The sequence below is a fragment of the Coregonus lavaretus genome (genome assembly GCF_964263955.1).
Source record: "Coregonus lavaretus genome assembly, chromosome: 5".
NCBI lineage: Eukaryota > Metazoa > Chordata > Actinopteri > Salmoniformes > Salmonidae > Coregonus > Coregonus lavaretus.
Window position 1 is genome coordinate 17,401,791 of NC_139992.1, and position 245,091 is coordinate 17,646,881.

The 245,091-nt window shown below is 42.5% G+C and overlaps 2 protein-coding genes and 1 pseudogene across 3 annotated transcripts; all 3 read right to left on the reverse strand.

Annotated features, from left to right (window-relative positions):
* Nucleotides 1-22,190: 22,190 nt before the first annotated feature.
* LOC311128752 (titin-like) lies at nucleotides 22,191-219,997 on the reverse strand (the record flags this gene model as incomplete). Its single annotated transcript, XM_084161001.1, is given in 192 exon segments — nucleotides 22,191-22,492; nucleotides 23,008-23,415; nucleotides 23,529-29,339; nucleotides 29,532-30,128; nucleotides 30,238-30,543; nucleotides 30,671-31,246; nucleotides 31,352-31,651; nucleotides 31,738-32,043; nucleotides 32,150-32,734; nucleotides 32,849-33,151; nucleotides 33,355-33,657; nucleotides 34,267-34,566; nucleotides 34,687-34,977; nucleotides 35,095-35,688; nucleotides 35,831-36,112; nucleotides 36,292-36,594; nucleotides 36,781-37,086; nucleotides 37,200-37,499; nucleotides 37,618-37,908; nucleotides 38,028-38,339; nucleotides 38,451-38,753; nucleotides 38,857-40,923; nucleotides 41,038-41,337; nucleotides 41,455-41,736; nucleotides 41,862-42,155; nucleotides 42,358-44,124; nucleotides 44,218-44,523; nucleotides 44,657-44,959; nucleotides 45,041-45,340; nucleotides 45,762-46,055; nucleotides 46,153-46,449; nucleotides 46,556-46,858; nucleotides 46,971-47,558; nucleotides 47,747-48,043; nucleotides 48,137-65,248; nucleotides 65,500-65,802; nucleotides 65,895-66,482; nucleotides 66,586-66,882; nucleotides 66,992-67,189; nucleotides 67,332-67,436; nucleotides 67,604-68,191; nucleotides 68,427-68,714; nucleotides 68,822-69,112; nucleotides 69,261-69,548; nucleotides 69,711-70,016; nucleotides 70,112-70,414; nucleotides 70,515-70,817; nucleotides 71,076-71,363; nucleotides 71,537-71,842; nucleotides 71,942-72,244; nucleotides 72,865-73,164; nucleotides 73,261-73,536; nucleotides 73,670-73,972; nucleotides 74,086-74,385; nucleotides 74,595-74,879; nucleotides 75,016-75,543; nucleotides 75,652-78,606; nucleotides 78,847-79,140; nucleotides 79,266-79,565; nucleotides 79,678-79,959; nucleotides 80,058-80,363; nucleotides 80,434-80,739; nucleotides 80,918-81,217; nucleotides 81,371-81,652; nucleotides 81,759-82,064; nucleotides 82,204-82,506; nucleotides 82,757-83,038; nucleotides 83,224-83,374; nucleotides 83,525-83,814; nucleotides 85,656-85,970; nucleotides 86,074-86,373; nucleotides 86,477-86,773; nucleotides 86,846-87,163; nucleotides 87,312-87,611; nucleotides 87,787-87,916; nucleotides 88,080-88,261; nucleotides 88,558-88,863; nucleotides 89,058-89,487; nucleotides 93,693-93,952; nucleotides 94,298-94,606; nucleotides 94,726-95,025; nucleotides 95,115-95,408; nucleotides 95,791-96,075; nucleotides 96,273-96,569; nucleotides 96,765-97,064; nucleotides 97,218-97,520; nucleotides 97,650-98,183; nucleotides 98,278-98,580; nucleotides 98,738-99,037; nucleotides 99,166-99,444; nucleotides 99,546-99,851; nucleotides 100,004-100,200; nucleotides 100,298-100,403; nucleotides 100,493-100,792; nucleotides 101,630-101,929; nucleotides 102,022-102,137; nucleotides 102,286-102,472; nucleotides 102,583-102,879; nucleotides 102,982-103,269; nucleotides 103,375-103,496; nucleotides 103,586-103,763; nucleotides 104,043-104,190; nucleotides 104,384-104,535; nucleotides 104,644-104,928; nucleotides 105,024-105,138; nucleotides 105,332-105,519; nucleotides 105,606-105,908; nucleotides 106,001-106,303; nucleotides 106,438-106,707; nucleotides 106,798-107,064; nucleotides 107,175-107,299; nucleotides 107,459-107,867; nucleotides 107,983-108,261; nucleotides 108,510-108,776; nucleotides 108,957-109,223; nucleotides 111,097-111,265; nucleotides 112,408-112,505; nucleotides 112,612-112,878; nucleotides 115,544-115,667; nucleotides 117,224-117,366; nucleotides 118,108-118,234; nucleotides 118,383-118,522; nucleotides 118,612-118,878; nucleotides 123,337-123,463; nucleotides 123,577-123,716; nucleotides 123,815-124,090; nucleotides 124,197-124,466; nucleotides 124,927-125,325; nucleotides 126,442-126,498; nucleotides 128,715-128,750; nucleotides 134,771-134,863; nucleotides 135,206-135,316; nucleotides 135,694-135,837; nucleotides 136,041-136,178; nucleotides 136,509-136,580; nucleotides 136,838-136,912; nucleotides 139,998-140,054; nucleotides 140,461-140,535; nucleotides 141,566-141,607; nucleotides 141,702-141,758; nucleotides 141,861-141,887; nucleotides 142,853-142,892; nucleotides 142,895-143,118; nucleotides 143,241-143,508; nucleotides 143,636-143,716; nucleotides 143,882-144,065; nucleotides 144,173-144,458; nucleotides 144,592-144,705; nucleotides 144,824-145,111; nucleotides 145,235-145,525; nucleotides 145,680-145,970; nucleotides 146,122-146,406; nucleotides 146,563-146,841; nucleotides 146,945-147,226; nucleotides 147,325-147,603; nucleotides 147,716-148,003; nucleotides 148,111-148,389; nucleotides 159,603-159,881; nucleotides 177,068-177,118; nucleotides 181,130-181,414; nucleotides 193,622-193,853; nucleotides 193,948-194,116; nucleotides 199,072-199,213; nucleotides 199,300-199,560; nucleotides 199,643-199,903; nucleotides 200,010-200,270; nucleotides 200,392-200,655; nucleotides 200,773-201,033; nucleotides 202,269-202,529; nucleotides 202,614-202,877; nucleotides 202,972-203,244; nucleotides 203,366-203,632; nucleotides 203,772-204,044; nucleotides 204,202-205,889; nucleotides 206,053-206,221; nucleotides 208,141-208,305; nucleotides 208,395-208,627; nucleotides 208,729-208,973; nucleotides 209,081-209,308; nucleotides 209,543-209,703; nucleotides 209,940-210,082; nucleotides 210,193-210,387; nucleotides 211,025-211,142; nucleotides 211,283-211,541; nucleotides 211,674-211,739; nucleotides 212,921-213,037; nucleotides 215,000-215,282; nucleotides 215,581-215,810; nucleotides 216,029-216,126; nucleotides 217,448-217,735; nucleotides 219,265-219,468; nucleotides 219,907-219,997. Coding segments are annotated over 192 exon segments (78,885 nt in total).
* Nucleotides 129,745-131,751, reverse strand: LOC311128753 (uncharacterized protein; the record flags this gene model as incomplete). The annotated part of the gene is made up of 5 exons (XM_084161002.1): nucleotides 129,745-129,779; nucleotides 129,941-130,102; nucleotides 130,342-130,824; nucleotides 131,296-131,455; nucleotides 131,569-131,751. 5 exons carry the CDS (start codon nucleotides 131,749-131,751, stop codon nucleotides 129,745-129,747), a joined length of 1,023 nt encoding a protein of 340 aa, XP_084017128.1.
* LOC311128754 (titin-like) lies at nucleotides 160,042-163,695 on the reverse strand (annotated as a pseudogene). Its single transcript has 4 exons — nucleotides 163,210-163,695; nucleotides 162,976-163,107; nucleotides 161,006-162,243; nucleotides 160,042-160,065 (listed from the first exon to the last, which is right to left on the reverse strand). The product of its transcript is annotated as a titin-like (transcript).
* Nucleotides 219,998-245,091: the final 25,094 nt, after the last annotated feature.

Sequence of the window (245,091 nt, forward strand, 5' to 3'; positions counted from 1 at the left end):
AATAAAATTATTTGTGGGGAATCTAGTGACCTAAACCTCCCTATATAGGCCTATGTTGTTTGACAATCAATTAGGTTATGTAACCATGTTATTCTACAATAGCACAGAGAACATAGGCTACATTTTATAACATTTAAATCAATTTACTTCACCATAGTCACAATTCACAAAACGTTTAGTAAATTCATTCTGAATGTTTTATAAGTTACCCAAGTAAAAATCTGCCCTGGCTCAACAACTTCCTCGATCAGCTCTTATTCAGAGCAGTGAGATATCCAATATGGAAATGTAATATTCATCTTTAGAAACAGTCTCTGAGACACTTCCATGCAGGCTGTGTAGGCCTACTTCCATGCAACAATGAAATGTCAACATCAATATATTAATGAATTATCCCAATTGAGTGTCAATGGCTAGGCTATTATCAGCCTGTGATTAAAACATAATAGAGATAATTTTTTTTTTTTTTTATGTCAAGCAAATGGCAAAGGCCAGGTGCACACACATGTCCCTGTCTGAGACATTAATCTGAGACATTTCTGGTCATGACATTGCATCCACATATACTACAACAACAGAATGAATCCAAAACACCACCAGAATATCTATCTAAACATCAAATTGAGGGCAATGTATTTTTATCACAGGCAGCCCTTCTGTAAGCTCACTTTGATACCATGGCCTTGCTGTAACTGAAGTGACACTGTCAGACTGTCCCTGTCAGTCAAAATCTCAACCAACTCTGTCACTAGGGAGGAACTTTACCAATGTCAAAACATTATCTAAAAACAAACAGCTTCCTTATTTTACATTTACACATTAGGCTATAAGAATTGCTTTGAGAGTATCATAATGTCACAGGTTTAAATGTAGGCTGATCCAAGTGATAAAGCAGAAATATTTAACTCCTATGAATTCCTATGGGAGGGCCTGCTCAAATCCCCTGTCTTAGGGGGTTTATGACCACCATAAATACATGTTTTTCCAATACATAAAAAAAGTATGACCAGCATGTCAAGTATCATCAGAAATCAGCATTCATGAAAAACCTGTACAAAACTGAATTATCTTGAGATATTTCAAGATAGGAATCTGAGCGACAGATATGGCAGTCTCCAAAAATAATCTGTCCCCCTGCTTGCTTGATTGACAGTCACCATGTGGCACATAACTGGAGGTGCAACTGATAGCCCTGCTGCTGATTCCCTTAAAAAGACATTGCGCCCCAGCTGGGACACCACTCTAATGCTATCAGGGGCTATTCTGGGCTTTCTGAATCATAGCACCAATCCAAATGCACCATAAAGTAACCTTGAGGGATCCAAAACAGCAGTTATCAGCAACAACTTATTTAATGTAAACATATTTAATTAACAGTAAGTGACAAAGTATTATAAATCTTGACATTAAAATATAACACTGTTCATACTGTAGAACAATTTTTGCTAAAACTATTGTTTAGCAACAAACAATGTAAACAAAGACTAAGGAAATAAGAAATGTTGCATCAGTGGTTACCAAGTAAAAAGGACTTACTTGTATCCACAAGGGTGCCTTGAACAGATGGGACAGTGCCCAGATGGCTATAGCCTCAGCAGCTATCTCTTTATCCAGAAATGTTTCCAGAAAATCCAAGGTGAGAACGGTTGAGCCTCCCAAATATCCCCCCAAAAACAAAACCACACAGTTTCTTAGCTGTGTAGTTCTGTTTTTCTCCTTGCAAATCCCTACACCTGAGGCAAGGCTGGGAATGCTCCAACTGCTCAGAAGTGCCAATATGGTTGTTTAACTTTATATACTTGGGGACAAAACAGCATCATCACTTCACTGCCACTCCCCATTGGCCACCCAGGTCAGAGGCATCATGGGAAAAGGAGCCATTTATGCAAGCTCACACCTGTCACTCACTCCACACTGGTGGGAGATAAGCGTTTCATTGCTCTTTGTTTGGGTTCTAAAATTTACTCTTTCATAAAAGCTTATAATTAATAAGGAGTTAACTTAACTTAACACTTCAGAAGCAAATATTTTATTAATGTATAAGAAATAAGTTACTCTGACTCATTAAATAACTGGTGACCAAAAGGAGAGAGTGGCTGTCCCTGTCACTCAAACTAAAGACTAACCCTGTTACAAGAGGAAGAAATGCAATATTTACACCATTAGTCACCATGATAGTTACATCCCATAGATTGAAACAAATTAAAATATAAACTGTTGGCAATATGTTGTGTACTGTACCAACATGTACAGTAGAGTTAGTGCAGGTTATATGTGGTGATAATTAGTGCCAAGTAAGTAAGACTTGAGTTTTAGATAACTCTAGGTTTTGTAACCTGCTTTGGTAACAACATTGCTTGAATATGTTCACCATCCATCTTCTGGGAAACATTGAATGTCTTGACCAGTAAGGTTTAGTCATAACTTGTATGAATCATGTTCATATCTAGCTCAGAAATATTATGTTGAAATAATTTATTGAAAATGAAACAACGAAAAGGATAGTAACCAACAAGGAAAGGAAAGGGGGATACCTAGTCAGTTGTACAACTGAATGCATTCAACTGAAATGTGTCTTCCACATTTAACCCAACACCTCTGAATCAAGCATATTACATAAAGTATATGTCTGGACATCCTATTTCTTTTATAAACTTTTGTCAATTGAGAAATGACTGTAAAATCAGTAATATATATGGGATCATTCACCATATACTGTAAATTGAAAGCATCCTTTTTGAAAATAATGGACAATGCCTGAATTAACTTGGTATTAAACCCAACCATGTACTTGAAAAAAAGAAATGTTTTATTCGACTAGCAAATTGATAGCGAACATTAAATGATCCAGGTGCTAATGCAATGGAGAAGTGAGGGGTGAATGAGCATTGGAAGCTGCGAACAATAAGGTCGCCATGATGGTATGGCCAGGTTGAGTATTTGTTCAGGACAGGGTTAATAGCCCTACTCTTGCAGTAAGATGCCATGGGATCTTCAGTAACCACAAGTTTTATTCAATGCCCCACCAGAATTTGAGACTTTTTTTGCAATTAGGACGTCGCCATTAGGACGTTGCAAACCTGAAAAGGTTGTATAGGCTAAAGCTTTTTTATGTTTAGAATTAGTTTATTTTTGGATATGGTTTCCAATGTTTTATACTGTATGTTGGATACTGTATTCATGATGTCACAAAATTAAATTGCCAGTGCTTGTGATCAGTGACCTTTTGCCCCCTCCCCTCATGTTCTCTCTCAGAAGCACAGAGCAATGCTGGCTGCTCTTACAGTCTGGTCTGGTCCTAGTCAGGCAGCTGCTCTCTTTCAATCTCATCGCGGCAAACTGAAAATAAATTCTATATTTAGGTCTATCAAAACTCTGAGGGAAAACCCAGGGGCAATTGTAAAATGTACAGTAGCTGAATTTGTCACTGAATTTGTCACTTTCATAGAAAAAGTCGCTAGGACGGTCTGACAAATCCCTAGACCTAGTGACAAAGAAGCACTAAATTGGCAACACAATCAACTCTGTTATAATAATAATAATAATAATAATAATATGTTATAATAATTATACAGCATTATATTTGGGTCCTATATATTAGGGATCTTTCAGTAGCTGATTTGCATAAATAGCTATCTAGGTTTCCCATGTTGCAAGTGGTTGAACTATCGCTGCTAAACTATTCCCTTCAAAATCCCAGCTGAATAAGAAGTTACTAAGTAATGTATCAAAATATATATATATATTATAATAATAAATGTTATTTGCCACATGCGCCGAAACAACAGGTGTAGACATTACAGTGAAATGCTTACTTACAAGCCCTTAACCAACAATGCATTTTAATTTTTTTATTTAATTTTAATTTTTAAATAATAAAAGCAAACAGCTAAAGAGCAGCAGTAAAATAACAGTAGGGAGGCTATATACAGGGGGGTACCGGTGCAGAGACAATGAGCGGGGGCACCGGCTAGTCGAGGTAATTGAGGTAATATGTACATGTGGGTAGAGTTAAAGTGACTATGCATAAATAATAAACAGAGTAGCAGAAGCGTAAAAGAGGGGGATGGGATGGGGGTGGGGGGACAGTGCAAATAGTCTGGGTAGCCATGATTAGATGTTCAGGAGTCTTATGGCTTGGGGGTAGAAGCTGTTGAGAAGCCTTTTGGACCTAGACTTGGCGCTCTGGTACCGCTTGACGTGTGGTAGCAGAGAGAACAGTCTATGACTAGGGTGGCTGGAGTCTTTGACAATTTTGAGGGCCTTCCTCTGACCGCCTGGTATAGAGGTCCTGGATGGCAGGAAGCTTGGCCCCAGTGAGGTACTGGGCCGTACGCACTACCCACTGTAGTGCCTTGCGGTCGGAGGCCGAGCAGTTGCCATACCAGGCGGTGATGCAACCATTCAGGATGCTCTCGATGGTGCAGCTTTAGAACTTTTTGAGGCACTGAGGACCCATGCCAAATATTTTCAGTCTCCTGTGGGGAAATAGGCATTGTCGTGCCCTCTTCACGACTGTCTTGGTGTGTTTGGACCATGATAGTTTGTTGGTGATGTGGACACCAAGGAACTTGAAGCTCTCAACCTGTTCCACTACAGCCCCATCAATGAGAATATGGGCGTGCTCAGTCCTCTTTTTTTTCCTGTAGTCTACAATCATCTACATTGTCTTGATCACGTTGAGGGAGAGGTTGTTATCCTGGCACCACACGGCCAGGTCTCTGACCTCCTCCCTATAGGCTGTCTCATCGTTGTCGATGATCAGGCCTACCACTTTTGTGTCGTCAGCAAACTTAATGATGGTGTTGGAGTCGTGCCTGGCCATGCAGTCATGGGTGAACAGGGAGTACAGGAGGGGACTGTGCACGCACCCCTGAGGGGCCCCTGTGTTGAGGATCAGCGTGGCAGATGTGTTGTTACCTACCCTTACCACCTGGGGGCGGCCCGTCAGGAAGTCCAGGATCCAGTTGCAGAGGGAGGTGTTTAGTCCCAGGATCCTTAGCTTATTGATGAGCTTTGAAGGCACTATGGTGTTGAACACTGAGCTGTCAATGAATAGCTTTCTAACGTAGGTGTTCCTCTTGTCCAGGTGGGAAAGGGCAGTATGGAGTGCAATAGAGATTGCATAATCTGTGGATCTGTTGGGGCAGTATGCAAATTGGAGTGGGTCTAGGGTTTCTGGGATAATGGTGTTGATGTGAGCCATGACCAGCCTTTCAAAGCACTTCATGGCTACAGACGTGAGTGCTACGGGTCGGTAGTCATTTAGGCAGGTTATCTTAGTGTCCTTGGGCACAGGGACTATGGTGGTCTGCTTGAAACATGTTGGTGCTCTCATGCATGCTTCAGTCTTACTTGCCTCGAAGCGAGCATAGAAGTGATTTAGCTCATCTGGTATGCTTGTGTCACTGGGCAGCTCGTGGCTGTGCTTCCCTTTGTAGTCTGTAATAGTTTTCAAGCCCTCCACATCCGACGAGCATCAGAGCCGGTGTAGTATGATTCAATCATAGTCCGGTATTGACTCTTGGCCTGTTTGATGGTTCGTCGGAGGGCATAGCGGGATTTCTTAGAAGCGCTCCTTGAAAGCGGCAGCTCTAGCCTTTAGCTCAGTGCGGATGTTGCCTGTAATCCATGGCTTCTGGTTGGGGTATGTACGTACGGTCACTGTGGGGACGACGTCATCGATGCACTTATTGATGAAGCCAGTGACTGTGTACTCCTCAATGCTATCTGAAGAATCCCGGGAACATATTCCAGTCTCTGCTAGCAAAACAGTCCTGTAGCTTAGCATCTGCGTCATCTGACCACTTTTTTATTAATCGAGTCACTGGTGCTTCCTGCTTTAGTTTTTGCTTATAAGCAGTAATCAATAGGATAGAGTTATGGTCAGATTTGCCAAATGGAGGGCGAGGGAGAGCTTTGTATGTGTCTCTGTGTGTGGAGTAAAGGTGGTCTAGAGTTTTTTTTTCCTCTGGTTGCACATTTAACATGCTGGTAGAAATTAGGTAGAACGGATTTAATTTTCCCTGCATTAAAGTCCCCGGCCACTAGGAGCGCTGCCTCTGGATGAGCGTTTTCCTGTTGACTGATGGCCTTTATACAGCTCATTGAGTGCAATCTTAATGCCAGCATCGGTTTGTGGTGGTAGATAGACAGCTACGAAAAATATAGATGAAAACTCTCTTGGTAAATAGTGTGGTCTACAGCTTATCATGAGATACTCTACCTCAGGCGAACAAAACCTTGAGACTTCCTTAGTATTGGATTTTGTGCACCAGCTGTTGTTTACAAATATACACAGACCACCACCCCTTGTCTTACCGGAGTCAGCCGTTCTATCCTGCCGATGTAGCGTATATCCCGTCAGCTGTATGTTGTCCATGTCGTCGTTCAGCCACGACTCGGTGAAACATAAGATATTACAGTTTTTAATGTCCCGTTGGTAGGATAATCGTAATTGTAGGTCGTCCAATTTGTTTTCAAATGATTGAACATTGGCTAATAGGATTGATGGAAGAGGCAGTTTACTCGCTCGCCGTCGGATCCTTACAAGGCATCCCGACCTACGTTCACGATATCTCCGTCTCTTTCTCATGCGAATGACGGGGATTTGGGCCTTGTCGGGTGTCTGTAGGATATCCTTCGCGTCCGACTCGTTGAAGAAAAAATCTTCGTCCAATACAAGGTGAGTATTCGCTGTCCAGATATCCAGAAGCTCTTTTTGGTCATAAGAGACGGTGGCAGAAACATTATGTACAGAATCAATTACAAATAACGCGAAAAAACACACATAATTGTACAATTGGTTAGAGGGCTGTAAAACGGCAGCCATCTTCTCCGGCGCAATTACTAGCAGGCTGAATCAACTCTGTAGATATAGTAAATTGCACCTCTGTAACACAGTCCATCCCTGACACAACTGACCTGGGATTGGAATCCATATGAAACGACATACTCTAAAAAGCACTGTCAATAAAAGCCAAGATACGTATGGGTGCAGGGCACGGGAAGATGATGTCCAGCAATGTAGTGGTAAATAAAACAGTGGGTATATGCTAGTGGAGGGGAGCAATATAGATAATTCAATATGCTATTGATATCGTTTGATAGATATGAAAGAGCATGTAGTAATATTGTATTTTCCTTCCTTTTTATAATGTAAAAAAGCTACATGACTGATCCTCCATGCACAAAACCCTCTCACCAAACTTCTCACAGGCTTTCAACTCAGCATACTGAATTGCCTGCAAATGGGCCATCAATGGTTGATGGGCTTCCCACTGAATTCAGACAGGTCAGGTAGGTAAAGGCTCTCAGAACATTTACACCTGGCCTAATGGGCAATCAGCAAGAAGTTGTACGGACATCACAGAGCCGTGGAAGTGAACAGAAAAGTGAACATTCATACAATTGCAATGTTTGTTTTTTTTTGAAAACCGATATACACTGAGTCTACCAAACATTAAGAACACCTGCGCTTTCCATGACATAGACTGACCAGGTGAATCCAGGAGAAAGCTATGATCCCTTATTGATGTCACTTGTTAAATCCACTTCAATCAGTGTAGATGAAGGGCAGGAGACAGGTTAAAGAAGGATTTTTAAGCCTTGAGACAATTGAGACATTGTGTATGTGTGCCATTCAATAGGTAGGTGAATGGGTAAGACAAAATATTTAAGTGCCTTTGAACGGGGTATGGTAGTAGGTGCCAGGCGCACCGGTTTGTGTCAAGAACTGCAACGCTGCTGAGTTTTTCACACGCAACAGTTTCCCGTGTGTATCAAGAATGGTCCACCACCCAAAGGACACCCAGCCAACTTGACAGAACTGTGGGAAGCATTGGAGTCAACATGGGCCAGCATCCCTGTGGAACGCTTTCGACACCTTGTAGAGTCCATGCCCCAATGAACTGAAGCTGTTCTGAGGGTGCAACTCAATATTAGGAAGGTGTTCTTAATGTTTGGTATACTCAGTGTAAATCGTTATTCTATCGAAAAAATGCAACTGATATCGACATACTGTAGATTTTCCATATCAGTGCCCATCACTAGTAAATGCTAAGATGCTGTGAAAGTATCATCATCCTATGTCATATTTCCGGGTCAGCCAAAAGATTAGGGGACTGACACCGGACTATCTGCACTGAGTCAGCACTCCATAACTTCCACGCTCCATATCACACTCCGTCATCAGATGAGTGCTTGTATCCATCAACGACCATGTGGAAAGCGCTGCCTATTTGTCACAAGTGTCAGTGTAATGCGGTGGATCGAAGTCAGGCGCAGGACACAGAACTCTATGAAACGTACTTTACTGAATAAGTAAAGAAATCAATACAAGATACCTCCACACAGGGAGGAACAAACCCGCTCACCAACGACACACGAAATGAAAAACAAACACGCACAAAACACATTGGGAGCCACCGGGTTAAATAGGGAAGGAGTAATCACATAATGGGAAACAGGTGCGTGACAATCAGACAACAACAGGTAGAACATAGAAACATAGAACATAGATAGGCAGTAGCTAGTATTCCGGTGACGACGAACGCCGAAGCCTGCCCGAGCAAGGAGGAGGGGCAGCCTCGGCAGAATCCGTGACACTATTGCATACAGTGCTTCTCCTTCATGTCATTTATCTTCTCCTTCTTATAGTTGGGATGCTGTAGGCAGGCCTAATGTTGCAAAAACATTAAATGCCAGTAATGTAAAATTAACAAGCAGCAGGTACAAAAAAAGTAAGTCCCTCTGGATGCTAATGAGTATTTTGAAACATTTTGTTGTGCACATAGCTAGCTATAGTGGCTGTGAATGTATAGCTTATAAAAGCAAACGTCTTATGTATGAATCATGTCTGATGCTAATGTATTTGTGGGGGGCTATATCATGGCTAATGTTGAACATTTGTTTAGCTAGCTAGCTGAATAACTTGTTAGTTTGCTATGGTAGTTGTTAGCAAATGGCAGATGTTTATGACAAATAACGTTGAAATCTAATCAAATCCAATTGTATTTTTCAATGCGGCGAATTTCTATTCAATGTATATATATTTTTTTTATTTCACCTTTATTTAACCAGGTAAGCCAGTTGAGAACAAGTTCTCATTTACAACTGCGACCTGGCCAAGATAAAGCAAAGCAGTGCGGTAAAAACAACAACAACACAGAGTTACATATAGAATAAACAAACAGTACAGTCAATAACACAATAGAACATCTATATACAGTGTGTGCAAATGTAGTAAGTTATGGAGGTAAGGCAATAAATAGGCCATAGTGCAAAATAATTACAATTATAATTTAGTATTAATGGTGGGTAGTATATGGGGCTTTGGTGACAAAATGGATGGCACTGTGATAGACTACATCCAATTTGCTGAGTAGAGTGTTGGAAGCTATTTTGTAAATGACATTGCCGAAGTCAAGGATCGGTAGGATAGTCCGTTTTACGAGGGCATGTTTAGCAGCATGAGTGAAGGAGGCTTTGTTGCAAAACAGAAAGCCGATTCTAGATTTAACTTTGGATTGGAGATGCTTAATGTGAGTCTGGAAGGAGAGTTTACGGTCTAACCAGACACCTAGGTATTTGTAGTTGTCCACATATTCTAAGTCAGACCCGCCGAGAGTAGTGATTCTAGTCTGGCAGGCGGGTGCAAACAGCGTTCGATTGAAGAGCATGCATTTAGTTTTACTAGCGTTTAAGAGCAGTCGGAGGCCACGGTAGGAGTGTTGTATGGCATTGAAGCTCGTTTGGAGGTTTGTTAACACAGTGTCCAATGAAGGGCCAGATGTATACAAAATGGTGTCGTCTGCGTAGAGGTGGAGACCTTACCGTGAAATGCTTACTTATAAGCCCTTCACCAACAATCCAGTTTTAAGAAAAATAAGATTAAGAAAAGATTTACTAAATAAACAAAAGTTTAAAAAAAGTAACACAACAAAATAACAATAACGAGTCTATATACAGGGGGTACCGGTACCGATTAAAAGTGCGGGGGTACAGGTTAGTCGAGGTAATTCAGGTAATATGTACATGTAGGTAGGGGTAAAGTGACTATGCATAGTAGCAAGTAGCTGCAGTGTAAAAAAGGGGGGGTCAATGCAAATAGTCCGGGTAGCCATTAGATTAACTGTTCAGTAGACTTATGGCTTGGGGGTAGAAGCTGTTAAGGAGCCTTTTGGACCTAGACTTGGCGCTCCGGTACCACTTGCCGTGCGGTAGCAGAGAGAACAGTCTATGACTAAGGTGGCTGGAGTCTTTGACCATTTTTAGAGCCTTCCTCTGACACCGCCAGGTATAGAGGTCCTGGATGACAGGAAGCTTGGCCCAAGTGATGTACTGGGCTGTACGCACTACCCTCTGTAGCACCTTGCGGTCGGCTGCCGAGCAGTTGCCATACCAGGCGGTGATGCAACCATTCAGGATGCTCTCGATGGTGCAGCTTTAGAACTATTTGAGGCACTGAGGACCCATGCCAAATATTTTCAGTCTCCTGTGGGGAAATAGTCATTGTCGTGCCCTCTTCACGACTGTCTTGGTGTGTTTGGACCATGATAGTTTGTTGGTGATGTGGACACCAAGGAACTTGAAGCTCTCGACCTGCTCCACCACAGCCCCATCGATGTGATGGGGGCATGCTCTGCCCTCCTTTTCCTGTAGTCCACTATCAGGTCCTTTGTCTTGAACACGTTGCGGGAGAGGTTGTTGTCCTGGCACCACACTGCCAGGATTGGACTCATAGAGTGGACTCACTAATCATGTACTGTTCTTGATGCAAAGAAAGGCTTTCATCCAGTCTGTATTCTGTCTGCAACCAAGTTCTTTGGAAGAGCTTGCACTCGCAGTCAGTCACGTTATCTTTCCACGCATGAGGCGCTGTCAAAATACAATAAGCTACATTTGCCTCACTTGACTTGACTGCTTGGATGGGCATAGGCAGGAAGGGGGAATGAAACTCACTTTACAAAAGTAATGCACGAAGCTTACATAATCTTGGTGTATCTTGTCAAAATAATAAATGTAAACATTTTGCCAGAGTGTCTGTCATTTAGAAACATTTTTCATGACCGGCTGTGTGAGTTGAGTGTGATCGTTGCTCTCAACCACACGCTCTTTCTACCATGCGTTTTATAGGATTTTTGTGAATAATTAAGTAAATACTTTATTTTAATATATTTATACCATCCATCACCTCACAATTTCTGGGTATATTTTTATACAATATTTCGATCAAACACTACAGGATGATATGAATAAAAACAACCAAATATGAGAAAATTACAAACATTATTTGAATTGTTTGTACGGACAATGTATTTATTTTAGCTTGTAACTATAGCAGCATCAGAACTCACTATAGCAGTATCTTAGCTGTCATAGGATATGTTTATTTTTACCAAAATAAAAAACTTGTAAAAACCTTTTTGCACTCTTCCCATATGCATTATGGAGAAATGGGCCTATAAACGAATGTTTGTAAACAAAAGCAAAATGTTCCTGATTCAGTCCATTTGTATTGAAAGGCCCCTAGGCCCCAACCCTATGGTTGAGGTTTGAGGAACCAGGACCTGACTGAGTCTGTCCTATTTGTAGAAAGCAGGAATGGGTTTCCATGTCCCCTGCCCCTCCCAGCCTTGCTCAGCCCCCGCCACTGATACACCGAAGAGGGTTATTTTGGTCAACGAACACAGAGGGGATGGAGATGTGATTTATACAAGCAAGCCATTTCTGTCCTACTGGCCTGGCTCACATGTCAGCCGGGGACAGCTGCAGGTCCCTAAATCCAAGTTAGGGAGAGCCATAAAGTCTCACACCAACTTGTTCTAATGAAAACTAACAGGACAGGGCTGTTTTTTGATAGGAAAACACCAACGAACAGTATTCTATAAATGGAAGGAAACATAGAAAGGGGAAATGACCAAGACAGAATGGAGGTGTGGGTGGTTTCAGGTTTATGCTTTTTGTGCCTCACTGCCAAGACATCACATTCTGCTTATGGTGTAAAAATGCTAAGCAGCTGCTGAAGCCAGAATGGCCCCCCTGACCTGCCGGGCCGGCCGCTCTCTCAAATGAGGGAGAGGTAACTGTGTAAAGGCTAAAAACTCACCATTAAAGAAAGACACAATTCTTTATAGCCAATAATTATTTTCAGATACCTTTAAATTATAGCTGTAGTAGCAACTACCAAACAGTCCCTTCAGGGCCTAACAGAAATTGGATTTCCCTACTATTAACACCACTGACCACTGTACAAGTCAGTTCCTGGTTATTCATTGTTTGTGCTTCACGTTTCCCATAATGCCAATTCCTATCCAAATAGTGCCACTTTATCAGCTGATAGGCAGGAGCAAATGGATCTGCTAGAATGTCAGCAGCATGTTTACTAATGCATATTCATTTGGTTGTGTTGGTAAAAGTATTGTACGGCAGAGCAAGTGGCAATGTGTTCACAAATGTGTTCAATGCAATACTGTATTTCAAATATTTTGTTATGATTTTTGAAATATGAAAGAGCAGCAGAGCATGGAAATCATCCTAACTTAAGTTGCAAAAAAATAAAATGGTATGACAATAATATACAGTATTTTAACAATATAAGTTTAGAAATACAGTACCAGTCAAAAGTTTGGACACACCTACTCATTCAAGGGTTTTTCTTTATTTTTTACTATTTTTACATTGTAGAATAATAGTGAAGACATCAAAACTATGAAATAACACATATGGAATCATGTAGTAACCCAAAAAAGTGTTAAACAAATGAAAATATATTTTATATTTGAGGTTCTTCCAATAGCCACCCTTTGCCTTGATGACTGATTTGCACACTCTTGGCATTCTCTCAACCAGCTTCACCTGGAATGCTTTTCCAACAGTCTTGAAGGAGTTCCCACATATGCTAAGCACTTGTTGGCTGCTTTTCCTTCACTCTGCCGTCCGACTCATCCCAAACCATCTCAATTGGGTTGAGGTCGGGGGATTGTGGAGGCCAGGTCATCTGATGCAGGACTCCATCACTCTCCTTCTTGGTAAAATAGCCCTCACACAGCCTGGAGGTGTGTTGGGTCATTGTCCTGTTGAAAAACAAATGATAGTCCCACTAAGCGTGAACCAGATGGGATGGCGTATCGCTGCAGAATGCTGTGGTAGCCATGCTGGTTAAGTGTGCCTTGAATTCTAAATAAATCACAGACAGTGTCACCAGCAAAGCACCCCCACACCATAACACCTCCTCCTCCATGCTTTACGGTGGGAGCTACACATGCGGAGATCATCCGTTCACCCACACTGCGTCTCACAAAGACACGGCGGTTTGAACCAAAAATCTCCAGACCAAAGGACACATTTCCACCGGTCTAATGTCCATTGTTCGTGTTTCTTTGCCCAAGCAGGTCTCTTCTTCATATTGGTGTCCTTTAGTAGTGGTTCCTTTGCAGCAATACGACCATGAAGGCCTGATTCACACAGTCCTCCGTGAACAGTTGATGTTGAGATGTGTCTGTTACTTGAACTCTGTGAAGCATTTATTTGGGCTGCAATTTCTGAGGCTGGTAACTCTAATGAACTTATCCTCTTTTGACCTGGTAGTGTATATACTATAATATATTGTATAACAATATATAATATATCAAACAAAAAGAAGAACAATATGAACAAATAAGAATTGCAAATGATGTATAACAAATCAAGGTGTCCTTGTAGTGAAATAGGCTATTTACTGTCTGTGCCAAAGATGTTTGAACAAGTTGTTTTTATAGTCCAGTATTTTTCTTTCTGGGAGACAGTCATTTATTATTTGTCCGGACACCTATTCACAAGGTTTGTGTCATTCCTATACACACTCTATGACAGAGCAACATACTGTAATTCAGGGATCATCAACTAGATTCAGCCACGGCCATTTTTTTCTTGATCGGATGGTTGTGGGGCAGGAACATAATAAAAAGCATTTCTAGACTGCAAATTGACCGCAAGAATCCCAAACAGATATAATATTTGACGAAAGCATAATCATTTCAAACCTTGATTACATTTGGGGACATTGCCCTGCGTAGGGTGCCGTCTTTCGGATGGGACGTTAAAACGGGTGTCCTGACTCTCTGTGTTCATTCAAAATCCCCATTGCACTTATTGTAAGAGTAGGGGTGTTCACCCCGGTGTCATGGCTAAATTACCAACCTGGCCCCATTCCATCATGGCCACCTAATCATCCCCCTCATTCCTAATTGGCATATATCACTCCTCACCTCTCCACCTGATAGCTGATGTGTGGTGAGCGTTCTGGCACAAAAATGGTCACGTGCATCACTGAGGTGGGTGCTACACATTGATGGTGGATGAGGTGTTTCCCTCTTACTATGTAAAGCGCCCACCTATATAAATCCAATCAGTTATTATTAATTATTATTATTTGTATACGATCACGTCTCTCTATTATGCATGGGAATACTTTGGAACAGATTTCCAAAATGTAAATCACTTGGAGATGATTTCCTGGTGTTTTACAGTCTTATGTACAACAATTAAAATTTAAAAATGTAAGAATAAACATTTTTTTTGCTCCGAAAACTTTGGGGGGGGCAAATAAAACCACCCACGGGCCACATTTATTACTTGTCCGGACACCTATTCACAAGGTTGGTGTCATTCCAACAGCGGGCCGTCAGTTGGGGAACCCTGCTGTAACTGTTGGGACCACAGGGTTGGGACTCATTCTAACAGAAAGCACAAGTGCCATCTCCTGGAGAAACATGGCCATCCCACTACACATTGTTGTATTCTTTTAGTACCCACATTTTTTACCTAAATCCAATGACAACTCAATGAAATGTAAATCAAAACTAGACGTTGCGCTGACGTCTCAGCCCAGTAAGATGTTTGTCCAGGAGCTGGACACACCACGCTCCAGTCCTACAAATGAAGTGCCATCCATTACAAGTATTTGGACAGTGACCATTTTAAGTAGGTCTATTTGGACAGAGAAATGCTAAATGTTGTTTTTGCTCTATAAGCCTACCTCAGCGATTTGAATTGGAGATCTACAAATGAATAAAAAAGAGCTTAACATCCCCTTTTATAACAGGGGTTTTATGCATAATATGTCCCCATATTTTAGGTAAGCATATGCAAACAAGTACATGGACAAATATGGAGGCTGCAGATGAGGGGTGGAGCATCAGACTTGGGACAATTTTAGCAATCCCTATGGCCCCACAGTCAAAAAACTACAACGGAAATATAGCCGTTCAGCCATGACTGTAGTTTTAGTAGAGAAGTTGTGAAACAGTTTCCTATAGTTTCAGAATAAAGCAGCTTAATTTTTCATTTATACTTCACTTGGAGTTAATAGAAAATGTTTAAAATAATAATAATATGGAAAATAAAAGCATTTAATGTTCCAATTTCCACTAAACCTGTCAAACATTTAGATGTGCTGCTCTTTGTTTGGTATTTGTGGTATTTAGCATGTGGCTGAATGCTATAATAGGCTACAATTAACACCCCCTTTAGGTGGTGAAAGGCTTTCAGAGATATCAAACACCCCTTCAGAGGTGTTGCAAAGAGGCTGCCCTCAGCCAGATTGTTCTGGAAAATGTCAATACAAGTTGGCAACACGGATGAAGACCCATATGGGTTGAAATGCTGTTGCTTGAAACTTTGGCCACAGCCATACAATTTGAAGCTATTTTCCCTCACCTATGAATCGTCTGAGACTTATGTAATCTTCTGGATGTGTGCACACTTACCACAACCAATGAAACTAGGAGAATCTCAGTGAAGATGTCCACTTTGGCATCTTCTTTTGTCCAAAGTGTCCTTCTTATGTTCTGCTTGGTATAGCAGTTTATTAAGCATGGAGTCGACTTTAAATATTGCATTTTTGCATCTTCATGAAGGTATTCTCTTCAGCAAGCATGCTTAGCCCCATATTACATTGTGCTACTTTCTGCCAGCCTATACAGGCCCTATCTGTGTTTGTGTGTGTGTGTGTGTTTAGCCAGAATCCAAAAGGGCTTAATTTAGAATTGATGAGTAGAAATACCTTGCACTACCTTTTTTATCAGTTCCAACATGCTACATGGCTATTAGGTAATAGGGTTATACATATGTATTTTTTTATTTTATTTTTTACAGATTGTTGAATACAAAATGTATTTGGAAAATCACGAGTCATTGATGTGTTTATATATATATATATATATATATATATATATATATATATATATATATATATATATATATATATCAGTACCAGTCAAAAGTTTGGACACACCTACTCATTCAAGGGTTTTTCTTTATTTTGACTATTTTCTACATTGTAGAATAATAGTGAAGACATCAAAACTATGGAATCATGTAGTAACCCAAAAAGTGTTAAACAAATTGAAATATATTTTATATTTGAGATTCTTCAAATAACCACCATTTGCCTTGATGACACCATAACACCTCCTCCTCCATGCTTTATGGTGGGAACTACACATGCAGAGATCATCAGTTCACCCACACCGCGTCTCACAAAGACACGGCGGTTTGAACCAAAATTCTCAAATTTGGGCTCCAGACCAAAGGACACATTTCCACCGGTCTAATGTCCATTGCTCGTGTTTCTTGGCCCAAGCAGGTCTTTTCTTCTTATTGGTGTCCTTTAGTAGTGGTTTCTTTGCAGCAATTCAACCATGAAGGCCTGATTCACACAGTCCCCTCTGAACAGTTGATGATGAGGTGTGTCTGTGACGAACACTGTGAAGCATTTATTTGGGCTGCAATTTCTGAGGCTGTTAACTCTAATGAACTTATCCTCTGCAGCAGCGGTAACACTGGGTCTTCCATTCCTGTGGCGGTCCTCATGAGAGCCAGTTTCATCATAGCGCTTTATGGTTTTTGCGACTGCACTTGAAGAAACTTTCAAAGTTCTTGAAATGTTCCGTATTGACTGACCTTTATGTCTTAAAGTAATGATGGACTGTTGTTTCTCTTTGCTTATTTGAGCTGTTCTTGCCATAATATGGACTTAGCCCTATTTGGTAAAAAAAACATATTCTGTATACCCCCCCTACCAAATAGCCCCCGCGATATGCAACTTTTCAGGGAAGTTAGGAACCAATATACACAAGCAGTCAGGAAAGCAAAGGCTAACTTTTTCAAACAGAAATTTGCATCCTGTATCACTAACTCCAAAAAGTTTTGGGACACTGTAAAGTCCATGGAGAATAAGAGCACTTCCTCCCAGCTTCCCACTGCACTGAGGCTAGGAAACACTATCACCACCGATAAATCTACAATAATCGAGAATTTCAACAAGCATTTTGCTACGGCCGGCCATGCTTTCCACCTGGCTACCACTACCCCGGCCACCAACTCTGCACCCTCCGCTGCAACTTGCCCATGCCCCCCCCCGCTTCTCCTTCACACAAATTCAGACAGCTGATGTTCTGAAAGAGCTGCAAAATCTGGACCCCTACAAATCAGCTGGGCTAGACAATCTGGACCCTTTCTTTCTAAAACTAGCCGCCGAAATTGTCGCAACCCCTATTACTAGTCTGTTCAACCTCTCTTTCGTAACGTCTGAGATCCCCAGAGATTGGAAAGCTACCGCGGTCATCCCCCTCTTCAAAGGGGGTGACACTCTAGATCCAAACTGTTACAGACCTATATCCATCCTGCCCTGCCTTTCGAAAGTATTTGAAAGCCAAGTTAACAAACAGATCACCGACCATTTCGAATCCCACCGTACCTTCTCCGCTATGCAATCCGGTTTCCGAGCTGGTCATGGGTGCACTTCAGCCACGCCTCAAGGTCCTAAACGATATTATAACCGCGATCGATAAAAGACAGTACTGTGCAGCCGTCTTCATCGACCTGGCCAAGGCTTTCGACTCTGTCAACCACCGCATTCTTATTGGCAGACTAAATAGCCTTGGTTTCTCAAATGACTGCCTCGCCTGGTTCACCAACTACTTCTCAGATAGAGTTCAGTGTGTCAAATCGGAGGGCCTGTTGTCTGGACCTATGGCAGTCTCTATGGGGGTGCCACAGGGTTCAATTCTTGGGCCGACTCTTTTCTCCGTGTATATCAATGATGTCGCTCTTGCTGCTGGTGACTCTCAGATCCACCTCAACGCAGCCGACACCATTTTGTATACATCTGGCCCTTCATTGGACACTGTGTTAACAAACCTCCAAACGAGCTTCAATGCCATACAACACTCCTTCAGTAGCCTCCAACTGCTCTTAAACACTAGTAAAACTAAATGCATGCTCTTCAATCGAACGCTGCTGGCACCCGCCCACCCGACTAGAATCACCACTCTCAACGGGTCTGACCTAGAGTATGTGGACAACTACAAATACCTAGGTGTCTGGTTAGACTGTAAACTCTCCTTCCAGACTCACATAAAGAATCTCCAATCCAAAGTTAAATCTAGAATCGGCTTCCTATTTCGCAACAAAGCCTCCTTCACTCATGCTGCCAAACATGCCCTCGTAAAACTGACAATCCTACCGATCCTTGACTTCGGCGATGTCATTTACAAAATAGCCTCCAACACTCTACTCAGCAAATTGGATGTAGTCTATCACAGTGCCATCCGTTTTGTCTCCAAAGCCCCATACACTACCCACCACTGTGACCTGTACGCTCTTGTTGGCTGGTCCTCACTACATGTTCGTCGTCAAATCCACTGGCTCCAGGCCATCTATAAATCACTGCTAGGCAAATCCCTGCCTTATCTTAGCTCATTGGTCACCATAGCAGCACCCACCCGTAGTCTGCGCTCCAGCAGGTATATCTCACTGGTCATTCCCAAAGCCAACACCTCCTTTGGCCGCCATTCCTTCCAGTTCTCTGCTGCCAATGACTGGAACGAATTGCAAAAATCTCTGAAGCTGGAGACTCTTATCTCCCTCACTAACTTTAAGCATCAGTTGTCAGAGCACCTTACCGATCACTGCACCTGTACACAGCCCATCTGAAATTAGCCCACCCAACTACCTCATCCCTATATTGTTATTTATTTTTCTCTTTTGCACCCCAGTATCTCTATTTGCACATAATCTCTTGCACATCTAGCATTCCAGTGTTAATACTAATTGTAATTATTTTGCACTATAGCCTATTTATTGCCTTACCTCCATAACTTGCTACATTTGCACACACTGTATATATATTTTTCTGTTGTATTTTTTGACTTTATGTTTTTTTTACCCCATATGTAACTCTGTGTTGTTGTTTTTATCGCACTGCTATGCTTTATCTTGGACAGGTCGCAGTTGTAAATGAGAACTTGTTCTCAACTGGCTTACCTGGTTAAATAAAGGTTAAATAAAAAAATAAAAAAAATACCTTGTCACAACACAACTGATTGGCTCAAACGCATTAAGAAGGAAATTAATTCCACAAATTAACTTTTAAGAAGGCACACCTGTTAAATGAAATGCATTCCAGGTGACTACCTCATGAAGCTGGCTGGGAGAATGCCAAGAGTGTGCAAAGCTGTCATCAAGGCAAAGGGTGGCTATTTAAAGAATCTCAAATATAAAATATATTTTGATTTGTTTAACCCTTGAATGAGTAGGTGTGTCCAAACTTTTGACTGGTAGTGTATATATATACACAAAAGTATGTGGACACCCCTTCAAATTAGTGGATTCAACTATTTCAGCCACACCTGTTGCTGACAGGTGTATAAAATCGAGCACACAGACATGCAATCTCCATAGACAAACACTAGCAGTAGAATGGCTTTACTGAAGAGCTCAGTGACTTTCAGCATGGCACCATCATAGGATGCCACCTTTCCAGTTTGTCAAATTTCTGCCCTGCTTGTACCGCCCCAGTAAGTGCTGTTATTGTGAAATGGCAATGTCTATGATCAACAACGACTCAGCCGCGAAGTGCTGAAGCGCGTAGCACTTAAAAATCGTCTGTCCTCAGTTGCAACACTCACTACCGAGTTCCAAACTGCCTCTGGAAGCAACATCAGCATAATAACTGTTCGTCGGGAGCTTCATGAAATGGGTTTCCATGGTTGAGCAGCCGCATACAAGCCGAAGATCACTATGCGCAATGCCAAGGGTCGGCTGGAGTGGTGTAAAGCTCGCCGCCATTGGACACTGGAGCAGTGGAAACGCATTTTCTGGAGTGATGAATCACACTTCACCATCTGGCAGTCCGACAGACGAATCTGGGTTTGGCGGATGCCAGGAGAACGCTAACAGCCCCAATGCAGAGTGCCAACTGTAAAGTTTGGTGGAGGAGGAATAATGGTCTGGGGCTGTTTTTCATGGTTCGGGCTAGGCCCATTAGTTCCAGTGAAGGGAAATCTTAACGCTACAGCATTCAATGACATTCAAGACGATTCTGTTCTTCCAACTTTGTGGCAACAGTTTGGGGAAGGCCCTTTCCTGTTTCAGCATGACAAAGCCCCCATGCACAAAGCGAGGTCCATACAGAAATGGTTTGTCGAGATCGGTGTGGAAGAACTTGACTGGCCTGCACAGAGCCCTGACCTCAACCCCATCAAACACCTTTGGGACGAATTGGAACGCTGACTGCCAGCCAGGCCTAATCGCCCAACATCAGTGCCCGACCTCACGAATGCTCTTGTGGCTGAATGGAAGCAAGTCCCCGTAGCAATGTTTCAACATCTAGTGAAAATCCTTCCCAGAAGAGTGGAGGCTGCTATAGCAGCAAAAGGGGGACCAACTCCATATTAATGCCCATGATTTTGAAATGAAATGTTCGACAAGCAGGTGTCCACATACTTTTGGTCATGTGGTGTGAGTGTACAAAACATTAAGAACACATTCCTAATATTAATTTGCTCCCCCTTTTGTCTTGCCCATTCACCCTCTGAATGGCACACATACACAATCTATGTCTTAATTGTCTCAAGGCTGTCCCTTTATCTACACTGATTGAAGTAGATTTAACCTGGTCAGTTTTGCCATGGAAAGAGCAGGTGTTCCTAATGAACTCAGTAAAATCTTTGAAATTGTTGCATGTTGCATTTATATTTTGTTCAGTATATATACATACTGTACATACATACAGTACAAAGTGTACATACATACACACATACATACGTACGTACGTACATACATACATACAAATAAAGAACACAAATCATAAAACATTTTAGTGCTGATATAATGCTTTATTAAATCAAGGGGAGGTTGCATTTAATTCTACAATACTAATTTTAATCAAACGAAAGTGCAGGGCAGAACAGCTAATACATTTGGTTTTCTTTTAATTTTAACACAGCAGGTGGCATCGCTGTGGTACACTTGCTTGATGTTTGCCTTAACACCTGACAAGGTGAAATTCTAAAGCTAACACACAAAAGTAACGCACTCAAGCAAACCTCCAAGAGATAGCTCTGATTCTGCAAAATAAGTTCATGATGGACTTTCAATTTTTAATGGCCAGGTTGATGTTGTTCGGAAAATCAATCAAGCAGTAATTTGCCAGAAACAGAGCACACACAAAAAAAAAAACATTTCAGCTCAAGTGCAGGCCGCTCGCACGTTGAGCATGTCATTAAAATGGTGGTTATGACATAGTCAGTCCAGAACACAAGACCTAGTTGTGCTGCTTACATGAGGGTATATGCAAACAGCACTCAGGGTCTTATGATCATGTTGCAATTCATAGGAGTATGATAATAACACTGCGGGTAATAACATACAGTGTCTAACATCTCGTCTCTGAGTTAGTATAAACTTCAACAGGGAGCCTCTCTACCTGTTGAGGAAATCTTAAGACTTCAACTTTTTGTTGAGGCACATAGTTTAGTTTCAGGTTTAACAGGGTATTCGTTTCATGCGAAACTTTCTCCTTTTAAACATTTCAGTTCCATTTGTTTGAGTTAATATTGTCATAAATAACAATTCATACATTTTCCATAACCGTTAAATTCGGCTATATACATTATGTACATGTCACAGAAAAATGGATCAAAAATCCTAAGTCATAATTATCCAATATGGCACATTTTATAACAACTTTAGACTTTAGTCTAGTTTGGCATAAATTAATGTCATGTTTGGTATAAAAATAGTTCATATTTACAATAACAGAAATCCAGGTCTTTATCAAGTAAGATTATTTTTTTGTTAAATTAATAAATAAAAAGCATTGAAGTAGGGAAAGGGGAGGACAGAAATATATTGACTGTTTTTATTTATGATCGAATGCTTACAGTTACTGTTGCAGTGTCAGATCCAAAGTCATTGTACAGTTTGAGGGTGTACACTCCAGCATCCTCCTCTTTCACACTGGTGATGATGAGTGTAGTGAGGTCCTCTAAGGTCTCGACGTGGAACCTACCGCCATGCTCCTCACCAGGCAGGGTTCTTCCACTGCGGGACCATTCGATGTTAGGTGTGGGCTCTCCTGAGAAAGCACAAGCTACGGTGAGAACCTTCCCAAGTTCAATGGTTATGTCCTCTGGGAGAGCTTCAATTCTTGGTGCACCTGTTGCACCTGTTAGAGAAAACACAAAAAAAATGCTTAGACAACTACACTACTACAAATATGGGTAATATTTTACTTAAAGGGGCAATCTGAAGTTGAAACAATTAAAATGTTCCCCGCCCCTGTTTCGGTAAAAAGCTGAGGGATGGAGAAATGTAACCACTCTCAAATTCATAGACGGAGCTATGGATGCAAGGACTGACCATCCATGATATCAAAATTATATTTTAACCACATGTTGAGGCTATATAGTGCTTGCTTACATTTACTTTGTTTAAAAACATTGGAGTAAAACAAGTTTATATTTTGGATTCTGGTGGGGTACGACAGTTGAACTAAGCTCATGAGGCATTTCTAAGTTATATTCTTCAAGAATCAATGGGTACATAGAATTAATTTATAACTCCAAAACTGGATGTAGCAGCTGCAGATTGCTCCTTTAAAGCCTGAAGCCATATTGCACTATGATGCGGCTATAATGCATTGTAAGACTTGTATGTCTTAAGCATGTATGAGATACTCACCTAGCATACCCTGTGCAATGGATCTCATGGAGGACCCCTCCAGGTGGGAGTGACTCATCATTTCAGTCATACTGCTGGAGCTCATGGCATGGGAAGATGTCATGGAAGACATGCTAGATAGAGACATGGTTTCCATCTGCATTTCTGTAGCCATGGCAGCCATGCTAGACATACTGGCCATACTGGAGCTGCTGAAAGAGGTCTCCTGATGCATAGAAGAAGAAGAAGCCATGTGGGCTGATTGGGAAGAGAAGCTTTCCTGCATGCTACTAAGAGCAGCACTCTCCCCCATCATCATCATCTGAGCTCCTCCGTGGATTTCTTTCTTAACAACCTGTTCTGAACTTGTATGGGAAGCCATAGCCATAGATGCCTCTTTTTGACTCGTTGTTACTTGTTTGGTTTTCACTGAAATATAAGAAAAATTAGACAAGGAACCATTAGAAACATGCATGTACAAGCTTGTATAGAATTGGTACAGAATTGAGTTTAATCAAAATACTTTTTATGGCAGAACGTACCTTTCATGGCCATGTGTTGCTGCACATAAGCTGTGACTTTAGTGTAGATGGATTGGAACACTTGGCCGACGAATGAGAATGAAGATTTAGCAGAGACTCCTCCTTCTGCGATGAGCTCACAAGAGTATTCTCCCTGGTCCTTCTCAGAGAGGTCATTGATAATGAGGGAACAATGTCCATCCACAGACATGTGGAACTCATAGTGACTGCTCTGTGTCAGTTTCACTCTATTCCTGTACCACACAACTTCTCTCACGCTGCTTTCAGATAGACAGGCCATTCTCACTTTGTCTTCTGAGGCTTCGGCTGTGAGTTGGTGGACAATCTTTGGAGCTTTAGGAGTTGGGGATTTCACAGTTAGTGGAGATTTTATTCTCTTAGGTGAAGTGATTGGTTCAGGAGACTTGACTTGGGGAGGTGACTTCACTCCTTTTGGTTCAGGAGATTTGACTTGGGGAGGTGACCTCACTCCTTTTGGTTCAGGAGACTTGGCTGGGGGAGGGGACTTCACCCTTGGAGGTGATACAACTGGTTCAGGAGACTTGACCCTGGGAGGTGATTTCACTCCCTTTGGCGACATGACTGGCTCCGGAGACTTGACTGGGGGAGGGGACTTCACCCTTGGAGGCGAGACAACTGGTTCAGGAGACTTGACTCTGGGAGGTGATTTTACTCCCTTTGGCAACATGATTTGCTCCGGAGACTTGACTGGGGGAGGGGACTTCACCCTTGGAGGTGATACAACTGGTTCAGGAGACTTGACCCTGGGAGGTGATTTCACTCCCTTTGGCAACATGACTGGCTCAGGAGACTTGACTGGGGGAGGGGACTTCACCCTTGGAGGCGAAGTAATTGGTTCAGGAGACTTGATTGATGGGGTTGGCGACTTCACACTAGCGGGTGACATGATTGGTTCAGGAGACTTGATTGATGGGGTTGGGGTTGGGGGAACACTGGGAGGTGAAGCTACTCGTTCAGGAGACCTGAATCCAGGCTCTGGTGAAGTCACTGAGACAACAACCTCCTCTTCAACAATTGCTCTGAAAATGGTCAGGCTAAACCGAGTCTCTTGTCTGCCCTCAGCATTCTCAACCACCAGTGTGTAGCTGCCTTCATCAGAAGATTGGACAGAGGAAATTTCAAACGTAGACTTGTACTGCGTGGTAGACACCATAAGACGATGAGAGGATACAATGACTTGTCCTTCATGCATCCATGTAACACTTGGTGCTGGTTCGCCATCAATGTCGCAAGTGAATCGAGCAGTCTCTCCCTCATTAACTGTTACAGACTGTGGTTGAGTTATTATTCTGGCTGCCAGAGTCGACTTGACTTTATGAACAGTCACTTGCTCAACTTCTGATCCCTCTATAGCCCTCATTTTTGTTTCAGATGAAGCATATGTTTCTGATGATGCATATCTTTCAGACAATGCATGTCTTTCACCCGACACGTATCTTTCAGTCAATCCAAACTTTCCAGATGATGCTGATGATAAGGATGCTGCAGATGATAAGTATTCAGTTGAAGCATACTTAGCGGATGCAGCATATTTTTCAGATGCAGATACAAATCGTTCAGATGTATCATATCTGTCATATGTTTCACGTGTTTCAGTTAACTTTGATTTACTTTCCTTCACCTCCATGTGTGTTGCTGAGGAGGAAGCTGCCTTGAAGGATGATATGTGGTAATGGTCTGTCTTTGTGATTTCAGGAACAAATGGTTGTGGAGCCTCCTCATCTTTACGACGTGATGTATATGTGGAGAATTCACCTCCAGAAACATCGAGGATACCATAGTCGGACGCTTCTCCCTTTGAGTTTGAGCAAACAACACGGTACGTGCCACTGTCCTCTGCCTGACAATCACGGATCTGTATAGACAGCACTCCACTCGTGTTTGTGAAGCGGAACTTCTCACTTTGTTGAATCAGTTGTCCGTTGTGGAACCACTGGATCTCAGCCTCAGGCTTCGCTTGGACATTCAGAGTGAACTTTGTATTCTGACCACATGGGACGCGATGGGAACGCATTCTCACGGTCACACGTGGGGCGTGATCGAGGCTGAAGGGTGTTTGGGTCACCGTCTGGTACTTGCGCTCAGATTTCAATGCAGCCTTTCTTGACTCGTATCTGGACATGATGTCGAATCTGGCTGACCTCTCAAATCTTGAGGATGAGCGGGAGGATCTCTCAGCTGAAGCTGGGGGGCTGGGGGAGTGTGGACGCGTCCTCTCAGGGGTGGGTGATCTCCTTTCAACAATCTCCTCTGGCTCCAGAGGACATGGGCGAGGAGCTCTTATCAGCTCAGAAACAGGGCGCATCAGCTCAATGTATGTAGGAGACAGTGATCTTCTCCTCCTCATGAACTGGGAAACTTCTGTTCTCTTGACCTTGTGCTCGGTTACTTGGGATACTTCTCTTCTTGCAACATGTTTCTTTGCTTCATGACGCAGAGCAGACAGCTCGAACCGCACAGGGCTGCCTTGTGGGGAGGCAGAGAAGCCAAGTTCAATCTCCTCGTCAAGTTGGAGCCTTTCCTGCTCAGTTTTTTTCATTGAGAGGTAATCATCAATGGGCTGCATAAGCTCTTCATCACTCATATCACCCAGGGAGCGTCTTCTTGACCTGAAGGATGCCTCGGATCCAGGAGAAGGTGACCGTCTTGCTGGTCTTACTGTTTCCAAGTCATCTTGTGTGAGCTTTGGAATACGCCATCTTGGCCTATACTGGTCAGTAATTCTAGGAAGGGGCATGACATAGAATTGCTCCCACCTTGAGAGACGAATGCGTTTCTGTCTCTTCTGTACAATCTTCAACATCCGCTCAGGCATTTCATACTGATCTCTGAGTTTCTTGTACCACTTCATGTCAGACAAAGGTACAAAGTGTTTAATCAACAGGTCTTCATCCAGAGCACTTGCATCATGGACACGTGGCTCAGGAATTTTATATGGCATGCGAAGTTTCCTTTCCTCAATCTTTATGAATGGTTTTTCTTCTGTGATATCAAATTCACCCTCGCAGTGTTTGGTGCTCACTCCTGGCTTGTATATGTCTGCAGCGTGTTTCAAAGCTTCTTGAGCCGCTGGGTTGAATCCAGTAACTTCAGTGGTGGAAAGGCTTTGTGCCATTTTCAGTGTCTTGTCAATTTGTTGTTGAACATACTTCTGTTGTTCCGCCTCACTCTTATATTCTCTTCTTTTATATGTAATGCGGTCCACCTTCAGTGTGGCCTGGCAACTCACTGATCCAACACAGTTTGTTGCGGTAACTTTGTAAAGACCTGAATCCTCAACAAGAGTTTCTCTGACATGCAGAACGTGATAGTCTACATCCTCTTGGACAACTGCAATTTGTTGGTTGAATTCCAATGGCCTGCCATCCTTCTCCCACTTCAGGGTTGGTGCAGGTGTTCCCGAGACCCTCAAGTCAAAACGGACACTATGGCCCTCTACACACTCCACATTAGCCAAAAGCCGTTTGAACATTGGCCTCATGGTGTCTTCACTAACAGGGTGAGGTGTCACTGTAAGTTGTGCTGTGCAACTGTCTTCACCAAACTTGTTGTGGGCCATAACAGTATATTCAGCATCGTCATCAAGGTCAAGATTGTGAATCATCAATTGATAAAGACCCTTGTCACTAATGAAAGTATACTTCTTATCATCTCGTTTGATTTTCTGTCCAGCCTTCAACCATGTTACTGTGGGCTCTGGATGCACTGTTATGGTTACACCGAAACGAACATCTTCACCGATGTAAGCAGTGCGGTTGTACAGAGGCAGAGTGAACTCTGGGGGCCTTTGCATAAGTCTTTGCTTATCAAGCTTTCTCTTCTTTGTGAGTGAGCGTCCAATGAAGTGTTCACGATAGCATCTCACAGTTTCGACAAAGAGTTCTCCATAGGTGCTATCTTCACCATCCTGACTGACAACTTTGCATCTGTAGACACCATCATCAGATGTTTCAATTTCCTTGACGTAGATGCTAGCAACTCCATTGACGTAGCTGATTTCATATTTGTGACTTGCTGTTAACTGGCGGGTGCCAAAGTACCAAATTGCTTTTGTGGTTTCGTCGTAGTTTTCAATGTTGCAAACAAATCTGACATGCCCACCTTCCTCTGAAGATCCATGCATGACTGGACCGGCTCTCAGACCTTCTACAGGGTGTGCAATCTTGACTTTGCCAACTGCATAACCTCTGTAACTTCTGAATCCACCACCAAAAGCAACACGAGCTGCTGAGACGATTGTCTCTCTGTCTTTCTTCACCAACGTCTGGTAGTATCTTCTGTGTCTCAATGTTTTTATAGTTTTTGTGCTGAGGTGCTCCAGCTTCAACCTAAGCCAAGGATGTTCCAAAGCTTCATGAGCAGTCATACGTTTCTTCAGGTCTTTACACAGAAGTCTGTCACAGAAGTCCATACCTTCGATGCTGGTCTCTTTGAAGGCCTCACTGTCGAAAATGTACTCTACATTTGATATATTTTCAATCATTTTCGTGGTTGATTCTGCTGCGAAGGGGTTAAGTCCACTGAGGAGCACATATGTTAGCACACCAACTGACCACATGTCAGTTGCAGTGCTAACAAGACCATGGCGGTGGACTTCAGGTCCACAGTACTCTGGTGCAGTGAAATTGAGTCTGATATTTTCTCCAGGAGTCAGTAATCTAGCCTGGCCCATTTCAATAATTTTGATGTTTGTGCTCTTTCTTGTGGTGTAGACAATGTTGTCAGGTTTGATTTCAAAATGAGCATAGTTGAGATTGTGCAAGAACTTCAGAGCTGAGCATACCTGTCTCAGGTACCTAACAATCTCCAGTTCTGAGAGCTCAAAGTTGCCTGTACCAAGTCGTTCAAAGATGTCCACGCCTGAGATGAACTCGTAGATCAAGACCATTTCTTCCAAACTGTCAAATGACTCGTGTAGGTACATGAAGTTCTTGTGTTTAGCAAGATTGAGTGTCTCAATTTCCCTAGCAACCAGTTCCTGATCGGTACCTTTAATCTTGATAAACTTGGCCATGAATGTCTTCTTGGACTTGTTTTCAACACAGCGATGAACAACGCCAAACGTTCCGGCACGTGCCAGCTCTTCAGATATTGTGTACTGGGCAGCCACCATCTTGATCTTTGATGAATGTGGAGCCTCTTCTTTGGTGATTTCTCTAGCTTCATCAACTTCTTCATCGTAGTTTCTGATAACAGATTTATCCTCTATTGTTGTAACAGGCTCAGTTGGTTCAGAATGATCGCTCAGACCAAACTGGTTCTCCGCAATGACACGGAACTGGTACTTTGTCTTGCCAAACAGAGCGATCATCGTGTATTTAGGCTCGTTGGTTTGGCCAGCGCGGATCCACCTGTCACCTGATGTGGGGCACTTCTGGATAATGTAGTTGATGATAGGGCTTCCGCCATCTTTTTCAGGAGGAGTCCAGGTTAGAGTGATGGAATCTCTAGTGATTTCACTGACTTTAATGCCCTTAGGAGGATCTGGTACATCTGCCACGGCAACTTCAATGGTCTGTTTGTCAACTCCGAATCTGTTCTTGGCAGTGATTACATAGTAACCTGTATCCTTCTTCTGAACTCCTTTAGGAAAGACGAGTGAAGTAAATGATCTTGTGACAATCACTTGAGTGTGTGCAGATGTTCCCATGATCTCTGGTCCCTTCTGCCATTGGATTTGAGGGTCGGGTTTGCCACTGATTGGAATCTTAATGGTAACCACTTCACCCTTGACAGCATGGACTGCCCCCATGCCTTGCAGTTCTAGAGGTAGGTGGATCTTGGCAGGAACTGGAGTAGACAGAGAATAAAGAATATACATTATTTGAGCCTATCAATATGTAACAAATGCTAATAAAATGCAAACTGACCTACAGTTATTTTGAAATGTAAGGGAATTCAAACATTTTTTATAAAAATATGTATGTTCAACACAACATTTTCTCTTAAAATACTTATCAACAGCCTATCAAAAATGTTTACCTTCAACAGTCAGATTAACTGTTGTAGAGATGGATCCTCCTTGGTTTGTTGCCCTGACTTGATAGACACCCGTGTCACTGTCCTCAGCATTAGCAATAATAAGTTGGTAATAGCCTCCTTTGAATTCTTGCGATTTGATTTTGATTCCATCTGAAACAATTTCTTTTCCATTCTTGTACCATTTCACGGCAGGGATGGGATGTCCAACAATTTTGGTGACAAATGTAGCATTGGATTTAAACTTCACAATCATGTCTGGTCTCATTTCTTCTCTGAAGACAGGAGGTTTCATTGTGAGACCTGATTTGGGAATGATGGCCTCTGACACCTCACTCCAATCACTCTCACCACCCATGTTTTCACATTTCACACGGAACTCATACTCAAAGCCCTCAAGAAGGCCTTTTACAGCAAAATGTGTCTCGTGGATTTGATTGGATGTACAAGCGATCCATTTGTTCTGTTTCTTCTCTCGTTTATCCAGGAAATAGTTCTTTATCTTGGCACCTCCATCGTCTTTTGGTGGTTTCCAGAACACAAGACAAGAATCCTTGGTCACTTCTGTGACAACAGGCTGCATGGGAATTCCAGGTTTTTCTGAGGAACAGACGATGAGATCGATCTTATACAAGTGCATTATTATCTTAAACGTTACAGTACACATGATCTATTTGCTATATTTATCACTGTCAGCTAGCATACATACCGAATGGACTCTTGATAATGAGAACACTTGGAACCTCAAGTGCCTCACTGACTCCATATTGGTTCTGAGCAGAAACACGGAAATAGTATCCAGCATTTTCAATCAGATTTGGAATCCTGCAAGTGTTTCCTGAGACTGACGATGACACCAGATTCCACTGCTCGCCTTCCTTTGCTTCTCGTTTCTCCACAATGTAGTTGGTGATCATTGATCCACCGTCATCCTTCGGTGGTTTCCAGCTGATGATCACTGCGCTCTTCAACACAGCATCAACAACAATAGGCCCCTCAGGTTTGGTAGGTTTATCTGAAAACAAAGCAAAAAACAACTACATTTAGATAACAAGTCCTCTGTTGGTCATGCAAAAAATAGGTTCAGTTTATAAAATAAGTAATGATATTATCGCAATAATAGTTGGGGAAAAAACTGTTACCTTGAATTTCAACCTTGAGTGTGGTTTCAACCGTTCCAAATTTGTTGGTCAATTGCACCTTGTATCTTCCGGCGTTTGTCTTGCGCTGTACATTCCTTATAACCAGATGAGTGTAACTCTCAGTGTTTTCAATGATCACATTTTCAGACGCGTTGAGAGGCTTCTTTGCATAGAACCACATGATTTGTGGAATTGGACGGCCAATGTAGACAACATGGAGACGAAGACTTGTTCCACACCCTGCAGTGTATTTCTCCTTCAATGGGAATCCAGGGTGGAAAGCAGGTGCAGCCTGCAAGCGCAGCTTGCCGCTGGACTCTGTTTCACCGGCTTCATTAATGGCTCTGCAAGTGTACATGCCCTCATCTTCCTGTTCATCTGTGGCCACTGTCAGTGAATGGTTGCGACCATCAGAACTCATCTTGTACTTGCGGCTCTGGATCAGCTCTTTGCCATATCTGTACCATCTGATTTCAGGAAGGGGACGTCCAATAATCTGGCATGTCAGAGTTCCTGATTCGCCAAGTTTTGTGATGACATCTGCCATGTCTTCCTTGAGACTAGGAGCCTCTCCCACTGTTGAAATATAATCAGAGAATGATGCATTGTGATGATGTTTATAATGTAAGGCACTTACAGTATCTTATGATAATTGACAATTAAAATATTACACCAACGTACAGCTCAGTTTAGTCTTGATGCCCATGGCGGTCCTGCGAGGTCTACTCAGTCCAGTTTCATTTTCTGCAAGGATTCTGAACTCGTACTCTGTAGCCTCCATCAGACCACCCATTGTGAATTGTCTGTCCTTGGAACGCTCCTTGTTGCATTTCTTCCAGGCACTTTCTCCTGCCTGTCTGAACTCAATCCAGTAACCCAGGATCTCTTTGCCACCATCACATTCTGGGCGCAGCCAGTGAATGGTGATACAGTCTTTGGCAACGGAGATGATATCAATCTCACCTGGTTGACCGGGTTTGTCTATTCAAAGAGAGAAAGAGAGGGAACAATTAAATTGCAATCATTCATCTTTTTAAAGTATTGTATTATTTCTATTATATACTTACCAAATGGATCTTTGCATATAACATTTTCAGATACTGGTCCAGGTTCACTCTGACCAATGTCGTTTTGTGCCACGACACGGAACAGGTATTCAGCATCAGGGATGAGTCCAGTGAGAGTGTACATTGTAGTGGTGATGTGTGTCTTGTTGTGACGCACCCACTTCTCTGTGGACACCTCTCTCCTCTCAACGTAGTATCCTGTAATGCGGGCGCCACCGTCATCCTTTGGTCTGCCCCAAGATAGAGCAACAGTGCTCTTTGTGACATCCATAACTTCTGGTGGGTTGATTGGAGGTTCTGGAGGAGCTGTTGTATACAAAAGTAAATTGCATAATTGTAAATAGAAGTGAGGAGTGATAACTAACACAATAACACATTTCACATTTGCAGAAAAATTATTTAAAAAACTTACACAGGGGTGTCTTTGGAGTGACACATTCATCTGATTTGAGAGATCTGCTTACACCAAATTTGTTTTCGGCAGTGATCTTGAAGTGGTATTCAACATTCTCCTTCAGTCCCTTGACCACCAGAGCTGTGTCCACCACTCTTGAGTCCACAGTGTACCATGCTACCTTTGATACTTCTCGCCTTTCAACGATGTAACCCAGGATATCAGAGCCACCGTCTTGAGAGGGAGGTCTCCAGCTGACTCTTACGGAGCGAGCCTGGATATCATCAAACTCAAGAGGACCTTCAGGTGCGTCTGGACGTCCAATCACTTTAACATTGATGTAGACAGCCTTCCTGCCACATTTGTTCTCCAGCACCAGGTCATATGTTCCTGTGTCATCTCTGTGGGCTTCTTTGATCACAAGTTCAGTGATATCATCATTGGTGGCGATCATAGCTCGGTGAGAGACATCTCGGCCTTCCTTTGTCCATTTGCAGATAGGGACTGGTTTACCCTTGATTGGCACAGACAGCCTGATGACTCCTCCCTGTCTGACCACATAGCCTTCCTCGTATTTGGGGTCCAGTTCGTAATCGGGATAGTCTGAAATGAAGCATACAGACATCGTTAGGTTAGTTCACATTTTACACAAGCTTCAAAAGCAAAATACAAAATACAGCTCTTCATGGCACTCTAAACACGTATTTAATCCCTTACCAAGCATTTCTGTAACCTTGACAATTCCTGGTATCTCGACTGGCTCTCCGGGTCCTCCAGCGTTGCAGGCCATCACACGGAACTTGTACTCAGCTCCCTGAGGCATGTGTGTCAGAGTGTATTCACAGATCTTTATGGGTGTTGTGTTGCACATGGTCCATTCCACCTGGTCCACCTTCTGCATCTCAATCAGGTAACCAGTGATGACGGAACCACCCTCTTCCTCAGGAGGACTCCAAGCCAGAGACACAGAAGTCCTGGTGGTGTCTGTAACCATGGGGAACTGTGGTGCGCTAGGAGGCTCTGTTTAGATAAAGACAACAAACAGAATAGTTGTGGTTATGCATACATCTTTGAAAATGGGTGCTAAGTTCCAGGGGAATTGGACCCATAGATCATTGAGTTGAATAACACATTGCAAAATAGTAAAACATAATAATTACATAATTTACTGCCTATTCCAATGTTGGGCACGACAACCAAGGTAGAGGATTACAGATACATACCGATGGGATCCATGGCGATAGCTGGTTTAGATGCCATACTGGGTTTGCTCGAGCCTCTTGAGTTCAGGGCGATCACGCGGAACTCATACTCATTGCCTTCGCACAGACCAGATGATCTGTACCTGGTCATGGTGACTGGGTTCTTAACGATGCTCATCCACCTTTCAGATCTGACCTCTTTGCGCTCAATTATGTATCCAGACACCTGGGACCCTCCATCTTCTTCTGGTGGCTGCCATGTGACGGTCATTCCCTCATGAGTCACATCCAGTACATCAGGTCTGTTTGGTGCACTGGGTACGGCTGTGGAGAGATTAGAGATTTCACATTAGTTCAGTTGCGCCCACCATCATCTCTTTCCGTTAACTTCATCAAAACTGGGCCTCCCGAGTGGTGCAGCGGTCTAAGGCACTGCATTGCGGTGCTAGAGGTGTCACTACAGACCCAGGTTCGATCCCAGGCTGTATTGCAGCTGGCCGCGACCGGGAGACCCATGAGGCGGCGCTCAATTGGGTTACGGGAGGGTTTGGCCGGCCGGGATGTCCTTGTCCCATCGCTCTCTAGCGACTCCTTGTGGCGGGCCGGGCACATGCATGCTGATTTCGGTAGCCAGTTGTACGGTGTTTCCTCCAACACATTGGTGTGGCTGGTTAAGTGAGCAGTGTGTCAAGAAGCAGTGTGGCTTGGCAGGGTCGTGTTTCGGAAGACGCGTGGCTCTCGACCTTCGCCTCTCCCGAGTCCGTACGGGAGTTGCGGTGATGGGACAAGACTGTAACTACCAATTGGATATCACGAAAAAGGGGTTAAAAAAATCGGCCACTTTTCTCACTTCTTTTGTGTTTAAATCATAGTGTATAATACATATTGTCAAAAGGTGGAATTGTATGTGTTTTATGATTTATGATGACTTACTCTTGAGACTCTTGCATTCAACAACTTCAGACTGCAAGAATCCTCCAATGCCGAAGCGGTTGGTTGCAGCCACACGGAACACGTATTCAGTTCCCTCAGACAATCTGGTGAACTTGAATGTGGGTCTTGTGACAGATTCGGACACTGGTAGCCATCCGGGGCGGTGAGCGTCACGCTGCTCAACAACATAGCCACTGACGTTGGCACCGCCATCCTTTTCTGGTAGCTCCCAGCTGACCGTTACCGATGTGGCATCAACGGCATCAACTGTGATTGGTCCAATAGGTATTCCAGGTTTATCTAGATAGAAATAAGCAGACAGTTAGTATTTAGAATTTTGCAATACATGACACAGTAACAAAAATACAAGAACGCACAAACACAAGTATGGAAGCTTACCAAGAACACACACACACTTACCAAGAATAATAACTTTGAGTATCTCTGTTGCAGTTCCTACAGAATTCTTTACTTGAAGAGTGTAGCTACCAGTGTCATCAATGGTTGTCTCACGGACAGTCAGTTTGGTGTATTTTCCATTAGACTCAATCTTAACCCGGTCAAGACTATCCTTCATCTTAGCACCATTGAAGGACCAGCTGCAAACTGGAGCAGGTCGGGCCTTTATAGGAATATTGAGGTCGATTGGTTTGCCGGCTGGCACATGGACAATCTTCTGTGGAATGCCGGTCAGATCAATATAGGGCGCCACTGTAAAAGGACAGATGTTTATTGAAAATTAGAACATCTCGAAGATGTATCAAACCTTTCATATTTTAAATAGATTAACTCCCATGTGTATAAGATAAGAATCAGAATATAACATACGTAGTTGTTCCTGAATGACCACAGGTCCTGTAATCTCCCTAGGCTCGCTGACTCCTCTGCTGTTTGTAGCTCTGATTCTGAAGAGATAAGTCTCCTTCTCTGTCAGACCAGTGATGGTGTGCTGGGACATGGACTGTTTCACAGTGGCCACTGCACTCCATCTGTCTGATCCAACAATGTTAGCTTCAATGACGTAGCCCGTCAGTCTGCTTCCACCATCGTGAAGAGGTCTCTCCCAGTTCAGGATTGCTGAGGTCTTGCCGATGTCCACAATGTGCAGATCCTGAGGAAGGCTGGGAACTTCACAGACCAACACCGATTCAGGGATTTCACATGGTTCTCCTACACCGTAGATGTTCTCTGGTAACACTCTGAAAAAGTAGTGTACTGATTCCTCCAGGCCAGTGATTCTGAACAAAGTCTTCCTGCATTCTGTTGTAACTGTCTTGTAGGATTTCATTGAAGCTTCACGTTTCTCAATGATGTAGTTGTTCACAGGGGCTCCACCGTCAATACTTGGTACATCCCATGTGATGACGACAGACTCCTTTGTGTAGTCTTTGACTCTAACTGAACCGGGTGGTCCAGGAGTGTCTGGAAAATACAGAAAGGATTAACTGACTGTTCACAGCACAGAGATCATATAATTCACTATTCTTTAAATAATGATATGGTTTACAGAGAGTTCTTAATCATTTGACCATCTTATGTATGACAACATAACCTTATAACATACCATAAACTTTGACGAGAATGGTTGCTGACTTCTTGCCAGATGGATTTTCAGCCTCAATGGTGTATTTGCCAGCATCGTAACGATGGACCTTCTCAACAATCAGCAGAGTGTAACTGTCAGTTGTATCAATGAACCCACGGCTCTGCAGGTCAATGCCAGGTTTCCTCCAGGTCAATACTGGAGCAGGTCTTCCAGTCACATTGACGAACAGCCTCAGGGTGTTACCAGCTCTCAGACACACAGTCTTCTTCAGATCATCAGGAAGCTCAAGATCAGGGATTGCTGTTGGGACCAAAATTACAGCATTTAAAAAACATATGTATAAAAACTGTAAGTGTAAAAGGAGTGGCTGGGATTCAACGTAGACATTGGTATAAACGGCAATTATACCAAGTTACCATTTACATAAAAAATGCTGCCATTGTGAATTATTGACAGTAAAAGCATAAGAACAAACTTACAAAGTTTCTCAACAGGCTCAATTTCCACACTTGGTTCGCTGAATTCCCCAGTGCCATTGCTATTGACTCCTGCGACGCGGAAGCTGTACTTCTTGTTGCTTTGAAGTCCAGTGGCAACAAACAAATTGGTCTTCAGAGTCTTCTGAGTGGCCCTGTACCACTGCTCGGTTCCTTCCTCAAGCACCTCCACCACGTAGCCAACAACATCAGCACCACCATCATACATTGGTCTGGTCCATTGCAAGCTAATGCTATGCTTGGTGGAATCTACCACACGTGGAATTGAAGGGGGGGCTGGAGTGTCTGGAATAGGTAAAGACAAAATACAGTATGGGTCATTCAACAGCAGTAGTGTTTCAGTGTTTCAAAAGTCAACCATAAGTCAACTTTTAGAAACAAAAACTGTAAGATTATATAGATGGACCTCATCTGTATAAACAAAGGGGTATGGTTACTAAAATCTAAGAGAATGACTGCTTGATCACTTACATGTTGGCTCTCTACAGTAGGCATACTGAGAGGCTTCACTGGGCTGGCTGTTTCCAGCTGTGTTCACGGCTGTAACACGGAACTGGTAATCGCTGCCTTCCAGCAGACCAGAGATCTTCAGGCGGATGTCATAGATGGTAAAGGTCTTATTGACCCTGGTCCATCTGGAGCTGCTCTTCTCACGTTTGTCCACCAGGTAATTCTTGATCTCACTTCCACCATCACTCTCAGGTTTCATCCATTCAATGATGACATGCTCTTTTCCTACAGCCGTGACTTCTGGTGCTCCAGGTTGTGATGGGATAGCTGCAATGAAAAAAATAGGAAAATAAATCACGTTTAAAAAGGGTTTGCATTTGAATCAGACTAAAATTGTATTGAATCTACTAAAATGAGATGGCCACTGGATGCACACTTACTGTATGCGTTTCTGGCGATGACAGGCTCGGACTCCAAGGGCACACCAGGTCCGTACTTGTTGACTCCTCTGACACGGAAGACGTACTCGTTGTTCTTGATCAGTTTGGAGCTGACACAGGACAGAGTCTTGCACTCAGTCTCCATGATCACCCAGTTGAGTCTGCTGGTCTCACGCCTATCAACAATGTAATGAGTAACCAGATCTCCACCATCCTCCAGAGGGATCTTCCAAGACACAGTGCACTTCTCCTCTGTCACCCTGGTGATTGTGATCTTGTCCTCAGGAGGCCCTGGTGTATCTGGAAATACAGGGTGAAACATACAAATGTGTTATTATGGTAATAGTCAGTGTAAGAAGACATTTTGTTTCCATGTCATTGCAAGTGTATATGTATATGTAGCGACTTGTGTTCTTACCGAGTACTTTAACGTTGACAGCCACTGTCTTGGTTCCACTGGCGTTCTTCACGGTCAGAACATATCTTCCAGTGTCGTTTCTGTTGCAGGACTTGATGATGGCCATGGCTCTTGAACTGGTGTATGTCAGGGAGTATTTCTCCCCCAGCTCCAGCACCTTGTCACCCTTGGCCCACCATACTATGGGTTCGGGTTTACCACCAACTACACCATCAAGGACCAGGTCTGACCCAGCCCGGATAGTGACGTGCTCTCCAACAAGAGAGCTGTCAAGTTCAGCCTTGGGAGGAGCTATAGACAAAAATAAAATATAAATCATCAAAAATAAATGATTTGTCTTCTTTTCCCATGTGGTGAAATACCTATGCGTAAACGTAACAGTAACTTAACAGTATCTAACAGTAACTTACTGTATTCATCCTTGCAGGTGATCGGTCCTGTTGTTTCAGATGGTGCACTGTGAACTCCGGCTCCATTTCTGGCAATGACACGGAATTCAAAGATTTCTCCTTCACCTAGTCCTCTGACTGTGAAGTGAGTCTCCGTGATGGTGGTGTAGTTACACTTCAACCAGCGGGCATCATCCCACTCATCATCACTCCATGGCTTGCGTTCCACGACGTATCCAACAATCTTGCTGCCACCATCATTGAATGGTATACCCCATGCAATAGTTACTGAGGACCTTGTGACATCAGTCACCTCTGGTTTACCAGGAGGATCTACATGGAAACATAATAAGAATGTACAATCAGCAGAAAGGTCAAATGTCAACATGGAACAAAGAGAGAGACAAAATATTTAGAAAAATGGCCTTAGAATGTTGCACTTACCGACTGGGTTCAAAGCCACTACTGGTCTTGAAGCCTCACTGGCTTTGCTGAGACCAGCAATATTCATAGCATAAACTCTGAACTGGTACTCCAGGCCCTCAATGAGACTGGAGACTTTGTATTGGGTATCCAGGCATGGGAGCTTGTTCTCCCTGACCCAAAGAATGGTGTTTCTCTCCTTCTTCTCTATCCAGTATCCAGTCACCTTGCTGCCGCCATCAGCATATGGCAGATCCCACTTGATCCCAATAGCAGTAGCAGATACTGACACCACATCTGGGCGAGTTGGTGGACTTGGTGGAACTGATATTCAGAATAAGATAAAAACAATTCATCATTAGTGTATTTTTCAAACTATTACAGCAAATGTAAATTGATTTAACACATGTAGGTACATTGAACTTACCGAATGGATGCTCAATGACAACAGCTGAGGATTCGATGGACTTGCTCACGCCATACTTGCTCTCAGCAGAGACACGGAAGGTGTACTCCATGTATTTGGTCAGATGGCTGACTTTGATCGTGGTGCGTTTGCAACTTGAGTTCACCACTTGCCAGGATGTAGATCCAGATTCACGTTTCTCAATGATGTAGTTGTCTATATCTGTTCCACCATCATCCTCTGGTGCTGTCCAAGCCAATGAACAGCCCTCTGATGACACTGCAGAGATTTCAATGGGTCCTACTGGTGGAGTGGGTCTTCCAACAACGCTGACAGTAACAGCGAATGTCTTTGCTCCAGCGGTATTGTCTAGAGTGAGGTAGTATTTTCCACTGTCTGCTCTCTTGCTGTCTTTTACCACCAGGGTGGTCTTCTCTGTGGTAGTCTTGATGATCACTCTATCAGTCTCTTTTAGCTTCATCTCCTCCAGTTTCCAGGTGGCCTTTGGAGCTGGTCTGCCACTGATGGGGATATCAATAGTGAATGCATCGTGAGTCTTGCATGTGATGAGCTGGTTGGTTATGCTACTGAGATCTGCTGTGGGCTCAATCTTAGGCTCCTTGATGACAACGGATGCTAAGGCATCTCTTGGGACACTGATACCAGCCTCATTGATAGCCTTGACGCGGAAGTCATATTCTGTGTTCTCAATCAAGCCCTCAATGACTAACTTCAGGTGTTTGGTTTGACCGCCAACAACCCAGCGATCAGAACCCTTTGCTTTGGCTTCAGCAATGTAACCTGTGATGCGGCTGCCACCGTCGTGTTCAGGTTTCAGCCAGGCCAAGATAGCGGTGGAATTAGTAGTGTCAATGACGTCAAGACTCTTGGGTGGAGCAGGCACCTCAGTTGCAGTAATTGGTTCAGTCATCTCACAGGGTTCTCCCCTGCCATACATATTTTCAGCAATGACTCTGAACAGGTAAGGCACACCTATGCCTAGGTTGGTCATTCTGATCATTTGACGTGAGGACTTTTCGCTGACTGACTTCCAGCTGAGACGACTAGCCTCACGCTTTTCTACAATGTAGTGCTGAATCCGGGCTCCACCATCGTTGGCTGGAGCGTCCCACAGCATTGTCAGAGCTCCTCTGGTCACATCCTTGAAGCTGATAGCTCCTGGAGGTCCAGGTGTATCAAGCACCTTCACGGTCAATGTAATAGATTTGCGGCCACCGTTGTTCTCAAGAGACAAGGTATACTTTCCAGAGTCATATCTGGTACAGCTCTCAATGGTCAAGGTACTGTATGTGTCAGTTGTGTTGACGTCTGTCATAACACCAAGTTCTCCACCTGCCTTGGTCCATGTAGCCAGTGGAGCTGGTTTACCACAGAAGCCAATATGAAGAGTGACGGTGGCACCGTTCTTCACAACGTGTGTCTGTTTGAAGTCTGCATCAAGGGTGATTTCTGGTGACGTCAGTCTATCAACAGCTTGCACTGGATTAGGAATTGCACATGCTTCTCCTTTTCCAGACCCATTCACTGCACGCACACGGAACCTATATTCCTCACCAGCCGTTAAACCTTTAGCGGTGTATGTGGTGTTGATGCAAGTTGTTCTATTGACTTGGTGCCATTCATTAAGGCTTGCCTTGCACATCTCAATGATGTAGCCAATTATCTCCATTCCACCGTCGAAAACAGGCTTGATCCATTCCAGGGTGACAGACGACTTTGTGGAGTCGGTGACCTTCACCAGCGAAGGAGCACTTGGTGCGCTTGTTGGCTCTCTGCACTTGAAGAGTCTTGACGTGCTGCTTGCTGGTCCGATTCCGGCACCGTTTTCAGCCATGACACGGAATTCATATTCATTACCTTCGGTCAGGTGTGTCACTCTGTGTCTGAGCTCAGTGATTGGTCTCTTGGATGAAACCTTCACCCATTGCAAACTCTTCTTCTCACGTCTCTCCAGGATGTAGTGCTTGATCTCATTTCCACCATCTGATCTGGGTCTTGTCCAGCCTATTGTGATGGTGTCTCCAGTCACATTTGTGGCGTCTGGTGTACCTGGGGCTTCTGGAACGGCTGTGAAACAAAACAACATTTGTTTGTCTTAGTTAAACATAATAATTGAAGTTAATAACAAATAAGTATACATGTCAGTGATCTCTTTAGAAGTTGTTGGTTGGTGGGACTTACTGAATTGCATCTGTGCAATGAATGGATCAGAGTCGAGAGGACGTCCAACTCCGAACTTGTTGACAGCAGAGATACGGAACTGGTACTCGTTTCCCTTGATCAGCTTGGTGGCGTTGAATGAACAAGCTTCACACTTGCTTGTCACCATTGCCCAGGAGATCCTAGATGTTTCTCTCTTCTCCACTGTATAATAGAGGATTGCAGCACATCCATCGTTCTCTGGCGGATTCCACCAGACAGTTGCCTTTTCTGCAGTGATACCAGTGAAACGCACTGGTCCCTCAGGTGGTCCAGGGGTATCTAAAGAAAGCATACATTGTTAATGAATAAGCATGAATCCATCCACTTAAATAATTTCAATCACAATTTGAGAGAAAATAAAGAATGTAAATCTATCTAATGTATCTATAAACCAACCTGAGACTCTGATGTTGACACTCTCTGTCTTTGTTCCAGAGCTGTTCTTGGCTTCTACCATGTACACTCCGCGGTGGTTGCGATCAGCATCTCTGATGAAAAGGCTGCTGGAGCCGATGTTAGTTGTGATATCAATCAACATCTTCTTGTCGATCTCTTTACCATCCTTGTACCATATGACCTGAGGCACTGGTCGTCCAGTGATACTGCAGTTCAGTTTGATGTTTTCACCAGCCTTGTACACAAGAGCAGTGTCAGCACTGAACTCAATGTCGGGAGAAACTAAACAAAGAGAGACACAAAAACATACAATTAATGATACATTCAATCACATAGAGACAAACTTAGACAGGTTGTATAATGTACAGTAAAATGTATATTTAATATAATGTATAATGTATAATTACCACTTTCATCTTTGGTCATGACATAGCCAGAGGACTGCGAGGGTGGACTGACTGTACCGACAGCATTTCTGGCAATCACTCTGAATTCATAGCGATCACCAGGAGAAAGTCCGGTGATGGTGAATTGCAAATCACTAATGTCGGTGAAGTTGCATCTCAACCATTTGCCTCTGCCTTGGCGTCGCTCCACACTGTACGCCACAATCTTAAAGCCTCCATCTTTCTTGGGTGTATCCCATTTAAGTGTGACTGTGTCTCTTGTGACATCAATGACGTTAGGAGTACCAGGTGGATCTAGGGGGGAAAGGAAAGGTCAGGTTGCTAAATTAGTGTTTATTCATAAAGTTAGCACATTCATGATAGCACACTGTTCATTGAGGAAGAAATAACAAGGTAACACTTTACTATAGCCCCCATTATGTATGTATTCATAAAGCCTTTATTACAGTTACATTATAACATCCGTCATAGACAGTCATAAATATTGTGTACTCACCAACTGGGGAGATTGCAAGGGCATGTTTGCTCAGTTCACTGACAGGACTCAGGCCAGCATTATTCTCTGCATAGACTCTGAAGGAATACTCCAGTCCTTCAATCAGCTGAATGATTCTGTAGTCACGGGCAGAGATTATGCTGGAATTGACCTTAGTCCACAGAAGGCTGTTTCTGTCCTTCTTTTCAACATGGTAGCCAGTGATTGGTGAGCCACCATCAAAGCTGGGTGCTTCCCATTGGATAGTCATGCCATCACTGGTAATGTTGTACGTGACTGGTTTTCCTGGTGCACCTGGTGGCATGTACTGGTGTTGGGCGATCACGTCTGGTGAATTCAAAGGATCGCTCACTCCATATTTGTTTTCTGCACGCACTCTAAACTGGTACTCTGTGCCCTTGACAAGGTTGGGTATCTTGAACGTTGTCCTCACCACACTAGAGCAAACCATTTTCCAGTTAGCCTGGGCCGTCTCTCGTTTCTCCACACTGTAGCAAGTGATGTCTCCACCTCCATTGTCCTGTGGTTCATCCCAAGATATAATGATGCCCTGTGCTTTGATCTCATCGAATCGGACTGGTCCAACTGGCACAGAGGGGGGTCCGAGAGTGATCACATTGATATCAAAGAAGTTCTTGATAAGCTTGTTGTCCAGAACCAATGTGTATAGGCCTGCATTCTCTTTCTTTACACTTCTGACTGTTATAGACACTTTGTTGTCTGTTTCACGGAAGCGAATCTTTTCACTTTCTTTCAAGGGAATATTTTCCTTCATCCATCCAACGGATGGTTTTGGCTTACCCTTAAATGGCATCTCAATATGGATGTTTTGACCGACGCGAACAAAGAGTTCGCCATTTGGATAATCTATCATGTTGGCCTCAGGTGGAATAATAAACTCCTTTACTGTTATGGGCCCAATCTGAGAGAAGTCACTGTTGCCCTTCTCATTTTTAGAAAACACTCTAAAGTCTACAACAGAATTTTCCTTCAGGTTTTTAACATCACATGTGCAACGCTTGCATGTTGTAGCAATAGTCCAGGTTTCTTCCTCTTTAGTTTTTGTCTCAATGACATAGTCTGAAATGTAGCTACCACCATCATGGTCGGGCTTGGTCCAGTGAAGAGTCACTGATGTCTTAGTAGCGTCTGTCATGACCAGCTCTTTGACTGGTCCGGGGGTCTCAGTGGCCCTGACTGGCTCTGCAGTCTCACATGTATCACCAGTACCATGCTCATTCTCAGCAGACACTCTGAATAAGTAGGCGATTTCATCCGACAGACCGTCGATCTTGTATGATGTGTTGGTGCACTCTGATGACACGACTGTATACGCTCTGTTGTTAGCGTCTTTCTTCTCCACGATATAGTTGGTGATTGGGGAACCACCGTCGATCAGAGGAGCGTCCCAGCTCAGAGTCAACTTGCCTCTGGTGACATTCTTGATAATCAGTTTCTGGCAAGTGGATGGGGTGTCAAGAACCTTGACAGACACAGTGATGAACTTGGACTCGCCAACACCATTCTCAATCTCCAGGTAGTATTTGCCGCAGTCGTCACGGGTGACCTTTGGAATGACAAGAACTGTTGTACGTTCTGTGCTGGTGATAGTGTATCTTGCATCGCTGGCCATGTTCTTGTCATGCCTTCTCCATGTGCAGTTTGGTGCAGGTCTGCCCTTCAGTGGAATAAACACCTCAATATCCCTTCCTGCCTTGGCTGTGTATTGAGTCGTCATGGGAACATCCAAATCGAGATCGGCCTCCTCTGTTAGACGGATAGGGAAAGATAGAAAAATAGGTAAGAGATGTGTTACTACTGCAATAAGTAATACTATGTTGGGAATATTTGAATACGAACCAAGAATATCCTTGGATTGAACAGGCTGGTACATCTCGATTGGTTGACTGGGTCCCAGACAGTTGACTGCAGATACACGGAAGAAGTAATAGGTTCCTGGTTTCAGGTGATTCACAACATACTCTGTTGTCCTCACTTCTCCATTGTGGCTGATGACTGCCCATTCCCTTTCTTCAGAGTTCATCTGCTCAACAATGTAGCTGGTAATCTCGCTGCCACCATCATACACTGGCGCCACCCAACCCAGGGTGATGGATGTTTTGGTGGAGTCGACTACTCTGAGTTTGGTTGGTTCACCTGGTGCGTCTAGAAATAAGAATAAATTGTCAAATGTAAGATAAACGTAATTAACCAGTAGAAAAAAAAAAACGTTCTATGTTCTGATAAGAGCAATAACCTAAATGTAAATGTAAGTATGGCAATGAGGAGAATAACTTACCAACTGCGTCAGCAGCTTTGAAGAGGTCAGACTCTTCGGAGTATGGACCAACTCCAGCCTTGTTAACAGCACATACACGATACTGATAGTCCTTTCCAGTGAGCAGGTTGCTGACTTTCTGTCTTGTGTCACGAATGGTGTCTTTGATAACCTTGAACCAACGCAAGCTTGTCTTCTCTCGTTTTTCCAGGTAATATCCATCTATGTCACTTCCGCCATCAATTCCAGGTCTTTCCCATACCACCGTCATTGAAGAGTGTGTGATCATGGTGACTTGAGGCTTAGAAGGTTGACTTGGAGGAACTGCAAAAAAATATAAGCATGTTGGGACCATAATACAATATGTTCAGGTAGCTGGACAGATGCTGTTTGTTTTACCCTTACCAAATGCATTCTTTGCTTCTACGGGTTCAGATTCCAGTGGGTCTCCAACTCCGTATTTGTTCACTCCCCGGACACGGAAGATGTACTCATTGCCTTTGATCAGTCTCGGGACATTCACGATACATTCCGCCCAATTCTCAGAGATAATGGACCATTGAATTCTGCTGGCCTCCCGTTTCTCTACAATGTAGTGGGTGACCATTGCGCCACCCTCATCCTCAGGGGGATCCCACATGATGGTGATACTGTTAGCAGTGACCTTCTTGAGCTGAATCTCGCCAGGTGGTGGTCCAGGTTTATCTAATAATGACAGAATATTATAAAAATATTATTTCACTTTGCTCAATCGCACATTAATTGTTTTGGTTATTTTCTAATTAGAAATACTTTGTATTGAGTAATTTTCCATATGGTTTTCAATACCACCTCTGGAATGCACTCACAGACCACCTGAAGGCAACACAGACTCTGGCCTCCTTTAATAATGACCTGTGTTCTTTGTGTCAGTTTGCCTGTCTAGATGTGTCCTTTTTTTGTTTATTTATCTTGTTTTTATTTATTTTAATGCACTCACTGCACATTATAAATTCAATGTATTATTATTATTATTATTTATTTATTTATTTATTTATTATTATTATTATTATTATTATTATTATTATTATTATTATTATTATTAAATATAGGTACCAAGATAAAAATGATAAGGAGCAATACGCACCAAGAATTTGTACTCTGACGTAGGCATATGCTGAGCCCAAAGAGTTCTTCAGTCTCATCTCATATGTTCCGGAGTTGAGACGTGTGGTATCTCTGATGATAAGAGTGGAACTATCAGCAGCGTTCTTCTGTACCAGCTGAGCCTGGGCCCTGGGGTCAAGTTCTTTTCCGTCCTTGTACCACTCAATTGTCGGCGCTGGTTTGGCAATGATTCCGAATCTAAGCTCAACAGTGGTTCCAGCTTTGTGTTTCACAACCTCACGATATTCATCAGGAATTTCAATCTCAGGGGCACCTATGAGATAACATACAAGAGACGTTAAATTAATTTATAGTTCAATTAAATGTTAACTTTTCAAATGTTAAATTATCATATTTGGAACATAACCCACCATATGTATCCACGCAAGTTGCAGGGCCTGCAATGATGGATGGATTGCTAACTGATCCAACTGCATTCTTTGCCATGACTCTGAATTCATAGGTCTCATCCTGAGTAAGTCCTGTCACGGTATAATGTGTGTCGGAAACGTTGATCAAGTTTGCCTTCATCCATTTGTCTTTCTGGCCCTCTTTCTTCTCAATCAGGTATCCTGTGATCTTGCTACCGCCATCATAGTTGGGCTTCTGCCATGCGATGCTGATGGAAGTCTTTGTGATGTCAGTGATCCTGACATTGGTTGGAGGCTCTGCAAAAAACAGATGTGGAGGTTCAGATACAGTAGTTGATTTGTAATGTTTAGAGGACACACAGTGGTATTCAATCACAAAACGAGAGTAACCAAGTCGACTTACCGCAAGCATCAATTGCAAGTACTGCGTCTGAGATCTTGCTGAATGGACTGCATCCAGCTGCGTTTTCTGCTGCGACCCTGAACTCATAGATGAGGCCGGCAGCAATGTTTGGCACCTTGTAGTGTGTGGCACGGATAACAGTCTTGTTAACCTTCTGCCAACAGATGCTGTTTCTATCCTTTATCTCGAGGTGGTATCCAAAGACATGGCTTCCTCCATTGGAGGCTGGCTCCTTCCAGGCTACAGTGATGCTCTCTCTGGTTACAGATATAACCGTAGTAGCTGATGGAGCTACAGGTACGGCTAAAATGAAAGAAAATAACATTTAGTATATTCTGTAAATGTTTTACATATGCACATCTATATATAAAGTACAAACAGAAAATATTCAATGATAGAGTAGTATAAAACTCACTGTACGGCAGATCCACTCTGACGGTTGGAGAGTCGATGTGCTCACTGATGCCATAGCGATTCTCAGCCCTGATTCTGAACTGGTACTCCAGTCCTGTTGTAAGCTTCATGATTTTCATGGTACATCTTGCGACGGCCGAGGAGACCTCAGTCCAGTTGGCGTTGGTTGTTTCACGTTTGAGGATTATGTAATTTGAAATGGCGCTTCCACCGTCATAACGAGGAGGAGACCACTTCAGACTCACACTGTCCTCTGTCACATCAGTCATTTCAACAGGACCAACTGGGGCACTTGGTCTATTCAGGACCACAATGTTAATGAAAGACTTGGTGGTTCCACTTGTGTTGGAGGCACAGATGTCATACCTTCCTGAATCAATAGCAATGCTCTCACGAAGAGTAATGATGAGGTATTCAGGAGTTACTTCAGAGTTGAATCTCATAGTTGACTTCAGTGCAACATTGTCCTTTGAAAGAGAAACCTTTGGCATAGGTCTGCCAGTAAGTGGGATCTCACATTTCAGGTTTGATCCTGCTCTGACGTAGACTGTATTGTGAGGGAACTTCTTCATGTTGATCTCAGGAGGGTCTGTTGAAAGAATATGGAGAATTATTAAGACAAAGGAAGAATTATTATCAAAATGCAACACTGTAAGAAAATGTTTTTTTTTAAACCAGCTTTACACACATAATATAGTACTACCTTGGATTATGCTCAGCAATTCTCTACCCTTATTCATTTGTGAAAATAAAATGTAGGACTGGGGAAAAACTCACCATGCTGGTCTTTAACTGTTACAGGCAGAATCATGTCTTTAGCGTCACTGAATCCAGCGTGGTTTTCAGCACGAACTCTGAAGAAGTATTCAGCATTTTGCGTCAGGCCATAGACCACAAAGTGGGTGAACTTGGTGACACCAACCTTCACCCATTTATCCTGACCCTTCTCAAGAGCATCGATTTGGTAACTGGTGATTCTGCTACCTCCGTCTTGCTCGGGCTTGCCCCATGCCAGTGAAACACTTTCCTTGGTTATATCGGTGACTCCAAGTGATGCTGGTGGGCTGGGTTTTTCTGAAATCGACAAACATGGAGATTTTAATAACACCATATGATTAAAAACATCTTAAATTAACATTTTGTTTTTAATTTTCAATTTTAGTATACCTGTAATCTTTGCTCCATCTTTGGTCTCAGCTGATACGCCCACTCCATATTCATTTTCACCAGAGACTCTGAAGTAGTACACTCCTCCCTCCACCAGGTCTGTCACTTTGTAGGTCAGACGAGGGCAGGCATCTGTGAGTCTGGTCCATCCCTTTTTGCTTGCCTCACGAATATCAACAAGGTAGTTCTTTACAGCAGCGCCGCCTTCATTATCTGGGGTATCCCATGTAACTGTTGCAGAGCTCTTCGTGACATCCTTGACCCCAACATGAGATGGTGGGCCAGGAGAGTCAAGAACCCTGACATTTAATGTGCATGCGACTTTTCCAGCTATGTTTTGGAGAGTCACAGTATATTTTCCAGAGTCATCTCTTGTTGCTTGTTCCACTGTGATAGATGTGAATGTGTCAGTGGTATCAATACTGGCCCTCACTCTCAGGTCAACAGCAGCCTTGGTCCACATAACATTAGGAACAGGCTTACCTCTGAATGGCACAGTTAGGGTAAATGAACTGCCATCCTTTACAATGAGTGTTTTTCGCATCTCATTGCTGATATCAAATACTGGTTCCTCTTCTCTCTCCTTAGCTACCTGTGGATCCGTAGGGGGGCTTGGCTCACTGAGACCAATCTTGTTGATGGATTTGACAACGAATAGATATTCTGCTCCAGAAGTTAATCCAACGACGGTGAATTCAGTGTTTTTTGTGTTTGAAACACCGACACACCAGTCATCATCATATTCGTCTGTTCTCCTATATTCAACACAGTATCCTGTCACAGGAGCACCACCATCGAACAATGGCTTATTCCATGAAAGAGTAACAGTAGTCTTAGTTGAGTCAATAACTTTGGGTTTAGGTGGTGGAGATGGCAGAAATTGGGGATCCTCCGCCTTTGTTAGTTCGGTAGGAATACTTGGGAGACTCAAGCCTGCAGCATTTTCTGCATAGACTCTGTACTCATATTCAGCACCCTCACGGAGATTAGATGCCTTGACCCTGAGGTCATACACAGGCTTTTTGTTTACGCGTACCCAGCGCAATCCAATTTTCTCTCGTTTCTCAATAACATAGCCATAAATGCTGCTTCCTCCATCGGATTCAGGTCTTTCCCAGCAGATTGTCATTGCATCACTTGTGATACTGGTGATTTCAACATCTGTTGGTGCTGCAGGGACAGTGTATGCATTCTTGGCTCTGGTGGGCTCACTCTCTAGGGCTTCACCGTCTCCATATTTGTTCACTCCCCTTACTCTGAAGATGTATTCATTTCCTTTAAGCAGTTTGGTGACTTTACATGTTGTAGCCTTCATATCTCCATATACTAAAGTCCAGGCGAGACGGCTGGTTTCACGTTTCTCAACGATGTAGTGCATGATTTCTGCACCACCGTTTTCTTGAGGTGGTCCCCAGGTCAAAGTGCACTTCTCTGCTGTCAGACCAGTGACCGCCAACGGTCCAGAGGATGGTCCAGGGCGGTCAAGGACCTTACAGTTTACAGCCAAGGACCTTGTACCAGCAACGTTCTGTAGAGTTACAATGTACTGGCCAGTGTCTCTTCTGATAGTGTCTCTGACTATTAATGTGGTGGTGCTGTGTGTTGAAGTAATCTCCACTCTTGCCTTGGCATCAATTTCTTTACCATCCTTTGTCCATGCAATGACTGGACGTGGGCGCCCAGAAATATCTGCATCAATTCTCAAAATATCTCCAGCTTTGACAACTACTAATTGCCTAAACCTGTCTTCCAACTCAATGCGAGGTGAATCCACCTCATCCTTGACTGTGATGGCACCTGTGCCCAGTGATGGCTCACTGAGTAATCCAGCTGCATTCTTTGCAATAACATGGAAGTCATATTGTACGTCCTCCGTAAGGCCTGTAATGTCATAGTATGTGTCCTGGAGATTGGCAAAATTGCATTTCAGCCAACGGCCATCTGGAATCTCCCTGCGTTCAACAATGTAGCCAGTCAGCTTGGCTCCACCGTCATTCTCTGGCACCTGCCATGTAATGGAAACTGACGTTCTTGTGATGTCAATGACCTCAAGGTTAACAGGTGGATCACAAGGATCTCTTGCAGCTACAGGCTCAGAGGCTTTGGTGCAAGGTCCAATTCCAGCAATATTCTGAGCATAAACACGGAACTCATACAGCAAGCCTTCCTCAATGCCAATCACTTTGAATTCTGTTTCAGCAATGATACCTCTGTTGATCTTTGTCCAGAGAATACTGCTATGGTCTTTCATTTCCAGGTGATAACCGATGATTGGACTTCCACCGTCACTGGCTGGTTTACCCCATGCAACCAATATGCCAGACTTTGTAGCATGGGCAACATGGAGGGAAGTGGGAAGGCCAGGTGTCTCGAAGGGGTACTGTGCAACAATTGCTGCGGAGTCCACGGCATGGCTCTTACCGTAGCGGTTTTCAGCTGCAATACGGAACTGATATTCAGTGCCTTGTGTCAAGCGGGGAACTTTAATTGATGTTCTGGCAACTGTGGCTGAAACAATCTGCCATGTTGTAGTGGTGGTATCTCTCTTCTCCACAACATAGTTGTTGATTTGACATCCTCCATCATAGAGTGGGGCGTCCCAAGACAGTGAAATATTGTCAGCACTCACTTCATCTACTTTGATTGCACTTGGTGGGCCAGGTTTATCCAAGATGATAACAACTATTGTGGCTGATTTCTTGCCAACTGCATTGGTTAAAGTGATCTCATACTTCCCGAAGTCCTCCCTGGTTGCGTCTTTGATTGTAATTTTTGATGAATTCTTAGTTGTTTGAACATTCACCCTGGTTGTCTGCTTCAATACAGCCCCATCTTTTTTCCATGCAACCTCAGGTTCAGGTCTGCCTCTGAATGGAACATCAATCTTTAGATCGTCTCCTGCCTTGACACTGTATGTGTTGAACATCAGATCGATGATAGGTTCGATTGTAATGTCCTTTACTACGACAGGATCTGCCAGTGGCTTAGGTTCGCTCTTGCCTTTGTCATTGACAGCAGTAATCCTAAATGAATATTCCTCTCCAGTTGTGAGTCCACCAATAGTTGCTTCCAACGCTTTAATCTCAGTGCATACAGTCCATTTCTCATCACCCTTGGTTTGCATTTCTACTGTGTAGCTTGTGATTTTGCTACCACCATCATGATCAGGCTTTTCCCATGTGAGACTCACACTGTCGCGAGTAACATCTAAAACCGTAACTTTGCCAGGAGGCAAGGGGGCTTGGGATACCTTGATTGGTTCTGTTGTTTCTGCTGGCAAACCCACACCAAGCTCATTGACAGCTTTGACGCGGAAATAGTAAATTCCACCCTCTGTAAGGTCATCAATCTTCATGGAATTTCTTACACAGTTATTTGAAACACTTGTAAATGCCAGTCTTGTAGTATCTCTCTTTTCCACAATGTAATGTGTGACCTTAGCTCCACCGTCAATCATAGGAGGCTCCCAGGATAGTGATACAGAATCTCTCTTAATGTCCTTGACTTCAAAGTTCTCAGGGGCACTTGGTGAGTCCAACACTCTGACATTAATGAATGCCGATTTTTGACCGCTAAGGTTCTCAAGAGTCAACACATACTTGCCAGTGTCAAATCTGTTGACATTGTCGATGACAAGCATTGTGTAGGAGCTTGTGACCTCAATTTGGGCACGCTCAGTAAGAGGGCTGTCCATCTTGGACCACTTTACTTCAGGTTCAGGTCTTCCTTTGATTGTGACAAACAAACGCAGTGTTGCACTTGCTCGTACTTGGACCATTTTCCTAAGGTCTGAATCAAGTTCAATCTCAGGGGCCTCAAGTTTTTCAGATGCAACTACAGACCCTGGAACATCAACATGCTCACCAACTCCTTCAATGTTAATTGCACAGATGCGGAAATAGTATTCCGCATTTTCCCTCAGTTTTTTCACAGTGAAGTGTGTTGCTTGTACACCAGTTGGTGGTGTACAGGTTATCCATTCATCATCCCCTTCTTCTTTCATCTCAACAACATATCCTTTGATGGCTGCTCCACCATCATAGATGGGTCTTGCCCATGACAGGGACACAGTTGTGCTTGAGTGGTCTGTCACCTTAGGGTTGTTAGGAGGACCAGGTGGATATGTGGCATCACAGGCTTTGATGTATTCTGTTGGTGCACTTGGCACTCCCACACCAGCAGCATTTTCAGCAGATACTCTGAACTCAAAGGAATGTCCCTCGGTTAGTCCGGTGCATCTGAACCTGATGTCATTGAGTCTTTTCTTGTTGCATTTGGTCCATCTAATTCCCTCTTTATCTCTTTTCTCCAGGACATAGCCGTCAATGTCTGAGCCACCATTATCTTCTGGACGTTCCCATGTAAGGACCATTGAGTCCCTTGTAATAGCACTTGCTTCAGGTGTTGAGGGAGCGCTGGGTGTCACGAAAGGATTACGTGCAACAACTGGGTCTGATTCAAGAGGTTCACCAATGCCAAACTTATTCACCGCCGTAACTCTGAAGATGTACTCATTTCCAGGCAAGAGTTTAGTCACTTTGTAGCTTATAGCTTGGATTCTGGGTTCAACTACAGTCCATGACAGTCTGCTGGTTTCCCTCTTTTCAATGATATAATGAGAACAGCTGGCACCGCCATCATGCAATGGATGACTCCAGTGAAGATAGGCTTTCTCTGCAGTCACGCCAGTTATCTTCATTGGACCTTCGGGTGGACCAGGTCTATCAAGAACTTTCACGTTGACGGGAATAGATTTTGTTCCACCAACGTTGCTAAGACTCAGGACAAAGTGTCCACCATCTACTCTGATACATTCCTTGACTGTTAGAACAGTGCGTTGAATGGTGGTTTTGATCTCCATTCTTGGGGTAGTTTGGTCAATTTCTTTTCCATCTTTCAACCATGTGATTTCAGGAAGTGGTTTTCCCAAAATATCAGCTTCAATAACAAATGTTTCACCAGCATGGACGACAATACAGTCCTTGAACTTGGGATCCATTGATGCTGTTGGTGCTTCAATTTCATCTTTAGCAGTAATTGCTCCAGTGCTTTCAGATGGAGCACTGAAAATACCAGAAGCATTCTTTGCAATTACTCTAAACTCATACTCACACTCTTCAGTCAGACCTGAGATTGTAAATTGAGTCTCAATTACATTTGTGAAGCTAGCCTTCATCCAACGGCCATCAGGAAGCTTCTTCCTTTCAACAACATAGCCTGTGATCAGGCTACCACCATCATACTGAGGCCTTGTCCACGACAGTGTAACGTGGTTCCTGGTAATATCAATTGCCTCAGGGGTACCAGGTGGATCACATGGGTCTCTGGCGACACAAACATCAGAAATCTTGCTAGGTGGACTCATGCCAGCAATGTTCTCAGCGAAGACCTTGAATTCATACTCAATGCCCTCTTCAAGTTCATTTGTTTTGAATCGACAGTCAGGAATGAGCAGTTTGTTCAACTTAGTCCAGAGAATGCTGTTTTTCTCTTTGCGTTCAAGGTGGTAACCAAGGATTGGACTGCCTCCATCACTGGTTGGTACTTTCCATTCAACAACCATGTTGTCCTTAGTTACTGATGACACAAATGGAGTACCAGGTGCAAGAGGTTCACTGAAAGGATATTGTACAACAACAGCTGCTGAGTCCAATGACGGACTCTTTCCATATCTGTTTTCTGCAAACACCCTAAACTGGTATTCAGTACCGGTTTTCAGCTTGGTAACTTTGATAGTTGTTCTTGCAACGGTTGCAGACACACAGTGCCATGCTACGGTTGTTGTGTCACGCTTTTCCACAATGTAATTGTTTATTTGACATCCTCCTGTGTACGCAGGTGGTTCCCATGCGAGGTTTACATAATTGGAACTCACTTCCTCAATCTTTATAGGCCCTGTGACTGGGCCAGGTTTATCGAGGATGATCACTCCGATTTCTGCAACTTTTTCTCCTATACTGTTGGTAGCTGTGATTTTGTACTTGCCAGAATCCACTCTGGTTGCCTCTTTTATAGCAAGGATTGTTGATGATGCTGTTCTTGAAACATTCAACCTGGTTGTCTCTTTAATTGCCTTTCCATCCTTTGTCCATACCACATTTGGTGCTGGGCGTCCTCTCACTGGTATTTCCATCTTCAGATCTTCACTATGTTGGACACTAAAGGTGTTGAATGCCATTACAAAACTAGGTTCAATAGTCACATCTTTAGCTGTGACAGGCGCAGCTAATACCCTTGTGTCACTCTTTCCTTTGTCATTAAAGGCTGAAATTCTGAACTGGTATTCTTGACCTGCTGTTAGGCCTTCTACAGTTCCCTCACATGTCTTTGTGGTTGTGGATAGGATCCATTCTTCTGATCCTGCAGGCAGCATTTCTATGCAGTATCCCATTATCCTACTTCCACCGTCATGGTCTGGTTTTTCCCATGCCATTGAAGCGGTTGTCTTAGTAACCTCAGTCAATGTGACCTTTCCTACAGGCAGAGGGGCTTCTGATGTCTTCACTGGCTCAGCTGTTTCTGCTGCCAGGCCTACACCATATTCATTCTCAGCCATAACTCTGAAGTAATAAATTGCCCCCTCAATGAGATCTCCCACATGGAAACTGTTCCTTGTACACTTGTTTGAAATGTTGGAATAAGCTTTCCTGGTGGATTCACGCTTCTCAACAAAGTAATGCTTGACCCTCGCGCCTCCATCAATGAGTGGGGGCTCCCAAACGAGGTTGACAGAGTTTTTCTTAATATCTTTCACTGTGAAGTTTACGGGTGCTCCTGGTGTATCAAGTACTTTGACAGAAACAAATGCGGACTTGGAACCACTGCTGTTTTCCAGGGTCAGAGTGTACTTTCCAGCATCATTTCTGTCACAGATGTCTACTGACAGTTGAGTAAAATCGGCGCCTTTCTCAATTTGAGCTTTGTTAGTCAATTCACCCTCATCCTTTGACCAGCTTATTTCTGGAGTAGGACGTCCTTTGAATGGAATATTGATCCTCATGGATCCTCCAGCACGCACGACGACGCCTTTCCTTAGCTCTGAGTCCAGCTCTATCTCTGGGGCAAACATAGCATCTACCGGTTTTACGGTTCCTAGAATCTCAGCAGGTTCACCAATACCCAATTTATTGATGGCACATACTTGCACCTTATATTCTTGATGCTCGATAAGTTTGGTGATTTTGAAGGTAGTGGCATTCACTCCCGTTGGTGAAGTGCATAGGGTCCATTCATCCTCATCAGCTTTGCAGATCTCCACAGCATATCCCTGGATATTGACTCCACCATCGTAAATGGGTCTACTCCATGCGAGTGTAATGGAGTTCTTGGAAGTATCAACCACATGTGCATTAGTGGGAGGGCCAGGCTCAAATGTTGGATCACAGGCTTTGGTGTAAGGAGTTGGTTCAGTTGGTTGGCTGACTCCTGCAGCATTCTCAGCAGATAATCTGAATTCATATTCATGATCCTCTGTCAGGCCTGTCACTCTGAAGCGAAGGTCTGTGACTCTGCGTTTGTTGCATTTTGTCCATCTGATTCCAGCTCTATCTCTCTTCTCAACAATGTAACCAGCAATCTCACTTCCACCATCAACCTCTGGGCGAGTCCAGCACACAGTCATGGAATCCCTTGCGATATTGACTATTTCCAATTCTTGAGGTGGTCCAGGAGTAACAAATTGATTTCTCATTATAACTGGTGCTGATTCAAGAGGTTCACCAGTACCAAATTTGTTGACAGCCATAACACGGAAGATGTACTCATTTCCTTTCAGAAGCTTTGTGACTTTGAACATTGTAGCTCCACAATCGCTAGCAACCACAGTCCAAGCAAGACGGCTAGTTTCTCTCTTCTGAATGACGTAGTGGGAAATACTGCTGCCACCGTCAGCTCTTGGAGGAAGCCAGGACAGTGAGCATTTCTCGCATGTGACATTGCTGACAGTGAGGGGTCCCTGAGAGGGCCCAGGTCTGTCCAGTACTCTCACATTGAACGTTACAGTTTTAGCTCCAGCAACATTAGTTAGAAGCAAAGTATATTGTCCTCCATCCACTCTGATAGCATCTTTGACAACAAGCTTTGCTTGGAAATCTGAATTCATAATCTCAGCCCTTGCTGAATTCTCCACTAATGCTTCACTCTTGAACCATTGAGCTGTGGGAATTGGCTTTCCTTGTACAGCAGCCTCAAGTGTAAATGTTTCCCCAGCATTGATGATAACAACCTGGCTATACACTGAGTCAACTTCACATTTTGGTGGATCAACTTCATCCTTTGCTGTGATGGATCCGGTGCTCTCAGAGGGCTTGCTGATTGACCCAGCGGCATTCCTAGCTATGATTCTGAAGTCATATTTGCAGTCCTCAGTTAGACCAAGAACTGTGAATACGGTTTCAATGACATTTGTGAAACTTGCCTTCATCCACCTTCCCTCTGGGAGATTACGTTTCTCCACCACATAGCCTGTGATCAGACTGCCACCGTCATCCTGTGGTCTTGTCCACTTCAGTTTCACGGAGTGCCTGGTTACAATGATAGCCTCTGGGGTGCCTGGAGGATCACATGGGTCACGTGCCACATATCCCTCAGAGAGTTTGCTGCATGTGCCAATGCCAACGATATTCTCAGCAGACACTCTAAATTCATATTCAATCCCTTCCTCCAAAGGAGTAGATTTAAATCTACAGTCTTGGATGAGGGATTTATTGATCTTTGTCCAAAGGATACTGTTCTTTTCCTTTCTCTCAATGTGATAGCCAAAAATGGCACTGCCTCCATCTGAAAGTGGTTTGTGCCATTCCACAACCATATAATCCTTAGTGTATGAAGATACGTAAGGTGTTCCTGGTGGTCCTGGCTCCTTGAAGGGATACTGGGCAAGTACAGGCTCAGAATCAATAGCATAACTTTTGCCATATCTGTTTTCAGCACAGATCCTAAATTGGTATTCTGCACCTGTTTTTAGATTTGTCACTTTCAGGGTATTTCTTGCCACGGTGGCAGAGACTACTACCCAGTTGGTTGTGGTTGCATCTTTTTTCTGGACAACGTAATTTGAAATTGGGCAGCCACCAGTGTATGAGGGTGGTTCCCAGGAAAGTGTGATACTTTCAGCACTGATGTCATCGATCTTGATTGGGCCTGTTGGTGGGCCAGGTTTATCCAGTGTGATTACTTCAATGGTGGCATCTTTGGAGCCATGCATATTGGTAATATTAATACTATACAATCCACCATCATCTTTTGTTGCTTCTTTGATGGTTAGATGTGTATTGCGTGCACTGTCGACAACATTAACTCTTGTGGTCTGTTTCAGTGCAGCACCGTCCTTTGTCCATGTAATGACTGGTTTAGGATGTCCAGCAATGGGAACTTCAATCTTCAGATCATAACCGACCTGTACACTGTACTGTGTCAATTTAGGTCTTATGTCAGGTTCAATGACAAGTTCCTTTACTAATACTGGATTGGCCAGAAGTCTAGAGTCACTCTTTCCTTTGCTATTGGCAGCAATTACTCTGAATTGGTACTCCTCTCCTTGGGCTAAGCTAGTGACAGTAGTTTCAAGGTATTTACATTGAGCACATAATGTCCATTTGTCACTATCCTTGGCTTGCATTTCAATCTCATAATGGCTTATTCTGCTGCCTCCATCATGATCTGGTTTCTCCCACTTAAGCGAGACACTGTTACGTGTCACGTCCAGAACTGTTACTTTACCGGGAGGTTGAGGTACCTCTGAAATCTTTAGGGGTTCTGGGGTCTCTGCAGGTAAGCCAATGCCCCACTCGTTTTCAGCAAGAACCCTGAAGAAATAGATACTTCCCTCCACAAGTGGTTCAATCTTCCATGACATCTTGTGACATGTTGTGACAGGGGAATACACTTTCCTAGTGCTTTCTCGTTTTTCAACATGATATTGCTTAATTTTAGACCCACCATCCAAAATAGGTGGCTCCCAAGTAAGGGTGACTGAGTTCTTTGTTATCTCCTTGATAGCAAAATTTGCAGGCATACTAGGTGAATCAAGTACTCTGACACTGATGAAGACAGATTTAACTCCACTGGAATTCTCTGCAGTAACAGTGTACTTGCCAGTGTCAAATCTGTCAACGTTTTCAATCAGAAGTGAGGCGTAACTGCTTGTATTGTCTATCTGTGCTGTCTCCTTGAGTTCTCCATCAGCCTTTCCCCATTTCAGTTCAGGAGCCGGCCGTCCCCTAACAGGAACGAACAACCTAAGAGCGCTTCCAGCTCTGACATTAATCATCTTTCTCATGTCAGCGTCAAGCTCAAGATCTGGTGCTTCCAATTTCTCCTCTAGAATAACTGATCCAGGGACATCTGCATGCTCACCAACACCAACCTTGTTTATGGCACAGACTCTGAATTTATACTTGTGCTTCTCTAGGAGTTTTGTAACTGTAAATTTAGTGTTTATGATTCCAGCTGGTGGAGTGCACATTGTCCATTCATCAGATGCTCCTTCACAGGCCTCCACTAAGTATCCTTGAATCTCACAGCCACCATCATAGATAGGTTTGCCCCATGACAAGGACACAGATGTTCTTGTTGTGTCAGTCACTTTGGGATTATTTGGTGGACCTGATGTGAAGATAGCATCCAATGCTTTATAGTAAATAGTGGGTTCACTTGGTTTACCAACTCCAGCAGCATTCTCAGATGAAACTCGGAACTCATAGCTGTGGTTCTCAAGAAGACCTGCTACTCTGAAGCGCAGCTCACTCACTGTACGCTTATTGCATCTGGTCCAGCGCACACCTTCTTTATCACGCTTCTCAATGACAAATCCAGAAATGGCATTGCCACCATCGTTTTCAGGTCTTTCCCAGGTTACCACCATTGAATCTTTTGTGATGGTAGAGACTTCCACATCCGTTGGTGGATCAGGTGTCACAAATTGATTTCTGGAAATCATTGGCTCGGATTCAAGAGGCTCGCCAATTCCGTATTTGTTTACAGGAATCACTCGGAAGACATACTCATTTCCAGGAACAAGTTTTAAGATCTTCAGATTTAGAGTCTGCACTTTAGGTTCAACCAGAGTCCAAACCAATCTGCTAGTCTCTCTCTTCTCAACGATGTAATGAGAAACATCACTACCTCCGTCTTGTGCTGGTGGTCTCCAGGCAATACAAGCCTTTTCACTTGTGACTCCATAGATAGAAATTGGGCCTCCTGGTGGACCAGGTCTGTCCAACACTTTGACATTGATGTTCACTGCCTTCTCTCCACCTACATTTTTCAAAAGTAGGATATATTGGCCTCCATCAACACGGATTGCCTCCTTAACACTCAAAGATGCTTTAAAAGCAGTGTTCTTTATCTCAAGGCGTGCAGCATCTTTTATTTCTATGTTGTTCTTCATCCAATGGACTGAGGGCACAGGTTTTCCAAAAATATCTGCACAAAGGTTGAACGATTCACCAGCCATCAGAACAACTGTTGAAGAGTACTTTGAGTCGATCTCTATTTTGGGAGGATCAACTTCATCCTTTGCTGTAATAGACCCAGTGCTCTCGGATGGAAGACTGAAAACACCTGCTGCATTTCTTGCAATGACACGGAACTCATAGCACTGGTTTTCAACTAAGCCAGTCACAACAAATTGGGTCTCAATGACATTGGCGAAACTGGCCTTCATCCAGCGCCCTTCAGGCAGCTCTTTCTTCTCCACAATGTAGCCAGTGATTTTGCTACCTCCATCTAACTCTGGCTTAGTCCATTGGAGAGTGACAGCTCCTCTTGTGACAATGACAGCTTCAGGCTTGCCAGGACTGTCACAGGGATCTCTTGCTACACGGATTTCTGAACATTTGCTAGCTTTGCCAACCCCAACAATATTTTCAGCATAAACTCTGTACTCATATTCGATACCTTCGTCAAGACCACCGAGCTTGAACCTCGAGTCTGGGATCAGCTGTTTGTTTTGTTTCACCCAAAGGAGGCTGTTTCTCTCCTTACTCTCAAGGTGATATCCCAAAATCTTGCTCCCACCATCACTACCAGGCTTCTCCCATACAATAACCATGCTGTCCTTTGTAGATGATTGTATAACTGGGGTCCCTGGAGCGCTTGGGAGATTGAATGGATATTGAGCAACAATATTTTCTGATATAAGTACTGGACTCTTTCCATATCTGTTCTCAGCAGCGATCCTGAACTGATATTCATAGCCAGTCTTTAACCGAGCTGCTTTAATGGTGGTTCTTGCAACTGTTGCAGACACAATCTGCCAATTTGTGGAGGTAGTTTCCCTCTTTTCTACTACATAGTTGTTAATAGCACAACCACCCACATATGTAGGTGGGTTCCAGGACAGTACCACACTGTCAGAAGTGACTTCATCAAGGGTGATTGGGCCAGTCGGAGGACCAGGCTTATCAAGAACAACAACCCCAATGTCCACTGTTGCTTCACCAGCTGTGTTTACAAGTTTGATGGTGTACTTGCCCACGTCCTCCCTACTGGCTTCCTTGACCACAAGATACAAATGTTTATCAGTGGCATCAGCATTGACTCTGGTTGTTTCTTTGAGTGCGACACCATCCTTGAGCCAGGTCGCAACTGCTTTGGGACGAGCAGCATATGGCAAATCTATCTTAAGATCATCTCCTGCCAATACACTGAATGTGGTAAACAGCAGCTTGAATACTGGAGCAATGACAAGATCTTTGGCTACCACAGGTACACTAAGTAGACGAGGATCACTGGTTCCTTTTTCATTATGTGCTGACACACGGAACATATATTCTTCACCCTGTGTCAGTCCAAGAACAACAGCTTGTGTGATTTTTGCAACCGCACACTGGGTCCAAGTTTCACTGTCTTTGCCCTGCATTTCAACAATATATCCTGAGATTCTGCTTCCTCCATCGTGATCTGGTTTTTCCCAAGACAGAGAGACACTGGTGCCTGTAACATCAACAAGAGCTACTTTGCCTGGTGGAAGTGGCTTCTCGGATACTCTGACTGCCTCAGGAGTCTCTATTGGAAGGCCAATGCCAAATTCATTCTCAGCCAGAATTCTGAAGAAATATGTGTTTCCTTCCTCCAGGCCACCAATTTTCCAGCTAGATTTAACGCATTGAGCACAAACTGTGGAGTAAGCTTTTCTTGTTGATTCACGTTTCTCCACAACGTAGTTTCTAATTCTGGAGCCACCGTCAATAAGGGGTGTGTCCCACATGAGTGATACTGAGTCTCTGGTGACCTCCCTGATTATGAGGCTTTGTGGTGCCCCAGGTGTGTCCAGCACTCTGACATTCACATATGCTGTTTTGCTTCCTGAGGCGTTTTCCACTGTCAACATGTACTTTCCACTGTCAAATCTGTCAACATTTTCAACCATAAGAGCAGTAAATGATGATGTGGTGTCAATAGTTGCTCTCGTAACAGGCTCTCCATTTTCTCTGGACCACTTGACCTCAGGAGCTGGTCTTCCTTTAATAGGTACAAAGAGTCTCAATGTGCCGCAAGCTCTAATGCAGACAACCTTACGAAGCTCTGCACCAAGGTCAATTTCAGGAGGAAGCAGCCTATCCTCTGCAATTGGTGTGCCAGGCACTTTTGCTGGCTCTCCAACCCCTTCACAGTTAACTGCGCAAATGTTGATTTTATAATCTTGGTTTTCTACCAGGTTAGTGATGGTAAATGATGTACCAACTAATCCCTTCTTAGGGGTCCGAATTGTCCATTCATCTTCCTCAGGTAGACAGGTCTCCACAATGTATCCAATGATATCAGAACCACCATCGTATACAGGTTTGTTCCATGCAACTGTAATGGATGACTTGGTTGTGTCCAAGACTCTTTGATTTCCAGGTGGTCCAGGTTGGAAGATTGTATCTACTGCCTTGTAGAATTCACTTGAAGAACTTGGTGTGCCTAAACCAGCATTATTTTCTGCAATGATTCTGAATTCATATTCATGCCCTGGTGTGAGTCCAGATACTTTGTACCTCAGATCAGTTACAGTCCTCTTGTTGCATTTAACCCAGCGAAGACCAGTTTTGTCTCTCCTTTCAACAACATAGTTGAAAATGCCGCTTCCACCGTCGTGATCAGGGCGTTCCCAGCAAACAACCATGGTGTTCTTTGTGATGGTCGTCACCTCAGGTGTTGATGGAGCATCAGCTGGCACATATGGATTTGTAGACACCATTGGGTTGGACTCAAGGGGCTCTCCAGTTCCATACATGTTGACAGCCATAACTCTGAAGATATACTCATTACCCTTCAACAACTTGATAACCTTAAACCGGTTCACTTGTAAGTCTGATGCTACATTTGTCCAAGCAAGTCTACTTGTTTCACGTTTCTCAATGATGTAGTGTAGAATCTTTGCACCACCATCATGTGATGGTGGCAGCCATGACAGGATACATTTCTCAGCAGTGACGTCTGTTACAGCAAGTGGACCATCTGGAGGTCCAGGTCTATCAAGAACCTTAACATTGAAGGTATGCTTTGCAAAACCACCAGGATTGCTGGCAGTTAAAGTGAATGTGCCGCCGCACCTTCTTAGAGAATCTTTGTTGACTAAGGTTGTAGAAAAGTCATGAAGTTTGATTTCCAACTTTGCCGTATCTTCAAGTTCCTTCCCGTCTTTGGTCCATAGCAGTGTTGGGATTGGTCTGCCTGTTACGCTGGCAGCAAGTTTGAAGACATCTCCTGCTTTAACAACCACAGTACTATTATAGATTGTATCAACTTCAAGTTTAGGCTCCTCAATGTCATCTCTGCAAGTGATTTCCTCTGATGGTAGAGATGGCTTACTGAGAGCACCAGCTGAGTTTCTTGCCATAACATGGAACTCATAAGTAGCATCCTCTGTGAGCCCGCTAACAGTGAATGTTGTCTCAAGGATGTTGCTATAGTTGGCCTTAAGCCAGCGTCCATCTGGGAGTTCTCTCTTTTCTACTTGGTACCCAGTTATTGAGAATCCTCCATCACCTTCAGGTTTTGTCCACTGAAGAGTCACCTCATGTCTGGTTACATTCAATGCCACTGGTTGGCCAGGTGAGTCCACTGGATCCAAAGCAAAGGTAGTCTCAGAATGCTTGCTTGCCCTGCTCAAACCAGCCATGTTTTCAGCAATAACACGGTACTCATAGGCAATTCCATCCACCAAGCCTGTTGATTTGAACATGTTCCCTGCTACAAGTGCTTTGCTGATCTCCTGCCACAGGATACTGTTCTTCTCTTTCCTTTCAATGTGATATCCCAAAATGGGGCTTCCACCATCGGAAGCTGGTTCATCCCAGCTAATAGTCATAGAATCCTTGTTGAAGTGGACGATTTCAGGAATGCCTGGTTGTCCTGGCACATCGAATGGATAAGCAGCAACCACTTGTTCTGAGACTATACAGGGTCCAATGCCATACCTGTTCTGGGCTTTGACACGGAACTGATATGTGATTCCTGTTGTGAGACGAGCAGCTTTGAATGTCGTACGGATAACTGTTGCTGCTAATTCAACCCATGATGTGCCTGTGGTTTCTCTAGCTTCAACAATGTAATTGTTAATGGGTACACCACCATCATTCTCCGGACCTTCCCATGACATGAGAATGTAGTCACATGAAACTTCTTCAAGCTTAATTGGCCCAGTAGGAGGTCCTGGAATATCGTGGACTTCAACAGTAATTGTCTCTGTCGTTGTTCCAAGTATATTTTTGCCGGTCATTGAAAATGTACCACCATCGGTCCTTTTGATCTCATTGATGTGGAGAGTAGTTGAAGTTGCAGTAGTATCAGTGTTGATTCTCTGTGTCTGTTTAAGTGTGTCCTCTCCTCTCTTCCATGAAACTGTTGGCCTGGGGCGACCCAGAACAGGAATTTCAACCTTCACGTTATCACCAGCTTTAGCAATGACCAAGGACTGGTAGACTCCACGCAGGTCAAACGAAGGTGCTGCTGTTTGTTCTCTAATGATAGCAGGTCTGCTTTCACGTGGATCACTTCTGCCAGAGCTGTTTACTGCCATGATGCGGAACACATACTCCATATTTTCAATGAGATCTGTGGCTGTGTAGTCAAGAGCCTTTACAGTTGTCACATGGGTCCATGTCTCGGTGTCCTTCTTCTGTGCTTCAATAACGTATCCAGTAATCCTACTGCCGCCATCATGTTTTGGCTTCGTCCATGCAAGGCTTGCAGTGTCCGCTGATACATCAGTGACATACAGATTTTCAGGGGCAGTGGGTGCTTGGGATGCTCTGATTGTCTCAGGTGTCTCTGCTGGCTCGCCGACACCCAGTTCATTTTCAGCGGATACACGGAAGTAATATTCAGAGCCTTCATCCAAGTTGTCATACTTGAAGGAACATTTCTGCCAGGTTGTACTGATTACCGTGTAAGCCTTCCTTGTGGCTTCTCGCTTCTCAATGATGTAGTTAATGATCTTTGATCCACCATCAATAATGGGGATTTCCCACTGCATAGTGATGCTTGTTTTGGTGATTACACGTGGTATCAAGTTCACAGGTGGTCCTGGTGAATCCAGTACTCTGACATTAACAAATCCGTCTCTCTTACCAGCAACATTTTCTAATGACACCATGTATTTTCCGGCATCATATCTTGTGCAGTCAGGGATAACCAGGAGAGTATACGACTCTGTAGTATCAATGTGTTCACGGCCACCTTTTTTAAGAATGGCGGCATCTTTCATCCAGGTTACTTCAGGAACTGGACGTCCTTTAATTGGTACGAAGATACGAATGGATCCACGGACCCTGACAACAAGGGTTTTTCTATACTCAGCGTCAAGCTCATAGTCGGGAAGTGTCTCACGGTCCTCAAGTTCGACAATTTCTTCAACCTCTGCTGGTTCACCAATTCCCTCTGTATTCATGGCTCTGACTCTGAAATAGTAGTTCCCACCAGCCTTCAGGTCTGACACAACATATTCTGTAATTCTCAATCTTGTGACGTCTGTGACCCAATCGTCATGTCCTTCCTTCTTGTGCTCAACAATGTATCCGGCTACATCTAGGCCACCATCGTAATGGGGTTTACCCCAGTTGAATGTGGCTGTTGTCTTGGTGGTGTCAGTAATTCTTGGGTTGGAAGGAGGTCCTGGTGGATCTAAAAATAAGAAAAAGAAGACATATATCAAGACATATCACCTGGTATTATTATATAGATCTATTGGGTTTCACTTCATAATAACTTTAATCAATAAGCCGTTATAAATTATATACACTTCATATTTTTTATTTTTTATTTTACTTAACCTTCATTATTTACCAGGCAGGTCAATTAAGAACACATTCTTATTTACAATGACAGCCTGGAATAAATGATTTGTTTTGAAAATTACCCTTGTGTTTACTTACATACAATATCCTTTGTCATTACATGGGCAGATGGCTCACTGGGTTCCCCAAAGCCAGCTTTGTTCTCTGCAGTTACTCTGAATTCATATTGAACACCTTCCGTCAGTCCTTGTACTTTGCAACGTAGGTCAGAGACCGTTTTCTTCGATGCTCTCACCCATCTCATTCCTCTTCTCTCTTTCCTCTCAACCTGATAACCTCTAATATCACTTCCACCATCTTTAACTGGCCTCTTCCAGAAAATGGTGACAGCGTTCCTGCTGACATTGTCAATCTCTGGGACTCCAGGTGGGCCTGGGGGGCCTGGAGAAAAAGAGGAGCAGAATACATGAACAATGATGTGGAGATAATTACAGTACCGTCAATAGAATATTCTGAATATTCATGCAACTTACCAAAGCTGTCCACCATTTTGACTGGGCCGGATTGTGTCGCATCACCAATGCCATACTGGTTCACTGCAGACACACGGAAGATGTACTCATTGCCCTTGATCAGCTTGTTTGCAACAAATCTGCAATCAAATATATTTTCAGCAAGTTTGGTCCAGAGAAGACGGCTTGTTTCTCTCTTCTCCAGTGTGTAGGATTTGATTGCGCATCCACCATCCTCTTCTGGTGGCAACCATGTCAATGTGCACTTCTCAGCTGACACACTGCTAGCTTCAATGGGGCCTGGAGGTCCAGGGATATCAAGAACTTTGACCTTAACATGTTCTTCTCTGATACCGAAAGGATTACTGGCTGTAATTGTGTACTCTCCAGTGTTCTTCCTGCTGGCATATTTAATAGACAACGTTGAAGTAGTTGGAGTGCTTGTGATCTGGACAATATCTGAGGTCTTGAATTCTCTTCCTGCCTTGGACCACACAGCTGTAGGTGGAGGTTTGCCAAGGATCTTGGAAGCAGATACCACAATGGTGTCCCCAGCTCTGACAGAGACACCTTCCTTCATGTCTGGATCGATAGTGATGCTTGGTGGTTCTGTGAACAAATGAGAAAGATAAATTAGGCTACTGTCCATGTCCTAGTTTAGTATGTATTCTATTGGCTTTGTCTTGATGTAGAAAGAAACAAAAAAACTTACCATACTCATCTTTGCAGATAAGGGTATCAGTTTGCTCTGAAGGAACACTGATTGCGCCAGCTGCATTCTTTGCTCTGATTCTGAATTCCATGCTGCTGCCTTCCGTCAGGTCTGGCACGGTAAACGCAAGGCCTTGGACATTGATATGATTTGCTTTCATCCAGGTCTTTCCTGGCAATTCCAGTTTCTCAACCAGGTAGCCAGTCAGTTTGTGTCCACCATCGTACTTGGGTGCAGTCCACATAAGTGTTACAGTGCTTCTGGTTACATTGATGACATCAGGCTTACCAGGAGGATCTGTGGAGGAACAAAAAAGCCAGTAAGTTATCAAGATTAGTGTACATGTTGACGGAATTCATATGATATCAATAGGACAGAAAGAGGAAGACAATGAAACAAAACTTACCAATTGGATCAAGGGCGATGACTGGTTCTGTTGCCCTGCTTGGCCTTCCTAAACCGGCCGCATTCATTGCCATGACTCTGAATTCATACTCCAGGCCTTCAATCAGTCCAGTCACTCTGCAGTCCTTTATCCTAATAGGGGTCTTAGTGGCTCTCTTCCACATCAAGCTGTTCCTTTCTTTGTATTCGACATGATAGCCTGCAAAGATAATATTTTTCATATTTACCATTCAGCAAATGCTTTCCACAGTCAAATCAGGAATAGTAAATTGTCCATGTCAATTTTCCTTACAGTCCATGGAAAGTCTATGGATTACTAAAAAGACTGTTTGCATAATTACCAGTGATTGGTGAGCCTCCATTTTCTTTAGGATCAGTCCAATTCAAAATGGCCGACTCATGGCGAATGCTCACAATCTCTGGTGGTGCAGGTGCATCAGGCACATCTGGTGAAACAAGAATGTTTTGAGTGAAATTTTGAGTGAAATTATTGCCATATAGTACATCTATCAATCAATCATCAAACTATTGATGAATACAGATTTCTGAAGTTCTAATAACTCTTTATTTCAAACATTTTATTTTATATTTTCAATATATGACGAGAACTCACTGAATGGATGCTGAGCCACCACTGGGTCAGATTTGAGGCATTCTCCAACTCCATATTTATTTTCTGCGAACACTCTGAAGATGTATTCAGTACCATCATGGAGCCTGGTAACTCTCATGGTATTCTTCTGGATAGCAGATGCCACAGTTGCCCACTTGTTGGCTGTTGATTGCCGCTTCTCCAGAATGTAGTTGGATATTTCAGTGCCACCATCATCCTTTGGTGGACCCCAATCCAGAGTGATTCCATCGGCAGTGATTTCATCAAACTTGAATGGTCCTGTTGGGATTCCTGGTTTTCCAACCACCTTAATCTGGATCTTTGCTTCTTTGACTCCTGCAGCGTTTCTTAGCAGGATTGTGTAATTTTCCGCATCACCTCTCTGGCAATCACGGATGAGCAAAGTTGTCAAAGTAGGTGTATATTCAACTGACATTCTTCCACTGTCTCCCAGAGAAACATGTCCCTTCTTCCAGATGGCTGAAGGAGCTGGTTTACCAACAATAGGTACGTTGATACGGACTGTGCTTCCCTCCTTGGCAACATAGCACAGATCTGGGATGCCACTCAGGTCACAGTCAGGTGCAACTGCAAATTAGGAACACAATGCTTATTAATCTATGAACCAGATAATATTATAATAAGTGCAGAAATGAAATGCTAAAATAGAACACATTTATGCTAGAACAATTAGAAACAATTGAATAAAAGTAGAAGATTAGCAATATATATACGTATCTAAAATGGCAATGCTTTTAGTCTCCAGTGTATTTTCTGAGTGGTTTGATAGCCTAGCTAATTAACACTGGACTACTGGACTTACCGATTTGATCTTTAGCGATCACAGTGAGCTCCGAAGGTGGACCCTCTCCAGACTCATTGATTGCTTTCACTCTGTAAGAGTACTCTTTTCCTTCTTCAAGTTCAACCATCATGTGTGACATGACCTTTCCTTTCACTAGCTCCTTATACTTCTCTTCACCTTCCTGAAGCTCCAGAAGATAGGCACTTATGTGACTTCCACCATCACTGATTGGCTTCTTCCAGCCAATATGAATGGAATCTTTAGTGATCGACAGTGCCTTGAAATCCATAACCACTCCAGGTAGTTCTGAAATCAGTTAACAAGGTCATTTGATTATTACAAATCAAACAAAAAAACGACATTTAACATCTAATAGTAAGAAAAACCACATGATCGCATACAACAAAACATACCTGAAGCTCTTACAATTCCGGCAGTCTCACAACCTTCTCCGATACCATAGTTATTTTCAGCCAAGACTCTGAAACAGTAGGCCTGTCCAGCTTCCAAGTTAGGAATCCTGAAAGTAGATTTGGGGCATTCGGCTATGACACAGGACCATGCCTTTCTCTCTGCAAGACGCTTCTCAACAATGTAACTCTTCACTGGGCTTCCTCCATCAATCAGAGGAGGATCCCAGCCGATGGATGCATGGTTCAGAGATGTTTCCTTCACAATCAGATTCAGTGGTGGACCAGGAGTATCTATGGAAAAAATTAATTATTAGTTATATTACTTTATCAAATCACATGCGCCGAATACAACCTTACCGTGAAATGGTATTATGTAGTAGATAAAACCAAATGTTGTTTCTCAAAATAATAGTATCTTAAGACAAGAATCAAAGCCTACCTAGGACCTTCACGACGATAGTGTAAGACTTCTTTCCACTCTCGTTTTCAAGTGACAAAACATATTTGCCAGCATCATATCTGTTGATATCCTCAATGTACATAAGGGTATCACATTCGGTCGTTTTGATCATGACTCCTGCTCGTTCTTTGAGGTTGGCATTGACCTTGGTCCACACCACTTTGGGTGGGGGACGTCCTATCAGTGGCACATAGAGTCTCATTGTGACTCCGGCTCTCAGGACCAGCGCCTTGCGAAGGTCTGCATCCAGCTCAGCATCAGCGGCAACTACAAGTTAAAATAGAAAGTAGTAGAGAGTTAGACAAGACATGGATGTATTTTAGTTGAATAGATAGTAGTGCATTACATGTTTATTTCCAAATGTGTGGGTTACTTAGATTAGTAATTGTTCTGTATAGACTTGAGAGTTTTATGATAATGTTGACGTACTCAGGATATCTTTGGCCTCGTGTTTCCCAGGAACTTCACTTGGCTCGCTGTATCCAATCTTGTTCACAGCAAAGACACGGAACACATATTCTGTTTTATCATTGAGACCAGTAACCAGGAACTTGGTTTCTTGTAGCTTTTTGGGCACATTGCACTTCGTCCAGTCTTCTGCATCAGCTCTCTTGCACTCGACAAGGTAGCCGAAGATCTCACAACCACCATCGTAAGCAGGCTTGGTCCAAGACAAGCTAATGGTGCTGTGTGTTGAGTCGACGACTTTAGGGAAAGCAGGTGGTGCAGGTGGATCTGAAGAAGGAAGAACATAAGACAATGTCAGCGAAAAGTGTGGGGACATGTAATCCTTAATGATTTAAATGAGCAAATGTGGTTGTAATACTTACACACAGGATCAACAGCAATGGCAGCATTGGATGCATCACTTGGTTTGCCAAATCCAGCTTTGTTCATGGCAATCACTCTGAACTCATACTCAGAACCCTCTGAGAGCTGGGCAGCTTTTATGCTCCTGTCAATCACTGGTTTACGGTTGACTTTAACCCAGTTGAGCTCTGACGCTTCACGTTTCTCAACCATGTAACCCAGAATGGTAGCTTTACCATCATCAGCAGGCGCCTTCCAGCTGACAGTCATAGAATTGGCTGTAATGTTGGTAATAACTGGTGGCTCAGTAGGACCAGGAACATCTGCAAATGAGAGAGAGAAAGAGAGAGAAGGAGAACACTGAGAAAACACTTAAACATTGCACAAATGTATATTCAAACATGTACAAGCTTGAAATATTACCATATGGATTCTTGACCATGACAGGGTCGGTGAGTATTGGGTCCCCAATACCATACTGGTTCTCAGCACTGACCCTGAACTGGTATTCATGGTCCTGCATGAGTTTATCTACTGTGCAATCGGTCAGTTGACCATTGATATTGGAGGTGACCAGAGCCCAGTTCGCTCTGCTGGTTTCACGTTTGTCAATGATGTAGTTGGTGATTTCAGAGCCTCCATCTGCAACAGGTGGCTCCCACCTCATTTTAATACGGTCCGCAAACACCTTGGTGACCTTCACTCCGGCAGGTGGGCCAGGTTTGTCTAAGGAGAACACATAGATTATTTTACACATCGACAGTTGATTCTGAATATATGAATATTGTATTCTGGAGTCTCTTGCAGACCCTCACAAACACATTCATATACATACACTAACATATCTCAAGCCGTTATAGAGAGTTTGAGTGTATAAAAGACAAAAATAAAATGTATTAGCATGAAGCTACAACATCAGTTTGGAATTTGTGCACAATAATAAAAAGACAAATACAGTATAACGGTTATTGTAATTTTGCATACCTAGAACCTTGAGCTTAATATTGGCATATTTAGTGCCATTGGGATTTTCAGCTAGAATAGTGTACTCTCCAGACTCCTTCCTTGCAACAGAGAACAATTCCAGAATGTGTGTGTGTCTCTTCTGTGTCATCTTCATCCCCTCAACCAGTTTCAACGGAACACCATTTCTCTTCCATGTAACCTTGGGAAGTGGTTTTCCAAACACTACTGCATCAAAGGAGACATTTTCTCCAGCCTTCACTATGATCATGTTCTTCATGTCCACTCCCAGCTCGACCCTGGGGGGAACTGGAGAAACAAGAGAACATCACATCAAGTAAAAGGTCTGTGTTGGCCATGCATCCACAATTATTTTGAATCATTTTGGGATTTTTAAAATTGCATTTAGTCATTAGACGGATAAAACTAACTAAATAAAAAACACTTTGTTTTGTCAGTGTTCTGAAGGAGCAGTGCCTTACCATTCTCTGCAAACACTGGAATGGCATCTGAGATCTCAGAAGGCAAGCTGATGTTGATCGCTGTTTTGGCAAAAACTCTGAAGCGATACTGGGCTCCCTCCTCCAGGCCAGCTACAACATAGTCTTCTCTCTTGACGTTCTGGCAGTTGGCATTGCAGCGAACCCATTTCTCTACTTCTTGACCAATCTTCATATACTCCACATAGTATCCGATGAGCTTGCTACCTCCATCATTTTGGGGACGAGTCCAAACAAGTGAAACAGTGCTCTTTGTCACATCCATTACTTCAGGTTTACCAGGTGGATCTAGAATAAGAAAATGAAAACAGTTTTAATTGACAGATTACAGATTTCAAAGCCATTGAGGGACACGGTAAGCCATACATCACATGCTCAATTACTTACCAATGGGTGTTCTTGCTGTGACCCAGTCAGTCTGTTTGCTTGGTTTACCCTGGCCGGCCTTGTTGAGGGCAGACACTCTGAATGCATATTCCAGACCTTCCATTAAGCCTGTGCAGTTGTATTCAAGTCCGCGGACAACGGACTCATTTGCTCTTACCCAGAGAAGGCTGTTCCTCTCTTTGCGCTCAATGCAGTATCCGGTAAGAGGACTGCCACCGTCAGTTGATGGGGTCTCGTAGGACAGAGACACTGCTTCACTCTTGACTTTCGTGATGCACAGATTTCTAGGCTCGCCTGGGACATCTGGAATTAGAATATGGAGTTAGTTTGCAAGATTAACATACATTTTTGTAAAACAAATGTATTGTACACAAGAATATGGCCTAGATTCAATCAGATCAACGTTAACCGGCGACAGTAGACACCCACATAACGGATGTTTTGCCGATGTCGGAGGTGGAACTGCGTTGGAGCCGTCGAATCGGTGAGAAGCTGCTCTTGCGATCATTGTCACAAAGCCACACCCTCCCCACTCGCGTTAGAAGTTCAGAACGAGAAAGTGTAGGCTATATAGAAATAATTACAAAAAAATGAGGATTTCTATCATTGAGGTGTAGATTACATTTCACATTCCAGTGTTCAAACTTGTAAACAAGGCTGCATGGGATTGACTCTGTGCAGCCAATGGCGATGTCCACTTTGGGTATAATGCCAGGAGCCACTTGAAGATTTGACAGCTCTAACACAGTTCCACTTCTGACACCGTCAAAACAACCGCTATGCGGATGTTGGCTAAAGCGGATCTGATTGAATCGAGGCCTAGATTATTTAGACAATCATAATTCATTGTACAATAGGCTTTTTTTGGGGGGTGGGGGGTGGGGGGGTGACCATGCTTATACCTCCTGTCTTGTTTAACTCACCGAAGGGATATCTAGCTATCATTTTCTCTGAATAGATTGGCTCTGAGATGCCAAATCTGTTCTCTGCTCGGACACGGAAGCCATACTCCATTCCAGGGGTAAGCTTGCCAACTCTGTAGCTGGTTGTGGTGCATGATCCAGAAGCTATGACCCAGTCTCCTCTGCTCACATCACACTTCTCAATGACGTAGTTAGTGATATTACTTCCACCGTCCTCACTGGGTTGGTTCCACTGGAGTGTGCAGGCATCAATATCAAGCTCAACGATCTCCAGGGGAGCGTCAGGAGGCCCAGGCTTATCTGTGAGATGAAGACATATACCAACAACATCCATTTAGGCTATGCATTCTGGCAGTGTATTAGTCAACTATTTTGAGTTTCCTCAATAAAACGTACCCTGTACTACGACTCTAAGAATTTGGCTGATTTTGGCGGTGCTGTTCTCAGCAGAAAGACTGTAGTAACCACTGTCCTTTCTCGAGACGTCTTTCATGATGAGCGCAATGCAGTTTGGAGACTTTTGCACCATGAGACGATCAGATGTCAACAGATCCTCAGCTCCTTGCCTCCATTTGCAGAATGGTGCAGGTTTTCCAGCCACAATAGCATCAACTCTCATTTTCTCTCCTGCCTTTACTGTGACAATATCAGGCATGATGATCTTTGGTGCCACTAAAAAAGAGAGGAAAACATGTTCTTAAAATGAGGATGTAAAAAGTGGTGTGCATCAGGAACACTTTTTTGAATACCAAATTAAATCCAGACAAGGTAATTCTGGGAATTTTTTTTAAGATTTGCGACTTACTCAGCTGCTCCTTGACCTCAAATACTCCCTCAGCTTCTCTTGCCAGACTGGTTCCAGCCACGTTTCTTGCTGCAACCCTGAACTTGTACTTTGTGCCCTCTTTAAGTCCAACGACTACAATGGTTAAGTCTTTAACAACGGAATATGGTGTCCATTTGTCTTCAGGTTCACCGTCCTCTTTGTAATCAACCATGTAGCCATTGATCTTAGCTCCACCATCCCTCAAAGGTTTCAGCCATCCCAGAGTGGCACTGTTCTTTGTCACTTCCAAGACATCCATCTTCTTGGGTGGATCAGGTTCACCTGTTTTAAGAAATGTTTGAGATTTATGTGAATCAAAACACAAAACAATAAAATCCACTTACACTATCCACTATTTAATTATAATATTAGACATATTTTAACAGTGCACTTACTTATAGGATCAGCTGTCAGGTAGGCTTTTGGAGAGTCTTTAGGAACACCAATGCCATATTTATTGACTGCCATAACTCTAAAGTAGTAGTCACAGCCAGGTGTGAGGCCGGTGACTTTGAAGCTTGTTTTCTTCAAGTCGTTGATACAATTTGACCAAGTCTTCTTGTCGAGTTCACGTTTCTCAATGATGTAGTTCTGGATTTGACAGCCACCATCATTATCTGGAGGGAGCCAAGACAGCTGACAACCGGTGCTTGTCACATCACAGACCTCAAATCCGCCGACAGGTCCAGGAGTATCTGTTCAACAAATGTAACATCAGTATTGGATACAGTCCATATAAGAGTACAAACAATTATACTGTAATCAAAATAATAACGTTAATTTGACATTGTGGCGAATTAAATCTACATACATTTTTTATTGTTTAAAGTCTTTCACAGTGAATAGTCATCTGTCATTCCACAGACTGACATAAAAAGTGAAAGGATAGACCTCAGTGACTTACCCAATATTTTAACACGGACAAATATAGCTTTCTCCCCAGCGGAGTTGGAGAGTGTCAGAGAGTATTTGCCGGAGTCGTCCCGAGTGCTCTCAGGGATCACAAGGAAGGACATAGTATCAATCTGATCCACGTGCCCTCTCCTGACCACATTATCTACACCGAGCTTCTTCCAGGTGACTTTGGGGGATGGTCTTCCTCTGATAGTAGCGAAGAGTCTGATGGGGCAGCCTGCTCTGACAGTGAAGCCCTTCCTGAGACTGGCATCCAAGTCGATCTCTGGTGCCTCTGTAAGTGGGTAAGAGAAGGGGGAGAACATACATTAGATATTGAGAGATCATCATAAAATATTAGCTATAAGCTACAGTTCTATATCAACTGGATGTGTTCTCGTCTTGGCCTATATCAAGAATTATCCACTTACCGAGGACCTCCTTGGGGTTGACAGCGTCTTTGAGTGTAGCAGGACGGCCCCAGCCGACCTGGTTCTGTGCAGAGACTCTGAATTCATACATCTGCTTCTCATTCAAGTTTGGAATGGTGAATTCTGTGTGCACCAGCACACCAGCACCGGTGTTGCACTTCTTCCAGCCCTCTTCTTTCTCCTTACGTTTAGCTTCAGCTTTAGCTTTAGCTGCAACTTCAGCAGCTTCATCCTCAGCGGCCTCTTCATATTCTTCCTCACCTTCTCCTTCTCCTGCTGCTGCTGCTTCAGGCTTAGCTTCACCTTCAGGCTTGGCTTCACCTTCAGGCTTAGCTTCCTCTGCAGGTTTAGCTTCAGGAATAGCTTCAGCTTCAACCACTTCAGGTTTAGGTTCAGGTTTGTCTCTCATTTCAACCATGTAACCAATGATAGGAGCACCTCCATCATAGATAGGCTTGGCCCACCCAAGAGTAATGGACGTCTTGGTGCTGTCAATCACCTTGAAACTGCCTGGAGGACCAGGAGCCTCTGGAATCAAGGAAAACAAAATGTCTGCATGTTAGTACAGCCAACAGAGAAAATTCATAACCAATAATAATAGCAATACAATGTCACAAAAATGGATAAATGCTGTACCAATTGGATCTTTGGCTGCTACTGGTCTGCATGGTTTGCTTGGCTCTCCCAGTCCAACTTCATTTTCAGCCTTGACACGGAATTGATACTCGTGGTTGGGAATTAAGTTGCTGACTTTCATGCGTCTCTCAGAGATGGTACTCTTTGTGCATGGCACCCATTTGACAGCGCGCTTTTCTTTCCTTTCCAGGATATAACCAGTGACAGACTTTCCACCATCTTTCTCTGGTGGGGCCCATACGACTGTCATCTCCTCCTTGCCGATCTTGGTGATCTCTGGTGATTCTGGTGGTCCAGGTCTGTTGAACTGAGTCCTAGCTGTGATGGGTTTGCTCTCCACTGCAGGACCTGTCCCCATCTTGTTTTCTGCTCTGATGCGGAAGATGTACTCATTTCCTTCTACTAGTCGGGTGACATTGCAATAGTTGGTGACAAGTGAAGCAGAGTATGTGGACCAGACCATTCTTCTTGTCTCACATTTCTCAATGATATAGCTATCAACTTCACATCCACCTTCATCTTCTGGGAGATCCCATGCAACTCTACATTTGTCTACTCCGATTCCAGACACCTTCACGTCTCTCACAGGCCCTGGGACATCCAAGACATTAACAATTGCGTATCCAGTGAAGGTTCCAGCAGAGTTTGTGGCAGTGACAACATATTTTCCGGTGTCTGTACGTTTGGATTTGATCATAAGGAATTTAGAGTAATCTGTGCCCGTTTCAATACTAACTCTGGGGTTATCTCCTGTGGCCTTGTCCTTCACCCATTTCACCTCTGGTTGAGGCTTTCCTCTGAGTCCAGCCTCAATTCTGATAGACTCTCCAGCTTTAACCACAAGGGCTCCAGCTAACTTCATATCAAGCACTGGTTTCTGGATCTCCTCCTTAACAAGTACATCACCAGTCTTCACCCAGTCACTTTCTCCACCTTCATTGCATGTCTGCACTCTGAACTGATAGGTTTGTTTTTCCACACACTTGTCAGCCATGAAGAATGTATATGTAATCAGATCCTCGTGTAATGGCACCCATTCTGCCGCTCCCGCTTCTTTGCTCTCCAAAGCATAACCAATGTTGGGGCTTCCACCATCATAGTCTGGCCTCCTCCATTTCAAGAAGACAAAGTTCTTACCAACGTCGGTTACGTGGAAGTTCTCTGGCTCACCAGGCTTGTTAATGGGATTGATGGCAAGGGTTGGTTGTTTTGTCTCAACTGTGGGCCCAGGGCCACATTTGTTCGCAGCACAAACACGGAAGAGATACTCGTGGCCCTCCATGAGTTTCGCTTTAACCATGCGGTTAGTGCAGTCAGATGAGATCATTGACCAAAGCCTCACACTGGGTTCACGGCACTCAACAATGTAGTTTGTAATCTCAGAGCCTCCGTTGTCCACAGGGTTCTCCCAGGACACCATGCAGGAGTCTTTGGTCACATAGGTGGCCTTCAGATTCTGACAGTGTCCAGGTCTATCCAACACATTCACAGTTATTGTTGCTTCGGCTTCACCACTGTAGTTGTTAGCCTTCAAAACATACTTTCCGTGGTCAGCTCTGGTTGCCTCTTTGATTCTCAGTTGAACAACAGGCAAGTTTTGAGTTAGTGTTGTGCGCTTGGCGGTTTCCAAAACGTCCTCACCCTTTTTCCAGATAATCTCTGGATCGGGTCTGGCTTTCACATAACCGATGATGTTGACGTTATGTCCAACACGGACAGTCAAACGCTCACGGCTTGTGGCATCCATCTCGATCTCTGGAGGTATCATGATGTCTTTGGCAACCACCGATTCAGGGCATTCTCTAGGCGCTCCAACTCCAATCATATTTACAGCACTAATGCGGAACCTGTACTCTGAGTGTTCTTCAAGGCCTTTAACCCTGTAAGCACACTGCTTAATGTGACCATCCTTGTTGATGATCTCCCATTCTCCGCCAACTTTCTGAATTTCAATAATGTAGCCCATGATTGGACTGCCTCCATCTTTGTTGGGCTTAATCCAGACTAGGTCTGCATTTTCCTTACTGTAGTCCTTTATTCTGGGATTAACTGGAGGTCCAGGAGCTTTAATTTGACGACAGGGTTTTGCTGGGTCTGATATGGCAGAAGGTCCACTGAAACCGGCAATGTTTTCAGCGAAAACTCTAAACTCATACTCATTTCCCTCAAAGAGACCAAGTACTCTGATTCTGAGATCCTTACAAGGTGTCGTGTTGACACGGATCCATTTTCCGCCCTTATGTCTACGCTCAACTATATATCCAGTGATTTGACTGCCTCCATCAAACAATGGCATGGTCCACCCAACAGTGAGAGCATCTTCCGCAATGTCCCATGTGTTTGGTTTGCCTGAATGGGCAGGGGGTTCAAACGTGTGTTGGGCGACAGTTGGTGCACTTTCCAGAGGAGCGCCGATACCCATTTTGTTCTCTGCGCGGATACGCACAACATATTCAACACCGCTCTGCAAACGAGCGATCTTAAGCTTTGTAGCTGTGTTACCAGAGCTCACACCTCCCCAGGTTTCCTTCTTAGCCTCTCTCTTCTCAACAATGTAACCTGTTACAGGGCTTCCACCATCATCCTTTGGAGGACGCCAGTCAATAAGCATGTACTCAGGAGTAACTTCAAGGACATTGACTGGTCCAATGGGAGCAGCGGGCACATCAAGAACAGTCACATTCAAAGCCAGAGTCTTGGTTCCTGCAGGGTTGGACACTGTGAGAATATAGGTTCCACTGTTGGTTCTCATACACTCATTGATGCTGAGAACTGTTGAATAGTTGTCACTCTCAATCTTAACTGCGCCTTCGGGTACAATTTCTGCTCCATCAATGGACCATTTGGCAGTAGGCGCAGGGATGCCTCTCATGATAGCAGGGAGTCTGATTGTGCTTCCACATTTCACGATGATCCCTTCGATCAGCTTGGCCTCAACTTCAACAATTGGAGCCACTGTGAAAAGATAGAGAAGAATATATAGGTTAATTGTTATAATTTGATTGATGATGGAAATTATGTTGTCTACAAATCAATACATATAGGGGCTGTTTCCTGGACACAGATTAAGTTTAGTCCTTTACTAAGAAGCACTTTCAATGGATAATCTCTATTAAACTTGCTTTTTGGTATACAACTAGGATTCATCTCTGTCGGAGAAACCAAACCATTAAGTAAATATATAGTAAATCTCACCAAGCTTCTCCTGGCAGAGAACGGGGACAGTGGTGTCTGGTCTACTCAGTCCGATAGCATTCTCTGCTCTCACTCGGAATCTGTAAGTCTTTCCTTCCTCAAGGCCAGTGATGTGGCTCTCAGGGATGCTGACGATGTTCCATTCGTCCCACTCTCTCTCTCCTTCCTCTTGGTACTCAACCAGGAAACCTGTGATGTTGCTACCTCCGTTGCGGTCAGGCCAGTTCCACACAAGCCAGACCTCCGTCTTGTCCACATCTACATGGTGCAAGTCCTTTGGTGGACCAGGTGGGACTGAAAATAGACCATACATTAGATGAGATGCGATTAGATTACAAACGTCAAGTTAGTTATCAAGATACCAGGTACATTACATTACACCAGTAGGTATTAATGTATTTGGTTTGATTGATACTCACACAGAGGATTCATGGCTTTGACCGCTTTGGTTGTTTCAATGTATTCACTTCTGCCGAACTGATTCTCAGCAGCAACGCGGAACAAATACGATGTTCCTTCCATCAAGTGCTTGGCTGTCATGCTGCGTTTCTTAGACGAAGAGCAGACTGGCACCCACTGTGCGGCTGCCACGTCTTTTTTCTCCACAACGAAGTTGGTAATACGTACTCCTCCATTGTCCTCAGGGTCTTTCCAGGAGAGATAGGCTGAATCGCTTCTCACCTCTGAAACCCTCAGGTGCTGGATTGGACCAGGTTTGTCTAATAGTGTAAAGAGTAAAGAATTACATAATTATAGCAACCGAGCATGCTAAACACTTTACATCTGTCTTCATTTATTTCTGACAGAAGTGATTACAGAAAAATCCCTTACCCAGGACGAGGACTGTGCACGTGGCAGTCTTTGATCCAGATGAGTTTTCAATGTTCAGAGTGTAGTCACCACAGTCAGAACGGGTACAGTATCGCATCTCCAATTTGGATCCTAGCGGATTGATCTCAATGTCAACTCTTGTGGGGACGTCTTCGTCGTTCTTCTTCCATGTGACTTTGGGGAATGGAATTCCCTTAATTCCAGCAATTAGATTGATATGGATTCCGGCCATGGCTTTCAACTCACGAGGCATACCCAGTTCAACATCCAACTCAGGAGGTTCTTTTGGGGGTAGAAAATGACAGGTGTTATAATTCTGTTGTTTATTTAAATGATGATGAATTACCCAAATTATGAACAATAATTTAATGTAAAATTACCAAGTCTGTCTTCTGCCTTCACTGGATCTGTGGTGTATGCAGGTTCAGATTCACCAGCGAAGTTCACAGCAGTTACTCTGAATCTGTAATATTCTCCCTCGTCCAGGTTAATGACCTTGAACTTGGGTTCTTGGCAGGAATCAGGAGTCTGATTCACCTTCTGCCACTCCTCTCCAGCTTTATTGAACTCAACGAGATAGCCGAAGATCTTGCCCCTGCCACAGTCCTTTGGTGGCTGCCAAGACAGTGAGACAGACTCTTTTGTCCAATCCACAGCTTCTGGCAGCACGGGGGGGCTTGGAAGCACTGAAGGAAGAAACAGTTGATTAAATTTGATAGACATTAAGTATGAATTAACTTTTGTGCAGTCACTTACCAATTGGATCTTTGGCAAAGATGGGCTTTGATGGAGGGCTGGGGTCACCGAGACCCACAACGTTCTCAGCCATGACACGGAACTCATATTCACAGCCCTCAAGGAGATCTGGAACAAAGTACTCCACTTTGGGGAAGATGCGGTCTTTTCCAGATGTGCGAGTCCATCTATTAGCCATGGTCTCCTTCCTCTCAATGACATAGCCAGTGATGGGCTTGCCACCATCAGCAGGTGGTTCCCAAGTCAGAAGGGCTTGATCCTTATAGATCTCCTTCACAATGGGCTGTTTGGGTGCATCTGGCACCTCTGTAATGGGATAGAGAATTGATCAGTTGTAGCTAAATGCATTCATGACAAAAGATAGTATGGTTGCATCCCAAATGGCACCCTATTCCTTACTGGTTAAAAGTAGTGCACTATATAAGGAATAGGGTGTCGTTATGCACGTAACCTATATCTTCCCAGTATTGATCTAATAGCTTACTGAAGACATCCTTAGCCTTGGTCTCGGCAGACAGAAGTGGGTTGCTGATGCCGTGGATGTTCACAGCACATATTCTGATGATGTACTCTCTACCCTCAATCAGCTTAGGTACTTTGCATGTTGTCCTGGTGCAAGCTGTTGTCACCGGCATCCAGAGGTCTCTGTTTGTGTCTCTCTTCTCAATGGTGTAGTTGGAGATGGCACATCCACCATCATCCAGAGGACGGTGCCAAGAAATCACCATGTAGTTCCTGTAGACCTCATTGAAGACCACTGGGCCCTCTGGAGGCTGGGGGCGATCTGAGGGAAAATAATAGCATTTTATCATTAATCATCTATCAGATATGGATCAATCAATAGTCAATATTCAAACATATTTGATTATAAGGGTTAATTAAAAGTGACATTAGCTCTGTCAATTAAGAACAACAAAGAACACCCTCACCAACTTACCAACAACAGTGAGACTGCAAATTCCTTTACGTAAGCCGACAATGTTCTCCACCACCACCTGGTATCTGCCGCTGTGTTCACGTTTAGCCTTGGGCATTGTCAAGCACAGTGTTTTACTAGTGTTGGTCATTGTGACCTCCTCATCTGCTTTCAGCTCTTCCTCATTCTTTGTCCATGTTATTGTAGGTGCTGGCTTTCCAGTGAAGCGGCCTTGGAGGGTGCACACGTCTCCCACACGCACAACCAGTCTGTCACGGAAGTCCAAGTCGATCGTTGGGGGCTCTGAGGATGGAAGAACAAAGAAGTAATGTTTTCCATTATTTTGTTTCATTCACCAAGACATTTATAAAGATTTAGAATGACTATCTAACCCTTATTCAACACTTACCAAGTTCTTCCTTGACCTGGATTGGCTTGGTGCAGAAAGAGTGCTTTCCCTGACCAATCACATTGACAGCACTGACACGGAATTCATAGGTGGAATTCTCTTTGAGACCTCCCTTTGTGAACTTCCTATCCATCAGCGTGTCATCAGTATCGATCTTAGTGAAGTTATCCTTTCCGATCAGACGGGTTTCAAGCACATAACTTGTAACCTCAGAACCACCATCGTACTTAGGTGGTCTCCAGGCCAAACTGATGGAGTCTTTGGTGATGGCTGTGACTTCTAGATCCTCAGGACGCTCAGGAACAGCTAGCATGGAAAAGGACACAAACATCTCATCAGGCCCAATGGAATAATATAAGTAATTGCTGGATTTGTATACACTTACGTTACATTTTTGTAACAGCAAATTAGAAAGCTGTCATTTGGGTATTAGGCAGGAACTCACAAATAGGATCTTTGATGAGAACTGGTCGTTGTGATTCAATAAATGGACCCATTCCGATGATATTCTCAGCGGCGATTCTAAAGAAATATCCCTTTCCGTCGATGAGACCCTGGACCACAGCATTGTGCCTGGTGACTGTGTAAGAGACTGATGTCCAGCCCATGCGGTCAGACTCTCTCTTCTCAATTATGTAGTTGGTGATGGCTGAGCCACCGTCGTCTTCAGGGGAGTACCAGGTCAACTTGCAAGAGTCAATGGTGAGGTTCACACCAGAGAACGGCTGACCAACTGGGCCAGGAACATCTGAGAAACACATGTGAAACAAGTTTTCAATACCATTCAACTCCTGGGCCTGTATTCACAAAGCGTCTCAGAGTAGGAGTGCTGATCTTGGATCAGCCCCCCCCCCCTTCTTATTCATAATGATCTAAAAGGCAAAACTGATCCTGGATCAGCACTCCTACTCCAGTAAACATAATGCACACTGCCCCTGATTACTCCTGAGATATACTGAAGTTTACCAATAAGAACAAGAAGTAAAGTTGTTTCTTACCCAACACCTCCACAATGACAGCCTTCTTCCTTTCCCCTCCTTCATTCTTTGCACTCAGGGTGTATATACCCTGGTGATGGCGTCTACAGTTTTTGATAACCAGAGCAGAGCTGATTGACGTGGTTTCAACCTTAGCCTCTGCTGGTAGAGGCTGGTCATCTCTGTTCCATGTGATCTCTGGTGCAGGCTTGCCTGACACGTAGGCCAGGAGGCGGATGGTACCACCGGCATGGACTACAATCTTCTCCTTCACTGAGGTATCCAAGTCCACTTCAGGGGCAACTAAAATAACAAGTGTGTGTTGGTTTAAGATTGCATACACTCTGTCTACAACACAACTGCCACCCTATTCCCTATGTAGTGCACTATATAGGGAATAGGGTGCCATTTGGGACAGAGCCCCTATCATGGACCTAACAAATGGATAATCATACTGTATATCATATCATAGTTGTCTTGTCTCTTACTTGTTCTGTCCTTGCATTCAATCACTTCGGCCACTTGACCAGGCTCACCGACGCCAGCAGCGTTCACTGCCCTCACTCTGAACTTGTACCTTCCAAGCTCTTTCAGTCCAGACACAACAAACTTAGTGCCTCTAATCTCCTTGTCTTTAGCCTAAAAAAAAACAAAAACATTACAAACATTGACACACTAAATGTTATATTATTTGAATATATTTAGACTTGAATTTACCAGGTTGTCCCATTAAGATCAAAAGAGTTTGTAAAGGAATACATTCGAGAAATAATTGTATTAGATAATTACCTTTTCCCATCCGTCTTTTATCACTACTACTTCTTCTTCTTCTGATTCTGATATTTCATTTCCGTCTTCATCAAATATGATTTTCTTAACTTTTTTCTGTTTTACTACTACTACTTTGTCTGCTTCTGCTGCCTTCAGTTTTTCTATTTCTGCTTCTTTTTCCTCTTCTATGTATTCAACAAAGTAACCAGTGACCTTAGATCCACCATCAATCAAAGGTGGGATCCACTCCAGATCCACTGTTGACTTGGTCCAGTCTGTTACTTTGGGGGTTGGGGGACCAGGGAGAGCTACACACAAACAAGGTGACATTTACAATGTCAGAAGGCCAAATAATAGAAACAACATAGCTACAGTGGGGGAAAAAAGTATTTAGTCAGCCACCAATTGTGCAAGTTCTCCCACTTAAAAGGATGAGAGAGGCCTGTAATTTTCATCATAGGTACACGTCAACTATGACAGACAAAATGAGGAAAAAAATCCAGAAAATCACATTGTAGGATTTTTAATGAATTTATTTGCAAATTATGGTGGAAAATAAGTATTTGGTCACCTACAAACAAGCAAGATTTCTGGCTCAAACAGACCTGTAACTTCTTCTTTAAGAGGCTCCTCTGTCCTCCACTCGTTACCTGTATTAATGGCACCTGTTTGAACTTGTTATCAGTATAAAAGACACCTGTCCACAACCTCAAACAGTCACACTCCAAACTCCACTATGGCCAAAACCAAAGAGCTGTCAAAGGACACCAGAAACAAAATTGTAGACCTGCACCAGCCTGGGAAGACTGAATCTGCAATAAGTAAGCAGCTTGGTTTGAAGAAATCAACTGTGGGAGCAATTATTAGGAAATGGAAGACATACAAGACCACTGATAATCTCCCTCGATCTGGGGCTCCACGCAAGATCTCACCCCATGGGGTCAAAATGATCACAAGAACGGTGAGCAAAAATCCCAGAACCACACGGGGGGACCTAGTGAATGACCTGCAGAGAGCTGGGACCAAAGTAACAAAGCCTACCATCAGTAACACACTACGCCGCCAGGGACTCAAATCCTGCAGTGCCAGACGTGTCCCCCTGCTTAAGCCAGTACATGTCCAGGCCCGTCTGAAGTTTGCTAGAGTGCATTTGGATGATCCAGAAGAGGATTGGGAGAATGTCATATGGTCAGATGAAACCAAAATATAACTTTTTGGTAAATACTCAACTCGTCGTGTTTGGAGGACAAAGAATGCTGAGTTGCATCCAAAGAACACCATACCTACTGTGAAGCATGGGGGTGGAAACATCATGCTTTGGGGCTGTTTTTCTGCAAAGGGACCAGGACGACTGATCCGTGTAAAGGAAAGAATGAATGGGGCCATATATCGTGAGATTTTGAGTGAAAACCTCCTTCCATCAGCAAGGGCATTGAAGATGAAACGTGGCTGGGTCTTTCAGCATGACAATGATCCCAAACACACCGTCCGGGCAACGAAGGAGTGGCTTCGTAAGAAGCATTTCAAGGTCCTGGAGTGGCCTAGCCAGTCTCCAGATCTCAACCCCATAGACAATCTTTGGAGGGAGTTGAAAGTCCGTGTTGCCCAGCGACAGCCCCAAAACATCACTGCTCTAGAGGAGATCTGCATGGAGGAATGGGCCAAAATACCAGCAACAGTGTGTGAAAACCTTGTGAAGACTTACAGAAAACGTTTGACCTGTGTCATTGCCAACAAAGGGTATATAACAAAGTATTGAGAAACTTTTGTTATTGACCAAAGACTTATTTTCCACCATAATTTGCAAATAAATTCATAAAAAATCCTACAATGTGATTTTCTGGATTTTTTTCCCTCATTTTGTCTGTCATCGTTGACGTGTACCTATGATGAAAATTACAGGCCTCTCTCATCTTTTTAAGTGGGAGAACTTGCACAATTGGTGGCTGACTAAATAATTTTTTCCCCCACTGTATATAATACATTGAAAATAGAAAAATACCCCTCCCCATGTAAGAAAAGCGGTATTTCTGCGCCTCAAAAGTCACCATATTCTCTATATAGTGCACTACTTTTGACCAGGACCCTTTACTGCACTATATAAGGAATAGGGTGCCATTTGGGATGCACAATATATACATTAACTTACTAATAGGGTCTCTTGAAAGAACAGGATCCGATGGGACACTGGGAAGTCCCATTCCAGCTGCATTGATTGCGGTCACACGGAACTGGTAGATTGCTCCCTCCTGCAGACCAGTGATCTCATACTCCTGACCCAGGGGCATGACCCTGATTTGGTCGCGGTTCACTTTGGTCCAGCGCTTAGCCGTGGTCTCTTTACGCTCCAGCCAGTAACCACTAACTGGAGATCCACCATCGTATTTTGGCTCATTCCAGATGATCACCATAGACTCAAGAGTCACGTCTTCCACTAAGGGCTTCTCAACTTGGCCAGGGACAGCTGTTGAGAGGAACCATTTAGAAGTTGGTTAGAAGAAATACTGTATATCCACGGTGACATTGACTTAAAAAGTGCTGATAATACAATAGTACATTCAACTTACTGAAGAGATTCCTTGCTTTCTCATGTTCGCTGTACAGCGGTGGTCCAACTCCATATTTGTTCTGAGCCATGACACGGAACTCATACTCATGGCCCTCAGTCAGCCTCTGAACTGTATAGAGGCCTTCTTTGGGGTCGTCGGAAACGTGCACCCATGACTTTCTGTTTTCCTCACGCTTCTCAATGACATAGTTTGTCACCTTGGAGCCACCGTCATCTCTAGGTGGTTTCCATGCAAGTGTTATCCTCTCGGCAAACACCTCTTTGAATTCGATTGGCCCGACAGGTACGCCAGGTCGTCCTGAGTTGAAGAAGAAAAGGAGGAAATGGTGTCATATTTCACCACAATCTAGAGGACTAACCAAACAGAAATAAATAAATACATTCAGGGAGAGATTCCTCACCTAGGACAGTGAGTTTGATGTCCTTAGAGGCTTTGCCCAGACTGTTGCTAGCAGTGATAGTGTACAGGGAGCTGTCGTCTCTCTTGGACTGCTGGATCAGCAGGGTACATTTGTTATCAACGACCAGCTTGTTGACATGCTGATCATATTGCACTACAGCCTTGTCTTCAGGCTTGGCAATGGGAGCCTTCTGCCATACGAGGGAGGGGAATGGACAGCCATGGATCCTAGCCACAATATGGACGTCTAGTCCCTCTTCACCTTCCATATGTTCCTTCAGTTCAATGGTAGGAGCACCTAAACAATTGAGGATGGAGTCAGTACAAGTCATTCAAAGTTTTTATTTTCTTAACTGTGCTTTTTACTTACATGTCTGGTCCTTGATGATGATTGGTCCAGCGGTGGCAGATGATCTGCTCGGGCCGGCCTCATTCACAGCCTTGACGCGGAACTCATACTCTCCGCCATTTTTCAGATCTTCAATGATGAAGATGGTTTCCTCAACGTTACGCTTGTTACACTGCTTCCATGTCTCCTTCTCCGGGCCGCTGGTGTCCCAACTCAAGCGCTCAATGATGTAGTGCTTCACAGGAGAACCACCGTTGTTCTTAGGTGGCACCCATGTCAGGGTCACTGTATCCTTGGTGACCAAATTGACCTTGACATGGGTTGGGGGATCAGGTATGTCTGAAAATGGGAATAAAGAATGGGTATATAAATGGGAACTTATTAGTAAGGTGTACACTGTGCAACCTACGTTTCACAGACACTTTTATTCCAAATGAGGACTACTATGAGGACATTCTAATTTGTTAGTAATTAATTTCTAACTTACAGATGGGGTCTCTTGCCCTAGCAGACTCAGTGGTCTCAGTTAAAGGTCCCATTCCCAGACGGTTCTCTGCCTGCACACGGAACACATACTCCTGTCCCTCCAAGAGCCCCTCCACAACGTAGGCCTGGCTGAAACAGCACTGGTTTACTATGGTCCAGGCCTTTCCTGTCACATTCTTCTTCTCAATGAAGTAACTCTTAATCCTCTCGCCACCGTCGTTAGCAGGCAGTTTCCAGATCAGCCTCATGGTAGCTCTTGTGATGTCGGTCACTTTGAGCTCTCTAGGAGCACCAGGCACATCTGAAAACAGAAGTCCAACAGATGTTAATACGTCTTATATGGGATACGTGTTGTGTTTCTTATAAATGTTTTATGTCCTAATAAATAATATACTTTTGGATATGAGCCTTTATTAGTATTTTTTACAATGTAAAGGTGTCTAGCCTTTCCATCATTAATTGTTTTTATCACTTACCGAGAACATTGACTCTGACGTTGACATGTTTCTGTCCAGCCTTGTTCTTGGCTGTGATGGTGTATCGTCCAGAGTGGGTCCTCAAGCACACAGGTACAGTGATGTTTGAGGTAGTATCAGTAGATTCAAGCTAAACAAAGGAAATTAACTAATTACTCCTGGTAAGAAAGTTCAAATCGGCACAGTTATACATCAAGGTCAGACAATGTGATTATTTTACTACTTATAACAAGGGTTATGTGTTACTTCCTCTCTCCTTGATGTATGGTAGCTGTATCTGTACTATGCCTTACCACTGAGTCAACTGGAAGGACATGAAGGCGATTCTTCTTGTGGGTCTTTGCTGGTCCAGTGAATTCCCAGGTCACCTTAGGAACGGGACGTCCTTTGATGATGGCAGGGATTCTGAAGGAATGACCAGCCCGGATGCAGAGCAAATCTTCCACAACGCAATCGATATGGATTTTCGGCTCCACTGTGACATTAAAACAAACAACAATAAACTTGTGACTATTGGTTAATTGATGGATCATATGATACAGAACACACAAAAAATTGACTAATGGAGAAAATACAAAAATATAGTTTTGGAGTGAGGAAAACTTCACCCCAAAACTATCTTTTAGTATTTTCTCCATTAGTCAATTTTTTTGCATGTGTTCTGTATCATGTGATGCATCAATGAAGGTTTTTATCTTCAAAACTTGACTGCTGACTTGCAAAAAAACACATTTTTACATCTAAAATGGATGAGTAAGTAGGTCTAATTACCATGTACGTCCTCAATTAGGACTTCTGTCTTGGGACTTGGGTCAGACTCGCCGATGTCATTGACGGCTGTGACTCTGAACTTGTAGTGTTTCAGCTCTTTGAGACTTGGGACAGTGATCTCAGTGGTCTCATGCAGAGTCTCTAGATCAGTGATTCTGTTCCAGATAGAAGAGCCTTCATCCTGGATCTCAACAATGTAACCCTTGATGGGGCTTCCACCGTCTTTTTCTGGTGGAGACCATGTGAGGCTGACGCTGTGCTTGGTTTTGTCTGCAACCTCTGGTGGTGCTGGCATGCCTGGTTTCACTGTGGGGCACAGAGGGAAAACATCAAGGTCACCATCTCTGGTCATTATATGTTATCGCTGTGTCTGTCAATAGGGAACATACTGACATATTCTTCCAAACATTTTCCAAAGCAGCTAAATGAATAGTAATGTTAATTTTATTTCTATGAGTATACATATTGTAACCTGTTAAAAAAGGGAGAATGATACTTACTAAGAGGGTCCACTGCGTATGCAGGATCGGAAGGTCCACTGGGGGGTCCAATACCGGCAGTATTGACAGCCATGACACGGAACTCATACGCAGACCCCTCGATCATACGAACGACCTGGAACTCCCAGCGCTTAGGAGCACGCTTGGTCACCGGAGCCTTATTAACCCGGGCCCAATAAGACGAACCTTTCTCCCTCTTCTCCAGCCAGTAGCCAGAGATAGTGGATCCACCGTTGTCTCGTGGAGGGTCCCATGTCACAAGCATGGAGGACCTGGTGTGCTCTGCAATCTTTGGTTTCTCTGGAGGACCAGGAAGTCCGTACAGATCCTTGATGACGGCTGCCTCTGTCTCGCAAGCATCACTCTGTCCATACCTGTTCTCTGCTCTCACTCTGAACTGGCACTGGCTACCGGTTTCCAGATTCCAAACCTTTGAAAAGGCATTTGGAAACATTTAGTTAATCATTAAACGATTCAATTAAGTCCACTATTAGCATTCATGGTACTGTCTCGACCTATTGCAAGCTATGTCACTGTTGTTTCCTTTGATATAGAGAGAGGCTGAAAAGATTTGGCATAGGATCCTCAAAAAGTTATACAGCTGCATCATCGAGAGCATCTTGACTGGCTGCATCACTGCTTTGTATGGCAAATGCTCCGCCTTTGAATGCAAAGCGCTACAGAGGGTGGTATGGACACCCCGTACATCACTGGGGCCGAGCTCCCTGCCATCCAGGACCTCTATGACCTCTATATCAGGCAGTGTCAGAGGAAGGCCTGAAAAATTGCCAATGACTCCAGCCACCAAAGCCATAGACTGTTCACTCTGCTATCTTCCGGCAAACAGTACTGCAGCATCGGCTCTTGGACCAACAGGCTCAGAGACAGCTTCTACCCCCAAGCCATAAGTCTGCTAAATAGCCAGACTGCTAAATAGTCAATTAATGGTATCCAAACTATCTGCACTGACTAGATCTTGCACTGACCCTATGCACACTCACTAGACTATATATACAGTACATACCATATACACACTCACTCACACACGCTACATTGACACTCCCACACAAAACCCACACACATACACTACATATACTGTGTACAAAACATTAAGAATACCTTCCTAATATTGAGTTACAGCCTCCCCTTTTGCCCTCAGAACAGCCTCAATTCGTTGGGGCATGGACTCTACAAGGTGTCGAAAGCGTTCCACAGGGTCAAAAGCGCTCCAATGCTTCCCACAGTTGTGTCAAGTTAGCTGGATGTCCTTTGGGTGGTGGACCATTCTTGATACACTTGGGAAACTGTTGAGAGTGAAAAACCCAGCAGCATTGCAGTTCTTGACACAAACCGGTGCGCCTGGCACCTACTACCATACCCCGTTCAAAGGCACTTAAATATTTTGTCTTGTCCATTCACCCTCTGAATGGCACACAATTGTCTCAAGGCTTAAAAATCATTTTTTAACCTATCTCCTCCCCTTCATCTATACTGATCGACCCTGCTGGTCATCTATGAACGTTTGAACATCTTGGCCTTAATGGCCATGTACTGTCATAATCTCCACCCGGCACAGCCAGAAGGGCACTGGCCACCCCTCAGAGCCTGGTTCCTCTCTAGGTTTCTTCCTAGGTTTCTGCCTTTCTAGGGAGTTTTTCCTAGCCACCGTGCTTCTACATCAGCATTGCTTGCTGTTTGGGGTTTTAGGCTGGGTTTGTATATAGCACTGCTGATATAAAAAGGGCTTTATAAATACATTTGATTGATTGATTGATCGAAGTGGATTTAACAAATTACATCAATAAGGGATCATAACTTTTACCTGGATTCACCTGGTCAGTCTATGTAATGGAAAGAGCAGGTGTTAATAACGCAGTGTACACACACACACGCATACCGACACAACAAATATACATACACTCGGGCTCCCGAGTCTAAGGCACTGCATCTCAGTGCTTGAGGTGTCACTACAGACCCCCTGGTTCGATTCCAGGCTGTATTTTGTATTTATTTATTTATTTTTTGGTCATTTATCAGACGCTCTTATCCAGAGCGACTTACAGGAGCAATTAGGGTTAAGTGCCTTGCTCAAGGGCACATCGACAGATTTTTCACCTAGTCGGCTCGGGGATTAGAACCAGCGACCTTTCGGTTACTGGCACAACGCTCTTACCCACTAAGCTACCTGCCGCCCTGTATCACAACCGGCCGTGATTGGGAGTCCCATAGGGCGGCGCACAATTGGCCCAGCATCGTCTGGGTTTGGCCGGTGTAGGCCGTCATTGAAAATAAGAATTTGTTCTTAACTGACTTGCCTAGTTAAATAAAGGTAAAATAAAATATAAATACATACACATTACACACACGCACTCACACACTTTACACATCATTTGCTGCTGCTACTCTGTTCTGTAGCCCTTTCCTGAAGTCAAATGACCAAATCGCCCCCTCTAGTGGCCTCATGGGTGTAATTGTATTAATATTTTTCATAATTCCATAATTAATAAAAAAACAGTTTTGTTATATTTCAGTCTTCTGTGATGTATATAAAGTATAACATTGGGATGCAAACTCAAAATTGATTCAATTTCAACTCTATAGCTGATATGGTACAGGTGTCTTTTTAAGCCCATAACCATGTGTGTGATGTGTGTACTTTTGTTTCAAAGTAGATTTGTTTAAGACTACCAAGAAACACTCTGTGTGACCCTGGTTTAGCCCACTGCAGTAAAAGGTTATTTTACTCTTATTATTATCTATCGTGATGACTAGTCACTTTATCCTGCCTTCATGTACATATCTACCTCAAATACCTTGTACCTCTGCACATTGATCTGGTACTGGTACTCCCTGTATATACAGTGAGGGGAAAAGGTATTTGATCCCCTGCTGATTTTGTACGTTTGCCCACGGACAAAGACATGATCAGTCTATAATCTTAATGGTAGGTTTATTTGAACAGTGAGAGACAGAATAAGAACCACAAAATCCAGAAAAACGCATGTCAAGAATGTTATAAATTGATTTGCATTTTAATGAGGGAAATAAGTATTTGACCCCTCTGCAAAAGATGACTTAGTACTTGGTGGCAAAAACCTTGTTGGCAATCACAGAGGTCAGACGTTTCTTGTAGTTGGCCACCAGGTTTGCACACATCTCAGGAGGGATTTTGTCCCACTCCTCTTTGCAGATCTTCTCCAAGTCATTAAGGTTTCGAGCGTGATGCCAAAGAGCTCGATTTTGGTCTCATCTGACCACAACACTTTCCCCCAGTTCTCCTCTGAATCATGCAGATGTTCATTGGCAAACTTCAGATGGGCCTGTATATGTGCTTTCTTGAGCAGGGGGACCTTGCGGGCGCTGCAGGATTTCAGTCCTTCACGGCGTAGTGTGTTACCAATTGTTTTCTTGGTGACTATGGTCCCAGCTGCCTTGAGATCATTGACAAGATCCTCCCGTGTAGTTCTGGGCTGATTCCTCACCGTTCTCATGATCATTGCAACTCCACGAGCTGAGATCTTGCATGGAGCCCCAGGCCGAGGGAGATTGACAGTTATTTTGTGTTTCTTCCATTTGTGAATAATCGCACCAACTGTTGTCACCTTCTCACCAAGCTGCTTGGCGATGGTCTTGTAGCCCATTCCAGCCTTGTGTAGGTCTACAATCTTGTCCCTGACATCCTTGGAGAGCTCTTTGGTCTTGGCCATGGTGGAGAGTTTGGAATCTGATTGATTGATTGCTTCTGTGGACAGGTGTCTTTTATACAGGTAACAAGCTGAGATTAGGAGCACTCCCTTTAAGAGTGTGCTCCTAATCTCAGCTCGTTACCTGTATAAAAGACACCTGGGAGCCAGAAATCTTTCTGATTGACATGGGGTCAAATACTTATTTCCCTCATTAAAATGCAAATCAATTTATAACATTTTTGACATGCGTTTTTCTGGATTTTTTTGTTGTTATTCAGTCTCTCACTGTTCAAATAAACCTACCATTAAAATTATAGACTGATCATTTCTTTGTCAGTGGGCAAACGTACAAAATCAGCAGGGGATCAAATACTTTTTTCCCTCACTGTAGCTCTATTCTTGTTTATTTTTTTTTATTCCTCTTGTGTTACAATTACATTTTTTAACTCTGCATCGTTGGGAAGGGCTCGTAAGCAAGAATTTCATGGTAAAGTCTACACTAGTTGTATTCGGTGCATGTGACAAATACAATTTTATTTGAGACAACATGTTATATGCCTCAATATAAGACATTATAAAGGTCCATACAGTAGAGGTCTTCACAGGACCAAAAATGTGAAAATGGACTGGGGCATTCATACCCGGACCCTACCTAAATATATACATTTTTAAAAGATAGAGACTTGGTCCGAACAGACCTAACCAGACCTGACCCCGGTCGGGTCCAGACCCGGTCCAATCTGAGTGAGGGAAGCAGCAGAAAAGCTTCTTTTTTTTTGCTACGTTATTAACCAGAGTTGGTCTCGGGTATTCGGGTACAGTTGGAGCAGTGAAGACCTCTACCATACATGCTTAAGGCCTGTTATGAAGCGTTATACCGGCAGGTTTTAACTAAAGTGTTACCAAATGTTATATTCAATTGGTTTCATGTTTTCACACATATACTGACCCCGAATCGTTTCTCAATGATGCTGTTAGTGATCACCGTCCATACAGGAATGGGTCTAGGCTCAGGCTTAGGCTTAGGCTCCTCATCCTCAGAATCCTCATATTCTTCTTCAGGTTCCTCCTCAGGAAGAATGTCCAGCTTCTCAACAATGTAGTTAGTGAGCTCACTTCCTCCATCGTCCTCTGGCGCATCCCAGGTTATCTGGCAGGACTCAGCCTTGATGTTACCAATATTCACATTCCTTGGTGGCAGAGGACGGTCTGTGAACAACAATTAGATGAAAAAGAGGTCAGACTACAGTCAGTCAACTACAATATCTTCCTTTTGCTAATTTGTATGTACTTTTTCTTGCAGAAAAGTAGTCCCGTGTAGCTCAGTTGGTAGAGCATGGCGCTTGCAACGCCAGGGTTGTGGGTTCGATTCCCACAGGGGACCAGTATGAAAAATTGTATGCACTCACTAGTTGTAAGTCGCTCTGGATAAGAGCGTCTGCTAAATGACTAAAATGTAAAGAAGTGAGCTAATGGCTTTGACTATACTGATTCATGCTCACACTTTCCAGAAAATGAAGAAAAACTAAATATACATAATATCAGACCACTTACCTAGCACCTTAACCTTGATGGTGTGACTAGCTGACCCAAGACGGTTGGAGGCAGTCACTGTAAAGATGCCTTTGTCCAGTCTTGCTGCTGCAGGGATACTGAGCTTGGTATTGCACTGCATTCTGTTGATCTCCTTGGTCTCCATCAACAGAGTCTCAGTGGGCTCTGCAATAATCACCTCATCCTTCAACCATTCAACCTTGGGCATTGGAAGACCAGTCACCTCAGCAGGGATTTCAATAGGCTCTCCCTTCTTGACGGTGATGGCATCCCCCTTGAAGGTCTTCAACATCCTCACAGTAGGAGGAACTGAAATAGAAGGAGCAACTCAGTGACAAGTTTATTAAATTCAGTCCAATTGAATTCAATGTGTTTACTATTTTAGCATATGGGGAAAAAAACACAAACATAGAACTAGGAGGACTTACCTTCATCATCTTGAATGACAATGGTGAGTGGAATGCCAGGTTCACTTGGTCCAGTCAAATTGACAGCTTTGACACGGAACTCATACATAAACAGCTCCTCAAGGTTCTCAACGGTCATGAAGAGGTCCTTGCACATCTCTGTGTTACAAGGCTCAAACGCTGGGGCATCATGCTTCTTCTTCTCAACAAAGTAGCCCAAGATTGGACTGCCTCCATCATTGCGGGGAGGTCTCCAGGCAAGGCTGATGGAAGTCTTTGTCCTCTCAGTGTAGTGGAACCTCTCAGGTGAAGTTGGTGGAGCTTCAATTAAAATATAGTGATTGACTTCTATTAATGATCTGATCTGCACAGAAAAACATTCTCATGACGCAACAAAATGGAGACATTACCTTTGGGATCCACTGCAGCAATAGGGCCCAGATCAACGGGAGGGCCACAGCCAAACTTGTTCTTCGCCACGACCCGGAAGATGTACTCCTGTCCTTCAACAATACCCACAATCTCACACTTAGATGAGGGTGTCTCGATGGGCTGTCTCCATGTGTGCATCTTGGGATCCCTTCTCTCAATGATGAAGCCAGTCAGATCACTTCCACCATCGTCATCAGGATCGGACCAGTTCAGAATCATCAGCTTCCTGGTTACCACCACAGGCTTCAGGTCCAGCACAGGCCCGGGAACATCTGACAGAAGATAAGTCAAAGTGTTACATCCAAGTAAAACAACATGTGAGTAAGTTAGTAAATAGCTTTGTCTGAGCCAGAATTGGCCATAGAGCAGGAGCCTATCTCCTGTATCTATACGGTGAGGCAGCTTGAAGTTCAACCCTGTACAGGGTGCTAGTCTATTGCAGGGCAACAACATGTAAGGTGAAACATTATTATTATTTGGATAGTCCCCAATAGATGGTTTATAGATGTTCCACTAACTATTAACAAACTATTCAACTAACTATCCACTAACTATCCTAGCTTTACGTCATCAAAGTACAACCAAATGTGAAATATGCTGAAAACATTCTAGTGATGTCATATAGCTAATACAGAATCCATCAAAAATACTTACCCATGACTTCAACCCTTGTCCATGTAGACTTGATTCCACTGCTGTTCCTGGCACTGATCTGGTATTTGCCAGGATCCTTTCTTGTGGCAGCCTTGATTCTGAGAATGCTTTCCTTTCCAACATTTTCTATCTCAACGTGGTCTTTGTCCGGTGGACCGTCATCTTTGGTCCATTTGATGTCTGGAGGAGGTCTACCAGTGACCAGGGCAGGCAGAATCAGTGGCTCCCCAGCTCTGATCATTACGCCGTTCCTCACAGTGAGATCCAGCTCCACCACTGGAGCCTCTGTAGACACAATCAACGTTCATCAATGTTAGCTATGTTGTAATAATAATAATAATACATGGGACTTACACAGAGCTTTTCAAAGACCCAAAGACTCTTGAATATTTGGTGGAGACTAATGAAGGGAGGGCGACTAGTAGTAATGTCTGGAATGGAACGAATGGAACAGCAGGATTACTGATTACTCTTTACTATACCTTTAGGATCTCTGACAATGACTGATTCAGTCAAGCCAGGAGTTCCTTCACCGGCTCCATTCACTGCGATCACACGGACCAGGTACTTGGCTCCCTCTCTGACTCCATACACAGTGAAGGCCCGGGTCTTCCAGGGCCTCTCTGTGGAGCGGGACCAGTCATTGGTGCCTGCTACGGTTTTGTCAACATAGTATCCCAGGATGTCTCCACCTCCGTTGGAAGCAGGAGGATCCCATTCCACGTCGATGGAAGACTGAGTGGTGTCAGTGATTCTTGGGAACGGTGGCCCAGGTGGCACTATGAGAGAAACACATCAACGATTACATATTATATTTCATAATTGTTAGATAATGGAACTTGAATCATAATGAATCAGTGTTGTAGTATATTATAGTGTATTGATTTGGTGTATTTAGTATGCTTAACCTCACAAAATGAATTTCCATGCAAATGGACATTAAAAGGTATGGTATCATAATCTTGTTGACTTACAGATTGGATCCTGGCATGTCATGGGATCAGTCGGGATGCTGAACTTCCCAGGCCCAGCTTGGTTCTCAGCAGCCACCCTGAAGATGTATGTCAGACCTTCCAGTAGGCCTTCCACGTTAAGTTCCGTATCTTCCAAAATAACCCGGTTGACTCTGGTCCAGTGGGTGCTGTTGATCTCACGCCGCTCCACCCAGTAACCCAGAATGGGGCTGCCCATGTCATTTGGCTCCTCCCAGCTAACCAGCATGGAGTTGGCTGTGATGCCATCAATCTCGGGCTTCTCAGGAGCCTCTGGTGGGTCTAGCATAAGAAGTTAAAATCACAGTTGTAAGAACAAAGTAAAATCTAACTAACGCAGATGAGCAAAACTGGTTGAACTGACATCCTTATTACAACCTTGGAAAGTTATAGGCTTTAATGACATGATAAATCTCTTAAAAATAAATGCTTTACCGAATGGATTCTTGGCAATAAGTGGCTTAGAGATACATGGTGGTCCAGGACCAAACTTGTTCTCAGCAGTGACCCGGAAGATGTACTCCTTCTTCTCTATAAGTTTGGTCACGGGGTGTCTACATCTTCTGAGTGTTGAGGTTACGGTGATCCACCCGATCTCCACCTTGGAGTTGTCCTTTCTTTCCAAGGTGTAGTTCAGGATCTCACTGCCACCATCATCCATGGGAGGATCCCACTTGCAGATGACAGAGTTCTTCCTAATCTCCTCAAACCTGAAGTTGATTGCAGGTCCAGGTGCATCTGTAAATAGTAAAATAAGAGGTTTTTTATTAGGTTTTCAAAATGTGGTTGAAAAATAACTATGAGCGGCGACAACCCTACAAAATTAATAAAAAAACGAATAAATGTTAAAAGAAGATGATATCTCACCTAGCACATTGACTTCACAAGTTGCAGAGGCAATACCATGGTCGTTCTCAACCTTGATAGTGTACACTCCGTGGTCACCCCTGATGGTGTCCCTGACAATGCAAGAGGATTCTCCCCTCTTCTTGTCATGGATGGTGAGACGTTCCTGGAGGGTTGGGTAGTCAGGGAGTTCCTCCTCCTCAGGCTCCTCATGGGCAGGCTCTGTATCTGGGGCTTCAGTAGCTGGGACCTCAACCTCTCCCTCATTGACTTCCTTCTTTTCTCCATCTTTCACCTCCTTCTTTTCACCCTCCTTTACTTCTCCTTCCTTCTTTTCTCCTTCCTTCACTTCCTTCTTTTCCTCCTTCTTCTTCTTAACAATGGGTTTCTCTGGTCTCTTCTTCATGGCTTCTGGTCTGATGACCACGTCGTTCCTGTACCATGTGATTTGAGGGTATGGGGATCCAGAGATGTTGGCGTCCAGTCTGATCTCAGCACCTCTCTTGATGCTCATACCGGACTGCAGGCTTCCACTGAGGAACACCTTGGGTGTTTCTGAAAAGAAAACAAACACATTTAGAAATGACAAATTACCGGTCTGAAAAATCTTAGCATTGTGATGGTTTGAATAAGATGTATCCTTCCTTACCGACAGCATCAGAAGCCTTCACCATTGGTGTGCTGCGTGATGGGTCACTGACTCCGGCAGCGTTCTCAGCTCGTACCCGGAACTGGTATTGTTTTCCCTCCCTGAGATTCCTCACTGTGTAGGACAGCACAGGCACAAGGAAGTCGTTGCATCTTGTGAAGTTCTCATCACCCTTCATCATCTTCTCCAGAACATAGCCCATAATCTTGCAACCCCCGTCATACATAGGAGGTTTCCATGTGAGGGTGATGGTCTTAGAAGTAGGGTTGTGGGTCTCAACATCCAATGGAGGGTCAGGGCGCTCTGAAATGTTGAACAAGGAACATTTCATAAATGTAATACACCTCTTTTGAAATGTATGCGTTCTTGGAAAATAAAATAAACTTTTAATTGTGAGCAAGAGTTGCACCTGTTTTTCATTCAAGGTATTCCTTGGACACAAAGTAAATATTTCACTCACGCTTCTGATCCTCTGCAATCACAGGGTTGCGGAGCTCAATGTACTCCCCACCACCAATCTTGTTGACAGCTTTGACCCGGAAGTAGTACTCTCCATTGGGGATCAGATCCTTGACAGGCCAGCTGACCTTGTTCTCTCCAGACATCATGTTGACATAGGTCCTCCTGCCTGCCTCTCTGCGCTGTAGCAAATAGTGGAGAACAGGGCTGCCACCATCATAGTTGGGAGGATCCCAGGAAACCTTGCAGGAGCTTTTGGTGATTTCACTGGCAACAATGTCTTTGCAGGGGCCGGGCAGGCCTGTCAAAATAAATATGGATATGAAGAGTCGATCTTGATAGACCAAATATGTCAAATGTATGATTACGCTCTTTGGGACACCATGGAATATGGAAGTAATATAATAGTATTTTGACACTGAAACATACCAACAACTTTAACGTTGATTGTTCCGCTGCTGGCTCCGATTGAGTTTTCCAGGGTGACCTTGTACTGGCCAGCGTCTGCATGCAGACAGCTCTCGATCTCCAGGTGACAGGAGAGGTACTCCTGTCTGAAGCTCATTCTCTCATCGTCCTTCAGCTCCTTGCCGTCTTTGTGCCAGGTGATCTTGGGCTTGGGCACTGCTCTGAATGGGATGGGGAGATGCCACTTCTCTCCCTCAACAATCACAATGTCCTTCGTCTGAAACTCAAGGGTTGGGATGCCTTCAGGAGGGAAAAATATAATCAGATATCAGCATAGCATGCATCTCTGGGAAGGATATTATTATGGAAAGGGAAATATACATTTTGGAAGGTTTACTTACAGTCAGGGTCCTTGGCATAGACCTTCTCAGAGATATCAGATGGCTCACTAACTCCAACAGAGTTGATGGCACGGATTCTCAGGACATATTGTTTCTCTGGGATGATGCCCTCCTCTGTTTTGTATTTGAGCTCCTTGATTGGGCGAGAGTTGATTCTCATCCACTTCTCAGTACTAGCCTCACACAGCTCGATATGGTAGCCAGTTACAGGGCTGCCACCAGTTCTCTCTGGTGGTCTCCAAGCAATACACAAATGGTCTCTGCTGGCTTCAGTGATATGAAGCTCAATTGGAGGAGAGGGTGCACCTATAAAAGGCGATGCAGAGACAGTAATTATAACCTTGGAGATGTGGGTTGCTTCATTGGGAAATATACAATCACTAATAAATTACTCATGCAAGTCAAACAAATGTAACCATAAAACACAGTTTTCACTTAAAAAATGGATAAAAACCCACCTGTTGGATCTTCAATAGCAATGATTTCTGTTGATTCACTAGGATGTCCAGCACCGGCCTCATTCTCAGCGCGGACCTGGAACTGAACCTCGGTTCCTTCAATGACGTCTGTCACTCTGTACTTGCAGTCATCACCTGAGGTCTTACCACACTTTACCCAGCGGGTGCCCAGTTTCTCCTTCTTCTCAATAGAATATCTGATGCAAGAAAATATTCCCAAATGTTATAAACATGCTTATATGACAATATGACACTCTATGACACTCCTAAAAACTAAATTTGACCAAACTTTACCTCAGAACTGGTCTGCCACCATCATTCTTGGGGGCGTCCCATTGCAGGTCAACATGTCTCTTTGACACTCCATGGACAGAGAGATTATATGGTGGTCCAGGGGTAGCTGAAAATAGGAAACAGTACTTAGCGACCTATGCATGTTGTAAGTGAACAACAGTTACAGAATACAATATGCATAAACTATGATCTTACTATAACTATCTTTAGCCATAATGGAGTCTTCCAGTTCACAGAATTCACTGGGTCCAACAGCGTTCTCAGCAGCCACACGGAACACATAGAGAGAGCCCTCGTTCAGTGGAGTGACAGTGTACTTCAGCTCCTTCACAGTGGTGTCCACTGTCTGCCAGCCCTTACGCCTGACATCCCTCTTCTCAACAATGTAGTTGGTGATGGGTGAACCACCATCCTTCTCTGGTACTGTCCACTTCAGCTCAGCACTGTTTCTGGTGATGGTGATGACATTCATCCAGCGTGGGGGTGTAGGAGGATCTGGAAAATTAATTGATGTCATCAGAAACCATCAACTCTGCTAACCAACCATGACACACTGAACAGCTTCAGATGGAAACTATCTCAGTCTGTGTGTCACAAATGACACCATATTCGCTATATACAGATGTAGGATCTTAATTTGATCACCCTGTTGCAGGAGAACTTTCCTGCAATGCAGTACATTTTAAACATGTAATGTATTTGAGGTTTAAAAAGGCTCCTTAAATTTGTAATTTCCATTTTGACATTTCAGACTTGATTTTCCCTTACAAAAAATGTAACAACCCCTAAAAAATTTTTGGGGGATTATAATCCACATAATAATTCACATTTCCTGTTGCTGCAGGATTATTTTCCTGCTGTAGCAAACTGGCTCAAATTAAGATCCTACATCTGTAGCGCACTACTTTTGACAATAGCATTATAAACGGAATAGGGTGCCATTTGCTCGGCTATGAAAAGCCAACTGACATTTACTCCTGAGGTGCTGACCTGTTGCACCCTCTACAACCACTGTGATTATTATTTGACCCTGCTGGTCATCTATGAACGTTTGAACATCTTGGTGAACAATCTGGCCATGTACTCTTATAATCTCAACCCGGCACAGCCAGAAGAGGACTGGCCACCCCTCAGAGCCTGGTTCCTCTCTAGGTTTCTTCCTAGGTTCCTGCCTTTCTAGGGAGTTTTTCCTAGCCACCGTGCTTCTACATCTGCATTGCTTGCTGCTTGGGGTTTTAGGCTGGGTTTCTGTATAAGCACTTTGTGACATCTGCTGATGTAAAAAGGGCTTTATAAATAAATGTGATTGATAGATTTGGGACAGTTACTTACTGAGTCTCTCCTTGCACAGAACTGGATCGCTAGGCTCGCTGGGTTCACTCTCCCCAGCGATGTTGACGGCAATGACCCTGAAGGAGTACTCCTGTCTGTCCATCAGGCCTCTCAGGAAGTGCTCCAGGATATTGATTCCCTCTGAAACACGGACCCATTGCTCGGTTCCACTCTTCAGGAGCTCAATGATGTAGCCCTCGATCTTGGCGCCACCATCATGCTCAGGCTTGGTCCACTGCAAGAAGGCAGAGGTCTTGGCCACGTCTTTTACGGTTGGCTTACCAGGAGCCCATGCAGGATCTGTAGGAATAGAAGACGTGTTGTTTTGGTTAATAACATCACATTTCATAAACGATCAATGGTCTGTTAATTAAATATGTTGGAAGTATTACCAATAGGATCCTTGACCAATATCTGGTCAGTTTCCTTGCTTGGTTTTCCAGGTCCCGCGAGATTCTCAGCCAAGACTCTGAACTTATACTTCTTCCTTGTGGGTAGTCCTTTGACTCTGCAAATCAGAAATAATCAAATAACCAACCCAACCATCAAATGAAAAGCAACATCCAGAAATTAAATCAATGCTGCCATTACTGCCTTCAATTACCAAAATTGAAACATTACGGTGTTCATTACCTAAATGTATTCTAGCGTCTTACCTGTATGTTGTGTCTGTGATTGAGATCTTGTTGCATCTGATCCATCTGTTCTGGTCTGGTTCGAACCTCTCAACCCAGTATCCAGAGATAGGACTACCACCATCCTCTTCAGGCTCATACCAATTCAGAGTCAGGCCATCTTTAACAATATCAGAAGGCTCCAGCTTGGTTGGCGCGCCGGGAGAATCTGAAAAACAGTTAAAGACAATTTTGGCAACAACCCACTGCACAAAATAATACTAGAAAGGAAATACCATTATATTGCCTGGACTAAATACAAACATAAACTTAACATACCGAAGGCGTATCTGGCAATGATTGGCATATGTTCCGCTGGCACACCAATACCAAACTGGTTCTCAGCGAACACTCTGAAGATGTATTCCTTGAAGGCCGTAAGGTTGAGGGCCTTGTAGTTGGTCTCTTTGACAGTGGAGGAGAGCTTGTGCCAGATCTCGCTGTCTGCAGCTCTCCTCTCCACAATGTAGTTGGTGACCTTTGCACCTCCGTCATCTCTGGGAGGGTTCCAGGCCAGGAAACAGGACTTGTTGGTGATCTCAGAGATATCAAACGCAGCTGGAGGACCAGGCTTATCTGTTCAAGATACATAGAAAACAATGTTAGAACATAGAACATAAAGAAAATCTTTTTTTAAAGAGTGTTTCCTAAAAAAAAAAGTTTGACAAAATAGGGTACCTAGAATGTTGACGTCAACGGTTGCAGTAGCACGACCACAGCTGTTGTGGGCTTCAATGATGTAGGTAGCTGTATCCTCTCTCGTTGACTTGCTGATCGTAATGACGGAGTGACCAGGCTTGTCGTCAATAGAGACTCTATCGTCTCCCTTCAGGACCACATCACCCTTGGTCCATTTCACTTTAGGTAAGGGCTTTCCAAGAACATCAGCTGGAAGCTCGATCTTAGATCCAGCTTTAGCGGTCAGTCCAGCAAGACACTTGACATCCAGAAGAATCTCTGGAGGGTCTGTAGGTTTATACAGAAAATGTGTTATACAGATTATACAGAAACATATTTCCGCCACTATGCAGTATTATTCACAATACATATACAGACATACACAAAACATACCTTTAGGATCAACAGCCAAAATCTCATCTGTAGCCTTGCAGGGTTTGCTGGCACCCAGTCTGTTCAAGGCCTTCACGCGGTAGGCATACCACTGTCCCTCAATCAGACCAGTCACTTGCAATCTAAGAGAAAGTAAGATGTTAGTCTTTCAAAATGAACAAAATGTTTTTTAATAACAAACTTGGAGCCTTTTTTCTCTAGTTCCACTTACTTCAACTCAGGGGCCTGATCTCCGCAGGACTCCCACTTGTCTGTGCCACGCTGGCACCTTTCTATGTTGTAGCCCCTGATTCCGGTGCCGCCGTCCCACTTGGGTGGTTCCCAGGTCAGGAAGATGCCAGATGCTGACTTGTCCCTCCATTTCAGGTTCTCAGGTGGGTCTGGCACGGCTATAATTCAAATTACAAGTATGTAAATGACTGAGAAGAGCTAGAATTCAAATGACAGGTATGTCAATGATTGAGAACAGCTAGAATTCAAATGACAGGTATGTCAATGATTGAGAACTGCTCAAATTAAAATGACAGGTATGTAAATGACTGAGAAGAGCTAGAATTCAAATGACAGGTATGTCAATGACTGAGACATCAAAACAATGGATTAAGTTCCCTTCACTTGTGTGCACAGCAAAGGCATTGTCCTTGCTATTGTACTTAGTGAATACTTACTGGCAGGGGAGGACACATTGACTGGCTCGTCAATGTAGGCAGGCTCTCCTGGGCCACACTTGTTGCAGGCAGTAACCCTGAACAGATATTCTTTTCCCTCAACAACATCAGTGACAGTGAACTCCTGGTCTTGAACACCAGTGATCACCTGTGGAAAGACAGTCAGTGACACGTTATTAAATGTATCTTAATTTTATGTATAACAGGGTACTAGCTGTGGCCAAAGACAGAGTACAGAAGATTGTTCTGGACTTATGTCCCAACCGGGACAAAGAGGACTAAATAAGTAAGTTATTACATGTATATTGCTGGGTGGTTTAAAGACTTATGTTCATCCATACCTTGACCCAGGTCTTGCGGGATACGTCACGTTTCTCAATCTGGTACCCAGTCAGAGGGCTTCCTCCGTCATGCTCTGGTGCCTCCCAAATCAGGTGCACATGCTGTCTGGTCACCTCGGCAACCTTGAAGTCTTTGGGTGCACTTGGGGATGCTGAACAAATAGAAAAAGAGGGATATGAAGGGAAAAGAGGGACTTACAGTTGACAATATCAAGATACAGTATGTTGTGTTTCACCACAAGGTTCATCGCGTAACTTACCGATAACATTGACTTCAATCTCTCCTGAGCAACTGGTAATATCATTCTCCAGGGCCAGAGCGTATACACCTCTGTCTGGACGCACACTTGGAGTGACGGTCAGTTCTACGTAGGTACTCTTTGTAATTATGTAAACACGTTCACCAGCAGTGAGCTCCTTATCAGCGAAGCTCCACTTTGCGTGTGGTGTGGGATATCCAGAGATAGGGACACGGATAGTAAGGGGATGGGGAACAATGACCTCCAGGCCATCCTTGAATCCACTCAGGTCCATTGTGGGGCCAACTGAAGGTAGAAAATAATGATAATTGTTTTGACAAATGCACAACATTTAAAGTGATGAACTTCTTCAAGGTTAGTGAAAAGTTAACCAAATGTACCATGTGTATCATCAGCCAGCATGGGTCCCAGTGTGTTGGATGGGTCAGACACTCCAGCTGCATTCTCAGCCATCACTCTGTAGTTGTATTTCTTGCCATATTTCAGGCCAGATATCTGAGGAAAAGAAGGAAGAGCCCCATTCAGAGTTGAGATAAGTGTGAGCAACTCAGATTTCCAAGTCAATTAATGTCAATGGGAGACTTCCATTCAAGTCAGAATACCACCCAAAACGTATGACAATTACACTACCAATATGATATGAAATCTCTAAGAAACCATTTAGCAGCTTTTCATATTGGATAAATACCTTGTAGGTGAGATCCTGGCAGAGCCTGGCATTGCATCTGAGCCAATGGTTTGTTTCGTCCTCACATCTCTCAATGATGTAGCCAGTGATCATGCTGCCTCCATTCTTCAATGGGGTCTCCCATGTCAGCTGGACTGAGTTCTTGTTCTGTTCTGAGTGCACCAGGTTCTGTGGTGGGCTTGGCCTCTCTGGAAGTACAAAAACAAAAATTTTAAAACAGTGCATACATTTCAGTAAAAAGATTTCAGAAACTTTCAGAACTGTAATAACTCACCAATGGGGTCCATGATCTTCACTGGATTGGTAGCAGCGCTTGGCTTTCCAATGCCAGCCTTGTTTTCAGCCTTGACACGGAAGATGTATTCCTTGTTCTCAATAACGTCGTTGATGATTTCACTGCGATTTGTTGCTTTACTGATCATAGCCACGGCCCACTTCACAGAGGTCCTGTCACGGGACTCAATTATGTAGGAGGTGATCTCAGCCCCTCCATCAGATACTGGTTTTTCCCAGGAGACGGTGGCTCCAAACTTACTCACGTTTCCAACACTCACATCCTGAGGAGCATCAGGAACATCTGAAATATAACACAAGGTTGTAATTCACTTTTCTGGTCGGCAGTTCATTGTTTACTGTATGAGGTGATACAATATGAAATATTTTACTTACCAAACTTGTTCTTGGCATAAACACCAGGTTTCTCTGTCTCAACATTTGGTCCACTGCCCACTCTGTTGCGAGCACAAACACGAAATAGGTACATGGATTCCCTCTGGAGTCCGGTCACAGTGTATTCTGGAGCGTCAGAGCGGTCAGTTGCAAGAGTCCATGTCTTGCGCTTGACGTCACGCCTCTCCACCACGTATGTAATGATCTTGCTGCCACCATCACTCTCTGGCTCTTCCCAGGCCAGGCTGACCTCACCATCGGCGGTGTCAACCACTTGAAGACTCTTCACGGGTCCAGGGACATCTGTGGAAGACAACAATACATGAATAAATGGAATCCATGAACAAGAACAGATTCCAAGAAAAATATCCTTTACAAGAATAAAATCCCTTCCCGTTATCCATTCAAATACAAGAGTGGATTGAAAGGCAATTTACCAATGACATCCAGATTAATGAATGCCTCTCCCTGTCCGTGTTTGTTCTTGATGACAACCTTGTAATGTCCTTGGTCAGACTTCTTAGGGTCCTTCAGACTGTACTCTGTCCTGTCCCCAACAGTGTGGATGCTGTCCTTGGGTAGGCTGACATTATCATAGAACCACTCAGCTTCAGCTTTAGGATACGAGCTGTAGGGCACGAACATGACGATGGGCTTTCCAGCATCTGTTACTAAGCTCTGATCCATAGTCTTGATATTTGGCTTAGCTGTAGAGGAATAAACAATTATAAGATCAAAGAATATAAGGATAGATGTATTGTGGAATCAGAGAGGATATAACAGTTATGACGACTTACCAGCCAGTTCCAGTTTGGCTCTGGCATCCTTGTCTTTGGCGATGATTCTGTACTCTCCTTGGTCACGAGGCCTGATCTCACACACCTGGAGTCTGTGGACCTTGCCCTCGCTCATCATCTGGTACTTGTCACCCTGGACGATGGTCATGTTGTTCCTCAACCATTTGACCTCAACTCTGTCTTTGTTCAGTTCGACTTCATATACAACATCTGAGCCTGGAGGCTCAAACACATCCTTTGGTGGTCTGATGATCTCAACTGCGCTCTCTGGAATAAAGATTACACACAAATACAAAATATAATTAGTGAAACATGAATTCATACAGAACAGTTAGAAAAACACAAACAGAATCATACAATGAATTCAAGAGGCTTGCCTTCAACGAAGAGATGGGCGTGTGATCTCCTTTCATCGACGCCACAGGAATATTCACACTCATCATCTGGTCTGCACTCCTTGATACGCAGCCTGCAGGTCTTGCCCTCTTTTTCAAAGATGTACCTTGTAAAACGCGAAAATGGATAATGTTACCCTACACCTTTTATTATTTAATTAAATTCCTATGGTGGCCCTTAGGGGCAAAGTAGCTTTTAAGATTTAGTGACAGTGACAGTAAAGCAACAGTGACCATGTCTCATAGCAGTCTAAAAGTGTTCCTACCTGGGTCCCTCTCTTATTTCACGTCCATTCCTGTACCATTTCACCTCAGCCTTCTCCTTGGTGAGTTTGCAGGTGAACTCAGCATTCTCAAACTCGAGGATGGTCTGGTCTTTGAGTTGTGCGGAGAAGTCAGTGGGGGCTTCACTAATGATCAGCTCAGCTGTAGACTTGTCATCACCAGCGATGGCGGTGTATTCACCTTCATCAGCCAGAGTACAGTCCTTGATGGTCAGTGTGTGCTTATATTGGTCCACCCTGTAGATTATGCGTTTGCTGAAGGTGATCTCCTGACCTGCCTTCGTCCATTTCAGTGTAACCTTCTGCCTATTGACCTTGCAAGAGAAGCTAACAGTCTTCTTCTCCTGTGTGTCGCAGTCCTCAAGAGGTACAATGATCTTCAGACTCTCCTCTGTAGATAAAACAAACAAAAATCAGTAAGTCATGTAGCTAACTTCAAACAAACATAAGACATACTACTACATCAAATTAGCCGTTGGTAGAATCGATAACAAAACAATGTTCACCTTTTACTGTAAGTTTGCCAGAGCTCTTAGCATGTTCACCGCGGTGGTTTGTCAATGTAATAGTGTAGTTTCCTTCATCTGACTTCTCAGCATCCTTGATCCTCAGAGAGAACACGTTGTCTTTCTGGATCATGACAAACTTGCTGCTCTCAAACATGGTCTCATCGTTCTTCAGCCACTTAGCTTTAGCTCCCTCAGTGTTCACCTCACAGTTGAAGACGATCTCTTGTCCCTCTTTGGCTTCTGTGTCTTTGAGTGGTGTAATGATCCTGAGTTTTTCTGTGGAAATAAAAGTTAAAGAAACACAAGTTAATAAATGGAATTAAATATTTCGCCAAAGCTGCCTCAGGTAGTGACACACAAGAAGAAGATTTTAGAAGAAGATTACTTTACTGCCCAATTGTACACAAAGGTCTAACAGAAAATCAACTTTATCTCAACCACTCCGAAAGACACACATACACATACACATACAGGTTGGTGAGGTTAGAATAGAAAAGAAAAGAAAACCAACATTGATGACCTACCAAGAACAATCAGGTCAGCTGTAGCTCTGGTGGTGCCAATGAGGGCAACATAGGCTCCCTCATCCTTGGGTTCAGAGTTCTTGATAACAAGTATTCTTCTCTTGCCATCACAGACAATGTCATACTTGTCCCCTTTTTCTAGCTCCTTATCATCCTTCATCCATTTGACAATGAATGTGTCTTTAGAGACTGAGCAGACAAACTCAGCCTTTTCTCCCTCAACCACCTCCTGACTCTGAGGCATGGCGATAAACTCAGCAGCCAGTTCTAGAAGAACAAAAACAGATTAGTGTATATGCTCTCATTTTACACAAATACTTTAGCTGCATCTCATGATTTGATTTTCATAACGGTACTGGTGTGTATCCACTACCCAGGATATTTCACTTTCTCCACCAGACAACGGTCTTTAGCTGACTAAACAGAGCTTATGTCTGATTCCATTACCATTTATTTTCAGGTTTCCAGTTGTCTTTGAGCTGGACAGTTTGCAATAGTACTCTCCAGCATCATCTGTTTTGAGATCCTGGATGATGAGTATCCTCTTCCTGCCGTCTACGATCTGATCGTATCTTCCTCCCTCGGGAAGTTCCTGGTCTTCCTTATACCACATGACATCAGCATCTGCCTTTGACACTTCACAAATCATCTTCACACTGTCTGCTTCTGTTCCCTCCACGTTAGACAGGTTCCTGGTGAACCTAGCTTCTTCCTCTGCAAAGGAAATACAATATAACCGTCAAGGCAATATATTATGATAAGTCGATTACAGTATATGACATCAAAATGAATCTCTTTGGCTGAGTCCCAAATGGCATATACAGTTGAAGTCGGAAGTTTACATACACCTTAGTCAAATACATTTAAACTCAGTTTTTCACAATTCCTGACATTTAATCCTAGTAAAAATTCCCTGTCTTAGGTCAATTAGGATCACCACTTTATTTTAAGAATGTGAAATGTCAGAATAATAGGAGAGAGAATGATTTATTTCAGCTTTTATTTATTTCATCACATTCCCAGTGGGTCAGAAGTTTACATACACTCAGTTAGTATTTGGTAGCATTGCCTTTAAATTGTTTAACTTGGGTCAAACATTTTGGGTAGCCTTCCACAAGCTTCCCACAATAAATTGGGTGAATTCTGGCCCATTCCTCCTGACAGAGCTTGTGTAACTGAGTCAGGTTTGTAGGCTGCCTTGCTCGCACACGCTTTTCAGTTCTGCCCACACATTTTCTATAGGATTGAGGCCAGGGCTTTGTGATGGCCGCTCCAATACCTTGACTTTGTTGTCTTTAAGCCATTTTTCCACAACTTTGGAAGTATGCTTGGGGTCATTGTCCATTTGGAAGACCCATTTGCGACCAAGCTTTAACTTCCTGACTGATGTCTTGAGATGTTACTTCAATTTATCCACATCATTTTCCTTCCTCATGATGCCATCTATTTTGTAAAGTGCACCAGTCCCTCCTGCAGCAAAGCACCCCCACAGCATGATGCTGCCACCCCCGTGCTTCACGGTTGGGATGGTGTTCTTCGGCTTGTAAACAACCCCCTTTATCCTCCAAACATAACGATGGTCATTATGGCCAAACAGTTCTATTTTTGTTTCATCAGACCAGAGGACATTTCTCCAAAAAGTACGATCTTTGTCCCCTTGTGCAGTTGCAAACCGTAGTCTGGCTTTTTTATGGTGGTTTTGGAGCAGTGGCTTCTTCCTTGCTGAGCAGCCTTTCAGGTTATGTCGTTATGGGACTTGTTTTAATGTGGATATAGATAGTTTTGTACCTGTTTCCTCCAGCATCGTCACAAGGTCCTTTGCTGTTGTTCTGGGATTGATTTGCACTTTTTGCACCAAAGTACGTTTATCTCTAGGAGACAGAACGCGTGTCCTTCCTGAGCAGTATGACGGCTGCGTGGTCCCATGGTGTTTATACTTGCGTACTATTGTTTGTACAAATGAACATGGTACCGTCAGTTGTTTGGAAATTGCTCCCAAGGATGAACCAGACTTGTGGAGGTCTACAATTACTTTTTTGAGGTCATGGCTGATTTCTTTTGATTTTCCAATGATGTCAAGCAAAGAGGCACTGAGTTTGAAGATAGGCCTTGAAATACATCCACAGGTACACCTCCAATTGACTCAAATGATGTCAATTAGCCTATCAGAAGCTTCTAAAGCCATGATATCATTTTCTGCAATTTTCCAAGCTGTTTAAAGGCACAGTCAACTTAGTGTATGTAAACTTCTGACCCACTGGAATTGTGATTGTGATACAGTGAATTATAAGCGAAATAATCTGTCTGTAAAAAAATTGTTGGAAAAATGATTTGTGTCATGCACAAAGTAGATGTCCTAACCGACTTGCCAAAACTATAGTTTGTTAACAAGAAATTTGTGAAGTGGTTGAAAAATGAGTTTTAATGACACCAACCTAAGTGTATGTAAACTTCCGACTTCAACTGTAAGTGCACTACTTTTGACCAGAGCCCTATATGGGCTCTAGTCAAAAGTAGTGCACTATATAAAGAATAGGGTGCCATTTGGGATGTACCTTTTGAGACAGAGAAAGTGTGCCAGACTCACCAACGACTGTAAGCATGCCGGAGGATTTGGAGACCTTCGCATCACATTCATATTCTGCTTCATCATCGAACACTGACTTGTGGATGATGAGGATGTGTTGGCGACCTTTGGCGATTATTTCATATTTCTTTCCCTTTCTGATTTCGCTGCTGTCCTTCAACCAACGGACCTGTTTACAGAAACAACCATAAAGCAAAGACTACAATGACGGTAGAATACTATTAATAAGTACTGATCCAGACTATGACGGAAACAAAGGGAGTGAAATGTAACAGCACACTAGAATGGAACACAGTGGAAGACAGGAAAGACAACTACCTCTCAGTCTTAAAGGTCCTGAACAGTCATTCTGAAAAGTACTTTTTCTCTCATGGCTAACTACCAGGAAGTTTGAAAAGACAGGCTAAGTGGGTGGGGAGCTTATATTCATGAGCTCGCCTTGGCTGACAGCTCTTTGAAACACCTATGTCAAGCAACTTGGATGCAGTGAGCAGTGTTGCAGTAAAATCACCAAGCTAATTTGGTCATACACAAAGCCACTCAAACAACATTGAAATTGCATCAATGATATCAATTTAATTTTATACATCTCTCATTTGGCATGTCTTTTGTGATGCGGTTCACAGCAGCACTGACGGATGTATTGACTTGACAACTGCATCTGAGTTTTGAATGACCCACCCACCCTTTTGTTCCATGCTGGCTGAAGACCTAGCTAGCCAGTAACTAGCTAACAGCAAACATAGATGAAAGGGGAAACATATAAGTATATTTGCCATAGATGAATAGGGTAAACACTTAATTATATTGGCTGACACCGTACAGTAACATTTTGGCACCAGTAGAGTAGCTATCTAGCTATATAAACCACACCCCTCTGCAAACACACCTCCGATATTGGTTATAAGGCACTACTTATTTCAATTAGTGTTATGTTACCAGTGGTGTCTTAAAATGAGAGTTAAGGTGATGTCACCTTGTCCCCTTAATAATCAATCCAAGTGAGTGACATGGGTGGGGGACCAGTAACTTAATGAGCAAACTTTATCTATGTAGAAGCAACTGTAATTTTTCATACTTTGGTCATCATACTTCGATCTGGTTTCCTTCAAATATAAACCAAGCAATTTCATGAAAAACATGATTTTGACTGTTCATGACCTTTAATATTATATTTTGTAATTCCACATACAACTATATTATATTATTATACAAATAAGAAGGTCGTGTTTGAATGTGCATGTATTGTGCAGGGGGTGGGGAAAGTGGTAGGGTGGGGGAGGTAAGGGGTGAAGGGTCAGGAATCAATACCTTCACATTTTCGCGAGATACTTCGCATTCAAATCTGGCAGATTCCTTTTCTTTGACCTCAACATCATGGAGTGGCTTAGAGAAGTCAACATGTGGAGCTGTAAGGACACGGTCACAGTGTTAATATACCAGTAGGCCAAATACACCAAAGTCTTTACAAACAAACAAACTATATGAAAGGTTTTTAATCTATACTTTACTTACGTTCAACGTTAAGGAAGCAAGAGGATTTGAATTCTGAGGCGTCGCAGGTAAATGTTTTTGAATCATCAAGAGTACAGCCATGAATGATGAGTCTTCTCTTGCGGCCATCGGCAACAATGTCATATTTCTTCGTTTTGCGGATCTCCTGTCCGTCTTGGAACCACCTGACCTCAGCGTTATCCCTGGAGACTTCACACTCCAAAGTAGCAGTGGCCTCTTCCTCAACTGTCTGGTCCTCCAGAGGTTTGGTGAACTCAACTGGTGGTTCTGTGAGGTCACACATTAATTACACATGACTTGTGCTTTACATATCGTAACAGCTTAGGAAGCCAAGAAAATAATTTGACCACATTCTTTCACTGTCACCAACTATTATTATTGTTATGGTCCCTCTTAAGATTAAGTGGCCTAAATCCTATCTTTTGACTTTGTAGTTACAGTTACAGTGTAGGCTACACATTACGTTACACAATTCCTTCAACCTGTTTGTTGTTTGTGCAATTACACATTTACACTTTTTATACATTTGTAAACAAACTTAACATCGTGGGGACACCTCTCCTCACTCTAAAATAATTTGTTTAGATTACACAGTTATATTGTGATATTGCAAGGCATATCGCTATATCGTAATTATGCAAGGCGTATATTGTTTTATACTTATTAAGGTCCTCTTAGGAACACTGTTATGTACTGCTACAAAAGCATACATGACTGTGTCTCATAGACTCTCAACTCATACTTAATGCATACTTCTTTGCTGATAGGCCATCAACCATGGATGGGATTCCCATCGAATTCAGACTGGTTGGGTAGGTTAGGCTCCCAGAACATTAACACCTGCCCACTTACATTGTTGTCTGTGCTTTGCATCGAGAAAACAAATAATGTTTAAAGAAATCTGAATCTATGTCACAATGTACTTACAATGATCCCACTTTACATAAAATGGCCAAAAATGTGTGTATTTACCTTGCATTTACATAGGCAGGAGGAGTATGTTACCATGAACCAGGTCTATATACAGTGAGGGAAAAAAGTATTTGATCCCCTGCTGATTTTGTATGTTTGCCCACTGACAAAGACATGATCAGTCTATAATTTTAATGGTAGGTTTATTTGAACAGTTAGAGACAGAATAACAACAAAAATATCCAGAAAAACGCATGTCAAAAATGTTATAAATTGATTTGCATTTTAATGAGGGAAATAGGTATTTGACCCCCTCTCAATCAGAAAGATTTCTGGCTCCCAGGTGTCTTTTATACAGGTAACGAGCTGAGATTAGGAGCACACTCTTAAAGGGAGTGCTCCTAATCTCAGTTTGTTACCTGTATAAAAGGCACCTGTCCACAGAAGCAATCAATCAATCAGATTCCAAACTCTCCACCATGGCCAAGACCAAAGAGCTCTCCAAGGATGTCAGGGACAAGATTGTAGACCTACACAAGGCTGGAATGGGCTACAAGACCATCGCCAAGCAGCTTGGTGAGAAGGTGACAACAGTTGGTGCGATTATTCGCAAATGGAAGAAACACAAAAGAACAGTCAATCTCCCTCGGCCTGGGGCTCCATGCAAGATCTCACCTTGTGGAGTTGCAATGATCATGAGAACGGTGAGGAATCAGCCCAGAACTACATGGGAGGATCTTGTCAATGATCTCAAGGCAGCTGGGACCATAGTCACCAAGAAAACAATTGGTAACACACTACGCCGTGAAGGACTGAAATCCTGCAGCGCCTGCAAGGTCACCCTGCTCAAGAAAGCACATATACAGGCCCGTCTGAAGTTTGCCAATGAACATCTGAATGATTCAGAGGAGAACTGGGTGAAAGTGTTGTGGTCAGATGAGACCAAAATGGCATCAACTCAACTCGCCGTGTTTGGAGGAGGAGGAATGCTGCCTATGACCCTAAGAACACCATCCCCACCGTCAAACATAGAGGTGGAAACATTATGCTTTTGGGAGTGTTTTTCTGCTAAGGGGACAGGACAACTTCACCGCATCAAAGGGACGATGGACAGGGCCATGTACCGTCAAATCTTGGGTGAGAACCTCCTTCCCTCAGCCAGGGCATTGAAAATGGGTCGTGGATGGGTATTCCAGCATGACAATGACCCAAAACACACGGCCAAGGCAACAAAGGATTGGCTCAAGAAAAAGCATATTAAGGTCCTGGAGTGGCCTAGCCAGTCTCCAGACCTTAATCCCATAGAAAATCTGTGGAGGGAGCTGAAGGTTCGAGTTGCAAAACGTCAGCCTCGAAACCTTAATGACTTGGATAAGATCTGCAAAGAGGAGTCGAACAAAATCCCTCCTGAGATGTGTGCAAACCTGGTGGCCAACTACAAGAAACGTCTGACCTCTGTGATTGCCAACAAGGGTTTTGCCACCAAGTACTAAGTCATGTTTTGCAAAGGGGTCAAATACTTATTTCCCTCGTTAAAATGCAAATCAATTTATAACATTTCTGACATGCGTTTTTCTGGATTTTTTTGTTGTTATTCTGTCTCTCACTGTTCAAATAAACCTACCATTAAAATTATAGACTGATCATGTCTTTGTCAGTGGGCAAACGTACAAAATCAGCAGGGGATCAAATACTTTTTTCCCTCACTGTAGCTCCATCCATAGTGATTCATCAGTCCAATATGCTTTATAGTGTACATATTTTAACTATATTGTTGTTTAACCTCATCATATGCACAAAATCATACCACCAATGAATTTGAAGAAATCAACCAATTAGGACCTTCAAAGCATGACAACTGTACATTTGGAATGGAAATAGAAACCAAGTCTCCATGTCGATTAAGAGAGCAGTTGGGGGCAATCATTGTGGGGGCAAGAATCCCAACAACAACAGCAACCAAATACCACAAACAGCAATAGCAACCTATCATTCACATAACACACATAGATTAACCTACCATCCACATGTAGTCTGGCCTCAATCTGGAAATCCTTTGCAGTGAGTTTAACTTCTCCATCTTCTGAAATCTTGACATCTCTGAGAGTCAGAGTGTGATTTTTGCCTTCTGCTCGGGTGACCACCTGCCAAATCAAGCAGTTTGATAAATCAGGTGGACGGGGACAGCTATGTGGGGTCAAGCTATTTACTTCTTCCTGTGAATGAACATCAGCAGCTGGTGACAAGGGATCGAAGGCACCCTGAGGGGACCCTAGGCTTAATTTTAACTCCAGTTGTCACCTGACTCTTCCATTTTACCAGAGCTTGGGTAAGGTGGTTAACTAAGACCAAACTTCCCCAGTCCTTTACAGTAGGTGTTCCATAAAGTCAAGTTTTCTTCTTGAATGTAAACAATATAGGCCTACCACTTATGGTGCAGTGGTACAGCAATTACAGTCAACATAGGTTCTATATTTTCTTCCCCATTACAAATAGTCATGATATGCCTAATGACATAACAACTATATGTGAAAACATGAAGACCATGGCAGTTCATTCACAGGCTTTGGACAAATGGTTACAGTATATCAAAGTTATTTAGCTGCCTCTGTTGCAAGGTAGACTATATATTATTTTAAACGTAACTTTAAACAGCCACTTTAAAACAACACCTTCAGACTGTTATATCATTATTATAACAGTACAAATGGCACCTCAGGTTTTCCTAACAACACCTGACAGCTTAAATCATCATGTTTTGGACTATTCAGCCATAGCCACATTAAAATAATAGCCTACATATTCCAGAATATATTATTCTAAATGTAAGACTTTTAGTGGAACAAAAGTAATCACAGTTATCCTCAAAATAATCAAACGTTTGCTAGCATTGTGTATGGCAACACATCAAATTGTCAAGTATGTGAATTCAATCATCATTAAAATAGGTAATAGGACTGATATAACTGTATGTAACTGAAGGGCAAACCAGTCTATGCAACATCGTAAATCAACCTATCATATAACGTTTTCACACCACAAACCCACAGGAATTAATTAAACAACTATGCTAGACAATATATATATAGGTATGTACGGGCCTAACAGATAACTCAAAGCAATTCAAAGCCAATTTGTACATGAAATTACAACACATGTTTCATATTTAAAAATGATAACTGTCAAATAACTCAAGCCACGTGCCATTGGACACACACACTTGAAGCAGTTAAAAATAACTTGAAGAACGCTCGCAGCGCAGAAAAGCCCTCCTGCGTTATCTCAAAACCCGGATCAAATCCCCAACTGGAATCCTGATCCTCACAGGTCCTTATATGCAGAAAGCATGTCGGTTGCACATGCAAGAGAAAATTCAAATCGAAATGTAGAAAAGTAAATAATGCAACATGACAATCTGGCTAAGATCCATTTAAATTCAATACCCTTTTTTGAATAAGATTAAGTTAAACCGAGGACAACGTTTAGATCACGTTAAAACATTACAAGTATTTGGGATATGAGAATATGTTATAATCCAGGTAGTAAATTCCATGACAACGGGTATTTGTCTGCCATATTGGAAAAATTGTTGTTCATAAGTACAATTCAAAGTCTTAGCATGTTTCCCTATAAATTACTTGAGGGAGTGTCAGTGTTGAGGTAACATAAATATTTCAGATGGTACAGTATAAACACTTACTCTGTCACTTGGCTCCAACTTCGTACCCCCTAGGAACCATTCCACAGTTATTCCTTCGTATGACAGTTCACAGTCGAAAGTGGCGGTCTCCCCAGCAGTAACAGTAACATCCTTGAGAGGCCGCAGCAGGCCGATCACCCGCGCTTTAGATTGAGGAGAAGACATTATTAGTCACTCCCAAATCCCAAGAGAAACCGGTAAATCCTTAACTGCTAAATCCTCATTTTGCGGATGCCCTGACGGCTGGCCACTGCTCTGGAGCCCTGTAAACCACCAGGAGAACTGCTAGGACTAGCGCAGAGGGACTTGAAATTGGGGGCCTTCCTCATTTGCATACCCAGTTTCCTTGAGATGTATATGGTCAGCAAAAAACTTTGAGAGGCAGGCATGTTGTAGCTCTGCCAATCACTAACTGCCCACTCTAGATAAGGCATGTGGATTCTAAAATAGCCACAACACCTGATTGGCCTTTAACCCACCCCCTGCCAAACCACCGGTTAGGCAATCTGTCCTTGTCAATCAACCTCTTTGAATTTTGGGGGTGCGTTGTTACCCAACTTTTACCCCAAAAATGGTTGCATCATGGCTAAGAATTGCATTGCATAGCAAGGCCCTGGGTGTTTTGCAAGTAGATATTTAGATATGTAAGAAGTGTGCCAGAATTGATATCCGAACTTCAACACTTTTTATGACACACTTATTTAGATAGCTTTAGTCCTCCCTTGTAAAATGTTTGACACCTACTTAAAAGGGGCTGTAAATGCCTGACTATATCCTCATCTGACAGCTCTGGGGTTTACTTATTCAACCAACAGTTGGGACAATGTGTGAGTGCTTATCTCATGGTCAAATAAATGTGTGAGTGTGTGTTAAATCATTCTCACCTTTAACTCTAAGGTGAGCATTGGATTTAGCATTGGCAGCCTGGAAGTCAACTTCTCCGGCCTGATCCTTGCGAACGTTGTACAGGATAAGGACATGCCTTGTACCCTCCTCCTTAATCTCACAGTCCTTGAAAGAGAATACATAAACAGTTACTAAGTGATCCTCATCAAATTATACTTACCATCTATTTTCTTTTACTCCTCAACCGCTAGGAAATGTACTAAGGAATGTCCAATTATTGTATGTAGTAATAATGTTGTGGATATTTTCTTACAGGAGACTGGTGAAGAGCCTCTCCTTTGAGTTTCCAGTGACCATGTACATCCTCCTCAGAGATCTCAATCTCAAACTTGGCGATTTCAGTTTCTGTCACTTCCACGCTGTACAGGGGCCTGACAAACTTAATGTCACGATCTGTAGAAGAAACACAAAGACAACTCAAGTGTTTGTATGAATGAAGGAAAATATATACTGCAATTCTCAAATGCTGAGCTAAAGGCTACCTTCAATATTGAGCTTGGCCGTGGTTCTGTCCGTATCACAATCACAGCTGTATTCTCCAATGTCGGCTTTCTCTGTCTTCTTAATGATCAGCATACGCCTCTTTCCATCGGCTTTGATGACCACATTCTTGGAGGAAGTGATTTGCTGGTCACCTTTGAACCATTTCACCTCTGCTTTGGGCTTGCTCAGTTCACAAACCATCGTCAGTTCATCCTTCTCAGTGACTGAGTAGTCGTGCAGTTTTGTCGTGAAGTAAGGCTTTCCCTCTGTTGATGAAAAAGAAACCATGATGAGTTGCGTGTGATATTTCAGTTTCGACAACGGTAACTCACCTGTTATTTTCATCTACAGATTGTATAGATTTGTTGTGATTGAACGTTTCAAGGGTTTTAACGGTATACTAACCGAGAACTGTGAGCATGGCCTCTGAGATTTTGCCCATGGCCTCTACTTTGATCATGGATGTGTCATCAATGGACACCACCTTGAAGGTCAATTTGTGCATCTTGCCATCATCTGACATGTGCACAACTTTGCTGGGATGCAAACGCACATCGTTCTTGTACCAGGTGACCTGGATGTTGTCATGTGAGAGTTCAATACTGAACTCTGCTGTCTCGCGCTCCTTGACAGTGACATCCTTAATGGGCTTGACAAACTCAAGGCGAATTCCTGATAAGACATTCAATTCATAAGAAATTGAATCATTGTCATCGTGAGAAGATCAATTTCAGTCACTTGTAATGAATTGAATCAGGATTTAAACAGGAAGCACCAAAAAATCTCTTCAGATTACCTTGGATAACTAGTTTGCCAGTGGTTCTCTTGTCCTCTACCTCAAATATGTACTTAGCTTCATCCTCATATGCAGCAGATTTGACCACCAGAGTGTGTCTCTTTCCTTCATGGATAATATCAAACTTATCATCAGCTGTCAACTCATGAGATCCCCTGAGCCAACGGAAGCTCTTAGGCGCTCTGGACACCTCACACTTAAATCTGGCCTCATCTTTTTCATACACTTGCACATCACTCAAAGGTGTGACAAATGTAATTGGACTCTCTGTAGTTCAGAAGGAAACAGAGATAATGTGGCATCATGGCAATGCGTAGAGAACCACCACTGAAAATATTAATATTTACATTATCATATCACCAACCAAAGAATCTCACCTTTCACTTTCAGATTAGCAACACATTTAGCATTAGCAGCTGTAAATAGAATCTCCCCTGACAAGGGGACCTTGAGGTAGTATAATATTAATGTGTGCTTTGCAACGTCCTCTATGATTTCAACGTCCTGTAAATTATAGCAACATTTGTATAGAAAATAGTCCACATTAGATGAAGATGAAGGGGAAAAGGAGGAAGGAAGAGAATGCTATAGGCTGTTTCATTGTAATATTTCAAGACCACGTAATGGATGTGAATGGATGATCACGTAATGGATATGAATGGTAAAATGGTCAAACAACAGTGAGAATAATTTGGTCTATGTAACATACAGGGGATTGAGTAAGGACTTCTCCCTTCAGTTTCCACTGGCCATGGACATCATCTTCAGAGATTTCTACTTCAAAGCGAGCGGTCTCGCCATCAAAGAGCTCAACACCATACATTGGCCGAATTATCTCTATATCTCGAGCTGCAATTCAGGATTGAGAACATTACAATTACAAGAAAACCGCAAGAACGTTCTCAAAATAAATGTTTGTTGCTTAACAAACATTTGTAATTGCTTACCCTTGATATTAATATTTGCCATGGTTTTGTCCGTTCCACAATCACATACGTATTGTCCCTTATCTTGGTCCTCCACTTTCTTGATGGACAACATTCTTCGATTCGCTTCAGCCGTTATGGTTACCATCTTAGAGGCATTCATTTCAGTCTCATTATGGTACCACATGACTGGGACATCTTTGCTGAGTTCACAGTCCAGAGTGACTTCGTCTTTCTCGACTGCAGTATAATCCTGCAACTTCACTACGAAGTATGCATCACTCTCTGGAACATGGAGTCATGAGGAGGATAAGTGTTTTGCATTCTGTATTTATGTACTGTAGCATGGGGCAAATCCTTGAATGACAAACAATTTGAGTAAAGCAACAAAGCAGGGGTTACCTATCACCGTCAGCTTTGCCATTGAGAGAATTCCTTTAGCCTCTGCCTTAACCTGGCAGATATCATCTAGAGTCAACTCCTTGATTTCTAACGTGTGTTTCTTTCGACGACTATGGATGAGCACGGTTCTGCTCACATGGAATTTTACTTCATTTTTGTACCATGTCACGGGTACATTCTCATGAGAGATCTCAAGCTCAAACCGAGCAGTGTTACCTTCCTTCTCAGTTTGGTCCTGAAGTGGCAATTCAAATTTGAGCCTCATACCTATATTATGTTAGGTGTGTGCATAATGGACTTAGTTAAGAGAAAATTATTCCAACTAGCAAAAGAATGAATGAATCACAACTTTTGATGATATCAAACAAAAACCACTCAAAGGGTTTCAAGTCTAAAAACAATGGTTCCATACTTACCCTCCACAGTGAGTGTAGCGGTTGACTTTTTGCCCAAGGCTTCTATACTGTAATTTCCCTCATCATTAAACTGACAGTTGTTTATGACCAACATTGTTTTTTATCCATCATCGATTATTTCATATTTTTTGTCTGATGTACCAATGGTGTCAGAACCCTTTAACCACATGACTTTAGGCACATCCCTTGTGATAGTACACTCAAACATAGCCTGTTTCTTTTCAGGTACAGACACATCCTTCAAGGGGACTGTGAAGTCCATTTCCATTTCTAGGAGGTACGAATAAGGATCTCTTTGTCAATACATGCATAACATCATCAATACATACACTACATGACCAACAGTATGTGGACACCTGCTCGTCGAACATCTCATTCCAAAATCATGGGCATTCATATGGAGTTGGTCCCCCCTTTGCTGCTATAACAGCCTCCACTCTTCTGGGAAGGCTTTCCACTAGATGTTGGAACATTGCTACGGGGACTTGCTTCCTTTCAGCCACAAGAGCATTAGTGAGGTCGGGCACTGATGTTCGGCAATTAGGCCTGGCTCACAGTCAGCGTTCCAAATCATCCCAAAGGTGTTCGATGGGGTTGAGGTCAGGGCTCTGTGCAAGCCAGTCAAGTTCTTCCACACCGATCTCAACAAACCATTTCTGTATGGACCTCGCTTTGTGCACAGGGGCATTGTCATGCTGAAACAGGAAAGAGCCTTCCCCAAACTGTTGCCACAAAGTTGGAATCACAGAATCGCCTAGAATGTCATTGTATGCTGCAGCGTTAAGATTTCCCTTCACTGGAACTAAGGGGCCTAGCCCGAACCATGAAAAACAGCCCCAGACCATTATTCCTCCTCCACCAAACTTTACAGTTGGCACTATGCATTCGGGCAGGTAGCGTTTTCCTGGCATCCGCCAAACCCAGATTCGTCCATCACTCCAGAGAATGTGTTTCTACTGCTCCAGAGTCCAATGGCAGCGAGCTTTACACCAATCCAGCCGACGCTTGTCATTGCGCATGGTGATCTTAGGCTTGTGTGCGGCTGCTCGGCCATGGAAACCCATTTCAAGAAGCTCCCAAAGAACAGTTATTGTGCTGACGTTGCTTCCAGAGGCAGTTTGGAACTCGATAGTGAGTGTTGCAACCGAGGACAGACGATTTTTACGCGGTACGCGTTTCAGCACTCGCCGGTCCCGTTCTGTGAGCTTGTGTGGCCTACCACTTCGCGGCTGAGCCGTTGTTGCTCCTAGACGTTTCCACTTCACAATAATAGCACTTACAGTTGACCGGGGTAGCTCTAGTAGGGCAGAAATTTGACGAACTGACTTGTTGGAAAGGTGGCATCCTATGACGGTGCCACGTTGAAAGTCTCTAAGCTCTTCAGTAAGACCATTCTACTGCCAATGTTTGTCTACAGAGATTGCATGGGTGTGTGCTCGATTTTATACTGTCACGCCTGCTCCTGCTCCCCCTCCCTGGCGCTCGAGGGCGCCAGGCTGATCATCATTACGCACACCTGTCACCATCGTTATGCGCATCATGCCTCAGCCGGCTCGTCAGGCTTCCACGACTCATCCGGCTCATCAGGATTCCATGCCTCAGCTGGTTCGTCAGGCTTCCACGCCTCAGCCGGCTCGTCAGGCTCCCACGTCTCTGGAACATGGAGTCAGGCTCCCACGCATCGGCCGGCTCGACAGGTTCCCGTGCCTCGGCCGGCTCGAGGGTGCCAGGCTGATCATCATTACGCACACCTGTCACCATCGTTACGCACATCAGCGCTTCATTGGACTCACCTGAACTTTGTCACTGCTTGGTTACCTCCCCTATATCTGTCTGTTCCTCAGTTTGATCCCCGTCTCTGCATTAATGTTGTTTCGTTTCTGTTGTCCAGACGCTGTCGGTGTTTTGTTCCTGTCAGTTTTTCCATTGTATGTTCACTCCCTGTACTTTCTTCTCGTCTCCAAGCATCTGTCCTTACATATACTGTACACCTGTCAGCAACGTCTGTGGCTGAAATAGCCGAATCCACTAATTTGAAGGGGTGTCCACATACTTTTGTATATATATTGTAAATACATACATACATACATACATACATACATACATACATACATACATACATACATACATACATACATACATACATACATACATACATACTGTGCTCTTGGAACAATTGCTTACCCTTGACTGTGAGCACAGCACTAGTGACAGCATTCAGAGCTGTATAAGACACCTCTCCAGATGCTTCAAGTGGAACACTTTTCAGAGTGAGGAAACGTTTCTTGCCCTCCATTTTGATCTCACATGTCTGAAAATGCACAATTAAAAAAAGATATCAAAGACTGTTCAACATTTCTGAAAATTGTGGTTACGCTTAGTGTCCGTGCAAATATTACAGTCAAATCATAAGACAAGTCTTACCGGTGATCTTGTTAAGACCTGCCCTTTATGTGTCCATTCTCCAGGCACATCCTCTTCAGATATTTCAGTTTCAAATGTAACATCCTCTTTCTCAACCACCTCGCAACTTGAGAGAGGCTTCAAGATCTCAGCTTCACGTTCTGTAAAAATATCAAAAGTATATGATAAGCATTCACTTCATGTAGGTAGCCTTACTGGATTCAACACCATACAAGATATGTGTGATTGTGCAACCAACCTCCAAGAGTCAGTTTAGCTGTGTATCTGTGGCCTTCAACCTCCATGGCATATTCTGCAATATCTTCGGGCTGTGCATTCTTTATTGTGAGAGTCAGGACTTTGCCTTCTTTCTTGACCTCAGTCTTGTCAGTGGGATCATTAGTAATCTCATCGTTGCCTTTGAACCACTTCCAGTTAGGGGTTTCTTTGAAGAGCTCACACTTGAAAGTGGCAGTGGCCTTGGGTTTCACATGCTGATCTCTCAATGGTTTCACCAACCAGTCTCTGACAATTTCTGTAAACATTTATTTGTAATCAGTTTTCGTACGTAGACTAACAGATTCAGTATATTTATATTGTTGATAAGTGTCAACGGTTTATTTAGGGAATTCTCTACATACCAATGATTTTGACAGTTGTTTTAGTCCTGATGAGTTCACACTCGCATGCGTAGATTCCAGCGTCGTCATCTCCCATGTTCTGGATCGTAACGGCTTGTTGCATTCCAATGACGTTGATGGCCACCTTTCCAGGGATTACTTTGAGGACATTACCACTCTTCATCCAGGTCACTTCTCTCTCCTTGTTCAACTCACAGTTCAGGTACATAGGCTGCCCCTTCATGACCGACGTCTCCTCAACCAGCTCTTTCACCCACTTCACGGGTAGTTCTGAACAGGTAAGTATTGGATAAGTATTAGGTAATAATTTACATGAAAATGTGCATACAAATGATTTGCATCAAAATATAAAGGTAAAATGCATCAACCTATATCAATAATATATATATATATATATATATATATATATAATTATCAGCACAACTTAAACGTGACAAAAGCTACATAGATTAAGGAATACTTTATCAAAAAGGGGGGTACTCTCCATAAAATTGTGTAGTTATATGGTATACATTTTTGTATGACAATATAAAACATGACATTAAGTAAACAACCGTTATTAAAGCTACATCACTTGGAAATTAATTGTTATCAGCTTTTCAGTGGTTTACATGATTTTGTAAAGAAATAAGATTCGTATGAATACATAATTAATTAATTGTTAGTAACTAATTTCTTATATAATGTAAATAATTCACATTCTTTAAATTAAATAAATTATCTGAAATACCTTCAACAATGAGTTTGGCGGTTGTTGTCTTTTCCTTGTTGCCCAGCTTGGCAACACAAGTGTATTCTCCAGTGTCCACCAGTTGGACGTCAATAATGGCCAGTCTGCGATCTTTGCCATCAGAGGTGAATTTGTGTTTTGGACTCTCTCTTAGGTTGCTGCCATCTTTCATCCACGTAGTTACAGCAGTAGAAGGTGAAACTTCACACTCAAATGTAGCAGATGCACCAACAGCATCACCTTCTTGTAACACTATGTCCTTGAGTGGTTTCGTAAACTTCAGTGGAACTGCTTTGAGCTGGAATCCGAAAGGATTAGCATCTGGGGGTTTGTCTCCTCCACCACCACCGGGTTTTAGTCCTCTACCCCTGCCTTCACCAGGGGATGGAGTTTTGCCTGCTACAATTCAGACACAATTACACAGATTACATGTTTAGCCTGTTTACATGAGTTAAAAGTGTTAACATTTTCAAACGAATACATTTTTTAACACTTACCATTAAAGCACTTACAGTTTAACACTTACATTGTTAACACTAACAGTGTTAAATTATAAAATAATATTTCCTAATAGAAAATGTGAGTGCTGCATCAGCTGTCCAAAAGTATTTTTATGGTAGAGGAAGAAGTTCAGAAGTTTAAATTATTAGAGGCTTCTGGCTAGTGTTTGAAAAATGTAGGCTAGTGTATCAGAATCAGGCTAATGACTGTATCATTAATTGTAGTGGGATAGTAGCCTTTATAAAATCGTAGATTAGTTCCTGGATGCTGATTGGTTGATAGGCGTTTGTTATTCACAATAATCCATGGCAAATGCCAGTTCCATTTGAATTATCACTGTGCATCCACTGCCCCCAGTGACTCAGACATGGACTTGGACAAGTCTCTCATCCTTGCTTAATTCAACATGCTACTGTATTAACTACTAGAATTAAGAATTAATTGAGTTGGCTAGCTAGCAAGGGAATGTTATCTAGCCTGCATAGCAACTATTTTTGTTATAACTAGCAGCAAAAGAAAGAAGCTTATGCGTTTACTAAAATAGTTGTAGAATATATTTATATTCTGATTGCTTATTTGAAAACCAGAGAAAGAGACAAAGATTTCATACACTGAGTTTTTGTCCAACTTGTTGGGAAATTGGTCAAAGTAGCTGATTTCTTTCAAAAGCAAGTGTTCACAGTGGGTAGAATGTTGGATGTCATTGCTGAATTATGAGAAGTTTAGAATATTGAAGACATCCCATTGAAGCTGATGGAGGTTTTGGGAAGGACAAAAATCTTAGTAGTTAAGTAGAATAAATTATATTAAAAAACTGTTGACAAACAATATAAGTTTAATCTGTCCACATGTTTTAAAGTTTGAACAGTGATTATAATGTAAACCGTTCAAAAGTAGTTACAGTGAGAACACTGTGAAGAAAGAGAATAAGCTTGAAAAATACTATGAGGGAAAAGAGTTGTGTGCTGACACAGCACTCTAAAAAAGCTATTATTTTCACATGGATAGTCTTACCTTTGAGGCCTCTACCTCTACCTCTGCCTGCACCTGCTTCTTCTGCTGGCTTTCCATCTGTTTAAGATATTTAGAATGACTATAACGTAAAGACAGGTCACATTCAAATCCCTTGTAAATATTTGTACTCCGAATGTAACACACAATAAGGTGAGATAAATAAAGATGAAGGGTGATGATGGAAACAAATGGACAATGGATGATGGGAGATGGGTATATACTACACAATGTTAAACACCATGTGGAATAACAACATGCTAAACGTACTTTTTACATGGATTGACAGACAAATAGCACAAACATGGAGACTGACATGAAGAAACAACACACAATGGTGACAAACGTCACATAGAACAAGATGGAAATGGATTAAGATTATTTGGGATAAAATACTTTTCTGATGAAAATGATCGACATGAAGAAACAATATGGAATGATGACAAACCTTAACATGTAGAACATAAAAACATGAAGATGGAAATGGATGGAGATTATTTGGGGTGAAGGACTTTTTCTGAGCCATTAATGTTGATACGCTCCAGCATTCATCTCACCTTGTCTTGGCATTCCAGGGGTCTCAAGTGCATCACCTTCCTCTCCCCAGTCTTCTGTGGACCCACAACTATCCCGAGGGACAAGTTGCCATCCCCAACCTTCATTGTCAGATTCCTCCTCAGCCTCTGGCTCCTCCTCAAATACTTCCTCCTCCAGCTGAGACGAGATATTTCGTAACTGTACAACTTTAGGGGAAAGCTCTTTCATTGCTGGCACCTTCTTCGGTGGTGCTCCATCAGTTTCCTGTTGTGGTGATTTCTTTGGAACTTTTTTTAGGGTAACACCTTCAAATGAATCTTTTGGTGAAACTTCTTTGGGCTGCTTTTTTGTCCTTTCTGCACTGGGCTTCCTCTCCATAGTAATTGTTTCTATTTCTTTTGGTTTTTCAAACTTAGGTGAAGGAGTCTTTTTCAGTTCCACCATTTTCTTAAGTGTCTCTTCATGCTTTAAGGGTTTGTCTTCGTCCTCTGGTTCTTTTGGCACAAGCTCCACCTTTCTTAACTGTACTGGCTTTTCCTCTTGAGGACTCTTTTCCATTTTCTTTACGGATGCTGTCTTTGGAGGACTTTGGACAGCTTCAGTGTCAGCTTTAGGTGACTTTGAAAATGGCTTCAATTTAACATCTTCCTTCTCTTGGTCCTGTGTTGGAATCCTTTTCACCTTTGTCAATGGTTTGTCAGAATCCCAGACTTGTTCATCTTCAGGAACTTTCGCCACTGGTTTTAATTTGACTGCCTGTGGCTCTTCTTTAGCACTAGGAATTCTATCAGCTTTCTTACGATCAACAGGTTCTTTAATGTCTTCATCTCTTGGTTGTCTCTCTCCTCTCTTGAAAACCATAGATTCTTTGTCTTTGTCCTTGTCCTTCTCTGGCTCAATGATCCCTGCTTTAAGAGATTTTTGGAATGGTTTTAACTTCACAGTTTCTTGTTCTTTTTCATCTGATGGCAATCTGGATAGTTTATTTTGGGCTAAACTGGGGTCTGTTGGTGCCTCTTCTTTCATCCCCTTGGGAGTTTTCTTCAAAGTAATTTTGCCCTCTTCTTTTTCATCTCTGGGAATGGTCTTCAGAGGCCATTTGTCCTCAGTTGAGTCTTTTGGTTCAACTTCTTTAGGTGTCTTTACTTTTGCTCCATCAGGTATCTTGCTGATTTTATCTGTCATGCTTATTTGCTCTGCCTCATATCTTTCAGATATTGTTACTTCACCTTCTTCATACACTCTCTCTTCAAAGTCATGGATTGTATGCTTTGTAATATTTGGAGGAGGTTTCTTTAGTGGTGCTGGCAGATCTTCAAAGGGGACTGAAGGCACTTTCTTCAGTGATATAATCTCCTGTTCTTGCTCCACGTCTTTGGATATCCTGGTTGTTTTCATCAAGGTTGGCAGTACAAGTATTTCTTCTTCCTCAATGTGAATTTTAGCTTTTTGTCGGAGAACTGCAGCAACGGTTTCACAGTACACATAACAGCTCACTTAACAAGATAATAACAATGAAAACATCACACCAGACTAAATTAAAACCCTGATGTTTTACACATTGAACAATAGACTAAGACCAATAGGACAACACACAACAAACAAAATGAACAGAAAACAACAATGCCACAGTACACAATAGTACTAGATATTTAAAAGTTTGAACTGGATATTTCTTTACATGCAAGGAATAGGGAAATGTGATTATAAATGAAGAAAAAAACAAGTATTCATCATACCTTTCTTAGCTGGTCCTGGTGCCTGCTTGCCTTCACCTAGTAGGGACATTATAGAAACGTTTTTTAAAATGAGTCCACCTAAAAACAAACATTTGAAGATATATGGGATACAAGCCTCAATGTATCATGTACGGTTAGGAAATTGAGATATGATTGAGGGAACGAACGCAATCACTTTCTATAAGATATTGATTAATTTCTCTTTGAATGGTATTGAACATTAACCTTGATGAACCAATCCTGGAATTTCAAGGGATATTCCTCCCATAACCAATCAAAGATCAGGACAGTTGAAGTAATATTATCAAGTGAAGATATAAAAGAGGGAATATATTACATGCTCCCATTTTCATCATTAATACATTTCAGGATGAGAACTTAGTTAAGACATACAAAATGACATTACATACAAAACCCCAGCATTGCTGAGAATGAGATTAGAGGTGGCACCTACCTGATTTACAGTAAATAGTATAACATGCACATACAACATTATAGGAAGGACAGACAAAGAACAGGAATGCTTAATGGAATTAAGAGGTAACAATCTTTGCTAAAACGCTAAAACCTTTTGTTAAGTGACTTGGAGAAACCCAAGCCAAATATACTAGCCTCAACCCTCTATGCCTAGAATAATGTTGAAGAAAGAATGCTTGGTTTTATTTGGATGGTATGGTTTCAGAATATTAATAGGATATTAGTTTGTGATTTTATATCCAGATTATTCAGAACATTCTTAGCTGAATACCTGGCTTCATATTGTATTGTTCTTGCTCTTGGATGGCAGGCTTTGTCTCCTCTGTAGCCTTTTTCTCTCGAGGTGCTTCAAAATAGTGTTTAAGATTTATATTTGCCCAAGAAGCATTAATTCACAAATGTATTGAAAGAAATGTAAGAATATAAATGACAAACATTTAACAGAAATGTACCTTCAAGAGGGCTGACTTTCTTTGCAAGTTGCTCAGTGGGCTTTGGAGATGTTTCCTTCTCCTTTATTGGTACTTAAAATAAAATTATACTATGGTCAAAATCAAGACTCTGCATGTTGCAGTAAGCAATAAACCACTGAGAAGAAACATGTTTTCAACACACAAAGACACATACAAGATAATATGTAATATCCAAAATACATAACACACACCAACATAACAGACAGGATAGCAAGATTTTAAGATTTTAAGATTTAAGATTTAAGATTTGTGTTTCAAGGATTGGCCTTGTTATACCTTTTTGGGGAGCAACATCGTCTTCACTTGAAAGAGACACCACTTCAGCAATAGCCTTCTTCTCTGGTTTATACTCAGATTTAGGCTCAGGTTTAGACTCTGGCTTAGATACTTTCTTTAGAAGTGGCTCTGCAGGCTTTGGAGCTGATTCCTTCTCCTTTGCTGGAACTTTAAATAAAATGATATGGTCAAAATCAAGATACTACAATCAAGATACGATTGCGGTAAGCATTGGACCACTAAGAAAGTATCAGAGAAAGACGTTATCAAATATAAACAGAGCACACACACAGAAAAACATCAAAAATGCATAACATTGACACAAACATAACACACAAAATATAAAGATTTTAAGAGTGATGCAAGATTTAAGATTTGTATTTTAGGTTTCCTTGTTATACCTTTTTTGGGAACAACATCTTCTTCAAGAATAGCTCTCTTCTCTGGCTTAGTCTCTGGCTCAGCCACATTCTTTGCAAGTGGCTCAGTAGGCTTTGGTGGTGATTCCAGCTCAGCAATAACCATAGTCTCTGGCTTAGACACTTTTTTTGGCTCAGCAGGCTTTAGAGGTGAATCTTTAATCTCCTCAGCAAAAGCTGTTTTCTCAGTTTTTGCCATTTTCTCTGGCTTGGTCTCTGGCTTAGACTCTAGTCTAGTTACTTTCTTAGCCGGTGGCTCAGCCGGCCTAAGAGGTGATTCTTTCACCTCCTCAGCATTCATTTTCTCTGGTTTAGACTCTGGCGAAGACACTCTCTTTACAAGTGGCTCAGCCGGCTTTGGAGGTGTTACTTTCACCTCAGCAACAGCTGTTTTCTCTAGCTTAGGCACTTTCTTTACAAGCGGCTCAGTAGGCTGTGGGAGTGTTTCCTTCTTCTTTGCTGGTACTTGAAATAAAGTTATTTTATGATTAAAACCAAGACACTACAGATTGGGGTAAGCAGTAGAGCACCAAGACAATACCAAGGAAAGATGTGATCAAACAGAACACATACAAAAAGACACAAATAAGAAAATATCCCAAACACAAAAACACAAAACATACAGACAAACATGATTTTAAGAGTGATGCAAGAGTGAAGATTTGTATTTCAAGGATTGCCCTTGTTATATCTTTTTGAGGAGCAACATCTTCTTTAATTGAAAGAGACACCTCTTCACCAATAGCCATCTTCTTTGTCTTGGTATCTGGCTTAGACTCTGTTTTGGCTACTTTCTTTGCAAGTGGCTCAACAGGCCCTGGGGGTGATTCTTCCACCTCATCAGCAATGACCGTCTTCTCTGGCGTTGCACTTTCTTTACAAGTGTCTCAGCGGGCTTTGGAGGTGATTCTTTCACCCCTACAGTAACAGCCTTACTCTCTGGTGTAAGATCTGGCCTAGCCTCTATCTTAGGCTCTGATTCAGCCTCTGGTTTAGGCTTAGGCTCTGGCTTAACCTTTGCTTTAGGCACTGGCTTAGCCTCTAGTTTAGGCTTAGGCTCTGGCTTTAACGCTTTCTTTAAAAGTGGCTCAGCGGGCTGTGGTGAAAAAGTGGCTCTAGCTTAACCTCTGTTTTAGCCTCTGGCTTAGGCTCTAGCTTAGATTATGTCTTAGGCTCTGGCTTAGACTCTGGCTTAGACACTTTCTTTACAAGTGTCTCAGCAGGCTTTTCAGAAATAACCATCTTCTCTGGCTTGGACTCTGGCTTGATTTCTGGCTTAGACTCTGGTTTAGCCACTTTCTTTGCAAATGGCTCAGATTCTTTCACCCCTTCAGAAACAACAGTCTTCTCTAGATGAGACACTTTCTTTGTAAGAGGTGATTCCTTCTTCATTGCTGGTTCTTGAAATAAAATTACACTATGGTCAAGATCAAGATACTACAGATTGGGGTAAGCAGTGGAGCACCAATAAAATACCAAAGAAAGATGTGATCAAATGGAGAACACAAAGGAGACACAAAAAATACACAGAAACAACAAAGAATCAAAAAACTGATGCAAGAGTTGTGGATTTTGACCACAAAAGAGGATGTGGAATGAAGAAACTTGATGAACAATACTGGGCAACATTTCTTTGATTTCAAACTAAGCATGAAATGGAATTGCTGGCTGATTTCGCTGACAGATGATTGAGATGATGATGAGATGAAACATGTAACATTTACTTAGTATACCTCTTGAAGGCGAGGCTTTTGAAGATATATTGTCCTCCTTCTGTGAGTTTCCTCCTCAGATAGAATAACTTTAACAGGTTTTCCTTTGACAGTGACCCGTTTCTTAGTTTGGATGTCCTCAACTATAAGACGTATCTCTTTGAGGGGTTCCTCTCTCGTAGAATGTATCTTGTCAGTGCCTTCCTTCGATTCAATTACTTTGGCAGGTTTTCCTTTTTCAACTACCTGTCTCTTTGATTCGAAGTTATAAAAATAAATAAATAAATAAATTGGTCATTTAGCAGACGCTCTTATCCAGAGCGACTTACAGGAGCAATTAGGGTTAAGTGCCTTGCTCAAGGGCACATCGACAGGTTTTTCACCTAGTCGGCTCAGGGATTAGAACCAGCGACCTTTCGGTTACTGGCACAACGCTCTTAACCACTAAGCTACCTGCCACCCCAGTTCTCAACTCTAAGAGGTATCTCTTTAGTGGTTTCCTTTCTCTTAGTAAGTCTCTTGTCTAACGTTTGCTCCTTGGATGGAGTTACTTTGGCAGGTTTGCCTTTCTCAACTACCTCTTTCTAAGTTTGGATGTCCTCAACTGTACAATGTATCTCTTCAGTGGTTTCCTCTCACGCTGTATCTCTTCAGTACAAACAAATCCCTGTCCTTTCTCTTTGAGAAACGCCACTTTTTTTGGAGAGATACCTTCTGACAAAGGTATTTTATCCTTTCCTGTATCAACTTGAAGATATGATATGTTTTCCCTTAATGATTCTACTCGGATATAATATTCTACTCGGATAGAAGATTCTACTGGTTCTATGGATTCTACTGGTTGAGAAAAACCTTATTGACTAGATATAATTTCAGAAGCATGTTTAGCTGTAGGTTTGGGGGAAATATTGTCTGTGGTTGTCTTTCTATTCTGTGAAACATCCATAATAGATGCCTCTTGTTTCAAAGTGTATTCTTCATGTTCCTGGGGAGAAGCTTCCCTTGGAGAACTATCATCTGTCCTAACAGGGATCTCCTGTCTTCTACCTGACTTATCCTTCTTCTCTGATACCCTGGTGGTAATTTCCTTTTTCTTGACAATGTCTGCTTTCTCTCTTTGCACTTTCTTATCTGTTTCTATAGACTTGCTTTCACCCTCAACTACCGACGGTCTATCAGGAGACTTTTTCATAGATATTTCTTCACATATACTAGCACTACCTTGTTTCATGACAGTAACTTATTCATATTTTTGAATAAATCCAGTGTCCTCTTTTTTGTCCGATAATACTTTCAAAGATACAGTATCCTTCTGTATAGGTAAACTGTCCTTTGTAACAACTTTGTCAACTTTTTGGACAAAATGTTATTCTATAGATTGAACTGCTTGATGGATAGGTACATCTTCAATAGTAACCTGTTCTGTCTTTAACTCAATTACATCAACACAAATAGCTCCCTTAGTTTTTGCAGGGTAAACACAAAAGTGTTTCTTTTACTTTTGTAGACGATTCAGGAGACTCCCTCTGAAGATATCTATCCTGTTTGACTGGTAAATCTGCCTCTAGATCAGACCTAGTAAGAACCTTAGTAGCTCTGTCTTTCCTGTTGGAAACCTCGCTAACAGGTTGTTCATGTTTCATATCTGACTTTTTATATTTTTGGATAGATACTTTTTCTGGGAGGGTATTTTCTGTCTTTACTGAAATCTCCTGTCGTGAAATCAATGTAGTGCTCTTGTCCAATATATTCCCTTTGTCTTCGTATGATATCTTTGCATTTGCATGCCCCACTTCTTCATGCTGAAAGACTTCTTCTATTGGAGGAGCTCTCTCCATTGTGTAAGCAACTTGTGAGTTTGCAAAGATCTCCTTTTCTCAGCCATCTGAAGACTAGAAGTCATCTAAAGATGTTTTCAAGAGTTCCCACCAAATGGTGGTCGCAAGAGATTAATGACAAAACACAACATAAAGACAAGCATTGCGTAAAAAAAACACAGATTAAAAGACAGTAGTACTGGTGTACCATTATGCACCTGATATCTACAGTCTAAGATAAATATCTAAGTAAAGTACGATTTTAGAATTTTGAACACAAACATACAGAACACTTCGATTACCTGTGTCTGGCAGAGTTCCTTTTCTTTGTGGAATAACTTCTGTTTCTGAAGTTGGAACTTTATTTTCTTCTTCCATCTCCTTTTTAGGTTTAGTAACAGGTACCTTTTCAGTAGGTATTTTCTCAGGTACTTTCTCAACAGGTACAGGTTTTTGTTTGGGCTCCATCACTTGAAGCACACACACACAACACACACATAATACATTGGCAACACAGAAGATTGACAGAAGTGTTGTCACATAACATACGTCAAATCCGACAAAGACATCGTCAACACTTTACTTCAACCATATTGTTGACATGGTCACAAACATATCATGAACCATGTCTGAAACAGTCTTAACAACTTATGGTTAACTATAAGTCTAATATAATGTCATATTGTAACACCATTAAGTCAGCATCATGGTGATAGTTCAAGTAAAGTGTTACCCTTGTGAATAGATTTTCAAACCAAGAGAACTGAGGAAAACTGAGAGGTGGAAGATGGTAAACATAGGACAAAAAAGAGTTCAAGAAGACCCTTAAGACATCACAGTACACAGTACGTACAGTACATAAGTCAGTACATAAATCCCTACCTTTTAGCGGTGTATCCTCCTTTGGAGTCACAATAACTGATTCAGGCTTTCTGACAGACTTTGTAGGTTCTGGTTTTCTTTCCTCCACGTGAACTTAAAACACCATTTAAGTTTGTTAAAAGCATGCATATACAGTACATGAAGATATTCAAGAAAGTAGTTTCAAACACAGACATTGCAGATATCACACTCTATCGAGTGGTAAGACTGTATGAAACTGATTATGAAGAGACAAAATAAAGCAATTGGTGCAAAGACTTTTCAGTTGTGCGTAAACATTTAAAAAGGCAAACAGTTCATATAACATTGTGACGTAAAAGTTAGAAAATACCAAACATAGAAAAAACAAGACAGAGATGTTCAAAGCTGGGGTTGATGAGAAGAAAGCCATTAAACATTAATGGAAGAAGCATTGACAACCTATAGTGAGTATACCTTGTTCTGGCACAGGTTGCATTTGAGGCTCTATGTCCTCTCTGTCCACTTTTTGAGGGATGGTAGCTGGTTGCTGTGGAGTTACCTCCTGCCTTTTTAGTTCTTCTGGCACTTCAAAAGAACATGCAAATGATCAGTAATATACTATATGCTGTGATGAAAGCACAGCAAACAGACATATTACTGACAAACAGAAAACAACAAATACAGATTCCAAATATGGATTCCATTATGCCAATAACAAGACAAAGAGTGACAGATTACACATAAATCGACTTGAAATATCGAATAAATAATTTGGTATAGCAGAGACAAACATAAATGTGGTTGCAACACATCCTCATTTGAGGAGACACTAGTCTTAAACGTTCTAATGCCACAGTCAGACAAAGACAGACAAAGATGGAGTGACAAACAGAAGAGTATAAAGAGCAGACAAGTTTTTAAAAGACTCAGAAAGCTGCATCTCTTTTAAGAGATACTGATACCTTGTGGTGATGGGACCTTCTTGGCAGCAGGAGTAGGCTCTGGCTCCTTTGGAGCACGAGTAGATGCTGTCTCTGGCTTTTTAACTGCTGTTGGGTTTCCTGGTTCTGGTTTTGAGGCCTCTGGTTTCTTAGCCTCCTCGGGAACTTAAAGTAACATGATTTAGAGTTCACTAACCAAGGTAATACTTACATTACATACACATATGACACAATATAAAGATTTACTTCTATGTTAGAAGCTATTTAAACATATTACATACAGAAACACGTACGAGTCCACAAACAAAAGAGAGGGGACATTAGAGAGGAGAATAAATCCACCACACAACAACACATGACAGAAATACCTTTGGATGGTGGACTCTCTGGTTTCTTTATAGGCGCACGCTTCGGTTCAGGTTCAACCTTAGCCGCAGGTGAAAATTTAGGCTCTGGTTTTGGCTCAGCTTTTGGCTCAGCGACATGGGGTGCAGCTTGAGGCACATCTTCACGTAATACAGACATACACATTAAAAACAATATAAGCTATGGGCTATCAAGAAAAAGCGGGTGCAAGACTGAAAGCCATAAAATGGTGTGCCAAGAGTAAGATTGAGACAACTTAACTAAACACAATTCACAAAGTGACAAACGTGAACAAACTTATTCACACAATCCCTTGGGATAATAATATACACTGCATAGAAGATTTAGAAACTGTGTAGACAGGCATGAAACTGACAAGAAGACGAAATATTCAGGACAGACACTCATCCTAAGAGCTAAAGTAGCAGCAGTAGGAGCATTTCTGAAGCATATGGAAAAACGCAGTATACCTTTCTTTAATGGAACCTGTTCAGGTTTCTCAGCTAGCTTATGGGCAGGCTTCTTTGCTTCTTCATGTTTTTTTAAGATATTGAAAGTGAGCAATTACATACACCAAAAAAAAGAGTAGAATATAATTTACAGAAGTCATTAAAATAAACACAAAACAATTACGGACAGTTAAAGGAAATAAAGAAGTTGACGAAAATAAAGAAACAACCACACTAACAATCATCAAAAACAAACAAAGTCACTGATTTAGTTTAAAGAAAATTAAGAATACATGACAAGCATGACAAGATTGTTAGACAAGTTCATAATTTCTGATGTAAGACTATACCTTTTGGAGAGGGGTGTTTCTCTGGGACAACCTTTGCAGTTATCTTCTCCTCCACTGGCTTTTTGACTTCAGGTACTTGAAAATATAATCACAGTAAGTTCATTTTCCCTATTATGCTAAGTTATCACTGAGTTAATGTGTTGGGACAAATAAAATTAATCTAATCATTTTAATTTACAGTAGTGGAAGTTGGTTACTTTACACAGACAAAAACTCATGCAAAAGTAGAATATCTCAAGCAAAAGCCATTAATTTCTTTACTAAGAGTTTTTTTTAAACAGGAGAGACAAACTTAGGTACAGTTGAAGTCGGAAGTTTACATACACTTAGGTTGGAGTCATTAAAACTTGTTTTTCAACCAATCCACACATTTCTTGTTAACAAACTATAGTTTTGTCGGTTAGGACATCTACTTTCTGCATGACACACTAAATTTTTCCAACAATTGTTTACAGACAGATTATTTCACTTATAATTCACTGTATCACAATTCCAGTGGGACAGAAGTTTATATACACTAAGTTGACTGTGCCTTTAAACAGCTTAGAAAATTCCAGATAATTATGTCATGGCTTTAGAAGCTTCTGATAGGCTAATTGACATCATTTGAGTCAATTGCAGGTGCACCTGTGGATGTATTTCAAGGCCTACCTTCAAACTCAGTGCCTCTTTGCTTGACATCATGGGAAAATGAAAAGAAATCATCCAAGACCTCAGAAAAAATTGTAGACCTCCACAAGTCTGGTTCATCCTTGGGAGCAATTTTCAAACGCCTGAAGGTACCACGTTCATCTGTACAAACAATAGTACGCAAGTATAAACACCATGGGACCACGCAGCCGTATTACAGCTCAGGAAGGAGACGCGTTCTGTCTCCTAGAGATGAACGTACTTTGGTGCGAAAAGTGCAAATCAATCGCAGAACAACAGCAAAGGACCTTGTAAAGATGCTGGAGGAAACAGGTACAAAAGTATCTATATCCACAGTAAAACGAGTCCTATATCGACATAACCTGAAAGGTCGCTCAGCAAGGAATAAGCCACTGCTCCAAAACCGCCATAAAAAAGCCAGACTACGGTTTGCAGCTGCACATAGGGACAAAGATCGTACTTTTTGGAGAAATATCCTATGGTCTGATGAAAGAAAAATATAACTGTTTGGCCATAATGACCATCGTTATGTTTGGAGGAAAAAGGGGGTTGCTTGCAAGCCGAAAAACACCATCCCAACCGTGAAGCATGGGGGTGGCAGCATCGTCCTGTGGGGGTGCTTTGCTGCAGGAGGGACTGGTGCACTTCACAAAATAGATGGCATCATGAGGAAATTATGTGGATATATTGAAGTAACATCTCAAGACATCAGTCAGGAAGTTAAAGCTTGGTCGCAAATGGGTCTTCCAAATGGACAATGACCTCAAGCATACTTCCAAAGTTGTGCCAAAATGGCTTAAGGACAACAAAGTCAAGGTATTGGAGTGGCCATCACAAAGCCCTGACCTCAATCCTATAGAAAATGTGTGGGCAGAACTGAAAAGCGTGTGCGAGCAAGGAGGCCTACAAACCTGACTCAGTACTTTACTCGAGCCTGACGTTTGGCAACTCGAACCTTCAGCTCCCTCCACAGATTTTCTATGGGATTAAGGTCTGGAGACAGGCTAGGCCACTCCGGGACCTTAATGTACTTCTTCTTGAGCCACTCCTTTGTTGCCTTGGCCGTGTGTTTTGGGTCATTGTCATGCTGTAATACCCATCCACGACCCATTTTCAATGCCCTGGCTGAGGGAAGGAGGTTCTCACCCAAGATTCGACGGTACATGGCCCCGTCCATCGTTCCTTTGATGCGGTGAAGTTGTCCTGTCCCCTTAGCAGAAAAACACCCCCAAAGCATAATGTTTCCACCTCCATGTTTGACGGTGGGGATGGTGTTCTTGGGGTCATAGGCAGCATTCCTCCTCCTCCAAACACGGCGAGTTGAGTTGATGCCAAAGAGCTCGATTTTGGTCTCATCTGACCACAACACTTTCACCCAGTTCTCCTCTGAATCATTCAGATGTTCATTGGCAAACTTCAGACGGCCCTGTATATGTGCTTTCTTGAGCAGGGGGACCTTGCGGGCGCTGCAGGATTTCAGTCCTTCACGGCGTAGTGTGTTACCAATTGTTTTCTTGTTGACTATGGTCCCAGCTGCCTTGAGATCATTGACAAGATCCTCCCGTGTAGTTCTGGGCTGATTCCTCACCGTTCTCATGATCATTGCAACTCCACGAGGTGAGATCTTGCATGGAGCCCCAGGCCGAGGGAGATTGTCAGATCTTTTGTGTTTCTTCCATTTGCGAATAATCACACCATCTGTTGTCACCTTCTCACCAGCTGCTTGGCGATAGTCTTGTAGCCCATTCCAGCCTTGTGTAGGTCTACAATCTTGTCCCTGACATCCTTGGAGAGCTCTTTGGTCTTGGCCATGGTGGAGAGTTTGGAATCTGATTGATTGATTGCTTCTGTGGACAGGTGTATTTTATACAGGTAACAAACTGAGATTAGGAGCACTCCCTTTAAGAGTGTGCTCCTAATCTCAGCTCATTACCTGTATAAAAGACACCTGGGAGCCAGAAATCTTTCTGATTGAGAGGGGGTCAAATACTTATTTCCCTAATTAAAATGCAAATAAATTCATAAAATTTTTGACATGCGTTTTTCTGGATTTTTTTGTTGTTATTCTGTCTCTCACTGTTCAAATAAACCTACCATTAAAATTATAGACTGATCATTTCTTTGTCAGTGGGCAAACCTACAAAATCAGCAGGGGATCAAATACTTGTTTACCCTCACTGTAAAGGCAATGCTACGAAATACTAATTGAGTGTATGTAAACTTCTGACTCACTGGGAATGTGATGAAAGAAATAAAAGCTTAAATAAATCATTCTCTTTACTATTATTTTGACATTTCACATTCTTAAAATAAAGTGGTGATCCTAACTGACCTAAGACAGGGAATTTTTACTAGGATTAAATGTCAGGAATTGTGAAAAACAGAGTTTAAATGTATTTGGCTAAGGTGTATGTAAACTTCCGACTTCAACTGTAATTTATCGACATGTACACACATCAACCAGATTAATCACAAAAGAAACAACTCAGAAATGCAGATATTTGGATACCTTTATGTGGTTCTGCTGCCTCAGCTGGTTTATCCTTCTCCTCTGGTTTCTTGTGAGCTTCAGAGACTTTAAAGACACTAATTGTGTTAGCCCAATGTAGCAAAGCTCTATCTACTGTGGACATCCATGTATACGCACGTAAGGTACTTGCCAAAGAAGCACATCATATTAGGGAAGACAGTACTGACAAACACATAAGCCATTATGCATGATCAATTTAAGAGCAAATAATAAAATATCATAAATACTGACAGTACAAACCAAGGTTAAACTAAGACATCTAAAGAAATTGAACACGACATGATAGGGAAAACCTTTGACACAGTTAAAACAAAAACAAGCTCTCAAAGAGTTTACCAATTGAAACAAACAATATTATGAACATGTTTGCCACACATTAACAAGATAATGAACTTTTAACATTGCTGTAAACCTAGACAGACAAAAGCTGTTCTTTCAATACCTTTTTGTGGCATTTCCTCCCTCATTCCAAACTTCTTACTCTCTACAGACTCCTCCTCAACAGGTACTCTCGGGGCTGATAAGACAATGAGAATATATTAGTATCTTTGTTTCAACAAGGCACATTAACTAAGGAGAGAGGTTCACGGTTATAACACACATATAAACTCACAAATGAAATTACTCCTGTCGGACAACAAAGGAGAGAGAAAGACATGAGATTTGTGTATGAGTTTCAAAGACACGCTAGTGCACTACGGCACGATGACACATACAAAGAGTAGGAGCCCATATATTCTGTGCCAAGATATTTTCAAAAGGTGGCTCAAACATACAAAGACAGACAACATTGATTTTAAGCACCAAACATGTTAATACCAATGTAGTAGCATAATGTGGCTCAAGGTGGAACGTTAAAGATTAACTGCTTGCCCGCTTGAGTTAGCTGCTAGCAGACATAAACTGCAATGGTAACATCTATTCTAAGGGATACCTGTGGTTGTAGAGATTTTCTGTACTATTGTCTCTTCTGCCCAGCTTTCCTACTCTAATAAAGGGTTACAATGATGACAATCAAAAAAATACAAACATTTCTGAATATTAAAAAAATATTTAGTTGTGTAGATGAGCGTGGGGAGCATGAAGAAATGCTGGAAAACTGGTTAGGTCGTGTTACAAAAACGGAATAATCTTTTTAGAAGGTGTACAAACGTGTACAAACATGTTCAAATGGAGTTGGTTAAATTGATGGTGGTGATCATTGACAGAAACAGTAGTTAGGTCATGTTAGTAAGTTGAAGATTCTTTTTAGGAGGTGTACACATTTAGTACCAGTCAAACGTTTGGACACACCTACTCATACAAGGGTTTTTCTTTATTTTGACTATTTTCTACATTGTAGAATAATAGTGAAAACATCAAAACTATGAAATAACACATATGGAATCATGTAAAAACATGGAGATAGTGATAATGGTAATGGTTACTATTAATATGACGTAACTCTCACACAATAATCGAACGTTAGTGAATTATTTTATGATGAATTTAAAGGGTTTGATGGTGATGGAAATACAATTAATATAAAACAATGCAAGGCTATATACCTCTCATTTCCATCTCTTCTTCATAATAGTATTCAGAAGATTCTTTAAAAAAACATATATTTATGTTGAGTATTCATATTCACAAGGTTAGTTTAGATTTATATAATTAATGCTTTATCTTATGTCCCGTTCTTACCTTTGAGAGAGACTGAAGATGGCATATCAGGGACTCGTATTGATGAACCAGGGACATCTAAAGGATGATGAATTGGGTTTAAATATTAAAGATATATAAAAGATAAGTCATAATTGTGATACATTTGAAAGGTTTTATGGCTAGAAATCAAATACTTACCATGGGGTATCCTTGCTAATTCAATTTCTGTGAAAAAGGAAGATTAAATATTAAAAACGGAATGAAAACAACAATGAGATTCAGACAGCTGGAAAACAAAACAAATGCTAACGACTATACCAACCTTTGCTTGAAAGATAAAGCTCAGTTGTGCTTTTAGCTTCCCCTCTGTGCTCCAACCTCACAATGACCGAGTAAACGCCTAAAGGATTAGTAATTAAGATAATTGTATAATCCATTCTGATTGTATTCATCTGGGAAATGAGAATAAAAAAATCTGCCAAATGCTGGTTTGTCGCAACTCTACACACCTTCGTCTTCATTGGTTACATTGCGGATGATCATAAAATGTATTCTGCCTTCGCTTCTGAAGTTATACTTTGGGCACTCTCTGAGTTCCCAGGTGCCTTTGTACCATCTAATGATGGCATTGTCGAAAGACACCTGGCATTCGAAGGTGGCTGCTTGGCATTCGCCCACCATAATGTTCTGGATATGTTTGGTGAAGTGAATTTTTAAGCTAAAACTGATAACATGTGGTGATGAATTTAGTTCAATTTGAATATTTTTGGTTATTCTCATAATTCTAACTCAAATGTGGAAGTCAAATGGTGAATATATGGACAATGAAGAATAGATGTGCTGTTAGAATGTGTTCAACAGATCGTTTGGATGACTCAATGGGATGAAAGTCGAGACGAAAAGTCAAAAGACAGAAAGAGAGAAAGACAGATAAATGTTGGTTTGTGGCAAAGTTGCAAGACCAAAAAGGGTAAGAAAGTAAAAACATACATGTATTATCAGAGCGCTCCAGGAAGAAAATGAATATGTCAAATCAAAAGTGCAAAAAATAGAAAATGAGTGAAAATATTTAAATATTAGTGACAAAATGTGTGATGAAGGAAAAAATTGGTCAGGTTGTGATGATCTTCACTCCACAACATGAAGGTAGATGCAACATCAACCCATTCTACGGTTAAATCTATACAAACCTTCAACCCATAGATCTGCAGTTGATTCAAGGTTTTCATACAGTATCTGCAGATATAACGTCCTTGGTCTTCGGGTCTGATGTCTTTAATCGAGTGCCTCTGAACGTTGTTGACCACCTCATACGAGTATCTGCCTTTCATTTCTAAGAGCTTTCCATTCTTAAACCACTGTGTTTTGACATTAGGGATAGAAAACTGGCAAGACAGTGTACATGTTTGCCCCTCCTTACCTGCAACTTCCTCCAGATGTTTCTCAACCTCAGGCTCTGTAAAGAAACAAATAACAAAAGTGCATCGCTATTAGTATTTACCAATACAATATAAAGACTTAAATCAATAACATTAATGTAAGTACAAAATATACAAATGCAGATCCATGGATACCCACCGATAACAGTCAGTTTGGCGCTAGAGATATGTGGGCCACATACAACACGGTAGTTGCCTTGGTCTTTGGTTTTACACTGCTTGATCTTCAAGATGTGACGGTCACCGACAATGCTGATTTCGTATTTGTCGTTGTTGTCAAGCTTCTGAGTTCCCTTGTACCAGGACAGGGTGATCTCAGGGTAGTTGATCTTGATGTCACACTCAAAGGTAGCGACCTTGTTGGTGACTGTAGATTGATCTGTTATGTCCTTATTCACGGTGACTGGCTACAAGCAGATAAAGGAGAAATATGTGCTTAGACATTAATGTAAATAAATATGCATATAATATATGATTAATTACTGCTTTTGTCACTGTCAGACATTTCATTGTGATAGCTAATGAGGAACCTACCTCAGTACATTCCATTCTCTTTTGCAAATCAGCCACAAGAGCGCCCAAATCCTCATCCGATTCTCTCTCTCTCTCCGGTTCCTAAATCACACCAAAAGACATAGCAGAACTAGTTAGAGTATGACTATTATGTCTTTAAAAAAGCAACAAAATTCAGTATTGTATGACTAATAGTAAGTTGTGTTCCGAAAAATATAAAAAGCCATTAAATTCAATTGAATACAACTTAATGTTAAATGAATTTACCGGTCTTCCACTTTCCTCTGCTTTCTCCCTCTTCAGCTGTTCAATGGCCTGAAGAAGTCCACGGTAGTCAGTGATTCCATACATACGGGCGTATTTCTCATACTCCTTAGGGTCCACATTTCTGAGCAACTCTACAATGTCAATGTCTTTCTCTTCCTGAGGACTCTTCTGTTTAGATGGAGTCCTGTGGAGGAAAAACAGAGACGAGATACACATGGAAAATATTATTTCTGTAGTTTCTTGTGAAATGTGGAAGGTAGCGACACAATCGTCAAAGAGAGATTCACTTACTTCTTCAGTTTTGCTCTGAAGTCTCCCTCAACTCCGGCGACCTCTTTCTTTTCCTCAACATGCATGTCGGTGTTGCATTCTATTTCTCCATTTTTGTTAGATGCAACGCATCTGTACTGTCCGGAGTCAGACTTTGTTATTTCCCTGATCTCCAACTTGGCCTCCTGGCCCTTCTGCTCAATAGTGATGCGACCACCATGAGTGATCTGCCTCCACTTGCCCTTCATCCATTTCACATTAGGAATGGGATCACCGCCAACCTTGGCAATGAACGTTGCAGTGCCCACTGTAAATTTAATGCAACATATTGAAGACTTCACTTGCTATGGAAATGTCAGATATCCAACTATTAATAAACACTGTAGGCTGTTAATGGTATACTAATGAAATGCTTCTAAATCTATTTTCATCACACTTACTCTCGGCTACATGGCAAGCCTTGGGCTCCTCGATGAAGAACAAGTTGTCCAGTTTCTTTAATGGTGCTGCTGTTGGTTTCTCTTCAGCGGGTTCAGGTGCTGCTTTGGATTTCTCTGCAATAAAGCATCATTCAAGAAGTCTGTTATAAAAACCATAATAATTCATTCATGACCGCTGTTTCAACAAATTATTGGACATGATCTGAATAGAAATATGGTCCAGAACGTGTACCTTTGATAGTTACTTTGGCCTCGCAGAATTCACTACCAGCCTCATTGGTTGCCTTGCAGAGATAGTCCCCTGCATCATTCTTTGATACACGCATGACCTCCAAAAAGGCAACGCCATCAGCAAAAATTATTTTAGTGCTGGAAGTGTTTTTCAAGTCTTTCCTGTCCTTCATCCACTGAATCTTCATAGGAGGGGATCCATGGATATGGCAGCTAAGATGCAGGTTCTCGCCCTCGGTCAGCGTGACAGGTTTGAGAGCGGGGTCAAATGTAGGGGGCTTCTTGTGTTCTGGATTAATAGGGAAGAGTCATGGAAAAACATACATGGCATATGGAAATGCAGACACATTATTTACATCTAACTTTCTATGTAGAAACACAACATAGTAGACAAATAATAATATGGACCTACCATTTATGGTCACTGTCAATTTGCAAGAGGCACTGCCTGCTTCATTGGTGGCTGTGCCGATATACCTGCCACAGTCTGAGACTTTGGAGCTCTTGATACACAACACAGCCACATTGCTCTTGAAAGACATGTCATAGTGATCAGAGCTGTGAATCTCACAGTCATCTTTATACCAATTAATGGTCATGGGTTGAGATCCAGACAAACGTGCCTCAATCTTCACCATCTTGCCCTCCGTATCCTCTAGGGTCTCTGTGGGCTTTCTGGTGAATGTAGGTGGGATTTTGCGCACTGAAAATAAATGTTAAAACATTAATGGTTTACAAAACAATATTGCAATGTTCACGTAATGTGACAAAGGAGGCTAAAGCAAACAGTACTATACCAAAAGTTTCTTTCAAGAAACATGAGAGGGACTACAATTTTGAGGCAGTGGGCCAAATACCTTTGACAGTAATTTCAGTGGAACAAGAGTCCTTTCCAATGTCATTAGTGGCATGGCAAAAGTAGCGGCCAGAATCGGATTTATCTGCTTTCAATATAGTAATGTGTGGGGTGTTATCCACGCAGGACATCTTGTAATTTCCCCCTGATCGAATATCTTTGTGATCTTTTGACCAAGTTACTTTTATTGGCAAAGATCCAGTCATGTGGCATTCCAATTCCACACTATCACCCACTGAAACGTCCACCACGGGTGACAGCTTTTTATCAAAGACAGGGGGATATCTTGGCTCTAAAAGTTCAATTATGGGAAAGAGTTGGAACATACAGCGTACTTTAAAATGAAAGCATTGATACTGTACAATATGATACTGTACTAATACAGGACGTGCACTCTCAGTCAACAAGTAAAAAACTACTTCTTTGAGGAAAAACCGACCGACCTTGAAGAGTGAGTTTGGCTCTGCAGGATGCAGTCCCAACACTGTTGGTTGCAACACAAGTGTATTCCCCAGAATGTCTCATTTCACCTCTGGCTATTTGTAGGACAGCAGTGTTATCATCATAACTCATGGTATAGTCGTTGGATTTCACAGTTTCACCGTCTTTAAGCCAAGAGACCTCAATGGGTGAGGAGCCTGCCACACAGCACTCAAATTTGACTTCCATTCCTTCAGTCTGTTGACTACTGGTTATTTTCTTGGGGAAGGTAGGTGGCGTTTTTGCCTCTGAAAATAGGATAATTTGACAAACAATATGACATTAGCTTCAAAATATTATGACAGTTCTTCATACTAGTTAATTTCATAAACACTGCAGAGTCAAAGCAGAATATTTTCGGATTAAAAAGAGAACATTCCTAAATTAAAGACGACGGGCATCACCTTGGACAGAGAGACGGCAGCTGGAAGAGGCTGATCCTATTCTGTTTTCAGCTTTGCATGTGTATTCACCAATATCCGCCTTGGCTGCTTTGCTCAATTTCAAGCAAGCAATGCCTTTGGAATACTCTATTTTGCAAGTAGGGGAGGACCTCACTTTTCTGTCGGCCTTAAACCAAGCCACCTTTACTTCAGGGGTTCCTCCAACAAGGCATTTCAAAGAAACTGCATCACCAGCAGTCACTTCCATTGGCTCCAAATTCTCAATGAAATAAGGTGGTTCTAAAGTGACAGATATAAACCGTTAAATCAGAAATCATCAGAAACAGTATATACGGTACAGGACAATCCCAATACATTAACAGGTCAATTTAGGCAAACTAACCTAAAATGAACACTTGTGCTTTGCAGGTATCTTTTCCGGCGTCATTGGAAACTTCACAAGCGTATTCCCCACTTGCTTCCTTATCGTCACTGTTTAAACACTCCAATATGCAGGAGGTCTCACTGGTAGTGACGTTGTGCTTATAAGAGGCATATAGCTGTTTTCCATCCTTATACCAGGTGACAAATATCTTTGGTGTTCCAGTGTATGTGCACTCAAGTATCAATGAGTTTCCCTTTTCAACAGAGTGGTCCTTCAGCTTCTTAACAAATCTTGCAGGTTCTGAGTAAAATCATACAGAGGTTTGTTAGTCAACATTCTGATACATTTTTTAAAATGTTGTTTTAATTCTGTTATATTTTTTAAAATAATTGACCAACCTTTCACAGACAGGTTAACTAGGAAACTTTCCGTCCCAGCATCATTAATAATCTGGCATGTATACTCTCCAGCATGGGATTTGTCAATTTTGGATAGCTCCAGAGTAGCTGTATTGTCCCGTAGAGCAATTTCACAGCCTTTTCCAGACACAATTTCTGTGGTGCCTCTGAACCATTTCAGTTTCAGTGGGGCACTTCCTTTGACAATTGCTGAGAAAGTTACATTTGTGCAAGGCATTGCTTCCAATGGCTGAGGTGGCATCACAAAAGAAGGAGGTTCTAAATACAAAAAATACATACTTTTTAGCTTGCAGACATCTGACATTAAATCAGTTACATCACAAAGCAATAGTCATTACGAAGCTCAAACAAGTACTGTATATTTACTGACCTTTCACAATGAAAGAGGCACTGGTCTCATTGGTTCCGGCCTTGTTTACGGCTTTGCATTTATACACTCCAGAGTCAGACAACTTAAGAGTGGGCACTTTGAGTGTGCAGGTGTTGTCACTGAATGCAATCTCATAGTTTGGTCCAGTTTTGATCTCCTCTCCATCATGGTACCAGGTAATGGTGAAAGGTGTGGAACCAGAGACTTTGCAGTCCATTTCACCCGCTTTTCCAACAATAGGTTGAGATTCCTTCAGTTTCCGTGTGAATGTTGGAGGTATGGTTTTATCTGTTATAGGAAGACAGAGTTAGTAAACAGGCATTAGGAAAAACACTAGGCAATTAGACAATTAGAAAAATGTAATATTATACTGTGTATAGGAAGCGTCTACCAACCTAGGACAGTGAGGTTTAATTTGGTGAGATCACTGCCAACCTCATTTTTGACCTCAAATGTATATTCTCCCGTATCAATCCTCTCTGCAGACAACACTTTCAAGCTGGAGATCATCTTTGAGAAGGAGATTTTGTACTTCTGGCCAGAGGAGAGCTCGACTCCATCCTTAAACCATTTTGGTTTCAGCTCCGGTGTCCCCGACACTTTGACTTCTAGAGCTGCAACATCACCTGCAGTCACACTGAAAGACTCTGGTCTATCCACAACTTTAGCGGCTTCTGAAAATAAAGAACATGAGCAGAGGTGTGCTTACAGAAACTGAGTAATAAAAAAAGCAATGACTGGGGAAAAAACAAAGTGAATTAGGGGAGAAAAATGGAATTAAAGACAAAATGGAAATGTACAAACCTACAGTTAAGTTAGCAAAACATTTCACAACTCCGGCATCATTTTGGAGTTGGCAAGTGTATTTGCCCATTGCCAGTGAGTCTGCTTTAAAGATTTTAAGAGTGACCTGGTTGTTGTCGAAGGTAATTTTACGGTTGTCACCATCTCTGAGAATGTGATCCTTATCCTGTACCCAAGACGCAGTCATTGGCTGAGAGCCTTTGACAGTGGCTGTCAGGGTGACTTCTTCACCCAATGTGCATGTCGTATTCGACAATTTATTAACAAACGTTGGTGGTTCTGAGAGAGGACAAAAAAGGAGAGGAGAAAAAAAAACATAATGAAGGAGTAGTTCATGGTTAAAAGCTGGAACATCAATTATCAAAAAAATCTGGAGAAAAAAATGCCCACCGACGACGCATTTCTACTAACCTCTGAGTTTAACTGTAGTACGGCATGTTTCATATCCTACACTGTTTGATGCCTTGCACTCATATTCTCCAATATCTGAAGCTTCCAATCCAATGATATGAAGAGTGACAGCGGTAACCTCATTCACCATCTTATATTTCCTACTTTCCTTTAGTGGCGTTTTGTCTTTGGACCAGGTAATCTCAAAGGGTGCTGTGCCAAACATCTCACAATGTAGGCTAGCATCCTTTTCTTTCATTCCTTCAATTGGCTGAGGTACTTTGAGGAAAGATGGTGTATCTACAAAACATTGAGAATCGTTAAGAATTAGCTCTGTTTGTTACACGCAGCAAAGCTTCGAATTCATACCAGTTTAATACCACCAACAGACAGTATACTAATAGTGGATTATTATGGAATATTAAATGGCATCTGGAAAATATCAAAATCCAATGTCATTGATCACTGGCTAACCTTTGACTGTAAGATTTGTGCTGCAGCTTATACTTCCAGCGTCATTGTTTGCTTCACAGGTGTAGACTCCATTGTCATCAAATCTTGTGGTGCGCAGCTCAAGGACTGCCATTGAGTCAACGAATGATGTTCTATAGTTGTCACCATCTGTGATCTTAGTGTCATTTTTGTACCACTGGAGAGAGGGCGCACCTGTAACTTTGCATTCAAGGCGGAGTGGCTCGCACTTCTTCACAAACTTTGTGACTGGCAATTTTAGCACAAATTCAGGAGGTTCTGCAAAGCCACAATATTGCAAAATTAGCTTATTGAAGCACATGCAACTTGACACAGTGAAAGAATATGAGGCTTGGAATGAACTGCAAAAAGATGTGATTTGATGATTTGATGGATCTGTTAAGGAGTAAAGGCAAGATGAATGTGAAAAGGGAAATGTTCCCATTTCCCTTTTCACATTCATCTTGCCTTTACTCCTTAACAGATGACACAACAGCTGTTGATGTGATGGAGGAGCAGGTAATGGTGCTGTGAACTGGTGAGGGAGCTGTAAAAAGGAGGTGGTAGAGGAGCTGTGAAAATGCAAAGCAATGGAGCACAGATAAAAGCAATCGAGGACAGACAGAACAAAGGAAGCCAATGCAAGAGTTTAAATAAGAGCATGTTCTAACCTTTCACCGTTAAAGAGGCACTACATCTTTCAATGCCGGCATCATTGCTAACTTGACAAGAGTAAATTCCACTCTGCAAAACTCTGATTGGGTAAAGATCTACGAAGCAAGATAATCCTTCCAGTCCGATAAAACATGACGGTCCAGTGATCAATTCAGAGTCATCCTTGAACCATTTCACTGTGAAAGGAGGTGTTCCTTTAAACATGCTTTTAAATTGCATGTTGGAGTTAGGAAGGGCTGCCTGAGACTCAGGCAACAGCACAAAGCTTGGTGGCTCTAAAGAAACAATAGCAACCATGTTAATCAGCTGGCCTGACCCTATCACGAGAGAAATACATAAAATGTACATACATTTGATCAATTCTGACCTTTCACCCTCAGTGCCCCACTGCATTCAACACTTCCTGCTTTATTTGTCAGTTTGCAAGAGTAAGTGCAGTAAAACCATGTAATGGTCAAGGGTGGAGTGCCAGACAAAAGGACATTAAACAGAACCTTTGATCCAGGCAAAACATTCATTGATTCAGGCTTTTCTACAACCGATGGTTGTTCTGTTAATAAAAGGGGGAACGCATGTTTCAAGTTAAAAGTCTAAAAAGTTCTGAAGCCAAAGATAACCAAAGATCCATAAATATAGAAAACGAATAAAATAGTTATCCAAACCTTTCACAAGTAAGGCCCCAGAACACTGGTCTTTGCCTGTCTTATTAGTAGCAATGCAGGTATAGCTGCCACTGTCTGCACTGTCAATACTATTTATTTCCAGAAAAGTTGTGTTTTCAAAGAATGTACATTTGTGCTTATCATCAGTCTTGATCTCGTTTTCATCTTTGTACCAGATTACAGATATGGGCATAGAGCCAGACAAAATACATTCCAAGTGGGCAAATTATCCTTTGATACTCTCTGTTTCCTTCAGTTTTCTTGTGAACGATGGTTTCATGATTTGATCTAGCATAAAAATTAAGTAATGAGAATACTGTCAAAACAGGTATACCTGTACAAAAAGTTCAACATATTGAATAAAATATTTAAAAATTTGCTGACCTAGGACAGAAACTGTGGCTTCACAAGTACTGCTTCCAACGTCATTGGAAAGCTCAAAGGTGTAATCTCCACTATTGCTTTTCTCTGTACGGAGAATATTTAGTACAGAGCTCTTATCTGTGCTTTGCACTTTGTATCTTTGACCTGATGTCAGCTCGCTTCCATCCTTCAGCCATTTGGCTTTGAGGACCTTGGTTCCTGAGAACCTGCACTGAAGTGTAGCAGGGTCCCACATTGTAACGCTGACAGATTTTGCCTGTTCAGTGATATTTGCTAGTTCTGTGATAAATATAACATTAAACAATGAGTTTTCAACATCTATAAAATCCAAACCAATCGCAATTTGAAAAATGTCCTCATAAATGTCAACCAACCTTTGACTACCAATAACACAGAGCATTTCTGGCTGCCAGCTTCATTTTTGGCCTGACAAATATATTTCCTAGCATGTTTTGTTTGAATATTAAAAATTCGCAGCAGTGCTGTCCTGTCTTCAAAGGACATCTGCGTATGTTCACCATCTTTGACCTCATGGTCATCCTTCAGCCATGACACAGTCATAGGTAACGATCCTTTCAGAGTACACTGCATAGAAATCTCACTGCCAACTAGGGAATTCATATTCTCTATCTTTTGTGCAAACGATGGAGGTTCTAAAGGTGGAAAAGCATACAACATTTTAACTGAAAGTATACCGAAATTAACAGATAAATATATTTAAATGTAAGGTTTTCACACCAACCTTCCAGTGTTATTTCACGATCACAAGATGACTTCCCAACTTCATTTTCTACTGTACACTGATATTTTCCAGCCTCTCCGGCTTCAAATGCCAACATTTGGAGGGTAACTATGTCATCCTTTAAGACTATCTTGTGTCTTTTATCATTTCGGATCGCCTTTGAGGTTTTGTAAAAAGATGTGTTGAATGGAGCGGAGCCTGCAAGCTGTCCTTCCAACATAATATTAGACGCTTTGATAACTTCTATGGATTCAAAGGTCCTCGTAAATATTGGAGGTTCTAAAAGAAGATGGCAATCAAGTCAGAATACAATCTTGAAATAAAATGTTATTAATCTAAAAAACTCAGTAAGCAGAATACTCAACAAACCTTTAACTGTAACTGTGCTGCTGCAGCGGTCACTACCAGCATCACTTGATGCTACACAAACATAATCTCCACTATCATCAACAGAGCAGTTGACAATCTCCAGTGAGGCAACTGAGTTGTTAACAGCCATTTTGTATTTCTCATTTTGTCTCATCTCAATCTCGTTCTTGAACCACTTAAAACTGATCTCAGGGGTGCCGGTTGCTTTACGCTCCAGCTTTACAGCACTTCCTTTCACTACTAGTTTCGTAGACTCAAGCTTCATCACAAACATTGGAGGTTCTAAAAAAGAGTTTGACATTGATTATCAGACAAGTTAACAAACATTGATACAAGAACAACAAATGCATATTGAGCAGGGGATGTATAAGAAGAAAGGGCACCTTTCACAAACAAGACAGCCGTGCATGCCACCTTTCCAGCGTCATTGGCCACTTGGCATGTGTAGTTAGCCGAGTCGGTGGGTTTTACTGAGTGAAGTTCCAAAAAACTTGAGTAGGTCCCCTTCTTGATAAAAAATGTGCCTCCACTTGATATCTCCTTGTCCTCTCTGAACCACTTAATCGTAAAAGGAGCTATTCCAGTGAAAGCAGATTTCAAGACAATGGTAGATCCTGGTACAACGTCTTGGTTGTCAGATTTCAATGTGAAAACTGGAGGTTCTACAATTCATTAAGAATAAGAAAATATTTATTTTTCATCAGGATATTATCCCAAGAAAATGTGATAGGCCTACTGCAATTGGAAGTGTGAGTGTGACATATGGCTAGAAAATGACTAAAGCTTTATAAACCTTTGACATATAAGATTCCACTGCTTTCTTTAGATCCTGCAGAATTTGTTGCCCGGCATGTGTACACTCCAACATCAACCTTTTCCAATTTGTTAATTTTCAGTGCAGCTGAGTTGTCTTTGATTTCAGGTAGATATCTATATCCAGACTTAATCTCTTTCTCGTCTTTGAACCAAGACAGAATAATAGGCTGGGATCCAGATACTTTGCAATCCATTGAAATATCGTTACCCATTATTCCATCAAGTCTTTTCAGAGATTTTGTGAAAGAGGGTAGTATGATACGATCTGTTTGTTGGAAAGAAAATGTTACTTCATACTGCACATTGCAAGTTAAAATACATTTCATGAAAACAAACCTTTAAAATAACCTTTAAAAGAAGAAAAGCTAACCCAGCACAGTAATAGAGCATGAGCACTGGTCCTTTCCAACACGGTTGGACACTTCCATTGTGTATTCGGAAGAGTCTGCTTTTTCAGCCGCAATAATCTTTAAGATGGCAATATTATCTTTTAGAGTGATTTTATATTTTCGACTCCCTTTCATCTCCTTTCCATCATGGAACCATTTCACTTTAAGTTCTGGGCTTCCAGCGATTTTGCATTCCAAGGTTGCAGATTCCCCTGAAGTCACGTTGATGGATTCTGCTTTCTCTAAGATTCTAGCAGGTTCTACAATAAAGTAAAATGAATTAGATTTAGTTGTCACAAGAGTATTATGTGTGTAAATGTTACACATTGATACATATGTATATGTTTTATATAAATGTTTCAATAGTTGTTATCCAACCTTGAACTGTTAGAGTGGCTTCATATTTGTTTTGTCCAGCCCCATTCTCTGCTTGGCAAGTGTACTTGCCGCCATGGCTAATGGCAACAGTCGTTATTGACAGAATAGCAATGTTGTTCTCAAATGTCATTTTGATATTTGGATCATCATCTCTCAACATTTCAGTGTCCCTCATCCATTTGAGTGCAATGCGGGGTGAGCCTTTCAATGTGCCCTGGAGTTTCACAGAATCTCCCAATATTGCTGTAATGGTTTCAATCTTATTCGCAAATGTTGGTGGTTCTATACCAATATTATCAAATCAATTAAACATGATCTTTAGAAAACATACAGTTGAAGTCGGAAGTTTACATGACATCATTTTCTTGCATTTTCCAAGCTGTTTAAAGGCACCATCAACTTAGTGTTTTATATTTTTTTATTTCACCTTTATTTAACCAGGTAAGCCAATTGAGAACAAGTTCTCATTTACAACTGTGACCTGGCCAAGATAAAGCAAAGCAGTGCGATAAAAACAACAACAAAGAGTTACATATGGGGTAAACGAAACATAAAGTCAAAAATACAACAGCAAATATATATACAGTGTGTGCAAATATAGTAAGTTATGGAGGTAAGGCAATAAATAGGCCATAGTGCAAAATAGTTACAATTTCTTATTAACACTGGAATGATAGATGTGCAAAAGATGATGTGCAAATAGAGATACTGGGGTGCAAATTAGCAAAATAAATAACAATATGGGGATGAGGTAGTTGGGTGGGATAATTTCAGAATGGCTGTGTACAGATGCAGTGATCGGTAAGCTGCTCTGACAACTGACGCTTAAAGTTAGTGAGGGAGATAAGAGTCTCCAGCTTCAGAGATTTTGCAGTTCGTTCCAGTCATTGGCAGCAGAGAACTGGAAGGAATGGCGGCCAAAGGAGGTGTTGGCTTTGGGAATGATCAGTGAGATATACCTGCTGGAGCGCAGACTACGGGTGGGTGTTGTTATGGTGACCAGTGAGCTAAGATAAGACGGGGATTTGCCTAGCAGTGATTTATAGATGACCTGGAGCCAGTGGGTTTGGTGACGAATATGTAGTGAGGGCCAGCCAACAAGAGCGTAGAGGTCACAATGGTGGGTAGTATATGGGGCTTTGGTGACAAAATGGATGGCACTGTGATAGACTACATCCAATTTGCTGAGTAGAGTGTTGGAGGCTATTTTGTAAATGACATCGCCGAAGTCAAGGATCGGTAGGATAGTCAGTTTTACGAGGGCATGTTTGGCAGCATGAGTGAAGGAGGCTTTGTTGCGAAATAGGAAGCCAATTCTAGATCTAACTTTTGATTGGAGATGCTTAATGTGAGTCTGGAAGGAGAGTTTACAGTCTAACCAGATACCTAGGTATTTGTAGTTGTCCACATACTCTAGGTCAGACCCGCCGAGAGTAGTGATTCTAGTCGGGTGGGCGGGTGCAAGCAGCGTTCGGTTGAAGAGCATGCATTTAGTTTTACTAGTGTTTAAGAGCAGTTGGAGGCTACGGAAGGAGTGTTGTATGGCGTTGAAGCTCGTTTGGAGGTTTGTTAACACAGTGTCCAATGAAGGGCCAGATGTTTACAACCAAGGCTATTTAGTCTGCCAACAAGAATGCGGTGGTTGACAGAGTCGAAAGTTTTGGCCAGGTCGATGAAGACGGCTGCGCAGTACTGTCTTTTATCGATCGCGGTTATAATATCGTTTAGGACCTTGAGCGTGGCTGAGGTGCACCCATGACCAGCTCGAAAACCGGATTGCATAGCGGAGAAGGTACGGTGGGATTCGAAATGGACGGTGATCTGTTTGTTAACTTGGCTTTCAAATACTTTCGAAAGGCAGGGCAGGATGGATATAGGTCTGTAACAGTTTGGATCTAGAGTGTCACCCCCTTTGAAGAGGGGGATGACCGCGGCAGCTTTCCAATCTCTGGGGATCTCAGACGTTACGAAAGAGAGGTTGAACAGGCTAGTAATAGGGGTTGCGACAATTTCGGCGGCTAATTTTAGAAAGAAAGGGTCCAGATTGTCTAGCCCAGCTGATTTGTAGGGGTCCAGATTATTCAGCTCTTTCAGAACATCAGCTGTCTGAATTTGTGTGAAGGAGAAGCGGAGGCTGCAGAGCTGGTGGCCGGGGTAGTGGTAGCCAGGTGGAAAGCATGGCCAGCCGTAGCAAAATGCTTGTTGAAATTCTCGATTATTGTAGATTTATCTGTGGTGACAGTGTTTCCTAGCCTCAGTGCAGTGGGCAGTTGGGAGGAGGTGCTCTTATTTTCCATGGACTTTACAGTGTCCCAAAACTTTTTGGAGTTAGTGCTACAGGATGCAAATTTCTGTTTGAAAAAGCTAGCCTTTGCTTTCCTAACTGATTGTGTATATTGGTTCCTGACTTCCCTAAAAAGTTGCATATCGCGGGGGCTGTTCGATGCTAATGCAGTACGCCACAGGATGTTTTTGTGCTGGTCAAGGGCAGTCAAGTCTGAGGAGAACCAGGGGCTATATCTGTTCTTAGTTCTGAATTTTTTGAATGGGGCATGCTTATTTAAGATTGAGAGGAAAGCACTTTTAAAGAACAACCAGGCATCCTCTACTGACGGAATGAGGTCAATATCCATCCAGGATACCAGGGCCAGGTCAATTAGAAAGGCCTGCTCGCTAAAGTGTTTTAGGGAGCGTTTGACAGTGATGAGGGGTGGTCGTTTGACCGCGGACCCATTACGGACGCAGGCAATAAGGCAGTGATCGCTGAGATCCTGGTTGAAGACAGCGGAGGTGTATTTAGAGGGTAAATTTGTCAGGATGATATCTATGAGGGTGCCCATGTTTACAGATTTGGGGTTGTACCTGGTAGGTTCGTTGATCATTTGTGTGAGATTGAGGGCATCCAGTTTAGATTGTAGGTTGGCCGGGGTGTTAAGCATATCCCAGTTTAGGTCACCAAGCAGTACGAACTCTGAGGATAGATGGGGGGTCGATCAGTTCACATATGGTGTCCAGGGCACAGCTCGGGGCTCTGCAGGCTATCTCTACAGTAGATTGCAACCCCACCCCCTTTGGCAGTTCTATCGAGACGGAAAATGTTGTAGTTGGGGATGGACATTTCTGAATTTTTGGTGGCCTTCCTAAGCCAGGATTCAGACACTGCTAGAACATCAGGGTTGGCGGAGTGTGCTAACGCAGTGAATAACTCAAACTTAGGGAGGAGGCTTCGGATGTTAACGTGCAAGAAGCCAAGGCTTTTACGGTTACAGAAGTCAACAAATGACAACACCTGGGGAGTAGGAGTGATACTGGGGGCTACAGGGCCTGGGTTAACCTCTACATCACCAGAGGAACAGAGGAGGAGTAGAATAAGGATACGGCTAAAGGCTTTAAGTACTGGTCTTCTAGTGCGTTGAGTACAGAGAAAAAAGGGGCAGTTTCCGTGCGTTGTAGAATAGATTCAGGGAATTATGTACAGACAAGGATATGGAAGGATATGAGTACAGTGGAGGTAAACCTAAGCGTTGGGTAACGATGAAAGAGATAGCATCACTGGAGGCACCGATTGAGTCGGTCTCCACGTGTATGAGGGGTGGGACAAAGGAGCTATCTAAGGTAGGTTGAGCTGGGCTGGGGGATCTACAGTGAAATAGTACAATATTAAATAACCGAAACAGCAATAAGCAAGGCATATTGACATGGGAGAGAGGCATAAAGCAATCACAGGTGTTATTCGAGAGAGCTAAGACAACAGCTGGTAATGGCAACAAAGTTTGGGCTGAGGCTAAACATAAACAGGATGCGGTACTGTAAAAAGGAACAGTCCAGCAGACATCAGCTGTATAGCTGAGTGTATGTAAACTTCTGACCCACTGGAATTGTGATACAGTGAATTATAAGTGAAATAATCTGTCTGTAAACAATTGTTGGAAAAATTACTTGTGTCATGCATAAAGTAGATGTCCTAACCGACTTGCCAAAACTATAGTTTCTTAACAAGGAATTTGTTGATTGGTTGAAAAACGAGTTTTAATGACTCCAACCTAAGTGTATGTAAACTTCCGACTTCAACTGTATTTAGACAAAACAATGTGAGATTTTTATTTACCAACTATACTAACCTTTTAGTTTGGCCAGCGCCTTAGTGGTGATTTTACCAACATCATTAGCTATGCAGCACTGGTAATCTCCAACGTCTGCACTTTCAAATGAGCAGAACTCCAAACGAGCAATGGATTCCTGATAGATGATCTTATACTTTTTATCTGTGGCGACGACTGTTTTCTTATTCTTCAACCAGGTGATTTCAAATGGAGCTGTTCCTTTAATTTCACATTCAAGTATGGCAGGAGTTCCCTTCACTGCCTCGACCATTTGCAATTCTTTTCGAAGGGAAGGGGGCTCTAAGAGTAGAGATCAGATTAAATAAAATAATACAACTGTAATTTGTGATAAAAATATTTATATATTTGTAAGCAAATAAAATATGTTATGGTGGCAAACCTTTTACAGATAACTCAGTGCTGCAGCTCTCACTACCAGCTTCGTTTGACACCTCACAAGTGTAGTTTCCACTATCTAACACATTTACATAGATTATTTCCAAAATTGCAAGACCAGCCTTGAAAGTGATTTTATATTTATCTCCATCACTGAGCTCGTTTTCATTCAGAAACCAGGTAGCTTTGAGTTCTGCTGATCCTTTGACTGTGCACTGCATCCGAGCAGCTATGCCCTGCTTCCACATTAGCTTTGGTTCCATTTTCTTAACAAAGTTCGGGGTTTCTGAAATAAGTATTGGGTTGCGAAACAGCAAATTTGTTGTCAAACAATAATCAATAAGTAACCACCAAAAGAGAAGAGTGTAAGATAAAAAATAACATAAGAAGATATTGTAGCTGCATAGTATTAGGGGCTAAAATATAACTGAATGATCAGTCTTTTTTATTTAAACGGTTGTATTTTCTAAATGAGGTCCTAGGAAGCATATCTGTAGTCGCACACACACTGCGTTACGACAAGATATCAACTTAAAGACCTTTACTTTGTACCGTCAACGTGGTAGAACAAGTTGAATTCCCAGAATCATTTGAAGCTGTACAGACATATTTCGCTGAATCTTTCAGTTTTGCCTTAATAATTTCAAGAACAACCTTTTCTTCAAAATATTGTTTACAGTCCATTGTTTGATGGAGCTTTTTGCCATCCTTTATCCAGGTGATGGTCACTCCAGTGTCCTCATCCACTTGACCTTCGAGCCGCAGTGTATTACCAATGGCTGAAGACACTGAGGTCTCAAAGGTCTTTACGAAACTGGGTTTGTTGATAACCCTCAACTCTGAACTGCATGTAGCAGTGCCAACACTGTTCGATGCTTTGCAAAGGTAAGTACCCTGATCGGTCAGCTGAAGATCTTTGATTTGTAGGGAGTATTTGGTCTTGCCAGATGTTATCTGATAGTTCCCCCCAGAAGGAACAGCAATATTGTCTTTGTGCCAGACAATAGTCATTGGTGAAGAGCCAGTAACTACACACTGGAATGATGCTTGTTTGCCCACATATAAAGTCATGGGATCAGGCATTGTACTAAATACAGGCGGGTACATCTCTATAAAAAGTAATTAAAGATAGGAAAAAAGTAATAGGATATGGATACCTAATTTACATTAGAAACCGGTACAATATACAATGGTTGAGACAACAGGTGCACATTACAATTCTTTGTATAACATTCAACCTGAAAAGAAAACGTCAATAGACTGTACATACAGTTGCATAAATAATGTTAAAGGAAACAAAGGACTCACCAGTGACTGTCAGTTTGGTGGCACAGGTGTCACTGCCATGCTGGTTTGTAGCCTTGCAAGTGTATTCACCACTGTCAGCTTTGGTTGGGCTCAGGAGCTCCAATGAAGATGTCAGTTGCCGACTGAGGATGCGGCAATTGTCACTCTCTTTGATCGAAGTGCCAGACTTGAGCCATTTGAAGTTCACATTTGATGCCTCTTCAATTTCACATTCGAACTTGGCTCCGCTGCCAACATTGATCTCCAGGGGAACAATTTTGTACCTGAAAACAGGTGGCACTATAATGTGCACAAAAATAAAAGTAAATTAGTACACAGGTAGATAATGATGCAAAATATGAACATGTAGACAAGTGCACAGAGCTGGAACAGAGATGGTGGAATGCAACGGTATGGTGGGATGCATTCCAGGAGTGACTGTGAAGAAATGGTGGAATGGTTAGAGGAGGAAGGAGGAAAGTGACTTCATGAATGAGTAAGGAGAAAAGTGACACCATGAAACCATGACAAATTTGCTCCTGAAAGCATGCAAAAACATTTCAGTGCCCAGTGGAGAATGACCAAGAGTGAAATGTAGTAGTTCATGGGTGATGAGAACTTTTTTTATAAGCATGTAAAGTGAAAATACCTGGGAATGATATAGAAAAATACTACGGTGAATTAGTAGTGGATTGAAAGTATGGTAAATGCATGCTGACAATTATACACATTTCAATATATGAAATAAAGTATGACTTTGCTGCCAAGATGAGAGAAAATGTAATGTTACATTAGAAAAATGTAATGAATGATACAGTTAGTTTATGTGTATGGTGATGAGTAACAATAAAACTATCCTCATTATCCAATCTTTTGAGACAACTGAGTCTTGATGATGTTGTGGTCTTTCCAGCTTCATTCACAGCCTCAAATAAATATTATCCTTCGTGCTTCTCCTTGACAATTTTTATGATTGTAAGTATGTATGTGTCTTGTTCTTTTGAACACCTGAACTCTTTGCCTGATTTAATTATTTGTCCATTGAAAATCCAATTAGCTTTTGTAACATACTTTACTGTCACATTGTATGTAACCTTACAATGCTCCTCTGTGGCAATGTCCTCCAGGAAGGTTTCAATAACGGGATAATCTTTTAACTTTTCTGGAGGCTCATATTTTCTGACCTCTTCTGAAATAAATTCCTCCCTGTGTTCTGTTTGGATGAGTACATCTAAAGACTGTTCAGTTGGAATGGATGTCATGGGCATATCGGTGGTGATATCAGCCATACCTACGTCTCTCTCATAACCTTTTACAGTCATAGTTCTAACCTCCTGTCTAGCCACCTGTACTGACTGTTCAAACTCAGCATGTGAGTCTGTAGTAACTTTCATTACTTGAGCACCCAATTTGGATTGAGTTACTTTGGCCTCTTGCACCACACTACGTTCCTCAGCGGTTGCGGTTTCAAGTGTAGCCCGAGATTCGGTCTTTGGTGCAGCAGCATGAGCTTTAGGTGTTGTGAAATCAACTAGACTCTCTGCTACTTTGACAGTCTCCACTACCGATGACAGCATTTCTTTGGAGGCTGCACCGCTAACCTGTAGTCTTTGGAGCTTGTCGATTTGCATTGTGCCGGGTTGGTCAGATGTAAGAACATGCTGCTCGCGATAGACAATTGAGTAGAAAGCTGCCTGGAGTTCAGTCCTTAGATCTGCAGTCTGGGGGTATTGACCTTCAAAAGCAAGTGTTATTTCCATAGGGGCACCTGGTGTTGTGATAAGATAAGTGAACATTGCATTCTTCGGTTCCTTGCGTACCTTCACTTCCTGTACCTCAGTAGCCTCTAAACTTCCAACAACATCTGCTAGTATAAGTTGCTGATCAAGAGCTACAGCAGACTGAAGTGCCTCTTTCAACTGACGTCTGATGTCCAAACTTGTTGGTTTTGGAATCTGAATAACAAATGTGAGCTCCTTTGGAAGAGTTCGACTTTCTCCAGACTCTGAGATGAAAACAGTCATTTTGGGCTGAGTTTTAACAATAACTGTTGTCGACTCTGATTTGGTTATTTGTTGGGACATTTCACTGATCAATATACACTTTTCATCCATCGTTATTGACTGTCTAACAGACTGTCCTTCCTGTATATGGATGGCAAAATCTTGCTCTGTAGCTTCCAGAAGTGCACTACTCTCAGTTGCGATCACCTTCTCCTCTTTTTGTATGGGCTCAGTTGGTACTTTAGGCTCTATTTTGGTTTTGCATGTACATTTGTCAACAGCTGTCAAACTCTCAGTATGTCCCTCCTCTAACACTTGACTATCTGCCACACTTGCATGATGTTCCAACAATCTTCCTTTTGGATTAATGCATGGTGCTGTTTGACATCACTAGTAAATGGTGTTTCTTTGGGTAGCTGCATGGGCTGTGAAGGGACCTGAAGAATGTTCTGTGGTCTGGGTTCTGTTCTAAGCTCTGACTGAACTCCTGTCATGAACACATCAAGATCTTTGGAATAATCTGCGCTAAGCTCCCTTTTTTCCTCTGAGGTTGCTGCATGTTTTCTGGCTTTCTCCTGCTTCTGTGTTGCTGTCTGTTGGTCTGGATTTTCAATGGTAAAAATGCCCTCTTTCGTTAAGGCACCTTCTGGATGAACTGACTGAAGATGTAATGGGGTAGAGGCTTGTTTTTGAGGCTGAATGGTCATTGTGTCTCTCTTGGCTTCAAACTCAGTGGTATCCTCACAAGTTACAGATCTCTGTTCATTGTGGATTACTGTGTGTAAAAGAGTAGGGCTGGCACCTGCTTGTTCTACAGCTGGTTTCTCATAAGTAAATGGTTCCTTGGATGGTAGGATATCCTGATCTCTGATCATCTGCAAATGCAGTACCTGTTCACCTTCTACCTGAGAATATATTGAGATAGCACTTTCTAAACTCTGCACTTGTTCTGTGTGTTCCGCTTGTAACATCTGCTTCTCCTCAGCTGTCAGTGCAGATTTCATAATGTAATCCTTACTAAGGAGAGCATTCTCTGCGTCCGGTCTCTGCATGGTCAATTTAGTCTCTTTTGATAATGTTTGTTTAGTCTCCGAAACTGAGGCGAGAATTGGTTTAAGCAATTCTTTTGTCACTGAAGATTGAAGAGCAGAATCAGCAGAGGGCACATCTGTTGTATGTCCCAAAGGAATCATCAGTTTTTCAGTTGACATAGCGGAGTACAATATCTTAACGCCTTCTTTGACTTTATAACTTTTCTCCTCCTGTGGCTTGGGAATTTATTTTAAAATTGACAGTTGGGATTCAACTTGATGACTACTGACAAGATGTTTTGGCTCGGAGGTTGGCTTTACTTTATCTGTCTTCCTGTCACCTGACATCTCTGTGCTTACTCTCACCAAGGTGGTTATCTCCTCAGAAGTGGCAGACATTAATTTTGAACGCTTCCCATTTGAAGACAGAAACTCTATGACTTCTAGGCTTTGGATACGGTCACAGTGCTGCTCTGTGAGCTTTGGGCTCTCCTGAACAGGAGATGAATGAAAGGCAGCCGTACGGAGATGTTTTGTAGGAACTACTGAAACTTGAGGTGGAAGGGTGACACCCACAGACACACTCTCTTGTACCTCATGTGACTGCAGAACTGCAGCCTGGTGGGTGATCCTCTCTCTTTGGGCAGTAGCCACAGAGATATCCAACTCTCTAAAGGTCTTTACTTGCTCACTGGAAACAACCTGGCTGTCCTCTGTGCCAATGGTGTATACCATCTGATGTCCTGCCTGAATGCTGGCCCTGGCCACTCCAGGAAGTTTGACCATGTACAAGCGAGACTCTGTAGCTTGTTCAGCTGTCATGGATACTTTATAACCTTTTTGAACAACCATGTGTTCCTTATGCTGAGATACAGAGACAGACTCTTTGAACACAATTAGCTCAGCACCACAAGAGGCCTCCCCAGACGGGTTGGAAGCCTTACATGTATAGGGACCACTGTCCTGCTGTTGGATGCCCTTCATGTTGATGAAGCCAGAGCCATCTGGGTTGTTCACTATAATGCAGTACTTACCACACTGAATTTGACGAGCACTTTTAAACCACTGCACATCTGGCATTGGATCACCAGTTACTTTATACTTAAAGTAAGTCTCACCTCCCTCTTGGCATTTTATAAGTTTGATTTGGCTAGTGAAATTAGGTGGTTGGCCAGTGGCTTTGAACATTTTGTCAACCCATTGCTCAGCTGTAGTTAAAGCTATCTTTCTCACCTCCAGGTAAGTAGTACAGGTTGTCTGGCCAAATATATTGCTAGCTGTACAAGAGTACTCACCTTCATACTTTGTTTTTACCTCAGATAAGGTAGAGTATCTTATGATAAGCTGTAGACCACACTATTTACCAAGAGAGTTTTCATCTATATTTTTCATAGCTGTCTATTTACCACCACAAACCAATGCTGGCATTAAGATTGCACTGAATGAGTTGTACAAGGCCATTAATCAACAGGAAAACACTCATCCAGATGCAGCGCTCCTAGTGGCCGGGGACTTTAATGCAGGGAAACTTAAATCCGTTCTACCTAATTTCTACCAGCATGTTAAATGTGCAACCAGAGGGGAAAAAACTCTAGACCACCTTTACTCCACACACAGAGACGCATACAAAGCTCTCCCTCGCCCTCCATTTGGCAAATCTGACCATAACTCTATCCTCCTGATTCCTGCTTATAAGCAAAAACTAAAGCAGGAAGCACCAGTGACTCGGTTAATAAAAAAGTGGTCAGATGACGCAGATGCTAAGCTACAGGACTGTTTTGCTAGCACAGACTGGAACATGTTCCGGGATTCTTCAGACAGCATTGAGGAGTACACCACATCAGTCACTGGCTTCATCAATAAGTGCATCGATGATGTCGTCCCCACAGTGACCGTACGTACATACCCCAACCAGAAGCCATGGATTACAGGAAACATCCGCACTGAGCTAAAGGGTAGAGCTGCCGCCTTCAAGGAACGGGACTCTAACCCGGACGCTTATAAGAAATCCCGCTATGACCTCCGACGAACCATCAAACAGGCAAAGAGTCAATACAGGTCTAAGATTGAATCGTACTACACTGGCTCTGACGCTCGTCGGATGTGGCAGGGCTTGAAAACTATTACAGACTACAAAGGGAAGCACAGCCGCGAGCTGCCCAGTGACACAAGCCTACCAGACGAGCTAAACCACTTCTATGCTCGCTTCGAGGCAAGCAACACTGAAGCATGCATGAGAGCACCAGCTGTTCCGGATGACTATGTGATCACGCTCTCCGTAGCCGATGTGAGTAAGACTTTTAAGCAGGTCAACATTCACAAGGCCGCAGGGCCAGATGGATTACCAGGACGTGTACTCCGAGCATGTGCTGACCAACTGTCAAGTGTCTTCACTGACATTTTCAACATGTCCCTGACTGAGTCTGTAATACCAACATGTTTCAAGCAGACCACCATAGTCCCCGTGCCCAAGGACTCTAAGATAACCTGCCTAAATGACTACCGACCCGTAGCACTGACGTCTGTAGCCATGAAGTGCTTTGAAAGGCTGGTCATGGCTCACATCAACACCATTATCCCAGAAACCCTAGACCCACTCCAATTTGCATACCGCCCCAACAGATCCACAGATGATGCAATCTCTATTGCACTCCACACTGCCCTTTCCCACCTGGACAAGAGGAACACCTACGTGAGAATGCTATTCATTGACTACAGCTCAGCATTCAACACCATAGTGCCCTCTAAGCTCATCAATAAGCTAAGGATCCTGGGACTAAACACCTCCCTCTGCAACTGGATCCTGGACTTCCTGACGGGCCGCCCCCAGGTGGTAAGGGTAGGTAACAACACATCTGCCACACTGATCCTCAACACGGGGGCCCCTCAGGGGTGCGTGCTCAGTCCCCTCCTGTACTCTCTGTTCACCCATGACTGCATGGCCAGGCACGACTCCAACACCATCATTAAGTTTGCCGACGACACAACAGTGGTAGGCCTGATCACCGACAACGATGAGACAGCCTATAGGGAGGAGGTCAGAGATCTGGCCGTGTGGTGCCAGGACAACAACCTCTCCCTCAACGTGACCAAGACAAAGGAGATGATTGTGGACTACAGGAAAAAAAAGAGGACTGAGCACGCCCCCATTCTCATCGACGGGGCTGTAGTGGAACAGGTTGAGAGCTTCAAGTTCCTTGGTGTCCACATCACCAACGAACTATCATGGTCCAAACACACCAAGACAGTCGTGAAGAGGGCACGACAAAGCCTATTCCCCCTCAGGAGACTAAAAAGATTTGGCATGGGTCCTCAGATCCTCAAAAAATTCTACAGCTGCACCATCGAGAGCATCCTGACTGGTTGCATCACCGCCTGGTATGGCAACTGCTTGGCCTCCGACCGCAAGGCACTACAGAGGGTAGTGCGTACGGCCCAGTACATCACTGGGGCAAAGCTTCCTGCCATCCAGGACCTCTATACCAGGCGGTGTCAGAGGAAGGCCCTCAAAATTGTCAAAGACTCCAGCCACCCTAGTCATAGACTGTTCTCTCTGCTACCGCACGGCAAGCGGTACCGGAGTGCCAAGTCTAGGTCCAAAAGACTTCTCAACAGCTTCTACCCCCAAGCCATAAGACTCCTGAACAGCTAATCATGGCTACCCGGACTATTTGCACTGCCCCCCCACCCCATCCTTTTTACGCTGCTGCTACTCTGTTAATTATTTATGCATAGTCACTTTAACTCTACCCACATGTACATATTACTTCAACTACCTCAACTAGCCGGTGCCCCCGCACATTGACTCTGCACCGGTACCCCCCTGTATATATAGCCTCCCTACTGTCACTTTATTTTTACTTCTGCTCTTTTTTTTTCTCAACACTTTTTTTTGTTGTTGTTGTTTTATTTTTACTTCTTTTGTTTAGAATAAATGCACTGTTGGTTAAGGGCTGTAAGTAAGCATTTCACTGTAATGTCTGCACCTGTTGTATTCGGCGCATGTGACCAATAAAATTTGATTTGATTTGATTTGAGATATTATTAAGGTGTAGTCATCTTTTTCTTGAATCAATTTGTAAATTGATGAAGAGGTAATGACTTTCCCATTATGAAACCACTGGACATTAGGCTTTGGAAGGCCAGATACTGTGACAGTAAATCTAGCTGCCTCTCCAACATTGACAGCTGCTGGTGAGAGTTGGGTCAAAAAGATTGGCTTTTCTTTTTTCTTCTCTAAAGTACTAGAATAGCTTTTAGACTCTGGCTGGAGCTCAAGTGTCTTTGTTTTGTGAGGTAATTTAAGGCCAGTAGTGTAGAATTCTTGTTCTTCTTCCACTGTCGAGCTAGAATATTCTGTGTAAAAAATAATGAATAAGATTGAGAATTTTTTTCCATAAAAGAAAGGGTTATGCTGGTCAATTGTGTGTCCGCTGCAAAAGCTTAAAGGGTGATATCAAGACAACACCATACAATATTTGACATCAGTATATACACTACCAGTCAAACGTTTGGACACACCTACTCATTCAAGATTTGTTTTCTTCTTTTTTTTTTTACAGTGTAGAATAACAGTGAAGACATCAAAACTATGAAATAACACATCATGTAGTAACAAAAAAGTGTTAAGCAAATCAAAATATATTTTATATTTGAGATTCTTCAAATAGCCACCCTTTGCCTTGATGACAGCTTTGCACACTCTTGGCATTCTCTCAACCAGCTTCATGAGGTAGTCACCTGGAATGAATTTCAATTAAAAGTGAATTTGTGGAATTTCTTTCCTTCTTAATGCGTTTGAGCCAATCAGTTGTGTTGTGACAAGGTAGATAGCCCTATTTGGTAAAAGACCAAGTCCATATTATGGCAAGAACAGCTCAAATAAGCAAAGAGAAACGACAGTCCATCATTACTTTAAGACATGAAGGTCAGTCAATTCGGAAAATTTCAAGAACGTTGAACGTTTCTTCAAGTGCAGTTGCAAAAACCATCAAGTGCTATGATGAAACTGGCTCTCATGAGGACTGACACAGGAATGGAAGACCCAGAGTTACCTCTGCTGCAGAGGATAAGTTCATTAGAGTTACCAGCCTCAGAAATTGCAGCCCAAATAAGTGCTTCACAGAGTTCAAGTAACAGACACATCTCAACATCAACTGTTCAGAGGGGACTCCGTGAATCACGCCTCAGGGTCGAATTGCTGCAAAGAAACCACTACTAAAGGACACCAATAAGAAGAACAGACCTGCTTGGGCCAAGAAACATGAGCAATGGACAGTAGACCGGTGGAAATTTGTCCTTTGATCTGGAGTCCAAATTGGAGATTTTTGGTTCAAACCGTGTCTTTGTGAGACGCAGTGTGGGTGAACGGATGATCTCCGCATGTGTAGTTCCCACCGTAAAGCATGGAGGAGGAGTTGTTATGGTGTGGGGGTGCTTTGCTGGTGACACTATCTGTGAGTTATTTAGAATTCAAGGCACACCATAACCAGCATGGCTACCACAGCATTCTCCAGCGATACGCCATCCCATCTGGTTTGGGCTTAGTGGGACTATCATTTGTTTTTCAACAGGACAATTACCCAACACACCTCCAGGCTGTGTGAGGGCTATTTTACCAAGAATGAGAGTGATGGAGTGCTGCATCAGATGACCTGGCTTCCACAATCCCCCGACCTCAACCCAATTGATATGGTTTGGGATGAGTCGGACGGCAGAGTGAAGGAAAAGCAGCCAACAAGTGCTGAGCATATGTGGGAACTCCTTCAAGACTGTTGGAAAAGTATTCCAGATGAAGCTGATTGAGAGAATGCCAAGAGTGTGCAAAGCTGTCATCAAGGCAAAGGGTTGCTATTTGAAGAATCTCAAATATAAAATATATTTTGATTTGTTTAACACTTTTTTGGTTACTACATGATTCCATATGTGTTATTTCATAGTTTTGATGTCTTCACTATTATTCTACAAAGTTTTTTTTTTTTTTTTTACAAATAAAGACAAACCATTGAATGAGTAGTGCTGTATATACCTCCTTTATTTATACATAAATAAACACTGTTAGAGACAAACTGAAGTGATTTCTGTGCAAATAAATAATTAATTTCAATTACTCCCATTTCCAAATGAATACATTGTTGTATTATTGTATTGAGATCAGTCAAATTGGTAAATCTTTTATAACCCCAAATATATATTATTCATTAAGAATACAATTGCCTCTTAAACATACAGTGAAACATATTTACAGCACTTACAGGTATGTATATAAGTAACCTTTTAAAAAATATGATTTTACAGCCAACCCCAAGGCTTTATTTTGAATGGTGTACTTTTCTATTGCAGTCCTAATGAAACATTTGCTCTACAAAAGTACATTCAATATCAGATTTAAATTGTGTTCGATAAATTGTTTTGTTTTGTACCAGATTGCTTTCGAAATCATTCATTAATCAAAAGATAAATAAAACTAACTAAACTCTGCACATCACTGATTCTAAGCACTACCCCATAAATCATAACATATACAGTATCATGCTAACAACACTGAGTTATCATGGATGCATACGTATTTATATTTTTGACAAGCACCTCTTAACACTACACACTGGGAATTGGATCACCAGTTCTCTCTATTGAGCATGCTTTTAGTTCAGGAGTAGGCTTAATCTGGATCCGAGAAACCAAAGTTTGATGTATTTGTTATATTATCTATGACTATACAGTATATTCAATTATATGATTAATTTGAAATATTTGGCTAATTAAAACATTGGACATTTTGATACAAGATCTTCATTTGGGCCTAACACGAATGGCTTGATAACAATGTTTTGATTACACATGGGTGGTAAGTATTCATACACATTTTGTCACCTTAAATGAAACTATAAGCAATAACTTTTTTTAAACTATTTTGAAAAACAAACATTCCCCTTCACCAAACATGATTATAACATTTATAATAATTATGTTGTGTGAAGTGATTACACACTATACACAATAAATAGGACCTACACTTCATTTCAGAACACTTTTCACATGCACCAAATTATAATGAATAAAAGCTACTTTTCTAACATACAGTAAAAACATTTTAATTGAGTTCAACATCCACATGAAAACAAATCACAAGATTAAAACACTTTCAGCAGTTGTTTCAGTATATCCAGATTTGTTTTGGATAAGGCACTTGTACTCCCCGGCATCTTTTTGGGTGACATTTGTGATGATCAAATTAAAAGGTCCAGATGCTTTCTCTTGGATCATGTACCTAGTGTCTTTGACTGGATCGCCATCTTTGGAACCATTCAGCGGTGGGATGAGGTTTACCATTTACTAAACACTGGAGGACCACTGGAGTTCCTACTGCTGCGGTGACATTTGCCAAAGGAATCATGCATTTTGGTGGAGCTTCAGTAATTTGATACCGGAAACTACACAATTTTGATGACTTTCCTTTGAATTCTATTTTATCATCTTTGGCGGGCTCTGCGAAAACGTCAAAGTTAATACTGACATATTTATCTCCCTGCTCGCTCATCTCATTGTCCGTCAGGGCTATAAGTCTAACAGCCTTTTGTGATTCATCAGCTTCCTGCTCAAATTCAAATTCCAGCTCTACTTCTGATGCTTGCTCACCGTCAAACTGATTGTCAACAACCAAGTCCAACTTTTGAGGCTGGACTTTAGCACTACCAAGAGACACAGCTGTCAATTCTCTCCCTCTTGTTTTTCCTATAAAGCTTTTAGGATTCAACACAAGAAGAGATGCCCTGCAAAGAGTTTCCCCAACCACATTGATGGCCCGGCAGGTGTATATTCCACTATCATGAGCGCTGACGTTCCTGATCTTAAGGAAATGATTATCTCCATCAGACGAGTGCAAGTATTTCTTGTTATCGTGAGGGATCGTCTTGTTACCTTTAAACCATGATACTATGGGAGAGGGAATTCCCATCAGAGAACACTCAAACATTACAGTTGTATTCTCTGGGGTTTCAATATCACAAATTGGGTTGGTGAAGTGAGGTGGCATTTCTGTAACCTCAAAATCTATTTTCAAATCATCCCTTTCATGCGTTACAAAGTCAACTCCACTCTCCTCGTACATACTCGGAAGAACATCGAGTGATATTATCATATTTTTATTGTCAGCGGTGTATTCTGGGATGGTAACTATCTTCACCTGTCTCTCAAACTCTTTAACCTCATTTTCATCCAGCTCCACCTCCAATAGAATCTCCTGAGGGGAGCAAGACCTCGATGAGCCATCGTCTTCCTCAACATCAAACTCCATCACATGCTGATGGGTGACTGACGGTGGTGGGGGCATATATATCTGGCCTCATTGGATATAACTACAACTAGTGCAACGCTTTTTGCCTCCCCTACATAGTTAAACGCTTTGCAAATATATTCACCTTGATCAGCTTTCGTAATGTTCTGAATAACAAGCGAGATATTGTCGCCATCTCTGTCCATTGTAATCCTTTCATCTGCAACAAATTGGGTTTTGTTTCTAAACCACTTCACTTCAGGTGAAGGCAACCCAAACACCTCAGCATAAAACGATAACAAATCATGTTCAACAACTCTCCTTTTGTTGAGAGGTTTGAGGAAAGACGGAGGGATTCCCTGGACTTTTTCCTGTAGTCCTCCAAGGCCAAGGGCACGCTCTGAGAGGAAACTTCCTTAATCTAATCTAAATGCAGGGGGTGTTGTCTCAATGCCCTCATCATCGGGTGACCTCCTTAGCAGGAGAAAATAACCTCTCATTAGAGTCAGTGGATGGTATTTTATGTTCAAGAGGAGAGAAGGCATACTCATTAGGGGTAATATAACCTGCTGGGGTTTCAGGAGTGTGGAAAGATTCTGGAGTTTTCAGGAGCTGCGAAATTTCAGTTGAAGAATCTGGCGTATAGAATGTGGGAACCTATAGAGGTGTCCAGCTACTGCATTAATGCCTGATCAGTAATATCACTAGTATGGCTCAGAGGGGAATGCTTCAAATCTTCTGAAAATGTAGATAATATATGCTGTTCTCTCTCACTTGCCATGTCTGCTTCTGATCTAGATACTTTTGAAACATTATCCTTAGGGCTGTGGGAACCTACAGATTTGTCCAAAGTCTGCATCAATGTCAGGTCAGTAATATCACCAGTATCACTCAGAGGGGACTGCCTCAAATCTTCAGAATTTCCAAATAGTATATGTTGTTCCCATTCACCAACCATTGTTGCTTCTACCTCAGAAGATCTAGTAATAGCCACAGCAGATTGGAAGGACAAATCAGAACTGCTTTCAACCTTTCCGGTCTGGCCTAAAGAACTTATCTTCTCAGATTCACTGACTACCTGCGCGGCATCATAGGAGAATGTGAATTTGTGTTTCATAGGATGAGAACTGCCGTCGTCCTCAGACATCTCTGCGTCTTTTTCAATCATTTTGAATGGGACTGGTGTTGGAGCAGTGATCCTGATCGCGACAGGAGAACAAGAATATTGTGAAGTGTCTGAAGCACGAGGCCTGTGCAAGACAGCCTGAGGCACCTGTAGTAAGGATTTATCATCCGTTTCAACGTCCTTGTACGATTCAAGTTCCTTGTCAATCATTTGGTCAAGATCTTCTTCACTCATTTCATACTCTGTTGTCACTTTCACTTCATGCGAGGCCACTGGCGATGGAAATGTTCTTAATTGCTTACTTTCAGTAACTTCTAGTGTGGCAGAGGAGGTTGACTTTCCGAATGTATTAGTTATAACAAAACTAAATGTCCCTTCATGGTATATAGTGGGATAGTAGATGGTTAGTGTGGTTTCATTGAATTTGGTGACAACATCAATGTCTGGGTTTTGACCGATTGGTTGGTAATCTTTGTGCCAAGTGACAATTGGTTGAGGGTCTCCCCGAAAATGACATTTAAAGTCTGTCATCTCTCCCCTCTTTACTTTCATGGATGATATTTCTCTCACAAAGATAGGTATGGACGTTTTTGGTGAAGTCTTATCAACTTCATTTGTCCTCTGAGGCATGTCCATTTGGTGAAGGTTTTCTTTCGAGCTGGATTGTTTTGCATCTTTTGATAGCAATTCTATGTTTTCTTCTTTCCTCTCTGCGGTCCTCATAGCCACTTTTTCATTGTGTCTCAAGTCAGATTCCCAATTGGAAGGCCGTACTGCACCAACTTCAGCTTGAAAGCTATGCTGACCAATGTGATGTTCTCTCAAAGGTGAACTGCATCTCCCAGGTGATGCTTCTCTACCAGGTTCTTTCACAGGTGATCGACCTCTGTCAGGTGAGTGTTCTCTGCCAGGGGAGGGCTCTCTACAAGGTGACGTTTCTCTAACTGTTGAGGGCCCTCTCACAGGTGAGTGAGACCCAAGTGACATTTGATGAAACTTCTTGACATGATGAGAAACAGGTTCATAAGAAGGACCTTCACTGGCATCATCTCCACTGACATCAGTTCTCCTATGATGGTGTTGTGAAAGTTCAGCCATTGCCCGATCTTCTTGAGAGACATGCTGACCAATGTGATGTTGTCTAATAAATGAGGGTTCTTTCACAGGTGAGCATTCTTTCACAGGTGACCGTTTTTTCACAGGTTCATTAGAGGAACCATTATGAGGTCCACGGGCATCGGTTTTCTTTGGGTGTTGTGAATGTTCAGCCAAAGCCCAGTTGGACTCTAATTCAACAGCTTCTTCTTGTTCGGTGAGAACGTCTTCTTGACATTTTAAGATGCACTGAGCCAAAGCTTCCTCTTCGCTCACAAAATACTCACTTTCGGTCTGCAGCCTTGTTTCATCAACAACGGTTTGTGGAGGAGGGGGCCATTGGAAACTTTCATCTCTGAAATCATGATGGACATCCTTACTCTGGGACTTTTCCTTTGCCGTTCTTTCCGGTGAAGATCTTCTTCTTCTTTCATCTCTGTAGTCATGAGGGGCATGCTCACACAGAAACCTTTCCTTTGTTGTCTTTTCTGGAGAAGGCCTTCTTGGGCCTTCATGGGCTCTAGCATCATGGAGAATCATTTCCTTTGTTGGCTTTTCTGGAGAAGACTTTCTTCTTATATCGCTGTATTCACGAGGGACATCCTCAGTCAGGAACTTTTCATTTGTTGTCTTTTCTGGTGAAGACCTGTCATATCTGTATTCAGGAGGGATATCATTCTCAGTAAGGACATGTTCCTTTACAGACTTTTCTTGTGAGGACCTTCTCTCATCTCTGAAACCACGAGGAACATCCTCAGTCAGGAACTTTTCATAGTCTGTCTTTTCTGGGGAAGGCTTTCTTCTTCTTGTTGAATCTGCCTCAGAGTGAGCGTTTGATCCAAAAGTAATGCCTTCAGCAGCCATTTTTGACTCAGTCCCTTTTCTAGCGATATATGGTGAGTACTCTGCACCAACCCAATCAGAATCCAAGTCAACAGCTATCTCCTGCTCAGTCAAGATGTCTTGCTGCCATTTAATGACTCGATGTGCCAGAGCCTCTTCCTCACTCCCAAATGTTTCACATTCGCTCTTTAATTCATAAATATTTTCCAGGGATAAGTGGGTCTCTTCCCGGGATAAAAGACACTGCTCTTCTCGTGTTTTCTTTGGACTGGCACACATCTCTTTTGGGGAACGGGACAAATTCTGTTCAGTTTCATTCTTCAATACGGAAATATTTTCCTGGGATAAGCGGAGCTCTTCACGGGATAAGTGAAGTCCTTCCTTTGTTTCCTTCTCACTGGCCCGCCTTTCTCTTGGGGAACGGGACAAATTCTGTTCAGGTTCGCTCTTCAACCCATAAATATTTTCCTGGGACAAATGGTGCTCTTCTCCTGTTTTCTTCTCTTTGGCACTCCTGTCTTTTGATTGGGAAAGTGAAAAATTCTGGAAAGGGGATATATTTTCCCGGGATAAACTGACCTTTTCCAGGGATAAATGGTGCTCTTCCCAAGTTTCCTCACTACTCTGTGCACAACTCTTTTTCAGAGAACTGGGCAAATGTTGGAAAGGTAATGCCTCAGTTTCTGTTGCAGTTTTTCTCTCTACCTCCTCACCATACATATTGGCAGGCCTCTCTTTTGGGGAATTCAATCCATGAATATTTTTATGTGATACAGTGTTCTCTTCTCCTGTTTTCTTCTCACTGGCACTCTCCTCTTTGGTTTGGGAAAGGCTCAAATTCTGTTCTGTTCCCCTCTTTAATCCATACAACTTTTCCCGGGTTAAGCAGACCTTTTCCAGGGATAGATGATGCTCTTCACAAGATTTCTCATCACTGACACTGACAGTTTCTGTGTCTGTTTCTCTCTCTACCTCCTCACCATATATATGGATTTCGGATTGCGTGCATGGCAAATCCCTTGCCTTCGAATGGTCTGTTTCATGCTTAAACTGTTCTTCTTGGTCAATCTGCATTCCCTTTTGCCATTTTCTAATCCGCAAGGCTAAAAGTTTATCTTCACATTCACTCTCAATGTTCTCATACAGGCTTTCTGCAGAGCTGGGTTGTTTTTCAAATTGTTCTTCAGTGCTCTTCACAGTATCCTCTTGTGTATTAATCGTCTTACTGGAAAATATTTCCTTCAGTGGTTTGATTGGGCTGGATTTGGAAAATTCATCCATTGCAGCAATGTTTGGAGATCTCCTTGTTTCAGCACAAGCTAAGACAAACGGCCCTTCCATCTTTGTCTTCAAGTCTTCAGACAACCGAGTTTGATTTCCTAAATAGTCCTCACCTTGATTTTCTAAGTCCTCACCTATCCTATGTTCGAATCCTAACTCATGTTGATGTTCCCCTGGAGTAAGGACCATTTTATCCATATGTGTTTCAGAGACTCTTTCATCAAAGTATTTTTCATTTCCTGTCGCTGGTAGATCACCTCTTAACATTTGAATGGCCCTAGTTTGAGACTGAGGTTCAATGAATGCCTCACACGGGGCTGTGTTGATTAAGCACTATGTGTGGGAATTCTGTCATATCTACCATAGAATTTGGCAGACACTTGATCGTTTCTAACGTTTCTTTCAAAAGGTCAAGCATGCTGCAAGTCTCCGGGTAAGGAGACAGGCTTCTTGACCTTTAATCGACAACATAATCTGCAAAGCTGGTTTCACTCGCGTTTGATGATGACATTGTGGACATAGAGAGCCTCTTTTTTCGTTTGACTGCATTTTGTAACAGGCCAAGCTTGGCTTTTACCTCTCCGTGGAGGCTTTCTGTGTCGCTGAATATATCACTGCACCTATCACTGAACATGTCGCTGAATCTGCCAGTGTGTCTGTCACAGTAGATATAACTGTATCTGTCGTTAAACCTTTCAGACCTACTAAACCTTTCTCCACCAAATATAGAAGGTGGAGAGCGGGCTCGTTCAGATGCTGTTTCATTCAGATTAGTTTCTTTATCTTTCCCTCTTGTTGGTGATAAGCTTCTGAAGTACAAGGTGCGAACTGGTGCATCCTTAGATCTGGATCTGCCACTAGGTTTGGACTTTTTATCAAATGGAGACCCAACACATCTCAGGTCAACCCTGAATTTTCTCTCCTTTTTTTGATCAAGCAACCGTGAAGTCTAGTTGACCGTCTAACATGGCTTAGATAATTGCCATGTTCTTCCCTCAATGACACCAGAAGTGATGCTATGAACTCTGCAGACCCCTCTGTGTTAATAACCATTACTTTGTAACTGCCGGAGTCTTTGTCTTATACTATCAATGACTAAACTAGTCACATGCATGTGCATAGTGCTCTCTGTACGTATTCTATGACAGCGTTCTTTCTGAATCGGTCTATTGTCATGAAACCATATTATGGTTGGGGTTGGGAAAGCTACCAATCTGCATCTAACCACAGCAGGTTCCCCCTCTAGAACATTCTGGAACTTCAGCTTTTTTGTAAAAGATGGCTTGATGGATGAATTGTTGGCTTGATCCAAGTTCTCCTCCGTGTCTGAAAAGGCTCCGCGCATCTGCCCTCTGTTCTCCCGAAACTCAGTCCTTTTATTATAAAACAACTCTAAAAAAAAATTAAAAAAAGATAACAAAATCAAATTTTTGAAATGAATATTAATGGAAATATTAATTACATGCAGCAAGTCACAAAGCCATGAAAAACAATTTCACTCACCATATTTTTTCGAAGAAACGCAAGACTTGATTCTTTTTTAAAGATTCTGACACGAAAATTGCTGGATGTTTTGTTCCTTCTTCTGTGGACATTTCTTCAGAACATACATTTCTTAAAAGGCATAATTATTGCAAAATAAGTGGATTTGTTTTTTTAAATAAGCATGCTTTCGCTTTACTTAGTGTGTGCTTTAGCATCAAAAACATTTTGTCCGCTTGCATGAAGTGTGAACATTCAGAAATCACTTATAAATATGCTCAGGTTCATGTCATTCAACTAAGGGATTGAGGAAGTACATTTCAGTAATAAAGAGTATAAATGAGTCTTACCTTTGACTTCTTGCTCAATGGTTGTTTCAATCTCTTCCTTCATATGGGTTACTGTAAAGGAAATCAAGAGTTACTGTCAGCTAAGACAATATTTTAAGATGATGATGGGTAATAATTCCCTCCCATTTTAGCTTAATTTCTTACTCTGTATGTGAGAGCCTAATTAAAAAAGCTTCAAGAAAAAGATACTGGACTGATCCATCTATAATTTTGAGATTGCTCATTTCAAGGAGCAATATTGGACTTAATGCTTAGCTCAGATGTCATTTCCTTGAAGTGACATCCTGCTGGACAAAAATGCTTTTCACAGGTTATGCTAACTATTTTAACTCAAACTCCTTCACTGATTACAATCATTTGAACATGTTTCCACTTTGATGGTACAGCGGTACAAACAAACAAAGCAGTTTGACAGTTGGATTCAACTCCAGATAGTATAGGCTAAAACATGCACAGTACACAGAGATATCGCTGGGAGGGATTTCACAACCAAGGACAGCAAGGAGCGAGAAAGAGGAATGATAGAAGGAGAATGTACTACCTACTCAAGCTGCAAGGAGAGCAAGGAGTGACAGAGAATAATGAAAAGAAGAAAATGTATTCTACTGAAGCATCTAGGTATTATAACTAAAGAAGTGACTAACATATTTGTACTATTCTATTTTAAATTGTGAGGTTAAATTGTGAGGTTAGTAAACTAAAATATGGGAAAGAAAGGTTTCTTTCAAGAAGAAGCAAGTCATTTGGATAGTTTAATGAGAGGTGTTGGTTGGAGAAACGACATTCGTGAAATTGAATAGATTATTAATTACACTATGTGGTAAAATAACCGGCTAATTTGAGGTACATAACAAGTTACCTTCTTCTTTGGTTACTGCAAGGGTTGCTGTGCACACCGTCTCTCCAGCGTTATTGGTTGCTTTGGAAGTGTATTGGCCAGCATGCTCAGAGAAAGCATCAACTATAGTTAGTGTGGTGGTGTTTGTCATCTCATCAAAATGAAAGACAATATCTTTGGTAGGCTTAATTGTCTGCTGGTTATGATACCAGCTAATCTCTGGCTTTGGCATGCTGGATACACAAGCATGGAACCTGGCCACTTCACCATGCTGAACCACACAGCTCTCTATTAGGTGAATAAAAGTGGGCCTTTGTGCAATTTGCTCCTTCTTTACACTTGACAAGCTTGTTGAAAGACTGGTTGAGACAGGCCTTTGAGAATCGGATGTAATATCCATAATTTGTTTTTGCCCTGAAAGGAAGCATGTTCAATGAATTGAGTATTAGCATTTTTATGGAATGGACACAGATACACATATCCATGTTGTATATTTCTAGTGAAAGAAATAAAAAGTACATCTTAATTTAAGAGATACTGCAAATCATATTATATATTGAATATACACTGTATTTCTAGTGAAAATATGTATTGTTTGACTACTTGTGATCAACCTATGCATTCTAGGCTTAGATCGAAACAACATCAAAATAACTCAATAGGAAACCATGTGGTTACAGAAAGGTATGCACACTCACCATCAAGTTTCAAATGTGCAGAGCATGTGACCATTCCTGCTGGGTTTCTGGCAACACAGGTGTATTCCCCCTCATCCTTGGGGTACACTCTGGTGATCTCCAGCTGGCAGGTGTCATCAAACGTAGACATCCTGAAGAAGTTTGACTGCTTAATTTCCTTCTCACCACGGAACCAGGACATCTTCAGAGCTACGAATGGAGAAGAGAGGATTGTATTTAAAATTAGATTATTACTTTTTTGATGATCAAATGTTTTTATTTATTAATAATAATTGTGAGCAAACATTAATATATACATACAAAATGAAGTAAAAGTATATTATTCTTAAAAATTACTGTCTGATAAATTAGCTCTGTCTGATGAATGTCTATGACTGAAACATCACTGTATGTTTTTAACTATGGATTTATAATAAACTTTATTTTTTATAAAGTAGAGGGTCTCATGCCTCACCTTCTAATGCAACAAGGACAATAACACCTACACTACCGGTCAAAAGTTTTAGAACACCTACTCATTCAAGGGTTTTTCTTTATTTTTTACTATTTTTTACATTATATAATAATAGTGAAGACATCAAAACTATGAAATAACACATATGGAATCATGTAGTAACCAAAAAAGGGTTAAACAAATCAAAATATATTTTATATCTGAGATTCTTCAAATAGCCACCCTTTGCCTTGATGACAGCTTTGCACACTCTTGGCATTCTCTCAACAAGATTCATGAGGTAGTCACCTGGAATGCATTTCAAGTAACAGGTGTGCTTCTTAAAAGTTAATTTGTGGAATTTCTATCCTTAATGTGTTTGAGCCAATCAGTTGTGTTGTGACAAGGTAGGGTTGGTATACAGAAAATAGCCCTATTTGGTAAACGACCAAGTCCATATTATGGCAAGAACAGCTCAAATAAGCAAAGAGAAATGATAGTCCATCATTACTTTAAGACATGAAGGTCAGTCAATACAGAACATTTCAATAACTTGTGTGTAAATAAAAGTGCTGTCGCAAAAACCATCAAGCGCTATGATGAAACTGGCTCTCATGAGGACCACCACAGGAATGGAAGACCCAGAGTTACCTCTGCTGCAGAGGATAAATTCATTCGAGTTACCAGCCTCAGAAATTGCAGCCCAAATAAATGCTTCACAGAGTTCAAGTACCAGACATATCTCAACATTAACTGTTCAGAGGAGACTGTGTGAATCAGGCCTTCATGGTCGAATTGCTGCAAAGAAACCACTACTAAAGGACACCAATAAGAAGAAGAGACTTGCTTGGGCCAAGAAACACGAGCAATGGACAATAGACCGGTGGAAATCTGTCCTTTGGTCTGGAGTCCAAATTTGAGATTTTTGGTTCCAACCACTGCGTGAGACGCAGTGTATTTCCCACCGTAAAGCATGGAGGAGGAGGTGTTATGGTGTGGGGGTGCTTTGCTGGTGACACTGTCTGTGATTTATTTAGAATTCAAGGTACACTTAACCAGCATGGCTACCACAGCATTCTGCAGCGATATGCCATCCCATCTGGTTTGGGCTTAGTGGGATTATCATTTGTTTTTCAACAGGACAATGACCCAACACCTCCAGGCTGTGTAAGGGCTGTTTTACCAAGAAGGAGAGTGATGGAGTGATGCATCAGATGACCTGGCCTCCACAATCCCCCGACCTCAACCAAATTGAGATGGTTTGGGATGAGTCAGACCGCAGAGTGAAGGAAAAGCAGCCAACAAGTGATCAGCATATGTGGGAACTCCTTCAAGACTGTTGGAAAAGCATTCCAGGTGAAGCTGGTTGAGAGAATGCCAAGTGTGTGCAAAGCTGTCATCAAGGCAAAGGGTGGATATTTGAAGAATCTCAAATATAATATATTTTGATTTGTTTAACACTTCTTTGGTCACTACATGATTCCATATGTGTTATTTCATAGTTTTGATGTCTTCACTATTATTCTACAATTAAGAAAATAGTAAAAATAAAGAAAAACCCTTGAATGAGTAGGTGTCTAAAACTTTTGACCGGTAGTGTAATAAGAGGTCTACTTCCACAATTATAACTATTACAATTATGAATTCAATTCCAGGAATTGACTAAATGACTTTTTATTCCAACTCATCCCAACAATGTACTGTGCAAAATACCTTCTCCAGTAACTTTGCACTGGAATCTGACAGACTCTCCCTCAGTTGTTGAGGTGTGGCTGATTGGTGAGACAATGGTAGGTGGGGACAGAGGAGCTCCAGTTATAGGAGAAACTACTTCTGAGACTGAAATGAAAATGAATTAGCAAAATTAGCAGTTATTTATATGTGCGGTAATATCTTCTGAGACTAAACAAAGACATCATGGGCATCTTAGCCCTCTTCAAAATGTTGATACGATAACATAATCATATAAGGAATAAATGACATTTGCATGAATGGTATACCTTTACAACTAGCTTTTGACAACAAATGGTCTTCTGTTATGTCATAATTTTCTTTGACTTGGCATTATTATCACACAAAAATGTAATGGTTACCTTTGACATTCAGTGCAGCTGAACTGGTGTCAACACCACCCTCATTCTTGGCCTCACACTTGTAGACGGCTACGTCCTCTGGGAACACTTCAATGAGCAGCAGACAGTGCTCATTCCCATCACGCAGGAACTTGCAGTTGAAGCCAGGGGAGAGAGCCTGAGAGTTCTTGTACCAGAACACCTGGGGCTGGGGGACGCCAGTCACTTCCACAGAGAAGCGAGCAGATTTACCGGACTCCACAGACAGGGGCTGCATGTGGTTAATGATCTGAGGTGGCTCAGGGACTAAATGAAAATGAAGAAAATAACTCAATATAAATTGTATGAAGAAAGATGGAACACTGAGGAATAGACCATTGTCATCATCACTTTGAATCCAGCTGTTAAAAAATGTCATGCTGTATGTATTATCTATCCAGTCCATACTTACTATGCTGCTACTCTGGTAGCTCTGATCCAAGATGGCGTAGTAGTGCGGTCGTGTACTCTGTTGTGTGTCCGTGTAAATAGCCTGTTTTTTCTTTTTTTTGTCTTTTGTTGTATATAATCCCCTATCACACTTTTCAGCCTTCTACTAAATATACTTTCCTGCAACCCACCTCACTCAATGTGGAACGGATTCTATTATTTACTTACCTTTTATCTAGAATCTCCAGTTGAAAGTAGCTAGCCAGCTAACTAGCTACTTGCTATTAGCCACCGTTAGCGGTTTTCACCCAAAACATCGGATTTTCTGCCGGAATAACTGAATCACTGGACCTTAACACCGGATCGCAACCAGCTAGCCGCAATCGAATGGATGTTGCTGTTGGCTAATCACCACTGCCCCCGAAGCAAGCACCAGTTAGCCTTGAGCTAGCCTCGAGCCAGGCCCATATCCCGGCTATCTACCTCTCTGTCTACCGGACGGGAGTAGCCAGTTTTTTCACCATTGTCTGTGGCCTGCACTACCTACCAGCCAGCTCTAGCCTGGACTATTATCGGCCAGTCTGCACAGCGCGTTATCGACCCAGAACATATCGGATTTCCTGCTGGAATCACTGAATCACTGGACCTTTAACACCGGATCATCGCAACTAGCTAGCTGCAACCGAATGGATGTTGTGGTTGGCTAATCAGCCTTGAGCTAGCCTCGAGTCAGGCCCATCTCCCGGCTATCTACCTCTCTGTCAACCGGACGGGACCTCCTAGTGTCGACACGGAGCCCCGCCGATGCATCACGACTGGTCTGCCGATGTAATCCCGTTGCTAGCCCCGGCCCGCTAGTACACGCAATTCAACAGCCGTGCTTCCTGATCGCCTGTGCTGTAGCACCAATTCGAACTGCTCTCGGACTCACATTGCTGTTCACTGGACCTTATGATCACTCAGCTGCACAGCTGATGCCTGCTGGACTGTTCCTTTACACGTGTTGTAACTTTAATGGGTTACAGAGTTAATGTTTAAGTTAATTCATTGAGCTGTATCTAAAGATATTTTCTTTACAGTTATTTACATATGTCATTGTATTAGAAGTTGTGTGTTGGAGATTGAGAGAAGTACATACATACTTTGTTGTATTGGTTAGTATTGAATTACTCTTTTGACTGCAAGTTCCAGAATGCCTGGCGACCAAGGGGAGAGAAAAAAAGGCTCCAGTTATGTCAAGTGTCAAGTGATTATCCTGACTTTTCGCTAGCAACTTAGCTTTCATTTCAAACCCGATGTCCCGAGTCATTACTTTGAAGATAGTTATTCTATATTTTGGTGCCGAAACCCGGGAAAAGTATGAGCTGCGACGAAGATTGTAGGGATGAAGCGGCTGAAATGGCTGAGGAGGAACGTCGGCATGAAGCAGAAAGAATGAGACGAAAGCGGGGTACCATTCGAGGTGCCACAACACGGATTTTGAATCAGATTGACGTGGAAATAACCCAGTCAAATTCGCATACAGATCACTTGAGTACATTGTTGGAATTGCTATCAGCTAAGGAGGACAGCTTGTTTGAACTTGATCATGGAATTGAACAGTTAACGCCATTGGACGGATTGGAGGTGGAGATTGCAAGCACGGAGGATTACAAAGAGCGCGTTATCATGCTGAAGAGCCATGCACAACGAGTGATAAAGAAAAAACAGGACCTCAATCCACTACCAGCACGGGTGAGTGACGCTAACTCAAACAGATCACAGAGACAATCAGTAAGGCTACCAAAGTTGATTATTGAGAAATTCTATTGAGATGTCAGTATGTGGCAGGAGTTTGGAACCAGGATGAGACCGCTATTCACAACAATGATACACTGTGTAATAAAGAGAAGTTTACCTATCTGAAAACATATCTCACTGGACCAGCTGCAAAGGCAGTAGCAGGACTGATGTTAACAGACAGTAACTATGACGATGCAATCGCTCTGCTCAAGAGCAGATTTGGAAGGAAAGATCTTGTGATTAGTGCTCACATGTCAAAGCTGCTGAATCTCACTCCTGTGAAGAAATCCTCTGACCTAAATGCATTGAGGCAACTATATGATGAATGTGAAATTCAGATTAGGAGCTTGGAATCACTGGGTGTAGTGTCAGAAACCCATGGAAGCCTACTATGCCCAATCTTACTGCAGATGATTCCAGAGGACATAGCTCTTGACTATAGTCGTCAGAGGGGAGTAGATGATGAATGGAAGGTGGCTGAGATCATCAGTTTCCTACAGAAGGAGGTTCAGAGCAGGGAGAGAGTGCTACAAATGACAAGATCATGCAACCAACAGAAAGAGAGCAAACCATGGAACAAGTCATGCTCCTCCAATGAAATGACAACAAAAAGACCCAACATGCCATCTGCTGCGGCTCTGCATACAGCCAGCCAGAAGGAACAAAACGGTCTATTCTGTGACAGTGCAGATCACAAATCAGAAAACTGCCCTGACCACAATATTGCTACACGCAAAGAGAGTATGTTTAGGACAGAAACACATAGCAAAATTCTGTAGGGTTAAAGATGTGTCATGTGCAACATGTGGAAGCAGACATCACATTGCTGTGTGTACCGGTAAGAGGAGTGAGGTGCAACCCCCTACTGTTTCTGCAGATGCTGTTGTTTCCTCAGTTATTCCCCATTCAGTGAAGATGAAACCAGATGGACAGAACACTGTGTTGCTACAAACAGCAAAGGCATGGGTAGAAGGCCCATCAGGCAGGAAGATAGCTCGTTGCTTACTAGATGGAGGCAGTCAGAGAAGCTTCATACATGAAAACCTTGTGAAGGGCTTGAAGCTACCAGTAATCAGACAAGAGGCACTCACTCTTCACACGTTTGGCTCCTCTGCTCCAGCAATGTCGCAACGCAACACAGTGAAAGTCATCTTGGAGAATGTATGGGATAAACAGCAGAGAATAGAGATAGAGGCAATTGAAACCTCACAAGTGTGCACAGCTGTGATGAAGGTTCCTGGTGAACAGATTCAACATGAGCTCAATAGAAAGGGACTGCAGCTCGCAGACTTTCCAGGAGATGACAATGATCCTGAACTCTCTGTCCTGATAGGAGCGGACTACTACTGGCAGATAGTATCAGGCAGAGTGGAGCGACTGACGGAGACGCTGGTTGCTTTAGAGAGCACCTTTGGATGGTCGGTGCAGGGACCCATGTCCATGTCAAGTGTCGCCGAGGCAACCTGCAAGTTCATCCCACTTGATGAAGACACACTAGTCTCCAAACTACTGCATGCATTCTGGGAGCTTGAGTCTCTGGGTATTATAAGCGAGAAAGCACAGAACCCAGAGGAAAACAAGGCTCTACAGAGGTTTGAGGAAACAACCACCTTCAAAGATGGGCAATACCACGTGGAGTTGCCATGGAAACGAGAACTGCCAGAACTCCAAGACAACTATAGAATCGCCAAGAAACGGTTTGAAGGTCTGAACAAAAGACTGAAGAAGGATGTGACGTTGTACAGCAGATACAATGAAGTCGTAGAGGACTGCTTACAACAGGATATGGCAGAGGACGTGCCCAAGGACAACGCATCAAGCGCAGACAACGTAAAATACTACTTACCTCACCATGCAGTACTCCGAGAAGATAAGGTGACGACAAAACTGAGAGTGGTGTTTGATGCCTCATCCCATGAAGATGGCTGTCCATCCCTCAATGACTGTCTACTCACAGGACCGAACCTGAATCCGGATCTGCTCAGCGTTCTGATAAAGTTCAGACTACATGAGATCGCATTCATGGCAGACATCAAGAAGGCTTTCCTGCAGATATCCCTAGCAGAGAGAGACAGAGACGCCGTGAGATTTCTATGGCTCACAGGCCCACCAAGGGGAGAAAATGAAGAGGAGCTGCGTGTGCTGAGGATGAAAATAGTGGTATTTGGAGCTTCCCCAAGTCCATTCTTGCTGGCAGCTACAATCAGGAAGCACCTGAAACAATATGAAACAGAACAACCAGAAGTTGTAGAGATACTGAGAGAGTCACTCTATGTAGACGACTTCATTGCAAGTTCACGCAATGTTGAAGAGGCTTACCTTGTGACTACAACTGCAAGGCGAATGCTGTCGATTGCAGGCATGGACCTCTGCAAGTGGATGACCAACTCTCCTGAATTGAAAACAAAATGGGAGGAGAGTACGACAACTGACCACCCGTTGACGCTAGAAACACAAGGAGTAGTGCTGAAGGTTTAGTGTGGAGACCGGAAACAGATGACTTTGTGTTTGACCTCAGGCCGCTACTGAGAAAAGAAAACACAAAGAGAAGTGTTCTGCAGTCGTCTGCACGTATTTTCGACCCTCTTGGTTTCCTGACCCCCTTCACCATCAGGATCAAGTGCATGTTCCAGGAAATGTGGGAGAGGGGACTCTCAACTGGGACGAACAATTACCACCTGATCTGAGACGAGATTGGCAACAGTGGTGTTCGGAACTACCCTAGTTACACCAGCTCACCATACCAAGGTGGTACAGAACAGACATGCGGCCACAGAATAGTCACACCCTGAAACTACACGTGTTCTGTGATGCAAGTGAAAGGGCTTACAGTGCAGTAGCTTACTTGCAAAGTGAATCACAAGACAGGGAAACAACAAGTCTAGTCGCATCCAAGTCCAGGGTAGCCCCACTCAAGAAAATTACGCTGCCACGCCTGGAGCTCATGGGAGCTGTGATTGGAGCGAGACTAGCAAACAACCTGATGAACACACTGAAAATGGAAGAAAAACAGATCAAAATGTGGACAGACTCGATGATCGCGCTGCATTGGATTTGCAGCTCAGCTCAGAAATGGAAACAGTCCTTGACCAATCCAGAGTCATGGTCACATATTGAGGGTAAAACTAATCCAGCTGACCTCCCTACAAGAGGACAAACTGTTCGAAACTTGACACAGAATGGAATGGACCCAGAATTCTGACATCACCCAATCATTCCGAGGAGACTGATGATAACAAGGTTCCAGAAGAGGTAAACACAGAACTCAAGTCCAGTTGCAAGGTTACTGTACAACTCGCAGCAAACAGCACAGGCATCACTGAACCTGTGTTGGAGCTTGAAAGGTACAGCAAACTGAAAAGAGTGTTCAGAGTCACCGCCTGGATAAAAAGATTAATAGCCAACGCTCGTACAAACATAAAGATGCAAGGTGAACTGACTGCTGACGAACTGTTCGATGCAGAAAAGTACTGGATTAAGGTAACACAACAACAGAGTTTCGGACAGGAGATCAAACTACTGAAGGCAGGAAAAAGCCTAAACAATGACTGTAAAATCAGAGAACTGAAACCGTTCTTGGACGAACACGAACTACTCAGTGTAGGAGGAAGACTGCAACAGTCCAACTTCACATTCAGAGAGCAGCACCCATGGGTTCTGCCCAACAAGTACAGATATTCAGAAATGCTGATACAGTACCACCATGAGAAGGTGATGCATTATGGAACAAGAGACACTCTAGTACAAATCAGAGAGCGATACTGGATCTTGCGTGCTAGGCAGCTAGTCAAAAGCACAGTGGCAAGATGTATAGTGTGCAAGAGATTCAAGGCAAGGGCCGGACAGCAGGTCTCTGCACCTTTACCAAAAGACAGAATAACTGAATCCCCACCATTCGAAGTCACAGGTGTGGATTTTGCAGGACCGCTCTATGTGAAAGAAAATGGTTCTGTGAAGAAGTCATACATTGCACTGTTCACTTGTGCTGTAACCAGAGCAGTGCATTTGGAACTGGTCTCAGATCAGTCAACAGAGACATTCCTGTTAGCTCTAAAAATATGAATCTCAAGGAGAGGATTATGCAAGGTAATCTACTCAGACAAGGCAAAAACGTTCAAGAGAGCTGATCAGGACTTGAAAGAGCTGTGGAAGGCAATCAAAGAGCCCCAACTCTTGGCGTTCTTCTCAGAAGGGGGCATCACCTGGAGGTTCATCGCCGAACGAGCAGCCTGGTGGGGCGGATTCTGGAAAAGACTCGTCAGGTCAGTGAAAACATGCCTACGAAAGGTTCTTGGGAGAGCTTCACTCAAATTTGAAGAGATGTGCACAGTCCTGACAGAGGTTGAAGCTATCCTAAATTCTAGGCCTCTGACCTTCGTGCATAATGAAGTGGATGAACCACAACCCCTGACCCCAGCACACTTCCTGGTGGGTAAAAGACTAACTTCTTTGCCTCCAAAGCCATTTCCAGCTGACACTCAGCACCCAATGCTAAACAAGGAGGAAATGACACGCAGATGGAAGCACAGGCAGAGAATTGTGACCAGTTTCTGGAACAGTTGGCGAAGAGACTACTTGCTGGATCTAAAGTCAGCACACCGTTTACATTTGCACACACTGTATATATATTTATTTCTGTTGTATTTTTGACTTTGTTTTGTTTTACCCCATATGTAACTCTGTGTTGTTGTTTTTATCGCACTGCTTTGCTTTATCTTGGCCAGGTCGCAGTTGTAAATGAGAACTTGTTCTCAACTGGCTTACCTGGTTAAATAAAGGTGAAATAAAAAAATAAAAAAATAAACACCGCTGTGACAAGCCGCAGCCCACCCCGCTGAAAGCAGGTGACGTTGTACTCATTGGAGAAGATAACACACCCAGACAAACCTGGAAACTAGGAAAGATTGAGGAACTGTTTCCAGGCCGAGATGGCCTAGTTAGGTCATCTTCAGTTCGTACTGCTTCAGGGACTTTGTTGAGGAGACCTATTCAGTATTCAAATACTGCCTAGAGATTTAGATGAACACAGTTGTTCATCGGGGGGAGGATGTTGTAACTTTAATGGGTTACAGAGTTAATGTTTAAATTAATTCATTGAGCTGTATCTAAAGATATTTTCTTTACAGTTATTTACATATGTCATTGTATTAGAATTTGTGTGTTGGAGATTGAGAGAAGTACATACAATACTTTGTTGTATTGGTTAGTATTGAATTACTCTTTTGTCTGCAAGTTCCAGAATGCCTGGCGACCGAGGGGAGAGAAAAAAAGGCTCCAGTTATGTCAAGTGTCAAGTGATTATCCTGACTTTTCGCTAGCATTTTACTTTTATTGTTTTATAGAATCTAAAGTTGTTAAATGTAACGTGAACAAGTATTATTACTAAAAGAAGCTTTCATTTCAAACCCGACGTCCCGAGTCATTACTTTGAAGATAGTTATTCTATAACACGGTACCCTGTCCTGTTTTATCTTTTTAGCCTCAGCCCAAACTTTCATCGCCATTACCAGTTGTTGTCTTAGCTCTCTCGAATAACACCTGTGATTGCTTTATGCCTCTCTCCCATGTCAATATGCCTTGCCTATTGCTGTTCCAGTTAGTTCTTATTATACAATTTCACTGTAGAGCCCCAAGTCTCTCTCAAACTGCCTCAAATAGCTCCTTTGTTCCACCCCCCATACACGCGGAGACCTGCTCAATCGGTGCCTCCAGTGATGCTATCTCTTTCATTGTTACCTGCTTAGGTCTACCTCCACTGTACTCATATCCTTCCGTATCCTTGTCTGTACATAATGCCCTGAATCTATTCTACAACGCCCGGAAATCTGCCCCCTTTATTCTCTGTACCCAACGCACTAGAAGACCAGTTCTTAAAGCCTTTAGCCGTATCCTTATTCTAGTCCTACTCTGTTCCTCTGGTGATGTAGAGGTTAACCCAGCCCCTGCAGCCCCCAGAATCACTCCTACTCCCCAGGCACTATCATTTGTTGACTTCTGTAACCGTAAAAGCCTTGGCTTTTTGCATGTTAACATCAGAAGCCTCCTTCCTAAGTTTGAGTTATTCACTGCATTAGCACACTCCGCCAACCCTGATGTTCTAGCAGTGTCTGAATCCTGGCATAGGAAGGCCACCAAAAATTCAGAAATGTCCATCCCCGTCTACAACATTTTCAGTCTAGATAGAACTGCCAAAGGGGGTGGAGTTGCAATCTACTGTAGAGATAGCCTGCAGAGATCTATCATACTATCCAGGTCTGTGCCCAAAATGTTTGAGCTCCTACTTCTAAAAATCCACCTTTCCAGAAATAAGTCTCTCACTGTTGCCGCTTGCTACAGACCCTCCTCAGCCCCCAGCTGTGCCCTGGACACCATATGTGAATTGATTGTCCCCCATCTATCCTCAGAGTTCGTACTGCTTGGTGACCTAAACTGGGATATGCTTAACACCCCGGCCGTTCTACAATCCAAACTAGATGCCCTCAATCTCACACAAATCATCAAGGAACCTACCAGGTACAACCCTAAATCCGTAAACATGGGCACCCTCATAGATATCATCCTGACTAACTTACCCTCTAAATACACCTCCGCTGTCTTCAACCAGGATCTCAGCGATCACTGCCTCATTGCCTGCGTCCGTAATGGGTCCACGGTCAAACGACCACCCCTCATCACTGTCAAACGCTCCCTAAAACACTTCAGAGAGCAGGCCTTTCTAATTGACCTGGCCCGGGTATCCTGGACGATATCGATCTCATTCCGTCAGTAGAGGATGCCTGGTTGTTCATTAAAAGTGCTTTCCTCTCAATCTTAAATAAGCATGCCCCATTCAAAAAATTCAGAACTAAGAACAGATATAGCCCATGGTTCTCCTCAGACTTGACTGCCCTTGACCAGCATAAAAACATCCTGTGGCGTACTGCATTAGCATCGAATAGCCCCCGCGATATGCAACTTTCAGGGAAGTTAGGAACCAATATACAGTGAGGGAAAAAATAATTTGATCCCCTGTTGATTTTGTACGTTTGCCCACTGACAAAGACATGATCAGTCTATAATTTTTATGGTAGGTTTATTTGAACAGTGAGAGACAGAATAACAACACATACATCCAGAAGAATGCATGTAAAAAATGTTATAAATTGATTTGCATTTTAATGAGGGAAATAAGTATTTGACCCCTCTGCAAAACATGACTTAGTACTTGGTGGCAAAACCCTTGTTGGCAATCACAGAGGTCAGACGTTTCTTGTAGTTGGCCACCAGGTTTGCACACATCTCAGGAGGGATTTTATTCCACTCCTCTTTGCAGATCTTCTCCAAGTCATTAAGGTTTCGAGGCTGACGTTTGGCAACTCGAACCTTCAGCTCCCTCCACAAATGTATTATGGGATTAAGGTCTGGAGACTGGCTAGGCCACTCCAGGACCTTAATGTGCTTCTTCTTGAGCCACTCCTTTGTTGCCTTGGCCGTGTGTTTTGGGTCATTGTCATGCTGGAATACCCATCCACGACCCATTTTCAATGCCCTGGCTGAGGGAAGGAGGTTCTCACCCAAAGGGACGGTACATGGCCCCGTCCATCGTCCCTTTGATGCGGTGAAGTTGTCCTGTCCCCTTAGCAGAAAAATACCCCCAAAGCATAATGTTTCCACCTCCATGTTTGACGGTGGGGATGGTGTTCTTGGGGTCATAGGCAGCATTCCTCCTCCTCCAAACACGGCGAGTTGAGTTGATGCCAAAGAGCTCGATTTTGGTCTCATCTGACCACAACACTTTCACCCAGTTCTCCTCTGAATCATTCAGATGTTCATTGGCAAACTTCAGACGGGCCTGTATATGTGCTTTCTTGAGCAGGGGGACCTTGCAGGCGCTGCAGGATTTCAGTCCTTCACGGCGTAGTGTGTTACGAATTGTTTCTTGGTGACTATGGTCCCAGCTGCCTTGAGATCATAGACAAGATCCTCCTGTGTAGTTCTGGGCTGATTCCTCACCGTTCTCATGATCATTGCAACTCCACGAGGTGAGATCTTGCATTGAGCCCCAGGCCGAGGAAGATTGACAGTTATTTTGTGTTTCTTCCATTTGCGAATAATCGCACCAACTGTTGTCACCTTCTCACCAAGTTGCTTGGCGATGGTCTTGTAGCCCATTCCAGCCTTGTGTAGGTCTACAATCTTGTCCCTGACATCCTTGGAGAGCTCTTTGGTCTTGGCCATGGTGGAGAGTTTGGAATCTGATTGATTGATTGCTTCTGCGGACAGGTGTATTTTATACAGGTAACAAACTGAGATTAGGAACACTCCCTTTAAGAGTGTGCTCATAATCTCAGCTCGTTACCTGTATAAAAGACACCTGGGAGCCAGAAACCTTTCTGATTGAGAGGGGGTCAAATACTTATTTCCCTCATTAAAATGCAAATCAATTTATAACATTTTTGACATGCGTTTTTCTGGATTTTGTTGTTGTTATTCTCTCACTGTTCAAATAAACCTACCATTAAAATTATAGACTGTCAGTGGGCAAACGTACAAAATCAGCAGGGGATCAAATACTTTTTTCCCTCACTGTATATCCATCCTGCCCAAAGTTTTTGAAAGCCAAGTTAACAAACAGATCACCGACCATTTCAAATCCCACCGTACCTTCTCCGCTCAAGGTCCTAAACGATATTATAACCGCGATCGATAATAGACAGTACTGTGCAGCCGTCTTCATCGACCTGGCCAAGGCTTTCGACTCTGTCAACCACTGCATTCTTATTGGCAGACTAAATAGCCTTGGTTTCTCAAATGACTGCCTCGCCTGGTTCACCAACTACTTCTCAGATAGAGTTCAATGTGTCAAATTGGAGGGCCTGTTGTCTGGACCTTTGGCAGTCTCCATCGGGGTGCCACAGGGTTCAATTCTGGGGCCAACTCTTTTCTCTGTGTATATCAATGATGTCGCTCTTGCTGCTGGTGACTCTCAGATCCACCTCTACGCAGACGACACCATTTTGTATACATCTGGCCCTTCATTGGACACTGTATTAACAAAACTCCAAACGAGCTTCAATACCATACAACACTCCTTCCGTAGCCTCCAACTGCTCTTAAACACTAGTAAAACTAAATGCATGCTCTTCAATCAAACACTGCTGGCACCCGCCCACCCGACTAGAATCACTACTCTCGGCGGGTCTGACCTAGAGTATGTGGACAACTACAAATACCTAGGTGTCTGGTTAGACTGTAAGCTATCCTTCCAGACTCACATTAAGCATCTCCAATCCAAAGTTAAATCTAGAATCGGCTTCCTATTTCGCAACAAAGCCTCCTTCACTAATGCTGCCAAACATGCCCTCGTTAAACTGACTATCCTACCAATCCTTGACTTTGGCGATGTCATTTACAAAATAGCCTCCAACACTCTACTCAGCAAATTGGATGTAGTCTATCACAGTGCCATCCGTTTCGTCACCAAAGCCCCATATACTACCCACCACTGTGACCTGTACGCTCTTGTTGGCTGGTCCTCACTACATATTCGTCGCCAAACCCACTGGCTCCAGGTCATCTATAAATCACTGCTAGGCAAATCCCTGCCTTATCTTAGCTCATTGGTCACCATAGCAACACCCACCCGTAGTCTGCGTTCCAGCAGGTATATCTCACTGGTCATCCCCAAAGCCAACACCTCCTTTGGCCGCCATTCCTTCCAGTTCTCTGCTGCCAATGACTGGAACGAACTGCAAAAATCTCTGAAGCTGGAGACTCTTATCTCCCTCACTAACTTTAAGCATCAGTTGTCAGAGCACCTTACCGATCACTGCACCTGTACACAGCCCATCTGAAATTAGCCCACCCAACTACCTCATCCCCATATTGTTATTTATTTTTCTCATTTGCACCCCAGTATCTCTATTTGCACATCATCTCTTGCACATCTATCATTCCAGTGTTAATACTAAATTGTAATTCTTTTACAATTTTACAATTACCTATTCATTGCCTTACCTCCTTAACTTGCTACATTTGCACACACTGTATATATATTTTCTGTTGTATTTTTTACTTTATGTTTTGTTTACCCCATATGTAACTCTGTGTTGTTGTTTTTTATCGCACTGCTTTGCTTTATCTTGGCCAGGTCGCAGTTGTAAATGAGAACTTGTTCTCAACTGGCCTACCTGGTTAAATAAAGGTGAAATAAAATAAAAAATAAAAGTAGGAGGGAACTGCTATGCCCTCTACAGGCAAGGACATGTAACTGCACAGTTACTACTGTAATATTACAAAAGTATACCATGAAATATGACTTACTGTTGACATGAAGTGTCACCACGGTCCTGTTCCTGCCAGCGATGAAGGTGTATTCTCCTGCATCACTTTTGTAGGTCTCAGAGATGGTCAGACGATGGAGCTTTCTAATGCATACATAGCTGAACCTCTGATCAACGGAAAACTGGAGCTCAATGCCGTTCCTCAGCCAGCGACCTTCAATGTCATCCTCATTGACTTCAAACTCGAACGTTGTTTTTTGTTTCTCAACAACCTATAAATTAATAATAAATCAATAATGTTAAAATTGATTTTTTTTAGGTTAGTTTTTCTTTCTGTATATAAAAATGAGTCATATTTATATTCACCATCATTTTCTTCTCAGCAGGCTCTGTAATGTGGACATCTTTGCCCTCCACGGTGAGATGAGCCTTTGATATGCTTGCCCCAGCAATTACAGAGTACTCTCCGGCATCAGACATGCGGACTGACTGGATCATTAGACAGTGCAGGAATTTCTCAGTGGATACAGTGTATCTGTCAAGGCATTTAGAAATAACAGTTAAGATACAAATGAATAGTTAAAATTTGATTGAAGCAGTTGTACACGAGATGGCGTGCTAAACAACTTTTTTAGCACGGCTATGCTGTGGTCATAGGTACGAGGCGGATCCGAGTACCGTAGATCAGCACAGCCGTGCTGAAAAAGTCATTTTGTACAACCTCGAGTGTACAATTGATTTTCTACAATGGGTTACCAATTAAATAAAAAACTTTATTTTGATAAATGTATTCATAGGCTACTATTTCATCCATCAACGTAAGTATAGGCCTAGTCCTGACACATCTATGGTTGCTGTTAGGTTGCCAGAGACGCGACGCAGTCGTTAAGTATTTTTGTTCTATATCTATGGACGTGACCCAGTCGTTCGTTCTAAATGTTCTGTTGCCATGCTTGCTAGCTAGGCAACTATGGCTAACACAGTCAGGTCAAACAGTGCAGCTAGAATAACAGCAAAGTAGCTGCATTTGAGTTTGTTTAAGCTGTTTTGGATACATCCACAACAATGAGCTGATGATGTGCGATTTCGCCTGGCATAAAGAATGTGCTCTCTCATCAGGACACTGTTCAGAGGAGCTAGCGAACTACACAGCTAACACAATCACTTCAAACTGAAGCTGGTAAGACAGCAAAATAGCTGCATTTCATGTCGTTTGACCTGTTTCTCTATTGACATTTCTTTGTATATATCCATTAAAAGGATGCTGATTCATGACTGGCTGAGAAAAGATGTCCGCTCATTCTATTGGTTAGGTTGCCAGAGACCCAGTCGTGAAGTCTTTTAATTCTCTATCAAAAAATCAAATCAAACTTTATTTGTCACATGCGCCGAATACAAGAGGTGTAGACCTTACCGTGAAATGCTTACTTACAAGCCCTTAACCAACAATACAGTTCAAGAAAAGATTTACCAAATAAACTAAAGTAAAAAATAATACAAAGGAACACAATAAAGGAACAATAACGAGGCTATATACAGGGGGTATTGGTACTGAGTCAATGTGCGGGGGTACAGGTTAGTCGAGGTACTTTGTGCATGTAGGTAGGGGTAAAGTGACTATGCATAGATAATAGACAGCGGGTAGCAGCAGCGTAAAAACAAATGGGGGGGGGGGGGGGGGGGGGGGGGGTAGAACAATTGCAATAATTGTTCAGCAGTCTTATGGCTTGGGGGTAGAAGCTGTTAATGAGCCTTTTGGTCCTAGACTTGGCGCTCCGGTACTGCTTGCCGTGCGATAGCAGAGAGAACAGTCTATGACTTGGGTGACTGGAGTCTTTGACAATTTTTGGGCTTTCCTCTGACACCGCCTAGTATATAGGTCCTGGATGGCAGGGAGCTTGGCCCCAGTGATGTACTGGGCTGTACGTACTACCCTCTGTCGCGCCTTACGGTCAGATGCCGAGCAGTTGCCATACCAGGCAGTGATGCAAACGGTCAGCATGCTCTTGATGGTGCAGCTGTATAACGTTTTGAGGATCTGGGGACCCATGCCAAATCTTTTCAGTCTCCTGAGGGGACCATGATGTTTGGACCATGATAGTTTGCTGGTGATGTGGACACCAAGGAACTTGAAACTCTCGACCCGCTCCACTACAGCCCCGTCGATGTAGTCCACGATCAGCTCCTTTGTCTTGCTCACATTGAGGGAGAGGTTGTTGTCCTTGCACCACACTGTCAGGTCTCTCACCTCCTCCCTATAGGCTGTCTCATCGTTGTCGGTGATCAGGCCTACCACTGTTGTGTCGTCAGAAAACTTAATGACGGTGTTGGAGTTGGGTTTGGCCATGTAGTCGTGGGTGAACAGGGAGTACAGGAGGGGACTAAGCACGCACCACTGAGGGGCCCCAGTGTTGAGGATCAGCATGGCAGACGTGTTGTTGCCTACCCTTACCACCTGGGGGCGGCCCGTCAGGAAGTCCATGATACAGTTGCAGAGGGACGTGTTTAGTCCCAGGGTCCTTAGCTTAGTGATGAGCTTTGTGGGCACTATGGTGTTGAACGCTGAGCTGTAGTCAATGAACAGCATTCTCACATAGGTGTTCCTTTTGTCCAGGTGGGAAAGGGCAGTGTGGAATGCGTTTGAGATTGCGTCTTCTGTGGATCTGTTGGGGCTATATGCGAATTGGAGTGGGTCTAGGGGATTCGGGATGATGCTGTTGATGTGAGCCATGACCAGCCTTTCAAAGCACTTCATGGCTACCGACGTGAGTGCTACGGGGCGGTAATCATTTAGGCAGGTTACTTTCGCTTCCTTGGGCACAGGGCTATGGTGGTCTGCTTGAAACATGTAGGTATTACAGACTCGGTCAGGGAGAGGTTGAAAATGTCAGTGAAGACACTCGCCAGTTGGTCCGCGCATGCTTTGAGTACATGTCCTGGTAGTCCGTCTGGCCCCACGGCTTTGTGAATGTTGACCTGTTTAAAGGTCTTGCTCACATTGGCTACCGAGAGCGTTATCACACAGCCGTCAGTGTTGCTTGCCTCGAATCGAGCATAAAAGGCATTTAGCTCATCTGGTCTGCTCGCGTCACTGGGCAGTTTGCGGCTGGGTTTCCCTTTGTAGTCGGTAATAGTTTTCAAGCCCTGCGACATCCGACTAGCGTCAGAGCCGGTGTAGTAGGATTCAATCTTAATCCTGTATTGACGCTTTGCCTGTTTCATGGTTCGTCTGAGGGCGTAGCGGGATATCTTATAAGCGTCCAGATTAGTGTCCAGCTCCTTGAAAGCAGCAGCTCTAGCCTTTAGCTCGATTCGGACGTTGCCTGTAATCCATGGCTTCTGGTTGGGTTTATGTCACTGTGGGGACGACGTCGTCGATGAACTTATTGATGAAGCCGATGACTAAGGTGGTATACTCCTCAATGACATTGGATGAATCCCGTAACATATTCTAGTCTGTGCTAGCAAAACAGTCCTGTAGCGTAGCATCCGCGTCATCTGACCACTTCCGTATTGAGCGAGTCACTGGTACGTCCTGCTTTAGTTTTTGCTTGTAAGCAGGAATCAGGAGGATATAATTATGGTCAGATTTGCCAAATGGAGGGCGAGAGAGAGCTTTGTATGCGTCTCTGTGTGTGGAGTAAAGGTGGTCTAGAGTTTTTTTCCCTCTGGATGCACATGTGACATGCTGGTAGAAAACGGATGTAAGTTTGCCTGCATTAAAGTCCCGGCCACTAGGAGCGCCGCTTCTGGATGAACATTTTCTTGTTTGCTTATGACCTTATACAGCTCGTTGAGTGCGGTCTTAGTTCCAGCATCGGTTTGTGGTGGTAAATAGACAGCTACGAATAATATAGATGGGAACTCTCTTGGTAGATAGCGTGGTCTAGAGCTTATCATAAGGTATCTACCTCAGGCAAGCAATGCCTCGAGACTTCTTTAATATTAGACATCGCGCACCAGCTGTTATTAACAAATAGACACACACCCCCGCCCCTCATCTCTGTCCTGCCGATGTATGGACGCGACCCAGTCGTTCGTTCTAAATGTGCTGTTGCCATGCTGGCTGGCAACGCTCTTATCCCTTGCTTACTAGCTAGCCAACTACGGCTAACATAGTCACGTCAAACTGTGCAGCTAGAATAACAGCCAAGTAGCTGCATTTCATTTGACCTATTTTTCTTTTGACATTTCTTGTATATTTATCCATAAAAATTATGCTGATTCATGATATCGACTGGCTTAGAAAGATGTCAGTCTCCTCCTGACACCTTAATTGTCAATTGGACAGTGCAAACCAAATGTTAGGCTAGAAGAAAGGGGAAATAATGTCTACAGTGCCTTGCAAAAGTATTCATCACCCTTGGCATTTTTCCTATTTTGTTGCATTACAACCTGTAATTTCAATGGAATTTTATTTGGATTTCATGTAATGGATATACACAAAATAGTACAAATAGGTGAAAAAAATAACTTCTTTCAAAGAATTCGAAAAAATTAATAACGGAAAAGTGGTGCGTGCATGAAGCCCCTAAATAAGATCTGGTGCAACCAATTACCGTCAGAAGTCACATAATTAGTTAAATAAAGTCCACCTGTGTGCAATCTAAGTGTCACATGATCTCAGTATATATACACCTGTTCTGAAAGGCCCCAGAGTCTGCAACACCACTAAGCCAGGGGCTCCACCAAGCAAGCGGCACCATGAAGACCAAGGAGCTCTCCAAACAGGTCAGGGGCAAAGTTGTGGAGAAGTACAGATCAGGGTTGGGTTCTAAAAAAATATCAGAAACTTTGAACATCCCACGGAGCACCATTAAATCCATTATAAAAAAATGGAAAGAATATGGCACCACAACAAACCTGCCAAGAGAGGGCCGCCCACCAAAACTCACGGACCAGGCAAGGAGGGCATTTATCAGAGAGGCAACAAAGAGACCAAAGATAACCCTGAAGGAGCTGCAAAGCTCCACAGCGGAGATTGGAGTATCTGTCCATAGGACCACTTTAAGCCGTAGTTATGCATGCTCAAGTTTTCTGTTTTTTTGTCTTATTTCTTGTTTGTTTCACAATAAAAAATATTTTGCATCTTCAAAGTGGTAGGCATGTTGTGTAAATCAAATGATACAAACCCCCCAAAAATCCATTTTAATTCCAGGTTGTAAGGCAAAAAAATAGGAAAAATGCCAAGGGGGGTGAATACTTTCGCAAGCCACTGTAGATGCCTTTTACAGTGGAGATCAAGTTAATTAATTGTCTGGCTGAGCTGATGAGACAGTGGATGGTAGGGATTTCTCAGATGGAACACAAAACACAAAACAAGATTCCCATTTTTGCGTCATAGGCTTACCCCTGCTAAACAGGTTTTTTAGTATGGCTTCGAACATGTGTCAACCAATCACAATGCTTGTTTTGACCAACCCGTTGTAGAATATTATGATATCCATTACTATCTTCACCAGGTTTAATATTCCTGGTAATAAGACATACCTTTCGGAAATGTCCAGCTCCTGTCCATCTTTCATCCATATCACCTGAGCATTAGGCTCAGAGATCTCACATTCAAAAGTGGCCTTCTTCTTCTCTGTGATCTTGATACCTTTGATATGCTTGGTGAATTCAACAACACGAGCTAAAACACAAAGAGGGCACAGAAATAAGATTGTGAAATATAAAGGAAACCTTGTTTTAGAAAATTGAAGAAAAATAAGAACATACCATCAACATAAAGCTTAGCTGATGACGCAGCAGAACCAGCCACAAACTTATACTCTGCACCATCACCAAAATTAACATTTCGGATGGTGAGAGAGTGAGTTAGCTGTTTGGTGCGGCTCTGGCATCTGTCAGTGGAACGAATCTCAACACCATTCTTGAGCCACTTGTAGGTGATGCCCTCATAGTTGACATTTACTTCAAATGTGATGGTGTCTTTCTCCTGTGCATTGAGGTCTTTCAGCATGTCAGTGATCAAAATGGCTAAGGAAAAAATTAAAATGTTACGATCAATACTGACAAGATGATTAGGGATTACTTCCTTGATAATGAAGAGGAAACTTACCATTGACGGTCAAAGTGGCAGAGACTCTGTCATGTCCACAGACAAAGGTGTATTCTGCAGAGTCTTCACTGCTAGTGTTCATAATCTTGAGCTGGTGAAGTTTGCCCTGCACCACAATCCTGAACTTTTCACTCATTTCGATCTCCACTCCATTTTTCAGCCAGGTGGACGGGACATTGAAATGTGAAACTTCACATTCAAAAGTGGCCACCTCGGTCTCTGGGACTTCAATGTTCTTGATAGGTTTTGTGACACGCAGAGCTGGAAAAATAACATAAAATCAACATTTAAGTAAAAGGTATCAATTGAGTATTCAGCAATCATATATCCAGTACTCTAGTCTATTCATCACAAACGCAATACCGACCTTCAACATATAAAGATGCGCTGCATTGCAGGTTTCCAACTACAACAGTGTACTCTCCATGGTTGTTAGTCTTCACATTCTGGATGATCAGCTTGTGAGCTTTTCTCTCAGACAGCATTTTGATGTTTTCACTTGGTTTAAGCTCAACGTTATTGAACATCCATTTGATAGGGATGTCATCATGAGACAGGCTCAGCTCAAAAGAGGCAGTGGCATCCAATAGTGATGTCACATCTTTAGGCTTCTTAACAATCTTGATTGCTGAAAAAAAGATTGACAAAAGTGAAAAACCTCAAAGGGTAAGTAGAAACATCTCAAGTATAGATGCATTTGTATACTTGATTGTCTACATCAATTTGTGACAGTTAAAATATTAACTTACTCTCAACGTTCAATCTGGCATTAGCAGATAGTTGTCCAAGTTTGAATCCATAAACTGATTCATCGCGTGTGTCGCAGTTCTTGATCTTCAAGGTGTGGATCATGCCATCAATTGTGATTTCATATTTCTCACTAGGTTGGATCTCTACACCATTCTTAATCCATTGTGAACCCTTCACATTCTTGTGGCTGAGCTCGAGACTGAACTTTGCTTCCTGTGTCTCAGTGACAGTTTGGTTCTTCAGGGTCTTCTTGACTTTCACAGCTATGAAATCAAACATAAACATTACATAACAGCAGGCATATAATAATCATATAATAGTCATATATTAATGCCAGTTGAAAATAAACAAAATATTTCTGCTCAGAATGTAACACCTACCCTCAACCCTCAGGATGGCTGTTGTCTTGGAGTTTGCAACCTGGTAAGTGTATTCACCGATGTCCTGGGGTGTAGTTATGGTAATAACAAGACGTCTGACAGCTCCATTTTTCACATGTTTGACATTGTCACTGAAGTCCACAGGTTGTCCATCCTTCAGCCACTTGCCCTCAGCAGTTGGGTTGGCCACCTCACACTCCAGCTCAGCTGTCTGAGACTCAGCCATAGTCACGTCCTGGAGTGGTCTGTTTATGGCACCACCTGGGAACATGGAGACATGTTTAGTTATATATAACAGGCTAAAAGTGAAAGTGGTAGTGAAAGGTGGAGTTATAAACATTAATATGATGGAAATAAGGAACTAAAGTATGTTTTTAGACTTGGTCCCTTTCAGCCAATTTTTGTGAACTCAGTGCGGTTCGCTTATTTTTTTGTGCAGTGTGAACACTCTAAAGGAACTCAGACCCCTCAAAAAAGCCCCCAAAGCAAACCAAACTGAGACCATCTCGAGAGTTGGTCTGAGTTCAGATCACTTGAATTCCGTGGTCCAGTTCCCTTTTTTAGGGCAATGTGAACACAAAGCTCCCCAGTTTAACTTGTCATTATTCTGCACCACACACTACACTACTGCAACACCGTTTCCCCTGCCATAAACCTTCACATTGGTGCCACAAAAGAGAGAAGAGGATGATGTGGCCTCCTGAGTGGCGCAGTGGTCTAAGGCACTGTATTTCCTAAATATGTGTGGTATTTTTAGTTCCGATTATTTGTTTGCAATATGTGACCTATAGGCTAAGAGAGCTTCATAAACTGTTTATTCGATTGTGTGGGTTGAATAGTGTGAGAAGACAACAACATATTTGGTGAGAATCACAACAGGGTACAAAATCAATTCTAGTTCTTAAAGGGTTAGTAGCTTACATTGGGTGTACAATTTTAAATTACAGTATTATTTAATCTGTATTTATTCTTCTGCTATTTATTATGTTACCAATAATATTTACATGTTAATAGTATCTTCTGATTACAATTATTATCTTTTCACTAAATGCAGTCTATTAGCTTCCAAAATGTAAGTAGGTATATCTAGCTGTACGATAACACATTCTGATGGAATGGCTTGTCCTGCACTTTGTAGAAACCCAGAGTGCATTGAGTGAATGTTGGAAAAAGATCTTGGTTCCTTTCTAAACATAGCACTGTGAATGCAAAGAGACACTCGGACCACAAAATAGGTGAAGTGAACTGGCAAAAGAGTTGAGTCCTCATTCAAAGGCAAGGGCAGTGTGAATACAAAGAGAACTGTGTTCTTTTGCTCTTTTTTATCCCAGAGATCACTTTAAAGAGGACTGAGATTGGTTCTTTTAAAGAGGACTATATGTGAAAACACCCTAATCGGTTCCAACTCAGCAGACAACTTTGAGTCAGGGCAGTGGAAATCAATTCATCTTTTCAGAAGGAGTTTATGTACAATATCATGAAGACGTTAAACATACCTGACACAGTAATCTTAGCACTGGATGTCTGTTCACCAGCAGAAAATGTGTATTGCCCCTCTTCATCCTTCATGGTGTTAATGACTGTCAGGCTGTAATTCTTGCCCTTGGCCTCAAGCTTGTGCTTTGGACCAGCTTTGAGTTCTTGTTTCTTGAAGGTCCACACAGCGGCAATGCCAGGGTGGGAAACCTCAACTTTAAATGTTATATTCTGGGTCTCTGTGCAAACTTGATCCTCCATATGCTTCACGATATGAATTTCTGTAAAATAACAAAATAAGTTGAATAGGGTCTGTATAAATGGGGTCTGAATGAACTTGCAACACACACAATGAAAAAACATACTTTCAATAGTCAGTTTACAGCTAGAGTCAGCTTTGCCAACACATAGCTTGTAGGTTCCTTCATCAGCGGCAAATGTCCTGTGGAATACCAAGCACTGTTTGGATCCCTTTGCAAGCATCTGGATTCTCTCACTGGCCATCACAAGCTTGTCATTGCGTAACCATTTCACGGAGGTAACATCAGCAGCAGATATTTTAGCCTCCATAACAGCCTTGGTACCCTCAACTGCAGTAACATCAGTGAGTGGGCTCAAAATATCAATCGCTGTAAAACGGGGAAAAAATATCATTTTCAAAACCTGATGATTCACAATACAATTATATAATTGAATATAGTCAGACTGATAAAAGTTGCTTACTTTGAATGTTCAACTTCCCAGAGGTTGCGATATCCTGAGCTGGGACAAAGAAGGAGTATGTTGCAGCATCATCTCTGCTCACATTTTCAACAAGCAGCTTGTGGACCAGTTTGTCGATAACGATGTGGATGCGATCTGTGGCAGAGAATGCTTGGCCATTCTTCATCCATGTTCCCTCAACGTTTTCCTGAGAGAATCGCACTTCTAATTGAGCGATGTCACCCTCGCAGATCGTCAGGTCAGTGAGGGGTTGCGTCAGTGTCACAGGGCGCACTAAAGGAAAAGACATTGACATTGTTACGCTGTTCATCCCACTTTTTCAACAGTAATGGTTGTCTTGACAGTGACTCGAAGAGAAGAAGCTAACCACACTAATAACAAAGTCATAACTCACGTTTCATCTTCAGGGAGGCACTGGTCTGCATATCGGCAATTTTGAATGTATATTTTCCCTGATCTTCTTTCTTGATGTCTTTGACAGACAAGGTATGGTGTCCACGACGGGAGGAGGTAACATATTTGCTGCTGGGAGTGATTTCCTTGTCATTGAAGTGCCATGTACCTTCAGCATCCTCACGAGACAATTCAACCTCAAACTCTCCAGAGTAGGTCTCAGGCACTTCAATGTTCTCCAGCCTCTTCACAATTGACAGTGAAGCACCTGCACAATAAGAACATTTTACATTTAACTGTTTCAGAGTTACTGTTTTATAATTAATGTATTCCAACTTCACTATTTTCACAGTTGAAATGAACTGTTGAAGTCTGTAAAAGTGAGTATAGTAAGAAAAACTGCTAACCTTCCACATAGAGTCTGGCAGTGGTCCTGATGTGGTCATCTTCAACAACAGCACAACTGTATTCTGCATCATCCTTCATGTTGATGATCAGTACAGAAAGGAAATGAACCTTTCTGTCTGAGCGCATCCTGTATTTGTCTCCAGAGAAAATCTCTGCATTGTTCTTCAGCCATTTGACTTTAACAAAAGGCTCACTGGTCTCACACTCAAAGGTCGCCATGGTGTCCTTCTCTTTAGCTTCCACATCCTCTAGTTGTTGAGTAAAGCTAATAACTGTCGTGGCTAAAGTGAAACAGAGGAAAGACACATTTAACATGCTTTTTCAAGGAAGACATAGAAGAGTTCTCTATATTTCTTTATGCAAAATTACATACAACTTTGAACTATTTGTAGAAAACAAGGTTCATATGCATTGAAATATATAATTTACCTTGCACCAGCAGGAATGCATGGCTTGAAGTCTCTCCAGCAATGTTCACGGCTTTGACCATGATGCTAGCAGAGTCTTCTGCTGTGACATCTCTGACCACTAATTCACATACATGGTCTTCAGGCCAGAACCAGTAAATATGATCTGTCTTCTCCAGCAGGATTCCATTCTTGAACCACTGGCACTCAGGTTCCGGTTTGCCGACAACTCTGACTCTGAAGCGAACTTCCTCGGTCTGAGACACGGTCTGGCTTGCAATGCGTTCCAAGATCTTTGGAGCTTCCATGCTGGGAGAGAGCTGTACTTTCTCTGGTTTGATTGTGGGGATGGTGAGTTTTCCCTCCTCCAACTCTTTCTTCTTCTCAGCCTCAGACAACAGTTTCTGATGGTGAAGCAGTTCTTCCTTCCTCTTCCTAAGCATATCCTCATAGGACTCATCCTTTCTTCTGGACTTGAGCTCCACAGCAGTGATGGCTTCATAATAACCTTCCTCTGTCCTGCGCTTAAATTTACTCTTCAACTCATCTGTCTCCTCTGTGGACTTCTCATGAATGACTCTTTCAGTCTTCCTCAGTTTGACAACTTCCTTTGGCTGGGCATCAGCAGATCTATCAACTTTCACAACTTCAAAGCTAACTCTTCCATGTTCAGTAGTGTGTGCCTTTGGTTCAGGAACGCGACGGAGAATAGATCTGAAGTCCTCTTTCTGTGTGATCTCCAGCTTCACCATATGCTCAGCTGTGCCCTCAGGGTTCTCTGCTACCACTTTGACATCTCCTGCATCATATGACTTGATATCGATAATCTCAAGATAGTAAATGCCATCATAGCGAAGTCTCATTCTCTTGCTCTTGCAAATGAGCTGCCCATTGAGGTACCAGTTGACCTTAGGTGTAGGATAACCAATGACTCTGCAACGGAATCTTGCAATTTCACCTTCCAACACTCTTGCTGGCTCGGGAAGAAGGACAATTTCAGGCTTTGACTTCTCTGAATACTCATCTGCAGTGACTCCAGAAGGACCTCCCTCGTGAGCCATGCGCTCCATCTCATCAATTCTGTGTATTCCCCTCCTGCCCTCAGGTAACTGAGTCTCCTCAACAAGGCTCTTCTCCTCCTTTACAATCAGTGTAGCTGAGGTCTGGTCAACTCCAAACTTGTTAGTGGCTCTGCAGGTGATGACACCACTATCTCTGGCATAGGCAACTTCAAATTCAAGACTACAGTAGCCAAATTCATTAATCATGCGCAATCTGTTTGCAGCTTCCAGGGGTTTGCCATCATGCAACCACTCAACCACCATAGTGGGATCACCAATAGGGGTCAGTCTGCATTCAAAGTGGACAACACCAGAATGCTTCAGCCTGACGGAAGTCAACTTCTTCTTAAACTGTGGTTTCTGCTGCTTGTCCTTGTCATATAAGTCACCTTCCTCCCACTGCTCTTGACCATAACGGAGATGTAGGGATTCCAACTCTGAAGCTGCAATTTCCTTGGCCTTGTAGGTTCCCTTGGTGATAATGAGTCTCCTCTCCGGATCAGGTGCCGCAACATCCACCTCAATGTTGACCCTGCAGCGAGTGGTATCTCTTCCAGCTTTGTTAATGGCTGTGGCTGTGTACCAGGCACTGTCAGAGCTCACCGACTGTGGGATATGGAATTTGGCTTGTCCCTTGAGGCCCTCAATCCTACAACAGACATAATTGTTAGTAAATCAGCATTAAGTACAACCTTGTAATATAAAGATAGTAACAAATGTACATATCATAAGGACTGGAGAGGTATTTGGTGCACATGATGTATATCATAGGCATGTTCACATTGTGATAACAGGTGGGGCAAAACACATACTTAATATTTGGGTGCTTCTGTGGGGAGATGATGTCACTGTTTTTCAGCCAAACAATGTCAGGCAGGGGGTTTCCGATGGCTTTGACAGCCAACTCAACCAGGGTGCCTTTCTTCACACTGACGTTCTTCAGTTTCTCAATAAACTGGGGTCTGACCAGCTTTTCTTTAGCTGTACATGGAGAAACACATATGAGGACAATGCTATTAGTCAACAATGATACAGTGCATTCAGAAAGTATTCAGACCCCTTGACTTTTTCCACATTTTGTTACGTTACAGCCTTATTCTAAAATTGATTTAATAGTTTTTTCTTCTTCTCATCAATCTACACACAATACCCCATAATGACAAAGCAAAACAGGTTTTTATAAATGTTTGCACATTTATAATAAAAACAACAACTGAAATATCACATTAACATAAGTATTCAGACCCTTTACTCAGTACTTTGTTGAAGCACCTTTGGCAGCGATTACAGCCTCGAGCCTTCTTGGGTATGACACTATAAGCTTGGCACACCTGTATTTGGAGAGTTTCTCCCATTCCTCTCTGCAGATCCTCTCAAGCTCTCTCAGGTTGGATGGGTAGTGACACTGCACAACTATTTTCAGTTCTCTCCAGAGATGTTCGATCAGGTTCAAGTTCAGGCTCTGGCTGGGCCACTCAAGGACATTCAGATACTTGTCCCGAAGCCACTCCTGCGTTGTCTTGGCTGTGTGCTTAGGGTCATTGTCCTGTTGGAAGGTGAACCTTCACCCCAGTCTGAGGTCCTGAGCACTCTGGAGCAGGTTTTCATCAAGGATATATCTGTACTTTGCTCTGTTCATCTTTCCCTCTATCCTGACTAGTCTCCCAGTCCCTGCCACTGAAAAACATACCAACAGTATGATGCTGCCACCACCATGCTTCACCATAGGGATGGTGCCAGGTTTCCTCCAGACATGACACTTGGCATTCAGGCCAAAGAGTTCAATCTTGGTTTCAGCAGACCAGAGAATCTTGTTTCTCATGGTCTGAGAGTCTTTAGGTGCCTTTTGGTAAACTCCAAGCGGGCTGTCATGCGCCTTTTACTGAGGAGTGGCTTCCGTCTGGCCACGCTACCATAAAGGCCTAATTGGTGGAGTGCTGCAGAGATGGTTGTCCTTCTGGAAGATCCTCCCATCTTCACAGAGGAACTCTGGAGCCATGTCAGAGTGACCATCGGGTTCTTGGTCACCTCCCTGATCAAGGCCCTTCTCCCCCGATTGCTCAGTTTGGCCGGGCGGCCAGCTCTCGGAAGAGTCTTGGTGGTTCCAAACTTCTTCCATTTAAGAATGATGGAGGCCACTGTGTTCTTGGGGACCTTCAATGCTGCAAACATTTTTTGGTAGCCTTCCCCAGATCTGTGCCTCGACACAATCCTGTCTCGGAGCTCTACAGACAATTCCTTCGACCTCATGGCTTGGTTTTTGCTCTGACATGCACTGTCAACTGTGGGACCTTATACAGACAGGTGTGTGCCTTTCCAAATCATGTCCAATCAATTGAATTTACCACAGGTGGACTCCAATCAAGTTGTAGAAACATCTCAAGGATGATCAATGGAAACAGGATGCACCTGAGCTCAATTTCGAGTATCATAGCAAAGGGTCTGAATACTTATGTAAATAAGGTATTTTAGGTTTTATAAATTTGCAAAAATTTCTAAAAACCTGTTTTCACTTTGTCATTATGGGGTATTGTGTGTAAATTGATGAGGGAAAAAAATGTTTTAATCAATTTTAGAACAAGGCTGTAATGTAACAAAATGTGGAAAAAGTCAAGGGATCTGAATACTTTCCGAATGCACTGTATATGACGGGGCTTTTCATTTCTGGCCCTGGAGGGCTGCAACACTTCTGTTTTTTGTTTCTACCTGGTAGTTAATTGCACTCACCTGGTGTCCCAGGTCTGAATTAATCCCTTATTAGAAGGAGAGGATGAAAACCAGAGTGTTTCGGCCCTCCAGGACCGACATTGAACAGCCCTGGTATATGATGTATCGAAACAAACTGATAATTCATTTTTAGCTTTAAAATGAGTATACCACATACGATACAAAGATCTTACCATCAACTGTAAGTGTTATGGACACAGAGCTTTTTCCAGCTCTGTTTTGAGCAACTACCGTCCACTCTCCAGAGTCTTTGGGCATGGCTGGAACCACAATCAGTGACTGAGTTCCATCTTCCTTCACAACTATCTTGTGTGTGTAATCATTGACAACTTGTTGTCCTGAAAAGAAGAAAACAAAGAGAGGAATAAAACGAGTTACATGATGTGCTATGCTTCAAGAGAAGAGAACATGTTTTCACATCACTTACCATTGTGGAACCAGAAGGTGTCAGGCATGGGTCTACCAACTACTTTCAGGTCAAATCTGGCAGTCTGCCCTTCAGCACACTTGAATGTCTGTGGCTTCAAGACAAACACAGGCTTGTACAGTCTCTCCAGCTGACTTTCATCAGTGTCATCAAGCCTGCGTGCAGGGGAGCGTGCTGGAGAGCGACTAGTAGAGCGTCCGGGAGAGCCTCTCAGAGATCTTGGGGACTGGGACCTGAGCAAATAAATACCAAAATCAGTGATACTTGGAAAGTTTTATGATGGCTATGTTAAAACAAATATACATTAAAATACATTTGGTAATAAAAATCTCACCTAATTCTCTGCATTGCCTGAGGTTCAGGCGTGTAACGTGGAGCTACTGCAATGGCAGTGGGCTCCACATACAGTTTCCCAGAGCTCACAGAGTTGCCCCTCATGTTGCTGGCAAATGCTGTGTAAACACCTTCATCCTCTGGCAGCACCACAGGAAGACGCAGGCTGGCTCTACCATCCTGAAGACTCTCCATCTGGTAACGGCCGCCATGATGGATACGCTTGCCATCTTTGTACCATACGATCTTTTGAGAGACAAGAAAAGTTTGATGAATATATCAAATATACAACATTTTAAATGAAGTGGAATGGACAGTTAATATCAAATTAAAATACATGGTTTCTTTACTACCTTGGGCAGTGGAGTTCCAGCCATTTTGCAGTGGAAAGTGACCCCCATTCCTTCCATGATCCTGTAGTTTTTAACTGGAGTGCTAAAGGCTGAGTGTACAGTCTCATGGTCTGCACAAGTCACCATCTCTTCCCGATCCTCAGTCACAATTTGTTGGTAGGTAATCTGCAGGATGTGGAACTCAATCTCGTGGATAATCCTCTCCTCAAAGGAAGAAATCTGGAGTTCCTGTAAAAAAGTTCAACACATTGGAATAAAGCATGTTGTTGGCTGAGAACAAATCAAATGCCATAACGTCACAATGATAGCGTATTGCTAGCCTGGGTACCAGTCTATTTGTGCTAACATTCCACTCATTGTACTCCATGTCATTTGGCATGACAAGGAGTGGCAAGAAGTGGCATGATGGCACAAACAGTCTGGTACCCAGGTTAGTGTATCGTTTTTTATACATCCAAATACCTGCGTTGAAACAAAGCTTTGCATCTGTGCCATCCTCTGGATGTACTTCTGGTCCTCGTCATATTCGCTCACAACAACAGGGGGAACATCCGCCTGCACCGTTGTAGTCACTTCAGTCTTATAGGTCATTTCATGTTTCTTCATGTATTCTTCATATTCTCCTGTAAACAAAATATACAATGTATAAACAAAAGTTAAAACATTATGATCTGGTTTCACGAACCAAGATAAAGACAATGAGTATGTCCAAAATGGCACCCTATTCCCTTTATAATGCACTACTTTTGACCAAGGGCCATAGGGCTGTATGTAAGGAACAGAGTACCATTTAGGATGCATCATATTACTGGATTTGTAGTCCATGAAATTAAACAACATTGTGATTAAAGAGACTGACCTTCCTCCAGCAGACCAGCTGAGGCAGATGCTTCTCCAAGCTGGTTCCTGGCAAAGATGGAGTACTCTCCAGCATCATCAGCAAACGTCATGGAGATCTCCAATTTACACACTCCCCTCTCGTTATTGTAGTGGACTTTATATCTAATGGATGAATAAGTAACATATTGTAAACAGTACAATCAATTATCAATACACTCTGTCTTACAAATGCAAAATAGAGAATCATTTAAAATGTGTCACAAGTAGGCTACCTGTATCCAGTAGTAAGGGGCACTCCACTCTTCTTCCAGATAATGTGGGGCTTGGGGCTGCCTCCGATCTGGCACTCAAAGACAACTCTTCCACCCTCCACCAACTTCTGTACAGTTGGCTTCTTGACGAAGAAGGGAGCGACGGCATCTGCAGTATCTACTGACATGGTCTCCTCCTTTGCTTCAATAGCAAAGCTAGAAGGACATTGGAAATATACAGTAATTAGGGCAAACGTAATCTCAGAAAGTGTCTGTAATAAGATTAGACTGACGATGGCCTTACAGTCGAAAAACGAAACGTTTGTCCTTGTCTCTTGTTGCCTTAATGAATAAATGAGCCTAAAAGAACCTTGAAAATCTATATTTTTGAGTGCGGACCCTCTACTAATGAATCTGAAATAGGATTACTCCAACTTCTTTCATCCCCATTTGCAAAACTCAAACAGTGAAGATTCACTATGATCTGCTGGTGATTGATTTCATAATTTTGAGATTTTAGTCATTTAGCAGACGCTCTTATCCAGAGCGACTTACAGTTTAGTGAGTGCATACATTTTTCATACTGGCCCCCCGTGGGAATCAAACCCACAACCCTGGTGTTGCAAGCGCCATGCTCTACCAACTGAGCTACACAGGACCATTACACTGAGTGGTAGGAAGGGAAACTGCTGTCAGAAATGGCACGTGCTGTACTTGGTGGTTCTGGTTCACATAATGTATGATGAAGAGCATATAATTATTCTGTTTTCCCTTGTCAACATCTAGCACACAATACTTAACTATACCTGCCAAGAGTTTCCAAATGTAGTGGTAGAAAATAGTTAGCACCCACTGTTTCTCTTTAAACACAGTGGCAGTTCCCTGCTGTGTCATCGTTCCCTGCTGTGTCATCGTTTCCTGCTGTGTCATCCCTTCTGTCATCTCTTCCCAGGTCTCAATCTCCTCAGTTACTAGAAGGAAGAAATGTATACAAGTATTAGCACTTTCATAAACCAATACACCCAATTAACCATTTGGCAGTACAGTATTCGACCTCAACAGTAAGTAGTCATTGTAGACAGAAATGTAAAAAACTAAACTGCCTGTTTACCTTTGACAAGCAGGTAGCAGGATGTGCTGATAGTTCCTGCTTTGCTAGTAGCAGTGCAAGTGAAGCGACCGCTGTCTTCTGTGAAGGCCTCGCGGATGACCAGACGGGCACATTTACTCTCATAAGTGATCTGGAAGTCAATGGAGCTCTCAATTCTGTAGTCCTCTCTGAACCACATGATGCCAGGGGCAGGGTGACCAGTGATCTGGCATTCCAGAGTCACAGATTCACCCTCAGTCACATTCAAGTTCTTCAAGCCCTAAAAAAAGATATTTCAAAAAATAAATTAACAAATATTGACATAGGTGACATAGATGGAGTTGGAAAGGATGCCTGAATAGACAACAATAACTTATATGATCTGAAATAAAGCCACTAGAGAAATACTTACAGCTACAAGAGTAGGTGGCACAACTGGCTCTTCTGCAAGGGATGGGACTACTGCAGTCTCAACAATCTGTGGAAAATGCATAGAAGTCACAAAAAGTCACATGCAGTACAGTATCTGAACTTGACTTTAGGAGTGATGAAAGATGGGTTAAATGGATGCAAGTTAAGAATGAATCCTAGAGCGAAGAAGAGTTGTGACAACAGGTTGGGAACAGATAAATGAAGATGTAGGGAAGAGGAAGAAGAGGGGAAGAAGAGGAGAGCAAGGTAGGTTTTCTTTATGAAGCAGATGGATTCTGAAACAAAGAGAACGTGGCGTGGCTTCGGCGTTATGGTGAAGAGGAGGTGTACCAATACCACTCAGTGAGGTGAGAAGCCACACAGTGTTATTTTAGAGGGCACAACACTCTGGACTACAAACCTTTGTTTCCAAAGTCTTATACATTTGCTCCGTTCCCCCTGTAAACGTAGCGCCTATCTGAGTCTGTAACTGAGTGTCGAAATGCGTCTGATATCTGTCTGTGATATCTTTAAACGGAGACGGGGTTTGGCGCTGGCATCACGTCCACAATCTTACGGTGGAGACTAGGAGATGGAGGATTGACGGGCTTGATGATCTTTTGAGCAGCATATGCAGAGGTAGAGGATAACTCTTTCTGCAGTGTGGCAATAGCAGAACCTGCTATCGAAACCTGACCAACCCAAGGAGAATAGCATGATCATCACGAATCAGAACAAAGCATTATGATATTGCCTGCTTTGTTTAGCAATATTAAGGATGATCACTCAAGAATATAATGGAATGGGTGACGATGTACAGTATACGGATGAAGTGAGCATTCGTATATGGGAAATATTTGCTTAACTAAATATTGAATTTTGATGGAAAGTCCTGAGATGAGAGGTAAAATGCAGTGATTCAGAATTCATGTGTTTTCAGTGTACAGTTCACAACACAGTAGTGCAGACTGTGTATGTTACGATTGGATGGTCTGTTAAGATTCCGTGTGGTTTAACACATAAACTGTATAGAGAGAGGATTGTATGTAAGGCAAGCAGGAACTACATAAAGCTGAAGACATAGTTGACCACAACAGTCAGGATTATAATATAGTATCTATAACATCATTATTTAAAAATAAAAATTAGTGAAATTACTCCTAACTTTTACGTGTAATAATCAAATATACTAACTGAAGCACTACAACAATTGTGTACCACTGCTTGCCGGATTTTACCTATGCTTACCTCATAGCTAGGGTCAGGTTTAGGAACAGTAACTTTTGAAACTGTGAAATGTGGAATTGAGGATGATGCAAGGGCAGTATCCACGTGGGCGATAGTAGTTTCTGTACTTCTTCGTATCTAAAGTAACCAACGGAGTGTGATAGAGTGAGGACAATAAACTCAATGTAAAAATTAGAATAACAAGCAGGACTTTGAATATAAAGTTATCTGAGAAAGCTTGGCAATCAGCATCTTTTCATAATAAAAAGATAGCAAACCTGGGTTACATGAATACTCTGGTCATCAGATGTTGTTTGAGTTGCCATTGGGGGTATTATTGGTATTTGCAAAGCCTCGGTTTTCACTGTGACTTGCTGCGCAGTAGTAGCCAGCATCATCTGCTGTTTTAAATCAGATTCATAGGTTTCCTCTTCAGCATGACCCCTCTCTCCATGCATTGGTTTCCGAACGCGTGCTAGGTCAACAGCAGCAACCACTGTAGCCTTTTCCTCCGCTTTTTTCCCACCCTCAACCTTTGAGACAACAAGCAATCAATGTCATCTAGCACATATATAGCATACACATCATCCATGGCAGCAGTCACTTCAACGGCAAACAGATTCACATTCTGATTACAAACACTCTAGACAAACTCCATACCCCTGTATATAAAACAAGTGTTGATGTGCATTACCTGGTAATAACATGTAATCATTAAAGCATGGAATCATGTTAGTTTGAGTAGGTTGTGCAATATTGAAAATGAATCATGCAGGTGCACAATCGAATTACCCTAGATCTGCTCAACAGATTTGTGTGCACTCGTACATGTGCTAAACAGATTTGGGACAGAATTTTCCTCTTCTAATCGGTACGTACCTAAATCACTGCCTTAAGTGCAGAGAAAATGGGGTCATGCAGTGACTTCAACTTAAATAGTGCTAACATACAGTATAGGTGAGGTGAGTGATTTGGGAAAGTGCTCAGAGGTCTAAATAAAACAATAAGTGCCATCTTTAAGCTACTTGCTTCTTGGTTGTCATCATACATGTGACAGTAGAGATTTCAATTTCTCTGTGCTGTACCACAGTGTCATCAGTGTGTGTCGCCATAGCTGGTTCAACAGCTATAGAGTCTGGCATGATCTATGTTATGAACATGGCCAGGGGCAGGATATTTATACAGTACATTAGGTGTATAAATAATGATAATATGAATAACACATATCAACATTATGGGAGAGCTCGACAACACACCATAGGGAATGTGAAAAATAAACCATATGAATGTGACAAAATCACAGATGGTTGTGAGGTCAAATATGTGGGTAGGGGGAAATTACACCAATTTAAAATGGAAAACTGTCTATGTTTACCAGGGATAACGTTGTTAAGCGTGAGGGGGGTCTACCAATGTGGGGGTGTGGTGACAGAAAAAAGGGAAATAAATCCATAATGGAAGTGAAGGGAGGGACGACAGGGTTGTACGTCCTTAATGAAAGAACTACCTGTTCCCTTGTTGTGGACATTAACACCACAGTAGTAGAGGTGCTCTGTGTCTCTGTACTGGGCTGCACCACCGGCACCGGCTCCGGGCTCTGGTGTAAAACCAGCAGACATGTGGCTGCGAGCCTGGTCCACAGCTGATACCACAGTAGCTACAGCAATGCTTTATCATCCACCTCATGCTGCGCCTCCTAGCATACATTAGTACAGTTAGGATCCAATCAAAGTCATTATACGTTTTATTGATAATAGCTGCATACATGTATGTTACTATCACCATATTTATAATAGATGCAATCTTAAATAGCTGCAATCATCACATAGGGAGCTGAGGCATTACTTTCTAAATTCAGACAACCTAGCCTAAGCCATGTTAGATCCCAAAATACATCCAGGAAGTAAAATATTCATTGGACAGGATATTCAAACTGATTTAGGTGAGTTTCATCAAAAAGAGAGCTAATCAGCAAATCAAAGCAGTTCACAATCTTAAAAACCTTATGAACGCTCATGCACATAAACCAATCAGCCACAAGATAGCTCTGCCACAGAGAGAGTTGAGAGAAGGGCCCCTATAAAATAGGAATTTCCTTACCTCTTTCACAGCGACACCAGATACAGCAGCACCAGTCGTTTGCGATCCATAAGAGCCCTCCCAGTGCTGCTCCATGTGAACATGGGTGGCAGACATGGAAGCCTGGACATGGGTGGCACTAGAAGTCATGCTGCTGGAATAGCTGCTGGAACCTTCAACCAAGTCTCCCTGCTTCCAAGGTGGGAGGACATCAGGACCATGGGCTACCTGTTTGCGTGTGGTCAGTGGGGATTTAACTGGTCTGATTGGGGACACAGACAGTCTTGATGAAGGGGATAAGGGCCTGTGTTAAACAAAGAGAGAAAATAAATATATTTTTTAAACATTTATATTATTCTTATATTACCAAAATTGTGTTTTGTAGTGTAAATAGACAAATAAGTAATTAATATGTTTATAATGTAATGACTGTATTACCAGGTAATTTCTAGGGAGCCTAAATACCTGGTCATTTCTGTATTATAAAATAACATGATACCCAGGGTCTTATGCCCTACATAGATTGGGGTGACCTGTCTGTCTGTCTTGTGTGGGATATTGTTGCACTTTATTTTATGTAGGATTGAAATAAAGTGTTTTACCTAACAGGGGCTGTAGAGGGGGCCTTGAAATGTCTCACAGGTGATGGTGACTGATGACGTCCCCCTGCAACCCTGGCTGCAAGAGATTGTGGTGTTGGGGACTTGGAGGTTGAGGTTGGCTTTGGAGGCAAACGTGGTGGTGTCTTGTGTGCCAATGTCTGGCTCACTACACCACCTTCAACACACATTTGCATGGATGAGGATGAGGATTCAAAATGAGCCTCCGTACTCTGAAAATAAAACAACATATAAGTTTAGTGTTTTATCTGACTGATAGATAGCTTCGACAGACAGACAGACAGACAGACAGACAGATAGATAGATAGATAGATAGATAGATAGATAGATAGATAGATAGATAGATAGATAGATAGATAGATAGATAGATAGATAGATAGATAGATAGATAGATAGATAGATAGATAGGTAATATTTCATGTCTAGTTACCCTTGTCTCAACTCTGGTCTGGCGACTCTGAGAGGAGGTTATCTGTGTGGAGGCTGACACAACGGTTTTAGTCTTCTTGGCAGGCACAGCTTCTTCTCCTAGACAGAAACAAATATAAAGATTAATTTCCCATCAAATTATTGAACATGATGACAACAAGTTGTAAATCAAATTCAGTTTAGGCTACATGTCAATATGGAATTCACTGCCCACGGGGCCCATTGAGCCTGTCACAGTTTCCATTCAGTTTCAATGCATTGACAGACTGGCTCATTGAAGGCCTACACTGTAAACCCCACTTAATATATTCACAGTTACTTAAAGTTATTTTTGTAGTCATTACTCAAACCCCATTAAGCCACGCCTCCAATATATTTTCCCAGTGTGCCTTGCCTTTTCGAGTGAATGTAGAGTTACCACCCATGACTGTATTTGTTAGTGACAGAATTCATTCATTTTCAGTTCTGTAGCCTTCACCAGTAGAGTTAATAGGTGAATGTAATCATAATTAACCTCTCTATGACAATACAGTACATATTTCATGAGGCCTTATTTTGAGGCCTAGCTTTACCCTAATACAGGTGCCTGAAACTCATGGTTTACAGGCAACATCAGGCCTGCAAATAGGGTTGCAAAATTCTGGTAACTTTCCCAACATTCCCAGATTTTCAAAAAATCCTGGTTGAAGGATTTCCAGGAATATCCAACTGGGATTTCTGGAAAACATGACAATTTACCAGAATTTTGCAACCTTACTTCAAGTCACATTATGCTGGCTTGCAAAGTGATGTGTAATTCCTATTGGAATCCAGCCAGAGTTAGGATATCCAACAGTTGATATTTGCATCATAATGACTGCTAGGATTAGGAACTGTGTGAGGAGACTACCTAAGACATTTCATCTGGAACAACCATTTCAGTAACGGGTGCAAAAAAATCTAACAATGATTGGATTAGTTTAGAAGCATTGTGTAACATAATATTAATCAATCACTCAATCTTCATGCAAAAGTACAGATATTAAAAAGACATTTTACAAAATCTACATTCGGTAGAGCATGCTGGGGAAAAAGTTAATTAATAAACATTTTAGGTAAACATTTTAAGTAATAATGACTTTGAGTTCAACTTATTAGAAGTATTTGAGTAAAAAATGCCTTACAGTGTAGGCAGTCACCTCTCTAGGCTAGATTAACTATATTTTCTGTCCACAAAACAGCAAGAAAATGCACAATAAATTATTGAAACAGGAATGACCTTGTAACCCAGAGAAGGCTGTTACAATGGTGGATTTCCAAAAGCCCAAAGCACCACTCAAATGTGTCGCAGGCGATATGGTTGGCGCATGGCAATTTTAAGGACAGAACATGTCGCCCCCTAACCACACACCACAAATCAACTGTATCAACTTTATCTCACCTTGAACCAGCAGTTCAGCAGTGGAGGTAGCCCGTCCACTGCTGTTTGAAGCATTTACGGAGTAAGTTCCAGAATCCTCTGGGAAGGCTTCGGCAATCAACAAACTGTGAAGGTCTCCTTCTTGAACAATCTGAAAGTCAGCGGAGCTCTGTATCTCAGCTCCCTCTCTGTAGAACTTTACCACAGGTGTAGGGATTCCTGTCACACGAACATCCAGTCTCACCTGGCTTCGTTGTCTCACGGTTATACTCTGAAGTCTCTGAATAAAGTTGGGCGGCGCGGTCTCCGCTGTAATAATAAATTAAATGGAAAATATGTTTGTTTTTTTATGAAAAAAGTGGTGGAAGTACAAATCATAACTTGACCAGCACCGCAGAGATCCATTGTCTAGGGAGACCGGGGGGAAATGCAACCGGTGGAGACCGGGGAAAATGTAGCACTATTTTGTCTTTACATCTATCTACTTATCATTCACCATGTAGGCTAAAGGTCTCTACAGAAGATGTTTGGATCGCAATATAGGTTTTAATCCAAATGGTCTGACGTTACATTTGCCCCTATGCCCGGGGTCAATTGTAGCAGTAGACAGGGTGGTCAATTGTAACACCTATTGTTTTACTTTAAAGGTGATTGCACATACATTTGCTTTGTGTAAAATAGTAAGTGGCTAATAGTATGTGCCTAGAACATTAGGCCTAAACACTGGTACACTAATGCTATTTAGATAGAGCAGGGAAGATAACTTTAAGATCATTAGGCCTAACCAGCATTGTGAGGTTAATGTAACATCATGCTCAACCAGGCGAGAACTATCTGCAACCAAATATTCTAGTCAAATCCCAGTGCTGCCACCAAATGTAAGATATATGATTCCATTTAATATTTTTTCAGTTCTGGGGGGGCAAGATGATCAGAAATCTATTTCGATTGGCCATCATCTGATTGGACACCTTAAGAAGTCCACAGGGCACAGACGTCAGTTCAACTTCTAGTTTCGATTTACATTTGGTTGAGTTGTCAACAAATATGAATTCAACATGAAATCAACAAAACATTTCACCATGTCATTGGATTTAGGGTAAAAATTCCCGTACGTTGATGATATGGAAACACCTTTGATTCAACCAGTTTTTGCCCAGTGGGAGGTGAAATTGTTTAGTCTCTAGGAATAGCTACAGTACAGTGATCATGATTGAGCTTGCTATTACGTAAATCTGAGGAACAACTTAATCCAATTTTATTGTAATCCATAAACTGAAAAACTCACACACAAACAAGCATAGCTCCATTTAGAAACAAAGCTCCAAAACCTGGCAATCTTCGGTACATACAGCAATTTCCCGATTCAATATTGGCTCTCATTATTGGATGTGTAAAATGTAAACAACACGGCAGCTACCACTCTCATCATTGCATTTCAGTGCTGTTAATTGAACAATTCGGTAAATTAGCTAGCAATGAAGGGCCTTAGGCCTACTGCACTTGTGGTCAGTCACTTCAATTGGAGAGGCTGCTTTTAAGAGCTTTATTAATAATGAATACTATTCTATCTGTGGCTGCCCTTCATGTTTGCAGACATGATTACTCTTTAGTATGATGCAGGACACTGTCTAAAACTGCAAGCCAAAGCATTGGCTAGCTAGAACAACCTTAAACAACACCACTGTTTTATCAAGAGGCACAAGCAAGAGGCCCTGAAAGACCCCTGAAGAAGATTTCACCCCTGAGTGTAGTAACCATTAGTAACTATTAGGAGAACCCACAGTGCATATGCTGGCTAATGAAAATAACATAAAACAATACTCTGGTTCTCTCACCTGTAACAAGAAGTTCAGCGGTGCTAGTGGCTTGTCCAGCACCATTGGTGGCTCTCACAGAAAATCTTCCACTGTGTGCGGCTGTCACAGCAGGGATAATCAGAACAGCGCGGCCATCGCTGAACGAGATCTGTGCGCCGGGCAGAGCGGCAGCGGAAAGAACCTGGCCATCATGGAACCAGCTCACCTCAGGAACTGGAGAACCTTTACATCAAGTCAATATTCTAGTCAGCACTGAGCAGAGTTGATGATGAATTTGGTGATGATTTTGAACAAGCAGTTACAATTCAGAGCAAAGCTGAGAAATGTTCTCTCAGGAACTACAAAAGGCCTGCAATATCACATAGGGCTGGCTTCCCAGGCACAGATTAAGCCTAGTCCAGAACTCAAAAGCATTTTCAATGGTGATTCTCCATTGAAAGAGCTTTTTACTGCAGGACTAGGCTTAATCTGTGTCTGGGAAACCGACCCATAATAGGGTATTATTACTTGTTCAATCACTTCATAAAATGTTGCTGTGCAAAGGCTTTATATCCGCATGTGGTTTTACATCAATGATTCAACACATTCAGACTGCATCTATGTTTGGACATTCAGCTATATTCATGAGGTACAGTTGAAGAACATAAGAGATATCCTTACCACTAACTTGAGCCTCAAACGTTGCAGCACTACCCTCTAGTGCCACAACGCTTTGCAGCGGCTGTGTAAACGTTGGCGCCTGTGTAGACATTGTGGACGGCACCCTAAGAGACACAACAAAGCACATCACCAAATCACTCACACCATAAATCTACCTTACTGATCTTTTACAGTAGTTGAATGGTAAAATCTCTGAACAAAGCACACAAAGACCTTATTTTTAGCCACTGAGGGCAGGTTTCCCAGACACAGACTAAACCTAATCCAGGAATAAAAAGCATTGTCAATGGGGATTCTCCATCGAAAGGGCTTTTTATTCCAGGACTAGGTTTTTAATCAGTGTCTGGGAAACTCACCCTACTTGTGTTGCATCACCAAACCAATGAAGAAAAATATACCTTTCTTTGACATCTTTTACAGTAATTGGATGGCAAAATCCCCAAACAAAGCATATAATACATTTGAACTCTACATTTAAACTTTATTTTTAGTTTATGAGAGCCTTACGTCACTTGCGTCATATTACCAAACCAATGAAGATGAGTCTACCTTTCTTTTTAATCTTTTACATATGCAAATAAAACCTATACATCAAATGAACCCAGCGTGTATTATTAGCCAGTGAGGGTCTAATCACTTCTGTCATATCCAGCACCTGGCTTACTGCGGCCTGTCACTTGAGCTATCAGAGGATCCATGGGGTCTGGGTGTTAGGCCAAACACCAGGGCCACAGCTCTGTGTGACAGCTCACAGACAAGACAGTAACAACTGGAATCTAGCTAGCTACCACTCAGGAGATCCATGCTTCATACACTCAATTAAATAACAGATGGCCAACTGGCCTTACATCAACGTTCAATAACTTACAGTTGAATTAATGTTGATATATTTCAAGTTAAGGTAATACATTACAGTGTAACACTTCACGTTACAGTGACCTTATTACTGTGTAAGTATTCCTGTAAGTACAGTGTAACGAGTACTGTAATTAATCAATGTTACACTGTATGTACACTGTACTAACGGTAAGGCAAGTGTTACCCAATGTAACTAATAGTGTGTAATAGATTCTTTGTAACTCAAACTGAACAGAACATATCCCTTGACGTCAGCTGTTAGGCCTACAGTTACACTAGGCCTATACAACACATATCCCTTGACTGGGCCAATGTTTAAGTGCTAAAATGTCTGCCATTGCCGTTCCAGTTCCAGATACAACATCATCCATCAAGTCAGCTTTAAATAGCAGCTGGATAACATATCAACATGAGGTTTTGGAATCAAGTATTAATAAATCAGTTATGAATTTATGAAGAGTATGTGTCATTTCCAACAATGTACAAAACACAGCAAAGTTAAAGCTTAACATTTTTAGAACTTGTTTAGGCCTAGAACAGCTTAAAATTTACATTTTAGTCATTTAGCAGACGCTCTTATCCAGAGCGACTTACAGTTAGTGAGTGCATACATTTTTCATACTGCCCCCCCGTGGGAAACGAACCCACAACCCTGGCGTTGCAAGTGCCATGCTCTACCAACTGAGCTACAGGGGACTTAAACTCAGTAGGCCTGTACTTTCAATCCAGTACAGGCCTAGAATTGAGAATTTATTGAAATACATTATTTAACCAAGAAATATGAGCCATTACCTTTCATCCTTAGATACATACACACATTGAATATAGATTCCTTAGGCCTTAATGAAACACAATATCATAACTTCTATTGAATGGAACATCAATGAAGCTAGCAGAGAACAGTTATTCTTCATCATCCGGATATACAGAATATCACTTCAGAAAGTATACGTTTGAAAAACTTCACCTCGAGAAATCTCCACAGTCCTTTTATTGATCTCAATGGCAGGAAATATCATTAAACAATGGCCACAATACCACTGTTCAGAAAGTATACATTGGCGCAACAATTTACTAAGTTATTGCCTTAACAATCAATTATAGCCTTCATCACATAGATAATATTGTTTGAAAACTATCCAAAACTGTAAACTTTTGATGAGCCATGTAACACAAATTGGAACGCTCTAAAAATACTCGGTACCAGGCTTGACTGACAGTCACCATGTGGCACCTAACTGGAGGTGCAACTGATAGCCCTGCCGCTGATTCCCTTAAAAAGACATTGCGCCCCAGCTGGGACACTACTCTAATGCTATCAGGGGCTATTCTGGGAGCTTCTCAAATTATTGCACCATACGAAAAGCATTAGTTCTTATAAAGGTATATATTTGAAATAAAACGTTCTTAATGTTAAATAATTCCGATAATATATTTTGAGACACTTGTCTCCAATTAGGTGGAAATCATCAATTGTCACGTTATTCTTTGGGAATTAGTATATACAGATAACACAATATTAATTGTACTGCATTGGAACAGGTCAAGGTTTAATGAACTAAAATTACTTACTTGTATCCACAAGAGTGCCTAGATTTGATTGGGGGAAACCCAGAAGTTTTATCTCATCAGATATCTCCTTATCCAGAAATGTTGTCAGAAAATCCAACGTGAGAACAGTTTAGCCTCAAAGAAACCTAAAAAAAACAAAACCACACAGTGTAGCTGTGTAGTTTTGTTTTTTTTCCTTATGCAATCCCTACACCCGAGGCAAGGCTGGGAATGCTCCAACTGCTCAGAAGTGACAATATGGTTGTGTTACTTTTTATACCGCTGGGCAAATCAGCATCATCAGTACATCTGCTCTCCTCATTGGTCTGCCACTCAGAGGGGATGATGGGAGATGGGAAGCCATATTATGCAAGCTCACACCTGTCACTCACTTTACTTAACATTGTCCAGGCACTGTTGTCACTGCTTGGGTTCATCTGCCTTTCTTTGAACACAAAACACTTATAAGGCCATAAGGCCATATGTGGTCCTCTGTAGCTCAGCTGGTAGAGCACGGCGCTTGTAACGCCAAGGTAGTGGGTTCGATCCCCGGGACCACCCATACACAAAAATGTATGCACGCATGACTGTAAGTCGCTTTGGATAAAAGCGTCTGCTGAATGGCATATTATTTATTTAAGTCAACAGGAAAACGCTCATCCAGAGGCAGTGCTCCTAGTGGCCGGGGACTTTAATGCAGGGAAACTTAAATCCGTTTTACCTCATTTCTACCAGCATGTTAAATGTGCAATCAGAGGAAAAAAAAACTCTAGACCACCTTTACTCCACACACAGAGACGCATACAAAGCTCTCCCTCGCCCTCCATTTGGCAAATCTGACCATAACTCTATCCTCCTGATTCCTGCTTATAAGCAAAAACTAAAGCAGGAAGCACCAGTGACTCGGTTAATAAAAAAGTGGTCAGATGACGCAGATGCTAAGCTACAGGACTGTTTTGCTAGCACAGACTGGAACATGTTCCGTGATTCTTCAGATAGCATTGAGGAGTACACCACATCAGTCACTGGCTTAATGAATAAGTGCATCGATGATGTCGTCCCCACAGTGACCGTACGTACATACCCCAACCAGAAGCCATGGATTACAGGAAACATCCGCACTGAGCTAACGGGTAGAGCTGCCGCTTTCAAGGAGCGGGACTCTAACCCGGACGCTTATAAGAAATCCCGCTATGCCCTCCGACGAACCATCAAACAGGCAAAGAGTCAATACAGGACTAAGATTGAATTGTACTACACCGGCTATGCCGCTCGTCGGATGTGGCAGGGCTTGAAAACTATTACAGACTACAAAGGGAAGCACAGCCGCGAAATGCCCAGTGACACAAGACTTCCAGATGAGCTAAACCACTTCTATGCTCGCTTCGAGGCAAGCAACACTGAAGCGTGCATGAGAGCACCAGCTGTTCCGGATGACTATGTGATCACGCTCTCCGTAGCTGATGTGAGTAAGACTTTTAAGCAGGTCAACATTCACAAGGCCGCAGGGCCAGACGGATTACCAGGACGTGTACTCCGAGCATGTGCTGACCAACTGGCAAGTGTCTTCACTGACATTTTCAACATGTCCCTGACTGAGTCTGTAATACCAACATGTTTCAAGCAGACCACCATAGTCCCCGTGCCCAAGGACACTATGATAACCTGCCTAAATGACTACCGACCCGTAGCACTGACGTCTGTAGCCATGAAGTGCTTTGAAAGGCTGGTCTTGGCTCACATCAACACCATTATCCCAGAAACCCTAGACCCACTCCAATTTGCATACCGCCCCAACAGATCCACAGATGATGCAATCTCTATTGCACTCCACACTGCCCTTTCCCACCTGGACAAGAGGAACACCTACGTGAGAATGCTATTCATTGACTACAGCTCAGCATTCAACACCATAGTGCCCTCAAAACTCATCACTAAGCTAAGGATCCTGGGACTAAACACCTCCCTCTGCAACTGGATCCTGGACTTCCTTACGGGCCGCCCCCAGGTGGTAAGGGTAGGTAACAACACATCTGCCACACTGATCCTCAACACAGGGGCCCCTCAGGGGTGCGTGCTCAGTCCCCTCCTGCACTCCCTGTTCACCCATGACTGCATGGCCAGGCACGACTCCAACACCATCATTAAGTTTGCAGACGACACAACAGTGGTAGGCCTGATCACCGACAACGATGAGACAGCCTATAGGGAGGAGGTCAGAGACCTGGCCGTGTGGTGCCAGGATAACAACATCTCCCTCAACGTGACCAAGACAAAGGAGATGATTGTGGACTACAGGAAAAAAAAGAGGACTGAGCACGCCCCCATTCTCATTGACGGGACTGTAGTGGAACAGGTAGAGAGCTTCAAGTTCCTTGGTGTCCACATCACCAACGAACTATCATGGTCCAAACACACCAAGACAGTCGTGAAGAGGGCACGACAATGCCTAATCCCCCTCAGGAGACTGAAAAGATTTGGCATGGGTCCTCAGATCATAAAGAAATTATACAGCTGCACCATCGAGAGCATCCTGACTGGTTGCATCACCGCCTGGTATGGCAACTGCTTGGCCTCCGACCGCAAGGCACTACAGAGGGTAGTGCGTACGGCCCAGTACATCACTGGAGCCAAGCTTTCTGCCATCCAGGACCTCTATACGAGGCGGTGTCAGAGGAAGGCCCTCAAAATTGTCAAAGACTCCAGCCACCCTAGTCATAGACTGTTCTCTCTGCTACCGCACGGCAAGCGGTACTGGAGTGCCAAGTCTAGGTCCAAAAGACTTCTCAACAGCTTCTACCCCCAAGCCATAAGACTCCTGAACAGCTAATCATGGCTACCCGGACTATTTGCACTGCCCCCCACCCCCACCCACCACCCCATCTTTTTACGCTGCTGCTACTCTGTTAATTATTTATGCATAGTCACTTTAACTGTACCCACATATTGTACATGTACATATTACTTCAACTACCTCAACTAGCCGGTGCCCCCGCACATTGACTCGGCACCGGTACCCCCTTGTATATATAGCCTCCCTAATGTTATTTTATTTAACTTCTGATCTTTTTTTCTCAACACTTTTTTGTTGTTGTTTTATTTTACTTTTTTTTATTAAAAATGAATGCACTGTTGGTTAAGGGCTGTAAGTAAGCATTTCACTGTAATGTCTGCAGCTGTTGTATTCGGCGCATGTGGCCAATAAAATTTGATTTGATTTGACTTAGCTTTGAATGACTGTCCTCTTGAATAATTACAATCTTTCACATCCCCAAATGCTACCACTATGTCAATTTCTGTTCTAAAACATAAAAGTACCTGCCATTAATTTATTGACCAAATGGAAAGCGAGGCTGTGCTTGTCACTCAAGTCCTGGGCTACCCCCATCACCTAAGCAGCAAGACTGGAACAAATTATGCCATTACAGGGACAGGGGCATTGTTTACATAATGCTGCTAAAAGCTTGTGGCAGCTATGTTAGTCCGTGTACGTTTTCCTGTCTTTATATACAAAGATGTATCATAGTCTGTATCTACAGTGCATTTGGAAAGTATTCAGACCCCTTCCCTTTTCCCACATTTTGTTACGTTACAGCCTTATTCTAAAATTGATTTTATAAGGAAAAAAAAACTGAAATACCTTATTTACATAAGTATTCAGACCCTTTGCTATGAGACTCAAAATTGAGCTCAGGTACATCCTGTTTCCATTAATCATCCTTGAGATGTTTCTACAACTTGATTGGAGTCCAACTGTGGTAAATTCAATTGATTGGACATGATTTGGAAAGGCACACACCTGTCTATATAAGGTCCCACAGTTGACAGTGCATGTCAGAGCAAAAACCAAGCCATGAGGTCGAGGGAATTGTCTGTAGAGCTCAGAGACAGGATTGTGTCGAGGTCCCCAAGGTCCCCAAGAACACAGTGGCCTCCATCATTCATAAATGGAAGAAGATTAGAACCACCAAGACTCTTCCTAGAGCTGGCCGCCCAAACTGAGCAATCAGGGGAGAAGGTCCCGATGGTCGCTCTGACAGAACTCCACCAATCAGGCCTTTATGGTAGAGTGGCCAGACAGAAACCAGGCACCATCCCTACGATGAATCATGGTGGTGGCAGCATCATGCTGTGGGTATGTTTTTCAGCGGCGGGGACTGGGAGACTACTCAGGATCGAGGGAAAGATGAACGGAGCAAAGTAGAGAGATCCTTGATGAAAACCTGCCAACAGGACAACGACCCTAAGCACACAGCCAAGACAACGCAGGAGTGGCTTCGGGACAGTCTCTGAATGTCCTTGAGTTGTCCAGCCAGAGCCCAGACTTGAACCCGATCGAACATTTCTGGAGAGACCTGAAAATAGCTGTACAGCGACGCTCCCCAACCAACCTGACAGAGCTTGAAAGGATATGCAGAGAAGAATGGGAGAAACTCCCCAAATACAGGTGTGCCAAGCTTGTAGCGTCATACCCAAGAAGACTTGAGGCTGTAATCGCTGCCAAAGGTGCTTCAACAAAGTACTGAATAAGGGTCTGAATACTTATGTAAATGTGATATTTCCCGTTTTTTATTTATATAATTTTTTTTTTTGGGGGGGGGGGGTGCAAAAACGTAATTATGGGGTATTGTGTGTAGACTGATGAGGGAAAAAAACAATTTCATAAATTTTAGAATAAGGCTGTAACGTAACAAAATGTAGAAAAAGTCAAGGGGTCTGAATACTTGTATTTGAGTCAGTTTGCTACAGCAGGAAAATAACAGGAAATGTGAATTATTATGTGGAATATAATTAAATGAAATTTCAAAGTAGAAATTACAAACTTCAGAAGCCTTTTTAAACCTCAAATACACTACACGTTTTAAATGTCCTGCATTGCAGGAAAGGTCTCCTGCAACAGGGTGATCAAGATTTCTCAGTCTGTATCTCATATATTATCAAACACAACAGACAACATGCTCACTCACAGATTGTTTTTCAAAATGTAAAAACTGAAATGGGACGGTACTCCAAAAGATCATCTTCAATAATTCATTCAGATATTGGACAATACATCAGAACAGTATTCATAAAAAGGCTTTAATGGCAAACAAAGGGACTACATGCAAATTGGCACAAAATGTACACACGTGTATACTGTAAAACTTAATTTCTTTATTCAAGTCCCCAGACTCCCTATTTACCCTCCTGACCCTCTTGACTTTTTATATTGTTTACTTGTTGAGGATGCATGTAGTGTTTTCCCATCTGGATCTTCAGTGTGTTGATCATGACGACTGCCTGGGCTTAGAGACACTTTGGCTCTGCCAGGGGAATACAGATAACTGTGTAAATTGAGAAGTCACATTTATTGATAGTTTAGGGGTCACACATCCCAGAATCAAATCGATGGACAGTTACATTCAATTTTACATTTTAGTCATTTAGCAGACGCTTTTATCCAGAGCGACTTACAGTTTGTGAGTGCATACATTTTTCATACTGGCCCCCCGTGGGAAACTAACCCACAACCCTGGCGTTGCAAGCGCCATGCTCTACCAACTGAGCTACACGGGGCATGTTACAGAATCTTGTTATTTATCTTATGTGTATATCTGTTGTATGATTGTCACTGTTTTTAATGTTGAACCCTGACTGCACTACACATTTCCCAATTGAAACAATAAAGATATTGATTGATTGATAAATGTGGGTAACACTTTGATGGGTGCCTACATAAGGACATCCTAACATATTAAAAACCCATACATAAGACATTCATGTGTCACAGTAATGACACTAACTTTAATTCTCAATTATAGAGGATGAAAAATAAAATGAAAATAAAAAAAGATTTACCAGTGACCACCTCGTCTGCAGAACACCAGACTTCTCCCTCTTCCTATTTGGCATCACACACATACTTCCCAGTGTCTGACACAATAGCGCTGTTCTTTAAAATGACATGAGTATCAATTTGACTTTGAATCTGCAAGGGAGAAGAAAACGTAACTGTTATTTTAATCTATTTAGAATCTTGTACCACCCTGCTTTCTTCACAATCTATAGTGGCAACTTAAAATATCTAAAATATATATATGTAATTTAATTTAAAGTAGTATTAGACAACTCACCCTGCTTTCTCCACAAGCTACAATGACACTATGTGTAACTGCCTCTGTCGCCAGTTTATTTCATGTATTTGCACTTTTTATTATTTAATTTCTTCTGAATTGTACGTTTACAGCAAGACGGAACTAATTATTGGTTCCGCCCGAGTGTTGTCACCCGAGCGCCTTTAGCGACGCACCGAGGAAACTTTACCGCCAAAAGCGAATTATTTTTCCACTGTTATCGTGTTTAAGTGCATACTTACAAAGAAAGTATACAGAAGAAGATAAAGGACATTTAAAAGGATGTTTAGCACCTCTGTGTGATAAGCAGCAATGAGGTTTGTTGACTATTTATTTTGCTATGAGGGTGTTTGTGTTTACGTGCGTCATTTTTTGGTGTAAAATACACATAAAGTGTCTAGCTGTATGAGCTTGATTATAACGCCAGATGTGTGAGACATGCATATGGCATTATTTTGTTAATGTATTTTTTCTTTCTTTAAACCAGTTCTCACGGGTTGACCAGCATTAAAGCCCTGTATTCAAATCAAGACCTCTTGCCTCATGCCTGTCACTGGAGGAGCTACAGTGAGAACTCATCTGCTCTGCATGAGTAGACGAGGAAGACAGTACCAAAGAGCCGTGATCCATGGACAAGAAGGGACATCTCTACATCCAAGAGTGTGCATCTGCTCCTGACATTTACACAGCCGCAGCATCCACAGAAGAATCCAGGCGTCTTACCATGAATCCAGCTGATGCAAAGAAGCTTAAACTATTTCCCACAAGAGACTGACACATTTTTGCCTTCATATTCATACGGTATAGTTGTGTGTATGTTTAAGTGTTAACTAAGCTACAACCAAGAGACTGAATTTTGCATTTCATAGAACAACGTGATATTGATTTGTGTGAAGTAGATGTGAATATGTTCTAAAAAATAATATTAGTGGTAAAAATAGTATAAATGTGAATAGCTAATGGGAGCTGAATCACTTAGCTACAGGCCAAATTAGATTTATCCCAAATTTAAGTACACCAAGTAACAATGTCAGAGCCTAGTCTTACCTCTGGGAGAAAGCAGGTTAATGTAGGTGAAAGTATAGAGTAGCAGTGCATAGACATGCAACCACAGGCTACTAAAGGCACAAGAGCTAATGACCACACTTCCTCACAAGAATCACGAAGAAGCCAAAGAGACCGAAAGTTAACAGAAAAGGGCCAAGAACTGTACAATGAGCAAATAAGAAGATTTGCTCACCGTTTCACTGTGAGCTATGAGGAGTGGAAGGCTATTGCTAAAGACGCCAAGCAAGCTTTGAGTGGACAATGCTCAAACAACCTGCTACATGAACACATAAGCAAAATAAGTGCTGCCTCAGAGAATCTGAACATTGCTTATGATGAGTTAAGGCGCATAGACAACCCTGACCATGACACACGTCGCAGAATTGACACCTGTGATGCAGTAACCAGGAAGATCATCCAAACTGCAAAAGATCGTTTGGAGACAGCAGATAACGGTGGAGGAGATGAACAACGAGGCAACAGGGCGACATCGTCTATATTCAAGTCTGTAGCCTCAGACAAGATAAGTATCAAATCCCAATGCACTAAGTCCTCTCATGCTCAAAGCAGCTCCAGACATTCAAGTCAGATTTCTGTTAGCAGACAAGATGCCGCTGCTGAAGTTGCTGCCAATGAAGCTACTCTAGAAGTACTACTAGAACAAGAGTGTTGCATTGAGGAATTGGAAAGGCTTGAAGCTGAAGCTGCAGAGAGACAAAAGGTGCTAGATGCAAAGCGGAGACAACTGGAGCGACTAGAGACAGTTAAAAAGTTAAAGGCTGCTAAGGCACGTCAGCGAGTGTATGATCAGAGTGAGTGCTCAGATAAAGAAATAAGCAGTCTACTCCATCAAAGTGTCTGTATGAAGGAAAAGGAAGAAGTTAAACATGAAAATAATCTGTTGCAGCACCATTCTTCACCACAAGACCGGGCACATTCAAAGCAGGATGACAGCACAGCAGCTCTTGTTAGAGCACTTGCAGAGTCCATCAGTGCAGGTCGTCTTCCTATACCTGAACCAACAATATTCAATGGCGACCCACTCAGATTCAATGACTGGAAGGTTTCATTTCAGACACTCATTGATCGGAAAAACATTCCAGCCGAAGAAAATATATATTACTTGCGAAAGTATGTGGGTGGACCTGCTAAAAAGGCTATAGAGAGCTACTTCCTGCTTGGTTCAGAGTCAGCCTATCACGCAGCATGGAGGATTCTCGAGGAAAGATATGGAAATCCATTCCTCATAGCCAAAGCATTCAGAGATAAGCTGGAGGCATGGCCCAAGATAAGCTCCGAAGGCAGTATCGAACTTCAAGAGTTCGCTGATTTTCTTCGGAGCTGTGAGGCTGCTATGACTCAGATCAGAGGCCTCGAAGTACTTAATGACTGCAATGAGAACCAGAAGTTACTTGTAAAGCTTCCAGACTGGCTGACCTCGAGATGGAACAGAAAGGTCATAGAAGTGGAGGAAGAAAGTCACACATTCCCAAGCTTCCAGCAGTTTGTAAAGTTTCTCACACGTGAAGCTAAGATTGCTAATAACCCAATAACATCTCTCCATGCTCTGAAACCTGCTGAAGGTGAGCAGATCAAGGTTTTAAAGAGCAGAGCTCTCGGAGCAAAGGTACTAGCAACTAACTCAGATGAAAAAGCTTCCTCCACAAGCTGTGTTTTTTGTGAGAAGTCAGGTCACAGTCTACACAAGTGTTGGAAATTTATGAATAAAACCATCTCTGAGCGAGTCAAGTTTGTTCAAGGGATGAAGTTGTGCTTTGGCTGTCTGAAGCCTGGCCATCGCTCAAAGGAGTGTGAAAATAGAAGGATCTGTGATACTTGTGAGAAAGGACATCCAACCTGCCTACACGATAATCGCAGCAAAGAAAGAGGAATGTCAACAAGGACTGATGGAGAAATGGAGAGTGACAAGTCAAGAGAAGGAACGACAGATCGTTCACAAGAAAGGGTGACAAAACCACCACGCGAGGTAACATCTAACAGAGTTATCCAGAATGTTAAAGGCACCCATACATCCTCAGTCATTCCTGTGTGGTTGTCCACTACAAGTAAGCCAAATCATGAAGTTCTTGTGTACGCTCTTCTCGATACACAGAGTGACACGACCTTCATCCTTGAAGAGACAGCAAAGGTCCTTCACACTAAAAATGAACCAGTCCAGTTAAAGCTCTCCACAATGGCTTCAAGAAATACAGTGGTGCCTAGCAGAAGGCTGACTGATCTACAAATAAGAGGATTCTACTCCGATAAGATAATCTACCTGCCAGTAACTTACTCAAGAGAATTCATCCCTGCAAACAGAGATCATATTCCCACACCAGAGACTGCCAAGGCATGGTCTCATCTTGAGCACATTGCAGATGAAATTGCTCCTCTGCAGAGCTGTGACATCGGCCTACTAATTGGCTACAACTGTCCTCAAGCTCTTGTACCAAGACAAGTGGTTGCTGGAGAAGAAAATGAGCCCTTTGCTCAGAGAACAGACTTGGGTTGGAGTGTAGTCGGCTATGGCAACCCATGTCTTGACTTTGGAGATGCCTTTGGAATAAGCCATCAAGTCATTGTGAAGCAAGTGACATCAGTTCTTCCAAATCTCCCAAACGAAGTGCACTATGTCTGTAGAACACAGATCAAAGAAGTAGTCCTTCCAACAGACGTCATCAAGGTGTTGGAATCTGATTTTGTAGAAAGGGCTTCAGAAGATGAACACCTTTCTCAAGAGGATCTCCAGTTCATGTCAATTATGGAGAGTGACATCAGACTCAAGGATGATGGGCACTATGAAATGCCACTTCCCTTCAAGAAAGGAAGACCAAACTTACCAGATAACAAGGTATGTGGCATCCACCGTCTCAGATGTCTGGAGAAGAAGTTAAAGGGAAATGAGCAGTACTGCAGAGACTATAAGACCTTTATGGATGAGACAATAGCTTGTGGAGACGCCGAGCTTGTCCCTGAAGAGGATATTAGCAAGACCCCAGCGTGGTACATCCCCCACCATGGGGTGTATCATCCCCAAAAGCCCGGTAAGATCCGTGTCGTTTTTGACTGCTCTGTAAGGTTTCAAGGGACAGCCTTGAATGACCATCTCCTGACTGGCCCAGAGTTAACAAACACCTTGGTGGGAGTTTTGTGTCGGTTCAGAAAGGGTCGTGTGGCAGTTATTTGTGACATAGAACGTATGTTCCACCAGTTCCATGTTAAGCCAGAGGACCAAGATTACCTCAGATTCTTGTGGTGGAAGGATGGAGATCTTAAAGCCCAGCCCTCAGAACAGCGCCGGAAGAAGATGGCTGCCGTTTTACAGCCCTCTAACCAATTGTACTATTATGTGTGTTTTTCCGCGTTATTTGTAATTTATTTTGTACATAATGTTTATGCCATCGTCTCTTATAACCAAAGAGAGCTTCTGGATATCAGGACAGCGATTACTCACCTCGCGTTGGACGAACACTTTTTCTTCAACGAGGCGTTCGCGAAGGATATTCTACAGACTCCAGACAAGGCCCAGATCCCCGTCATTCGCGTGAGGAAGAGACGGAGATACCGTGGACGTAGGTCGGGGTGCCTTGTAAAGATCCGACGGCGAACGAGTAAACTGCCTCTCCCATCAATCCTATTAGCCAACGTTCAAGCTTTGGATAATAAAATGGACGATTTAAGATTACGGTTATCCTACCAACGGGACATTAAAAACTGTAATATCTTATGTTTCACGGAGTCGTGGCTGAATGACAACAATGACAACATTCAGCTAGCAGGCTATACGCTACATCGGCAGGACAGAACGGCAGACTCGGGTAAGACGAGGGGTGGCGGTCTCTGTATTTTTGTAAACAACAGCTGGTGCACAAAATCAAATACTAAGGAAGTCTCAAGGTTTTGCTCGCCTGAGGTAGAGTATCTTATGATAAGCTGTAGACCACACTATTTACCAAGAGAGTTTTCATCTATACTTTTCATAGCTGTCTATTTACCACCACAAACCAATGCTGGCATTAAGATTGCACTGAATGAGTTGTACAAGGCCATTAATCAACAGGAAAACGCTCATCCAGATGCAGCGCTCCTAGTAGCAGGGGACTTTAATGCAGGGAAACTTAAATCCGTTCTACCTCATTTCTACCAGCATGTTAAATGTGCAACCAGAGGGGAAAAAACTCTAGACCACCTTTACTCCACACACAGAGACGCATACAAAGCTCTCCCTCGCCCTCCATTTGGCAAATCTGACCATAACTCTATCCTCCTGATTCCTGCTTATAAGCAAAAACTGAAGCAGGAAGCACCAGTGACTCGGCTAATAAAAAAGTGGTCAGATGACGCAGATGCTAAGCTACAGGACTGTTTTGCTAGCACAGACTGGAACATGTTCAGGGATTCTTCAGACAGCATTGAGGAGTACACCACATCAGTCACTGGCTTCATCAATAAGTGCATCGATGATGTCGTCCCCACAGTGACCGTACGTACATACCCCAACCAGAAGCCATGGATTACAGGAAACATCCGCACTGAGCTAAAGGGTAGAGCTGCCGCTTTCAAGGAACGGGACTCTAACCCGGACGCTTATAAGAAATCCCGCTATGACCTCCGACGAACCATCAAACAGGCAAAGAGTCAATACAGGTCTAAGATTGAATCATACTACACTGGCTCTGACGCTCGTCGGATGTGGCAGGGCTTGAAAACTATTACAGACTACAAAGGGAAGCACAGCCGCGAGCTGCCCAGTGACACAAGCCTACCAGACGAGCTAAACCACTTCTATGCTCGCTTCGAGGCAAGCAACACTGAAGCATGCATGAGAGCACCAGCTGTTCCGGACGACTATGTGATCACGCTCTCCGTAGCCGATGTGAGTAAGACTTTTAAGCAGGTCAACATTCACAAGGCCGCAGGGCCAGACGGATTACCAGGACGTGTACTCCGAGCATGTGCTGACCAACTGGCAAGTGTCTTCACTGACATTTTCAACATGTCCCTGACTGAGTCTGTAATACCAACATGTTTCAAGCAGACCACCATAGTCCCCGTGCCCAAGAACTCTAAGATAACCTGCCTAAATGACTACCGACCCGTGGCACTGACGTCTGTAGCCATGAAGTGCTTTGAAAGACTGGTCATGGCTCACATCAACAGCATAATCCCAGAAACCCTAGACCCACTCCAATTTGCATACCGCCCCAACAGATCCACAGATGATGCAATCTCTATCGCACTCCACACTGCCCTTTCCCACCTGGACAAGAGGAACACCTACGTGAGAATGCTATTCATTGACTACAGCTCAGCATTCAACACCATAGTGCCCTCAAAGCTCATCACTAAGCTAAGGATCCTGGGACTAAACACCTCCCTCTGCAACTGGATCCTGGACTTCCTGACGGGCCGCCCCCAGGTGGTAAGGGTAGGTAACAACACATCTGCCACACTGATCCTCAACACGGGGGCCCCTCAGGGGTGCGTGCTCAGTCCCCTCCTGTACTCTCTGTTCACCCATGACTGCATGGCCAGGCACGACTCCAACACCATCATTAAGTTTGCCGACGACACAACAGTGGTAGGCCTGATCACCGACAACGATGAGACAGCCTATAGGGAGGAGGTCAGAGATCTGGCCGTGTGGTGCCAGGACAACAACCTCTCCCTCAACGTGACCAAGACAAAGGAGATGATTGTGGACTACAGGAAAAAAAAGAGGACTGAGCACGCCCCCATTCTCATCGACGGGGCTGTAGTGGAACAGGTTGAGAGCTTCAAGTTCCTTGGTGTCCACATCACCAACGAACTATCATGGTCCAAACACACCAAGACAGTCGTGAAGAGGGCACGACAAAGCCTATTCCCCCTCAGGAGACTAAAAAGATTTGGCATGGGTCCTCAGATCCTCAAAAAATTCTACAGCTGCACCATCGAGAGCATCCTGACTGGTTGCATCACCGCCTGGTATGGCAACTGCTTGGCCTCTGACCGCAAGGCACTACAGAGGGTAGTGCGTACGGCCCAGTACATCACTGGGGCAAAGCTCCCTGCCATCCAGGACCTCTATACCAGGCGGTGTCAGAGAAAGGCCCTCAAAATTGTCAAAGACTCCAGTCACCCTAGTCATAGACTGTTCTCTCTGCTACCGCACGGCAAGCGGTACCGGAGTGCCAAGTCTAGGTCCAAAAGACTTCTCAACAGCTTCTACCCCCAAGCCATAAGACTCCTGAACAGCTAATCATGGCTACCCGGACTATTTGCACTGCCCCCCCACCCCATCCTTTTTACGCTGCTGCTACTCTGTTAAGTATTTATGCATAGTCACTTTAACTCTACCCACATGTACATATTACCTCAACTAGCCGGTGCCCCCGCACATTGACTATGCAACGGTACCCCCCTGTATATATAGCCTCCCTACTGTCACTTTATTCTATTGTATATATAGCCTCCCTACTGTCACTTTATTTTTTACTTCTGCTCTTTTTTTCTCAACACTTTTTTGTTGCTGTTTTATTCTTACTTTTTTGTTTAAAATAAATGCACTGTTGGTTAAGGGCTGTAAGTAAGCATTTCACTGTAATGTCTGCACCTGTTGTATTCGGCGCATGTGACCAATAAAATTTGATTTGATTTGAATGAAGGTCCACTTGTTCGGTGCAGCTTCATCACCTGGATGTGCTAACTATGGCCTGAAGCACCTTGCCGCTGAAGGACAAGGACGCTTTAGAGAAGAAACCATCAGATTCATCCAGAAGAACTTCTACGTCGATGATGGATTGGCAAGTGTAGAATCTGAAAACCAAGCAATCCAACTAGTGAAGGAAGCAAGAGAGCTTTGTCGCACAGGCAAACTTCGATTGCACAAGTTCATCTCCAACAGCAAAGAAGTCTTAGCCACAATTCCTGAGGAAGAGTGTGCTAAAGCCGTCAAGGACCTGACCATGATGTTGGGAGAACCACACATGGAAAGAGCACTAGGAGTACAGTGGTGTGTGACTTCTGATGAGCTGCAGTTCAGAGTGGTTGTCAAAGAAAATCCACTTACCCGCAGAGGGGTCTTGTCCACAGTTGCCTCGGTGTACGACCCACTTGGATTTGTGGCACCCTTCATCCTGGTAGGAAAGCAGATCCTGCAGCAGATGTGTCGTGACAAGCTCAGTTGGGATGATCCTTTGCCTGATGACCTTCGACCCCTGTGGGAGTCTTGGTTGCAAGATCTAAAAAACTTGGCTGGTGTGAGAATCCAAAGATACTATCTGCCATCAAGCTTCAAGGTCCAGCATTATGAGCTCCACCACTTCTCTGACGCCAGCATGTCAGGCTATGGAGAGTGCTCGTATCTAAGAGCAGTCAGTACATCAGGGGAGGTCCACTGCTCCTTGGTCATGGGAAAGTCAAGAGTTGCTCCTACTAAAGTCACGACCATACCAAGACTCGAGCTGTCAGCAGCAGTGGTAGCAGTCCGGACCAGTGACATGCTCAAGAAAGAACTAGAAATAGACTGCCAACAAGAATGTTTCTGGACTGACTCAAAGGTTGTACTTGGATACATCAGTAATGAAGCCAGAAGATTTCATGTTTTTGTAGCAAATAGAGTTGAACGCATCAAGCTAAGCACAGAGGCCAGACAATGGAGATATGTAGCTTCATAAGACAACCCAGCTGACCACGCCTCAAGGGGTGTCACAGCAGAACAACTCACAGCTTCTAACTGGTTCACAGGTCCAGACCTTCTTTGGCAAAAAGAGCTACCAACTGGAGTTGTCATGGTGGGAGAGATCGAGAGCAGTGACCCAGAGGTCAAGAAAGCTCAGGTTCATGACACTCAGGCAGAAGAAGCAAAAACAATTTTAGATCGTCTACACAAGTTCTCAGACTGGGCAAGAATGGTGAAGGCTGTTGCCAGACTCAAGCGCCGTGCTAAGGAAATCAAAGGTCTCAAGCCAAAGTCCTGTGAGGCCTCGAACTTGGAGGAAAGGAAAGAGGCGGAGCTGACCATAATCAAGATGGTCCAGGAAGCAACTCTCTCTCAAGAAATTCAACGCCTTAGACATCATAAGGAGACAAAGGTCAAAGACAAAGCCAACCAGTTGCACAAACTATGTCCGTTCCTGGATGATCAAGGTGTAATCAGAGTAGGAGGCCGCTTAGCTAATGCTGCCCTACATCCACATGTGAGGCATCCAGCAGTACTTCCTAGAGACAGTCATGTTTCTGCATTGCTCGTCAAGCACTATCATGAGAGAGTGTACCATCAAGGTCGAGGAATGACTATAAATGAACTCCGATCCAATGGCATATGGATCCTGGGTTGCAGCAAGCTTGTTTCATCCCATATTCACAAGTGCACAAGTTGCAGAAGGTTCCGAAGATGCACAGAGCAACAAAGGATGGCAGACCTTCCAGAAGAGCGGATGGAAACAACTGCTCCATTCACTTACTGTGGAATGGACTGCTTCGGACCATTTCACATTAAGGAAGGAAGAAAGGAGCTAAAGCGTTATGGGCTGTTGCTCACCTGCATGTGTTCAAGAGGAGTTCACATTGAAGCACTTGATGACTTGACCTCAGATGCCTTTATCAATGCTCTGCGTTCATTCATCGCCATTCGTGGATCAGTAAGGCAGATAAGGTGTGATCAAGGGACAAACTTTGTCGGAGCAAGGCGTGAGTTCATTGAAGCACTGAAAGAGATGGATCAAGAAGAGCTCAAAGATTTGGGCTGCGAGTTCATCATGAACACCCCTGCCTCAAGTCATATGGGTGGAGTCTGGGAAAGACAAATCCGCACTATCAGAAGTGTCCTGGCGTCCATTCTAGAACAGTCGTCCAGACAACTTGACTCCTCTTCCCTACGAACATTTCTATATGAGGTTATGGCGGTTGTGAATAGCAGACCTCTAACCACTGATCATCTGAACGATTCTACCAGTCCAGAGCCCTTGACACCAAACCACATCTTGACCATGAAATCCACAATCATTCTCCCTCCTCCTGGAAAGTTTGTCAAGGAGGATCTCTACCTCCGCAAAAGATGGCGCAGAGTTCAACTCTTAACCAACAACTTTTGGGTACGATGGAAAAAAGAGTATCTCCTGAATCTCCAACACAGACAGAAGTGGACCAAAGATCGCAGAAATGCAAAGGTCGGTGACATTGTTCTGTTACAAGATGCTGCCACACCACGAAACCAATGGAAGCTAGCAAGAGTCATCGAGGTCTATCCTGGAAGTGATGAAAGAGTGAGGAGACTCAAGTTACTCATCAGTGACTCCTCCCTGGATGGAAGAGGAAAGCGTACAGCCAAACCTGTTTACCTGGAGAGACCCATTCAGAAAACAGTTACATTGCTAGAAGCAGACTGATGGTTCTATCATACACTCACACACAGTTTATTAGTTGTTTATTAGGACAGAGTTTCATTTTATTTATTCATGCAGTAGGTTTGTCTCCAAGTTTTAAGAAATCACTTGTGATTTGGTGGGAGTGTAACTGCCTCTGTCGCCAGTTTATTTCATGTATTTGCACTTTTTATTATTTAATTTCTTCTGAATTGTACGTTTACAGCAAGACGGAACTAATTATTGGTTCCGCCCGAGTGTTGTCACCCGAGCGCCTTTAGCGACGCACCGAGGAAACTTTACCGCCAAAAGCGAATTATTTTTCCACTGTTATCGTGTTTAAGTGCATACTTACAAAGAAAGTATACAGAAGAAGATAAAGGACATTTAAAAGGATGTTTAGCACCTCTGTGTGATAAGCAGCAATGAGGTTTGTTGACTATTTATTTTGCTATGAGGGTGTTTGTGTTTACGTGCGTCATTTTTTGGTGTAAAATACACATAAAGTGTACACATAAAGTGTCTAGCTGTATGAGCTTGATTATAACGCCAGATGTGTGAGACATGCATATGGCATTATTTTGTTAATGTATTTTTTCTTTCTTTAAACCAGTTCTCATGGGTTGACCAGCATTAAAGCCCTGTATTCAAATCAAGACCTCTTGCCTCATGCCTGTCACTGGAGGAGCTACACTATGTTTTATCCACATGTCATGACTTGCCCTCTTGGGTTGAGGATCAAACATGCCGGCTAGGCAAAGGTTTGAACACCCCCTTTCCTGGGGGCCAGTTTTATGACCGGTCATAAATACCGTGCAGACTTTCTCTTCCTGTTAACAAAGGAAGTCTTCCCTCCAAAACTCCAACATCCAAAAGTGGATAATGAAACAACATTCCTACTTAAAAGTATGTGGGAAATGGTTGGTGGGGACTTAAAGAACAATCATGTCAAATTCGTTACTATGTTGTGATGTCATTAAAGACGGTGGAACAACATAACTGTATCTCTGGGGGGGGGGGGGACCCTTCCCAGTTATGAGGTTTGCATCTAATTGTTGTATAAAACGAATAATTAAGTATAATAATACTTTTGTGAAGATAACAATGTGATTTTAGCATTCTAGATGAGATGATTGTTTTCCATATTGATTTGTTCTTAGTCAGTGGCCACGCCCAGATGAGCACAAACATGATGGAATGCCCCTTTTACCCCGAGTGCATAAAAAGCCTTGAAAAACATTTTAACATTAGACCAGCAGACGTGAAGCGTGAGCTAAAGGTTGCAAATTGTTGAATTTCTACGAGACCAGCAAGCCCCACAGCTTAAAATGGTTGAAACTCTACAGACCAGCAGACATGAAGCGTGAGCTAAACGTTGTAAAATGGTTTAATTTCTAAAAGACCAGAAAACGTGAGACGTTAGTCCACACGTTTGAAATGGAGAAACTCTGAAACTCTCAACCTCTACACGAGGTGAAGAAGAAGACAATGCACTAGACCTTATCATCTCTGTCTGCAGCTGGCATGTATAGTAGTCTAGAGAACTTTCACTAAAGACATGAGAGGAGAGGACAATCCCTCTCAGACAACCGCTTGTACATCTGAAGTATCCATTCTAACCAATACTACGACCAGAAACTCTACCAAGGACATTGGGATCTCTGGTGGGTAAACCAGAGTCCTACATCATCAACTCAACTATCGAGGACAGCTACACGTAAATATATATTGCATTTCTAATCCAAATGAGCGTTTAGTGGGTTTTTAAGCATTTGTATTTCCGTGTAGCGTAGTTTCCAAAGTAACCACGATAGTTTTAATCTCTGTCTCTCCCTTCCATTCTGACCCCTCCACTAGCCAAACATTCATGCTATTGTTAGTCCAGTCCACTGGGCACCTGTTTTCATTGTATTACGTTAGTAATCGATAACCTATTTGTGTGTGTATTGCTGATTCATCAATAAGGTTAGGGTTCTTGCAGGTTCAAGGATTATGCGACATTCAGAATGAGACTGACAAGAGGTAATTATTGAATAAGTGACTGTTATCGATATATAACATATATATCTTCTAAGAGTTTAATTCGGGAGATAGTAACTCATTAAACAACTTATTCCGTGGTGCCCCAAATTCCTAATTAGTTAACTGTTACATGATTAATTTAATCGAGTGACAATTAAACATAGTTAGGTGATTCGATAAATAACAGTCATACATTAAAGTAAGTCACGTCATGTCATGACACACATGACACAAGGAGCAGGCTTCCCCAAGACGACACACTCCAGGAAGAGATCTTCCCCCACCAGGAGATGCTTATTTTTTGGCTTTGACAGGAACTGAGTAGATCCACAGACAGGGGGAGACCAAGTTACACTATTTAGTATGGCATTGTTTGATTATGTCCATTGGGTTCAGGAGGATGTATTCTTCAAATTAGATGAGCTTTGAAAATCCAGGGGCGCAACTTTGGTTTTAGAAGTGGGGGGGACATAACTTTATTAATTTTTAAAAATCCAGTCGGATAAACACTCCAAACAGCCTATTCGACGCTCGGAGGCATCCGCATGGTCCTAAAGCACACCAATTATAAAACTGGGGGGGACAAAAATGCAATTTCAGAATGTGGGGGGGACATGTCCCCCCAGTCTCCAGTGAAAGTTGCGCCCCTGTGAAAATCACAAGTTGGTAGCAAGGTGAAAGAAACCAATGGAGACAAATGTGTACCATTTTAAAATATACAGTATGTCCCAGAATCCATTGTAGTCTTATTACCAGCAATGTATTAAATAGAAAAACTGCTTTTCTTCTCAAATGTTACGTGATATTATTAAGAACAACCTATGGCTTGTCTATCTGTTGCAGATACAGGCCAATCTCAAGCCTGTATCTGCAATATTTCAGCCCTCTACCACAGGAGGGGAGCCAGCCTTATCATGACTGTGTGAGGAGTGAAGTAGTTAGTGGAGAGGTGGATGGGAGTAAGGAGGTGTAACCTGCGGAACCACAGTTTGACCAGAGAGATTGTGTTACCCCACAACATACAGTACAATAGCAGAACACTTAACCTTAAAAGCAGTCTATAAAACTTCCAGGTATTTACATGAATGAAATGTTCCCCTTAGATTTGAAAGATTATGATTTATAACAACCAAATTGGTCATAACTTGTCATAACAAAAAAAACTCACTTGTTTAGTCTGTTTTTGTTGTCATAAACCAGGTTTCCATCCAACCTTTTTATGCGAGTAAAGTACATGTCTGATTTAAAAAAATACTCTATGCAAGGTGGAATCATTTTGTGTCTGTAAAATTAATTATGCGAGAAATGGCATTGGAAACGCTTTTATGTGCAATAACCATCATATCAAAGTAAACTTGGAGTCACGCGATGATGTGTGTGGTCCTCCCACTACGACTCCGGAAAGCATGCAGTTTTCTACGCTACAGATTAAATAAATTATGATGAACTACACAGGGTGGTGAAAGTGAAAGGTGATGCGCTTGATGCTCCTTTCAAATAAATATTGAGGGTCTTATTCTGGTGACATGATGATCAATGCTTGGCTGCTGTTTGATAACTAAAAATAATCTCGCTCTTTGTCCATATTAATCTCATCATGTAGGCTATACACGCACTGTATCTGCCAGCTGTTGGCTAAGGCGCACCTGCCAATACCAGAGTGGGCACATTCGCTATATAACGCAAACAAGTTTTGTGAGAAAACCATCAGTAGAGTTGAAAATGCGATGGAAATCCATTTAACTTGTGTTTTTTATCCGGTACATGGGAATTTATGAGCAAAAAAGCTGTGCACAATTTTTTTTTCAATTTGATGGAAACACATCTCTGGTCTGAAAATGCACATATTGTTTTAATGCAGATTTTAGAATATTCGATTGATTGGTAAATAAATTATTTAAATCTTCAAATAATTAAAAAGTAATGTTGCTCTTAATTAAGTGTATTTTAGTTGAGTGTAGTTACATGTGGTTATGATTTTAGTGTGGGGAGGGGATGTAGTGATAAAGTCAAATAGAAAAACAGACAGAATTATCTGATAGATCGTTTGATAAATGTGCATCTTAGATTACCATTAAACTGTAGAACCATACAACTGATATAACGAGATGGTAGTAGAGGGAGCACAAACAATTCATGAAACTTTTGATTCGGAAGATGCATTACTTTATTTAAAATACATTTAATAAGGTAATTTGGCTGAAACAACTTACCATCTACAGTTGAAGTCGGAAGTTAACATACACCTTAGCCAAATACATTTAAACTCAGTTTTTCACAATTCCTGACATTCAATCCTAGTAAAAATTCCCTGTTTTAGGTCAGTTAGGTTCACCACTTTATTTTAAGAATGTGAAATGTCTGAATAATAGTAGAGAGAATGATTTATTTCAGCTTTTATTTCTTTCATCACATTCCCAGTGGGTCAGAAGTTTACATACACTAAATTAGTATTTGGTAGCATTGCCTTTAAATTGTTTAACTTGGGTCAAACGTTTCGGGTAGCCTTCCACAAGCTTCCCACAATAAGTTGGGTGAATTTTGGCCCATTCCTCCTGACAGAGCTGGTGTAACTGAGTCAGGTTTGTAGGCCTCCTTGCTCGCACACGCTTTTTCAGCTCTGCCCACAAATGTTCTATAGGGTTGAGGTCAGGGCTTTGTGATGGCCACTCCAATATCTTTACTTTGTTGTCTTTAAGCCATTTTGCCACAACTTTGGAAATATGCTTGGGGTCATTGTCCATTTGGAAGACCCATTTGCGACCAAGCTTTAACTTCCTGACTGATGTCTTGAGATGTTGCTTCAATATATCCACATAATTTTCCTTCCTCATGATGCCATCTATTTTGTGAAGTGCACCAGTCCCTCCTGCAGCAAAGCACCCACACAGCATGATGCTGCCACCCCCGTGCTTCACGGTTGGGATTGTGTTCTTCGGCTTGCAAGCAACCCCCTTTTTCCTCCAAACATAACGATGGTCATTATGGCCAAACAGTTATATTTTTCTTTCATCAGACCAGAGGACATTTCTCCAAAAAGTACGATCTTTGTCCCCATGTGCAGTTGCAAACCATAGTCTGGCTTTTTTATGGCGGTTTTGGAGCAGTGGCTTCTTCCTTGCTGAGCGGCCTTTCAGGTTATGTCGATATAGGACTCGTTTTACTGTAGATATAGATACTTTTGTACCTGTTTCCTCCAGCATCTTCACAAGGTCCTTTGCTGTTGTTCTGGGATTGATTTGCACTTTTCGCACCAAAGTACGTTAATCTCTAGGAGACAGAACGCGTCTCCTTCCTGAGCGGTATGACGGCTGCGTGGTTCCATGGTGTTTATACTTGCATACTATTGTTTGTACAGATGAACGTGGTACCTTCAGGCATTTGGAAATTGCTCCCAAGGATGAACCAGACTCATGGAGGTCTACAATTTTTTTTCTGAGATCTTGGCTGATTTCTTTTGATTTTCCCATGATGTCAAGCAAAGAGGCACTGAGTTTGAAGGTCGGCCTTGAAATACATCCTCAGGTACACCTCCAATTGACTCAAATGATGTCAATTAGCCTATCAGAAGCTTCTAAAGCCATGACATAGTTTTCTGGAATTTTCCAAGCTGTTTAAAGGCACAGTCAACTTAGTGTATGTAAACTTTTGACCCACTGGAATTGTAAAACAGTGAATTATAAGTGAAATAATGTCTGTAAACAATTGTTGGAAAAATTACTTGTGTCATGCACAAAGTAGATGTCCTAAACGACTTGCCAAAACTATAGTTTGTTAACAAGACATTTGTGGAGTGGTTGAAAAACAAGTTTTAATGACTCCAATCCAAGTGTATGTAAACTTCTGATTTTAACTGTAATCTCTGAGCTTTGAAGTTTAGGAAAGTCATAATGCAATAAAAGAGAAATTGGCTAAATGACTGATTTTAGCATTTTATTAGTAAATTAATACCTTGACTCTGTAATTGGAGGCCATTTTGGTCATGGAGGCACAGACTCAATGCACTGACTTTCTAGATAAAAGGTAAGTATACGAAGGAGATTACGACTTTAGTTGAGATATAAATTAATTGAGATGTAATACTTTTATGCACGATGAAATACTAATCTACAACATAAATTAATCTCACTTTCATACACACAGGTGGTGTTTTGGGTGTAGTAGAGTGGTGGTGGTGGTGATCAGGTTCGGAGGTGACACCGCATGCATCCATACAGTTGAAGTTAAGGTTATCCAGTGTACTACTG